We start from the raw sequence: 276,532 nt of genomic DNA on the forward strand, positions 1-276,532 counted from the left end.
ATTTAGCCAATCAAGTGTTAATATGTACCACATATTCTAATCAGAATCTCTTTTTTCCATTCAAACTGTTCTGTCTCCCCATGTAGAATGTAAATTCCAGAAAATTTACCTTGCTCATCACTATTCCTGGTACCTGGCATGTAGGTACCTGTTGGATGGATAAATAGCTTTAATGCAAAGTGAAAAATCTGTCTTTAAAAAATGGCCATTTCTAAACGACAGATAACTTAGGTTTTTACAACTATACCTTCAGTTTTCGGTACTGCGACTAAATACAGAATCATACGATAGGGAAGGTCATCTGGCCTCACCATCTTCCCAGTGTAAGAATCTCTGCCCAAAGGTGGCATGGCTGCCCATCTGTGGCTTAAATACTGCAAGTGAATCTCTTAAGGTTTGGTGAGTGCTTCCCGTGTGTCAGAGAATGGGTGTAATGCTCTACATGATCTTATTTGTATTCACAAGAATCCTATGAGGAAAATACTATTATTTCCATTTCACGAACGAGAAAAATGAAGCAGAGAATCTCAAAACAATACAGAAAGTTAAGTGGCAGGGCCTGGATCAGAACCCAGGTCGACCTAACTCCAGGTTTCAAGTTCTGAACCACTGAGCTTTACCACTCCCAGCATTAACACAATCCATTCCACTGGAAGGTTTTTTCACTGGGCTGGGCCAATTGGCCACTCTGTTATTTCTGCTCATTGCCTTAATTCTAGAGGAAAGCTCACTCTACTCCTACATGGTCACCCTGTCAGGGTCTCAGAATTATTTCCAAACACCGTGTTATTTCGGTCCCCTGCTTTGGGATTAGAGTCTATTTGTGGGATTCTCCCTTAAAATGCTGCATCCCAAAGGGAACTTCAAGATCTCTGCTCTGCTTACCAGGATCACAGACTATCCTATCTATAAACTTGCCATTATATTTACACCAATGTTACCTGCGATTGCAACAAGTTCTTCTTAACATGGCTGTAATGTTTTTGGTCAACAAACTTTCTAAATCTTTTTCAGACAAGTTGTTGCCAAATCAGGCTTTTTCCATGACTCTTTCAATGTATATAATTTACATTTAGCCATGCTAAGTTGCAGTTAATTCTTTTGATACAGTTGTTCTGAACTATTTGGGCATAATGCCCTTTACACACACACTTAAACACACACACACACACACACACACACCACAAAGAAAAAAACTGGATAAATTTTTTAAATTAGTGTTGATTAAAAACAAATGTATACATAATTAGTTCCTAAATTCCTTTAGTTAAGTAAAAATTAGTATTTAAACTCAGTAAACATCAAAACATTAAAATATTCCTGTACATATACTATGAAGAAAAATGTTATAAAAATTTGGTGATTGTGACCATTTGTAATACATAAAAGTCCTATGGGAAAAAATTTGCATAACACATTATAGTAATCAATTCTGGTAAAGAATAAATCTGAGATACGCACCATGCTACTAACATTTTCTTTCTTGAGAATGAAATGGCTGAAAACTGAGAAGCAAGTTTAGGATATGAACCTGTTGTGACACAGACAATTTGATCTACCTTTTAAAAGAGTTTATTCAAAAGACTCAACCTACCTAAAACATGCTCATTTCAAAGCATGCTTGTTTCATGAATGACACGGTGTCTTTTCCTTACAAATTGCATTGAAGCAGAATTAAATCATGACAATATCATTTCATTGTTTACAATGGAAGAAACAAAAGTTTCAAAGAGTGCTGTTTTTCATTGTTCAAATTCCACTCAGTTCTTACAAAGAGTATCTACATGTCATTAAATGTTCAGAAGATTAACTTACTTAATAAACTCAGGGATTCTATGGGTAAGTGCGTGGTAGAGAAATGACTTGGTCTCTTTGTAAATAATCCATTTTGCTCATCTGTAAAAGAGTCAGCAGCCACAGAGCGAAATTGTTAAAACAACAAAAAGCTAGTAGGGAGAAAAGGAGTAATTCCCTGCTAACACAAATACATTTTCTATTGCACTAAATATACCTTTCAGGTTACAGTTTTAAATGGTTAAAAAGGGTTATTCACTTCTGGCTGTCAGTTTGAACTACTGAAAAGATTTTACCTTTTCTTTTTCTTAAACATGGCAATGTCCAATGAAAACAGTAGAAAGTTCCAACAACCCTTGGAAAATATGTCACCTATAAACCAATTTCCTCGAGATGTAAGCAAACTGAAGAAAAAGAAGAAAAATTAAGTGTGGTTAACACTAGAGCCTCAGATTTAAGCAAAGTATAAAGAAAGTCAACAGATGTCCACATTTGATTCCAAGAAACACTTACCATAATCTGGACTCTGCTGCCCTCTTTTGTATCATGAATGTAACACAAGTACCAAAGGGCACTTCCAGAAAGAGCCTGAAAAGTAAGGGGGGTTTGTGTGGCTTGTCTTCCCACCTAGATAGTGAACTGCTAGGGCAGAAGACGTTTGCCTAATTGTCTTCATACATTTGTTGTTTCGTACATTTTTGTTGTATAAATACATGTGATTTATTCTGACTTTTTAAAAAAGACTTCATTGATTGTGATTTACTTTGGTGCGTCTGAGGAGCAAAAATCTGAGTTTCCAGTTTTATTTATTTACTTATTTTTACATCTTGATGGAGTAGAATTGCTTTACAATGGTGTGTTAGTTTCTGCTTTATAACAAAGTGAATCAGCTATACGTATACATATATCCCCATATCCCCTCCCTCTTGTGTCTCCCTCCCACCCTCCCTATCCCACCCCTCTAGGTGGTCACAAAGCACCGAGCTCATCTCCCTGTGCTATGTGGCTGCTTCCCACTAGCTATCTATTTTACATTTGGTAGTGTATATATGTCCATGCCACTCTCTCACTTCGTCCCAGCTTACCCTTCCCCCTCCCCGTGTCCTCAAGTCTAACCTCTATGTCTGCATCTTTATTTCTGTCCTTGGACGGTCCTGGAGTCTGTCATACAGAGTGAAGTAAGTCAAAGAGTTCCGTTCCAATGTTGGCTATCCAATCTTTCCTGCTTTAAAATCCAATGTTTTAAAACCAACGAAGGCAAAACAAAAGTTAGGCCTTGATTGCTTTTAGCTTAACAGCCACATTGCTTGAAGTTGTCTTTTAATCTGTTATCTGACGTGAGCACAACGCATAGAGATCTCCTTCGCTTATCGTCACACTGCATACATGGTTTCTTTGATGGACAAATGTTCCATTTTAAAGACCCAATGTTGTAGTGGAGGTTAAGAAAGATACCTATAGCCTTTGGTGTTCTAACTTAGAACACCCTACCCCTTTCCCCCCAGAATAAATCTAGAAAGTAGAGGTGTAAAGAGATTCCATTTCTAATGCAAAAATATAGTTAGCTAGTTATTACTATCATTTGTACCCACCCACCATTTTAAACGCCACATTAAGGCGGCTTCCCTGGTGGCACAGTGGTTGGGAATCCGCCTGCCAAAACAGGGGACACGGGTTCGAGCCCTGGTCCGGGAAGATCCCACATGCAGCACAGCAACTAAGCCCGTGCGCCACAACTGCTGAGCCTGCGCTCTAGAGCCCACGCGCCACAGCTGCTGAGGCCTGTGCGCCTAGAGCCCGTGCTCCGTAGCAAGAGAGGCCACCGCAGAGAGGGGTCCGAGTAGCCCCCACTAGCCACAACTAGAGAAAGCCCGTGCACAGCAACGAAGACCCAACAGAGCCCCCCCAAAAAAAGCCACATTAAGTCTTCTAAGCAACCTCTAGCAATATTTACACACTTCGGCCCTCACTTCAACTGTGAATGAAGAGGATATACTCCCAACCTGTGATTTCATGATTGCTGAAATCCTTCAATGGAATAAGAAATTACAGACTGCTTTTATAACAATAAAATCAAGCTTTAACTGGAAAATCAGACAATACAGCATTCTTTCCAAAACTTTTATTTTTTAATAGAAAATACAACACACTTCTCATTCAATTAATTTACCCAATTAATCCAAAGGAGAAAAGTGAGATACCATGATTACAAGTATGCTAATAAAATAAACACTTTTAGCAGGACACATGGAAACAATACTTTCAGCGAGTTTTATAAAAATCTGGTATAAAACAAAGTTAAATACAACATTTTTGAAATGACAAAATCTAACCTATATTCTTTCAAAGAGACATTTGCACTTCTTGTCCTGGCTTGGAAACAAGACAAATAAAACCTCAAATTATTTCCTTTCATCCAAGTCGATTTGGCTAAACTGCATAAAATTTGTGAGGATACGCTTTGAAAAAAAGCAATAAATGCAAAATTAAGGCAAAACTGATAGCTGGTATCAGGTAAATAGCACATGTAGTAGGACCCTTGCTAATAAGATGACTTTAATGTACTTGGAGCTACAGATTTCAAAGGGCACATTTGTACCTATTGCACATCTGATCCTCACAGCCTTCCTGAAGGAGGAAAGGCAATGATGTTCCCATTTCACTGAAGAGAAAACTAAGGCAGCTCACTTAGATCACACAGCTTGACCAGTGGCACAAACACACATCAATGGCCTTGGAACACAGGAGAGGGTTTCCTGCTGGTAGATATACCTTCCTAACTGCATCAAGATGTGACAAAAGTGTAAGTTCCTCGAGGTCTGGAAAGCAGACTCCAGTCGTAACAGGTAATGAGGACAGTCAGCTCAAGATTTCTCACTTGCCATACAATTTACAGTGAAACACGGAGATAAAGATGGAGGCTGATGCGAGAAAAGGCGAAGAATGATCTGAAAGACTGTAATATGGCAAGGTTCCTTCCAAACCTAGAATGAACTAGAACAAACTGAACAAATGGTCTTAACTGGGAGGCCAATATTCAAAGGGGTAAAAAAGAGACATAGAAATAGAAGGGTAGGAAATTCTTCATTTTAATAGCTCCAAGTGTTTGGCACACATTCTCCCATAAATAATTCTAAAACTTCCCTGAGGTAGACAAATGTTAGAAATGGACAGAGTTCACGTAAAAAAGAGGGATGGAAGGAAGGAAGGAAGGAAGGTGGCGGCACTGAGAGGAACTATTTTTAACGCTACCTTTAAAAACCATTCCAGTTATTTGTAAAACCCCCTTTCGGTAAAGTGCTTGACGCTAGCCATTTTATTCCTACACTTAAAGGATGCAACTACGTATCCTACAACTAAAGGACCAAAGCCAAGCTGGGCCTGTAAAATAAAGTCTAGCGAAGTTCACAGCAAGCGTGCACTTTTCTTAATATCTGTACCTGGACGTCGTTCTCTCCTCCTGCTTTTCAAACGGAGCTTGAGGAACTCAAACGGACTCCCCTGCAAAGTCTCCATGATTCAGACAAAACACCCCTCCTTCAGAAAGTCCTACTTCCCTGGTGCGCTGCTGCTGCCGTGTTTTGTGGACTATAAGCTACTCAAAGGCACAGACAACCCTGCCTGCTCATTCCCGAATCTTCAGGACCTGGCACTCTGTGGGTTCTCGTTAATCAAGACCCCATCTGACCCCATCTCTCAAGCAGTTCATTTTTTACTAAGTGAAGGTTTGTGTTGTTTATGTGAAATTCAATAAATTATCCTGCAAACCCATTTTTATTCCTGTGTTCCCCCCACCCGCAGCGAGAATGAGTCTATAGGGCAAATTACTGGGTTACCACCTTAGTCCCGCTTTCCCACCCCATTTTTCATTAGAGCTACGTTTCTTTCATAAAGTATCCTTATGCACTTGTGTGAAATGAAGTCACAAGAATGCCCCAAAGCTGAGAATCTGAACTTCCACTTGAAACGACCTTCAGGGAAAGAAACAGTTACGAACCGAATGAAGAGAAATAGCTCTTCACAGGGACGTATTTTTGTACTTGTTTTGCTCCAATTTCTGCTACATAGACGGCTCCAGTCTTCCCACTGACGTCTAAGAGATGAGGTGAGACCTGATCCGCCAGCTGGATCGTGCTGATCACCGAACAGTTGCCAATGCTTCCTACCGGGGGCGCCGCCACGAGTAAGAGCCGGCTCAGATTCAGCTGAGCTACGATCAAGTGCTTCCCGTCGGGAGTAAATCTAAGGAGGAGGACATGTCACATAATCAACCGGGGCAAAGTTAACATACATGTTTATTTTTTCGACATGTGTATCCCCTACAGTGCTACACAACAGTAAGGACCTGCTTGCTGAAGGGTTCTTTAAAGGGGGCTTGAAAATTGATCTGATTCTGCTTCACAGGGAACAAGAGATTTGTGATGACAGACTTAACCAAAGATTAGTTTATGTTTTTAAAATTAACAATATTGGAATATTACACAGAGATGAAACTAATGGAGAATCGGTGTCAGGCTGGGTCTGAAACTATAGACTCAAGATTTTTATTTTCATTCTCTGTTTAAAAATAAACTGCATCTCGAGGGCAGAGGATGTAGGAAGGTCCAGGCTTTATTATCTCTGATACTTAGATCCCACAGTGCGCTGGGAGTTTAACCACATTCACGCTGCCTGGGATTTGAAATATGATTACATGTTCTCTGAAAACTTCTTTCCTTCTCCTTTTTCCCTGATTAAAATTAACAGTAAATGTTCTAAACTTTCAGCTAGCTCTTCAGAGAAACTTAACATAAACCAAATCAAACAAGCATTTTAAAACAAAAAGAAATGATTACCTGACTGCAGAAGGTCCCTCTTCGGAGAAACAATTATTCCAAGCTCCTAGCCACTCCCCCGTGTCTTTATCAAACACCTGAATTCTTTTATTGCCTCGGTCCGCCACCCACACCTGGGAACCCAAAGAAAGAAAAAAGAAGAGGGGAAGAGAATGAATGTTTATTTTCATTAGTTTCATAAACTCCCATTGAGGACTTAGAGGACCTCACAGAAGAGAATATTAAAAACCCCATTTTCAGACAAGAAACTCAAATGCAGAGAAGTTAAATACTTTGTTCTAAGCAGAGCTTACAATAAGCAAGACAGCCATGTATGGCCACCCGTCTTAACCCGAAGCCTAGAGTGCTCTACTATACTAAACATCTGGCTAACTAAAAAGCTGGCGTACTCCACTACAATGCAGAGGATGGGCAGACACCGAGAAGTGACAGCATTCATTCATTCCCTCCTCTAACCGCTGACACTGACTCCTGTTGACTTGTTGGTTCCTGGGCCAGCTAACAAGACAAAGACATAGAAAAGCAGCCCTGTTCTTTAGGACCCCAGGCCAGTGGGAAGCCAGCTGCTCACTCGTATCACGTCATTAAACCTCTACCTGCTATTCACCAGGGTGTGTCCAAAGTTCCAAACCGAAGTGCCAAACTAAAGAGGAAGCTTGGGAGATTTTAGTGACATATAAAGCATGATAACGGGCTAACAGTAGGTTTAATTTAGGTTTGCTATAGGCGGCCATGAGTTCTTCAGGAAACTGTTGTTATAAACAGGAAGGCAGATTGGACCTAAATGACATTTCGTGTACTGTATCTGATGTATGCAACCTGCAGCAATATGTACAGGATGGGCCAAACGTGCTGACCTCTACCTCCCCCTTTTGAGAATCCCTGGAGTTCTTGGATTTGTGGATTCAGGACTATTTCTTCAGAGTAACCCTGACTAAGTCTTTGTCAATGTGTGTGAGTTTTGGTAGCCACTGAATTCATCTCTAGTCAGAAACAAATAAAGACTCAGTGTATCACTTTAGAAAGGCTATTGATCCCTAAGTAAGGTTATCTCTTAGATCTTTTCCTGATCTATGATTCTTTACTAAAGACGAGGTTCCTTAAGGATTTTGGGATTACTGTCTTAGATAAGTGGCCAAGGAGGAAATACAGTTTAGACCCTTGGATTGAATGACACTATAGGTTGTTAGCATTATCTTTCCTACTCAACAGATTTTTATTATGAGAAACCTGGTTTAAGAAACAACAAGTCTAACTCTGGAACTAATAAACTTTTCACATAGGGTTGAGGCGATGATTAAATGAGTTAATCATGTTAAATGCCACAATAGTATTGCTGCTGTCGTTATAAAAACACAAGGGTCCAGAAATGAACACGCCCGGTTTTCATCACTTGGTGATGCTAGAGGATCCCCATCAAATGACCTCCAAGGACATTCCTCACCATGGTGAACTGACCTGGGTCTAGGTCTTGCCGACTCAGAAACTTGACCTTGTTCTTATCCCATGAGGGGAGTGGCTAATCAGGTTCAGGAGGGTAATGTGCAAAACCAGAATTCCAATTTTCCAGTTCCCAATTTTCAGATGAAGTTCCTATGTTCAGTTATCTTCCTATCTACAATGCAAATACTTGCAGATTTTATGATCAAAACATTCTCTCTCTGTTAACATAGGAAGCCAAGTGATAATCAGAAGGTTGCTTGCTGAGCACAGAATCAGAAGTGGAAATGAATTAAATTTCTAATGGCGTGAAGCCAAGGTAGTCTGATGCATCCACTGCGCACCAAGGCATTCAGTCATTTAACGAAGATGTAAGATGACTCCTACGTGCTAGGCACTAACACAGAAAGCAGAAGGGATGCAGTTCCAGCCCTCATACTGCCTACACTCTTATTAGGGGAGACAATTTAACCATCATCTTACTGTGTGATGGTTACTATAATGGGGGAGTAAGGGCTACTACAGGAAAACAGGTGGAGAAACTAATATAAAACATTTTGGGTGGGTTTGGTTACAGGAAGGTGACTCCCCAAAAGAGACAACGTGTATGCTTAAAGGTGTGTAAAAGCAAGAGGTGGTAGCGGACAGACGGAGGTGGGAACAAAAGAAATTGAAATTTGTTGGTTAAAGCTTTCTGTTCCTCAGACAGAGTAGAGCTAGGTCACTTGGAGAACTAGAGTGTGCCTGGTCACTCCTTTTTTCAAGCTTCCAAGATTAACCTCTTCCATCTCCCTTTTGATCAACACGTTCTCAACACAACTCTTTTTTTTTCAGGCAACTTCACTTATGTCCTGTTCCATTATTTGTTTCTTCTATCCTTTAAATGACAGAGTGATCTATTTTGCTCATTTCTAAATATTTGGGGAACTTCATTATAGGACCCAAACATTTATAAGAGAGTATGTGGATATACCCAGAGGAATTGCCCAGACATACCCAGATACACACATCCACTAACATACACACGTATCCAAATGTCTAGACACTCCCGTGTGCCCATATATCCATGCTCTGCACCACCCCCATATATTCAGACAGTCCCCAGCGACGCTGTATATTTACCCGACCATCAGAATCAACTGTAACACTGTGAGGAATGCTGAACTTAGCAGGCCCTGTCCCATTTTCTCCATGTAGCCAAAGGATCATGAAATCTATAAATGGTACACATATATGGTCAGAACAACATACAGAATACCTTATGCATTTACATGTTATACTTTATGTCATAAGTTACAAAGTATTCAGTTATACCCCCAGCTGATGTTTTCCTGGCTTTCTGTTTATACATCCATTTGACTAATTTGTATGCTTAAAAAAATTCTTTCCCTGTTTCAAGCAATTAATCTGCTTCTTTAATGACTGTTTCCACCTGAATTTTTCATAACTCAAAACCGCTGTTTAGGGTTCATGTCAACCTTGTCCTGAAACTGGTTCCCCTTATAACCAACCTGTTATTTGGTATTACCATTCCTCTGAGCTTAAAAATTATGTTTCTACAGGCCATCTTATTTAGTTCCCCTGTACTGAGTTGAAGGTGTCCCTCGCCCCAGCCCCACCAGAAAAAGATATGTCCAAGTCTCAATCTCCAGAGCCGTGAATGTGACCTTAACTGTATCTGCAAAGGCCCTAGTTCCAATAAGTTAGGGGTATTGAGATGAGGTGATTCTGCATTTAGAGCAGACCCTGAAGCCAACGGCTAGTGCCCTTATAAGAGAAAGGAGAGGAGATTTGAGACAAAGAGACACACAGAGAAGAAGGAAATGTGAAGATAGAGGCGAAGACTGAAGTTATACTGAGTACCAGACAAATTAAGTCCAGCTTATTAAGTAACATTCTTATATTGGATTGGCCAAAAAGTTCCTTCAGTTGTAAAGTATTGCAATAATACCACACAAAACTAAGCCACGTACCTTGGGACAATTTGATCAACCTGTTATTCAATCCTCCATCTCCATCCACAATGTAAATATCCCCTGTGTCTTCTACATATAATTCTGCAGGGTCATCAAACTGCAGGGGATTTAAACCAGTGCCTTTTTTGCCTGGGGTACCCAAAACTTGAACAAGATCACCAAAGGAATTGTATTTTTTAATAGTATGACCGTAGAGTCCTATAAAGATAGACATGCACATTTCAGATATATAACCATAGTACAAACATTCACATTTTTCAAGTAAGCTGAGAGCAAAAATTTAACAGAATTAAATAGCAATAAAAAGTTAAAAGGCTCAGGTAATTAAATGTTATATTTGACAAGCAATAGAGCTTCATTAGTTATAGCCAAATCCGTTCATGAATTAAAACCTCAGGTACTCCAAAGTAAGATTCTAAATCCAAATTAAAAAAACTGAAAAAAAAAAAAAACCTGACTCCTTAAACAGAAGGCTCATGATGTAAAAGTACTGGTACACCATTTTCTTCTTTTAATCTTATGACCTTGAATAAGCATTACTTGTATAAGAAAATTAAGAAGGATCTGGAAAAGGAACAACTTATATTTGAAAACTGTTATTCCAGTCATTCACGGGCAGATCTCCAATTTCAGTGGGTGACTGAAAAAGTTCTTTATAATACAAACTTCTGTTTATAAAAGTCATTTATATCTATTCTTGTGTTAATTTTTTTAAGTCTTTTTTTTTATTGCGGTAACATTGGTTTATAACAATACTGACTTTTTTAAGCTACATTTTCTCCTAGTGGAAACAAATACAAAATTCAACCCATTAGCTTTTCTTTCCTAAGAAAGGAATAGATCTTTCCAAATCACCAGTATATTATCTTCTCACACTGAAACTTATCTTACAAGCAAAAGTATAAAGTGGAATATTTACAAATAGGGAAAAACTATAAAGCAGTTAACAGAAACCAACTTGAAGGCATACCAAGACCAACTAACTGGTAGGCATTCAAATGATAAATTGGAAACAATGGGGTCTCTGGAAATAAAGTGAATCAGCTTGCATTACAATCCTATCTTGACAATTGTATTTATTATTACACTTGTTTTGGAGACTTGAGCTAAAGTCTGTAGCAATAATAAGAGAACAAAACATTAAAGAAAGCAAACTACAAAGTCTCTAAGGAATTGGAAAAGAAATAGAATAACAGTAAATATTTTTTTTTAATGGCTATGATATGCAGCCATGTTTTTACTGAAGAGAATTTATTCTTCGAAATATAGGAAGGAATAGAAAAACTGTCTTCAGATCTGTGTGTGGAAAAACAACCTATAATGGAAAGAATGAAGAGATCATGTGTGTTCTTTTTATTTCTGGGAACCAGTGAAGTATTTTATAAAAAAAGATCACATGAATGGAACGAATTAAAAAGTAATGGCCTCTTTTAACAGTGAATCCAGAAAAGAAAAAAAATAAATAAAAAGCGAAAATAATCAAATTTCATAGAGTCTAACAATGAACTCAGAGATAACTTAGATTTTGGGGGGTTAACCAAAATCTTACCATCCAAAATACAGCTTTAAATAAATGGGTCACGGGGCTGAGGCTCAGAAATCTTTTGGGTTCTGAGAACAGATGTGGTAAGGGCACTTCTTACAAAAACTGAGACCTCTTTAATTCCAAAACGGTATCTGCATTAGCCAGAAGTGGGGAAACAGAAGGACCTTCAAGCCATGAACATAACTGGGACAAGACTAGAAATATTTTAAGATCTCTTTCCTTCCGGAGATCCTAAGACAATACCAGGTTATCTCTTATACCATCTTGTCTTAAGCTACAAGCACAAGCAAACAGTTATCTCTGAAAACTTATCTCACGGTTTTAAGTTCAACTGTGTTTACTTTGTTTTGCAGCACATTCTACTAAAAATATTCGACAGAAGGAAGGTTTCAGACATGCTGATGTCAGTGGGATTTCAGAAACATTACCAGCAGTTTGTGCAGATCTTCTACTCTGGGCAAGAAAGCAGTTCTGGTTTCTCAGCATAATCTCACTCTCTCTCTTTTGTTTAACCTGGAATAATTTTTTTTCACTTTTTAAAGCATGTGGTTCAATAGCAAGAACTGAAGTCAAAGATTTTTCATTATATTGTCACATGAGATCTGTTTAAAACTATTAGGCACTTAGCCTATTATAACTTCTGTTATCAGCATAATTTCTTTTGAAAGAGAAGTGGTAAAGGAAAACTAAAGGCAAGGACTCCATTCATTAGCTTTTAGAGATCGCCATTTTATTTTGCTTCACAGAAGAAGTTTAGAATTATCTACTCTAGGAAGAGCAACTGATATTTTAAAAGGCAAAAGCCCTGTGACAACTTAAAGGAAAGATCATAATAATTATAGCCTCCTTGTTAAATGTCCTGATTCTACGGAAGTACAATATAAAGATTTAGAAACAAGCGATTTCACGAATCATTAAAGGAATTACAATTAGATTCGGCCACTCTGATTTTAAAACGGACAAGCAAGAACATGGGCAAAGATGTGATTTCTAGCAAGATAATTTAATAGGTATTACTAAACATACCACTTCCTACGTCTGTGATCCAGACGGATTGTTCATGTGGTGTACTGGCTGCAAATATACCATGAGGTGTGTCAACTGTATAATTCCAGGCTCGTAGGAAATATCCATCCTCTGTGAACACTAATACCTTTGGGATGTTATCCCCTCTCTGAAGGTATACAAAAATAACGGCTTAGATAGGATCACTTTTAAGGAAGCAATCTTTAGTTTGGCAGAGAGAAACAAAAATTACAGGTTAACCGAGGAATTTAGGAACGTTTAAAAAACCATCTACAAAACCTTACAATATTAATCTCTATCGCGTTCAAAACCAAAGTATTAATTTTAACTCAAAAAACGAACTCTACAATTGGCGTAATATAAACGTATACAGTTACTGAATTCGGTGAGACAGGAAAACTGTTTTCCTTGTATCCATAACCTAAAAAAAAAAAATCCCAATTTTACTTACTTGGGCTACGTAAACCAATCCGTTGAGGGAGTCAACTGCAACACAAAATGTTGCTCCAGTGAAGTATTCTGAATACTTAGGCCAATCCACATCCAGCCGGTAAAGGGCTTCCTCAGGTCTCCAGGAAATTTTAAAAGCAAAGTGAAGAGGTAACGGGAGCTGGGAAAGAAGAGAAAATAAGGAAAATGGCGATGTACCATATTACACACGTTTTAACGCTAAGAAACAGGCGACGCGTCGGCGGTTCGGCCCCCGGTGCAGGTTCTGAGATGAACTAGTAAGAGAACCAGCGCCACCTCCATCCCAAGACCGTCTCCCCACAGTGCTATCCACACACCCGACAGCCATTTCCTCACTATCCAACTCACCCGAGAGGCACAAAATCGAGAATGGAAAACCAGAAACGCAAGAAAGAAGCCAGCGCCGGCTACGCAGACCCAGAATCTCGTCATGACTAGACAGGAATCCTGGCGAGGAAGAAAATAGGCAGGCGGCTGGGGGCCGCCCGGACAGCCTCAGGTCCACGCGGTTCGTCGCTGCACTGAGCTCCTAGCTCCAATGAGCCTAGGAGAGAACCAGAAGGCAGCAAAGACCAGGGCGAAAGAAAATCAGAACCGGGGTTCCGGATTTTCAGGGCGTTCCCACCGCCCGCCTCCCCCCGCCCCTCCCCTCCCTCCCCTCTCCCCTCCCTCCCCTCTCCCCTCTCCCCTCCCTCCCCTCTCCCCTCTCCCCTCCCTCCCCTCCCTCCCCTCCCTCCCCTCCCTCCCCTCCCCTTGTCACGTGCCCCGGGTTTACCCCGTGACCACCCTTCGGACGGTCCACGCTGTGGACCTCTCCGGTCCACCAAAATCGGGGCGCCCTTAGATATGCCTTAACTACTCGACGTTCATTCTTTTAAATTCAGACTTAACAACCAATAATTAGCACAGTCAAACCTTAGAATTAAGGTTTGATTAATAACTTTCAGGCTCTGGGAAAGACTTCAACTTCATCCAATTCCGAGACATCCAGGCATCCGCTATGGACACCTACATTCCCACACCAGGACCCCTCCACAGGCTCTCCGCGAAGAGTGGCTTCAGCAGACGGCGCAGAATTGACTTTACTCTGGCGCGACGGGCTCCGTTGAAGGACCCCACGAGCCGGGGGAAGCTCTGGGGGTAACCAGGAAGGGCTCTTGGCGCCGTTGGCGCTGCGGTCTTCGGGAGTCCCCCTACCTGAGACCGTACCCCCTTCGCCCGGCTCCCGGTGCTCGCCGGCCGCCGGCCCGCTCCCGGAAGCGGTGGCAGCTGGTAACAAAGAGCTGCCAGGCCGCTGCTGCCCGGGCTACGGGACCCAGGAGTCCGGCGGAGCTGCTGGGAGTGAGCGCGAGGCGGGCCATGAGGCCCGGTTCGCGGCGGTGAGGGGCGGCCGGCGGCGGCCGAGGTGCAAGTGCGGGCCGAGAAGCCGGTGCTTCCCTCCTCGCCGCCCGCGGGATTCGGGGCGCGGGTGCCTCTGCTCTCCGGGCCGCTCCACTCGGGAAGGCGGCTTCCGGACCTTCCCCCGGCGGCGCATGCCTTTGAGCTGCGGGGACCGACGCTCTGCCTCCGGCCACCGAACCTCGGGTTTCTCTTCCCCGAGGGGGTCCTGAAGCTTTGTGTAAAGAAGCTGGGGAAGCCTGACGGGTTTTGTTTTTAATAAAAAGTTTTTATAAGTCTGCACTTTTAGAAATTTTTGCAGAGTTTGAAGTACTCTACCTCTTCGCATCCTTTATTCTGCTCCTTGAGTCTTTTTTCTTCTCAGCTGTAAACGTTTTTACTATCGGAGCGGACCAGGGATGAACGTTTTGTAATTGAAACTGCAACTCCTCTCGTCGAGATAGTAGTCAAGATGGACAAAAAGTCCTTCGAAACGGTGCTGGATGAAATTAGAAAGGTAATTGCACTTAATTCCTTAAATCTGTGAGCTACGAATTCTCGTGATTGATTCTCTTTGAGGGACTGCGTGCAGATTGTGTAAAATACGGGCTTAAGGATTGCAAAACTGGTTGGAATTTTAACGTGTAGGGTAGGAGTTTAAATCTTGATATATTTCACGATACAAATAGAAATTATGTTAACGCTAAACTTCTTGAGAATCAGTGCGGTGTTGCGGATATTATATTCAGAGCCCCTGGTTCCGAAACCCGCTACAAATCTTTAATAGCTCTGTAGTTTCGGATAAGTGATTTTAATATTTCTGAACCGATTTCCTCTTTAGTAACGTAAGAGTGAGTGAAAACTAGAGATAATAGCGTAGGGAGTTTCTTTAACGGTAGTTATTATCACAGGTTTTTAAAATCTGAGTATAAGCGGACTATATTTGTTGCCTGTGCCGGACAAAATTAGTGTCCTAATAAGTGTGGCATTAAGTTTAAAGTCATTCTTAGGAATGGGCTTCAAACACTCGCATTTCAAAACTTTTTTCTCCTGCTTTCAAGTTTTTGCTTCATTTTGAGGCTATTGTGCATAGCCTACCTCCCAGAATGAACCGGACAGCAAAAAATTTGACATGTACCCTTGAGCCTAACACTATTTCAAGCGCAAAATGTACGAGTTTACAAAGTTAAACCTGGAAGAACTGACAAACCATTCTTATGCTAATACAGGGTCCTTTGCTTAGAATTTCCGGGCAATTATCTCGCCATTTTCATATCTTTAAGACCCTTGTTGACGCGAAAAGACTTGTTACCTTGTGCTCTGGTGATTATTATTTATTTCAGCTTACGAAGTTATTAATAAAATTGCTTGTGGACATGCTGTTTTTCTTCATTCTCTGTAAAGCAAAATGTTTGTTTTCTTTCATCCTTTTTAAAGCTTTTTTCTTCGTCAAATTTGAGTGTTAGGTTAAATTTACATTTGTAAGGATATTAAGGATTTTTTGAATTTCTGCTTTTGCAAACCCAATTTGTCCAATGAAAATTTGCAGTAAAACATTAGCTTGATAATTATATGCTTAGAATTTGCCACAGTTTGTTCATGAGCTGATGTTAAACTACGGTTTATGAGAAAATAATTTGTTCGGGTAGACCAGTTGATTTCTACCTTTGGAAGCTGTAGAGTGTTGGTTTGCATATTCTCTCCCTTCTAAACTCTGGGAAGATGACATAGTAATTACTAATGAAGGGAATAGGAAATTTTCCAGAGATTAAAGTCAAATACATAGCAACTTAAGTCCTTATTTCTGGTCTGAAATCAAAATACATGTTTTGCTGTCTATGCCAAATAACTAGATACATCAACATAGTATTAGGCTATTAAAATGGGATGAATATATAAGCATATCTAAGTGTGTGAATTACTGTTGGCTTTTTAAAAATTGCTCTCAGACTTTGTAAATGTAAGTCGGTTTAAACCAGGTAGTATCTTTCTGAATGTCACCATTACGTCTGTAGGTAATACTGGCTGTCACAACTGTCATTTAAAACAAAGCCATGTAAGAAGACACTAGAAAAAGAAATAGGAGGGGAGAAGAAAGGAGGGGAAAAAGCAATATTTAATTTGCTTTTTAAGAAGGGGGTAATAACAATAATAGTCATTTATTACTGAGCACTTAACTGAGTGTGTCTATTCTAAGCACTTTCTCCATGCGTTATTTGATTAGATCCTCCTAACAACCCTCATTTTACAGAGGTCAGATCTAGTATCTGTGAGGTTAACCAGCCAGCTCAAAGTTACCCACCTGGTGAGGGAGGAGAGCACTGTTCAAAGTTGGGTAGTCTGACTCCTGAGTGCCATGGTGTTGTGCCTGGGGATACAGCTGGGCCTCTCAGGTGCTGATCAAAAAATTAAGACATGACTTGGCATCAACACAGTCCAGGATTTGGGCCAGAAACTTGCTTTTGATTGTGTCCAATAATGGCAATAATACTCGAACTCCCAAGAGTACATTATCCAGAATACCATTCCCTCCCCTTTTTCAGTGAAATTTCAGCTACTGAGCTCCCTGGATGTGTTTCTCTGTTGACTGGTCGTAGTATTTTCTCTTAGCAGAATGATGCATGTGAAAAGTACAAATACGATTATTTTGTAGTGAATGCAAAGGGATTAGTTGATTTTTCTTTTTCTGGAGTGTAACTGACCTACAACACTGTCCGGGTTTATCTGTATACTAGAAAATGACCACTACAATATGTCTAGTTACCATCTGTCACCATACAAAGGGGATTAGTGGATTTTTAATGAGTAGTTGTTACCAAATTTTGATAGTCTGGTGTTTCCATCTGTAAGCTTAGCATATAGTTGCAAGGAGATAATACATGATTTCGTTGGGCGCTAGATAGTGCTGGGTCAAGGCCATCGACTCCTCTCTGAACTTCCCTATTATGTGTCACATCTACTCTCGACTGTTTTAATCCTCACAGTAACTGAGGTGGGTAGTGATTGGTGAGGAGGCTCTCAGGGCAATTAAAATGCCTTTCAGAGGCCGCACTGCCAGTTAGCGTCAGGTGCACAGATTGGCTCCTGGGTTCACATCCCTGTAGAAATACTGAGAGCCTGGACTAGACCATGTCTTATCCATGTTTCTCTATCACTTAGCACATATAGGTGTGCAATAAATAATTATCTGATGAATGAGTGATGGGTAGTACGTTTAACCTTAAAAATGACGGCTTGTTGGATTTTGGATGCTTTAAAACTGCAGTTACTTTTCCAGGAATACTTAATTTCTGTTAATGTCGAATCATATCTCTCACAATTCTGTTCCCTTCCTTTGTAGGAGTGAGTAGGGAGGCCCAGGGGCTTTTCCGGCTGTCTCAGTGTATCCCTTACAGCATGGAACTTGGGAAGGTAGAATGTCACATCACCATGGTGACTTTATCGGCCTCCTTGTGCCAGGGCTGTTTGAGTTGCTTAGGCAGTTTTGATATATGCATATGATTACATATATTCATTCTGTTTTTCTATGTTTTTTAGGCTGTTTTGACAGAGTACAAATTAAAAGCAATTGAATATGTGCACGGATATTTCTCCAGTGAACAGGTATTCCTTTATTTGTTTAAGCAACAGCATTTTTTTTGTTCTTTTTTTTTTCACACTGATGTTCTGATTAGTGTCTTTATTTACCTGCTGGTCAAGTTCAGAATTGCTTTTACTTTGTTGCTGTGTTTATTCAGGAACTTTAGCAGCTTTCAGTTTTAGCAGAAAACTTTACATGATTTATAGTTGGGATAGTTTATAAGCATACCCACTTTCACCACGATATCATATGCTAACATGATTTTAAAATGCAGTGTCTGAAGAAAGCAGTTCAAAGTGTTTATATTCTGGGCACAGTATCATATGTTATAAACTTCTAATGGTAAACATACCCAAAATTGTACAGTATTTATGAGTCAGTAATTGCAAAATTCTCTACATTTTATAAAACTTGAACAAATGGTGATATATGTTCTTACATGAAGCCACTATGTAAAAATTTTAGCAAATAAGAAAAAAATAGTGTCTAATAAGTAGTTTCTGTAATTGCCAGAAGACTAATACTTTCAGTGTGGTAGTTTAGTGGGGACTTTCACCCAACTTTAGGGGGAGTTTGCTGATTTTGACAAACAGGTTTGCACATACATACACACACACATATGCAGAGAAAGCTGGATTTCCAAGAGATACTTGGAAAATACTTGATAGAGAAATAGACCAGAAATGGAAATGTACATCTGAAGAACAGAAAAGGTTGGGAACGTGAGTAGGGTAGACCGTGGATGGATCTATAGATTGAGTTAGTAAATGCTCCAACTTTCCATCTGTTTCTCAAGACTTTCAAAACTTGAATAACTTTAAGCCTGTAGTTCTGCCTACTGAAGTCCTCAAAGCTGCTTTGTGACTGGCACGTGTTGCTGCCTATTCAATGAGGGTTTTGCAGCTATCCCATTACTTTTCAAAATTGCCTTATGCTTTTTTAAAAATTTAAATGTTTCAGAGAAAGATTTATAATTTCACATAGCTGATAGCTTTTCTTTCCTTCTCTTGTGTTTCTGTGTATATATGTGAAATTTTGTAGATAACTTCCTACTGTGGAAATTTAATGACTTTGCTAAAGTTATTAAAAATTTTATCAAGCTACTTTCTAAGTGTGACCTTCTAAGCTTATTATAATGATTATTATATTATAATATAATAATCATACATGATAAGTTATAAAGTTTTATGGTTGGTAAAGTCCCAGGTAACATTTACTCTATATAGTAAAAACATTATTCTCATAAAAGTAAGGGCATACACTCTTAGAAAATTGTGTAGAAAGTACCCACAATACTTGTTTGCTATTTATGTATCTCTCATTAAGGAGTGAAGTGTTTTTACTCTTCTTCACAGACCACACCAGTTCCTAACATTAACCTCGCTTTGTGGAATAATTGAAGCCTTAACACGTTTTTAGGAGCTCACAGTAAAATAATTCATTAACCCAGATTTTATTACCCTCTCGTCTTGAGTCTTTTTTTCCCCTTTTGGGGTGTCCTTAGAGGCAGTGAACCCAGGTGGTGGTGACCACGCAGAGACTTCAGTGTTGTGATCGTGGTGTCTGCTCACCTCTTCCTGGCTGTTGCACAGTATCTCCCTCATTCACTTGAACTTCGCTGGTGGTAGTGGGAGAGAGCCTGGCTGGCTGTGCTCTCAAAATGACTTACCATTTAGAAGCTGCTGGCGTGATTCAGGGTGATTCTTACATTTTTAGGGAATAGATCTGTGGTCTAAGTAAGAGTAGTATGCCCTCCAGATGTGAGTTAAAGAGTAGAAGTTAGTGAACCTACACTAAACCACACCACTGAACACCCTTTTGTGATTGATTAAAACTGTTATTCTCCACTAAATGTTTTGAAACTTTCCATTCATACTATATCTTTATATTCCTACGCGATGTTTTTATCTCCATCTAGTACCTTTCCAGCTTTCCTTTTTTTCAGGTACTTTCTTCTTCCTGTACCTTATACTTTCCTTTATTCTAGACCAATGCTGTCCAAGACTTTCTGTGATGGTGGAAATGCTCTCTCTCTCTGCAGTGACCATCATGGTAGCTACCAGCTTCATATGGCTGTTGAGCGCTTAAAATATGGCTTGTGCCAGTAAGGAACTGAGTTTTTGATTTGGTTTGATTGCAGTTGATTTAAATTTCAGTAGCTGCACTTGGCTACTCCATCAGCCCAGTCTGAACTCTGGTGTCACGCTTATGCCTCATCCCTGGGGCCTAGGCGGCACACTTTGAATAGTAATTCAAAGTACTGAAATACATCTTGGAGAAATGTCTGCAAACACATTGTCATTAGAGCTAAATTAGTTCTTTGCTTTCAGGTGGTTGATTTACTGAGATATTTCTCCTGGGCTGAGCCTCAGTTGAAGGCAATGAAAGCATTACAGCATGTAAGTATTTTTCCTTAGAATGTAAAATTTAACTATTTTGAATTCTCCCCTAGTTTTCTCTAATTCATCTCAAGTTGTAATTTGTTTCCATTAGATATGCTAAATTTCATTATACTTTGATTATTCAAAATAACTATGTTAAAAAATTAAAACTTGTAAATTTAAATCGTATGTACTGTACTATTAAATTGTACAGGGTCCTAATTGGCAGATTGGAGTAGAAAATATTTATAAGCAAGCAAAACAGGGCTTGAATTCTTAAGTATTTTTATTTACTTTTATTCTTGTATATCTTCACCCTCTTGTATTTAGTCTTAGAAGAATAGTCAGACTGGTTTATGCTTACATTTTTTAGACCAACACTGTCCAAATTAACTTTCAGCGATGATGGAAATGTTTTATATCAGCTCTATCCACTATGGTAACCACTGGCTACCTGTGGCTTTTGTGCACTTAAAACATGTCATCTGTCTGAGGAAGGGTATTTTTAAGGTATTATTTAATTTCAATTTAAACAGGCACACGTGTCTAGTGGCGACTTACTATATGGATAGCACAGCTCTAGAGCCTAGATTAACAGAGGCATCAAAGTCAAACAGGACCTGGCTGTATAGGAAGATTTTCCTGGGAGTATCAGGCATTGATCACTTTAAGGAAGTCTACAATCCTTAGCTTCCTAAACTAATTTGCCTAAGAAAGTGCTGGGTCTGTTAGTGCTTCTTCTCTTTAACAATAGCTTTTTTTCTGCTTTACCAAAAAAAAAAAAAAAAAAGTAAGTTGTCTCACCCGTCAGCTAGGGGTGAAAATCTTTCTCTAAGGACCAAAGAGACAATGCACTATCCTGAGAGGGAGAGCAAAACAGAGCTTCCGTAAGAAATACTGATGGGGACCTTGCCTTATTTTATCAGGACAGCAAACTCATGACAAAGCTCTTAGGCTGGCTTGCCTATCCACCTACCTTAGAATTAAAAATCAGAGGTGAGAAGGCTGCACAGGCACACCATAGTGCACTTATAGACAGAGTAAGTCTGATTTGACTGTTTTCCTACTGAAGACTGACAGGTTCTGTTATGGACATTTTCATAAAGTAAATGAACTACATCAGTAGTTCCAAGGTTTTCAGAAATATGTAATAAACTTACATATAAGGAAATCTATGTTTTGCAGGTACGTAAAACGTCTGGTAAAATTTTTAGATGTCAATTTAAAAACACGAAATGGGGTATATGGTTTTACCAGTTCTTTTGGTGGTACAGGAGTTAAAGTGTTTGAAAACCACTTTTGTTGATCAGTTAATTCTAACTGGTCTCCTTATCCTGACTTTGCTTTTGAATTTCCTGCACTGTTAACATACATTTATAAATTGACCTGCTTTTCAAAGATACAGGTATCCTAGGCAAATAAATTATGTAACAGTCCACACAATCTTGGATTGTCACAGTGCACGTTAACAAGGCTCTTAAGAAAGTTCAGTAAAGAAACCTGTTTAACCCATCTTTCCTCTAATGATGTGATTGGAGTACCTTTCTTTAATAACACTATTCAGTGCCATGGACTTCACTAGTAAGTTCTGATTGTGGTGTACCTAGCACTCTAACTGAGGAATATAATTTTTTTCTAACTTCTCGAGCAGCGTGTCTCCCATATTTGTAAATATCCCTTTTTATATAGCCTTTCTGAGGAAAGTAGAACATCTAAATTTTTTTTTCCATAGATGAACATATTGAGAAATGTGGATAAGAAGGAGCACATAGGAGAACTTAGCTCTTCAATTAAAGTAGTTACGTTGAAAAGCCTAATTTTAATTCACACAGTTGTTAGGACTTACTTTTGATTAAGCAGTTTTCATCTCAAATATTTATATTAAGAACATTTAATTACACTCCCCCCAAAAGGCAGTTTCTTGCATGAAAATTTCTCATGTTGAAAAAATTTCTCATTATTTTTTATATTAATAGAAAATGGTGGCTGTTCACCCAGCAGAAGTGGTCAATATACTCAACTGTTTCACCTTCAGTAAAGACAAACTAGTTGCACTTGAACTGCTAGCTTCGTAAGTATTTCTTTCTTTTTACTTCATTGGAGAAAAATTTGGAAGACTTTTTAAACGCTTTTTAACTCATTAGTGTATGTTAATGTATCAGAATTATGTTAGTAAATGGAACTCTAATAAAACTATGCAAGCATAGAGCTGAATTCTTATATCTAAGTATCTAGTGTGCTTATTACACATGGTTATAACTTATAAAATAGTGGGGCTTATCGAGTTTAATTATTTCAGTTTGTCTGCATTTCGGTGACTTGCTTTGCATTCCCACTCTGAATAACGTGAAAGGCTTGGTGACAAAGCCAGAGGACTTATAGTTGGATGGGTTCTTCCACGTTCTGACAACGTGTATTTTTTTGACTTAATATATACTTACTCTTTCTGGATCTTATTTTCCTCATTTGTGAGAATAAGGATCTCATCTACTTAGTAGGGATGTGAACTTTACACACTGTAAGATGTGTGAAAGCACCCAGCACAACATTTGAGAAAGGATTGTGATGAATGTAAGAGAAAAGGAACCTACTCTCCTATAATGTAAGAGTCTAGAAGTTGCTGTTTATTTACAGCATATGCATTTTTAAGTCCCTTATATATTTGTAAATGACCACAAAAAGCACAAAATTAAAATGAAGCATAAGGTTAAACTTCATTTTTAGATCAACCATGATTTTTAGGCATTTAGCACATGGGTTTGTTCTGTTGCCAGTAGCTCTCCTGACACTCATTGAGAGGGTATATTTGCAAGAATCTCAAAATAGTGATTTTTATTTGAAGTATTACTTTGTTACTTTCAGGTAGCCAGATAAATGTCAGTTCAGTTATTATATTTACCATCTTCATATAAACATGTTATTTACATTCACCAATTAAAACTAAATAATCATACTTTCCTCATTATGTCATGGGGAAAAGCTTACTCAGATATATCTATGTATTAAATATGTGTGTCCAGCTTCTTAAATGAAAAGCTAAATTGTATTTGCTTGGTAGAAACATTGTTGATGCACAGAATTCTCGTCCCATTGAAGATCTGTTCAGGATAAATATGTCTGAGAAGAAACGGTGCAAGAGAGTGCTTGAACAGGTAATTTCCTCAAGATTGCTCTGTAAATGGTATGTTGGTTTTCCTGAATGCTGATGAAGAAAACAGTACAGTCTTATTCCTATGTTAACTTTGTTGAATAACCTGAGTGCTGTTATGTGATGGGTTAAGAATGACACCCCAGCAGTCTTTGGGGCGGGGTGGGGGGGACACTGGTGAATGAAGAGACGGCTTGAGAGTGAGAAGCCAGCCCTCAGCGTGAGCCTCATGGGGTGTTTATTCTCGGTCCCTTGGTAGCTCTGCCATGGCTCCAAGCTTTTGTCTTTCATTTTATGTATTTAGGAACTTGACTGTTTAAATTTGTTTTGTCATCGGGCTTATTTTCATCAAATTCATAAAAGATGAGTAACAAAGCAAGATTGCAGTTTTTTAATTTAAAATCTGTAAAAGTGGGGGAAGTAGTACTTGTCCAAGCCTAGAAAACTTGATTCGTCATTTAAGGTAGTTATTTCTTAGGATTGTGATGGTTGGAGACTGAATTAGTGATTAGAAACCTGCTTGAGGAAGGCATGGACCGCTCCCCTAGGAGCTGCAGCTCAATCGTATTTAATCCTCACGCCCTCCACGAAGCGCAGGAGAGTGGAGAACTTGCCTTAGTCATAAGTTATTGTAGCAAAAGCAAGATCTGAGCCCACGTTTCTTTACTTTAATAACTTCATCGAGTTTTTTGACTAAATTCTTTAAGGCATTAAGCATTTACTACCGTAGTTTTCTTCCTTATGAAGCATTCTGATCATGTGACTTTCCCATCTCAGAAATAATCTGGGCCTGAGTCTTCTGTGGAATAGTTCCTTTAATCAATGTAAATTAGTACAACTTTTCTGAAAGGCAAACTTGCAGAGCCTTTAAAATGTTCGTACCTTTTGACCCCAAAATTCTATTTCTAGGAATTTATACTAAGGAAATAAATAGAAACGTACACATTCATATATAAGGGCACTCACCCTGGTACTATTTATAATAGCCAAAAATTGAGATGATTTTTAGGGTTGGCATGTTTAGTACGGGCTGGATTATATAGCTAATAATATCATATATACGTATAAAATACAGCATATATATATTTAACTTGATATTCTTATACAGTATAGATCCATTAGAATATATGTCACCTATTACAGTGCTTTTCATTCCTTTAATAAATATTTATTGAGCACTAATTCAGTATGTGTTAGGCACCATTTCAGAAGCTGGGGACACAATAATAAATAAGCTAGACCAAGATCTCATCCTTCAGTATATCTCATAATTATGTAACATTATGTTGAACACTGGTACCCAGAGAACTCTTACTTTTTCATCAGTATAGCTCTTTGGACACCCAGTGTCCCATGTTGTTGTTTATGTTTTATCCACTAAGTTATGTAAACTTCTTCAGAGTGGAGACCGTGTCTCTTTCATGGCTGTGCTCTCTTTGCCTTACCTGTAATGTGAGCTTGGTGTTTATTGAGTTGAACAGTGTTATTTCTTGGTCGTTGGAGAAGTGAGACATATCAAACAGTAAATGGACTTCTTTGCACACAATTTACAAAATCCATTGTGACGATATCTTTGTATAGGAGTCTTATCTGTGACATTAAAAACATTAATACCATTTAAATAATTCCATTAAATGAAGTGATTTTACATATTAATTTTGGTCATGTTCACCAGTGGAAGTGCTGATTGATGTATGAACAGATTGAATGTGATGCTCTTCCTTAATTCATGTTATTTAGCAGGGCTTCCCAACATCCAGAATACTTAATTTGTGAGTTTATTTGATTTTTTTTTTTTTTTTAACTACCCTCTTCTTTGTTATTTTACAGGCTTTCAAGGCGGGCTGCAAAGCTCCTCATGCTATGATATCTTCTTGTGGAACAATCCCAGGAAATCCATATCCCAAAGGAAAACCTAGTCGCATAAATGGAATTTTCCCAGTAAGTATACTTTTGTGGCTATATACAAAACCTCTTCATATGAAATTGAGCATAGTTAATGATATTTAAAGAAAATGCCAGTTGATGGTGTGTCTACAAAGGAAAGGGATTTTGCTATGTCAGCAACGTAATTCATAGATTCACTACTGAATGAAAGTTCATACATAAGCTGTATTAAACTATTTGCGTAAAATGTAGAGAAGAACAAGCCAAATGGAAAAGAGGATGATTTGGTTTTATTTTTCCAAGTATTTTAGAAGCACTGATTTACATGTAGTAAAGGAGTATTTCTCAAATTCTCGGTATTCTGCAGACAGTTTCACAGTTAAGTGTGTTTGGGAAACTCTGAATGCAGCGTCTCCTTCCTGGAGAATCATGTTGCATAATAAAGGCTCTGAGAAGTCCCGTAAGAAATACACTTGTTTTTGTATCACCCAGTGTTCCTCAGAATTCTTTGTGAAGTAATTTTTTCATAGAATGGTATATTTTTATTGCAGTGTGACAAATAACCTTAGAACTTAGTGGACTGAAACAGTAAACATTTAGTATCTCATGCAGTTTCTATGTATCAGGAATCTAGGAAAGGCTTAGCTTTGTTCTGACTCAGGGTTTCTCATGAGGCTGTAGTCATCTGATGGCTTGATTGAAACACAAGCCTAGCTTCCGAGGTGGCTCACTCACATGCCTGGCAAATTAGTGTTGTTGTTGGCAGGGGGTCTTTGTTCCTTGCCATAAGGACTTTTCCTTAGTGCTGCTTGAGTACCTCCTGACATGGCAGCCGACTTCCACCAGAGCAGATAGTCCCGGAGAAGGCCAGCGGAAGCTGTGTTTTCTCTTATCACTCAGACTTGGGAGTCAACGGCCATCATTTCTGGAATATCCTATTTTTTATACAGGTCAGTTCTGTATAAAAGGACTGGAGGGCTGCACAAGGGCAGTAGGAGCTGAGGGTTGCTGGGGGCCACCTTGGAAGCTGGCTTCCATACTAGTATGTACCATTTAAAATACATGCTATCGGGGGGACACGTTGTAATAGGGTGTCAACTTATTTTGATCTGTTAATTACAGCAGACTTGAATGAGTCAGTATAAGCTATCACACTTACTGCTTATAGAAAACACCATTTTTTATTACTTATTTTCAACTGTAATACAAGAACTCTTTTTGATTCTTTGAGCGTTACACACTGTAACACTGGAGGTCTGTCTCTGGTTCCTGTTGCACAGAGAAAAAATTAGAACGTACTTTTTTTTCTTTTTAATAAAATTATTTATTTTTATTTATTTTTATCTTTGGCTGTGTTGGGTCTTCATTGCTGCACGCGGGCTTTCTCTAGTTGTGGCGAGCGGGGGCTACCCTTCATTGCGGTGCACAGGCGTCTCATTGTGGTGGCTTCTCTTTGCTGCGGAGCACGGGCTCTAGGTGCGCGGGCTTCAGTAGTTGTGGCATGCAAGCTCAGTAGTTGTGGCTCGTGGGCTCTAGAGCGCAGGCTCAGTAGTTGTGGCTCATGGGCTTAGTTGCTCCGCAGTACGTGGAATCTTCCCAGACCAGGGCTCCAACCCGTGTCCACTGCATTGGCAGGCAGATTCTTAACCACTGCACCACCAGGGAAGCCCAAAAAAATTAGAACATACTTTATCCTCTTCTGTCATCTCCATGTGCATTGTGTGTTTCCTTCTACCTCTGTACATGTTATGAGGGTTCTGTGGCAGAGGAGGGTCGAGGACTTTGTCAGCATCAGGCAGCCGGGGCAGGATTGGGTTTGCAATCCAAGTCCTTAATCTCCTGCCAAGTTACATCCTTTTCTGTGTAATACAGTGGATGTCTTGTTTTGTTCTGTTTTTGCTTTTGGGTTTGTTTGGGTTTTTTTTTTTTTTTTTTAAGACACACTTTATTCTTTTTTTTTTTTAAAGGATGTTTGCAGATGTAATTATTATTTTATTTATTTATTTTTGCTGTGTTGGGTCTTCGTTTCTGTGCGAGGGCTTTCTCTAGTTGTGGCAAGCGGGGACCACTCTTCATCGCGGTGCGCGGGCCTCTCACTATCGCGGCCTCTCTTGTTGCGGAGCACAGGCTCCAGACGCGCAGGCTCAGTAGTTGTGGCTCACGGGCCTAGTTGCTCCACGGCATGTGGGATCCTCCCAGACCAGGGCTCGAACCCGTGTCCCCTGCATTAGCAGGCAGATTCTCAACCACTGCGCCACCAGGGAAGCCCTGTTTGGGTTTTTTTAAGTCTCAATTATCTTTCCTTTTTCTTTTTTTTAATAGGGAACCCCTTTGAAGAAAGATGGTGAAGAGTGTACCAACGAAGGCAAAGGAATAGCTGCACGGATTCTCGGACCGTCCAAACCAGTATGTTTAGAAAATAAATGATGGAACAAGTCTTAACTCTTACATTTAGTTTTCTGTCTATTCAAGGCATAAGTTTCATTTTTGTGTTGTGAAGCTTAAAGTATACTACAAACTCTAGGAAAGGGAATGGCCTAGGGAAATATGGTAAACTTGTTTAACAGTGTTAAGGGCCCTATTGAGGTTTAATAGCTTATTTTAAAGGTAGACCAGATGAACTGTTCTTACTTTTTGCTACAGCCACATTCAGCTGTTTGCTTGGAGATGTGGAGTGCGGAGAGTTCACTTTAACGAAGGTTGTGGTTTGGTGGCTGAATTAGCATTAGTGTTAGTGAAGTAAGAATGGAGCTAGGAGGCGGAGAGTATTTTCAAGGGAGTGGTTAGAATGATTGATTGGAATATGAACTGAACAGGAGAAGAGAAGCCCGTGGGTTGAAGGATTGTTGGAGTTGACGTACTGGAGGCCTCCACACAGCCACTCTGCAGTCCCGCCTCCCCACCTGCCAAGAACTCCAGTGGCAGTTGTTTATAGCAAGGTAGTCACAGATCATAGCCCTCGTGCAGGACTAGTACCTCATCCAGGGCTGGCGTTATGAGCACTAGAGAGAGTCTGGGTCCCTAACCACCAGTGGATCCCCTCTGCTGCAGGAGCGTGAGTGCCAGCCGCCTCGAGTGGGTGTGCGTGCTCTAGCATCCTCTCTCTCTGTCTCTGTCTTTCTCTCTCTCTCTCTCTGTAGTTAAAAGTACAGCATGTGGCCTATCTTTGGATACCTCCGGTTCTCTGGAGATCAACCCTTTGAATGTTCCTTGTTACTTACATAAGTTCTATCAACTCTAAAATGAAAGATTTGTGGATTTCAAAAGGCAAAAAGACTAAGTTACTGAATTCATAATTCCAGTCTACGTTCTACTAGAGTTGTCAGAACGCCAGATGCTAAAGGAAATAGTGCTTTTTTCTTCCAAAAGGAGAAAAGAGGGTAAGAATGATAAGATGAATTCTCAGGAGGATGTTGGAAGTTCTTGAGTAGCTGTTCCATAGGAGGAGATAGGAATTCTTGGATTAATATAGACTGGGTCAGAGAAGAATCTGCTGTCTAGGATAAGGTTTGGCCCTTCGCTGGAGATGATTTACAACTGAAATTAAAAAATAAACACCTCCACAGCAGTCTTTGGCAGGATCTATCTTTGGAATTTAATAGGAACCACATTTATTAAAGCCATTTTCCTCATTTGTACCATGTATTAGTGCAGTGGCATTTGATATGCTGGGGCATTTTTGGCCTCTTAGGCCTAAATGTTTTGAAAGACAAGTTGTAGTTTGTTTTGCCAGGAGACAGCTTACTTGATTTTCTCCTAACTGCTGTATTTTCCCCCTCATTTAGCCTCCTTCAACATACAATCCACATAAACCCGTTCCTTATCCGATACCTCCATGCCGGCCACATGCAACTATTGCACCAAGTAAGGCGCTCTTTCAGACTTTACTTTTTTTTTCTTTTTGCTCTTTATTAAGTTGAAAGTAAATGTTGATATATGTACTTTGGAAATCTGGAGCACTTATGAAATATGCTGTCATGAGCTTTATTTTGCCGTGTGTCTTGGTCTGCAACAATGGAGAAGACAGAGTTTATTTAGGATATTTTCCTTTTTTTTTTTTTTTTTTTTTTGCGGTATGCGGGCCTCTCACTGTTGTGGCCTCTCCCATTGCGGAGCACAGGCTCCGGACGCGCAGGCTCAGCGGCCATGGCTCATGGGCCCAGCCGCTCCGCGGCATGTGGGATCCTCCCGGACCGGGGCACGAACCCGCGTCCCCTGCATCGGCAGGCGGGCTCTCAACCACTGCGCCACCAGGGAAGCCCAAGGATATTTTCCTTTTGATAAATTAATTGTATATTACGTCTCATCATTAATTATTTTTATGGGTTTTTGATTATGGGTAAATCATCTTGAATCCCTTTTTGATAGTTGGTATTCAGAGGCATCATTAATGCATTTAACTTAAAAAGGCCGAGTGTGTCTACTTGACAGAAAAGGCAGATACTTTAAATCTGGCCAGTTCTGCCCACCATGGCCTGCAGTGAGTTATGTCTGGAGTGAGCCTGCAGTGGGAAATAGAAGTCTCTGGTTGTCTCATTTGATCTCACTTTTCACTCAACCATAGACCCAAATCTCTGTGTAAAATGCAACTGTACTATATAACGGTTTTAGAAATAAATTAGATAGCTGCGTCAATACAGTTTGAACTCAGAATGATGCTAAATTTTATATATTTTTTTCTATTATCTTTTTATTTTAGGTGCTTATAACAATGCAGGTCTGGTACCATTAGCCAATGTCATAGCTCCAGGTGTGCCCCCGCCACCTCCATATACTCCTAATCCAGTAGCAGCAGGTAAAATCATGTCGTTACGGGGTATTAACAGTCAATAACTTGTACATGGTACACTTGGAGGGGGCAGTTGTGGGATGCGGTGGTATCCTAACAGGGAGCACAGCCCCGGAACATGATGATGGATCTGAGTGCAACATACAGGTTCCACTAAAGCAGCCTCGGCCCACATGTGTGAACACGAGCAGGTTGTAGAAACAAGAACCATTCTTCATGAGCAGGAAACTGACAGGCTGTGGAAAAGCATCACCGACTTAATGCGTGTCGCCATTTGGGCACATTCTGTCTGCCGTGGGAAGGAAAGGCTTGTAAGAAGGTGCTCAGGAGGGCTGAACCTCCCCAGCATATTCCAGTTCAGCCTTTTTCTTTGGGCCCATTGGGAATACGGGATACGAAGTGTAAATATTTTTCTCTATCTTGTCAAATTGTTTTCCAAAAAGACTGCACCTGTTTATACCTACCAGTGAAGGTATGTGAGTGTAGGGTTTCTTCACCCCCTTGCAAAATGGGATATTATCAATTTGGGGCTTTTTTTTTTTCTTTTTTACTCTTGCCAATCTGATAAGGCTGATTTAGCTGCTTTCTCCTTTTGTCTGTCTTTTACAAAAGTTTAATTTTTATTTCGATCAGTTATTGTTTATTTGACTCTCCTGAATTTTATGTCTTGTTTAGGAAATCCTTTCCCATTTCAACATTGTGACATCTACATTCTCTAATTACTGTAGTGATTCTTTTTAAACGTAGAGCTTTTCATTCACTTGCATTTATTTCTGTATATGTATAGGGTAGGGATAGAACTTAAAGTAAGTTCTGTGTTAATTTAATTCTGCCCTTCCCAGAGACTCAAAGTTACTTTCTAGTGTTTAATAAATTCTTTTTTTCTAGCCAGAGTGGCTCCGTTGTTTGCAGCTGAGTACTCTGACTAAAGTTGCAAAACATTTTTTCCAAAATTTGTCATTTTATTTCTTGCCCTTGTTTATGGTACCTCTTGCCCTTAGAGTTTTACATTTTTGCATAGACAGATAGAGGCTGTGAAAGAAAAGCTGGAACCAAGTTACCTTAGTTTAGAAATTCTTAACCCTAGGTAGTCCAGATAATTTAGGCCTTGTAAGATTCCTACTCCCTCTAGAATTTATTTTCACATAGGGGTGAAATAGAGGTTCATCTTAATTTTTTTTGCAGATGGTAGTCAGTCCATTCATGCCAGCAGTCTTTATTAACTAATCTGTTTTCCCTGGTGATTTGAAATAATACATTTATCTTAAGTTTTCATTTACACACATGGCTCTGTTCTGGGTTGTTTTTTTTTTTTTGCAGTACGTGGGCTTCTCACTGCTGTGGCCTCTCCCGTTGCGGAGCACAGGCTCCGGATGCGCAGGCTCAGCGGCCATGGCTCACGGGCCCAGCCGCTCCGCGGCATGTGGGATCCTCTCGGACCGGGACACGAACCCGTGTCCCCTGCATCGGCAGGCGGACTCTCAACCGCTGCGCCACCAGGGAAGCCCTATTTGGGTTCTTTATTCTGTTCCAATCTAGTGACTTTATGTTGTGATGATACCATATTGATTAGATTAGCAGATTTATAGTATATTCTAACATCTGATAAGGCTAGCTTTCTCTCACTATATTTTCATACTTTTCTTATCCATTTTTGGAAATTGGTTCTTCCATCTGAACTTTAAGGTCATTTTATGCAGTTAAAAAGAGTTGAGGGCTTCCCTGGTGGCGCAGTGGTTGGGAGTCCGCCTGCCGATGCAGGGGACGCAGGTTCGTGCGCCGGTCTGAGAAGATCCCACATGACGCGGAGCGGCTGGGCCCGTGAGCCATGGCCGCTGAGCCTGCGTGTCCGGAGCCTGTGCTCCACAACGGGAGAGGCCACAACAGTGAAAGGCCCGCGTACCGCAAAAAAAAAAAAAAAAAAAGAGTTGAATTTATAGTTACATAGTAATCTGGGGATACTTGACATTTTTACGATATTAAGTTTTACCATTCAATCATATGTATGGCTTTAAATCCTGTCAAATGGTAGTGTTTTTCCCCCAGGCCTTGTAAGAAGTTTTTTTTGTTTTTTAATTGAGTTATAGTTGATTTACAATGTTATGTTAATTTCTGCTTCTTTCAAGAAGATTTTGTTTTCTTCATACAGGTTCTTTGCCTTAGGTTTGTGTCTCAGGATTTTAGAGGGTTTGTTTTTGTTTGTTTGTTTTTGTTACAGTTATAAATGGATATTTTATTTCTAGGTACTTACTACTGATTCCCTATTGTACTTTTTTTTTCTTGAAAGTCTCTTGAATTTTCTGGATATAAAATGTCAGCTGACTTACACTTTACTATAACTTCTTTCCCTCTGGCCTTATTGGGTATTGACCCTTATTGGGTCCTCACTCCTTTTCGTTTTCATTTTTCAAAAGTGTTTTGCCTGTATATTTTCAAATTTCTTTTTTTTAGAGTATTGTTCATTTGGCTTTGTTTTTTTAGTTGTTTTGTAAATTATATATAGCTGGAATCTGAGTTTTTAAACCAGTGGGGAAGAGACTTAATAGGAATTTCTGATAATCATAAAAATTACATATTTGTTCTTAGTCCTTCCATTTTATTTTTGTACTCATTATTATTCTTTTATCCTAGTTTTTAATTTTCTTTATTTTTGTTTACTTGGATTAAATTGCTTTTTAATTTTTTAACAACTTTTGTTTCCTTGCCCCTACCCAAGCTTAGAATTTCTGTCTTTAATATCACTAGTGACTGCCTTCATATTCTTAATGGTTGTCAGTGTACAGAAATTAAAAACAGCTGTCCTACGTTCCACGATTGGCTTCCTTACTCCCTCTCTTTTTTCATCAATTTGTGTATTTTGATGGACTACTATACATTTTTCTTTCTGTGCCTCTGAACTCATGGCTTAACTGTTTCTTCTGTGATGCCCTGTCCTCATATACTCATTCTAATTTTCATCTAGTAGAAAATTTCTCTAAGTAGCTTTTTCAAAAAGGGTGCATGTGTAGGGTGTAGATGAGAAACCCAATTCCCGTTTTCTTTTCTTTATTAGAACTGTAGTCTCTTTCTATAAGCTTACAAAGAAAATATTCCTTATCTTCAGAGTTCATAAATGTCTTTAATCTTGGTGTTCAGATATTTTGCCAGGATATCTAGGTGTGGATCTTATCGTTGATCTTTCCTGGAACTTTTTAAGCCCTGTGGATATGAAAACTCAAGTCTTTAAAGCTTAGGAAAATTTTGTTCTTATATTTCTTTAATTAATGCTTTCTCATCTGTTCTTTTTTTCTCCTAATACTCTTCTTTTGTACTGTATTTATTTTAAGTCTCTCAGCTATTCATTTATGATACTTTTTTTTTGTATTTTTGCCATTTTAAATGGAATTTTTGTTTATTTTCAACTAAGTAATTTAGCTTTCAGCAATGTTATTTCTAATCTTCATCATTCTTTGCATTTATTAATTTGGAGTTAGATTTTTATATCTAAAGTCTTCATCTTCTCTGCTTGCAGTTTTTTCTTGCAGTATTTTGTATATATATGTTCTTAATCTGCATTACAGGATTTTAAAGTTCTTTTTCTTTCTTTCATGGACTCTCCGTTGATAGACACCATCTGTTCAGTCGTTTATTTATACTAAGTCCCTTAAACAAGCTGTGATCATTTTTGCTCACCATGTCAGGGCTTGGGGGTTCCCTTTGTACCTTATGGCTGTCACACTGTTGGTTTCTCGGGCAGTTATTGTCAAGCCATGCGAGGTCATTTTTTTCCATTGGCATCTTTGACCTGTTTGGTTAGACAGGTCCTTTCCCATGGGGGTGGGGAGGAGTGTGCTTTAGGTTTTCGGTCTCACAGGATTCAAGCCAGCCTCAACTAGGGTAGTTCTCCCTGACACCTCCTAGCGTAGGGTCTTTTCCAGAACTGAGTACAGCAGGTAGGCAGAGCCACTTTCCTTCAGTTTGCTTTGTGATCCACATGGCTCGTGATTCGGGCTCCTCCGACGGCAGTAGATTCTGCCCTCAGCATCCACCTTCCACTTGCAGGCCTCCTCCCTGTTGTAGGCACTGGTGCCCAGCAGTGACTGTCGGCCTAGCCAGTGACAGTGGCTCGTCATTGCCCTCTTGCTGCACTTTCTCCTAGATGGCACACTCAGGCCATCATCTTTCCCCAAAGTTTTCGTAAATGTATCTGTAAAGTAACAGTGTTTGCTTAAAGCCTGCTAAGTTAAGGAGGAATGGTGGGAATCAGTTGCTCATCATCCTAGCAATCTTCATATAGTTACTATGATTTTTGTTTATTTTCTTTCTTTTTCTATAGGCATATGTTGTTTTCCTAACACAGTATACATACATATCCTGGATTTTTCTTTTTTTGACCCCAGTCTCTGATTATTATGATGGTGAATAATTTGTTTAAAGCTTGAAATCAACTTTTATTTATTTATTTATTTTCACATAGAGAATGAAGACCTTTCCAATCAGTCAAAACCTACACAGAATCCAGGTAAGTACCAAATTTGATCCAGAGATAACTGATGTCTGTCCTGGCTGCCTGCTCTGTTATTCACTGAGATCAGTTTGAGTTGAGTGTATTTGTAATCTTTATGCTTTAGGGAAAGTTCCTGGTTAAAAAATTTAACTAATTGATACTTGCTGAAAGTGGCTTAATGGCAGTACATTTTATACACACAACATGAAATGCACGTCCTCACTGGGTTTAAAAATAACCATATGCCTTTGCATCCTGTTTGTAAAACTTCCAAGCAATCAAAGTGCTAAGTGGCATTATATCTGCATTCACTTTATATTATGTGATATTTGAAGCCTCATTTTTTTAAATATATGAACAATTTCTTTTTGATAAAAACCCTTTTTGACAAATGTTATGTCAGATATACCTTTTAGACTTGATTATTTCAATAAGTATTTGGGGTAGTGTAATTTAATATAAGAAAAGAAGAAAGAATTTAATTTAAGAAAAGAAGACAGGGCACCAGAGCAGAAAGTGGAGTTGGAAGAGGAAGGTGAGACGTGGCCCCTGGTGCCTGCAGGTGGCAGCAGCACTGTATCAGTTTATTCTCCCCCTAGTAGAAGATACGCGTGGTCAGGAAAGAGGTGCTTTCTGCTGTGAGACAAAACCTGCACCAGTTCTTGTGTAGCAAAGTAGCACATGAATCTGATGGTTATGGTGCATGGTTAGGAGTCTCGGTAGGAGAATTCCATTCCCTAAGAATGTGCCGAAACAGTGCTTTTTAGCTGGTAGATTCTACGGAGGTAGCATAGCAGGGTGGCAAGGACACCGAGATGTCAGGACATACAGTTTTTGATCCTGGCTCTGGCACCACCCAGCTTTGTGACCTTGAGCAGCTTATGTAGTTTCTATGAAAAAGAGATTAAGGAAACTTCAGCCTTTACGATCAGCTTCATTAAAAGATTTGTTTCTGGGCTTCCCTGGTGGCACAGTGGTTGAGAGTCCGCCTGCCGATGCAGGGGACGCGGGTTCTTGCCCCGGTCCGGGAAGATCCCACATGCCACGGAGCAGCTGGGCCCGTGAGCCATGGCCGCTGAGCCTGCGCGTCCGGAGCCTGTGCTCCGCAACGGGAGAGGCCACAACAGTGAGAGGCCCGGGTACCGGGAAAAAAAAAAAGATTTGTTTCTGAGGAGAAGCAGCAGATTAAGTGTCATAAGTTATTCCTTTGTCATTCCTTTGTTAGGAATAGCACAATTTGTTTTCCTTTGCTGTTACGTTAGCATGATTAAGATTTCTTTTTTCCTTTCTGAACCATATTAAGAAACAAAAATAAATACAAACTAGTATAATGCTTAAGTGCGAGGGTCTCATAGACCTGGGTTCAAATCTTGGTTCTACCACTTCATAGCTGCATGACCTTTTTATCATCATCATCATCATCATCGTCATTACTGTGATAAGGTCTCACTTAATGAGATCTACCCTCTTAACAAATTGTTATGTACATAATACAGTATTGTTAACTGTAGGCACAATGTTGTATAGCTGATCTCTAGAACTTATTCATCTTGCATAACTGAAACTTTATATCCTTTGAACACCACTTAATAGCTGCGTGATCTTTTAACAGGTTGCTTAATCACATCAGGGCTGAGATTGCCCATCTATAAAATAGGGGTGTTAGTGCCTATCTCGGGGGGCGGGGGTTATGTGAGGACAAATGAAATGACAGGTGTAAAGTACTTAGCACAGGACCTAACACGTAGTGTTTTATGGTCAACAACCAAATTAGATGACAGGAAAGTGATATTTCTCCTGGTATGGTTTTCAGGAATTCATTTTTGTTGTGTTCCATTGTAATTGCAGGCACTGTGATTAATAGTACATCGCTTTTGTGTTATTATATGAAAAGATCTCCAACAGAGGCCACTATAAAGAACACTGTGGGACAGCTTGGTTTTACCTTGCCATCTGTCATTAACTACATGGTCCTCAGCATGAAGTTAAATAAGACAGTGAATTCTCAAATGTTTCCCAACCGAATGTTTCCCAACCAATGTTAACCTAAATAATTTTTTGATACATTATTTACACACACAAAACTGGGCATATATTCCTTGTGCTTCTAATTCTTGTAAAACAAATTGAATACAAACAAAGATACAAGTCCATTTTCATATATACTCTAAATTTAAATTGATAGCTATCTTCCTTGATACTAAATTAACTGCTTATGACATGACTGTGGTATGAACTACAGATCTTTTGAGTTTGACGTTTATATATTTATATATTACTATTTGTCAATTCTCCTATCATATTTATTTTCTAAAACAGCTGTAAAATTTGTTGAGCCCAAGGCGGCACCCTTTGGCCATCACTTAGTACAAATGAATTATGTAGAGGTGGGTTTCCTCTGTTCTTTTCCTATGGTCCCTTCTCCACCCACGATTAACACAGTGCACTACTTCATTGACCATGTGAGCTTCCTTATGTCCAGAGTCTTTATTTTGCATAGATTTAAAAATTTAAGTTTTAGTCCATGAAAATGTCTTTCGGTTGATTATCCCTGCAAAAGGAGTATTCTCTGTTTACAGCTGAACAGACTCCGATGTGAGTATAGCAGTATAGCATTCCATTTGGCACCAGCAAGATCATCAGAGGCCAACGCTTTCATTAAACTGATTCAGGGAGGAAACCCAGATCATCCCCAAAATGCTTGTATGATTTGTAGAGTTTGTCAGAATGAAAGTATTGTAGCAAACTCTAGAAGTCTTGAGAATAAGTCTTTGGGTGGGTTTGAGGACTTGCAGTTGAGGTAATCATGATATATCTAGTGCAGCAAACACTTATTAAACACACAGATGCCATGCACTGGGCTAGGCGTGAAGACTCTAAAGATGAATTAGTCAAGGCCTTTGCTGCTAAAGGAGCTCCTAGGACCAGCCAAGTAAAGTTAGAGGTTAAGTAGAGGAGTCAATATGAGAGAATGCCTGGGGGGAAAACTGGATAGATTGATCATCTGGAATATTAAATTCAACTCACAGAGTGGCAACCAGGCATACTGGAGAGATGGCCTGAATCCTAGATGGCCTTGTATGCCTCTAAAAATGATGAAATGATGTCCTGAAAGCTCTTAAGAGGGGAAATGACTTGTATTATTACTCTAGACAAGTGGTTTGAGAGAATTAAAAGTACACCAATGCTAATCACAATTAAAGTAAATTCTTTGAATTTTTTAAAGAAAAAATGGGAAACTATGAAAGGAAAGTTTATTTGCTCACTTGTCAAGGCTTCCTCACTGTGAATTGGAAGGCTATTCTGAGCAGAGTCTAGAACTCAGCTGGATCTAACTGAGGCTCCCTGGTGAAAATCAGGGTGATGGAATCTAGCAATGTAGACATTGCAATAGCCTAGTATACCTGTCATTGATTTTCTCTGACATTTGTTAAATATTACAAAAATTTTCATTCATTTCTTTTGAGTTAAAAGTTGACATTTCAGCGTGATGGTAAAATCTTGCCTCTCTTTCTCCCGCCACAGCGTTTTCTGCCCCAGCAAGTCAGCTCTTTTCTCCTCGTGGCTCTAACCCTTCGACACCTGCGGCAACTCCTGTTCCTGCTGCTTCCCCGGTCAAGGCAGTAAATCATCCATCGGCATCGGCCACTGCCGCCCTCCCTGGGATGAACCTGCTGAACACCGTCCTTCCTGTGCTCCCGGGTCAGGTCTCAGCTGTTCATGCACCTCAGCCAACGACGCCCAATCCAACAGTTATCAGAACCCTTTCCTTGCTGGCTGCACCGGTGACTTCTGTTCACAGCACCACATCTGCTCCCGTTCCTTCTGTTTTTTCTGGCCACGTTCCACTGCCAGGTCCTTCTGCCACCCCTACCCCAGCACCTCAGGCCGCATCTACACCTCGGGCCACCCCTGCTTCCAGTGAAACATTTGCTTCTACTTCTGCCCCTTTCACTAGCCTCCCCTTTGCCGCCACCTCTACTGCCGCTTCTACCAACAACCTCGATTCCTCCTCACTGGCATCGGTTTTTGCTGGTCTCCCCTTGACCTTAACACCGACCTCCCAAGGTGTGTCCAACCCGACTCCTTCTGTAATCGCCTGCAGTTCTGCTCCCACTGTTGCCTGTCCACTGGGTGTAAATAATCCCCTTCTGTCTGCTTTAAAAGGCTTTCTGACATCAAATGACACCAACCTCATCAACTCTTCCACGTTACCCTGCGCCGTTACTAGTGGGCTGGCTTCCCTCGCCTCCCTCACTAACCAGAGCTCCGACTCTGCGGCGGCCGCCCTTAACAAGGGCTACGGCCCGCAGCGGGCCTCCACGCCGGGACTGGCCCTGTTCCCGGGCCTGCCCTCGCCGGCGGCCAACCCGGCTTCCACGCCCCCGGCTCTGCCTGCGCCCGCCGCCGCTGCCTCCTCGGGGCCTGCCGGCTGCGGCTCCTCGGCCACCCTGCTGCACGGCCCGCTCGCGAGTCACGCAGACGCGCCCGGTTCGTCGACACCCGCCGCCACCAGCCTGCCCGTGGTGATCAAGACCGAGCCCGCAAGCCCCACTCCTTCTGCCTTCAGGGGCCCGGCGCCCCCGCCGCCCCCCACCCCCGCTCCGGGCGCGCTGGGCCTGCCAGGGGCGTTGGGGCGAGCGTATGCGGCGGCTTCGGTGCCTGTCAGTTTACCGTCCTGCCTCGCACCTGCGCTGCCGGGCCTCCCGGGCCTGAGCGCGACCCCGAGCGGCTCGAGCCCCCTGCCCTCCCTCCCGCTGCCTGCGCATGGCTCCTCCGCGCCCATCGCCCCTGTCTTCAGCGCCTTGCCCCCTTTCACTTCGCTGAGCAGCGGCTTCGCCCAGGCTGCCCACCCGCCCCTCGGCGCCCCCGCCTCGTCCGCCCCCACCTGCGCCCCCGGCCCCTCAGCGCCCGCCTCGGCGGCGGCCTTCCCACTCAGCCTGCCCGCAGCCGTGCCCTCGCTCTTCTCCGTGGCGCAGGGACCTCTGCCGGCCTCGGCTCCCTCCTACCCCGGCTTCTCCGTCTCCGGCGCGCCCCCCGCGCTGCCCTCGTTCCCGGGGCTGCAGCCGCCCGCCACCGGCGCCGCCACCGCCCCGTCGCCCGCTCCCGTCCTCCCCGGGTTCGCCTCCGCCTTTAGTTCCAGTTTCAACTCCGCTCTGGTTGCGCAAGCCGGGTAGGTGGATGGTCTGGAGGGGAAAGCATCCTTCACCTAACTCGTTCATGCTCTTGTTTTGAAGTCATTCAGATGAAAATCGGCATCCAGTTGTTTGGTGGCGCGAAATTCTGTTTTTCTGGGTCGGCACTTAGGTGCTCGAAAAATGTTTTATGTTAAGATAAATATATAAAATAACAATGCCTGCTCAGATAATTTTAGGATTTGTATTTGGTAATTTATCTTGATTTTAAAACAGCAAACATAAACTCACTGAATTCAAAATAATACACTTTATAACGGAAAGTTTTATATCAGTGAGTGGCTGACTTTTATGGTTCCAACAGGGAACAGATTTTTTTTTTTTAACATTTTAAGATAGTATTTGACAAATATAGAAGCACTAGCTTTTATGTCTTATCTGCATTTTTTCTTAAATTTATTTATTTATTTATTTGACTGTATTGGGTCTTTGTTGCTACACGCGGGCTTTCTTTAATTCTGGCGAGCAGGGACTGCTCTTCCTTGCGGTGCGCGGGCTTCTCATTGCGGTGGCTTCTCTCGTTGAGGAGCACGGGCTCTAGGCGCACAGGCTTCAGTAGTTGTGGCTCGCGGGCTCTAGAGTGCAGGCCCAGCAGCTGTTGCTCACGGGCTTAGTTGCTCTGAGGCGTGTGGGATCATCCTGGACCAGGGCTTGAACCCGTGTCCCCTGTATTGGCAGGTGGATTCTTAACCACTGTGCCACCAGGGAAGTCCCCTTATTTGCGTTTTGACCTGTTCTTCTATCGTTTTAGCTTATCATCTGGACTTCAAGCTGCAGGCAGTTCTGTTTTTCCAGGCCTCTTGTCCCTCCCTGGTATCCCTGGGTTTTCCCAGAATCCTTCACAATCATCCTTGCAGGAATTACAGCATAATGCAGCCGCACAGTCAGCATTGTTACAGCAGGTAAGTAGGCAATGCCTGGTGGAAATAGAACGGTAACATGTAACGTAGCTTCTGTAGTGACAACCTTGCAATACAGATAAATAGTGATATTTCGGCACTGGCCAAAAAAATGGCTCTTAGCAGAACATCTGGAGATTTGATGATTAATTCTCCCAGAATCTGCAAATTATTCTTGTTTTCCTTCAGAAGGGTAACAAAGGTGGTAGAGTATCTTCATCTGTAAGAATTGTTTTTCCTGCTTACAGACTTTTAAATCTCAGTTTGGAGATTTTACAGATGGAATCTTTAGATGGGGCAGTGAAATTTTAGCTGGTCTTCTACAGTTTAAGCTAAAATAATGGACCATTAAGGCGAATTTTCTCTAGAAAACCTGCTGATTTTTTTTTTTAAAGGATATTAAACATTTTAAAGACATTTCTATGCACCTCTACATCTGAAGAAGTTTGAACGTTTCTTACAAATTTCAGGAGACTGAACAGACTTCCCTTGCCCCAACATTTTGTCTTTCTTTCCTGGTTTAAATATCTGTAGTGTGGGACAGGCCAAAGCAAGTACAGGCCTGGTTGAATTTGGAACTCTGCTAACCTGTGTGTTCATCTCTCCATCAGGTCCACTCAGCTTCAGCTCTGGAAAGCTACCCAGCTCAGCCGGATGGGTTTCCTAGTTATCCTTCAACACCAGGAACACCATTTTCTTTGCAACCAGGCCTGTCCCAGAGTGGGTGGCAGTGAATACATTTAAATGCATATTCTCCTCCAGGGCAACATCAGAATCGCCTGAGGACTGCAGTGAACAATTGGACACACAAATGTGCAGTTGGCCAAAAGTCAGGAAATGAGGATGAGGATAATCCTGGGGAAATTGGGATAAGAGCTTAAAAAACGTCGTTACATTTTTTAAAAATGGTTTTAAGTATGGACATTCCCCTATGTAAATATGCTGACAATAAATTGTATGGAGAATAGTATTTTTAAAAGTATTTGGGGGGCTTCCCTGGTGGCGCAGTGGTTGAGAGTCCGCCTGCCGATGCAGGGGACACGGGTTCGTGCCCCGGTCCGGGAAGATCCCACATGCCGCAGAGCGGCTGGGCCTGTGAGCCATGGCTGCTGAGCCTGCGCGTCCGGAGCCTGTGCTCCGCAACGGGAGAGGCCACAACAGTGAGAGGTCCGCGTACCGCAAAAACAAACAAAAAAGTATTTGGGGACTTTTCACCACCCACCCTATGAAATTTTGAATCATGTATATGATCTATATAAGAAGAATACTAAAGAGGTTGAACTCTTTATAGCCGAATACAGCCTTAAATCTGCTTGTACAGCATCCACTGACAGAAGTAATAGTCGTGCCTCAGACTTAACGGGTTGCATGTGGCCTTGGGGGAGTTACTACCCTTGGTATGCAAGAGTGCTTCCTATTAGCATCACTGGAACTCAGTATCCGTACTCCATGTGTATCCACAAAAGGGAACTTGAGACCCACCGTTATTTTTAACTTCTGACATTAATGATCATATGTGTACTGCTGAATTTAACTCAGTGTATTTCAGGTAAGTGAAAATGGTGCTTAATATAGTCTTTAGAATGACTTTCAGGTGTTTTCAACTAAAAACATATATATCCAGAACTACTTTCTTACAGAAATACAAGTAAGGCTTGTGATAATTTGCCTTCAAAACTTATTTCTTAATCTCAGCAGTATCCAAATGAGTGAGGAACATTTGACTGACCCTTGGGCCACCTCTATTACTCATTGTACTCTGGAAGCTCTTGGTGAATGTTTACAATCATGGGATGTAGTATTTCTATTTGTACTTAGAATCACATGCTTACCTAGAATAATTATGTGACAACAGACAGAAAGACTTGCTCTGTTAGTAAATATGCAGTGTGTACTCTATTAAGGTTCTGTGCTAGTATAACACGATTGAATGTCGTTACGTGTAACAGCTGCCGCATTTGGGGGACAGGGCGTAGGGAGGATGATTTCCAATCCTGTGATTAAAAGTATAAACCATAGAATCTACTGTAGTACATTTCATCATCTAGAAGTTTTACTTTTATAAAGATGGTGTCTGGAAGATGTTGCTAATGTATTTTCCTTCAACCTGGGGAAAAAACTTTTTAAGTATATTAATATTCCTGTATGGTTAGTTTTTAACAATTTTTTAAAATAAACCTTATGGATACGACATACTTTACGTGTTTTATTCAATGCTTGGGTAAGTGTTTTAAGTTTTTGTGCTGGAGCTAATATATAGAACATTTTTGTCTGAATTTAGTTGAAAGTCAGTATCTACTACTGATGCTCATTCCTTTAAATAATATCTCACGTGAAACTTATAACCAACACTTGACACAGACTATTTATGCCTTTAATTATCTTTGAACACAGAATATAACCTCATAGTTAATTTTATGCCACTTCTTAGAAGTTGTCATTTGTTCTTTTTTAGTCTACATTCATAAAACATTTTAAAGATTATATTGTATATTGTACATACATTGCTTATATATGTTGACCGTTCATTTAGAAAAAAGTTACTGAATGAGTAATCTTTCTATGGTGCTGCTACTACAAGGTTTATTTCTACTGTTCTATAAGCCCCTTCTCATCATAGCAAAGGAATGACATCCTGCTCGTCTTGTAGATGTATTCCTGGCATCTTCTACATATTCAGCACTGAAAAATGAAGAGAGCATTTTTGGAGCACTTGCAGTCATTACTGGGGCCTGGTTTTATGTGTCTCACACCCTATGAGGTAAGGACCAGCAACCTAACCAACCAGATAAAGAAGCCAAGATGTAAGTCACAGTGAGTAAAGGGTAAGTTTGAACCAAGCATTTACCACCAATACCAGGCCACTTGTACTACCAAGTGCTGTGAACATACATAGGAGGGAGATGACCTTACTGCCTGAGGGAATCTAGAAAGATTTCTCAGTGACATTCAAGTCTTAAAGGGTGAATAAGAATGAACATACTTTATAAAGGCACAAAGTGTGACAGACTATTGAAGTAAGATAATCATACAACTGGATAGAGTTGAATGAGGTTTGTAGTTTGAATGAATCTAAAAAGCAAGGGAGGGACCTCATGGTCAATGACCTTGAAAGCCATGCTGAGGGGCAGGGCGTTTGCTCTATGGTCAACAGCTTGGAAATTTATTAGAAAGCACTTTGCAAACATCAGGCTGCAGCATGCAGGTTGGATTAGAGATAGTAAACTGTATTGTTACTGCAGAGATTCCAATATGCAGACAGGGAGGACTGCCATTATGAAAAGGCAATAGAAGTGGACCTCTCTGGCCTCTTTCCATAAAGGCCCGTAGTCTTCATAGAATTTGGAAACACAGTCAGTTCATGTAATTGATTAACCTTAATTTTAAGCTTCACCACTTGATTTGCTAGATGGGTCTAGTCTGTGCATTTATAAAATACAGTTACTGTCACCGAATTTTAGAAAAGACTTTACACCACATCAGATTTAATGAGCCTTTGTTGTTTTTAAAGGTGACACAATAGTAGTAAACAATGTCTAATTTGGTTCAGCTAAAAGATGAAGTATTGGCCAATATCAGCAGGTAAGTTGGGGAGAATGATCAAAATTAACATCTCCCCAAGGTCCTAGTACTCAGGAGGGGCATTATGATAAGTTTTCAATTTCAATTTAAAATTTAATTTATGCCCAATAAAGTTTATGGTAAGAGTTAAAAGTCATCAGTGTTGGGCTTCCCTTTTGGCGCAGTGGTTGAGAGTCCGCCTACCGACGCAGGGGATACGGGTTCGTGCCCTGGTCCGGGATGATCCCACATGCCGCGGAGCCTGTGCGTCCGGAGCCTGTGCTCCGCAATGGGAGAGGCCACAACAGTGAGAGGCCCGCATACCGCAAAAAAAAAAAAAAAAAAAAAAAAAAAGAATTGGATGAATGAGAATGAATAAGACAGAATGGATGATGTATATTGATGAAAAGTTAATGAAATCAGAGAACTTCATCATTTAAAGAACAAGGAACATTTTCCTAAGGGACCATCAAAAGTCCTGGAACAGATGTGTGCATCTTAAGAGATGGTGGTGGGTGCATCTGGCGGAAGAGTGTTCCTGAAGCCAGAAGCTTCAGAAAGGAGAGAGGCCTGTGGCTAGAGTGGATGGTTTCAATATCCCTTTGTGCTCGAATATGAACGTTCAGGGAAAATAAAATGTACATCTTTGGGGATGGCATCCTGCCTGTCAAGAGTAGGAACAGAATTAAGGCTTTTAAAAACATAGCTGTCCTACTCTGGGAATATTGCCAATATTTTGAAATAACTGTAAATGGAAAGTAACCTTTAAAAATTAAAAAAACTTAAATTAAAAAAAAATAGCTGTTCTCATTTCAGGACTTTGCCTAGTTGAGGAACTGAAAGAATGAAGGTTTAGAAACACAGAAAAATCTTCATCAGAAGTGCATTCTGGCAATTCTCAATCTGATTTATCCCTACCTCCCACTCCCCCTTGACAAAGGGGAGAAAATTCCATTAACTGGCCCATGTATGGTTTAATATCATTAGCAAAGGAAGAGGAAACATTGCAAATGGGTTTATGTTTCATTCATTTCCTGAGGCTCCTGGCTAGGGACTCAGCTTGTCCTAGATGTTCCTTAGTTGTTGAAATCATTCTTGCTTTCTAGGCTGAGATATTTGGAACATTTTGCAGGAAGAAGAAAAACAGTTGTTTAGTCATCTTCCAAGGGGATGTGTTTGTTGTAAGTGCTCTGGAGACTTTCCAGCCACCACCAGGGAACACTTATTGTTACTGTTGTTTTGAACCTTGCACCTCAGTGACTGGTGGTTCTGGTGTAAGTGGTATCTAGCCAATATTAAGGGGAAATGGATTTAGAAATTAACTAAACCGGCACTTCCAAAACGTTGTTTTCATGACTTTGGAGGGTCATCTGATTCGGAGGGAAAGCAGCTTCCAGTTCCAGGGAAAGACTGTCTATGATCTATTCTCAAGAAATGATGGAAACAGGAAGTTTTCATGTTGCTCTTTCCATTAGAGGTTAGTCCCAAAGTGAAGGTGACATGGTGATGAAGCAGAGGCCAGGAGGAAACTGGAGTCTATGGATTGACAGCACAGAACCAGGAACGGACCTCGAGTTTTCAAATTTGCAGCAAACTGGAGAAGCATTAGACAAGGGAGAGAAGGGACGTGATGAATGTTTGAACACATCCAATCACTAAGCAATCTTCTACTCAGCTGAAACAAGGGGAAAAGATGATATTGTGAAAATTAACCCAGCATTCCCATTTTTAGAAAGAAGACAGCTGAGTCCTGAGAAATACAGCTCAGCTCCCATTCATGGGAATAATAGTTATGATGTATTAATGCCAGTCATTATTCTGAGTATTTTTTTTTTTTGGCGGTGCCGGGTGGCATGTGGGATCTTAGCTCCCCAACCAGGGATTGAATCCGTGCCCCCTGCAGTAGAACTGTGGAGTCTTAACCACTGGACCGCCAGGGAAGTCCCTATTCTGAGTATTTTACATGCACTGTTTCACATATTTGTCACACAGACAACTCTGGTAAAGACCACCAGCATGCCCATTTTACAGATGAAAAGAAAAAAATGAAACATGAAGAGGTTAAGTTACCCAGTGTCACACAGCTAGTTCATGGTAGAGCCAGGATTTCTTTAAATCCAGGCAGCGTGAGCCCAGAGTCTACTTCTTAACCACTATGCCTGTAGTATCATTTCCACATCAAGCCATAACCGAGGACGTATGAGGAGAAAGCAGAGGAAAGTATTCGAAAGCTGAAAGTCTCTGACTCTGTGCATGCATGTGTGTCTGTTTTGATCTGTTTCTGGTCCCCAGCCTCCTTTCCCCAAGTCTGATATTCCATACTAATGCTTATAATTACCAACTGTGCATGACAGCCCTGCCTGGTTATTACCGTAATTTGAGTTTGTGGAGAAGGCAGTTATGAATCAAGTAGTTGGCAAAAGTAACCCACAATCTGGGAGGTTTTTTCAGATGAAGTTGCTAAGAAGAAAATAACTACATGGTTGGGAGAAAAGAAAAGACTAGAAAAGATAAGCTGGGAAATATCAGAGGTTGTTTTGTGTTGTTTTGTTTCCACAAACAAAATATTATTTGGAATATTGATATGAGAAAGATGAACATTAGAAAATTAGAAGATTGGTGCTTTCGGTATTGGAGTGAGTGCAATATTGCCCTTGTTTCTGAGTAATATGATGAAGTAAAGACTCCTGGGACAGGAGCCCAGGGATCTGGATTCGAGAAAGAACTTTGCCATTTGTGAGCTGTTATCTTTGATAAATTACTTATTCATGCATTCAGCAAGTGACTGTTGGATGACAGTTACGTGCCTGCATTGTTCTAAATGCTGCAGGTGCTGTGTTAAATAACAGACCCAGACAGCCACTCCCCTCATGGAAGTTATAATGTAGCGTAGGAGTCAGCAAACATTTTCTGTAAAGGGAAGGATAGTAAATATGTTAGGCTTTGCAGGCTGTACAGTCTCTATAGCAACTACTCAATAGGTAGGTTTAGTGCAAAAGTGACCAAAGACAATATAGAAACAAACAGACGTGGCCGTGTTCCAATAACGTTTTATTTACAAAAATTGGTGGTAGAGCAAATTTGCCCAGCAGGCTATAGTTACCCAACTCCTGGTCTAGAGGAAGAAACAAACATGAACCAAAGAATTATGCATATGGTAACGTGCAAAGGCCCTGTGGCACAGAAGACACATATAGGTTAGTGGGATTGACAGAAGGCCAATGGGGCTCTTGCTAAGTGCGTGAGGGGAGTATCATGTGAGTGAGGCTGGAAAGGGAAGGAGAGACAGACTAGCAGGTCCTTTAGGATACTTAGGATTCTCATCTTTACATGTTAATAATTGGCAGTCGTTGGATTATTTTAAGCAGGATGGAGATATGATCAGATTTGAGTTTCAAAAGATCACTCACGCACACACAAAAAAATCACTCACTGCAGTGTGTAAAATGCATTGGATGAAATTTTCTCATCTGAAACATGAGGATGGAGATACGTGCCATGTGTATCGGACAGTTCATAATGATAAACAAGTTGCACACATTGCATAGAAGTGTTTTATAAGATATAAATTATATAGAAAACTACATAGTAATGTTTTACAAGAAGCAACACAGTCAGAAGTTCATATACGTAGTTTTGAGTTCTCTCTATGAACAATGGCAGCCTGAACTCATGAAAGAGGTCATTTTGTTTATGTTAACAGGCTTCCTTCACCAGGGTACCTACTCCTCAGGGTGCTCACGGAAGAGGAGGAACTTCTCTCACTCTCATTCCGTCTCTCTGCTCTGCCTTCTCTGAAGCACACCTGGGTGCTGCCTGGAGCCCAGGTCTGGCTCCAAACCTATGAATATTTGCCAAGTATAAAAGCTTCTCAAGAATGAGATGGATCCTGGGGCATCCTCCCCAGAGAAACAGGATAAAGAGAATTTAGTGGGTAAGTTCCTTTTTTCCTGCCTTAAGTTTGTTTTATGTATATTAAGCAAAGTGAGAGTTGTATCGTCATAGAGAGCGAGCGAGCACGAGGTGGGTTAATACATTATTGAGATTGGCTTCAATTTCATTTAGAGCCCAGGATTTTGGATTCATTGCTTATCATGGTTTTATTTGCTTCTTGAAGAGCAGTCTATGACATGCCCTTTTTCTTAAGTGTTAGATAGAATTTGTGTTTATCTTTGTATTCATATTTTTTGCATTAACTAGCAAAGACATATTGAACAAGCTAAAATTTACCCAGTTTCAAATATCATCTGATGATGCTTTGATTAAATAGAAAAGTTGGTTTGAGGTCCACCATGTTTGATACATGGAGAGAAGTTGAAGAAGATAAAACTTAGCCTGGAGTGCGAGAGATGTAATATGGCGGAGAGCGCCGCCTCAGCGGCTCCGAGCCCGCGGGGGCTTGCGGATGGGGAGGATGCAGGTCCCCTGGAGGAGCGGATGGCGGAAACGGCGAGAGATGATCAGGGGCAGTTTGAGTGCCAGGAACCGCTCGAGTGCCAGATGCACTTGGGGGCCCCTGAGGAGGAGGAGGACGCGGGCCTGGTGGCTGAGGCCGAGGCGGTAGCTGCCGGCTGGATGCTCGATTTCCTCTGCCTGTCTCTTTGCCGGGCCTTCCGTGACGGCCGGTCGGACGACTTCCACCGCACCCGCGACAGCGCCGAGGCTATTATTCATGGATTGTCCAGTCTAACAGCTTATCAACTGAGAACTATATACATATGTCAATTTTTGACAAGAATTGCAGCTGGAAAAACCCTTGATGCACAGTTTGAAAGTGATGAACAAATTACACCCTTGGAATCAGCCCTGATGATTTGGGCATCAATTGAAAAGGAACATGACAAGCTTCATGAAGAAATACAGAATTTAATTAAAATTCAGGCTATAGCTGTTTGCATGGAAAATGGAAATTTTAAGGAAGCAGAAGAAGTCTTTGAAAGAATATTTGGTGACCCAAATTCTTACACGCCTTTAAAAAGGAAATTGCTTATGATAATCTCTCAGAAAGATACATTCATTCCATTTTTCAACACTTCAGCTACAACCGCATGATGGAGAAAATTAAGAGTTATGTGAATTATGTGCTAAATGAAAAATCGTCAACCTTTCTAATGAAGGCAGCAGCAAAAGTAGTGGAAAGTAAAAGAGCAAGAACAGCAGCTTCTCAAGATAAACCTAATAGTAATGATATTGAATTGGAAACGGAAGCTAATTTGGATATAGGAGAAAGTGTTAGTGACAAACAGTCTGCGGTAACTGAATCCTCAGGGGATACAGTATCCTTATTGAGGTCTCACAAAAATCTCTTCTTATCTAAGTTGAAACACGGAAACCGACAACAAGATGTTGATAAGAAAGAGGAAAGAGCGGAAACTCTTCAAAGTGGAAGAAAGAAAAAAGAGAAGAGTAGGCAAGCCACTGAAAGCGAGAGAATACGTGTTTTAAATAGTCAGCGTCTAACTCCTGAAAAACATCAACCTAGAAAAAAACAGGCATGGCTTTGGGAAGAAGACAACAATCTGAGATCTGGCGTGAAGAAATACGGAGAGGGAAATTGGTCTAAAATACTATCACATTATAAATTCAACAACCGAACAAGCGTCATGTTGAAAGACAGATGGAGGACTATGAAGAAGCTGAAGCTGATATACTCGGACGATGAAGACTGAGTGTGTTTGTGGAGCCCGATAAGACGGCAGTTAAACATTTTGATTCCTGCATTTTGCGTGAAACTTGGTGGTCATTAATGTAGCTTAAAATTTTGTTTAAAGCATTACAGTATTTTTCTGCGGCACAGTCATTTAATATGAGGATTTGTGCTGTACGAGCAAGATTATAGACCATCATTGTATTCTTTAAGAATCTTTTCACTCTGATAAAAAAATTAATTTTTTGAACCCTAGTGCTTTCAAAACTCCTACCTCCAAACCCTGTTCCAATAAAAAGGTGAAAGCCTGGTAAGAGAAAAAATATATTGCTGTTAACCTATTCTGTGTCTGTGGGCTGATTTCAACTCCATGACACACATAAAAGTGAAGTTTCTAAATCAGTGAATAGGCCTTTGACATAAGGGGTAATGATTTGATTTATGGCCTTAATATATTAATTACTAAGATATTTGCTTATAGAATGATAAATATACGAAGTAATCTGTGAGTTATACTTACATTTTTCTTTTGGTACTTTCATATAAAGGAAAAAACTTGAAAATAGTAATACCCATAGGACAGAGTTTATACTACTACTAAGAATAGCTTATGTCTCATTTAGGTACATTGGATTTTTGTTCTAGTGTTAAAACTTTGACAAAGATGGTTTTAAATAAATATCCATTTCTCTGATATTTTCATTTAGTTAGATAGATATCGGGCCTAAATGGTATTCTGTAAATGCTTAAATGGATTTTAACCATGATCATTTTTTTTTGAATTTTATTTTATTTATTTTTTTATACAGCAGGTTCTCATTAGTTATCCATTTTATACGTATTAGTGTATGCATGTCAGTCCCAGTCTCCCAGTTCATCCCACCACCACCACACCCGCCACTTTAACCATGATCATTTTGACGACTGTGATAAATACTAAATAAACAAGATCATGCATACCTTATTAGACAGTTTTGAGTTTTCACCAACATATTCTTTAGAGGATTTAGTCAAAAACTAGAATTATGTAGCATTTTGAGTTATGTATGCTTTATTTAACAAATGCATGAAAATGCTTAAGCATTTGCTTAAAAAGTTAAATGACTATTTTGTAATCTGTATTTCTTTATGAAAGTTTTATACATTACTTTCTCATTGTTCCTGAAGTTGTTGTCCTATACGTATAATAAATAGAAATGTGGAAAACTTAGCCTGTAATTACCAACTGCCTCCGTGAATGTTAACGGCTCTTCTGTATTGTAAAGCATTTTTCTCATGTTTTTTATATATATATATATATATTTTTTTTTTTTTTGCGGTACGCGGGCCTCTCACTGCTGTGGCCTCTCCCGTTGCGGAGCACAGGCTCTGGACGTGCAGGCTCAGTGGCCATGGCTCATGGGCCCAGCCGCTCTGCGGCATGTGGGATCTTCCCGGACTGGGGCACGAACCTGTGTCCCCTGCATCGCCAGGCGGACTCTCAACCACTGCGCCACCAGGGAAGCCCTCACGTTATATTTTTAAATGCTACAATAATTCTGAGGTAGATTTTTTTATAACCTTATTTTATGGTGGAGAAAATTGAGTCTTGGAGAGTTTAAAAACTTGTTGAAGGTCCAGAAAATGATGATGATGGTGGTGGTGGTGGTGTGTGTGTCCTAACCCGTGCTCTATACTTTATGTTGCTAAAGAAGTCATAGTGCAGGTTAGAAATAGAGAACGCATTTGTCATTATTAGCTTGTAAAAGAAAGTATACATTTAGAGGTATATACCTGGATTGAAAAAGAAACTTTTCTCGTGAAGTTGACCTAGCAACGTGGGTATACTGGAGGCAGTGAACATCATTTGGAAGGTGCAAGTGGGGGGGTCTCTTCGAGGGTACCCTTGATTATCTTTTTAAACAAGAAGTTTCATGAGACATTTTAGTTTCCGTTTAACAGGTTGAGACATCAACTGGATAAATGGCACGATTGAAGCTGTATCACCAGCGAAATATTTTAAAGTTCTCATGGGTTTACTTGGTGCTGGTTTTTGACTATAATGACAAACCCGCCCTATCACAGATCAAACTGAAATGGGGCTTATTATGTTACAACTTCTATTTCATATGCTTTAGGCAGTTTGTGAGATGCAATATCAGTCCTTCTCTGAGATTTGTGGGATAAGTTTGCCCTTGCCCTCCTCCTTCTTGGACACATTAACAAGACAACATCATTTGGTTCTTCAAGCTGTACAGAAATTTCCACTCATAATGTTGTGAGAATTAAATGAATAAATGAGTCTTAGTTATCACCCCCAGGTTTGTCCTAGCTTTCGAAAGCCATTAGGGTGCATCTCTTCCTGACTCCAAGTTCGGTGATGTCACAAGGGTAGATCAGAATGTACAGAACGCTATAAGTTAGGGCTTTTCCCCCAGCGTCCTCACTGTTATTAGTACACCACTACTCACTAGCCTCGGCCATAAAGTCCTACCCCTTTCTTTTTTTCTTTCTTTTTTTTCTTTAAGAGTTAAAGTGAAGTTAATTGGAATCTTGATCATCTCAGTCTTAGAAATCTTCTCAATGTCAATGTGCAAAGGAATTTTCCTGGAGAGTTTTTTAAAGCTCAGAGCAGTCCTCACCTCCAGAAGTTCTCCTCCTTAGGTCTGGGATGGACTTGAGAGTTTGCCTCCAAGTAAATTCCTAAGCTCATGAGGTTGCCAGACTGAGACCACACTTTGAGTCGCACGGTATTTCTTTTCAGCAATTCTGCATTTTTCCTTAAAAAAGTTCTTGACGCAAGCTGTGTGCATACTTCAGAGAAAAAGGCAGGAGGACAGATAATTTACAGGTGATGAAAAGATAGTGTTTACCCGTTGGGTTTCACTTCAGATTTTATGTTCGGTGCTTAAAATCCTTGATTCGCTGGAGAAAGAGCCAGGAAGTTGCTGAGACTATTTTACTGACTGTATCTCCACAGGATCGGAAGTGAACAGAAAAGAGGGAAGAATTTGTAATACTATTGATCTCCCCAGGTCCAGGGAGGGTGCCTGTTCTTATTGCACACACCTTTCATTTTTCCCCTGAGAAGCACCTGGTCTTTTCTGCTCTGAAAACACAGAGTACTTTTTTTTTTTACTTGACATGATAAGTTTTCATTTTAAAATTGCTTTTTAAAATTATAAAGGTAGCAAAAAATAAGAAAACTCTGAGAAGTATAAACCAGTCACACCTCCATCACTCAGAATTAATCCCTGTTAATATTTTGGTTAATTTTTATCCAATATTTTTTCTAAGCATATTGTTTTTGCTAAGAGAGATCATACCGTCTGTATAATTTTGCATCCTACTACTTCTTTCTTCTAACAATATACCATAGCAATTTTCTCATGTTTTTGTACCTTAAAAGATTTTATAATATGATATTGTGTAGCTGTATCATGATTTGCTTAATTATCCCTCCATTGTACTTTCAGGGTGTTTTTGATTTACCACTCTTATAAATAACACTATCGTGAGAATGGGCATAAATCTTCAGGACAAAGTATTTGCACTTGTTGCTATTGGTAGTTATTTCAGACAGGAAGGGGGGCTGGCGAGAGAGGAGAATGATGCAAGGAAAACATTTTCTCTTTATTTTCTTCTTATACCGGTGTGGGGGGCTGAGGGTGTAAGATAGTACGTATGAAGGAGAAAATGCGAAGATGTACGTGTGGTTCTCAGGTTAACTGACTCTCTTGAAAGCAAACAGAATCTCCTCTGATGGATCGTTATTTCCAAACAAGAAGCTTCAAACAGATCAATAAGTCTATCTCGTTGCTGGGCATCATTCTTGATAGTTCAAAGCATCGAGGGTGCCGCCCGCTTCATTCATTCAATGAATGAATCCAGAATCTACTGTGTATCAGGAGACAGAGATGTAAAAATAAAACGCCTGCTCCCAAAGCACTAAAAATCTACAGGAAAGTTAACTAAAAATTACAGTGTACTATGAAAAGTGATGATAGAGGGTATTTTAGAAACTCAGTAGAGGAGCTCCCAAAGGTGAAGGTAAGATTGGAAAATCTTCCTAGAAAAGAAGGTGCGAGAAAGGAGAATGTGGGATGTGAATGGGGGTCTGGGGGACACAAAGGCCCATGCGAGGCAAAAAGTATGTGAGGACTTTGGTGCTTTCTCTACCGCAGGGGATGTTTATGTGCTGTTGGCATGTGCCCTAGTCACCTAGACCCAGAAGTGAGAGAGCACAGCACTGCCACCTGAAAAGCTCAACTACGGGTAAGCTGAGAACCCCTGTGTCAAGCCTGGTCTTTGAACGGCAGGTTTGGGAGTTGCTGCTGCATTTGACTGGTGGGATGGAGCCCCACTGGATTTACCATGAGGAAGCTGCCGGGCAAGCTGCCTCTGGCGGAGGGGGAGGTCACGAAGCGGGGCGCACGAGGGGGCTTTAATTGTGTTGGCAATGCTTAAATTCTTTAGCTGAAAGGGGGTATATAAGGTATGAAAAACATTATTTTTACACCTTTTTGAACATTCCATTTCAAAATATATTTTAACTCTTTCTTAAAAAGACCAAATGGTAAAAAAGAAACTTGGTATAACCGTGTCTGAAGTTCATGTAACTACTAAGCTCAGATCATCCTTCTGTAGTTGAGATGTAAATCTGACAGTTTAGAAGACTCTTGGGATTATGGAATTTTGTAGTCCTAGGAGTACAAGGATGATAAAATCATCATCTAGCTCTGATTTGGTAGTTCTGCACCAAAAATCTTGTGTCTCTCTCTCTCCCTCTCTCCCTCTATCTTTTTTAAGGTTCTAAAAGTTATCTGAAAGAACTTATACAGTCAGTGACCAGATCGCTTTAGGAGGTAGAAACCTGCAGGGGTTAGGGTTTTATTGCGTGTTCTCCTTGCAAATGCAGTTCTTGCGCATAGAGAGGAGTCATCATCTGGATGGAACAGAACATCCACAAGTGATATTCAGAATTCCATCTGGAAAAATAAATCAATAAAGGAAAATTTAAAAAATATTCAGTTGTCAAAGCAAAATTGAACCAGACAAAATTAAACAGGCAAGAAAGCAAAACATTGGACAAGCTTACTGCCATAGGAGAGAAGCCAAACCTCAATCTGAACCAACACCACTGAAACAAAGGGGTGTGGAGTTTTGGGGGTTTTTGTTATTGTTGTTGTTGTTTCTGGCCACGTCACAAAGCTTTCGGGATCTTAGTTCCTCGACCTGGGATTGAACCCGGGCCCCAGCGGAGAAATCACTGAGTCCTAACCACTGGACCGCCAGGGATTCCCCAGGATGTGGGATTTTTAAAGACTGGAGTGCGCTAGTGAGAAAGCATGAAGGGCTTTGCGCGGTGCTTATAGGCTGTCTGGGTTTGGTTTGCTAATAAAATTCTCACATCTTTATGACAGGGTGTGTTTTTACAACTGGGAGCATGGTACCCACTGAAGTTAGGCTCCTACTGGCCCACAGAGACTGGGAGCTAGGGATGCTATCTACCTGATGATTACATTTCAAGAGAATGGCTCCCAGGTCCTTGAGAAAGATAGTCCCAGATTGTAAAACTGGCAAGAGGCTTTTAAAAAGACTTACATCTCAAAGGGGCAGAGAAAGGATTTACAAAGTTAAGCGTTCTAAAGGAAATGCTCAAGGGAAACGGAAATCTCTTTAATGGCGAGGCAAGCCGAAGGAAATGTTAAGACCTCTAGGAAAATCCTAGTCAGTGGCCTGGCCGACTAGAAGGCCTCCTGATATGGCTAATAATTCCTTTACATGTAATTTATTTAACTCTCACAACTAGTTATTGTTGGGTTAACAGAAGGAAAGTAAGACCTCAGCAGGTTGAGTGACTCATGAGATGTCATCTAGCTTTCAAATGGCGGCGTCTCAATTTGAACGCAGGGTCCCCCGACCAAGGACCTGCACTTTCCATCCCTGTGAGGCATTGTCGCCTGTCTGTCCCTAGGCTGGCTGTGCTAAAGCTCTTCCCGCCTCTCTGTCCTCTTCTTTCTGAGAATTCAGAACAAGCAGTGAGTTTCCCATCTTCAATGCTAGCCTGCCCGTAGGAATCCTCTGGTCTCTGTGTGAATCATTTATTGAGGTATGAGATACATACAATAAAGTGCGCAAGTCTTAAGTGCTTGGCCTGACAGACTGAATACACAACAGACAAAGGCTGGACCATATCTAAAAATAGAATTCTGACCACCAACCTGCAGCAACCAGCCCAGAAAACCAACCTTTTATCTAAAATAATCAGCCCAGGAAGCCAGCCTGCTTGATGTCAGATTCTCAGGAAACCACATTGTTATCGGAAGCTACATAATTACTTCTGTAACATTCAGCCCCAAATGGCCAGGACTTGATTAATAACTGACAGCTCCCCTGCTTTTTGTCCCCGATTCCAATTTAGGTCCAGCAAAAGAAAACCAAGCAGGTACCCCTACACCAATCACGTAGGATGCTCTGCTTCTATTTTGTCCACCTACAGCTTCCCTAGGCCAACAGTCTCCAATCAGGGCACACCCCCTTTTTCCACCATAAAGCTTTCCCACTCCTCTGCCTGCCTTTGAGTCTCTGCCAAAACACAAGTGATAGAGGCTGACTCTTGTGAGAGCCTGAATAAATACCCTTTGCTTTTCTAGCTGGCTGGTCTTTGTTTATTTCCACAGGCTCAATATGTGGAAGTCTATGCAATCACCACCCAGATCAAGACATGGAACATTTCCATCCCCCTAAAAAGCTTCCTTATCTCTTCCCAGATAATACCCAACTGACAAAACTCCACTCACTACCTAGAGACAGTACTACTCTGACTTTAAACATAATAGATTAATTTTGCCTCTTCCTGGACGAAATGATACAATACGAGGTCGTACAGTATGTACTCTTTCTTATACGTGGAATCACAAAGTGTGTCTATTGTGTCTGGCTTATTTTGCCCAATATTTTGTCTATGAGATTCATCCATATTTTGAATACTGTATAGCAGTAACCTTGTCTTTTTTCTTCCTGAGTAATCTTTTATGTGAACATACCACGACTTTATTTATTCATTCTACTGTTGGTGGGTTTGGGTGGTTCTTCATTTCTTGGATATTACGAATAAAATTGCAATAAACATTCCTGAGTATGTTTTTCACTGTAATCAGCACTCACTTCTCTGAGATATTACTTAGAAGTTGAATACTGAGTCATAAAGTGTGTGTTTGGCTTTAACAGATACTTCCAAATAGTTTTTTCAAGATAATTGTATTAATTCGCGAACATGAGAATTCCCATTGCTCCACACCCTTGCTAAAATGTGGCATCGTCAGTCTTTAGCATTTGCCATTCTGGAAGCTGTGTATTTTTATCTCATTGTGGTTTTCATTTTCATTTCCCTGATGTGTAATGTACATCATTCGGTTTGGGTATTTTAAACGCTGTCCTGTTACCTAAATGGCTATTTCTGCTTCGAGAGGAAATGGCTATTTACAGTAACACAGATCTGTGGGCATGGATTGCATATAGAATTGATCTAATATTTAAATACTGTTGATCAAGCCAAAGTTGGGAAATAAGCCACCAAGTCACCTAGTCTGTTTTATTTCCTGAAATTCATTTCCAGTTCTAAAGCTATCTAAGTGCAGTTAGTGATCTAGAATATTCTTCCTTATTTCCTAGCCTCACATGAGTTACAAATCTTGCCTTGAGTGTTTATCCCTAGTCCTAGAGGGTATTTAAGTCCCCTCTGGTGCTGCGGGCTGCATCTAAGCTCCAGGAACAAAGCCCCAGAGGCGTGCCTCGACAAATGAAGCTTAGTTTTGCCTCACTGCCTAAGATTGTGGAACTTGTGGGTACCACTTTACCTAAAGAGAGATTGACATGATGGTGACAACACTAACCAGGAGGTTTTCTGGCTGCAAAATGCAGGGTTGGCCTCAGTTATCTTTAAAGTCCTTCCAACTGAAGTCCCGGAGTCCTCCCCAGTGTCAGCAGCGCTGGGCCTCAGGTTCTGTGCATTATGGCTCACCTTTCATTTTGCAGATTGAGGGAAAGATGTTCCAACTCTTATTTATTTATTTATTTATTTATTTGTTTGTTTGTTGGGTCTTCGTTTCTGTGCGAGGGCTTTCTCTAGTTGCAGCGAGCGGGGGCCACTCTTCATCGCGGTGCGCGGGCCTCTCACCGTCACGGCCTCTCTTGTTGCGGAGCACAAGCTCCAGACATGCAGGCTCAGTAGTTGTGGCTCACGGGCCTAGTTGCTCCGCGGCATGTGGGATCCTCCCAGACCAGGGCTCGAGCCCGTGTCCTCTGTGTTAGCAGGCAGACTCTCAGCCACTGCACCACCAGGGAAGCCCTGTTCCAACTCCTGTTGGAAAGTTCCCCATCTTATTCTCTTTTGTATCTGCAGCTCTAGCACAGTGTGCCTGGCATATAACTGGTAAAATATTTGTTAAATTGATGAATGAGAAACCGGAGGGCAATTTTCCGGGGGTGACAAAGTCCAGTTCTCTACCAGGAAGTAATATGATGATGGCTTTATGGTATGGTGACAATTACCCATAGAAAACACCCATCCATGGATTTGGATAAAGCAAGAGATGATCAGATGAGCTCAGGTCTTCATGGCTAACAGAGAGGGTGTGTGGCCCATTTTCTTTCCATCGTCCCCTCAAGGGAATGGCTCAGGGAAGGCTCTGGAAGAATCCTTGTGTAGGTTGAGGTAAAGGGAGATTTCTGAAGAGCCTTTGTCATACAGTCCCAGTACTTCCTTTGAACTGGAATTAGAATCCTCAAATCCAGTTCTCAGCACAGCATCCACAGTTTTAACTGCGGGAGAGGTGGGGAGGGGCAAGGCTGGCTGAAAGATCTGCTCTGCAGGAAGCTGCAAAAGCAGCGCTTTGTGCTCGCCCAGCTACTGCTCACAAGGCAGAGCTGCCCAGCCCTGCGGGGGAAGCTGACAGCCCCACTTTCGCCGGCAGCTAATGACACCCCCAGGCTCCACCAATCCTCCCAGCAGCAGAGACCTGGGTAATTCTAACGCTCAGGTGTAAATCTTGGACGATTAATCGTGTCTTCATCCCTGGTCTCTCTCTGCACATTTAGTACTTAACAGAGCCTCAGGTAATGATGCTATAGAGCTGGGTGGGACTGCAGAGGAGCTCCCGGAGGCCAGGGCAGTTTTCTCTGTGACAAGCACTTGCTTTTGCAGCTTGGTGTTAAGGCTGTAGCTAGTCTGGACATGGCTAGGGCTTGCTCAGGGCATAAAGCATAGCTGATGTCCTTGTTGGAGTCCCAGCTGCCTGTGTGTGCAGCACTGCTAATGTCACAGCCCCCCACACCCCAAAGTTCCTGAACACCAAATACGGCAGTGTCAGCAGGGAGGGAACACACCAGAGGGCGCAAGGGCTGTGCTGCCTTCTCAATGCTTTCCTCAAGATGCAAATCGTCTGGGAGAGGCGTGTACAAGCACAGTTATTGCAGCCTTGTTTGTGAAGGCAAAATTGCAAGTAACCATAATATCCATCGATAGGAGAATGGCTAAATAACTGAGTCACAAATTTAGAATAGGAGGCAACAATGAAGAAGAATGAGGTGGATCCAGATGTAATGACATGGAAATATCTCCCAAACATATTCAGTTTAAAAAAGTAGAAACTTGGGCTTCCCTGGTGGCGCAGTGGTTGAGAGTCCGCCTGCTGATGCAGGGGACACGGGTTCGTGCCCCGGTCCGGGAAGATCCCACATGCCGCGGAGCAGCTGGGCCCGTGAGCCATGGCCGCTGAGCCTGCGCGTCTGGAGCCTGTGCTCCGCAACGGGAGAGGCCACAACAGTGAGAGGCCCGCGTACCGCAAAAAAAAAAAAAAAAAAAAAAAGAACTCATCACAGCATTATCTGTAAGAGCAAAACCCTAGAACCTTTGTAAATATTCGTAAATTTATGTTCGCCAATGAACCCGTTGTAGTAAAATGGATACGTGAGGCTGAATTTGAGGTGGTACCAATGAGGCTCAGTGACTTCTGTAGTTGGATAGGGAAGAGGCAATGATGACCCTGTGTCTTTAACCTGGACAATAATGCGTATGGTTAAGTACGGATGGTTAAGACATTAACTGAGATAGAGGCATAATAACATAAGGTGTTTGTGGATTATCTGAGTAGAGTTATCTAGCAAATATGATTAGTTCTAGTGTTTGTGTGGAGAATGTGAAATCAATTGGAGGAAGTGGAGGGTTGAGGGTGGGGCTCGTGTCAAGGAGAAGAGAACCAAGAAGCAGCAAGGATTTAAAACAAGGTGAAATAGTGAATATAAAGACTTCTAAAGTATTTATCAATCTGTAAGATGGGAATAAGTGTAGTAATATACATCTACTCAGGTAGGCATTAATGTCTGGGCTAGGTGCCTATATAAATAATCTCATTTAATCCTCATCACATCCTTCAAGGTAGGTAATTTCCATCCCCATCCTACAGATGAAGAAATGGAGGCTCAGAAAGGTCGAGTGGCTTTCCTGAGGCCACCACACTGGGAAGTTAAAGCCTCTCATAGAAACTCAAACATAAGCACTCTGGAAGATGTTTCTCCTTGTGCTCTGTTGACTTGTTTGGGGATAAGAGTACCTACCTATCTGCCCCAGAGGTTGCCTAGACTTCCCCTGGAGAATTCTGGGGGCCCAGAAATCTGTCTTTTAAAATGACACCCTGATGATCCTGAGGCGGGTAGTTTTATGCATTTTGAGAATAATAGACCATGGCAGCCCTAAGTAAATGTAACGGTGATTATTGTTATTGATTGCTATGAGACTTTTCTTGGAAGGGACAGGTCAGTTTTCATCTAAAAACCTGAAGGAACATTTTCCGTGTGTGTGTGTGCGCGCGCGCGTGCGCACGTGTGTGGTGTTTCCTGCAGTCGTGCGTGTGTGTGGATTCAGGTCGCTTCCTCAGCCCCATTCTGGCTTGGCCAGCCCTCTGGACGGTTTCCTCACCCACGCAGCTGAATTGCTTTCCTGAGAACCATGTCAGCTACAGAACTGCCTCCTCATCTCCTAGGCATCAAGAGTAAAGGGCTTGGTGTATGTGGCTGGATCCTGTTTTCGTTTTCTTTCCTGTCGATGGTCATTACCTTCCCTATCTCCATATGGATGTGCTTGAAGGTAATACCCTGGGAAATAAACTGGGCTCTCTCCATGAGCTGATGAATCATTAAGACTAAATCCTCTCCCTTAATCTCTTAGATTATTAAGGAGTACGAACGCTGTTGTATTCCGACGGGGACGCATCCAAGCTGACAAAGCCAAAGGGCCAGGTATGACACTGCAGCTGCTCGTGATAAGGATCACGGGCACCTATTACTGCTACTAGTGCCACCAAAAATGTTCTCTGGAAACATTTATTGAAAAAAAAATTAACCGGAAGCTGGAGCCCTTGCCTTTCTGTACAATTGAAGGATCTTGTCCTCTTACTTGAGTTAACAGAAGTGATCACTAGACCATTAGCTGGAGAGCTTTGGAATCTGGATCAGTGTTCTAACACTCCCTCTGAGAGTTTCAGTGAATGTGAACAAAGAGTGGCTCCGGTTACATTGGCTGGGTGTCCCTTATTACCAGGGCCACTAAGAGAATGAAAGAAGAATGAAGGGAGGGAGTAAATGGCCAAGGGAGACAATTAAGCTACTCAGGGAGAGTATTCTGGGAGCTGGTGTTTGATTCTCACTCTGAAAGAGCCAATGGAAAAGTCAAAGGTAATGTCCTCTCTTGACAAGTGGATTAAGAGCAACATAGAGCTGGAAGCCATTTGACAATTCCTTTTGTCAAATGTGGTCTTTATTTCCATCCTTTCTCTACAGCCTCAGAATAAAAAATGTCCCAAACTGTTCATATCATAAAAGGATGGGATTTTCTTTTGTGGGAGCCAGGAGTATCGATACTAAAAGTCCTCAGGAGTAAGACACTGATTTAATACTCATAACTTCTCTTGTGTATATTGTGTTGAACCCTATGAAATTGCTAATGTTTGGTTTCGATCCACCAAAATGGCAATTTCATATGATAGATTCTAATATTCTTGACAGGGGAGGCTCTCCAAACAGCATCTTGGAAGGCACATGGAAGAGAATGGTTATTTGCTATACTTCTCTAATAACATTTGCTTTCTTCCCCCTAATGTGATGTATTTAAGTAAAATCATTCTCCCTTCAACTGCACTGTAGGATCTCTGGGGGGGCAGGAACTTCCTTATTCACTCTGTGCGCTTTGCACTTGGCCATGTACTACGGTAGGCACTCAGGTATCTGTTACATTTTTAAACATATGAGAAACTTCCAAAGGGGAAGCTTGTTACGGAGACTTGGCCATTTCAAGTAGTATTGATACAATCCTACTTGTCTAATAAGGAACCTAAAAGAAAGAGGGCAAAAATTGCTTATTATGGATATTTTTATGAGTTTGTCCAAATAGAGGTGTTAGAATTATCCAAGTGAGAAATACCAGAGCAAAGTTAACCCCTTCCTGGTCATGTTTCACGTGGTGAAGCCAAGATTATAAATTAGAATAAAATTGGATTTGAGAGAGGTCAAATAGCTATAACTTGCAGGACTCTAGAGAAAAGTCTCTTTTAAATGAATTTTCCCGGAAGTGTTCACCACTAAATCTCCCAGGATAACTAATCTCGTCATACATGTCTCTGGGGCTAAGAGAAGTTACCTCAAAATGTCATAAGAGCCGGAGGAAAACAGGCCAAATTGCTAATGGAAAACATCTCCACTTTTGTAAATAGTAAATTATGCTTTAATAATAAAAGTGTTCATAACAGGAGCTGCTACTTTTCAGCACTGAATACATGCCTGGCACTATGTTTAGTATTTTATTTCATTATCATGCTGACACCTGCTTAATCTTCACTGCCATCTTATAGATATTAGGTGACTGAAGCTCAGAAAAATTAGATAAATGTTCCCAGGTCACAGCTGGTAAGTGGTAGGGCTGGAACTTAACTCTCTCTAGTTCTAAGGGCCATGATCTTAACTGGTTACTTAGCACCGGAAAAAAAAAGTAAATTAGGAAGTAATCCTTACCCCAGAAAGGTTTAGACACCCAAAGAAAGAAAGCACCTTAGCAGTGTTTTCTGTTGATGCTACCTGTCCTTTTCATGATACTCAGTGTAGAAAGTTGTTTCTTCTTTGAAAACAAAAACAATAGCACAGAATCTTTCTGGTAAATGAAAATGGATTGGTGTCCCCATCTTGCTGACATTCCTTGTGGTTCTAATCTTTATAGCGCTTGCTGTAGAGAACCTTCCCCAGGGCAGTGTTAAGGAGTCATAGAATCCTCAAATGAGTTTCCTTAGCCCTATCCCTACCTCAATCCAAATCTTCACAAGAGATAAGTAAAAGTATTTACAACCGAGGAATGTCATTGTATATAAACTAGAACACAGCTACAGAGAAACTACAAATCTTGTAATACATTGGTTTTGGGGACACTGAAATCCTGGGAAGATTTCAATTTTAACATTCCTTCAGTACTAATGAAGATAAATGAGAATGTTGACAGTCACTGATATTCAAGGTCTAAAGTCTATTAATTGAATCTTTTATACAGATACCTTTAACATAAAGAAACCAGTTTCCAAAATATCCTTTTAAATAAATGTCACACTCAACACTTGGATAGAAGTAAGTTGAATGTTTTACAAAAGAAAATCTAAAAATTAATTGTCAAGGATCTTCAGCTTTTTACCAAAAGATTTTAATTTCTAGGGAATCACTTTTCTTTAGTCATTGACTCATAGCAGGAAATAATTTCCCCAAAGGTATAGGTGTACGTATGGAAGATCATCTGAGAAGCATTTATAGTCCCATGCAAATAATGTACTGTATAGCTAGCAGACAATTTGTTGCAGTTATTTTCAGTTGGGTGAAATTCTAAACCATATTTTCTTTTGCATAGGTTTGATCCTGGTCCTGCCTTGCATAGATGTGTTTGTCAAAGTTGATCTCCGGACCATTACGTGCAACATCCCTCCACAGGAGGTAATGCTGATTAAAGCTATGTTTCTAGAAATAAAACCAATACCTTCCCTGTTACAGGGACCATTGAGACTGTATCATATGTTTTCAAACTATAAAGGGGAGGATGAACTGAATTCTTAGAGATCTGCTTGGGGAGGTGGCTCCTGAGACGACGGGGCTTTGTCTCGCCAAATAAGAATGAAGCCGAGAGCAAGGGCTGAATTGCTAGAAGACCTGCAATGACTGGGTGGGAGAAAGTCTGAGAGAAGAGAGAGAAGGGATACAGATGGCAGAGAAAGTGGGTGGAGAATGACAAGCCGACCCCTGGAGGAGTCTGATAAGTCATTGTACTGGGGGCTGAAACTATTGGTGGCTGCTCAGGACGTTATCCTTTCCATCACCGTCTCCGGAAATGTTTTAGTAATAGCGATATAACTCACCTCTGCATTACATTTTTTTAACTTTTTATTTTATATTGGAGCATAGTTGATTAACAATGTTGTGTTACTTTCAGGTGTATAGCAAAGTGATTCAGTTATACGTATACATATATCTATTCTTTTTTGAATTCTTTTCCCATTTAGGTTGTTACAGAATACTGAGCAGAGTTCCCTGTGCTATACAGTAGGTCCTTGTTGGTTATCCATTTTAAATATAACCGTGTGTACTGTACTAAATTTTTTGAGTGTTTGGATGCAACAAAGTGGGGTGTGCATGGGAAAGGAGCAGACACTGTACAGGGCTCACCTGTAACTGGATTTCAAATAGTTCTTTTCAATTCTTAAAGTACAGCAACTAAATGACCAGACCCAGTAAGTGGGTGATAAGGAAGAGAAACAGAATTGCTAATAATCATGCCAGTTTGATTACACACAATGATAAACACAATGATCCAGGAAGAGAAAAGAAAATGTGTGGGAGGGCAAAGGGGATGAGAAGTGAGAAAATCAACACTTACGAGGAAATGTTAATCTTCCTCCCTCTGGTCCAGAAAACTCAATCGAGACTCAACAGTGATGTCTTCATGCCATTGGTGGGAACTGCAGAGTCCTTACTTTGGAATTCAGCCCTAATCATAAGAGAGCTTAGGATGTTTAGGGGCTCTCATGGGCCTTTTCTGGCTCCATAGTAAACAGTTCTAGATGGGAGAAGGGAGTTCTAGGTCCTGCTTTCGTGGTACCCACAGAAAGCTCATTTGCTCCAAAGTACCTTGTCCTGTTAATTCAGAACAATTAATGCAGAGCCTCTATAAATGGATTTTTCTTTATTTGAATACAGAACACGGTCTCTGGTGCCATCTGTTTTCTAAAAAGCACTGCTATTCATCAAGCCTGATGAAACTGAGAACCAAAAAGATTTCAGGTATCAGGGAGACAGGTGTTCTACCACTACTTAGATGGTAGAATTCCAGCAGGTTCTACTATCACATTTTAAAGTGGAAATACCTATTTCACTTCTGACTTCTCTAAGATGAAGTTACAGGGATAGGTACAGATCACATCTGTGTAGGAATTTTGCTATCAACAAGGATGATAGTATATTCAAGCCAGGACAGATTTCTGGTGATGCTGGCATGAGCTGTCATTAAAGCTCTCCTCCTGCGGAGAGGGCTCTGGGACTGGCTGACCCTTTGTGGATCAATCATTGTGAAAGTCATAAGCATGTGATTTTCCGTGTTCCTGCTCTACAGATCCTCACCAGAGACTCTGTGACCACTCAAGTGGATGGAGTGGTCTATTACAGAATCTACAGTGCCGTCTCGGCAGTGGCTAATGTCAGCGATGTCCAGCAAGCCACATTTCTGCTGGCTCAGACCACTCTGAGAAATGTCTTAGGGACACAGACCTTGTCCCAGATCTTAGCTGGCCGAGAAGAGATGGCCCATAGCATCCAGGTAAAGACGTCAAGGACCAATAGCCTACATCTTTAATTCACTCATTTTAATTAACAGTGATGATCAAATATCAGCAGTTCAAAGCACCCCTCCCCATGTGCGTGCACACACACACACACATACACACACACACACACACACACACACACACACACACACACACACAACTGCTCTAAACAGATGGGCTTCAGTTTGGGATTTCACATTTTTTTTTTATAATCATGAGGTCCAGATTTAAAAATCTGAGTGGGAGCGGGGAGCTGTTGGAGTGTGTGTGGAATTCAAAATTATGAATTACCATTGTACACTTTAGCCTTTTTTGAAGAGCTTAGAGATCAGAGTTATTTTTAGTTTAGATTACTCCAGAGGAAGGGCTGCCCTTTCTCAGGCATTTTAGTGGAATGTGAACGTTAGAAGGAGGTTTGGTTGAGACAGCACAGGACTGCTATCCCTGGGAAATCCAACTTCATGTACTAATATCAATAATGATATGAATAGCAGCCGTAATTATAATATTGATAAGGATGTAACAGGTATCCATCTCACCTCCCGTACACCCTAGATTATAGACGATCACATTTCTGTGTTTTCTTGAATCAATTAACATTTTGATTCTGAGCCTGCCTTCTGTAAGTTAAGAGGGAAATTCAACTTTGGCCCTTCTTGGCATCTCCTCCAGCCCCTAAGGTAGTGCAAAGTCCCCGAGGTTTTATAAGGTAATATCAGTTCTACATGATAACTCTCCACGTCATTTTAAGAGCCACACGAGTTCAACGACTCAGCTGTTTCCCCATCACAGTCAGGTCACTGGCTGCTTGTGAGGTCTCCCCATCTCCCAGCTCTCTGCAGGGATCACGGAAAAGCTAGGGCTCACTTGCTCTTTGGTATCACATAGATCTCTGCCCTTTCCCCTTTGAGGGAACTACCCATCTGGTCTCATTATTTCTCAAGGCATTCTTTCTCATCCCTTCCCCTCCAGGATAACCAGCAAGATATCTTCAGTGGTCTTAAGCTTTAACAAAAGATGAGGATGTCTTTGATTTTAGGCTTCTTCTGCTCTAAAAAATATATGCCTTAAATATATATATATATATCTGCCTTGCTACCTGTTTAAAACTGAGCCACAGGTCAGGGGTTAAACAGAGCAAGACAAATAATATCTCAGAAAGTACCCAGTGATAATATGTACTGAGTTATTGCTGGGCACCGATACATAGTTTAACATGTGTTATCTCCAAAACTCATGACAATCCTGAAAGAAAACCTTTTATAGTATGAAAACTGAGAATCAGAAAGGTTAAGTCATGGGCCCAATGATTCACAGCTGCAAATGGCAGAAGCAGGACAAAATCCATTGCTTTCAGTTTGGTGTCAGTGACAAGAAAATGTGGGCTGTTTGCTCACATCTAGATGGATAGTATAGACTTCATGAGGAATGGTTTGGGGCAGACCTGCTGAGAGACCACCTGTTAAAAGACCTATCAGGTTTTGTTTCTGAATCCTTCCCAGGATTCACTTCAATGCCAGGAAGTGGGCGATAACTCCTATCCCCTTTCCAAACTGTCTCACTCCAAATGCTGTAAATACAGAAGGAGAAAAAGAAGAGGACTTTTCTTGCATATATAACATATAGCAGGAACTTCGATTACACACCTGTCTTCTGATCAACGACCTTTCTTTTGACTTGGAAACAGACTTTACTTGCTGACGCCACCAAGCTGCGGGGGACCCAGGTGGCCCAAGTGGAAATCAAAGACGGCCGGATTCCCGGGCAGTTGCAGAGGTCCATGGCTGCTGAGGCCGAGGCCACCCGGGAGGCCAGGGCCAGGGTAAGGGCGACTCCATCTGCACTGGAGGGTGAGCTTCCCAGCCTTGGAGCCAACAAGGCTGGAGCTTGAGAGGAAGCTCAGGTCCCCTCAACGATTTCAATAAGAAGAGAGTTTCTTTCTCACAGTTTTTACTGAGAATTTCCCCTTGAGTTGAAAGCTCACAGGCAGCTTAATGCACCTTGAGGAAGCTTGGTGTTAGGTCTTGGGTCAAGGGTGCTCGGCAGCGTACTCAGTGACTTAGCCAGGTGGGTCCCCACTCTGGCCACACAGCAGAGCCTCCTAGAGAGAAATGAGCAAAGCGAACACTAATTCCCAGGCCTCACCTCACACTCAGTGAAGTAGAGTCTCTGGTGGGCCCAGGAACCTGCGTGTTTATAAAGCTGATGATTCTGAGGTGGCAACTTGGTGCCTGTCTTTGGAGCATCTTCCTTCTGGTGTGTTAAGTGAACTGAACTAAGAGGAGGCGGGTGACTACAATGCGGGTTAGAATTACAAAATGTGAGTGCAGCTTGGTCTGGCGTGTCCGTGAGTCTGTTGGATCCATAGCCCTCATATCTGTGTGGACGGGTTTCCTGAAGTATCAGAAGCCAGTTAGATTAGAAGCCTCCAAGTACCCCCTTTGGAATCATACTTGGGACTCGAGGGAGGTTTCCCTCTACTTTATCTCTGGTTTCTCTGCTAAGCTCCAGCAGCTTCTAAGCAGTTGACTTGGGAGTCGCTTTTTTTTTTACATTAATTAATTAATTTATTATTATTATTTTTTAAAGAAGATGTTGGGGGTAGGAGTTTATTAATTAATTTATTTTTGCTGTGTTGGGTCTTCGTTTCTGTGCGAGGGCTTTCTCTAGTTGTGGCAAGCAGGGGCCACTCTTCATCGCGGTGCGCGGGCCTCTCACTATCGCGGCCTCTCCTGTCGCGAAGCACAGGCTCCAGACGCGCCGGCTCAGCGGCCACGGCTCACGGGCCCAGTCGCTCCGCGGCATGTGGGATCCTCCCAGACCGGGACTCGAACCCGTGGTACCTGCATTAGCAGGCAGATTCTCAACCACTGCGCCACCAGGGAAGCCCCTACATTAATTAATTAATTTATTTTTGCTGTGTTGGGTCTTCGTTTCTGTGCGAGGACTTTCTCCAGCTGTGGCAAGAGGGGGCCCCTCTTCATCGCGGTGCGCGGGCCTCTCACTGTAGCGGCCTCTCTTGTTGCAGAGCGCAGGCTCAGTAGTTGTGGCTCACGGGCCCAGCTGCTCCGCGGCATGCGGGATCCTCCCAGACCAGGGCTTGAACCCGTGTCCCCTGCATTAGCAGGCAGATTCTCAGCCACTGCGCCACCAGGGAAGCCCGGGAATCGCTTTTGCACGTGGGCAGTGAGTGCGCACAGAGGGGCAGCTGAGCTCCAGTCATTCTTGGGCAGTCTGAGGACCAGAGGAGGAACAGGGCACTTAGGAGAGTCCCAGTGAGGGTTTGCAGACCGGCACTTGCTGCCGCTTGCATCAAGAGCGGGGAGAGCTTGAAACAATCCTTACATTGTAAGGATGAGACAAAATTGGCAACCGAATGAAATCTAAAAAAAAAATCTATGATAAGTAAAAAGGACAGAAAAGAAGCCAGTTGGAGGCCTTGAATTTCAGACTTCTCTGAAAACGAAAGCAGCCAGTGGTGAGGCTCCATGGTGACTCAAGAGCATCACCAGGGTAGATGGACCTGTATTTGTTCGGGTTAAAGGCAGCGCTTTTATTTTGTTTGAGAATGAAATCTAAGGACTCATAATTTGTAAGCTATCTCCCTGCTTCCTGCAACCTTCTCCAATTTCTCTCATCACATTAGGATGTGAAACTCTAATCCTTGCCAAAGAAGTAAGCAGATGAAACATGGGTGGCCAAGTAGGGGCTGGGAGAGAAGTATCAGTACAGACCCAGGAAAAGAAAGCACTGGTGACAGCTGTAAGCTGTCTAAAGGCTTTTATTTCTGTCGATTTAGGTCCTTGCAGCAGAAGGAGAAATGAATGCTTCTAAAGCCCTGAAGTCAGCCTCCATGGTGCTGGCTGAGTCCCCCATCGCCCTCCAGCTGCGTTACCTGCAGACCTTAACCACTGTCACCACAGACAAGAATTCCACCATTGTTTCCTCTGCCCATGAATGTACTAGAGGGCATTGGTGGCATCAGCTACAGTAACCACAAGAAGGTTCCTAACAGAACCTGAGACCCTCCTGCTGCAGTCAGCCATTGCTTAGGGAGGCATATCTGTTCCTATGGAGACCAGCATTTAGAAGTGTTGAGAATTTCAACACTATTTAGGCCCAGTAACTCTACAGCTGGAACAGCATTAGCAGGGAGATGCTATAGAGGCTATAAAAAAAGAAAAAGAAAAAAGAAGGGCCATATACTACTTTTATTTTTAAGAACATAAAAGTACTTTGCATTATTCTTATGAGAATCAGTGAGTAGGTGTCCCTGACTTAGAGCAGGAACTTTCTTGTAGTAGCTGGGGGAAATTACTTTTTAAAAAATTTATTTATTTATTTAATTTATTTATTTTTGGCCGCATTGGGTCTTCGTTGCTGCGCGCGGGCTTTCTCTAGTTGCGGCGAGCCGGGCTACTCTTCATTGTGGTGTGCAGTCTTCTCATTGTGGTGGCTTCTCTTGTTGCGGAGCATGGGCTCTAGGTGCATGGGCTTCAGTAGTTGTGGCACGGGGGCTCAGTAGTTGCATCTCGCGGGCTCTAGAGCGCAGGCTCAGTGGTTGTGGTGCACGGGCTTCGTTGCTCCATGGCATGTGGGATCTTCCCAGACCAGGGCTTGAACCCGTGTCCCCTGCATTGGCAGGCGAATTCTTAACCACCGCACCACCAAGAAAGCCCCAGAATTACTTTTTAATGGGTTTAAGAAGCACTCTAGATAATCTGCAAAGTAACACATATTTCCACTAGCTATTTGCTGTATAATTCCAAAGTGATTATTGGCTAAATTTCCAATACTTAGCTATTTGCTTCCTAATTCCAAAGTTGGCTAAATTTATTATTGGCTAAATTTCCAATCGTTACAGCAAAACCCCACAATGCTTAAAATTGTGATTGATTTTGATGTTCAACACACTATCATGTGTAAAATAGATAGCTAGTGGGAACCTGCGGTATAGCATGGGGGGCTCAGCTCGGTGCTCTGTGATGACCTAGATGGGTGGGATGGGTAGGAGGGAGGTCCAGGAGGGAGGGGATATATGTATACACATAGCTGATGCACTTCGTTGTACAGCAGAAACTAACACAACATTGTAAAGCAATTATACTCCAGTAAAAAAAAAAAAGAGAAAAATAGAAGTAATATATAATTCAGAAATCACCTAGAAATACTAATTTTATAGAAGCTTTCTAATTATTTGGAAGACTAATCATTTAGTAAAAGTAAAGATTATTCCACCTGAAGAAAAAACAAAAGACTAACAGCTGCAAATTTATCACCACCTCCTCTAGGCAGATTGCGTTCAACTCTCTGGTTGTGTGTCATCCTGCTGGGACTGGTGGCCAATCTCAGCCTCCCAGTACCTTTGTCACAGGGTGAGACAAGGCATAAGGAGGCTGCAAGGTCCAGTCAGTTTATTTGCTTACAAGTGAGAACGCTTGTAAAAGGTTTGGTTGGTAGAACCCCCTGGGGAACATTAGGCTGTGGACTTCATGTTTTCACTCTATCATTAGTCCCAAGAGCCCCAAGTCATCAAGAATAGTTTGCAAACTCTATTCTTCCTCTCTAAAAACCAAAAAAACAAAAAACCTCTTAAAAATAAAGAAGCCATAGAATGTGCACATATTTTCAAAATTGCTCTCTTGGAGATTATTTTGTTGCCATGGTGCAGTTTTCTTTCGGGATCCATTTTGAGCAATGGGCTAGAATTTTTAAAAGTTACCCGTTATTGAATGTCTGCCATGTGTGACACTGTGCTCAGTCCCATATGGGTGCTAAGAAATATCCTTGTTTACAGATGAGAGAATGATGTCAAGAGGCTGAATAACTTGTCCAGGGTCCCTCAGCTAGTGAACGTTGGGTTAGGATTGAAAACCAGGTCTGACTCCAAAGTTCTTGCTCTTAAACATCATTGAGTTTTACTGGGGGAACGGGGTGGAGGAGTGACAGAACCCTTGCACCGCCTTTTTGCCTTCAATACCAACCTTCAAGGTTTTAGAAGTCTGGGTGCCCACTATAGTTTTCGCTGTGTTTAGGCCTGTGAGAGCATGCACACACGTGCGCACGCGAACCCTGACACACTCACACTCCCTTCCACACCCCCCCACACTCCTGGCATCACCCCTACCCTCACATCCCACCCCCTCCATCTACCCCTGTCTCCACTCACATCCCCTCCACGTGCTTCCCTCAACAGACAGGTACTATCTTCATATAAATGCAAAATGGGGATCCCACTCTACCTTTGGTTTTGTAACCTATTCTTCCCATGAAACCATATCATACTTGATAGGATTTTTGTTCAATTCACGGCTTATGAATTTTTCAGTAGATTCTACTGACTCTAGTACTCTTTTTTTTTTTGCGGTACGCGGGCCTCTCGCTGTTGTGGCCTCTCCCGTTGCGGAGCACAGGCTCCGGACGCACAGGCTCAGCAGCCATGGCTCACGGGCCCAGCTGCTCCGCGGCATGTGGGATCTTCCCGGACCGGGGCACAAACCCGTGTCCCCTGCATCAGCAGGCGGACTCTCAACCACTGCGCCACCAGGGAAGCCCTCTAGTACTCATTTTTAAACTCACTGACGTTCAGATTTTTTTCTTACAGGGCAAATATTTGCACTTTAACGGACAAAAATGTAGCATAGTTCCTCCACGCCAGCCAGTATCTGGGTCCAGGAAGTCGCACCAGGTAGACACTTCACCAGTGACCCTACGTCTCATGGACAGTGGTGCAGAGACTCAGCACAGGCCAGGGCAGCTGTGGCACTGAGGAACACCTGAGCAGGGGGCCCTGCTTATACAAGGACACTTTGCTGCCCAAATCTTTTCCTAGCCAGTTCCAGCTGTCTTCAGTTATCCCTTCTTTGGGTCTCTGTGATGGCACTGAAAATGCAAATCTTTCCTGCCAGCATACAGCAAACTCTAAACTAGTGGCTCTCCCTGAAGGTCATCATTCTCTCACTCACTGGAAGTTCTTTATCAAAACCAACAGCCTGCTCACGTCCCATGGGGTGGGAATGGGGGTGTGAGAGCTCTAGCAGAATCTCCAAATTGCTCTCCGCCTTCCAGCATTCAGCTTCCTTAATTCTTTAGCATTACCGTAGGTCATCTACTGTGTTAGTCACTAAGGGCTATTGAAGAGGGCTCCTTAGAAAGTGGGTATATCTGGGGGCAAAGGACTGTAGAAGAATCAGAAAAGGTCAGAGCCCTCCTGGAATGTGAGTGTCAAGGACGGTATTCAAAATGCAGTCACACTTGCCCCCGGAATAAGGCTCAAGTGTTTTTCTTCTGGCGAGGGAAGCTGGAAGGGAGGGCGGAAAGGGAGGGAGAAATAATTGACAACTTCTTTGGAGAGAAGGAAGTGTCTAATCTTCTTGAGATGCAGTCCCAGCACCACCCCATTTAAGCCAGTGCAGAGGACCCCCTTCAGGTGGTTTTCCTGTTTTAACGACAGGCAAGGCGTGACACTGACCATACTGCTGAGGCAGAGTCTGAAGTCCCCCTTTGTTGCCCCAGGCATTGCCCCTTAGTTGCTGGGCCAATACAATTTCTAGTGGCTGTGGACATCGCAGGTACTGTTCACTAGTGTATTTGGCTGTGTGCAACCTTGGAACAGGGACCCCTGGAGAGGTCTTAAATGGGAAAAGACTTTCCAGAGTCTTAAATGGGAAATGGTGGGGGGGGGCAAGCTCCCACTTGCTCTTTCTGTGATCCTCACTTACCTAATCACTCCCTCCTTCCCCTCCACCATCTCTCTGTCTCTCTCTCTCTTAACCCCCTTTTCCCATTGTCCTCTGTTACTAGAACAGGGTAAGTTCCCACCCCTTTCTCTTCCTGTCTGGATGTCTCTTACACAAAACTCTGTGATCTAGCCAGCAAAGCCTGGCCTTTAATGTCCTAAAGGGTGAAATAAAGCTACCATTACAGATGTTTATTAGATTTATCCAATGAAATGCACAGGTGTGTGGCCTGAGTTTGGAACAGAATTAAATGGGAGAGAGGCAGGGGCACGTGACACGCATTTTGCTGGTGATGATCTAGCAGCACAGCGTGGTTCTGCAGCCAGTAATTTTGGTGGTCACTTCTTCATCTCTGGAGATTTTCAGACACTATATCGTGTAAACCAGTATGTAACTGTAATCAGCAAGAACTATGTGTTATATAATATCATCTAATACTCAGTTCATGTTAAAATGTCTCCAATCTTCTTAAAAATATCTTTTTACCTGTAGGTTGCTTGAGTTAAGAATCCTAAGTTCTCACAGAGAGGGCTTTTGTTTTATTGGCCTATTTCACTTAATCTACACGTTCACAGCCCCTGTTTCTTTCTGTGTTTCACTGGCCTCTTAATTTCACTTAATCTACATGTTCACATCCCCTGTTTCTTTCTGTGCCCTTTGTTTGTTGGAGAAACTGAGTTGTTTGTCCTCTAGAATTTCCCCTTTCTGAATTTTGTTGATGTTGTTTAGCATCGTTTCCAGTAAACTGGTTAATTAGATCTGGAAGCGTGATTCCATTCAGGACCAGTTTTTGGCAAGAACATGTGTAGCCCAGCGTGTCCTCCTGGATCCCATCAGGGCACACTCAGCGTCTGGCTGTCTCACTTGGTGATGCTGACTGAGTCACCAGCTGTTCAGTTCCCCATCGATATTTCTTGTTTTTTTTCCTTTAATTTAATTTTATTTTTGGCTGCGTTGGGTCTCCGTTGCTGCGCGCCGGCTTTTCTCTAGTTGCGGCGGGCGGGGGCCACTCTTCGTTGTAGTGCGTGGGCTTCTCATTGAGGTGGCTTCTCTTATTGCGGAACGTGGGCTCTAGGCACGCGGGCTTAAGTAATTGTGGCACACGGGCTCAGTAGTTGTGGCTCGTGGCTGGCGGGCTCTAGAGTGCAGGCTCAGTAGTTGTGACTCACGGGCTCAGTAGTTGTGGCTCGTGGCTGGCGGGCTCTAGAGCGCAGGCTCAGTAAATGTGGTGCACAGGCTTAGTTGCTCCGCAGCATGTGGCATCTTCCGGGACCAGGAATCGAACCCATGTCCCCTGCATTGGCAGGCGGATTCTTAACCACTGTGCCACCAGGGAAGCCCCCAATCAATATTTCTCATAACATTTTTAGCATCTATTTTGCCCAGTTACAGTATTCTCATTGAGTTGCAAATGGTATTTTTTCTAATTCAATCTTTCTCAGATCTTCTCCTGAAAGTCTCTTATAAAGGAGAAACTTCTTTCATTAACTATATGGTTATTCAACAAAAACTTGAGAATCTACCATATGCCTGGTCACTATTAAGTGCAAAAACCATTTTTTTATATTGACCTTGCTCCTTAGTCTTAACCTGTGCCCTCAAAGTTCTTCATAGTCTAGCCACAAATTTCCTATCTGTCTCATCCCTTGTCTCTAATTAAATATCTAATTGATAAGTTGCTCAAAACTCATCAGACAGCTTATAAATTAAGCCTGCCTCTGGGTTCTTAGTCCAAACCCAAGCCATCCATTAGTCTCAATTCTCCCTTGAAGTCTTCCTCGGTACACCTGCAGACCCCTTCCCTGTCTTCCGTGGCACACACATGTCCTGGTTATTTGCTGACATCTCACACCGATGTATTTAACTGAGGCTCATCATATGCTAAGTCTGGCTTCCTCAATTGGACCCTAAGCTCCTTGAGGCCTCTTAGTGGACTCAGTCTTACTCATTTAGCAATAACATATCCCTCCCTGATATGTAAAATTTAGATCACATGAATCTTCTAATTCGGTATAGAATCCATATGGTAGGTTGCCAGCATGTGGGATCCAAATGGTGCTGATAAATAACATGAAATATCAGAAAGGAAGGCAGACAATGGAAGGAACCCCTCACAGCCTTTTCTTTTTAATGAAGAAATGTAATTGAGTGGAGATTTGAAGACAATGTAGTATTTCATCAGGAGAATTTTTGTGAAAATTTATTTCTTTGAATCCAGACTAATCCAGGGTCCACATTGATCCCAGTGTATATCCCTGGATTTTATGCAGTCAGTAAAATTATGGTAAATTTCTATAGGCCAGAACGTCTTGGTGTTCTCTAGGATTCTGTCAAAATGGAATCCATTTTCTGATCAAATAGCATATAATGCCATTTATCCCCTCTTTGAAATATGTGTGATATATCTAAGAAACAGAATAAAAATTTTCTTTCTGAAGTCAGCTTACAGAATAGTTGAACTAACCCTGTGGCTTTTTCTTTGTCTTTTTATTGAGTTGCTTAAGGAAACAGTAATATCTCTAGACAGATTGTCTCTTCAATAAAAGTCAGGACTGCTTGACTGATGTTGGGAAATCTGGAATCTGGGAAAACATCAGATAAGACTCCAGAGGCTCCATTAACTGGTGTTGCAGAGAATCATAAACTCGCCCTCCTTCCTGCAGGGGTGGAACCCTAGCCTACCTCAGCCTTTGTCTCTGAACCTACGGGCTTGTTAATCCGCCGCAGAAAGGCCGGGCGCTCAAAACAGTCCAGGAGAGAGAACACAACTATTAAATATTTCCAGAAGTTGTTTCATCTTTTTTTTTTTTAATCAGCCAAGATAGAAATTCCTCTGTCAACATAATTTTTGCTTGCTTGTAACTTTGTAGTATCTGTTAGAAAAGGGAGAAATCCCTCCTCCGTGCTCCAAATCACAAAAGAAAAATGTGAATTGGAGGACATCCCTGTCAATTATCTTACGTATGAAAGAGGGAGGCAAGACACCTTTAGAGAGAGAAGCACAGGCCACAGTACATTTGAGGAGCTTGACTCCGTGTTAATATTTGTCTGTCCCTCCATGTAGTAGCAGGGACAGGATGGGGCTTATCTCCAATTTGTTTTTTTTTTTTTTGACCTTTAAGTTAAAGAAGAAAGTCAATTCACTAGCAGATTGTGGGGAAAACAGCAATTCCAGGAAATATGATCAGTAATTAATGTTACTTTGGGTAGAAATTCAAGCTGAATTGAAAATCCCCTATGACTGTTTCTTGGCTATTTGGACATTGTATTCATTGCCTTATAAAAACAACTGATCTATTAATTAGTAAGTTTGGCAAAAGGGCCTTCCCTGTTCACTGGCCAAAAATTCACTCATTTCAGATTTCCTCTGAAACATTAAAAAAGGCCCATCCAGCCACCTGCTACCCCCGCCCTCCGCCGCCCCCCCAACCCCACGTCTTGTTTCTCTGCTCACAACTCCTAGGAACTTCCAGTGGCTGGACTGAGGGCCTGGGGGACTGGACACAACTGGGACAGAAGACTCCTCATTGCTTCTCACAAACTTTGCTTTTCCTTCTTTTACCTTTTGCTGAGGGATTTGAGTGCTGTTTGCGAGGAGGAAAGAAATAGTCTAAAATTTTTATGTTTGGTTTTGAAGGTCTTTGTGCTTATTGCTGTGATTTGGAGTATAATTAAATATCTTGGGAGTTAAGATGAAAAGATCCTAGTTCTTCTTCTAGAATCTACTTAACTCTGCCCTTACCACAGACTCAAAGAGGACTAATCAATTCCTAGCCATTTATGCCTTTCATATGCAAACCAAACAATTCAGAGCTCCTAACCCCACCGCCTCCTTTATCTGGCCCTCACACCCTGGGCCATACCATCTGCCCTCATCACCCTAGCGCCAGGTACCAGATAATTAGGGACAGCTCAGTGTCCCAGGGCCCAGCAAAATGATTCAAACTAGCAAATCCTAAACCGCTTACCTGCCTCACCCATTCCTTCCCATGAAAACCATGATAAAGGCTCTTGCCTGCACTTTGCCTTTGTTCCTTTTGCCTCCTGATTTTTTTTTAATTAATTAATTTATTTTTGGCTGTGTTGGGTCTCTGTTGCTGCGCGAGCGGGGGCCATCTCTCGCGGCGGTGTGCGGTCTTCTCACTGCACTGGCAGGCAGATTCCCAACCACTGCGCCACCAGGGAAGTCCCTTGCCTCCTGATGTACACTGTTGCTCCCCTAGTGCCCTGGTGGTGCATGCAGTGTGCCAGCTCCTCTTGGGATCTGTGAGTATAACTAAGCTATCTTTTCAATGGCAGTTGTCTCTTGACCTGTTGACCGTGTCATACCTGAATTATAATAAAACTTAGGTTTAAAAACACCAAGTCATGAGCCTGGGGTCCTCATCTCCATAGAAGGAGGGCTCATCTCCAAGGAGATGAATTAGAGAATTCATCCACACAGAGCAGACCCGTTTTAATGTACAGGAAATGCCCTGGAAGGAATATGCTGTGTAGGTCGTTCCAACAGAAAATCATCCATCTGTAAATTATAAACAAAGCTGCTTTGATTCAGGCCACTGCCTTTGAGGCCTTCTCTTCTGCCACTTGGGTATCAGCAGTGCCTCTTGATTTAGCGGTCTCTCCAGAATTCAAGCCAAATGGTGGCAGTGCTGTGGAAAGGGAGGGGGGTCCTCATCAGAAGTGGCACAACGACGTCAGGCCTCAGCTCTCGTGTTCTAATGCAGCCTCTGTGTTTCTGACTCTTTGTCTTCTGAACGGTTTCAACTCTGAGGAAGGTCTGGGGAAATGTTCTGACCTTTTTTGCCTATACCCTTCTCCAAATATTCTTCCCCTGGTGAGTACCCTGCATGCATCTCTGACCTGCCCCAATTTCCTTTGGATATAATGTTATTCTGTCCAGTAACCTTCTCTACTACCTTTTGTCACTTTGCAATTAGTCGCATTTAAATTTCTAGGATGAGATCTTAACATCCTGAAATGCCTTGGGAGCTGTTGGGAATAGGATTTTCAAAGCTTCCTATCAAACTTCCTCTGGGGCAGTTTCCTGGCTTGGGGGGCAGTTAGGGAGGAATCAGTAGAGGGTAGTCTCAGCAGAGCCTGACTGCTTCTGGTGACTTTTTTTCTAGTCAGGTCCACTTTGACTAAATCTGGTTTGGGGGCTTTTCCTTTAAATTGGGTGCCTGTGTGCTGGTTGTGACTTTCTGGCAGGGAGATCCTACCTTCCACTGTCAATACTGTGGTGGGGCTGGATCATGAATCTTCCTTTCCTTGGTTCCCTTCCCCAACATCCTGGAGGTCAGGCTTTGTCCCACGCAGCTTGGAAATTTCCCTACCACACACACCTTCTTTTTCTCCTATGGTGAGGACTGATTGAGCCACACATTTCTGTTGCTGATCGCAACATTTTTGCTAAAACATGACCATTTCTCCCCTGAGCCTTGGAAGTGCCGGAAGAGCTTTGACAGGATTTCTTCCCCCCCCCCCGCCCCCCCCGACTCCGCCTTCTTTTGTGTATTTTGCCCCTTTGGGGGGATTTGTCTTCAACAGTTATAAGGGGCTGTCTTTGCATTTCCTTCTGGTGTTAAATTAAAATACGAATTAATTTAAAAGTAATAAATGATTAATTTAAAATTAAATGATATTAAAAATAAATCAAGTAATGATAGAGTTAGGTTAACTTTGCATAAAAGTGACTAGTCTCCTTGGCAGTAAAGACACCCGGCAATAGATCAGATCAGTTGATTCATCCTCACCAGTGTAGCCGGGCAGAGTTTCAGAGCTTAGCAAGGTCTTATCACCCTGCTCCCCGGGACAAAATGTTAGTCACCTAAATATATTGTTGCCTCTAACTCTACATTGCCCCTGTCTACAATGGGTAGGCAGACACTAGGACCCAGAGGAGCGCAACATGTTGCCACCTGCACTAAGGAGGTAGTGGGAGCACAGATCCCAGGGTGAAAGCCTGGAACCGAGTCTCTAGAACCAGAATGGGAATAACTGCCACTCATTGCAGACCACGGGGATTCTGTGATTTTAGTGTGAATGAAAGTTATAAAATGTACCACTATAACTTGGCCATTTTAACACTTTTATATTTATATGGGCTTTATTTATATTCAACATGTGATGTATTTTGAAGGAAAACAGGTGCAAGTGGTAGCAAGAATTATTTTAGACATGGATTTAAGACTGAATGGCTCCAAATTCTTTGCATAATTGAATTCCCAGGGATAAGCTTCAATATCGTACAAATACGCAGCACCCTAGTAAACAGATGAAAAAAACCACTAGACTCTGAATGTTTTCGAAGAATTCCCGTGGGAAAATCACAAAGGCTATTAAGTTCTGTGAATAATTCTATTACACAGTTATGTCACTCAGTGGCTAGATAAATATAAATTTGCTGAGTGTTTTTGAGGGCGCTTGGTACAGAAGCAGGCACTTAAAATGATTATAAAACATACAATTCCTTGTCCAGGATAAAGATTTTTTGTATAGACAAATGGGCTTAAAATACCTTGCCAAAAGCTTGAATTCCTGAGGCCACTGAGAAAGATTCTGCTTTGTACTTTTAGGGATCTGCTTAATGTGAGCCCCTACACAAATTTTCTTAGTCTTCCAGTAATTGCCTTTCTGTATTTTAAGTGATTTTTATTATAATGGACTTGATTTTTAATGTTAGTTTTTAAAGTTTACATTTCTCTTTTCTTTCTTCTTTTTTAAGGTACAATCCTGACATTTCCTATGTTACAGGGCCAAACATCAGAAAAAATAAATATCTGTAGTAGAAATTCACTTAGAGTGTTTAAGGAATCATGTAATCAGCGGAGGCCACGTCTGGGTAGTAGTAGAAGTCTTGTGCATCTGATGATTATAATTTTAAATATCAATACTTCAACGCTGTTAAGATTTTAATAATTTTTTTGCCATTTATTTCATCGCAAAGTATTCAGTCATCCAAAACAACTTCATCTGCGTGATCTTTGACCTTTTATTCTTACTCAATTAAAGTCTTACAGGGATTTTTCTTTTTTACATCTTAAATGTCAATGTTGAACCTCCACTGAGAGAAAAGCAAGGCACAGATTGTCATCACATTATTCAACATGATGCTTTTGATCTTTTGCAGGAAGTTCTTTTTTTCCCTTCATCCAAAAGCCTGAACATTTTCTAAAGAAGGGCTACTGCGAAAACCCTGTGCTCACTTGCCAGCTTTCAGATGAATGAGAATGCTAATGATTTAGTGAAAATGGTAATGGTTTCAAAACTAAAAGGGAAACATTACTGGAAGAACGACAAATCTCAGAGAGAGAAGAAAACAAAGCCCATGAAAGAAAGAAGAAAAGAAAGCAAGAAAGGCAGGAAAAAGGAAAGAAAACAAAGTAAAAGTAGGTGTTGTTGCTACAGCAGTTGTTTTTGATGTTGTTGTATTTGTTCTTTAGCAAAACACAATACTGAAGAAAATGCACACAAATGTCAGGGGAAAGAAAATAAATGCACTTGAAAGATCGGGAAGAAAGCAAAACTGTTTAAAAGTTTGTAAAGTCAACATTCTCACTTTTCTCCCAATAAAATTAAAAGAGTCTCACATTAGTCTATTTTGTTTTATCAACTTTATTTCTAAAGACAGAATCGGCTTTCTTTCCCTATTTAAAATGTTTCTGTGTAATCTTTCTAGTAAAAACTGTAGGAAAATACCATGTACTTCTGTTTTAAAATCTCTTATCAAAATAAAAATAACTACCAAAATCTCAAAGTATTATGTTCTTAACATCCAAGGATATGGAAACAGAAATAAACAGTGAGGAATATTTCGAACCTATGGAAGACATTTTCTAAGAATTCCTGTGTCATTACCATGTAATACTGGGATCAATTCTAGGAGAAAAATCTTAAGGAAACATATTAACCTTTGAATTAATGTCACAGAAACTCCCACTATAGTCTGTTTTTACAAATGACAATTGCGTTGACCTTGAAAATCTTCAAAATGGGCATTTTCGGGTAGAACTATGTTTTTTGGGTCGTTGTTTTCTAGAAATGAGTTGTTTGGCTGTTTTTTTATGCACGTGTGTGTGTGTGTGTGTGTGTGTGTGTGTGTGTGTGAGAGAGAGAGAGAGAGAGAGAGAGAGAGATAACAGTAATATTTATAGTTTCTGGCCAAATGATACATTTCTAAGCCTTGACAAGTTGGAATGTGGAATCTTTGAGTCCCATTCATTTGCCATATGGTGAGTGAAGACACCTGTTTTCATCCTTTTATTATTGCTATCATGGCTAGAAAAAAAATGAAAGTTTCAAAGAACCATAATGTGCTTGTTTTCAAATTAATACAATTATGTAAATTTCTAATTTGTAAACCATTTGCATCTTAAAAAATTTTTGTTTTCCTATTAAAGGACTAAGTTGGTTTTTAAGTTTATACTAAATAGATATTTTCAAAGCAGCAGCTGAAATCAGATTTCCAACTTTTAAAATCTAAATGTCATTACATTTCACTCTGTTGTTACTCTAATTTAATTTCTCAGTTGGGGGCTGCTTTAGCCTTTAGCACTGATTTGTATGAGGAAAGGCTCTCTGTGGGTTTTACACAGTTCTGTTCTCATTTTAAAAATTGACTTTGGAGTTGGTACCTTGGAAAATAATTAGAGGTAAGATGACTTGATAAAGAGGCTCTTTTGTTGCTTCCAGAGCTGAATCCCTTCACAAGAATTGGTCCTCTTGTCACAAATGCTGTGCAGAAGTATGGCAGCAGAATTCCAGCTGACCTGTCCTCATGTTGTTCACACATTGTGATGCTTGTGAAAGAGTGGACTTCAGGAGGTGCTGGTGAGTTACAGAACTAGAAGAAGAGTTTAGGTGTTATATCCCATTCTTAGAATAAAGGGGGTCTGTCTTCCATCAAGAGGAAAAGAATATGCAGGGCCACCTACATCTCTGCAATGTACTTTCTCTGAGTGGGTTTGCAAAGGATGATTCCATTAAATGACTGATTTGAAATCTTTTGTATTAGAGTTGTGTTCAGAATGATCCATAACGTGGGGTTCTTTAGATGGAGAAGAGTAGACTCTACTGCTGGTCCTCTAGAGAGATTTTTAAATTATAGTTCACAGGTGTGCCTGGTGTGTTGTTTGTCCAGGAGAGAAACCAATACAAATCTTGATCCCTTTAGTCCAAAGAAAGAGCCACATTCGAGGCAACCTGCCCGAGGGCAGGGAGAGTAGCTTGGTTTCCAAGTAATCTCTCAAAGTGGCTAATCCTAGGGGAGCGTTTGGTAAACATTAACTGAGGGAATTAACTGAAATAAATAAAACCATTGTTAAAACACACTTAGATGTTTTCATGTGTCATGGTTCATATACCAGGTGAGCCACTAAAGTTTATTGTTTTGTGTTTACTATATAATGTCAACAAGACCTTGTTTTCATTGGAGTCAGAAGCTATGAGTATCTAAGGAGCTATGACTGCTTATATCCTGTCCTCTATGGAAGTTATTTTATGTATTTATTCTGATTGTACCAGAATAATTCTCTAAAAACAAAATATAGAAACTAAGGATCTGTTTTATTGCACAACAAAGCATTGTGTTTGATTCTCTTTTCCACTAAAAAGTTTTTGATTAAATGTCTATTAAGTCACATATTCAGTACATAAATATTAAGAAAATGATGCAGAAATCCAAGCTTACACTTAAGAAACTCTGCTTAATTCTCACAGACTCTCTTTTTTCACTGGGAGGAAAGGAAGGAAGAAGAGAAGAGGGAGAGAAAGAGAGGAGATGGGCAGAGAGGGAGAGATTTTTCTTTGTTAGGAAAGGATGTGTTCTGTACTGTATAAGCACTCCAATTCATCCAAAGTCGTCTCATTAGGACAACTCACTGTAGAGAGAAATTTGGTAAAAAACCAGCCTGGCTCAAAGGCTCAAAATAGACTTCTTGTAATGATGCTTCATTGATAACATATTTAGTCACAGAGACCCCTAAGGCTGTATGACAGTCAGGCTCAGAAGCATCTTAACTACTAACGTAACATAAAGTCAGCTGAGAGTACTTAGGGTCTAACAGTCTACACACACTGAATCCAATGGTTAAGTAGTAAAAAGTCCACACACTATTTGAAGTTGCTTAAGTCATGCTCATTCCTATACAAGTTACGAGGTAGCCAAAGAAGTAGCTAAGCATCTTACCAGAGGGCAAAGCAAAAGAAAAGGGGATCATTAAGAAAGTATTAATGTTTATTTGATAAGTGATCTCCTGGGTTATACAGTACTTTCTCCTTATATAAGTCCTTTGGGAGACCTTTGAATTGTAGGTGGCATTTGTGTATTCCCCAATGGAAGGAGAATACGGTCTACTCTATCCTTTAAAAGACTTTGAATGTCAAGTGCAGAGCTGCCCCAAAGAGAGGCAAGTATTGGATACATTTGGCCTCTCTCCCAGCACCAGTGTCGCTTCCCTTTTTCAATCAAGAGATGGTTGGTACTCACAGACCCCGAGCTGGAAATGACTGTATGACCTGAGGAGAGGTTAGCCTTCTAAACATCTCCATTCCACCAGGACGTCCAGCTTGGCCAGGTTATAACTAGAAATGAAAGAGGACCCCAGGCAGCACTTGAGGGTTAGTCTTTAGGTCGGGTTCTTTTTCTCCTGACCTTATTGTCGTTTGAAATACATTTACTAGCTTTTGGAAGATGGGTCACTAAACTACTGACATTTTCCCTTTCCGACCGAAAATTCTGCTATTTGATGCAAGCACATTTCTTAGAAAGACGATGAGAAGCTTGCCGAGCAAGCTCACTCAAGTCCTTGGTTTTGAACACTGCAAGCAGTATTACAAGTTATATTTTTAGGTACTGAGATGGGCCACACCGCATCAGTTCACTGAACTGAAGATGCCAGAGAGTGAAGTCTTCTTCTTTGATCAAAGAACATGATCGGGACTTCCCTGGTGGTCCAGTGGATAGGACTTTGCGCTTCCACTGCAGGGGGCACAGGTTCGATTCATGGTGGGAGAACTAAGATCCTGCATGCTGCGTGGCATGGCCAAAAAAAAAAAAAAAAAGAATATGATCAGGGATGCTGGCCACCTCTCAGATCATCTCTGGAATGACGGTTGAAGGGATTTCCATCGTTTGGACCAGGTGTGTATTAGAAAGCTAATAAAATGTCTTCTGGACAATTTGAGTTTTGGACCTTGCTGTGTGATGCTGTTGTGAGGGTTAAACTCATGTGTCGTTGTTAAAATGTTCTTTTATTCTATAAAGTATAGGTAAGAGGCACTTTGGTTAAACATATTATATTAATAAATACCACTTTCTCCCTTCACCATCAGAATGATATTTGTCCTGATCATTTATGGGTTCAATACTGCAAACATCTAGGCTCAGTTCTTAAAGAACATTGTCTTGTAAATGTGACTCTAACTCTATGGCATTTCTTCATCATCAAAATGTCACCAACCCTCTCCGATGAGCACCAATACCGTATTATCATGCAAGAATTCTACTTCTGACCAGGTACCCGAACAGAGCAGTCACTCTTCAGCAATCTTCTCCAGACTTAACATATTCTTTGGTTTAATTTAAAATTAAATAAGCAAATGAAACAAGAAGGGTCCGACGAAGATGAGAAGCAATCCAAATTGAAGTGAGTAGGTTACTGTCCCTCTGTCTTTCCTTCCACTCTCTCTCCAGTAGGAAAAAATGTGATTTGTGGGTTGAGCTACCCTCGGTCGTAATTCCATGCTGTCTTCGCCTATTAGAAAACTTGTCACAATAAACAGTGTATTCATCATTCTTCGAGACTACCAATTAAAACCTTTTTAGTAATAAACTGTTATACAATGAATAAACAATGTGATAATTGCACCTTCAAGACATACTAATATAGCAACAATAGACTCCTCTTAAACTTCTGAAGGGGTCTGTTAGCACCGTTGAATAGGTTCATCTCTACTGTGTAGAGAAAATGCCTAAGGTGAGAAGTACATTCCTCACCGTCCGTCTATGGCTCTGTGTACATCTGGATACATACTTGATGCCTTCTGGGCAAGAGGAAAGATGTGGTCTGTGGTCTGAATTTGTCCTTTGATGCCTGAACGAGTGGACAGCATGCAAATCAAAGTTCACTAGTACAGTCAGGTCCTCTGAGCAGCTTTGTCACAGAAGTCCCCAATTCTCTGCTGTTGACAGAAGCACTGGGTTTCCATTGTCTTTTCCTGCGCACTTGAGGAAAAGGCTGAATTCCACCTGTGGCCGTCAAACCTCTGAGCTGTCGCTGCGGTGGCCCTGCGGGGGCATCATGGGCTCGGTGCTGCCGGAGCCCTTGGGGGTGTCCTTTCTCCTGCCGTTCTTGCCCTGGCGCATCATCACCGCCATGGCAGTGAGGCAGAGTGCGAGGAGTCCCACCGCGACGCCTCCCACCACCGTGACCAGGCTGACCTCAGAGGTGGGACGGTTGAGCTCCCGGGGGAGGACGCCGTCAGGAGGAACCCTCCCCTGGGGGATCTGCTTCCTGCTGCTGCGGTCCAGGGCGATGTGCTGGATGTTTGTTCCTCGGTTGTTTTCAGCCCCGATTTCCCACACCAGCGGGGGTGTGCTCCTGATTTCCCTCTTCTTCCGGCTCTTGGAAGTTGCCTGGGGCTTCCCTTTACTCACCAGAGAGTGGTACTGGTACTCCACGCTTCGTTTGCCAAGGCCTCGATTGGCGTTGTCTTTGGATCTTACTGTGTAGATGGTGTGTATGTACCATTCTCGACCCAGAGAGACCTAGGAAACACGACTCTATTCATCAGAAAATTAAAGCCTATGCCAACCTAAAAATTCACAACTCTGCAAGAGAAACTCATGGCACAGATAATAATCATTTAACTTAGTCTGCAGAACTCACATCCGTAATATTTTTACACGTGTAGTATGCGCAAGGCTTTGTGTAAAGCGCTCTATAAAATACGCCGTGCAGCTCCTAAGGGAGCACGTGGTGGTAAATATTTGGTAAGCTATGACTTGTCAGAGCTGCAGAGAACTCTGGATCACACAGTCTAACTTACTCATTTAAAACATGAGCGAATGACACAGATATAGAGCGTAAACCAGTGGTTACCAGTGGGAAGGGAGGGGGGGCAATATAAGGGTACAGGAGTGGGAGTACAAACTATTGGGTGTAAGGCAGGTTCCAGGGATGTATTGTACAACATGGGGAATACAGCCAATATTTTGTAATAACTGTAAATGGAGTGTAACCTTTTAAAAAGTGTACAAAAATTAAATAGTAAAAAATGAGTAAATGAGAATATGTAGCAGTTAAGTGACTTGCCTAAGGTCACTGAACTAGTTAGTATCAGAGGCAGGACTAGAGTCAGACCTTCTGAACCTCAAGACTCTTTCCCAGTATGTCTTGCTGTGTATTTTACACAGAAGGCCATAGAAAAGGTAAGTTTTTCTGCTTTTCAGGGTTTGTGAAAAGAAGGCATTTTCTGATGGCTCTTTGAAGCCTTCAGGATTTAGAAGAGGTCAAGTGCCTTCAGTTAACATTAAAAACAAAAACAAAACAAAATAAATCATACTTTAACTTAACTTCCTGTTTGAAAAGATTCAGAAGAACAGACATGCTTTCTCAAGCATCCTTCTTTACGAGGAATAAAGATAACATATTTCTCCAGCCCATCCTGTCTGGACAATTTTCAGTAAACATCCTAAAAGATGCACTTGCTCCCCCAAGGATTCACAGTGTGGACACATCTCTGAATTTGTCTCATTTGTCTGCTCAGTGTTATGGTCTCCTGGGTCTCTTTCTACCTTCTATCTCTAGGTTAGAACTTTCTATCTTCGTTTATAAAGTATTTAAGAATAGAGATTCCATTACTCAGCCATAAAAAGAAATGAAGTTGAGTTATCTGTAGTGAGGTGGATGGACTTACAGTCTGTCATACAGAGTGAAGTAAGTCAGAAAGAGAAAAATAAATACCGTATGCTAACACATATATGTGGAATCTAAAAAAAAAAAGAAAAGTTCTGAAGAACCTAGGGGCAGGACAGGAATAAAGACACACACATAGAGAATGGACTTGAGGACATGGGGAGGGGGAAGGGTAAGCTGGGACGAAGTGAGAGAGTGGCATGGACATATATACACTACCAAATGTAAAATAGATAGCTAGTGGGACGCAGCCGCATAGCACAGGGAGATCAGCTCGGTGCTTTGTGACCGCCTGGAGGGGTAGGACGGAGGGTGGGAGGGAGACGCAAGAGGGAAGGGATATAGGGATATATGTATATGTATAGCTGATTCACTTTGTTATAAAGCAGAAACTAACACACCATTGTAAAGCAATCATACTCCAATAAAGATGTTAAAAAAATACAACCTGATTTAAAAAATAGGCAGAAGACCTGAGTAGACGTTTTCCCAAAGAAGACATACAGATGGCCAAAAGGCACACGAAAAGATGCTCAACGTCATTAATCATCAGAGAAATGCAAGTCAAAACCACAATAAGCTGTCACCTCTCACTGGTCAGAATAGCTATCATGAAAAAGAACACAAATAACAAGTGCTGGTGAGGATGTGAAGAAAAGGGAACCATTGTATACTTTTGATGGGAATGTAATTTGGTGAAGCCACTGTGGAAAACAGTATGGAGGTTCCTCAAAAAACTAAAAATAGAACTACCATATGATCCAGCAATTCCACTCTTGGGTATATACCTAAAGAAAACAAACGTATTTATTCTAGAAGATATATGCACCCCAATGTTCATAGCAGCACTATTTACAATAGCCAAGATACGGAAACAACCTAAGTGTCCATCAACAGATGAATGGATAAAGAAGATGTGGTATATATATGTACAATGGAATACTACTCGTCCAGAAAAAGATTGAAATTTTGCCATTTGTAACAACACAGATGGACTTGGGAGGGTATTATGCTCAGTAAAATAAGTCAGACAGAGAAAGACAACTACTGTATAATACCACTTATATGTGGAATCTAAAAAATAAAACAAACTGGTGAATATAAGAAAACAGAAACAGACTCACAGATATAGAGAACAAAGTAGTGGTTACCAGTGGGGAGAGGAAAGTAGGGGAGGGACAAGATAGGAGTAGGGGATTAAGAGGTACAAACTACCACGTATAAAATAAGTAAGCTACAAGGCTATATTGTACAGCACAGGGAATATAGCCAATATTTTATAATAACTATAAATGGAGTAGAACCTTTAAAATTGTGACACTATGTTGTACCCCTGAAACTTTATTCTATTTCAAAATAAATTTCTTTATATTAAAAAAAAAAAGAATAGAGATTCCTGGGCTGTGCACAGTTGTTTCTCTGAGTCCAGCAGTTCACACAAGATCACTCTTATAAAGGTGGTCATAAAAAGTCAACCGAGAGGAGGTTTCGAACAATAAGAGCAGAGTTCCCAACCATCACATTTAGATTTATATTCTGGACTGAATAAGGGTCTTCATTACACATAGACTTAAAATAACATGAATACATTAATAAACATAATAATAGCTAACATTTATGGAATGTTCACTATGAGCCCAGGAGGGTCTGGTGTGGTTTACACGCGTTATTTTACTCAAAGTTCACATTAACTCTACGCAGTATGACAATTACTGCCTTCCACATGGGAGACATCTGAGGTGCTCAGATGTTAAGTAACTTGCATGTGGTTACACACCTCTTGTAAGTGACCTTGTTATTGGCCCACCTGAAAGAGTGGTGTTGAGTCAACTTTAAATCCATCGGATCCAGGCTGATTCACTAACAAGATAGCTTCAGGGTCATCCACTGCCAGTTTGGCGTTAAACAGGACATTTCCGAAACTGGTGGCTTGTGTCTCTGGCTGAGCTTTGTCCTTTAGGCAATAAGGAAAATGAGGATTGCTGTAGATAATGCCAACTTTTGCAAATGCAGAAGGTTTTCCTATTAGTTTTGTGCAAGTACCAATTACAGTAAGTCCCCTACACATGAACCTTCAAGTTGCGAACTTTCAAAGATGCAAACGTGCATCCGCGTGTCCAATCACGTAAATTAGTTCACGCCTCTGGGGTACATTGTCATGTGTTGCATCCTCTACAAGTGGTTGTGCTTTTGTGTACTTTACCGTACAGTACTGTATAGAGTGCGGTAGTACAGTATCTTTATTTCAAGCCCAGGATGTCCAGAAACAAGCGTAAAAACAGCAGTGACGTAGCGGCTACAGTATAGCTGATTGTGTAAGTTGGGCATCTAGGCTAACTTTGTTGGACTTACGAACAAATTGGACTCACGAATGCGCTTTTGGAACAGAACTCATTCATATGTAGGGGACTTACTGTACCATAAAATGCCACTGTTTGGTTTCATTTAAAAAGATGCTGTTGTTTTAAAACAGAAGACAAAAGCCATTAGCTTTGAGTATCTACCCAGTTCGTTGTTTGGGCCAAAGCTCTTACCACAATTTTAAATCTATACAAGAGTGAAGGAGAGTCAGCCAAGCAGCCGTATTCTGCGTTCTGTGGATTGTACTTGGGAACGTAGCCGTCAGCCCCGGTGCACAGGAACACCTTCTCGATGCTGCAGTAGAAGGAATCGCCCAGATTCTGGACAGGATCCACCATGACCCGGCCATAAATCGTATCGCCTGAAACAGAGACGTGGAAATGTTATTTCTGTTAAGTGATAAGGTATGTCTATGTGACACTGCAAACAGTCTGTGACCATAATGACACTAGAAAGCATTTCCTTCTCTTCCCAATCTGGCATCACATGTCGAAGCCCTTTTTGAGTTAGCTTCAGGATCTGGTCCACTCCCAGGCCTCAGATGAGGCCACTTTGCAGACGATCACAGGTACCGGAGGTTTACTGACCCTCAGCGTGCTCCGCCTGTAGTGGGAATAACCTCAAGGCTTGGCCTATCTTTTATTTTTTTTCCAGACATAACTTTTTTCTGCTTTATAACAAAGTGAGTCAGCTATACATATACATATATCCCCATATCTCCTCCCTCTTGCGTCTCCCTCCCATTGGCCTATAATTCAACATTCATAACATCCCATTGTGGTTAAAGTCCAGTTTACATAAGTATATTAGTTGCCAAGATATAGGCAAATCATTATAGAATAACACTAAAGAGAAAACATCAATAAAAAGCTGAATTAGCTTTGATTTTTAAATTAAAAAAAATTTTACTGAAGTATAGTTGATTTACAATGTTGTGTTAATTTCTGCTGTACAGCAAAGTGACTCAGTTATACATATATATATTCTTTTTCATATTCTGTTCCATTATGGTTTATCACAGGATATTGAATATAGTTCCCTGTGCTATACAGTAGGACCTTGTTGTTTATCCATTCGGTATATACTAGTTTGCATCTGCTAATCCCAAACTCTTAATCCTTCCCTCCCCAAACCCAGCTTTATTTGATTTTGAAAGAGGGTTTAAGGAAACTCCCTGGTATTTCATCATCTCTTTCACAGCTACTACTGAACACCTACCATGTGTACTAGGTATTTTGCTAGGTTCTGGGAATATACCACTAAACAAGACAGGCACAACCCTTGCCCATGAACTATATATTCTCATGTAGCTGCAGTATTGGTGTGTATGCAAATTGAAAATAAAAACATTCAAGGAAAAAAATCCAGACTTGTTTCAAAAGTCATTTAGATAAGGGAAATAGAGGTTAACTTCCCCAGAATAAAAACCATCCTGTAACATATATCCAATTTCAGTGACCCCTCCCGCCAAAATGATAAAGACCCAGTTATAATCTCAAGACCGTAAAGGAGGTTATAACTGTTCCCCTCAAACACGATCCCAATAAAGGACGACAGATATAATGGCAAACAGATGAGCAGGCGTCTCACGTGTAAAGTGATACCTTCTGCAAAGGCAACATCACTCTCTTGTCCAAATCCCATGGATCCATCAGACAACCAGAGACTCTTCTTGGAGAGTAGGTACATCTGCGTGTTCAAGCTAAACTCAGCTGCCACTGGATCACTGACCTAAAACCAAGCGTAAAGGCCCTTTTATGTGTCGTTGATGGTTCTGGTGGTGCACAAACACATTATTTGCAGATACACACATGCATTGTACGCTGACGTAAAGAATGGTAAACACTGCACAGAAATTTTCATGTCCAGCCAAACCACCTTCTTAGGGAATTGTAACACTGACTTTGTTCTTCTTAAGAAGACAAAACTGTCAAGGTTACATCATTTTTCGAATGGGACTAACTAGCATTGCTTGAGCTCATTCCACTGGTTTACTGGATGTATAAGGGACTTGTAAACAGCGGAAGGCCAACATTTAGTAAGGGTTCTTGGGCAAAAGATGCCATCACATTTCTTTTAATACATACTGGCAACTAGGCGCTCTGAGGTGGCATGGACTACAGGATATTTATTCTCCTTGATGATCAAGGACAAGATGAAGAAGTACAGAACTCTGGGGAAAATTCTCAAATCTCCAAGGCAGCAAACGCCAGGAGGAGATCAGATCCCAAAAGAAAAAAAATAACCCTTGCATACTCTTAACCTGTGGATTTTATATACCGAACCCGCAACGGATAAAGGGCAATTCTTTCTTCTTTCCTCCTCCCTTGTTCCCTTCCTGCCTGACTTCCTTTTTTTTCTCAGCATGTAAGAATTGAAGTCATTGGGTGAGAAAAAAATTTCTTTTTTACTGATAAAAGTAAACTATGACTTTAACCAAGTGGGCTTCTACGTGGGAGGAGATTCTATGAGACACACCTGTTGGAATCGGATGTCAAGGTCAAAAGTGATAGGCTCTCTGGGGTTGCAGTGGACTGGCAGGCGGTACTCCTGGTGTGACGGAGTGGTGCACGGCAGCAGTTTTACAGTATACGTCCCCGAGTAGTCCCGTACCTTTAAGGAGCAGAGACGACATTCGTGTTTTTCATTTAAAAAGCTGAGATGTAGTCAAAGGCAGCAGCAAGGGAAAATTAAGAGCCTTAGTCACTTACTGCAAAGTCAGATACAAAGCTCCATTGCTGGACTGGCTGGTTATAGGTTGGTTCACTCCTTATGAGACGCAGGGAAAACATCAGACCTGGGTGATCAACTGACATGATCATGGAGCTGGTGAAGGCCGCTAGAAAAATGCCAAGAACAATAATGGTCTAGTGGTTAAAAGAGTGCATGACGGTTTGGAGTTTTCAAAGTGCCTTATGATCCCTTATTTGCATGTATTCTTATCATAAGCCTGCAAAGTAGCAGGGCTGGTATAATAATCCTCATTTTGCAGTTAAAGAAACTGGGCTGCGAGTGATTGTGTGACTCTCCCGGGATCACACAGCTGGGCTGTGTGCCTTTGATTCCTAATGCAGTGCTTTTTCCACTCTATATAATGCTGCCAAAAACGAATTGTACAGAAATGCTCACATAGTTCAGGGCTACTTTCCAGGGAGGCACAGCCGTTCGATAAAGGCTCACTATGCACTGAAGCTATGAACAGAACCTCGGACTACTTGCTCCCACAGAGCCAGGCACACCCAACTTATACATGGAGTCTAATTTTAATTAGATTGCCTCAATCATATCTAAACAAAGATTCAGTCTCATAGAAAGGTAGACACGTGGAAGGGAACTGTAAAGACCAGGAAATCCTCATTTTCCAGAACAGTCAATTACAATAAAGCAAAATGATTCTTTTTGGTTCTGTATTTCAGAGCTCAGACTCACAAAAATACAGCAAACTGTCTTTCTCTTCCTGCATTTTCAGCCTGATTCTCTCCGTCCGACCCAGAAAAAAGGACATAGAAGACAGCGCATGAAGTATTTCCCTCTTCCAATCTGACATGAGTTGGCACACCAGGAAGATGTGCAAACCAGTTTAGTAATGCGAAGTCAAATAAAGAATTATTTCTAATGAAATGAAATTTCTTATAAAAGCTTAGACACGGGACATTAGTGACTGCCACACTATTGACATTCACAGCAAAATCCATCAGATTAGTAAAATTACATGGCTAACAACATAATTAGCTAACGTGTCTGAAACAAGTGTAATAGTGAAGTGGTACTTCTGTCTCCATTATAAAGGTTTCTTACAGTACCTAGAAAAGAGCTGTGCTCGCTGAACAAATGACCTAAAATTCAAATTTTTGGACAACACATTTGAAGTAGAGAATGGGAATGTTGTGGCTATGTTCTCAATCTAAAGGAAAACTCTTAAAATTAACTCAGTAGAGTTTTCTTTTCTTTCTTTATTTTTTTGGCCACGCTGCGCGGCTTGCAGGATCTGAGTTGCCCGACCAGGGACTGATCCCAGGTCACGGCAGTGAAAGCGCGGAATCCTAACCACTAGGCCACCAGGGAACTCCAAGTAGAGTTTTCTTTTAAATTTACTTCAACCATTTGGTATTTTCTCTAAAATTCTACAGTGATGATTTTGTAGCTTATAAGACGTAGCTGAGCAATGATCAAGCCCTCATGTAGGTATTTGTCCATACATGGTTCGTTTGAAATTAAGGGCTTCAAAGCTCATAAGGAAGCATGCTGGAACGTGTGCAAATATGGAACAAGCATATCCTTGTTGTGTGGGGAGCGGCTATTTAAGGGTAATGGGGCTTACCGGGATGTGACAGCACAAACAAGCCATGGAACTGAGCCTCTGTCTTGAAGTTCACGACCAAACGCCCCTCTTCACCGATGCGCATGCTAGTTGGGTAGAGAGAACCTATGATGGGATGGGACACAAGAGTGGGAATATTGGTGACCAAGGACTCCTAATGTCTGGGGTTTCTTCCAAAGCCAAATTCAGGTTCCTCTCATCTTTAAGCATTCTAGCCAAAAGGTATTACCAGAAAAATTCTGAGTGATCAGAGAGGCAGAAATATTCTCATTTTGTTTTGTTTTGTTTTCTAACAGGAAAAGCTGTCTAGAAGGCAGGCAGAATAGAATAAGGTCACATGAATGAGGTCCATATGAAATATACAGAGTGATTACAATAGGCCAAGATATTTCTTAAAGCTTTAGTCTATAGAAATTAAGCTGTAAATTGAGAGACAGGAGGAACTGGTCAAATTTTGAAGATTTGGACATGTAGGTGGAAACAGGTTTGTGCTCTCCAGAGTAATTCCAAATGTTATAGGCTTAATGAAAACTCCAAAGCTTCCCCAAGAAATTTAGCAAGGTGACCAAAGTTGGCGACAGATAGAAGAAGGAAACATGAGATCCTTATGTAGAAGTTGAGAACCAAGAGATGGATCTGCATTAAGATTCACTTAATATACATTTCCTAAGGCAAGATATGGAATTAAAACATTTGAAACGATCTAGACTGATTACTTAGGGTGATCATATTACCTTTCACATAGCTTTAAGGTAATTTTAATCTGTTTAAGACAACACACTTTGAGATGTCCTATCAACCGAATTTTCCCTCTGGCTCGTAAGAAGTAATGATGGTTAGACATGCGTGGAGCCTGAACAGCAGTATGTGCCTGAGAAGAAACAGCACTAATTCTACTAATGGATTCATTAGCTTCATGCTTGTGGACTTTGAATTATGATTCTGACATCAAGACTGAAACAAAGTTATGCAGATGATTTGGGGGCCCAAATTGTAGTGGCACGCACCACCACTGTTCCAAGACATTCAGCTAAAGTATTATAGAATAATAGAATTTTTTAACTGAAAGAAAATTAGAAGTCTAGTCTATCTTTCATAAGAAATTGACTGCCAAAGGTCAAGCAATATGTTTGAGATCACACAGTTAGTTAGCTATAGACCCAGAACTAGAATCCAGGACACAGTTTATACTGGGCTTTAAAATGCATCTCCCATTTTCATAAACAAAAATGTGTAACTTTTTCTTTGGGGTTCATTCCTTACTTTCAGTTGGAACTTTTCCCTATCCATTTTCTAAAATCTAGAGAGAGAGAGATTGTGTTGAGTAACACATGAATGATTAATCGCCTAAAATGGACATTATATTTAACAGTCACGTATCATGCAAAATTTGATGCATTGATATAATTTAAAGAAGTTTTTCCATGACAGAAATGATTTGAAAATATTGACTATAAAAATAAAATACATTGAAAGATGCTTCTATTATTTTTAGCTGCAGTAAAAATTTCTCTTAAGTCATTCAAATAGGTAAGAAAACTAGCTTTCCAAGTCTCTGTTAGCTCACCTTGGAGTTCAGCTTCTGGGGGGCTGACAATTCCATCAGTCCACAAGATGGCAGTGTCATACACGAAAGTCAGACGAAGCTCTGACTTCAAGTCAAAATGCTGCCAGCCTCCTACCCCAACGGGGGAATGGAACACGTAGGAAACATACAGAGGGACTCGAAGAGTCACATAGGACTGCACTAGGTTTAGGACCTAAAACAATAAAATTATATCTATCAACACGAGTCAGTGTTGCTAATGAAACCAGCTTAATTTTGTGCAAGCCATTTTCTCCTTTCACTTATCTGAAGGTTTTGAGTTAATCATTGAGGAAAGGAAATGACAGCATTTATAACACTACTGTCCCGCTCACTTAATTTGGGAGTAATTAAATAGTTATTACTCTACTACTTTCCTTTGCAGCAAAGGATAGGCAGCAGAAATCTTTAAGCTAAAGTACATTATTTTGAGCATACTAAAACAGTGCTTTTTTTTTTGTAGCAGCTTTATTAAGATATAGTTCATATACCATGTAACTCACCTATTTCAAGTGGACAAATCAATGTTATTTAATATATTCAGGGAGTTGTGCAACTTTCACCGCAATCACCGCAAACATTTCACCGCAATGTTTTAGGACATTTTCATCACTTCCAAGAGAAATTCCATCTCCATTAGCAGTCATCCCCTTATTCCATCCTCCCTCCCCAGTCCCTGGCAATCACTAGCCTACTTTCTGTCTCTAGGCATTTGCCTATTCAGAACATTTTACATAAATGGAATCACACAACATATGGTCTTTTGTGACAGGCTTCCTTCACTTAGCATAATGTTTTCAAGGTTCATCCGTAGTGTAGCATGTTTCAATACTTCTATTACTGAATAGCACCCCACTGTACGCATATACCACATTTTATTTATCCATTCATCAGTTGATGAACATTTGGGTTATATCCAGCTTTTGCCTATTATGAATAACAGTGCTATAAGTTACTTTTAAATTATTATATAGAGGAAGAGGAAATAAAGCAGCAAAGACCTGAAAGCAAACATATTTAGTAGTGACATGTAACATTTAAGATTCCATGTAATATTTAAGATGGCTCAAAAATAATTAGTTGAAGTGTCTTCTTACAATTTATACTTTCTTCTTTTGTATTTTGCAGGTGGACTGGGGTCATGGAGGATAAGCTAATATTTATTGAGCATCTACCACTTTTCAGACATCGTGTTAAGTTCACAAATAAAGCTACTCAATGTTTTCATTCTTCCCCATAGTTATATTTACATGTATGTGTGGATGATTGAATGAATGGATAGAGAGATGAAGGACAGAAAGAGAGAGAGAGAGGAAAGTTAAGACTCAAAGAAATAAAGCAAATTTCTCACTTCCTTCTGGAGTAGCCCTGCCAATAATAGACCCCAGCCTTTGGCCCATGCTTTTACTACTCTTTCACACTTTATCATATTCCAAACTAAGCTGAGGGTGGTCTTAAGACCACCTAACAAAGGTTATCATCCTTAATTCTCAGAATAGCTCGGCAGAATAGCAGGGAAAATACAACTATCTTCTTTTACATAAGAGGAAACGGGCTGAGGTCACATCATACTGCTTACAAGTTTGAGTCAGGTTTTCTGATAGGTCTATTTCTCCTTCCACCCTGAGGTGGCAACAGGAATCATACATGTGAGTTACTGAATAATCTAAAACATGATAGCTCTTATTTATCATTTTGTCATGGGGTTAAAAGTAAACTCCTCAAATCACCAAAATGACAACCTGAATCACCAACAAAAATATATCGAAAGAAAACCATCCACCAAGCAAATGATCTGATTCTCAGCTGTGTAGTAGCTAACACTCGTCATCTCCTAACGTGGTCGGCAGGAGAGGCGCCTTTGCACTGAAGTCCTCTGAGATAGCAGTTTCTAAGAGTAGCTATTCCTGCAGTCATTGAGGAACGGATCTTGAAGTGCAGTTTTAACACCCTGACGGTGTAATGGAGAGTAATTGTCAATCCATATGCCACTGGTAATTAAGATGACTATTTCATCCTGTGATTTTAATAAACACTCATTAAAGAATAGGCTGTAGACATGGACTTCCAATTAAACTTTCTAGGTGCTAAAAATAATTTTGCCAACATTACATTCTATCCATCAGATGTTACTGAGTGTGCTATTTTGGAGAGAATTATTAACATTCACATCCTAGGAACAAGTTACTTGGCTCCCTGACGAATTCTTACGTGATTTCATTTGATCCTCCTGGTAACCTAGAGTTTGATCATTTCTGGACATGGAATCGGCATCTTATTGCATTTTCTTGTTCACCACAGCCAGCTCTTTTTGTCTGCTTAGAATCTCTGTCTAAAGGAATTGGAGCCTAAATGGGACTAGGTAGATCACCCAGGTCACTTACCTGTTCGTTCCTGTAAAATTGAAGAACACAGTGCAATCACTGTAACCTCTACAGCGGTCCCCAACCTTTTTGGCACCAGGGACCGGTTGCGTGGAAGACAATTTTTCCTCGGAAGGGGGGGCGCAGGGGGATGGCTCTGGCGGTAATGCGAGCGGTGGGGAGATGAAGCCTTGCTCACCTGCCCGGCCGATCACCTTCTGCTGTGTGGCCGGGTTCCTAACGGTACCGGTGGGGGACCCCTGCTTTAGATGCCATCTTAATGAACCCTTCATTTTCTTTCAGTCTATTCCACAGGACTTTTAAAAGTATTTGTTTATACTGAAAGAAATGTATGTTAAATCTGGTATACTGCTCTTAAAGAAACTGACATGATGAGTGAGTTTACACATCCTTACTGATTTGTTTCTTCAACAAAGGCAAACAATAGTTTAAATTCCATATTTAAAGGGAAAGTGCAAATGACCTGTGAAAGGTACCATACTGATATAAATTTCTATCACTACTAGTAAGTGACTAATGATGGGCAGCAGGTTTATATTTGGGGAGATATTGCCTGTTGAAGGGACAAGAGAAAGTCTGCTGATCTGTGTTAGATGGTAGAAAAGGGGAAGAATAGGAAGAAAGAAGAGTATCCCAAGAGAAAATTTACATTCACAGTGCTGCCCAAGGTGGAAACTATTGTTGAGGAAAATTGCAGTAGTTTTTTGTTTTAATTTTATTTTTGGCTGCTTTTGGGTCTTCGTTGCTGCGCCCGGGCTTTCTCTAGTTGCGGTGAGCTGGGGCTACTCTCTGTTGCGGTGTGCGGGCTTCTCATTGCGGTGGCTTCTCTTGTTGCGGAGCACGGGGTCTAGGCGCGCGGGCTTCAGTAGCTGTGGCTTGCGGGCTCTAGAGCGCAGGCGCACTAGTTGTGGCGCACGGGCTTCGTTGCTCCGCGGCATGTGGGATCCTCCCGGGCCAGGGCTCAAACCCGTGTCCCTTGCATTGGCAGGCAGGTTCTTAACCACTGCACCACCAGGGAAGCCCAAACTGCAAGTAGTTTTAATTCCTCACTTATTTTGGACTTGTAGCTGAAGCTATTCAATTTACATATTATCTTATAGATATTTAAAAATTCTTATAGAAGTAAGCAATAGAGGTATGTAACTAATAAAAACTAATCCAGATTTACTTTGCCCCTTTGCAGCTTTCACTTGAGCAAGGCACTATTTTACACGTGTTGAACTTAAGCCACAGAGAAGGTAATTGGCTTGCCCAAGATTATTCAGTACATTCAGGACTAACACTGAAGTATCTAGACCAGCACTGTTCAATGGGATCGTAACGTGAGCCACACATGTAATTTTAAACCTTCCAGTAGCCATATTTCAAAAAGTAAAGAGAAGCATGTGAAACCAATTTTAACAATAGTTTACTTAACCTAATATGTCAAACATATTGCATTTTAATATGCCATCAATATAAAATAACTAGAATGTAATATTTTACATTCTTTTTTTTTTTGTACTAAGTGTTTTGTTTTTTGCGGTACGCGGGCCTCTCACTGCTGTGGCCTCTCGTGTTGCGGAGCACAGGCTCCGGATGCGCAGGCTCAGCGGCCATGGCGGGCCCAGCCGCTCCATGGCATGTGGGATCTTCCCGGACCGGGGCACGAACCCGTGTCCCCTGCATAGGCAGGCGGCCTCCCAACCACTGCACCACCAGGGAAGCCCCTGTACTAAGTCTTTGAAATCTGGTATGTATTTAACATGCACGGCATATCCCAATTCGGACCAGCCCCATTTTAAATGCTCAGTGGCTACACATGGCTAACGGCTACCATATTGGACAGCACAGATTAGACTCTTCTACTCAAGGTCTTTCAATTAGACCACATGTATTGAAAACAACAATCATTTCAAAATCTTTGATAGTCATGCAGCTACCCTACTTTACGCAGGACAAGTGATTTGTGCTTACTTCAAAGACTGAAAACTGAGCCAGAGCCATTAGAACCTTATCTGAGGACAACCACTGGTGGGGATTTCCCATTGGCTGGAATTTCTTTCTGTTGCTGCTTTTGTTGCCAGATGCATGTCTATATCATCAAGACGGTGGTGTTTGTGAATGTGTAAAGAAGGCTCATAGATCTCAATAGCTTGAAGTCTCAGTAAAGTGTGTACTTAGCGACTCAGTGGAAGACATTGTTTTAACAAGTTAGAATTCTTAGCCAAGGTCTCTGCGTAATAGCAGTCTACACATCCAGGAACGGCTGGAAGGACACTTTGGCTTCTTTCCAGTTACAAGCCTTTCTGAAGGGCTGTGATATCAGAGATGCACAAGGGACCTTGGAATGAGGGAGGGTCAATACTGGTCCACAAATTCTTTAGGATTAAGGACAACTCTATGGGATATTTACAGTATAGGATTATAAATAATCTAAATGACCAGTAATAGAAGAATATTTAAATAATTATGATGGCGCAGCAACAAGGTGAAATATGTTGTAATCAAAAATCATCTATGTGAAGAATTTTCCTTGTCATGGGAAAAGAATCACAGTATGTTAGGTTAAAAAGCAGTATACAAAATGGTATGGATAATATTATGCTGCTACTATTAAAAATGTGTATGTATATTGAAAAGAGACTAGAAAATATGTCTGTGTACAGTGATAGCGGGATAATGAGTGAATTCCTTTTTATACTTTTTTAGTTTCCCAGCTTTCCACGGTAATATCTTTACTTTCCATTAACCAAAAAACCTACACCACTAAAAATATGAATTGACAAATTTGACACAATAGGAAGCAACATACTTCATGAAAGTTATACATTTTGGATTCTTCTTGCCATTTCTTGCAGAATGATTTAGAGTGGCTTACATCTTTAAAAAAAAAAAAAAGACTAAACCAGTGTACTAAGTAGAAAATAACGGAATGGAAAGACATGACTTCTAAAGTGTACTCTAGCCCCAAAGGTCTGTGTTTCTAAATCAAACACATAGTTTTTTTAAAAAAGGGAAATTATTCCATTAACCAAGGAACTCAGAAAAAATACGTATACTTTCCCAAAATCTGGCTATGTCTTCTCATGAGTAAATTACAATGTCATATGATTGGAGTTGAATTTTTGTAACTTAGTCATGCTCCTTGAATGATGTTATCAGTTGCTGTTCACCTAACAAGGTGAGAGTTAAGATTCTGACTTTTTAACATGAATAGTCAGGCTGATGAAAGGTGAAATGAACTGAAGTTCTTTCGTTTTAAGAGAAGTTGTTTTCAAGAGAAAAACTAATCAAAAATATCCAATAGTTTAAAAACTTAGTTGAACACTACTGACTACTTTGCATCACAAGTGTTTTTCATTGTGTACCCAAACAAGTTAAAATTTTATTTATAAAATACAGGTCACACAAAAAGGTGGAGCGGAATAATTTATTTTATTTATCTCTGTTTTTCTTTTCCTGCTATATCTGTTTTTACATTTTAGAAAGTAACTATTAGGAGGGATTTTAGTGGTGAATATCATTAGAGAAATTTCAAGTTTCTTCTTCTTGGCAAGTAAAATTGTTAACTTTTATAAGAGCAAGTATTCGACTCCTATAACTCGACTTGGAAGGAGTTTAAGGTCTGTGTCTGGTGTCCTCACTGGGTACATATTTGGTCCCTGGCACAGAGTAGGTGTTCACTGATTATTTCTTTAATGAATGAATGGGCAACGAACAAGATGGAAAAGGCAGAACTGGTCTTAATATCAGCTAAAGCTAGTTGTAGTCAAACTGCATAAAACTTAATAAAACTTCATTTATTGACTTCACTTATCTGCTGTGAACAGATAACTATCTTAGATATTTCAGGTGATCCCTTCAGTTTGGTAACTCTCTGTTACAAGTGAAATAATTTGAATATGGGAGGTTAGAGAAGGCAGAAATCTTTAAGAGTGTGTGAGAAACCTCTTTTTAATCACAAAATAAAATGCAGGGCCCTGGCAATATTTCCAGGCAGTAGCTTTAGCTACTAAGAACACTAAAGATAAAAATCGGTTTGTATCATGTTGTTCCCGGCAGAAGCAGTTACCAGTTAGTAAAATCTGTTTGCATAGTGATTACCTTGATCTAAGGCAGCAAGTCTAGAAAAGGACCAGAAGAGGGAAAGACATCTATTAGCTGCTTGGCCAGGGCAGTATGGAATTGGCAGAGGACAAATAGACCTGGGGTTATTTCTGTTCTTGTACAAAGAACAGAGGAAAAAGTTTATTTGCCTTTCTTGCAATTTCGTCTGTGACCATAACCATTCCTCACATTCGCCCAATTAAATGACATTTAATTCACTCAATTAAATGTCCAGATAAGTATCATGATGTGGTTAAGAGCACAGGCTTACAAACGAATTGAATTGGGACACGTTGTTTGAAGTCTCTTTGCTTCAGCATCTCCAAAAATGGAGACAAAATTCATTTGTCTCACAGTGTTGTTTTGAGGACAGAATTAGTGAAACTATGTAAAGTACTTACACACAATGACAGGCATATAGTAAATATTAAATAAATGTTAGCTATTACTATTAGTAGTAGTAGTAATATTATTAGATATTTTCTCTTCTCTAGAACCTAAAACTTGTGAGGAAAATTAAGAAAATATCTCAAAGAGTTATATTTCCTTTACTTTAATATGTATTTTCTTCTCCCTCACCTACCTTTAAATAATGTATGTGTCAGGGGAGGTGAGGATATAGGAGAGGATCTCAATAACTAGAGAAGTAGAAGTTCAAACCCAAGAAAGTTGGGGAAAACGAGATAGCCATCTCTGAGCTTCACTCTGAGAGTGGACACGCTTTATCAGATGCTACTGCAATTCTATTTACACTGAGGCTTTAAGAATTTTGTCACAAGAACCTGAAATTTCAATGATTTACACTGAATCTGGTCACCTCTATTATGTTGATCATCATGCTTGTGTTACTACGTTTATTTTCAACAATGCGAAAGCAGAAAAGTCCTTTCAGAAGAAACTCATATAACCAGCTGGCCATCTTACACCTCAAGGTAACACAAGCCAGTTGGGAACTGGATGGTTCAATAATTCTTATACTGCACTCTCTCTTCTCCCTAAGTAGAAAGTAACATAAAGTGTTCAGGCAGGCAAAACTTCACTGAACCCGGCAGTTGCCAGTTTTCACCTAGTGGAGTAGAACAGTCGATAGCTCAACTACGGAAGCAGGGTAATAACTTTTCTAGTTAGCAGTTGTAATGGGAAAAAAAAAAACTGAACTTAACTAAACAGAGGAACAGCGATTTTAAAACTCCAGCGAAGTAAAATTAATTTAGCTGAGCATTTTATAGTGAGGATTGGCTGGAGAGACGGATTTGCATTCAAAATGCCCTTGATACACCAGAAAAGTGGGCAGATATAGGCTTAAGTAGGATAAAGCTTAAGTAGGATAAGTGCAGGGTTTTCACTAGGGAAGCCCGTCTGGGTTGCACGTATGAAAGACAGAAAATTACCGCCATTTGCAGAGAAGATAGAAAACATTCTTGAGGCTAAAAAGTGACCACAGACTAGACGAGACCCACAGAGACGCTTCATGGGATGAAGTGCTTTTTAACAAAGAAGACCCAGAACTACAATATAATCCTATTACTATGTCCCATTTCGCTTATGCCAACAGAGCCTGTGATTTCAGCAAGATCCTGAGAGAAGAGCATCCAGAAAGAAAACAGGAATGATTTAATAATGGATTGAAAACAGGCTCTGGGAGGAACGGCCAAAGGAATGGAGATATTTGACCTATAAAGGAAGAGGCTGAAGTAGATGTGTTAATATGAGTCTTTATTCTGAGAATAGGACCTTTTTTCTTTCACGTTTCTTCCAGGTAGCAAAGACAGGGTGGGAACGAGGGACTTGAAGAGGTAACACTTATGAGGGTTTAAGTAACCTGCCCAAGAAGACGTAGCTAGAGAATGTCAGAGCCAGATATAAGTCCACATTTCCTTGATTCCAATATGCAGGCTCTTTCCACTGTTCTACACTGTCTTCCTGTTGGTGTTTTTGCTTGAGATTTTTAGTAATTCATGCAAGTTTCTGGATATTTTGTTGCTTTTAGAGGAGACAGAGATAAAAGTCTCACTACCTTGGAGCCCAACAGTTCCCAGACATAACATGTGGCCATTAGACATCAACGCCAGCAGAACCGGTCGAGATTTACAGCTTTGCTCTGGAATTAAACTGATAGTTACTGTCTACATTTCTCTTGTTACTACTTGTTTTATAGTTTAACATCACAGGAATATAGCACGGAAAAAAAATCCAGCCTCACCTCAGCTAAATCTTGAAAGATAAGACATCTTCTGGGTACCATTCAACGTCTTAATGTATAAGTTACGTAAATAAGCCCTTTGTTTCAGTCCAGTTGGACAAAGCGTGGCTTTTAATTCAAATACTCATCACAAATCTAAGCTACACCCTACATATTTTAGATTCTCTACTGTAACTGCTAATGGAGACCTTGCTTCACCATCATTTTAACAACAATGATGATGGTGGTGATAGGGGGGGATTGTGTGTGTGTGTGTGTGTGTGTGTATTTTATGTGTAAATGTCTGCCTGTGTAGTATGAAGAAGAATCAGTAATTGCAGAGTAGAAATAACAGTAAGCTTTAAATGAAAATACTTTTGACTATGTTAGTGATGGAGAAATGGACCAGATAGGGAGGAAATGGGGAGAAAACTAGAAAGAAAAAGGGGGGGGGGGGGAAATAGGAGTAGTAGGAGAGAAAGATAGAAGGCAGGGAAAGAAGAAAGAGAGTAAGAAGGGAGAAAAACTAGACTGACCCCGAGGACCCTCATTTGAGAGCACTCATGACGCATCACAGCCATCTGTACATAACACAAGAAATGAGAATGTGTACTTCGAAGAGAAATTCGTGTTTGGAGTTTTCTAATATCAGAGTAGATTTGGAGCTTGCAGCATAACTATACGGTGTCCTTTCAATACAAAGATAATGTTACTGATCCATTGCTAAAAAATACATAGATTTGGACACATTGTTCTGGAAACAGACACGGATTTCCATAGCACTCATGCCAATTACCTGCTCTTTCTTCTGCCTAATAACCTACATCACCAGGATGGAAGACTGGAGCTGAGATTTATTCCAAGTCTACGTAACTGAACAAAAGCAACCGGTCTGCCCAGTGACCAAAGCTCAGATGCTAAACATCCGTACCTGTCCATCGGTTCCAATGGTGCCTCCACAGTCCGTGAGCAGCTCTGACATGTCATAGTAGCTAACGAACTCCCATAAGCAGGCTTCCAGGTTCAGATTTCGGTAAAAGCGCAAGGTATTGGAACCCCTGATAGATGAGCTGTACTGGTAAGGATACGTCTCTCCAATTATTTCTGGATTTTTGGTAGCCTCAGTCAAGAACCCGTGGTGGGTCTTTACTTCAGTATAATCCAGGAGGTTGGAGCATTTGTGGTTTCCAACTCGTGTACCATCAGGGCTGAGGGTGAGCTCAAAGTTGGAGAGCTCCTTGGTGGAGATCACAGGGAGCATGCCTACAAGGGATTTTTGTAAATCACTGTTACCATTTTTACCAACAGCAAAGGCCTTTGAACACTTTATAATCTCTTTATCTCTTGAGAAGACAAGTGTTATAAAATACTGCAGAGCAGTGATTATAAAAGTGGTATCTTAGGACCCCGGAGGATCCCGAGAATATTTCAGGAGATCTATAACATTAAAGCTATTTTCACGACTGTAAGGTATTATTGGACTTTTCCACGCTTATTTTCTCAGTAGTGTACAGTGGAGTTTTTCAGAGGCTAAAATAAATCATATATTGCAATAGATTGAATGCAGAAGCAGACATAAGAATCCAGCTGTCTTTTATTAAGCCAGACACTAAAGATATTTTCAAAAATGTGAAACTATGCCACTTTTTTGTTTTGCTTTATAAATTGTAGTTCTTTTTCTTAAAAGTATGTTTTTCGTGTTAACACGTAATAGATTTATTCTTATTTAAAAATTAATGAATAAATACATATTTAACAATACCTCAATTTTAAATCCAGTAAATATTTATAGCTATAACCCACAAAACAAAAGGTCTTTGTGGCCATAAATAATGTTGAGGGTGTCCTCAGACCAAAAAGTTTGAAAACTACCACTATACGGTATAGGCTAAGAGTTGGCAAACCTCTTCTGTAAAGAGCCAAACTGTAAATATTGTAAGGATTTGTGGGCCACAAGGTCTCTGTTGCAACTGCTCAAAGCTGCCATTGCAGAGCCAGAGCTGCCATAGATGATTTGTAAAGGAATTCACATAACTGTGTGCAAGAAGACTTAATCACGGCCAATGGATTAGAATTTTATATAATTTTCATGTGTCATGAAATATTCTACTTTCAAAGAAGAAGAAGGTTTGGTTTCTTCCAAACATTAAAAAATGTGAAAACCATTTTTAGCTTGCAGACCATAAAAAAAAAAGGTAGAAGGCTAGATCCAGTCCATGGGACACAGTTGGTTGAGCCCTGGCATAAGCAATGCAGCAAAAAGGACTGTGAAAGGGGTCTTCTCTTGACACCTTTTCCACCTCTCCCTCTTAGATCCTCTGGCCCCGCAAAAGAACTGGTCCGCTTCTGCGGAGCTACGGCTATCGAATGTTTCAGAAAATGCTAAGTCAAGCTCTAGGAGAAGCACGAGGGACCAATCTTTCTATTAGGAAGAACTATTATAGGTCTGCCCTTCCCTGATGGTCCCTTCTGCCCTCTGCACATCTGAATCACACCTCCCATATGGGTCTAAAGGCAGGGTGGTCAAACATGGACCCAACATTACACTGTAAAGTAAGGAGGTGCAGATTTCTGTGCACCTGTGCCCACCAGCATAAATTTGGGTTTGTAATAAGCAGACAAAGCAGAATTATGTCCTTTCCATAAGGCAGGTAAATTCTACCTTGTAGTTCCTAATATTGCCTAATGCTTCCTGTCCTTTAGGTACTTAAAATATAACTAACATACTAAGTAATAATATTAATATACTTCAGGAATAAAGCGAATTAAGAGGAATAGAACTTGAAAATGTCTTCTGTACCTGAGGAAACGTTCATAAAATGTGGGTAAAGTTACTGACTCAGAAATTCTGCCCACACTTCCCTATCCAGAGAAAATGGACACAGAATTTAACATTGTTAATTGCTTTTTTTTTTTTTACCTTATTTTAATGCCTAGGAAATGTCTTAGTTGTTGCAATAAATACTGGGAAAGATCTATGAGACTCCAGATATGGAAAAGCAAACAGGTGTTGAAGGCAGGGACTGAGATTCCAAATTGCTTTCCTGTAAGTCCAAGCTCAAGAGTTTTGAAGGCACACTGTGCCGTGTCATAAAAGACAGCAAGCACGTTAACCAAAGCTTTGTTTCATTGTGTTGTGACATGTGTGAAATTTATCTAATTTTAAAGAACGTCAAAATTGTCAGACTTGAGAAAAAAACCGGGCAGAAAGAAAACAGAAACACTCAAAAGAAGCAGGACTTGAAGCTTAAGTTGCAAACTGAGCATTTATTGTATGCTTGGTCATTCAGAAAACAGGCAGACCTCAGAGATATTGCAGGTTTGGTTCCAGACCAACGCAATGAGGCAAGTGTTGAAATCAAGTGAGTCACATGAATTTTTTGTTTCCCAGTGCGTATAAAAGTTATGTTAAAATTTACTAGGATATAGAAGATGTGGTACATATACACAACGGAATATTACTCAACCATGAAAAGAATGAAATAATGCCATTTGCAGAAACTTTGGATGGACCTAGAGATTACCATACTAAGTGAAGTAAGTCAGACAAAGACAAATATCACTTATATGTGGAATCTGATAAAAAAGTGATATGAATGAATTTATTTACAAAACAGAATCAGACTCACAGAGCTCGAAATCAAATTTATGGTTACCAAAGGGGAAACGTGGGAGGAAGTGACCAATTAGGAGACTGGCTTGGGATTGACATATACACACTACTGTGTATAAAACAGATAACTAACAAGGACCTACTGTATAGCACAGGGGACTCTACTCAGTTTTCTGTAATAACCTATATGGGGAAGAATCTGAAAAAGAATGGAAAATATATACATATGTATAACTGATTCACTTTCCTGTACACCTGAAACTAACACAACATTGTGAGTCAACTATACTGCAACAAAAAAATTAAAAACAAACCATACTGTAGGCTATAAAGTGTGCAATAGCGTATGTCTAAAAAGCAATGTACACACCTTCATTAAAAAATACTCTGTTACTAAAAAATGCTAACTATCCCGAGGGAGTCTTAATCTTTTTGCTGGTGGAGGGTTTGAAATATTGAGAGAATTACCAAAATGTGAGACAGAGACATGAAGTGAGCAGATGGTGTTGGAAAAATGGCGCTGACAGACTTGCTGGAAGCGGGGTTGCCACCAACCTTCCATTTTTAAAAAAACGCAGTATCTGGGAAGTGCAATAAAATGAGGTCTGCCTGTGTTCAGTCAAATAAAGCAGGTAAAGAGAAGCCCAAACCACCTCCATGGATTTGCTTTCCCAAGTCACCTACCGTCTATGTGGGGCATGGTGACGGCGAGCCTGATGAGGTTGGTATACTCTGGGTCCTCGGGACCCGTGTAGCGCAATTTAGCTGAGAAGGGCTCTGCTCCCACTATCCCTGGCACCCGGGGCTGACAAAGACCTCGAGGCAAAATGAAGACATTTATGCTAAAAGAAGATAATAGACAACACTGGAAGTATATATTTTTAAATAGGCACTATGAATTTTCTGTGTACTTTAAAATTCTCTGTGAACTAAGGCACTGCTGAGAGTTGATATTATGACGAAGCAAAAGACCATCATGGGAAAAGTAATCCCAGCAGACAGTTCAATGGCTTCTTCTTAACATTTGGGGTGTTTTATAAAGTTTAAGAAAAAATAAATATTGTTCAATGTGATTTAATTTGTGCTGGACACCGTCTGTTATGGTCATATTCACAAAATCGTCTTAACATAAAGTATAAACAGGCATAGTAAAAATGATCGAAAAACAACAGGAAAAAGTAAGTGTAGCTTAATTAAATGAATGAGATTGTTACCTTAGAATTAAATCCTTAAGACTAGTCATAAAATTTACATTATTTATAATAAAACTAAAAATGCACTCTTTCTAAAAAACAAAAACTAGCCTTCTTAGAATCAGAGAGCAAAATATATAGTTTTCTCTATATATGTAATTTCTTACAGTATGTGTATTATAAATTATAACTCATTGTCTAATCTATCTATCTATCTAGAATTTTAACATGAAAAACTTCCTCGTATGTTTGCTTTGAAAGCACTGTAGTGTCTTCATTTTAATACCATGGAAGAGACCGCCCGATGCTGGATCACAGTTTCCAGAGAACTAGGCAATAAATAACTTCTTTTCTGTCTGTAGAAAACAGATCAGAATCAGGCCCTAGCATCTGGGATGTCTGCTCTATTAATTGGGGGTGACTCACTTTAAGGCATTGTTTAATTTAGTTTTGGTACCAACACAATAGTTTGGTTTTAAGAGAAATCTAAAAACCATACATTCTAACCCTAATAAAAGAACATGGTTACTCTACGTGTTATCAATAAATATTGATCCTGAGTATATAATGGTGGGAGGTGGTACATATAACTTTTCTTGCTGCAACATATGTACATCCGAAGTGTTGTACACAAATGGAATTTTTAGAAATAGAATCTTATTAAAAGACTGTTATTTGAAAACTCTGATTTAAACATTCTTCTGCAGAGTAAAGGATTAGTTTATAAAGTGGATTTCCTGTCTCGTCAGTGTTGTCTCCGGCCACATGTATCTTCCACCTCCACTGTGTCCGGGCCCTAGCCCTGACCTCAACCTCCCCTCTAATAACCAAGTATGGACACTAGTACACACCTCTCTACCTGGACTGTCCTTCCCCTCCTGCCCCAGCAAACTCCTGTTCAGCCAGCCACCAGCTGGGAGTGATACGGCATCACATATGAGCTGCCCTGTCCAGATCCGACCCTTGCGTACCAACTGCTTCGTCTCCTGATCTCCCTTCCTCTCCCTTTCATCCTGCCCCATTTCTCTGCTTGTAGTTCCCAGAATACTCCACGTTTTTTCATGCTTCTACGAGTCATTGCTCATGCTTGTTTTCCCCTACTGTTTTCAAGACTCAGCTTAAGCATCTCCTCTTTGATGAAACCTTTCCAGATCCACTCAGGCTAGAACCCATCACTACTACTTTTGCATTTCTGTGTCCTGTCCAGACTAAAATTTGTCTGTGTCTTCAGTTTGAGTATGGACTCCTGGAAGGCAGGAATCCTGCCTTATTTTTCATATGACAGCCAAAAGCCTGACATATGCTCAGTGATCGAAAAATGCAAAATGAATAAATATTTGTTTTCTAATGAATATTTTTGCGAAAATAGATTATCATTTAAAAATACTTATAGAGGGCTTCCCTGGTGGTGCAGGGGTTGAGAGTCTGCCTGCCGATGCAGGGGACACGGGTTTGTGCCCCGGTCCGGGAAGATCCCACATGCCGCAGAGCGGCTGGCCCGTGAACCATGGCCGCTGAGCCTGCGCGTCCGGAGCCTGTGCTCCGCAACGGGAGAGGCCACAACAGTAAGAGGCCCGCGTACCGCAAAAAACCCCAAAAAAACCCAAAAAAAACCCGTATAGAGTATTACGGAATACATGGGGCATTTGGAGGAATGAATAACTGGAAATTAGACATATATAACATTCCATGGTATTCCAGCGACCTTCATGTGAAAACGGCCATGCACTACCTTCTTCTCTGCCGATGGTTACGGTAGGGCTCATCAGCTCCAAGCCTTCATTGCCATCGGCATTCACAGCCCGAGCCGCACACTGCACCCTGGAGCCAGGCTGGAAGTATATGGAGTCTAAACTGATCCTCTTGGATGAAGTGAAAAAGGTGTCAAAGTCCACTTCTCTCATGGGGCTGGTGACTCCGTCGGGGCCCGCGGGTGCGCTGATCAGCCATCGGTACCGGGTCAAAGTGTCATTGATGTTCTCACTTGCACAAATGGATCCTGTTTTGTCATAGTCCGGATATTTAGGGTTGCAAGCCTATGGGAAACAAGTAACTATGTTAGGGCCACAGTTTAGAACAAGGTGGAAATTATTCCTCTGAAGTTCTCTCTCCCTTAGTGTTTTCACTGCTACTTTTTTTCCATTTCTACATGTTATTCATGCAACTTTCAAATTTCTAGTCCTCGCGATGCTAGCTTTTATGAACTCTAATCTTGCATTTCAAACAGCTTATTGGCCGTTTCCACCTTTAACCTGATACGAATAAAAGTGATACTCATTTCATCATCTCTGGAATCCTCAGAGTTGTCGAATCGTCCTTGTTCTTTTCTCTCTCCCTCTCTTCTCTCTCTCATTTTGCCCCCAACATCCAGTGGGTCAGTGAACTTGTTTGATTCTTTTTGTAGGATGTCTCTTAAGTTGGTCTTTTCCTTCCCATGCCAAGCATCACCTTTCTATCTAATTCAGGGCCTTTCTCGTCAGGTGACCACGGTTGCCATGGTAACACTCCAATACAACCCCTCTTCTCATGCCATTCTTCTGTGCAAGAGCTCCCTGCTAACCAACAAATAAAGTGCACGTTCCTTAATATAACATTTCAAGACCTCTGTAACTTGCACCGCATTATTATTTCTGCCTTGCTAATCCAATAAACATTTATTGTATACCTATTATACGTAGGTCATTACACCAGGGGTATTGCAAAGTAAGAATAAATGCATCCCAGTTTTTGCTCACAAGGAGCTTATAATTCAAAGGTGAGAGAAGGCAATTGAAAAAGTAACTATGCCATTTGTAAGGCAACCACTTCATACAGGAATGACGTTTCCTTATGTGATTCTTTATTTTTTTATAGGTATAGGAATGCCAGAGATTTCTGTGCATTAATTTTGTATCTTGCTACTTTATCAAATTCATTGATTAGCTCTAGTAGTTTTCTGGTAGCATCTTTAGGATTCTCTATGTATAGTATCATGTCATCTGCAAACAGTGACAGCTTTACTTCTTCTTTTCCAATTTGGATTCCTTTTATTTCCTTTTCTTCTCTGATTGCTGTGGCTAAAACTTCCAAAACTATGTTTAGTGGTGAGAGTGGGCAACCTTGTCTTGTTCCTGATTGTAGTGGAAATGGTTTCAGTTTCTCACCATTGAGGATGATGTTGGCTGTGGGTTTGTCATATATGGCCTTTATTGTGTTGAGGAAAGTTCCCTCTATGCCTACTTTCTGCAGAGTTTTTATCATAAATGGTGTTGAATTTTGCTGAAAGCTTTCTCTGCATCTATTGAGATGATCATATGATTTTTCTCCTTCAATTTGTTAATATAGTGTATCACATTGATTGATTTGCATATATTGAAGAATCCCTGCATTCCTGGAATAAATCCCACTTGATCATGGTGTGTGATCCCTTTAATGTGCTGTTGGATTCTGTTTGCTAGTATTTTGTTGAGGATTTTTGCATCTATGTTCATCAGTGATATTGGCCTATAGTTTTCTTTCTTTGTGACATCTTTGTCTGGTTTTGATATCAGGGTGATGGTGGCCTCGTAGAATGAGTTTGGGAGTGTTCATCCCTCTGTTATATTTTGGAAGAGTTTGAGAAGGATAGGTGTTAGCTATTCTCTAAATGTTTGACAGAATTTACCTGTGAAGCCATCTGGTCCTGGGCTTTGGTTTGTTGCAAGATTTTTAATCACAGTCTCAGTCTTAATTTCAGTGCTTGATATTGGTCTGTTTATATTTTCTATTTCTTCCTGGTTCAGTCTCAGAAGGTTGTGCTTTTCTGAGAATTTTCCATTTCTTCCAGGTTGTCCATTTTATTGGCATATAGCTGCTTGTAGTAATTTCTCATGATCCTATGTATTTCTGCAGTGTCAGTTGTTACTTCTACTTTTCAATTTCTAATTCTATTGATTTGAGTCTTCTCTCTTTTTTTCTTGATGAGTCTGGCTAATGGTTTATCAATTTTGTTTATCTTCTCAAAGAACCAGCTTTTAGCTTTATTGATCTTTGCTATCGTATCCTTCATTTCTCTTTCATTTATTTCGGATCTGATCTTTATGATTTCTTTCCTTCTGCTAACTTTGGGGCTTTTTGTTCTTCTTTCTCTAATTGCTTGAGGTGCAAGGTTAGGTTGTTTATTTGAGATGTTTCCTGTTTCTTAAGGTAGGATTGTATTGCTATAAACTTCCCTCTTAGAACTACTTTTGCTGCATCCCATAGGTTTTGGGTCGTTGTGTCTCCACTGTCATTTGTTTCTAGGTATTTTTTGATTTCCTCTTTGATTTCTTCAGTGATCACTTCATTATTAAGTAGTGTATGGTTTAGCCTCCATGTGTTTGCATTTTTTACAGATCTTTTCCTGTAATTGATATCTAGTCTCATAGCGTTGTGGTCGGAAAAGATACTTGATACGATTTCAATTTTCTTAAATTTACCAAGCTTGATTTGTGACCCAAGATATGATCTATCCTGGAAAATGTTCCATGAGCACTTGAGAAAAATGTGTATTCTGTTATTTTTGGATGGAATGTCCTATAAATATCAATTAAGTCCATCTTGTTTAATGTATCATTTAAAGCTTGTGTTTCCTTATTTATTTTCATTTTGGATGATCTGTCCATTGGTGAAAGTGGGGTGTTAAAGTCCCCTACTATGATTGTGTTACTGTCCATTTCCCCTTTTATGGCTGCTAGCATTTGCCTTATGTACTGAGGTGCTCCTATGTTGGGTGCATAAATATTTACAATTGTTATATCTTCTTCTTGGATCGATCCCTTGATCATTATGTAGTGTCCTTCTTTGTCTCTTGTAATAGTCTTTATTTTAAAGTCTATTTTGTCTGATGTGAGAATTGCTACTCCAGCTTTCTTTTGATTTCCATTTGCATGGAATATCTTTTTCCATCCCCTCACTTTCAGTCTGTATGTGTCTCTAGGTCTGAAGTGGGTCTCTTGTAGACAGCAAATATATGGGTCTTGTTTTTGTATCCATTCAGCCAATCTGTGTCTTTTGGTTGGAACATTGAGTCCATTTACATTTAAGGTAATTATCGATATGTATGTTCCTATTCCCATTTTCTTAACTTTTGGGTTCGTTATTGTAGGTCTTTTCCTCCTCTTGTGTTTCTTGCCTAGAGAAGTCCCTTTAGCAATTGTTGTAAAGCTGGTTTGGTGGTGCTGAACTCTCTCAGCTTTTGCTTGTCTGTAAAGGTTTTAATTTCTCCATCAAATCTGAATGAGATCCTTGCTGGTTAGAGTAATCTTGGTTGCAGGTTTTTCTCCTTCATCACTTTAAATATGTCCTGCCAGTCCCTTCTGGCTTGCAGAGTTTCTGCTGAAAGATCAGCTGTTAACCTTATGGGGATTCCCCCTTATGTGACTCTTAAACTATTGACATTTTCATTGGACGATCCCAAACCTTCCCTCACAGGTGGAGCTGCTGTTCTATCTCCTAGTTTGTATAATGATCACATCATGCCTTATAGTAGAGTGACTGATTCTTATATATTTTTCTCTCCCTTATGTTTAAATTCCTTGAGTGTAGAGTTCATATCTTATTTATTTTTCTCTCAGTGGCAAACCCTGAGATAATATGAGATAACACACTATGTGTACATCAGTTAGTAAACCTTTGTTGGATGAAGGAAGAAAAATAGGACCTTTACTTGATCAACAGTTTCCTTTCAAAAGTTCATAGATTAAATCCTGCAGTTTTCCCCCACTTTTATTTCATCATGACAAAGCCCATACTATATTGGTTAATGTTCATGATTATTTTAACTATTTTACAATTTTCCTCAACTTCCTACTCACCGTGATACAGACAACAGGATAACCAGACACAGGTCCAGCACTCTCTCTGGCTCTGTAAGTGTCATCATACATCAGTAAGGACACAATTTGAGGGACAGAAGGAAAAGTGACATCTGCCATGCTGTTCAATTCTTCTATGTACACAATGGCTTTGGTGGCCTAGAAGGAAAAGATAATTCTCCATGATTACTGACATATTAGACTCATGCTGCTTCTATTGTGCAGAACAATACTCACAATGCTTGGCAAGTCCATGGCTTCATTATAGTAAAAAGTGTCACACCCAGAGCCTCTGCAGTGTGACAGGCTCTATGTGCTTTGTTCCTCATGACCCTGGCACCTGGGCCATATCTTATGGTGCAGGGGAGGGTACCTGAGTCCTGGGTTGGCCAGTGGCCCACAAAGTATTTGGGCTTGTATTTTTTTCTCCAAATTGTGATGATAGTAGTTAAGTCTGTCTCGGGGTGGTAAAGTGGAAGATCCATGAAAAAGTCAATTAGTTAATAGTGGGAGGAAAGCTGAAAGAGACCAGGGTGAAGGCAGATGCTAGAGGTCATGTGACAGCGTGGACCCTGCTGAAGTGGAAATCAGGTGAAAAGTGAAGCTTCAGAGGAGCAGAGGACAGAAGCACAGGCAGAGGGAGAAGCTGAGTCACAGACCGAAGAGGAACCTGTGAACATCTACTGGCGGTAGAATGACAAGGAAACCCCACTGACACATTTGCCTTTTGCTCCCGAATCATCTTTCAATATCCAACGATACATTGCAGTTTCCAAGCCTATATTTACGTGTGTCTTCTTAAAAGGGGCTTTGATCACTTGAAGTGATTTGAGTGAATCTCTGTTCCTCTTACTCAAAAGAGTTTAATATGATGCTCCATAAAAACTAAAGACTCACTTCTTATGTGATCAAGACTTACAAAAATATATTTGAAAAAGATTTTCTGCCCCTACTTCTTGCATTTTAAATATGACTTAAAAAAAAAACCCAAGGCACTGTAAATACCATCAAGTAGTAAAAATTATAAAATATTAAAAATACCTGTACTTAAGGGAAAAAACAGTCTCCCCAATTTGATCTCATGCTAATAGTGAAACAAATAATAAAAGAAATCGAGTAAATGTAAGCACAGATACTGTAAACATTGGTCTGTTCGTTAAATCACTTAGCTTTAAAAATTAGGCTTAAAGCTCAAAATTCTACGGAAATTACATTTATCTTGAAGAATATCTGGTTGATGAAATAATATAAATTAAATAAACACAGGAAAGAAGTGCTAGGACAGTAACATTTGGGTCACTGAGGCTCTGGACATCAATTTAATAAAGTTACGATGAGCAGGTGGGAATTTTGAGGGTTAGCAAACTGTTTTGTGGGTTGAAATGTGTGTTTTTATGAGTTGTGGCACTAAATTAATAGCCTCATCTTTGTGCTGAGACTATGTTTTCTCTCTGGAGGTTAACCCCAGATTCAGTCGTTACTGACTAAAATAGGAAGGGTAACTGGGCTGATGTGGGACTCGGAGGCTCTAGTCCTTGAGTTTCTACAAACATGATTTTTCAAGAAAGAGACAGGAATTTTTTATTTTGGCTGCACCATGGGTCTTGCAGGATCTTAGTTCCTTGACCAGGGATCGAACGCATGCCCTCGGCAGTGAAAGCATGGAGTCCTGACCATTGGACCGCCAGGGAATTTAGGACTTTTTTTTTTTTTTTTTTTGCGGTACGCGGGCCTCTCACTGCCGTGGCCTCTCCCGTTGCAGAGCACAGACTCCAGACGCGCAGGCTCAGCGGCCATGGCTCACGGGCCCAGCCGCTCCACGGCATGTGGGATCTTCCCGGACCGGGGCACGAACCCGCGTCCCCTGCATCGGCAGGCGGACTCTCAACCATTGTGCCACCAGGGAAGCCCCAGGACTTACTTGATTCTTGTTTTCGAATGGAAACAAAATTTATTTAGTAGGGGAAAAAAGATTATGGGCATTGTCTTTATACAAGGGTTGTATAAAGTTGATTACTTAACTGTACACTATGTGATGCTTACATGCATTTTCCATGATAAAATACTGGCCACAAATTTATATCCATAAATTACTTACCTGCGTCTCTGCTATCATATTTTCATCGGGTTTTAGGTGGACAGTGAAGGCCTCTCTCATCTCTCTTACCCCATCGAATATTACTTCAATTTCAACAATGTGCTGGATTTCTCCCTCCTTAAACTCAATTTCTACAAATGCAAAATCACAGGTTTAAATCTTTTACATAGGAATATGTGAAGTTTTTCTTAAGCTTCTTTGACAGTGATCCACAATGAGAAATATATTTCATATTGTGGCCCAGTATACTTACGTGTATATGTTTGTGTGCACATGTGAGTGTGGATAAAATGGAATAAAAAGTTTTAAAAACATCACCTATTCTTACAATATGCATTGCACTCTAATATTTTCTATTCTATTCCATTTTATCCAGAAGAAAATTATAATCATAAGCTACTAAATTGATTTTTTGACCCACAGTTTGAAAAAATGCAGAGTTATGGAATAGACAATCAACAACTTTGATATCGGCACAATCAGACAAACTCACCTCTCATTTCCCAGAATTTCTAAACCAACAGGACATAAGTCAAATATATGATCACAGGCATTATTGAGTGTGAATAGTATTTTCATTATGTATATATCTAGAAAAGCTGGACATAAAATTGTTGAAATTTTTAATATCATGTCAAATTATATTTTTAAAAGACTTCTTTCGGTTGTTGACGTTAATCTTGGAAATTCAGCAATTTTTTTAAAGAAAAATGTTAATGGTGTTTTTTTCTCTCACCCTGTCGCTCCTCACTAAAAATAATTCCTTCATTGTCATGAAAAATAAACCCAATAATGGTAATCCTTTTTTAACCATTCATTCTGAGATTCTTAAAATGTTAAAAAATTAATTGATTTTATTGAACTCAAGAATAAGCAGCTGACCAAACTTGAATAAACAATTTTGTTGGTTTTACAATGCCTTGTGAAAAACTGTTCAGAGGAGAAAATAAAGAATATAATGCATAATCATTCCAATCAGAGACGATAACAGACGCTGCTTTCTCATGTAACGGCGGTATTCAATCATTATAATTCTAAATTAAGAAATCCTTTAAAATGTGGCAGAAGAAAATGTGTCTCCAATGTATTTTTCTTTTCCTACTTCCATCAATTATGAAAAGGATCTTCTTCTTTAAAATTGTGTTTGTAAGCCAGACTCATCTTTAAAATTAGTTCTGTTTCTGGGTACAGCCATTTTCCACACTGGCCTTAGCCAGTTCTTTGATACCATTAGCCTTAGATTTCTCATGCCCCAAGAGGGTGTACAGTCCTCGTTCCAGAGGATGAAAATAGCTGATCACTTCTGGGTCACCAATTTGTTTGATTTGACCTGTGTGAAGGTGCAATGAAAATTTATTTTCTAACCCTTCAACATCTGGGGATTTCATAGAAAAATACAGGTGTTTTAGATCTTTTGTACTTTTCTGCCTGGCAACAGTCATCTGGCTATGACAGTACAGGTCTTTCTCAGCACGGAATGGACTTTCTGGTTGAAGAACATTTCCATCACTCCATCTTTCCCTCACACTTTCCTTGCTTCCCTCATTTTCATTGCTTGTCTTGGCCTTGTAAACATTTGAGTTTTGTAACCCTCTGAATTATATAAACCTAGTTTCTGAGAAGTTGAAAACTTAAGTGTTTATTTTAAATGCTTAAATTAATTGTTTTCTTACAGTATACATGCTAGGTGATAGTTGTTTCCTCAGCCACTTTAGACTTTTTTTTTTAAAATAAATTTATTTATTTATTTTTTGGCTGTGTTGGGTCTTCTTTGCTGCGGGCGGGCTTTCTCTAGTTGTGGTGAACGGTGGCTTCTCTTGTTGCAGAGCATGGGCTCTAGGTGCACGGGCTCAGTAGTTGTGGCTCGCAGGCTCTAGAGTGCAGACTCAGTAGTTGTGGCGCACGGGCTTAGTTGCTCGGCAGCACATGGGATCTTCCTGGACCAGGGTTCGAACCCATGTCCCTTGCATTGGCAGGCGGATTCTTAACTCCTGCACCACCAGGGAAGCCCCTAGACATTTTTAACCCAAAAATATTTGGGTTAAATATTAACCAAAAATATTTCAATGTTTATTCTATATTTAATTTTTTGTTTACCTCAATTTGGACCATAAAAGGAGAAATTAAAATATATTTCAGGAAAGATTATTAAATTTTTTTAATAAACACATGTTGACATTTATAGGATAAAAGAGACACAGGTTGATTTACTGTTATTTAAGTTTTCTCTGATTTCATTTGTCAATTTACTATATACATGTAATTTTGTTTCTGTCTTAGCAAAAAGAATTTTCTTTATAAGAAAAGCATCTTCTGTTAAAGATCATGTCATCCACATTTAGAAGGTGTTTCCTTCATGTAAAACATGCTCATTTTAGAAATAGTTATTTTAGATTTTATAATTTAGCAGCTGATCAGTTTTTTCCTCTCTTTTTGGGTTTTATGCATATATTTCCAATGTATTATCATTCTTTACGTAGAAAATAATATGAGGATAACTTTGAAGCTCTATAGTTCATCAAACTTTTACCATATGTGCAAAGAAAATAAGTGTTCCTTTGTAGAAGATGCTAGTTTTTCCAACTGTTTCATTAATTCTATTACTGATTCTGTCACTTCCTAAACTTTGTTCTCAACTGAGCAGATCAAGATGAACGCCTGTAGTCTATGATCATCAAAAACTGCTGGCAGTCTCTATTTTGCCACTAAACAACCCACAGGGAGAGAGAAGAACTGACTTGTTTTATACTCATAAAAGTAATGGGTGAAATGATCCGAAAGTTTGAAGAAGGAGAGGGATGGATGAAATGTATTCATTATGAGTTCCTAAGGCCCAGAGAATTCATGGGCCCTGTGGTTGGTAATCTGTCCCCCTTTTACTGTCCTCCATTAACATTAAACTTTCTAGCTTGAAGTTTTGCATTGTTGTTGTTCTATGACTATCTTCTTGGCTATCATGCACATTTTCAATGCAATAGGATATTCAGGAAAATTGTTATTTAATATCGGATTGCCATAACGCAGGTAAAACCCACTGAAAATGAAAGGACTGTAGACTCAAAACAGAAGATCATCTAGCACACTAACTCAAAATTTCCCTAACACAGGTACCCAGCAGTCAAAAAGGGAAACTCTGGAAATAAATTCCATTGACTTTGTTTTCCTGAAGGAGATTAATTTAAAGGAGTACATGTATTTGTATTTCAGTTGGATGGATATCTCTCTTCCATTTTCTCAAGGGTACCAGCACTAACACAGTGTGAGCACAACCCATCTGGACACGGGCCCTAGGAGCCCCCATACCTTCCGACACAGGGTGATAGTCCTTTCCAGACGTGGCTGAACCGTCCTTGGTGTGAACCCTCACAACGGAAACCTTTGAAGTGTCTCCTTGGCGAATCACTGGAATTTTTATAACCACCGACTGTCCTGGTTCTTTGGGTTCACTGACGCTAAATTTGGTTTCTCCAAATTTAATAATTGTCTCTAAAACAGTGGGAGACACAGACAAATTAAATTGTAAAGGGAATGCTTTTTTTCTCCACTTCTAATGGTTTTTCTGTTTCCCATGTGGGAGGAGCTTAATTATATTATTCTCTTGCCTTCCCTCTGTCCCCTCACTCAGTATCACTGGTGTGTCATGAGAAACTGAGCATGCATGGCCCAGCTCCTTCCTTAGCAATTAACCAGCCCCCAGAAATCACGTGCTGTGGGCTGTGTCTATGCGCCAAAAATTTTACACGAGTGGGCCACTGACTAAGGGAAGGGAAGGAGGAAATTGTTGACCCAGGACGACCTGCACCCAAGGGTGTGTGAGGAGTAGGGAGGTCTGAATGCCTGGGGTTTAGCATTTAGGTATCAACCATATTCTTCAACATAATTTTCAGTTTAAATGGTTTATTTCGTTCTCCACTTATCTTAGTCTTTTTCCTATTTCTCAATTACTTTAAAAGCCAAGTCAGAAAGAGGGGGTTATTTTCTGAGCCACCTAAAACTTTAATACAGATGGATTTCAGTTCCTAATTTACAGTTGAACACAAGAAACAGCTTCTTACTATCAGCATCATCTCTGATCCTTATCAGAGTTTCATTTTGTTCACCAACCACAGCTCCAAAAGGGGAGTTGCTTTGTGGAGTGCCAAGAACCAGACGGAGCTCCTCTACCTCTTCGTATAGTACGTCATCCATCAGCTCAAGGATACAAGGCTTTTCAGTCTCACCTGGAACAATAATAACGACAGCAGGGCAGTCACATCCCGTAGGCCATAAGGGAAGCATCTGCAACCAGGAGGTAAGCCCCACGAGGGCAGGGATGTTGCTTTTTTCCCTGCTGTATCGACAGCGCAAGGAACAGTGTCTGGCATGTAATAAGCCTTTGATTAATATTTGCTGAATGAATGATGAGGTTTGAACATATGCAATGACAGGCCCTACTTGTACAGGGAGTTCTTTAATGCCTGTCTTAAGTTCTGTCACTTATGTCTGAAAACAAGGGGAAAAGAGGAAATGCCAATTTTATTTACAAATTTCTAACATTATGATCAGGAGGCAAATTTAGCAACTTTGTACTGGTTGGTCATTGTTAATTTGACCACAGCACATGTATCTTGTACAATTATTGGATCAAAGTGGTCAAATATTTTATGACATTGGATACATACTAAAAATGTGACATCTATTTCCTTTCATTTCTGTCATTTGAACATTAAGTCTTTCCCAGTACTGTGAAATCTACACATTTGATATGACATTATCTGCTGCATAAAGTTTGAATAAACAATATAGCACAGCACTAGAAACTAATCAATAAGTTGATACGGAAACCAAAGGAACATTCATTCACCCTGTTAATCTACCTCCCTTTGTTATCATTTAGTGCACATTAAACCATGTCATAAGCTTGCTGAAATCCAGAACCTGTATTTCCTTGATAGATATTTCACACCCAAAACGTGGCTTCTGCGAATTCCAAATAAAAATTTCAAGCCAAAAAGTACCAGGGAGGAAGGTGATGGTGGAGATATCAGTGTTTGGGCGTTCTTCAAAGTCCATCATCACCTGTGCAGACCCCTGTCGCGTATAGCATCTCACGGAAGACCTGTACTGGATATCTCCACTCCTGTGGATCACAGCAACTACCTGCCCATCATTTTCATTGCCAGTATATACTCGCTCTTTGAATTGCATCTTAGGCACTGCAAAAAAATACAGGAAAATAAACATATGAATCAAAGTGAATAGAAATGTAAGGAAAACGCCATTTCAGGAAACATGGTTTCGTGGGAAGAATAATGGAACAGAAATGAGAAGAACTGGAACCAACTCTCCACTCAGTCACTTGCCAGTGTTTTGGCCTTGAGCAAATCACTTAACTCAGTATTTTGATTTCCTTATCCTTGTAATTTTGCTCTGCCTATTTTGTGGAGTAGGAAGATGCAATGAAATGTGAGAAAGTAGATAAAACCAGAGATTTTAAGATGTCTGTATCTATATATGTTGCTTTCCCATGAGCTTTTCAGAATTTCTTGATATGAATAATATTAAATATTGTGCACATAATCACATGCACAGTTTACCTGGACCGTGTTGGAAAAGTTGACAATGGCTATAATATTATATATATTACATAATAGAAAGTGACACCTATACTAGGTCAATTAACTATAGGCCTCATTGACAATAGGTTAGACTCCTCCAAGCAATGTCAGGATCATCGTGGTAGAAGATTATTCAGAATTTTCTTGTGATGACGTGTCAGAGAGACCTGCCATGTGTCCAGAAGCTTACTGCTTCAGAACAGTGTCTTTGGCACATCATTAGGGGAATTTCAGGAGTCTGGGAGTAAGGAGATAACAGAAAGTGTCTTGTGTTGAGAAATCGAAAAAGACCATTAATACTCAAGGGTTTGTGCAACCCCATGCGTTTCCACCCATCTGTGGGGGGGAGTTCTTGACACACAATCAAGATATTGATAGCAATCTCATTTTTTTAAATTTGCGAGGAAGACTGAAAGTTTTCTTCTGAAGCTGTTTAATTCTATCAAAATAATCAGGATGAGAAAGTAAGACTTGGTCAGCTAAGGTATTATTATGGGTTGAACTGTGTCCCCTAATTCCCAGGTTGAAGTCCTAACACCCAGTACCTCGGAATATGACCTTATGTGGAGATAGGGTCTTTACAGAACTAATCAAGTAAAAATGAGGTCATTAGGGTGGGCCCTAATTCAATATGACTGGTGTCCTTATATAAAAGGGAAATTTGGACACAGAGACACACATAGAAGCTGATATAATGACACACAGGGGAAAAGATTGCCATCTACAAGACAAGAGGGAGGGCTGGAACAGATTCTTCTGTTGCATCCCTTAGAAGGAAGTAACCCTGCTGATACCTTGATCTTGGACTCCTAGCCTCCAGAACTGTCAGACAAGAAATTTCTGAGTCTGTAGTACTTTGTTATGGCAGCCCTAGCAAACTAATACGGGTATATAAACCCTAGTTTATCATTTTACTTAACATTTATATAAAGTCTACCTTATCGTTTTACTTATCATCATAAATTAATAAACACTCACAATCTGAGACAGAATCATTTATGGCCACCGTTGCTTTGCTGGGATCACCAAGGGCAGCATTCATAGGCATTCGAAGCACAAGTTCAAATTTCTCAATTCCCTCCAGCACCGGCTGTCCAAGATCATCCAGAATGATAACACGAACAGTCTGCATGTTGACTCCAGGTGCAAAATCTAAATTACGACTGATTCCCACATAGTCTGTTCCAGCTATGACAGTAACAGAAGAATTTTTCAGTTGGGGACTAACTCAATTTAAACAAAATTATGAGAAGCAAACTGTGAAGATATATTTATAATCCTTTTTAAAATATATAGACTAGCATACCGTTACAGAAAATACATTTAACGAAATGCAAAAGATTAGTATCTAACCTTTTGGTTATTGAGATGGTAGATCAAGGATCAGGTTCTGAACTTTGTCTTATCTATGTCTAACAAGTTATTTTACCTTTAGGTATTTTAGCTTTCTTATAGCTTTCTTCCATCTATTTTGGAATTCTCAAATAGAACTAGTAAAAATCAGGTCTAAAAATAACCAGCATATCAATCATTTGATTATCATAAATTATATATGAAATATAAATATTGAAATTTTGTTATTATTAGTTAAATATCCAAATCTATTTTCAGAAGCTACTACAGAACTTTAGGTGTGTGACTGCCTGCTGGTTAAAACAACACATTTCAGATACAAGCTTTTGTCTGACATGCTTCACCCACACCTGCCCCAGAGACATATTTGGTTTTTGGCTTATTATTTTTCAGACTGTGGGGCGCATACTAGTGTTGACATCTCCATTTATGTTCTAAAGTAGTTAAAAAAACAAAACTTTCTCTTAATCTTTAGGCACTACATCCATAAAGACTGAGAATAGGGGAGAGTGTTCAGTATTATTTCTTCCTTGTTTTCATAACTTCTGCTCTTCTAACTCTCCTTTTGTATCTGTTTACCTCTGAATATGGAACTATATTTGAGTATGTGTCTTTAATTCATTTTTAAAAGTCTCTGTATCTGAATCTCACTGTGGTTCTTTCCGTGTTTTTCTTTTCCTCTTCTTCTTTACCTTTATTCTCATCTCTTTCTTTGATTTGAATTTTCTGTAAAGAAATGACTGATTTGGCTAAACAAATGTTTATTGGACACCGGCTACATGCAAAACACTATGCTGGTTCTACAACATTTAAAAAGTGAAAACTTAAGGGTGACATAAAATGGGATGAATGGTATGCGTGATGAATGTGTGATGTGTGCACGATGTATGCGTGTGGGCATGTGTAAGAGATAGTTTGTACTGCTGGTCATTTAGATGGAACAAAAAAGGAAATTTCTTATCTTATGCTTGTCCCAGCTTTAAGATAAACTTTTAGCAGATGTAGATTCCAGAATAAAAGGCAAGCATGTGTCGGCTAGGACAGATTGTATAATGAAGTGTAGGAAAAGTCTTTGGGTCCCAAGTATTTATGGGGACGTTTGTTTAAAATGAGGAAGGAGCCAAGCTAGAGATACATACCTGCATGATACTTAAATGCCACTAGATTTCTCTGAGGGTGGCCTTCACAATTATTCTAGTTGTGCATATGATGTCATAATATTCAACGATGGTAGATTTCCCAAGTATAGAGAACCAATTCATGCAAATAAAGGCATTCAAATGTAGAGTCTTTGACTTATATGTTTATAACTCAGCTTTTGATTTGTGGTCCTCTAGATGTATTTTCTCACAATAGTAAATAGAGCCTAGATTTGCCAACTATACAGTAATAATTTCAGAAAAAATTACATTCAACCAGACTGCTTAAACAGAAGTGAAGTATTTGGGCTTTAAGGTACTTCATCGTGGCAAGTGGAAAATTGTAGAATACTCAAAAGAGTTGCTGTAGGAAACTGCTCACCATCAGCAGAGGGAGGGTCTGTCTTCTGAGACCTCACGGTGACGCTAGAAGCCTGGGACAGGTCAGTGCCGGCTCTCCACACCCGCACGTCCACAGAGCCTATGCTCTCGTCCACAGGGTACTCGACGTCACCAAAGTAGAGGATGGGTTCTGTTAAGAAGGAAACAGAAACCATTTCTGTTACGTTTACTTTTCCACATCAAACTGTACGATGAAATTCCAAAGAACAGTTCGCTTCATCTTATCGACTTCCTTATACCATCATTTTTTTTTCCTTTTAGCAAGATAACATCTCTTTAATCTCTAGACTTACACAGTTTTCAGATCAAAATGCCTCTGTTGAAAAACAAAAATACATATGGTAAAGTGTCTAATGGAACTTTTTTTTATTGCTTATTTTTGTTGTTGTTGTTTTGCTGTGTTTTGTTTTGGCGGCGCTGCACGGCTTGTGGTATCTTAGTTCCCTGAACAGGGACTGAACCCCCGCCACGGCAGTGGAAGCACCGAGGGGACCACCAGGGAATTCCCTCTGATGGAGCATCCTTATCTTGAGGCACATGAGTTACTTTGTCCCCTGTATGTGGGGTTATAAATGGCTTCTAAATGTACTTCCTAAAAGTTTAGCTGGTAAAGTAGCTGCAAAATGAAACAAAACACATAAAGCTGAAATTTTATGAATTTGGCCGGACGGCTCACTTTCCTGTCTCCTACCGCGTCATCACTCTGGAGACTATTTGCATAACGACATCTTCTAGTCCATCAGTCCACTGTCTTTGGGCCTCTTATAACCCCTAGAGAGTTAGCCCCTATTGGCATAACTAGACTACATACGATTGGCATAACTAGAATATATATGATTATGAGTCCTGAAGACTTTAGGACATGATAGTAGGTTACCTATAGGGTTTTGGGGGTACTCTATACTGAGGTTCCACTAGAGAAATAATCTCATACCAAGGGGCTTACATTTTTTTTTTTTTTTCCGGTACGCAGGCCTCTCACTGTTGTGGCCTCTCTCGCTGCGGAGCACAGGCTCCGGACGCGCAGGCTCAGCGGCCATGGCTCACGGGCCCAGCCGCTCCGCGGCATGTGGGATCTTCCCGGACCGGGGCACGAACCCGTGTCCCCTGCATCGGCAGGCGGACTCTCAACCGCTGTACCACCAGGGAAGCCCTTACATTTGTTTTAAACGTGTATGAAAATCATGTCACTTAGGCCATTAAAACAGGACACACACTTTGGAGACTTTGTATTTTTCTCCAGTATTGGCGATGAATTGATCTAACCATCATTCCCTGTCTGATTCTACCCGTGACCAGCAGTTTACCTCGTGAGACAGCTGCCAGAGTCTGAGGGATAGCAGTTAGCTGACTAATGAAGAAACCTGGGAGACAATCTGTGAGCTTTTAAAAAAAATCCCCAAAACTTATTTTGAAATATTTATAGGCTTGTGGGAAATTGCAGAAATAGTAAATGGAGTGTATACTTTCCCTATTGTGAGCTTATCAACAAAGATAAATTAATTGAGTATATTCATGTGATAAGGCAGATAGTCCTTTGACTTGAGACATTTTAGTCATCTGTGTGTGGTTTTTACAGGACTCCAGAGATCTAAGTCTAAAAGTTCATGCAACTCACATCAATGTTCCCTAAAACACAAGGTCATTCAAGAGACGACTGTCACATTTCAGAGCATTTAATTGAATTACCAAACACAAAAATGAAACAAAACCCTACAATGATGGCTCACAACCACAGGAAACCCATTCTGTGCACTGCTCAAGTAAGGATTCTTTATTTTCCTTCCCCCCAATAAATGATCTTTATTGAAACTGGAAAGTTGTGTTTTCTTTGTTTCTTCATATGCGAGCATGATAAAAAGCACAGAGCTCCCTGAACTCTTGAATAATACAAAAGCAACCTTGGAGATTTTGCTGCATATTTTGGTTCACGGGGTGATAAATCTGCCCACAGCTTACTTTCACCTTCTCATCCCTTCAGCCTGGACAGTGCTAGGGCCTGTGAGTGGATGTACACAGATGAAGGGATTATCTTATTCACCCCAGCCAAGGTGGACCTCAAATACAAGCCAATAAATTCCTTACATTTCTCACGCTGAGCAGGGGGCAAAGGTGAAGACGAACCCTGAAAATGCTTATTGTGACCAGACGACCACACCAAGCACATCTGTGTGTCTTTTAAAAGGCTTTTGCGATTATTGCAGAGGCCTGATCATCTGCATCTAGTGAGTGATCTAAGCCTCTTCACATTCCTGGCAAACCGCATCATTGTACAGATTAGATTTGAGTTATGGAAGATATCTGTGAAATGCAGTGAGGGAGACCCCTCCCGTATTCCCGTCTCTCTGCTCCTCCCAGATACATACTAGAGGTGGAACAGACTAAAATCACGTGAGTGAATACGACCATGGATCACCAAATGGGCTACGCAGAGACCAAATTTTGTTCTGCAAGTGTGTGTTCAGACTCACTCCGTCAACTGCAGATCAAGTGTTTTGATGTTATAGCATAATGTGCAGTTCATATAAGGAAAAAAAGAGTTCTATGTATTCAATAGTACTCTGAAATTTTTTTATCCAAGTTGTCATTAAGAGTGAAGAGTAATGATAATAGTTACCACGTGTAGAACATTTATTATGTGTCTGACATATGTGCTTTATGCGTGTGTGTGTGAGAGAGAGAGAGAGGAAGGGAGAGAGACAGAGGTGGGAGGTCACAGCACATGTGACAATGCAATAAATAATAAGATTTATGTGAATGATGCAAACAATGTATCGTATCGCCATTGTATAGTGTGTGGTTACCTCCAGCAGAAAGAAAGAGGAGGAATGGAAAAAGGGTTTTAATCCTAAACCTCTCAATTTCACCACTGCAGCTAATAGAACGCATTAGGAAAGATATTTTTCTCCTTAAGATTGATTTTTTTTGCCTATCTGTAGATTTAAGTTAGTTATGTACTTTCTCTCCCTCTCTGTGCTCTATTCATGATCACTGGAAAATTAGTCTACTAATCAATTGCAGTCACTGCAATTAAAGTATAAAGTGACTCTGATGAAATTAAAACACGTTTTAATAGTTTTTATTCATTCTCATTAACTGCCTAGTTTCTTACATCATGAATAAAAAGAAATGGTGGCATTAGCACCTCTGTATCTTTTCAGTGTGGTTGAATGAGAACTGCAAAGAATCATCATTATTGTTATTTCAACTTCTCAATACCTTGTCATAAGTCTCTAAAACTTAAATATTATTTATAATTATTACCATTTGTACAGAATCTTATGGAATGTGAACGACTTAAAAATCCTTCAAGCAGTGACTTGAGTTATAGATAATTGCTCAAGATAACTGGCAAGAATTTCCTTGACCATTTTAATGTGGAAGTAATAAACTAGTGAAAGGAAGAGAGAGATAAATGGATGAAACTGTCAACAGTTAAAGGATACCTATGCGAAATTCAGAAGAATTGCTTGTTCTTGCAAATTATCATTATTTATGAATAAGATTTTAACTCACCTCTCTGGTTTTTATCTAGAAGCTTGGTTTCTCTTAAAAGTTAAGTAAACTGTAGACCTTTGTCTATTAGTTTTGTAAATATCCATATCACAACTTCAAGTAGATCAGAAAGAAAAAAAACTATTTAATTGTGTAATCAGATCTTAAATACACACCGTGCCTTGTAAGTTCACAATCTTAATAGAGAAAACAGTCAGTGGCTGGTATTACTACCTGGAATGAGAAAATATCAAATAAAGTCATGTAGCCCACACCCACAAAACACCATTTTAAAACAGTCATTCGTCACCACTCCACCAACCACAGGTGACACGGCAGAATGCACGTTTATTCCCCCAGCGGAGAAAAGATAAGTTATATACAAACAGTGTGAGGGAAGCACAAGGGAGGTTTTTAAATTGGCCACGTGATATAGTGTGAAATTCTCAAGGGAAGTCAAACTCTACTCTCTGTATCCTTTGTGGTGTTAACACTTTTAAAGAAAGGGCACAGATCAAGGCATTGCCTACAGAAGAGTCTGTTTTAGTTCATTAAACATTAATATGCTTTTCAAGGTTGGGAATACTTTCAATACAAACAACACAGATAGGATCATGTCTATTTCTTGCAAACATAGTTGACGAGGAGGCTTGGCGTACAACACACACACCTGCAATGAAGACAAAGGGAAAATCATTTAAGTTTTTCCCCACAGGGAAAAAGTGAACTTTTTTCCTTTGCTCAGTCTGTGGTGTCTAGATTGATGTTTACAATTACTTTGTGTCTCATGAGATGAAAGGAAGAGGTGCCAGTAGTAACTGCTATCTGGAGCCAAATCTTATTTACTCACGTGTACCTGGAACATTGGTCAAGTAGGCTTTGCAGCTCTAAGATGTTTGCTTAGAATTGAAAAAAAAAAAAAAACCAAAAAACTTCTACGCCATCTTTTGGTTCAGGGCTGAAAATAATACAAAGGAACCTCCCTAAATGATTTCCAATTCAGATCTCTCTTCTGAGTTTTGGACCTTGATAACTGGCTGCCTACACAACGCCATGCCGTCGGCACCTCAAGGTAAACTCAAACAGAGGCAGCAGAGTCACCACCACTGCCCACCCCCTGGCTTCTCTCTCTGTCACTGCCACTACCTTAGATGCAGCCAGCGTCACCTGACATTGAACTCTCCCAACAGCAACTTAGCTAGGCTCTTAACCAGAGGCCATCCCCCAAAGCAAATCTCATCATGGCAATCCCTTTGCTGAAAGCCTTTCAAAGTTTCAACGCTCTTAGGGCCGCTAACAGACTTTTTAACATTGGTTAAAAACACTGGTTTGTAAAACACTAAACATTTGGTCTCAGTTTGCCTTTTAAATCTCATTTTAGCCTCTTTTCTACCCCAAAATCCAGTGTGTTGAACGTCTTAAATGTGGCACTCCCAGTCTTTGCTATACCACTGCCATTGCTTTGAACACCCTTCCCTCCTCACAGGATAACTCCGGTTTCAGATTTTTTTTATTTTTATTTTTTAGACGCACCACGCGGCTTGTGGGATCTTAGTTCCCTGACCAGGGATGGAACCCAGACTCCCTGCAATGGAAGCACGGAGTCCTAAACCACTGGACACCAGGGAATTCGGGTTTCAGTAGAAGTCACTTGTGCTGGGGAGCAGCCTGTCTTCCCTCGTCAACCCCGCCCCCTCCCCAGTCACCTCAGGCTTGTATCCCTCACTGTCTCTGAGCTCTCTAAGGGGAGGAATTAAGCCTCCTTTACTCACTGACGCTTTCCTAACACTTAGTGTAATCAATATCTGGCCGTAGGTGCTCAATTAACGTTTGCGGAGGTCATGAACACCGTGTAAAATAGGATCAGTGATTTGCCAGAGCAAATGAATAAATACGTCTTTGTGGTGGCTGAGTTAGAAGACAACCGTCCTTAGCATCAGGCAGTGGGAGTTACAAAGCCTCAGAAGGAGGATGAAGTGCTCGTCTTTGCAGTAAAACGACTGCTGAGGCTGACCTTTGAATCTGGAGCAGGTCCACAGGGGCAAGGGGAGCCCACCACAATGAACTCCAAGAGAAGGGTTTTTTTTTACTTTCACTTTTTAAATACTTTGCCTCCAGGCATTTCCAAGTTGGATGTGCATTAGAATCCGCCAAGGAGATTTAAAGATACAGATGCTTGTTCTCACCTCCAATTTATCGAATCATAATTTCCAATGGGTTCCCCCAGGCACCAGTGTTTTCTCTTTTTCTTTTTCTTTCTTTCCTTCCTTTCTTTCTTTCTTTTTCTCTCTCTTTCTTCCTTTCTTTTTCTTTCTTTCTTCCTTTCTTCCTTCCTTTCTTCCTTCCCTCCTTCTCTCCTTTCTTCCTTTCTTTCTTTTTCTAAGCTGACTATATTTTTTAGAGTAGTTTTCAGTTCAGAATTGTTTTCAGAGCAAAACTGAGCAGAAGGTACAGAGATCTACCATATACTCCCAGCCCCACCTGTGTATCTCACCAGTGCTTTTGAAAACCTCTACAGGTCTCAGCAACCTTCAGGTTGTTTTAGCTCATGTCAGTGTCTTTAGCAAATAATAAGTATTGGTTAGATACCACACTAATTGTTTTGATTTCAGTATCTTACTTCATCCTTACAGCCACCCTATAAGGTACGTACTATATTAGTCTTCTTTTCACAGATAAGGAAACTAAGGATTAGGGAGATTGAGAGATTTGCCCAAAGTCACACATCAGGGAAATGGTGGGTTAGGATCCATGCCTAGATAAAGTGTGTACCCTTAACGAAGCTAACTAACCTTAACTAAGGCAACCATAATACAAAAGGTTGTCACAAGATTTTAATGAACATAATTTCTACCCTGAATTCAATGTATGTAGGTGTATCATATAGAAATGCTAACGTAAGTGTACAAAGATACATACACAAGTATGTTGTACTTCATTTGTACTCAGGCACAACTGAAAACAAGCCCAAAATCCCTCAGAAGGGGACTGGTTGAATTACAGTTCATTCAGAAAATGAAAGACCAGGCTATGAAGTTGATTTTTTTTCTTTCCTTTTTTTAAGGTAGAAAATCTAGTGAAGACATTGACATCTGGTTAAAGACAGTTTTGTGATTTCACACCCTCTACTTGGCTTCCTCAGCAGCAATGATAGATTAAAAATGAAAGATAGCATGCCATTTCTTCTTGGTAGCTTTGAAGACTTTCCCTTTATCATTATTACGCTTGATAAGGAAAGGGAGAGCTATGCTCAAAACAAGATAAGCATCTCTGTGAACTAAGAACGTAACAGAACAACAGGACATCATAGTGGTGAGCGGAGCGCAAAGCGAATGGTTCTGCTGGCCTCTTGTCTGCACAAAGGCTGCGAATCAACACTGGAGCCATAGAAACCAAAGGAAAACGGAACTCAAGAGCGAGGGCAAAATAAACATATTTTCAGCCATTAAAGACGAAGAGGTTTTCTTACCTATAGATGCACACTGAGAAAGTGCTAAAAGCACAGAAGAAAAGTAAAATCAAATGGAGCAACTGGATGCAAGACACTTTGCTGAGCAATCGATAAAATATGCTGGTAAATCCAACTATTGATGGCAAGCATAAACAATCATCGTAACTGATATTCTCAACTTAACGCTGAAACTGAAACTTGCGACAACAGAGAGGAAGTTATAAACAGATGAATTCAGTGGGTGTCTAGACTATTCCATGTCCTTGTCTTTTTCAAGAGAGTAAACTTTGTTAGGCAGATAGTAAAGTATCTTCATGAAAATTATGAGTTGCCACCAAAAGGACAGAAACCAGTAGAAAATAAAGATCACAAAGGATACGGAAAACTTTCTTGGCATAACAAGAAGCTGTGAAGGAGGGAAAAAAATAGAGGAAAAATCCATATGCAGAAACCCCAAATTAAAAGCCCAAGTATATTGCCATCACTAGAATAAGGCAAACGGCTTAACTTTCCTTATTTAAAACAGATGGGCTGGATTAAAAAACAAACAGACGTAAAAAAGTAGCTGTAAACAAAATTTGAGGAAAATATGAAAACTATAAGGATGTAAGAAGGCTATGTTAAACCAACAGGAAAAAAGCAAGGCAGCGTGGTAACATTAACAAAAGTCCAAATACAATTTAAAGCAAATTCATTAATACAGAGGAATTCCACATAATACAAAACAACGGCCAACCAGGATTATCTGACATTCTTGAATTTGTATTGAAATATATAAAGCAAAAATTGACGATTATAGGAAAATATTGATTAATCCACGATTATAGTGGGTTTTTTAAGTCTTACAATGCTCAGAAAATGATAGATGAGGCAAAATAATGTAGTAGGAATATTAAAAAATATCGCAACATAACCTTTGTCTACAGCATGTATGTATCCCTGACCCCCAAAACAAAAGATTGGTATCCAAAATAAATGAAAACTTTTATAAATCTACAACAAAAATTTTAACAGCAAATGGAAAAATTGAAAAATTATATAAACATTCAAATCTCAGGAGAGAAAACTTTCACTGTTATATGGAAATAATCTTAAAATGAGATATTATTTAATATTCATAAGATTAGCAAAACCCAAACAGTTCAACAATGTGTGGAAACAGACATTCTCAGATGCTGCTGGTAGAAAGGCAATTGATTCAATCACTTTGGAGAGAGTTGGCAATATCTGTTAGAATTGAACTTGTACGTCCAGCATGACCCATCCATTCTATCTCTAGGTATACACCCTAGAAAAGTTCCCTACACGTATATTCAGGAATATTTACAAATATGTTTAGTGCAACTCTATGTATACATACAAAACCCAATGTCAGTAGGGCAGCAGGGGAATGGATAATAACACTCATCTAAATTCATCAAAATAACCAGATCTTGAAAACACGATGCTGATTTAAAAAAAAAAAAAAAAGCAAGTTGAAATAGATACTTATCCAGTTTGCGATCATTGCTACTTTGGAGGCCCATGGTAGTTGAATGGTACTAGAAGGAAATTTATGTTTTATGTCTAGTGTTTGATTCCTTTAAAGGACCTGAGGCAACTAAGAAAAATGGAACACTGGTTAATTTTAGATAGAGCACACATGACGCTGTATAATTTTTGAACATTTCTGTAAAGAAAAAAAATTCTTACATGATAGTTATAGAATGGTATGTATAAAATAATCCGTGTTGTTCATACACATATTATTGATGCACAGAAAAATAAGAAAGAATATATATCAAGTTGCTAACTGGTTATTTCTTAGAGATGGGCTCATGAGGGAAGTCTGCCTCCCTTGTTGCACATTTCTTCCACACACTAATTTGCTATATACTTTACATTTTTTCCCCAAGTAGCATCTATTACGTTTGTAAATAGGAAGAAAAAAAATTAGATTAACTTCCTTCTATAAATAACATCTTGTAAAAAATTAGTTTTAAATAATTTTGACTGGGCCTTTCCCTACTTTTCTTTCAAAACATATGTAAACACACATTCTTAAGAAAGACCTAATATTTAGTCTCTAAAAAGCACTTTCAAAATTCTTGTTGGAAAAAAAAAGGTCAAATATATGTTTGAGTATATGTCAGTTTAAAGGCATGTTTTGACATTGCTTTTCCTTGCCAACTATAATTTTCTCAGAAAGAATAAAGAAAAGTCAGGACATGTCTAAAATGCTTATAACTTAAGGACTGAATCTTCCCAAGATTTCAGCTGAGAATACGTGGTGAGCCTTTCTCCAAAAAAAGATACTGTAATTAGAGATTCTACTGTCGATCTAGTTTCACTCCAAAACTCTGATTTTGTCTTTTTCAGGGTCGATACAAGTTTAAAATAAAATTTAAATGTTAAGGTCATCAGAGTTTTCCACCATCCAGTAGCATTTGAAGAAGGCTTCCTGAATATTCTTTATTCAACAAATATTTCTGAGAACCCATCTCTAGGAGAGTGTTTTTAAAACTCTTTTTTATTTCTATCCTATATGATATCACATCATATAAACAAGGGAGAGGAAGGATAACTGGTTATAACTCTCTGATTTCTCAACTCAATGGATTCAATTTACAATTTCCTAAACAGTATTCTTTGTAGCATCTAAAACTGAATGTAATGATAAGTACTAAGCAAATAAGAGATATCTTGCATATGTGAAAAAGATATTTACTATCTCATGAGTGGGATAGAAAAAGATCTGAAAACAACTTAAAAGCTCATCAATATGGACTTTTTAAAATACGTTACAGCCACCCTGTGGAATACTATGTAGCCATTAAAAAGAATCAGTAGGTTTATGACACAAAAAGCTTTTTGTGTCATACACTGTTATGTGAAATAACTATAACATAAAATACTATGCAGAAAAAGATCAAGTAGAATAACAAACATTAATTGAGTATTTTCAGTATGCCTGAATTGTTCTAAGTGCTCATAACCTTTTGAGGTAGGTATTATTATCATCTCCACTATACAGATAAGGAAACTGAAGTCCAGGAGTTCCAGATCAATAGCCAGTAAGTGGAAAGGAAGTCAGACTGCCTCCCTCTAGAATATGTGCTCGTTGCCTCTTCACTATAACAATAATTACTTCTAATCAAAGTAAAAGAAAATGTGTGCATGTAATTGTGTGTACAGAAAAGCCACACGTTGTACTTAAGTGACCTCAAGGGAGAGGTGTGGGTCTGAAGAGGGAGATAAGACAAGACTACTGCCATTTAGTTTATGTACTTCTCTATGGTTCTCATGTAATACTTTTGTAATGAAAGTATTAATACTAAGCAAGAATTAATCTGCGTAACACACCTCCATTAAACATAACCTCAAAACAGTAGATTTAAGAAAAACATTTATTACAGAGTGGAAAGTCTCTTCTCTCTTGTTAAAATCTTTAAAACATTTTTTTTACCCTTAACAGATTCTGGCATCTTTACCAGCTTGCTGCAGTATTTCTCAGTGGTGTGGATGAGAATCCTCTCTAGGGAACCGAGAAGTTATTGCACTTTCCAAAAAATCATTATCTAAGACTCTGCAAGGTCCTGCAAGGTTTGTGCCTTTCGATTTTCACATCTAACCTCCTCCCAGTTGACAGCCGTCAAGCAAGTCCTGCAGCTCATACTTCACATGGCGCTTTTCACGCTGTATTCACATGACTCATTCACTCACTCATCTCCCTCATTAGACAGAGACCTCCCCAAAGGTGGAAATCAAGTACTACTGTTCATCCATAAACTCCAATGAGAAGTGTGGAGCCTGACATACGAGGTCATAAAATAGTGTGTGGAGACATAAGCTAAGACTGATACCGCTTCCAGTCTCTAATCCAAAGTAATCATCACTATGGCTCTAAAGCTCATCTTGTGAAAACACACCAGTTACTATTAAAGCTAGTGCAAGAGTAATATTATGACGTAATAGCTACTTTTACTGAGTGTCTGCCTCTGCAGGTCACATCAGAATCCCTAGAATCTTTGTTATATTACCTATCGTGCTCCCAACACAGACTTATAACGTCATTATTTTTATCTGCTGTTTACAAAAATGAAATTGAAACTTAGAGAGATTAAATAATTATCTCAAGGTCACACAGCTCATATATAGTGGAAGCAGGATTCAAATGTAAGTTTCTAAGACTGCAAAATCTGTGCTTTTTTTATTATGTAGTACTTTCTCTGAAAATGATTAAAAAATGGAAAAGTGAGCATTTTTAGAATATTTTTCTTTAAAGAAGTGTAATGAGAGTCTGTAAAGACAGAGACACAATATTCCATGTAAGAGAAAAATTAGAATATGTTACAGATCAGTATTCCTCAGTTGTGAAGGTAAATTTCTTCATTAAAAAAACAAGAGCAGGGCTTCCCTGGTGGCGCAGTGGTTGAGAGTCCGCCTGCCAATGCAGGGGACACGGGTTCGTGCCCCGGTCCGGGAGGATCCCACGTGCCGCGGAGCGGCTGGGCCCGTGAGCCATGGCTGCTGAGCCTGCGCGAGAGGCCGCAGGGGTGAGAGGCCCGCGTACCATAAAAAAAAAACACAAAAAAACCCAAAAAACAAGAGCACACCATCATTACAGGAACAGGGAAAGAAAATTAAGATACCACCTTATTCTTAAATTCTCCATTCATTTAAAATTGTTACTGCTCCCCAAATCACCCATCAGAAGGCATGCATGTATATTTTTATTCCTGCAGACTAAAGTGAATTTCATAAAATTTCAGAGTCTGCAGAGACTTTGACATCAGGGTGATTTATGTGGGAATCCCAGCAGCTGAACGAAGAAAGATTACGGCCAACATGGTGTCAAACACAACCTGTGTGAGGTCTCAGGAATAAAAGCATGTGGTTGACACTCAAAAAATAAATAACCTTGACCACAGACTGTTCAATAAGCGACACTTGAAACATGCCTGCAGGCGGCAAAGGAAGGGACTCCAGAATGAATAGCCAAAGCTGCTCCACTTCAAGCTGAGGGGATGTGCTCCTTTTTTGTAAGAATCCTCCTTCCCTGTTCTTCCTTGTGAGTATTACTCAGTAGCAGTGGCCGACTCTGCTCCATTGCTTCTTAGCTAGAACCTGAAAAGTGGTCCCAGGAGTCTTCCATCCTCTTGCAGTGTGATGGGGAAAAAACACAGGAAACTGTCCTACAAGCCATGAGTGCAAGTCCCCTTTCAGTCACTTCTGAAATGCCTGACATTGGGGAAGTCAACCTCTTTGGTTCTTGGATTTCTTTTTTTTTAAATTTTTATTGGAGTATGGTTGCTTTACCATGTTGTGTCAGCCTCCGCTGCACCACAAAATGAATATCCCCACCCTTTGGGACTTCCCTCCTATTCAGGCACCCCGATGTTCATAGCAGCACTATTTACAATAGTCAGGACACGGAAGCAACCTAAATGTCCATCGACAGAGGAATGGTTCTTGGATTCCTGGTCTGCAAATGGACGAAACCCAGTTCAGCTGTGCGAAGTCAGATCACGAAGCTTTCGGGTCTGTGCACCTTCTTCCTGGTCTTCTCGGATTCGTTTTCTCGTGGATAATGATACTAGCTTGCAGCTATTTCTCTCATTCAACATTTTATCTATGCTGTCTTTATTTTTTATTGAAAAGAAAACAGTTGCTTCCTCTCAAGGAAAAATAAGAGTTAAAAAACCATTCTTTCTCATAAATGGTTTGCGCACTAAAGAGAAACCATAAACCCAGATGATAGAAGTGTAGGCATTATGATTTTCATGTGACTTCTCATATTCAGATAAAATGTACTCAGTAATATACATGGGTCCTAAGAAAACATCGTGTTTAATCCTTTAGATTTGTGTTTTGTTTTCATTTATAGAGGATGAAATCTGTCTAATATTTTTAAAAAGTGAAATTAAAAACAATAGAGCCATATAACCTGGGATAAAAGGAGCAGCCCTGAGTTAGGGCTGAGTTGTGTGAACTAAGTGGTTAAAAGGTAGCTCAGGGACTTCCCCAGTGGCCCAGTGGTTAAGAATCTGCCTGCCAATGCAGGGGACACGGGTTCAAGCCCTGGTCTGGGAAGATCCTACATGCTGCGGAGCAACTAAGCCCATGCACCACAGCTACTGAGTCTGTGCTCTAGAGTCCGCGAGTCAAAACTGCTGAGCCCACGTGCCACAACTACTGAAGCCCGCGTACCTAGAGCCTGTGCTCTGCAACAAGAGAAGCCACCACGATGAGAATCCCGCGCACCACAACAAAGAGTAGCCCCCGCTCATCGCAACTGGAGAAAGCCCGCGCACAGCAACCAAGACCCAACACAGCCAAAAATAAGAAGAAGAAGAAGAAAAAAAAGAATGCAGGAGGAAAACCAGGTTAGAGCAAGGACTACTGCTGCTCTTTATTTTTTCTTTGATTTGCTTTGATTTCTTTCAGAAGCTAAGGCACTAGGGCCATGGTTACTTGTATGCCTATATTACTTTCACTGTTTCAAAAGAAAAAGAAGAAATGAATTCCATACATAACTTAATTATTGGGTCTCCCATAATTACAACACAAGGGTTTAATGGAGTTTCCCTATTCACAGAAATGTCACGGGATATCATGTTTTGAACGAGGTAATGAAGTTGTCCTCAGAGAATTAATCAAACATCTCCTGCTAACAGTTTATTTGTCCTCTCAGTATCCTGAAGTAGGTTAGGACATAGTGCTATTAAGATGTACTGACCAGTGGTTGAGAGTCCACCTGCCGATGCAGGGGACGCGGGTCCGTGCCCCAGTCCGGGAAGATCCCACATGCCGCAGAGCGGCTGGGCCCGTGAGCCATGGCCGCTGAGCCTGCGCATCCGGAGCCTGTGCTCCGCAACGGGAGAGGCCACAACAGTGAGAGGCCCGCGTACCGCAAAAAAAAAAAAAAAAGATGTACTGACATTTTAAAAAACTTCAAAATATGTATTCTGGACCAATGTCAGTTAAGACATGCAAGCTTGATCCATTGGGAGGATAACAATCCCCTGGCAAGTGGGTATAAATCTCTGTACTTCTTTCAACCCTGTTGTGCAGTGTAGACAGTACTTTACCAGTTTACTGAGCTGGAGACCACGCACCGCAGAGTCACAAATGTAAAGGCAGCATCTGTACTATCTATAATTTTATTTTGTACTTGGAGGATCACCTTGCAGCGCTGCGATCGTGAAGGACTCCACGGGTTTGGCGTTTTAAAGCTGTCCCTGGCAGTGAGTGTGGTCCTGAAAATTATCCCTTTGAAGAAATGCGATTCTTGAACAACAACAGAAAGAAGAATGAGCTTCTTGCTGGCATTTGGACCAGAATTTCAGCTTTGTGGCATCCTTCCGGAGACAGTGAAACAGATTGTTTGTGAAACACCCTCAGGGAAATTGAAGCTGAGATACATTTCAGCCCCATGAAGTGTAAAGAGAAAGCTATTTCTCTCTTACAATGTCAATATTCTGACTCTCCTGACTCTTTTATTATTAAGTACTGGCTAATAAAGTTCTACCAACCATTTAATTTCTTTTCCCAGGACTGTGTTTAACTCGGTGACTGCTGTCACAGCCCGAGGGGACATGTGACAATGCACATCAATTTCTGGGCTGCCAAATGCCATGACTCAGTCTTTTTGATTCTCTGTGTGGCTTTCCCAGAACCTCTGGTCCCACTGGATGCCCCTTTGAAAGCACCCATTGCACATGGAGCCTGGTTTGATCAGCTGCCACTTTTGTATCTGTTTGCCTGTTTCCTTGTTGGAATCCTCTATGGATTGGGCCTGTCTTGTTCATCACAGTGTCCTTGGTGCCTTGGGGGATGCCCACTACTCAGAAGGGGGGCTACTAGGTGCTATACAGTGCTGACGTATATACATAAGGAGTGAGGGCAGGACAAATCCTTCATCTCTTTTCCCCTGGCACAGCATCTGGTGCATTAGAGATGCTCAGCAAACATTTTAAATAAATAAATGTCTGAATATACATTATTTCAGTTGTGTGTTTCACTACAGCAGAATGAAGACCTGTGTTTTTTGTTTTTTTTTTGCGGTACGCGGGCCTCTCACTGTTGTGGCCTCTCCCGCTGCGGAGCACAGGCTCCGGACGCGCAGGCTCAGCGGCCATGGCTCACGGGCCCAGCCGCTCCGCGGCATGTGGGATCTTCCCGGACCGGGGCACGAACCCGTGTCCCCTGCATCGGCAGGTGGACTCTCAACCACTGTGCCACCAGGGCAGCCCAACCTGTGTCTTAGAGAAAGGATGCAGCGATGCTTTATGTCTCTAGAAGTGTGAAGGGAAAGTTTTATCCCTAATTTTAAGTGTTTCAAATTGTTACAAATGGCCTAAAGAAAAGAGGTGGTTTTAGTTTTAGCTACATCTTATAATCCTAACATAGATTATTATTGTGATTATCTGTAGCATGATGTAGTCCACTGGTTTTATCAAATGACATTCCCCGTATACTTTACAGGGTAATCTTGTATCTTTTGAGGTCTGTAGCAAGTTTCTTGACGTCTATTAAAAGAAGATTTAAGGCCAATGACAAAAAAAAAAAGGTATGTATATGACTTCTAAACTAGGAATAAAGGGAGAGAAAAAGGAATTCAAATGTCTGCTTCAGTAAGGCAGAACGAAGACCTGCTTCTTAGGGAGCTCATAAAGGCTATCAGCCTCCCGTGAAAGGTAACATCTACCCGTGCAGAGCACGTAAGATATACAGAGAACAGGGACGCCCATTCAAGATCTCTAATTCGAGCAGAACTATTTCCGGTTGGTGAAAGTTTCTCAGGGAAGCAAACTAACAAGTTCCACATTTCTACAGTGACCAACGGACATACCAACAGTGTCAGAAAATAGTACCTACATTCCAAAATGTTTTTCTTAATTTTTCATTCTAATACAATCAAAGGAGATGCTGTTGTCTATTCAGTAATGGATTTTTATGAAGTGTATGTTCTCAACAACAGACCATAAGTACATAGTGCATTGTCTGGACTTACTAAATAAATACACAGACCTCTGTGACTTCACTGTAGTACTTCACAGACTTTGGCCTCTCTTTACGTCATGGAGCACGCAGGTCAAGCCTGTAAGTGTTCTGCTTTCAGCCAAGTTGTAGTGTTGGTTTATCGGCCTTTACTCTGTGCTTTATACTTTCAACAAAAGAATACACTAGACCTCTGTTGCTGGTGAATAATTTGGAATTTCCGATGCTACTGCTAACATGTACTAAGAGATCTTTTCTAATTATTCAGTCTCATGAATTTTATTGTTTTTGATTATAATATCTCTTTTAATAATTTTAAGCTTACAAACTCTGAAGTCTAGTATCTGAGAAGTTGCTTCCCAGATTTATGTGAATTTTAGCACTAACATGGAATTCAGCTGTGACTGAGACCTTGCGGTTCCTATAACATGTGTAGTGATCTGCTTCCAGGGTTTGAGTGATAATACATCAGCAATATGTATCCTTTGATGGCCAGCGTTCCCTCTCCTGTGTGGAAAAGATGGGAATCAGGCAGATAGTGTTACCATGAAAAAGACAAAACAAACACAAGACAGCATCTATCCATGAGGACTTGACAAGACAGCCCAAACCCAGTCCTTCAGAAGGGAAACCCTTCCACTGGACAACTTGCTAAATGATGTGGAAAAGCAATGCTTTTCCTTGTGCAAGTGAACTACCAGACTCCATCACATGTTCTCTTAATGATCCTGGAGGAGTTATACTTGGTAAAAGGTGAACCAAAATAATTCATGTATAAGTTAGCCTTACGTCTACAACTGCTAACATTTTAAGTATTCTAGGGTCCGCAAGTCTGCATGCACAGAAAAGGATACAGTTTGTTTCATTTCTATTAGCATGCCTCATGCTATTTTTGAGTATTACAGTGTAGAATATACGGTGTAGAATATCTATTAAATACACATGCTGCCAGTACAGTATGAAGTGGGCCGCATAGCGGCTGGCGCCATGGACTCTGTGGTCAGCCTGGCTAAATGCTTCTCAACTGTTGACCTTGAGCAGGTTACCTAACCGCTCAAAGACAATAAAACGGAGGCATAACACAACCAGGCTCATAGTCTGTGTGTCTGTGTGTTAAATGAAATCATTCAAGTAAGAGGCTTAGCACACCTGTTATTGTTATCATATATAATAGTTATAATAGTTATAATTACAATAACTATATATTATACTTATCATTACATGACATACATGATATCTATGGAGCCCTGAAACATAGAGACATGAGTTAGTTTAATACTGCAAACAGTATGATCCTATTCAATAGTGTAACCTTAATATCTTAGAACTACCCTAGCAGACAACGTATCTGCAAGTTTACATTCCATGAATCTGAGAGCTTATTTCTGGGTGAATTGTCCCTATGTCGTGGCACAGTTCCCTGTGCTCACTTTCTGGTGAGCCATAAGGTCATTCTTCAATGTAAGTTATACAAAACGGTGAGCTGTTCTCACAAAGAACTCTGGAGCCTTTGCCTTTTCTGGTAATAGCGGTGAATGTTTTCATGCGACGGGCAGCAGAGATTCAAGTGGCTGCTTGCCAAGCTCGTGTGTGTGCAGAGGAACAAAGCTCTGAATGCCTTTCCTGCTGTGAGCAGTATAATGCATCAACAGTTTCAAAAAGATCAGTTCCCAACAGCAGAGGAGCAAGTTCCTTCAGAGCCGGTGACCATAACAGGTACCCCGTTGCTAATGAACCCACTCCAGCAGCCTCGGACCCCTGCTTACTTGCCTTTATTTTAATTTGTGTCCCTGTACCCAAGCCCCACGTGGAGCTGTTTCCTATTAACAGCTGGCCTGCTGGGCTCTGAGTTCAGCCAGGTCCAGAATTAAGAAGAGAGGACTGGGGGTTGGGACCCTGTGGGTCCTCCCAAGGCCAAGCCTGGGAAGTCTCCCTTCTCTCTCCCCTCCAATTCATATTCACCAATGCTCTTTTTCTTCCTGCCCTCTCCCCTTTACGAGTTTGTTAAAAATGAATTAATCCTGTAATTTCGAAAGCCCTCTCCTGAAACCATTACAATTAAAAAAAAATGATGTGAAGTGACTCTATATCATAAAATGGTTTATGTTTAACCCAATGGGGGTACAGAACGAGGGAACTAAACCACACTATTTTAAAATTATTTTAAAAACCCATTTGTTTTAAAGGCCTAAAGGTGCACTTGTTACGTGACAACTCCAATAATATACTTCATTTTGTACATTTCCACAATTTTCTTGTAACATAACAAGTGACAATTACTATTTGCAGCTAACAGCCAAAACAACCCGCACATTAACATTTAGTAGAAATACATTCTAATAACCTTCCATTATTGAACTCGGCATATTTGAACAGAATTGCTCATCTTCTCTCAGCTTCCTTTCCCTAGACTGATTCTCTCTCTTAACTTCCTGTTAACGAATGGTTCCTCCATTCCTTGAACCTGTCAAGCACACACGTTTTTAGATACATATTTTTAAATTTCCCTCCTTACATGAGGTCCAAGTCTTAGCAGGTTTTATTCTCAGCGGTAGGTTGTTTCCTTTCCAGTCCCAACGTCCTCCCCCTACAGGTCCACTTCCCTTTTTGGCTCCTATTCTGTTCACTTACACTGCTATCGAATTAATAACCTCCAAACATCGCTCTGATTATTGCACTCTTTTTTTTTTTTTTGGTACGCGGGCCTCTCACTGTTGTGGCCTCTCCCGCTGCGGAGCACAGGCTCCGGACGCGCAGGCTCAGCGGCCATGGCTCACGGGCCCAGCCGCTCCGCGGCATGTGGGATCTTCCCGGACCGGGGCACGAACCCGCGTCCCCTGCATTGGCAGGCGGACTCTCAACCACTGCGCCACCAGGGAAGCCCTATTGCACTCTTTTGTCCAGAAACTTTTGGGTGCTCCCTACGAAGTAAAGTCAGAACTTCTTATCTCATTCAATGGCATCCACAGTGTGCTTCCAACCAATTTTTCCAGAGTCAACTGCCAATGCCTCCCACCCTTTCTTTAGTTGAGCTAGTTTTTAAAGTGCTCTCATACAGATGCTACTTGGTCCTCATGAAGATTCTGTAAAATAAGAAATTCAGGTGATAATGTACTCAAATGAGGAAAACAGGTACAAGTAGACAAGTGGATTGGTGAAGATTCCTTGACTAGAAAGCAGCAAAAATGCATCCACAGCCCAGATCTCCTAACACCTAATCCTGGAAGCTGGGCAATGAGCCTTTCTCAGAAAAGGCAATGTGGCCAAGTTGGATTGCCCTCTGCTCCCACGTCTTTCTCTCCCTCCTGCTTTCACGCATGCTATCTTGGAATACTTTGCCTTATTCTCCATTCACCTGAATCCTTTCCATCTGATAAAGCCTTTATCTGTTCCTCCTCTTGACTCACAGAGTGATCATAACATTGCTTTTAATCACACTGCCTTCTTCTGTCTGCTTTGTGGTGTTTCAAATTATTACCGAACTAAATTATTCTCCTTTAACCTTTAACGTACTTAAGTGTTTTTTTTCCCAAATAGATTTTAAGTTCTCTGAGATCCCGGCCTATGTCTTAAGTGTCTTTATAATCCCCACCTGTTACACTTAGTAAGTGCACAATAAATATTTGCTCTGTGTGTGGTATGTGAGATTAAATATTTTTTTAAATGCAAGACATTTCATATGTTTTCCTTTATCTTATGTTCGTTTTCAAACGGTGTAATATCTACATCATTCAACTAGTATTCTTCCAATGTGGAAAAATATAATCTTTATTATTCAGTGAACTCTTGCAACGCCTCCCCACAGACCAGACACTCATTAAACATCCATTAGCTCTCCCTGAATCCTTAGCATTATCAACTACATTAAATAGTCTGTTAAGGGCTTCAATGCATTCATATTCTGAGCAGTCAGAAACTCATTTTTCCATGTCTTGATTTTTTAATATTTTTCTAACCCAAGCATACCAAATGCAGAATGTAACTTTGTTTTGTCAAGTTGTTAGTTTAACTGAGTTTGGCCATTCCTTACAAAGACGGGCCTGGCGTTATTTAATTGGAGTTTACACAAATGCAAATAATAGTATTCAAGAAGAATACTATTCTTCTTGGTCACCAAGACGGTGACCAAGCCTTTCAGCTCAGTACAAATGCATGAAACCTATTTCACCCACACACCATACCATGATGTATTTTTCTAGCACTAGAAATGCTTTCTTCTCTATGGTACTCCTGCTGTTGAGAAAGCTATTCTGATGTCTGGAAGCTTCTGAATGGCACTGAATTGAGTTACATCTACTACAGGGCTCACCATGCTGTGCTGCCTTTTACGTGTCTCTGGTTTATACCTACTAGCATGGTAATTTTTCTAGGGGGGTCGAGGAAGGCAGCCACTTTAGTGAAAACCCCTGCGGGTGGGCACACAAAAGCTGAAAATGGGTTCAGCTTAAGTGTTCCTTAATTAACTACCAAAGACCGACAGCAAAGATTAGTGAAATACTGTTAGCACTGACTTGATACTCTTCCTAAGGAACAAATGCTGTAGTATTAAACTGTAACCTTTACTGAAGTACTGAGGACTGAAGGCATTGATGTTCAGGATATCTGCACAAAATGAGAGCACTGTTCTTGTGTCAGCACGTTGTTCACGTGTAAGTCTCTTCCAAACACAGTGAAGAGTTTAGCGGTTTCTTAAAGATGTAATACAGATTTAATCAGGACATATTTCTGTCCTTTGAGCCCCTGCTCTACTCTCATATAATTAAGAGTACAGAGAAAACCTTTGGTCCCAGCTGAGATTTTCAAACATTTGCGCCTAAGAAAAGTGACTTTCCATCCAGGTGTTGGTCCTTCACTCGGCAGCCACAGAAATGGTATCCTATAATTTCACTGAGGAATAATCTAGCTTTGGAGAATCAATTCCTTTTTTAAAAATTCAGATTGCTTTGAGTTACAAAGTTATAAAGGATGTGTTTCTTTTTAGTCCGGGAACATTTGGTCGGTGGACTCGTCATCTGGTATGCCCATTACCACAGAAACGGAGACAGCAATCAGAGCAAAAAGTGTTGGAAAGTCATGCAGGATATTTCACTCAGATTGTGTAGCAGGCTTAAATATTTTCCCTACTCCAATTACATAAAATTTTAGTGATTGAGCAATTGGCCACCTTCAGAAACAACACCCCTCCCTTGACCAATGTTGACCTATATTTGGATTATCCTTTTCTAGATTCTATGACAATCGTATCCCTTCAGTTATGTCATTAGGTATGACGTATTTTAATCCCTTTGATGAATTTCAGGATTCATTATAGCCTAGTGGAGAAGCAAATCAAATCTTAAATAGACCTAAATTTAGGACATATATCCAACACTTTGCATCTGTGTGACATTAAGCAATTTTCTTAGCCTCTGTAAGTCTAATTTTTCCATCAATCAAACGGAGAAGATACCTTATTTTGAGATTTAACTGGATAATTCACGTAAAGTCCTTTGTACGTAGTAAGTGTTCAAATGTGACAACTGTTAGTAACTGTATTATTGCACCTGAGTGAAATTTGACTTTCTCCCCATTAACCTGGGCATTCTTTCTTTCCATGATGAACTGGTGAAAGTCTGCACAGACAGTACTTTATGTGTAGCAGTATTGTTTTCGCTTATAAACTATGTACATCGTAAGATTTCAACTTCTAAAATGAAAAAATATAGGAAAAATTAGTAAAATATAGGAAATACAGGTAAACTCTTCATTTTACTCCTGGAAAATGAGGTTCAGAGACATTAATAAAAGTTGACCCCAAAGCTCATAAGATATGAAGTATTCCAACAAAGATGATCACAAAGCAAATTTCTCTAAAATAAGTTTTAGGTTTATCTTTCCTATTATTTAAAAAACAAGTGAAATAGTTGCATGTTGGAAAAAAATCCCCCAAAGCTTGGACTAGCAAGAGGAATTAAGATAATGTCCTAGCTTGCTGCATGTTAGACATTACAGATTAAAAATGTTTGACAGCACTTAGACACTGAAACATGTCTGATCCTTAGATTCTTTTTAGCACTTTCTTTGCTGGATTGTCATACCCTTACATTAACTACCTTTCTCTTCACTCTTTCCCATCTCTGCTTAACATTCGTGAAATGTGCTCCTTTTAAAAAAATATGAAAATCAAGTAAAATCTGTCCACATCATAAGTCATATGAGGGCCATTTTTGCATGTTCTCTGAAGCCATCTTATCCTCTTGTATAAGCCATCTTGTATGACTTTTATTATTATCAATAGCGATAACATGTAATTTAATGTCCTAGTGCATAACTCTGTCCTAATCTCCAGACCTATATCTCCATTTGCCTACTCCATATCCAGCACCTTGAAGTCATGCAGCCTTTTCAAACTAACACGTCCTAAATGAACTCATTGTTTTGTCCCTACACCAGTTCTACTCCTGTTTTGTCTGTCTCAGTGAACTGCACCACGCTTAACCCAACTGCCCTGTTGGAAACGAAGATATCATTCTTTGGACTTTCCTGTCCTCCAGCCTTTCACGTCCAGTCAATTCCCATGTCATGTCCATGCTCCCTGGTCTCTTCATCCTCATACAACCACCCTGTTCAAGCCGCCATCACCTAGCACCCATATTTCTCCAACAGCCTTCAGAGCAGTTCAATCTAGTCTCTGCATTTTAGCCACGGCAGAGTAATATCTCAAAAATGCAAATCTGATTTTGTCACTCTCCTTATAACCTGTCAGAGTTTCTGATTTCTATTTCAATAATAAAACACAACTTCTTTACATGGCTACCCAATCCTACCAGATTAACTCCCTGCCCAGCCAAATTCTTCTTTGTTATTCACTCCTTTGAGCTGTAGATTTGTGCTATATCTGAGCTTTCAGTTCCCTGAAAGCATCACATGCGTTCAGCCTTTGCACTTGTGAACACACTTCCCTTCTCTCTCTGCCGGGTTACTCTGATATTGTCCTCAAATTTCAGCTAAGAAATCATGTTTTCAAAGAAGCTCTTCCTGAAAGAGAAAGATGTTCCTTCCTCAGCAGAGCACTTATTACATTTATTTTATGCTTGCCTGTTCACTTATCTGTGTACCCCCCAGAGTCTGAAAAGTCCATGAGTTCAGAGCTCGTGTCCCCTTGTTGCTATTGCACTGAGAAATATGTGAGTACAGAGGTGCTTAACTCATATCTTTAATGAATAGATGTATGAATGAGTGAATGTTTGATTCTTAAAACCTATGTGCTGAAGAAAGGAACAAATATTTACTAAACTGCAACGTGACACTATCCAGAGATTCCATCTCTTGATTTACTCCACGAGGGGATCTTTAAAGTGGCAAGTTCCTTCTTCCAACGCTAAATTTGTGCTGTACTTTATTAAGTTAAAATTTTACGTTGTGAATTTATTTAAAGCACTGTATGTGCTTATAGTTAATCGTGTACTTTCTGGTGAGGTTTTATGTTTGTGAGTCTGTTCAGTGTACCTTTGCCTTGTTCCCTTCATTACAGTGAAAGCTCTCTGAGGGTAGGGATTATTTATTTGCTTTGTTTTATTTTATCCTTAGAAAACTTGTGGTGCTTCCCACAAGGTAAGACGTTAGTGAGACCTGAGTGATTAAAAAATAAAATAAAAAGTTAGAAGTGGAAGGGAAAGGACAAATGGGAGAAAACAGAGAGGTAGACACAGGACTTCTGCTCTATTAAACGGGGGCTGGGTGATTGCTGGTAACATTCCTGACAAACTCCTGGTCCAGTGTTTGCATGGTACTCTAATGCCTTAAAATCAAAGCCTGTGGCATCCAAATTCCCCAGTCCTCTTCTGGGGTGAAAAGCTTCTGAGGGCTTTGGCTACCCCACTCCTAATACCCCTTTAGCTGTCTACACCAGGGAACTGTAATGCTCAAGTGAAACACTGATGCTAATAAAGCGTTTAACAAATATTATGTCGTAGTAGATACTGTACCTATGGTTCCACAAACTTGTCACCACTAGGCACTTGTTCTAGAGGCAGAGTGGCAGTATGGAAAGGTCATATATGGGGCTCCGATAATACTAACTTTGCCACATACTGGCTTTGTAAATTCAAGTCGATCACTTGGCCTCTCTCAGCCTTGTCATATGTAAAAAATTGACATCACCCTTTACTCTTGAAAAGATCTAGCAATGTACAAGTGAAAATGGCTCGCGCTTAATAAATAATAGTTTCTTTCTGAACATTTATTTTTTTCCCATGTGCATCTTGTAACAATCCATATGGAAACAATTTTTTGCCAACAAAGCAAACTGAACCAAAGTAATCACTAAATGTATTTTCTATTTTAAAATTAAAGCTCTATATCTTTCTATCTATATTAATAAAAACAGAGCTATCTAGATAGCAGATAGGTGTTTAGGGTGGGCTATTAATTATGTTCTGGCTGACATTCAAAATACTGGCTTCTTCTCTGAGATCAACTGAATTTAAAATAAAATTTCTGTATATTTAAATACAAAATAGAATTTCCTATTAAACTAGTCAACTAAAGCTACCGGACATTATCTAAGTTTAAGGTAGAAGTAAGACTTTCTTCAAATCCTTCTTGATAAAATCATTTCTAATTCTCATTACTTCTCAGTAAAAAACAGACGTTATTATATATTTCACAGGATTGTTCGGAGCATAATGTACAAAGGACCCAGCGCTGGGCTTGGAACAGAGTATAAGCTCACAAGACACGTTAAAGCCTTTTTAACTGAACTATCACAATCATCAAAGCACTTCCCGGGTAGGTAATTTTTAACTTCCTGAGTTTTCAGATTCTTTCGAATGACAGTCTTCTGACTCTCCTCCAGTTTGGGAACCAAAAGATTCATCCACCGAGTTTGTTCCTCTTTTTATCTACCATGAGGAAAATTCAAGACGGACAGAAAAATATTCAAGTCCTGGGGTCCTATCTCTCAGTTTACCGCTCTCACTTTCATGACAACATGACTCACGGTCTTTCCTCTTGTTCTCTTTTCTCACAAGAAAGCACAAACTGTTTTTTTGAGCTGTGATGATGAAGACCCTTTTGCTCCTTTTTCTGCTCAGAAAGAGGGATTCTTTTATGGGAATTAGGTTTCCCTCAGGAAGAGTAGTCTAGGATAAACCCTCCCCCTTTGGGGAAGCCTGTTAGACTCAATTTTCCATATATTACCTTCCTCGTTGGTTTAATAGCCTCGTCTGATGGGTTTCTTTGTTAAACGAGTTCAAACATGGAGATTAAAGTTACAAAATAGAAGCTTTTGCAATCAAAGCAAAACAAACAAACAAAAAGATAAACTGTCTATTAAAATTGCTTCAATTCTTCACCAGGAAATTTTTAAAGTTCAATCACCTAATGATAAATGGTGTTGTAAAAGAAACTGTACACAGGTGAAAACACATAGGTGTGACTTTGCTCTTTGAAAACACTAAATCATGAAAGACAAATTGATAGATGCAGCCAACTTAGAATCTTAATCGCACTATAAAATCAAGCATAAGATAAACGTGCATGTGAAAATTCTTTTGCACTCTCATCCTTCTGTTTAGAAGGTTGTGCCTGACGTTGGTGCGCCTGGTAGGAGGAATAATTTTCGGGTAAATTAGTACTTACCATCGTCTTTGTCAGGGATGATCGTAACCTGAGCCCCTGGGAACTCTGATCCAATTCTCCCACCCATCGGCATGCTCAGGAGAACGTGGAATGTTTCCTTCTCCTCATACAAGGAGTCGTCAATTATAACGACGCGGCACATTTTTTCCCGCTCGTCTTTGTCAAAGCGGATAACACTGGTGTGGTCCTCGGGCCGGGATATGTAATCAGAATAGGACAGCACTGATGTTGGCACAGTTCCTCGTGCCGTTCCTGGAAACAGAGAGAATCCAAAAGGGGTTTATGTAGAACATACTACAAGGGTACCTCCAGAAACGATTATTTTCATATGCAGCATTTTCATGGCCCATCGTATCTATGAACACCCCTGGAAACTGCAATAACTCCTCCATACTGTGCTAGCATCATAAGTCACCTTTATAATGGTCTCCAACATCTGACAAATAGTACATTTCAAGGGTTTTCTCCTCTGCTTCCTGCCAGTGGTCTTTTAAAACAACACAATAATACAGAATAATAGCTTAGTATTCAAATGCTTACTGTGTGCAGGCAAAGTGCCAAGCGCTCTACATGCATCGCTTCCGTAATCCTCTTAACCACCCTACTGGGCTTTACACGTTTGGTAACTGAGGTTTACAGAAGTCCAACCACTTGTTCTGGGACCCAGAGCTCAAGGCTGATCCTAAAATTTGCATTTTGACCACGATTCTTTACTGCCTTTCAACTCACATATGTTAATGAAAATTTTAATGAAAGTCTGCAGTGTCAACTGCATTTATGACCTTTTCTTTTACATTCTTAGAAAAGTCTACCTGTTTCCTAGAAAGGTATTTAGTATATTAATGAGTATTATGTATTAATTTTAATTTTGTATTGCATAAAATCACCTTTTGGAGGGAGCTTACTCAATGAGCAAAACAAATGTTTTGAAATTTGGTTGCTACGAGTTTCAGACCAGTTTGAAATTAGTTTATTTTCCTTGGGTATGCATTTCTTTGCCTCTTTTTTTGTTGTTGTTTTTAACAATAACCCCCTTCTACTTGAGCAGGCTTGAGCGGGAGAGGGGAGCTTCAACTTCTTACAACCCCAAAGGCCTTGAGTATTAAAGTAACCAAATGAATCAGAAATGTTTCCAATAAGCAGCAGAGTCCTTCCAGATCCTCAAAGGTGCCACAGTGAAGGAAGACATCCGCCTGCATGCTTTTTTCCTATTTGAAAACTGGACTAGTAAAGTATAACCTTCGTGGCATAATGTTATGCCTCCAACATGTTAAAGAGGCTTATTTATATCTTCACGGGGACATTTTAGTTCACTCGCAAATCGAGCTACCTTGCTGCGTATAACAGATCACCATCAACTCCCGGCTCACATCTCCACTTCTCCTGATGGGAATGAGAAGTTCACCAATGTCCTCCTCGATGGAGTATTCAGACTGGGGGATGAATACAGTTGATTCTAAGGAGAAAACACAATTGTTTTTGTCTGAGCGTCTTACATATGACATAATCCTGTGCAAATTAATTGCTCTCATGATTGATCATTTCCCCGGCATATTCTTTTAGAATAGCGCAGTGTGAGGGGAAGGAGGGAAGACAGGGGAGAAGAAGCAGGTATAGAGTGTGTAGGCTCTGGGCTAGTGAATTCTTAACCTAGAAATAAGACCCAACATTGCTTTTATCTCCAGTAATTGCTTTTTTTTTCTCAATTAATAAGTGCTGCTGACACACTTCCTTTAAGTCCAACTTTGTTCTCTCGGGAAAGATCTCCACCTTCTGTTGGAGTAGTTGACTTTTAGACTTAGAAGAGGCCTCAGAAGTCATCCTGTCTCACCTCTTACTTTGATGAGGAAACATGGACCCACAGAGTTGAAATTATTTGTCAAGGACTCTTACTGGTCGAGTCAGGATTACAACTCAGATCTTGTAATGTCCACTCTATTATTATTTTTTCTTACCCCAAACGTGTTCCTTTTGAATGATTAATGATTAAAAGTACATACAATGGATTATTACTCAGCCATAAAAAGAAACGAAATTGAGTTATTTGTAGTGAGGTGGATGGACCTAGAGACTGTCATACAGAGTGAAGTAAGTCAGAAAGAGAAAAACAAATACTGTATGCTAACGCATACATATGGAATCTAAAAAAAAAATGGTTCTGATGAACCTAAGGGCAGGACAGGAATAAAGACACAGACGTAGAGAATGGACTTGAGGACACAGGGAAGGGGAAGGGTAAGCTGGGACAAAGTGAGAGTGGCATGGACATACATACACCACCAAATGTAAGGTAGATAGCTAGTGGGAAGCAGCCGCATAGCACAGGGAGATCAGCTCGGTGCTTTGTGACCACCTAGAGGGGTGGGATAGGGAGGGTGGGAGGGAGGGAGATGCAAGAGGGAGGAGATATGGGAACATATGTATAACTGATTCACTTTGTTATACAGCAGGAACTACCACACCTTTGTAAAGCAATTATACTCCAATAAAGATGTTAAAAAATAAATTAAAAAAAAAATAAAAGTATAATAATGCATTGTTTGACACTTGGTGTTTTTGTTTGTTTATTGTGTTTAAACAGCAGTCCCTTTAAAATTTAGAAATCTATGCATCACTGTAAGGGACACATCTGTGGTTTCCCTCCTCCTCTACAGGTATAACAATAGCACAGAGTATACATTATACTTATATAATACTACGAGTCTCACGGATTCATTTTTAAGGTAGCGCAAAGGTACACTAAATAATAAAAATGGCATAATTAAATTGTTGGAAATCGTGGTTCAATGTAAAACTACATTTAGTTCAATAGAACGTTTAGTTCAACAGTTTGACATGATAACCCTCAAATAGATACTTTGGAAGTTGCCTGGGAGTCTGTTTCACTGAAAGTCCCACACACACACGGAAAATGCTTCATGATTATTTTTAAAACAGTAAGCCACACTGCTTTGGATGATTATAAAAGACGCTGGAATAGTGGACGCTGGCCGTCAAGGTCCACGTTCCACCCCTCTCCACCCTGCCCTGTGCTCCAGGGGCTGACTAATGAGAACCACATCAAAGGTTTCCCTTGTGCTCTGTCTCTGGCTGACAGCACAGGCAGGACTTGGAGGGTGAGAGCAACGTGGGGTCAGCATTCGTCCCCCTGGCTCCCCTCAAGGTTCCAGAGCTGGCTGTACCCCACCAAGTAACGGTCATCGTGCCCACTGGCCGCCCTAGCTCGCTCACTGGTCCAGCTAACTTCTCCTTCCCTTTCCCCTGAGGCCTAGAGGTGGTGATGGTATCCGCTCTTACCAGCCTTGGGGCACTTAACTAAACCTGGTGGTTTCCCAATTCTCGGTCTCATCTTTGCAAAAGTCATGTTATTAAATTATTTTAAATTTGCTAATTTTGAATGCGCCATTTCTTTTCTCCTGGGACTCTGACTGATACAGCAATTGAAAAAATGGCATCATTAAAAAAAATCTGTGGATGTAAGATTTAATAACTAATTATTCATTTATCAAACATGGATTGGTTGACTCCTTCTTGCCAGACACTGAACCAGGCACAGGAGCCATGGAGGTAAGCAAAATCCCTGGTCTTATGGAGTTTTCTTTCTAGTTGGGGGTGGAGAGGAGGAAGAAAATAAACACATATTCAAGAAAATATATAGTATGCCAGGAGGTGACAAATGATATGAAGAAGATGGAGTGTGCCGGCGGGGATGCAGGGGGGCGCGGGGGGTGGAGGGTGGAGGGAGGGCTGGGGCATGGTATGCGCCACGGCAGGTCTGTATTATACAGGAAAGTGTCTGTGATAGAGTTACATTTGAGCTGAGATGGCAAGGTGGTAATGAGATATCCTATGTGCGTAATTTAGGGAAGAGAATTCCTGGCAAAGGGAATGAACAAGTGTTCAGGCCAGGTATATGCAAGGAATGGCCAGGACACCAGTGTGGTTTGATGGTCTGAGTAAACTGGGCAAGGAGGAGAGGACAGAACATGGGCCGGTGAAGTGATGATGAGTGGGGGTGAGTGGATCGCACGGAGCTTTCAGGACCACTGGCAGGACTTTGGTTTTTACTCAGGGCAGGATCCTGTGGAAATATACAAGGACCACGCAGTGGGATGAAACAAGCAAAGGCTATTTATCCAGCCACCATCACTTGTATTTGGCTGAGACCCAAAGGCAGGCAGAGAAGTGGGAAAGTTTTACAGTGGAATAAAACTTATGGTTACCAAAGAGGAAAGGTGGGGAGTTTGGAGTTTGGGATTAACAGATACACGCTCCTATATACACCGAGAGACAAAACAAGGGTGATATTACGGAAATAGTAAACTCTCTAATAAGTCAATAGAGACACAGAAAAAAATGACTGCAGGGACATCCTCTCGGTGTAAACAGTGGTTATCTTCACGTGGCAGGGCAAGTGACTTTTATTTCTTTAAATCTGTCCATTTTTGACAATGAACATGTGTTACTTTTATATTTTCAGATTGGTTTCATTATTCTTTGTTTTGAAAGATAAAGCGGAATAAAATGAACGCGTGCTTTATTAGTCAATGTGACTGTACTGAAAGGAGTACTTTGATTTATCTAATGGCAATTTTTATTTTTAGGTTTTGACTGTGCTGTAACTTAGGCAAAAAAATGACTTCTGTTCTCAGAAATAAAATAGTTGTAGCTACATTTGAAAGATGTCCTTTTCTCAATTATACTGAGTGGATTACAAAAACACCAGCCTCTGCTAAAAACATGAGAGAAAAATATCTCCTAAAAATCTTTCCTATAATAGAACAAAGAAGGGAAAGAAAATGCAGGGCCTAGATGAAGGCACTGAGTGTTCATCATCTTTAAACAGTTTGGCACATTCAAAAACAACTCAGAAGATATTCTGGTACATCTTCAGGCTGCTCCAGTGCCCTCAGACTAGCCAACAAATGGTACTTAGTGTGGAGTCTGCCACTGATGTTTGAACATCAGTGGGAAGCTTTCTAACATTTCAATCGTTTGTTTTGTTTTGTTTTGTTTTAACTCTGAAACGGATATGGTAATATAGGCTAATTTAACAGGGACTTAAAAGAACAGAATAATGAAAACATATCTAAGTCACAATGACAATAAGTGTTACAAGTTCACATCAGGATACCATGAGGTCCAAAAATTATTCTGAAGCACTATGCTAATACTTTGGTTAGAGTGAAACTCTGAGTAATCTTTGTTCATATCATTGAATGTTTTTATTTTGTGAATGTAGAAAATTTTGGGAAAGTTTTCCATCACTGAAATAGTTTTACTTTGCACCACCTTTTTCCTTATCTACCTTTTTGGGGCCAAAAATGTACAAATGTGTGCTTGTCCTTTGAACAAGTGTTTAATATCTTTTTCTTTCTCTTAAGACAATGACCCATGCTGCACAGCAATAGAGTTCAAAAAGAAGAAAGCTTTGACACTGACTGAAGTTGAAGCTCTTGCGTGCTTTATCATTTTGGTGTCATCAGCTGCAACTGACTATCATTTCATTAATTCTGGACCTTCTGTTTTAGCACACTCATGTCAAAATATCACCTAGCCAGTGATCTCTTTATGTCAACATTTCCGATGGTACAAAATTTTAAAAGTAATAATATTTGAATTTCATATATTAGTCAGCCTATGTCATCTGAATTCTACCTCATGAAATGGGTTTGGTTCACTCAGCACACGAAAGTTTGCCTTTTCTTTGTCTCCGATAAGATTAGGGTTCTTGAGATATAAGCTCTATTTTCCTCTAGAATAGTATGTTTATTCTCTACTATACATTATATAGTATTAACCTAAACTGGTCCCGCCAAAAACGATTAGAGATCCTATATTTTAATCCACTAGTTCGTGGCTATGTTTTGACATCATTAAAATATCAGAATGAGCCCACTTCAATCAGAAGTTTGCAGATACTTCAAGTGTACAAACTAAACAATTGCATAAAATACTTATAGGCTTCAGATATCTATGTTAGGTATCTGTACTCAAATACCTATATTTAAGGTTGTGTTCTCCTAATAAAGTACATAAAAGTCATTTTACTGGTTAGAAATGACACACAGTAAAAAAGGAAAGGGATCTTTATATGAAATCAAAAGTTTTAGTTCTTCATATTTTCCTCTTCCCAGAAATTAAAGTGTTTTATATTAATTAATACCTATATGCTTCTAAGAGTGAGGAAAGATGGTGTAATTTCTCACGGTTAGGGAACCTAGTATAAAGAAAGTCAAGAATCTTCATCCCAGGTTAGATACTTCTGTGGACACCGTGATTGCTCCCCTTATCATAACACATAGCATCTGTATTGTTAAATGTAACTATTTAGTGGAATGTAATCACTGAGTGATATGATGCTTCAGGGTCAGTGTGCATTCTTCACTCGGGCATATATCCCTAGCTCTTAGCAGAATTCCTGGCATATAGCAGATGCTCAATAAACATTTGTTGAACACACAGATACATCATGCAAGGGCTAAAGTGGTCTTGATTATTTTCCTAGAACACTTGCTTTTATTCACCTATACTCATATATTTGAGGCTTGATGTATAAAGACAAAAGATAATAGAATAAGAATAAAAGGAGTTACTTTTTTATATAGAAGAATAGGTGAAACAATGCTGTTATGGCAAAATATACTGTTTAATTATGATTTTTGATGTGATTTCATTATTTCTTCATGTGAAATGACAGGCAACCGTATAATTCAGGAAAGAGAAGAGCTTTGGAGGAAATGTGTGTATATATATAAACATATATGTGTGTATATATACATATGTGTGTATATATGCATACATGTGTACATATGCATATACGTGCGTGTATACGCTCGCATGTGTGCATGTATATGCACACGCGCATATATACATATGTGCGCGCATATACACATATATGTGCGCATATATACACGCATGTGTATATACATATATGTGCGCATATATGCAAAAGCGCGTATATACACACACGTGCGTGCATGTGTGTGTATGTACATATGTGTACATACATGTGTGTATATATGCGTGTGTATATATACATATATGTGTGTATATATATACATATATGTGTGTGTATTTGTCTGTTCAAACACTGGCTCTGGCACTTACTAGCTGGGGGACTTTAGGAAAATAAATTCTTTGAGCCTCAGAGATTTCATTTGTAAATTGATATATAAACTGCAGAGTTGTAAACATAAGGTTGGAATGAGATAAGGTTGTAAAGGTCCTAATGCAGTGTCTGGCTCACAGTGGGCACTCCAGTGTGGTAGAGATTGGTATGATGATTATTATGAAAGCCTTTGCCTAAGGAATAATCCTGTCGGACTTCTCTGAGTTGGGTTAGAAAACAGGGCAGGAGGAATAACAGTGATCTGAAATTTCCTCAAAGCCCTTCTTGTCTTATGGAAATCTGCTGTCTGCTTTTGATCACAATCCAGCCTAGCGGCAGCGGATCTTTTAACAGAAGACAACTGTTAACCACTCAATGGAATTTCGCAGAGGAGTGCCCATCCCCTGAAATGAAATGTAATGTCACCCATCTCTGCCGATTCTAAAAGAAAACCAAATAAAACAGCTTTCAAGTGGTTGACTTAGGCAGAGGCTAAAAGGTGGCCCAATTTCTTGGGTTCCTCATCCAGAAAAGGAGTTAAACATTTCATGCACTTAAAAACCCCTCCCAGCTGGAACTTTCTATGGGCATATGCAAAAGATGGAGATTGTGGAATCAAAGTGAACCGAGGAGGACAGCAAAGTGACAGAGGAGGATGAAGGAGAGAGGTAAAACTCATAACAGTAGCAGATTTTCCACGGGTGTGCACCCTGAGGCTGCAGAAACACCTGGAGGCGTAGGGGGTGCGACACAGAGAGGCTTACCTCTCTGCTCCGCAGTCTGTTCTCTGCTTATTTTAGTTTTTCTCTTTGTACCCCAGGCTTCAATTGATGAGGAAATTGAATTTACTGATTTACTTAATCAATGACTAAACCCATCTGCCTAGGAAGTTACTAATTTCCATAATCGTGGCAGAACGCTGTATTCCCTCTCTGTGCTCCAACAGCATTCTGTTGAATAGTACCAAAAGCTCCTTTTCAGTCTCCACTTTTATGCAACAAAATAAGTCTGTTCTGGACAAAAATGTGGGCTTCCGAAGCCCCATCTGATAGCTGAACTGCGCTCGGGTGGCCCCTCCTGGATGGGCAGGGGCAGGTCCCAGCATAGCTGTGAGATCTGTGTGTGGCCATTTGGGAGCTTTGGTTCCATTCTACCCATGGCCAGTCCAGGGCTGTGAGGGAGGGGGATGGGGTGCACTTGCACCAGGCTCTCACTGGTGTCTGCTCCTCGAGTCAGGCTGCACTCTTGCACAGATGATGCAGGAAAACACAACGACTGCACCAATCTTTAGAGAGGAGTCAACTTTATTGATTATAGACAGAGCCATGGTGCCCAATCAGAGAGTCACAGACACCTGGAGGCAGGAGAAGCATTACAGACCACCCATATGGGCACTGAGTGTTGAGTCGAGTTAAGTAAATAAGCACCAAGGGTGTTTGTTATTTTTGCGGTAGACGTAGATACTCATTTATTGAATAAAGTCATAGTCATTAAAAAGCTTTACCTGAGCCATGACTGTGTAATTTAAAAACATAAATCGAGGGAGAGTATTATAAGAGTATAATTATGAACATGTGAGGATCCATGATGGATATATGTATGTATATGTGTGTGTGTGTGTGTGTGTGGAGAAAGCTTATGTTCGTAAGTTTTTTTGTCATAAAATTTGGGAACAAATGTTCTAAAATTTGTCTCATGTGAAATTGAGAGCATCCTATAAACATCAAGTTAAACGGTACGTATGACTGAAAGGCAGTGAGGTAAAGGAGTGAATGAAAGAATGTATATAATGTGTTAAGTACACTGTCTGGCACACGGCAGGTGCTCGATGAATTTCAGTTATTATCCTTATCAGTACCAGTTACTGGTAAGTACTGGCACAAGTGTGTACTTGCATGTGTTTATATAAACTGGCTAATAAGTAAAAGCAGTTCCCAGCCTAAGATAAAGCAGAGTTGATTATTCCCCCTCTTGTTCCCGTAACACTCTGTTCATTCTCTGTTGTGTTGATACTACATCACATTCTGCCGCCATAACTTATCTACAGGGCTCTGTTTCCTGTTAGACCATATGCTCTTTGATAGAAGGGACTGTATCCTATTATCTTTGCATCCCCAATACACAGTGCTGTCCCCAGCAGAAGTGTGAGCTGGATACATTTTTAATACATGCAAAAAAAAAAATCTCATAACATGTCCTAGAGTTAATATGCAGCAGAGGGAGAGCTTACAGGCACAATGGTTCCTAGAGCTAGTGAATTCACACGTGAAGAGTTACAAGCAAGTGTAGAAAGAAATAATCAAAATTTTGAAATGGTTGGGAAAGTGATCCTTTGTGGAAAGAAAAAAGGTTATTTAATCTCTTAATATGAAATCTAACATTGAAAATAATAGACAATATATATAAATGGCAAAAAATAAACAACAACAAAAAATCTAACATTGTATTTATGCTATTAGAAATAACAACAAAATTTGTATTTTGCTTTATGTTGTATGGAACTCTTTCCTAAGAATGCTGCAACATGAGAATAATTAATTTTCCTTGTTGTGTGCATTAGGAAACTAAATCTTCATAAAAGCCATTTGATTCGATGTTAGATCTCATACAACTATACATTGCAGAGCTGTGAAACAGACCCATGTCTTGTCATTTCAAGACCGCTGATGTTCAACAAGACATGGACTATATTAGGCATCTGCTGTACCAGCACACTTGTCAGCCATCATAGGGACGATCGTGGCCTGGGATGAATAGGGCTGAACTTCATCTAGAAAATGCCAAGACAACTCAGGTGACCATTACATAAAATAAAATTGTGGCAAATTTTAATTAGGTAGCCTTCAAGAGTATAGATTATATAAGGAGTGTGTGTGTGTGTGTGTGTGTGTGTGTGTGTATTGTGTGTATTTGTTTTTAAAATCCCACTTCTCAGACTTATTATGGGTAGGGAGTATTGTGTGTCACTCTGGGCTTATAAACAGGAAGGCACAAATGAGTTTAAGTGTCCTATTCCTGAGGTCAATTATACCAATGGGCAAATAAAACATCAAGAAATGGCTTCAAACAAACTGTAACTAATGGGCCAGTTTATATGTATTAAAGCTGTCATGGGCTTGTTCAAAAGAGAGAAAAGCTTTATTATGCTAGCACTTACCCCAAACTCAGGACTAGAAGAAAATTTAATTGTTTATTCCTAGATAATGCAGATAAAATTAAATGTAATTAAATGCTAATTAACATTTCCGTCCTGTTCTTTAACGGAAATGATAAACATAACTGAAGTTCATAGGCAACTAAAGGCAGAGATGTTAGTTAAACAAACAGAGCCGGAGCTCCGGTTCTCTTATCCTCTCTCCTTAATTATGCTCAGTTGTTAAACCCAGAGATTTCCACATATGTCTCCGTTTCACGTACTCGGTAGATTGTATCTTCACAGAACATTTAAGAGTTTTCTGACTAACGAAATAAATAGGCTGGCGGTTTAAAAGAAAGTCACGTCTGTCTTCTGACAGGATTTCAGCTTTAGAGAGGCTCACCAAGCTTTGTATAAATGCCAGCCCTCAAAAGGCCAATTCAACCTTTTTTTTTTTCCTGGCTGCACGGAGACAAGTCAGGACTGGAGGAGTACGGCAGGGGAGGGAAAGGTCAATTTACACTCAAATCAGTGAGGTTCACTTTAACCAACAGCAGCTAAGGGTGTGCATTGACAAGAAAACATGATCTAATAGAAATTAAGAGCAATGATGCAAGGTATTTTTCACCAAGGAGAGGGGGTGGGTTGGTGGGTATTATGTAACAAATGTGGAAACATATGGCAGAATGAAAAGTTTTGGCTGGTGAATATATGAAGAAATTTGAATAAAGTGTTATATGGAGAACAAATTAATCCCCAAATGGTCTAATTCTTAAAGCATTTGTTTAAAGGACATTTTAAAACACATTTAAAAGACTTTAATAATTCTAGAAAAATGAGATGAGTGACGTCGGTTCTGAAGGATAAAATTATAATAAGAGAAAGGGCTTCCCTGGTGGCACAGTGGTTGAGAGTCCGCCTGCCGATGCAGGGGACACGGGTTCGTGCCCCGGTCTGGGAAGATCCCACATGCCACGGAGCGGCTGGGCCTGTAAGCCATGGCAAAACAAAAAACAAAAAACAAACAAACAAAAAATAATAAGAGAACGAACATATTGATAATCTGAGGTGTATTTGTAGTTCATTGACTTGAAAAAATATCCCTTCCTTTCATTAATTTTTGGGTCCTCTCTCCCATCAGCATATCTGAGAATACTGAACCATTCATCTAGAAAGTTCTCTCTATGGAAAATCCAAACATTGAATTTAAAACCTCCTTTATAAGGTGTTTTGTCATAAAAACCCAACAGTGACAACACCACTGAGTTGATGGTAGCTCTTACCGTCTCCTGGGTCCACGATCTCCACTGTGGTCACTGCAGGGAATTCCAGGGCAGCCAGCACGGGCTCTGAGAGAACCACCTGGAAGGTCTCGGCCCGTTCATGTTCCCCATCACTCAGGATCCGCACTCTCCACGTGGCCCGGGTCTGGCCTGGGTTGAACTGCACTTGTTTCTGTGCTTTGCCCTTGAAGTCTTTGTCTTTTTTTGCAGTCCCATCTCTTGAGCCAATACCTTCACAGAAACACAATATCATTTCCTTTGTTTCATTTTCAACTAGGTTATTAAGGCTTTCCTTGCTGTTAACTTTTTGTGCGTCACTGTATCCTGCAGTGCAAAGTAAATCCTGCCTTGATTCCATGAGATGGATAATTGGGTATGGGTCTTACAGTAAAAGTGTTCTACTGTAGGTGTTAAGCAGTCCATGATTGTGTTCTACTCTTGCCCCATTATGGTTTCGCTATATATTCTTCGAGCTAAGTTTGTGTTAGAACCACTTGTAAAGCAGGACCGAGGAAATCGATGCTCACATTCTGAAATAGTCTCACACCCACAAATTCGTACGATCTAAAAACTCTTCACGTTTACTTTTTTGCATGGGTTGTATTGCATGTGTTATATTTTAAAAACTTAAGAAAAATTCTCTAACTAGAAAATATAAGCCAGCAAGAGACTCTGTGAGTCAAAGAATTCTTTGATAATCTGAGCTGTAAATGGCCAAGCATGATAATAAAAAATTATAATATTCTGTAAACATTTAATGGAACTAGGACCCTTAAAAAATCGAATTCAGTGTTTGTCAACATGACTATTGCCAGGTTTTTCTTTGTGGAGCATTCCAGAATTCCACGAAGCCATGCGAAGAGAATTGGAGAGCTAAATATATATGGTTATTATGAGCAGTACTCTGTCGGTTCACTCAAGTTCCATTTCAGTTAGCTGGGAAGGTTAAAGGATCCCTGAGTCTCTAAGTACATTACAAGAGCATCTTTATTTGCCATTACTATGCCACATACTCAAATCATAAGATGTATGATCTATAAAGCAATGAGTAAGAGTCAACAAATTCAACATCATAGAAAAATTACAAAATGGCAGTTAGTATTTGTTCTAGTATATTTTCAAGTACTGATCAGAACCTCTTAATGATACAAGTTAATGGAATAATTTTCAAATATATTCCTTTAAACATTGGCATTTTCAAAAAAAAAATGTCATGAAGAACCTAGGGGTAAGACAGGAATAAAGACACAGACCTACTAGAGAATGGACTTGAGGATATGGGGAGGGGGAAGGGTAAGCTGTGACAAAGTGAGAAAGTGGCATGGACATATATACACTACCAAATGTAAAATAGATAGCTAGTGGGAAGCAGCCGCATAGCACAGGGAGATCAGCTTGGTGCTTTGTGACCACCTAGAGGGGTGGGATAGGAGGGTGGGGGGGAGGGAGACGCAAGAGGGAAGAGATATGGGAACATATGTATATGTATAACTGATTTACTTTGTTATAAAGCAGAAACTAACACACCATTGTAAAGCAATTATACTCCAATAAAGATGTAAAAAAACAAAAAACAAAAATATTGGCATTTTCAGAGAATTTGGTAGAAAGATTTAAAAAGAGAAAAATAAAATCTTGTGCCTATTAGAATTAAAAAGTCTGAAAATAAATTCTTTGTACCATTTCTCACTTAACTGAAAAAAATTATCTTATTTTCAGAAAATGCCCTTTTGTTCTTCAAACTAGAAATGAAACTGGACCAAGTAAGATCCATTCAATCACAAATGTTCATTGGGTGCCTACTGTGAGCCAGACAGAACAGATAAAACCTCTGTCCTGTGGTGCTTGTGCAAGATTTATTTGGGTTTTTTTTCAGGTTCTCATTAGTTATCTATTTTATACCTAGAATCAACAGTGTATATATGTCAATCCCAATCTCCCAATTCACCCCACCCTGCAAGATTAATCTGAATATTTATTTCTTCATCTGAATATATCACTGACTATTTCATCTTAAAAGGAAGATGAAGATAAATATTTCACTAAACTATTTCTGTCTTATAGATCTCAGAAATATTCCTTTTTTTCAATAGGAGGTGAAGCATATTTTACTGAATGGCAAGAGAAAAAAGGGCACAGAACCAGGAATTTCAGCACTACGTATCTTGTTGAGCATTGCAGACTTCCTGTCAGCTCTCTGGTTCCTAATGCTCACAGAGTGGCTGTCAACACCTCTTGGATCCACCACAATTCACTGCCAAGGTGATGATGAAAGGAATCATTCTCTCTGAGGTTCCAGCACACACGCGGCTCATTGACCCATTTATCCCCAGTGGTACGACCAGCAAAAGAATCTATTATTTGGACTCTGATAGCTACTGCCCACTTTTCCGATTTGTTTTGTTTCATCAACAATGCATTATTTTCCTGGAGATTCAAAAGGCAGTGAAAAACCAAAAGGACTCCGTATAATACAAGGAGTGTCCACTAGTTCCAACTAGTCATACTTCTGATAATCAAATCATCCAACCTAAATAAAAAATAAGTTGCAAAGCCAAATCTCAGTTGTTTCTGTAATTTTGTGGTGGATTTTGAAAGAGATTCCCAACTGGATGTGAAGTATAAATAGACAATATCATTGATTCGTCAGGTGAAGAGGAATGCAGTTATATTTTATGAAAAAGATTGTCTTAAACTGTTTGGTATGTTTCTCAAACATGAGAAAACAATGAAGGGCATGTCATCTTTTTTAAAAGGTACGATAAGACCATGATGGAATATTAAATTTACTTGGGGTTAAAAATAAATATTCCCTTTTCATAATTAACACATAGTACCTATTCTAAGTGCAGGGCTAGTCTACCTTGTTACTAAAAGCGTGGTCCATGGGCCAGCAGCATGGACCAGATCTGGACGCTTGTTAGAAATGCAGAATTTCAAACCCTATCCCAGACCTATTCAATCAGAACCAACATTTTAGCAAGATCCCCATGTAAGTCTTATGTGCATTAAGATCTGAGGGTGGGTAGACACATACTAAATACATCATACCTCCGCAAGGCACTCTTACATAGGTGCCCAATTTTAATAAAGGATGAAGAAATGGTGTATAGATTGTGAAGGAGACAGATTAGTTCATACTTGTCTACTTGGTAGACAAGACAGTCACACACTCAATGTTCGAAAATTTTGCTCTTCTTGGAGATACAAATATTCAGCTAGTAAACCATACATATTACAAAAATATTATTATATTGGGGAAAAAGAATTCTGGAAATTAAAAGGCTTATAAACTGGGCTTAAATTTATGCTTCTTTTTTCAAAGATAATTATTAAACATAACATATTACTTTGATTTACTAAATGAAACTACAATTGCATCTCTTCCTGTGGCATGGAAGAATGGTATGGGGGTTAAGCAAGGTACTTTGGAATGAGAGGTTAGACTTCAGTCCTACCTCTGCCACATAGCGGCTATGAAATCACAGGCAAGTTAACTTCCTCAGTTGCAGAGGATTTAAGAAGTGCTGTGGGGTGGTAGTTAAGAGAATCTGCCCTGGAGCCAAATCTCACTTCTGGCCTTAGTAGCTATGTAACTTTGGGGATATGACAACCTTTCTGTTTCCTTACCTGTATAACGGGGGATATAATGACCCACTTTTCTTGGGGTTGACTATGTAAGGTGTTGAGAACCAGGGCTGGCCTGTAATAATAACTCAATAAATTAGCTATCATTATTATCACCTCACAGTCCGTTACCTAACACAGTGTCTGGCACGTAACAAGCACTCAAGAAAATACTAGTTGAGTCAGTGAATAAAAGATTGTAAAGAGGGCTTCCCTGTTGGTGCAGTGGTTAAGAATCCACCTGACAGTGCAGGGGACACAGGTTCGAGCCCTGGTCCGGGAAGATCTCACATGCCGCGGAGCAACTAAGCCCGTGCACCACAACTACTGAGCCTGTGCTCTAGAGCCCGTGAGCCACAAATACTGAGCCCGCGAGCCACAACTACTGAAACCCGCACGCCTAGAGCCTGTGCTCCGCAACAAGAGAAGCCACCGCAATGAGAAACCTGCGCACCGCAATGAAGAGTAGCCCCTGCTCGCCGCAACTAGAGAAAGCCCGTGTGCAGCAAAAAAGATCCAACTCAGCCAAAAATAAATAAATAAATTTATTTTAAAAATTAAAAAAAAAATAAAAAAGATTGTAAAGAGTAAAAGAGATGGGTAAAGTACTTAATGTGCTTAGTGGAATATCTTGCGTTTAATGCGTGTTCAGTAACTGGGAGCAATAAGATCTTTGAAATTGAAATTTTTTTGCGAGATGCAAATACATATTTAATTTATTAATGGGTTAAAATGGTTATAAAATCAACAATTATCTCTGAGAAAATACATATACAAAATACATGATTTATTAACTGTGTGCCTGAAGGTAAATGATATTCTGTCTTTAGCTATAATACGAACTATCTAATTTTAAACCTCCATACATGAAATTGGAGGTTGTAGGGGAACAGTAATACGAAACACAGCCCTTGCAGAACTTCTACAGGGCTACCCTTTGCTTTAACCTGACTTTTCCATTCCCAGTCCTAGCATGAATTCTACTACCATCTTCAATGATTGATGCATATGGGCCACACACAGAAGTCTTTCCAACTTTCTATCACCCTGGGTTACTAAGTAACCTTGTGAGGTTAACCAAGTAGCAGTATAGAGCCTTTTTAGAATTATGAATGATCTCCACGCCTGAAGGAAATAATAGTTCATTGAAAAAATAACTTAGGGAGAAAAAAAACAGCTCGTTCAATATTTTAGCATTCAGCTTAAAAAATGGCAACAGAGAGAAAAATCTGAAAAGATAGTTTTAAAAATATTTTTCAACCATTAACTTTCCCATTGCTATCAAGGGGCCGTATGTGAGTGAATAACTAAATATACTCACTAGGAGTGGGAATTTAGGTAAAACGCAAATAGATGAAAACATCCTTAAGAATTGCTAAGGTGCTCTGTCTTTTAGTCATTATTTTCCCTGTGAATTATCTGCTACAATTTCAAGCACAAAGCACAGTTAAGGTGCATCTCTGACTGACAATACGTAAGGCAGAATCAAATTCCTGATCTGAAGGGCACACGTGTGTGCGCAGAAAGAACACGCCTCTTTGAGGGCAATAAGAGCATTCACTGTGCTTTAGAAGGTTAAACACAGATTGTAAATGACCGCCTACAAAGATGCACAGGCAAATAAAGATGATAAAAGCAGAGCTGCCAGATGGGTGTGCAGGTGGACCCGCACCCCTGAAGCCAGAGGAGCCTTGAGGGGTCAGTAAAGCAAAATGTGAAAACCCCTCATCTAAAGTTAAAAAACAAAAAAGCATTTTGGAAATAAGGGATAATTAATATCCAGCATCCCAGCATCAGTGGAAATCATGGCAGGTGGGTGGGAATAGAGTTCATGGCAAAAGTATGGTGTGTAGAATATGCGTGTGTGTGTGTGTGTGTGTGTGTGTGTGTGTGTGTGTGTGTGTTGATAGGGATCTACTGTTTAAGGCTTTTGAATTTCATGGACCAGTAAAATTTCAAATAATCATTTTGGAAACAAACACAGGGTTATCAGCTTTTTATTTTGCCAACATTTTCCTAGATTCTTACCTTAGTTGATACTCACAATGAAATCTCTTTCACTGCATGAAAATTCTATCAGCCTAGATGTCTACATAACACACGGTACCAAAAATAATATAATCACCTGGGGTGCTATTATTTTTCATCACCATGCCAAATATTTTGTGCTGATTATATTACTGTTTAAAATGACTAATATACCTACTTTTCTCTATTTTATGTTTACATGAAATTGAATGTGAGCTTGGAGATGAAAAAAGGTTTACTCATTTGCTTTTGACTCTTTTAAAAAAAAATTTTATTTTATATTGGAGTATGGTTGATTTATAATGTTGTGTTAGTTTCAGGTGTACAGCAAAGTGATTCAGTTATACATATACATATATCCAAACTTTTTCAGATTCTTTTCCCATATAGAGTTCCCTATGCTATTCAGTAGGTCCTTGTTGATTTTATTTAAAAGGGTAAGGCAGCAGAAAAGGATTAGTATTTAACACCTTACTGTTGGGAAGAAAAGTTACAACATTTATCTTTTACGTAGCGCTCTTATGTAGTGTTAGGGTTTTTGAAACTTTTAGTGACCTACCAGAGCATTCAAATGCAACAAACAGATAGTAAATTACACTTCAATGTCTAATAGATCACTGAACAGTTTTTTGTTTACTTAGTATTAAAGTAGCCTTCATAAATTTATATTTCAGCAGGATTTTATCTTATAAATTACAGATTTGCCTAAGCCTATTCTAAGATCTAGTGACACTTAAGTTATTTTAATTTATGAGCTATTACTGTCATTTTGTAAAGTTATTTTATATCAGAGAAATATCATATGTAGGTAGAAGATTTGAAGAGGTATATATTTTGATTACATACTTCCTATTTTTTCAGCCTTTGTCTCTTTGATTTAGCCTCAGCACAAAACTTTTGGCATGTTTCTTTAGTAAAGAACCTTTGTCAGTATCTCCCTAAGCTTTAAAACTAGAGCAGAAAACTAAATTTTTTTTTTTTTTTTTTTTTTTTTTTTTTTTTTTTGCGGTACGCGGGCCTCTCACTGCTGTGGCCTCTCCTGTTGCGGAGCACAGGCTCCGGGCGCGCGGCTCCGGGCGCGCAGGCTCAGCGGCCATGGCTCACGGGCCCAGCCGCTCCGCAGCATGTGGGATCTCCCCGGACCGGGACACAAACCCGTGTCCCCTGCATCAGCAGGCGGACTCTCAACCACTGCGCCACCAGGGAAGCCCAACATTTTTAATCATAGTAAAATTATGAACTTTTGCTAGAAAAATGGGATTTTGAGACAGAAGTGCAAATTAAACTTACTTATAAAGGAAGTCTCTCCCAAATAACCTCTACGTTTAAGCACGACATCTAGAAATTTGGAGTCCTCATTGATCATGTAATATTCCTTTTCAAAGGAGATCCATGCCCAATTCAGACTAAAGTGCTGCTTGATTAACTTGTTTCCACCTGGAAAACAAAAATTTAAAGCCTCGAATTAGTGGTTTCTTGAATGAATAACCTTAGACATTCCAAAGACGACTTTAATGATGCAACATGACGAATCACTCTAGCTACTTGGTTTGATTCACAATCTAGGATACATACATGAAGATACATCTTACTGTTCACTGACTGTTATGCAGAAATACAACTGACATAATTCTTTGCAAAATCCCTTGATCTTTAGCAGGGAAAGTGGGTCAGAGGGAAGGAACACAGAACTACCAAAAGCAATTTTGTTAAATCATAAAGTCAAGTATCCAAGTTGCAGGATGACTCATTTCCCACAAGGTGCCGCTGGAGAGCAAGTTTTTCTATAAAGAAAGCTGCAGGGCTCTTCTGTGATGTTAAACACACACACACAACTTCACAAATACCTTTTTCTGGTTCACTGAGCAATTGGGTGGAAGGCTTTAATTATAACCACTTAAGGAAAAACAAATATCCCTTCTCCACCTCCCTTCCCCACTAGATTCCACTCCATTCCTTAAAGCAAACAGACAGGTCTTTTCATTGATTCCATTCTACTCTGAAGATAAGGCTTTCTCCTCCCACCTTCCCACCAAAATGGAGCTGGCGGTCTATCAGGAGAAAATGTGTGTGATCTCTCTAATGTGAAAGCTGCTCTGCTAGGTGAAAGAAAAGAGAAATGGTTATCAGCTGATCACTATGCATGTATCCCTCTACTTCCTTTGATCTACACCAATTATTTCAGAGTAAGGTGAGGTTTATACACAAAGGCATCAATAATTTCCTTTAAGTCTTTCTGTAAAAGGGAGAAAAAAGCCCAAATAATAAACACAGCTAAAGACACAATTTTAACTCCAGTTTATTCTCTTCTGAGTTCACAAAGGGCTACACTAGAGAAAAAGAAATGAGACAGGAAAACATCAAGGCTTTAACAGACTGAGAGCAAAAAAATCCACACGTGGGAAAGAAAACATAATTAACAAACACATGAAAAAAATGTTCATCTTTGCTAGAAATTTAAAAAAAAATTGCAGCGTCTTTGAGTTATGAATTGACACGTACTAAAGATTAAAATGAACACCCAGCACAGCCGAGATTATTTAGGGAAATTGGTTTTCTTATTTATTGCTGTTTAAATTGTAAATTAGCACCGAGCCATTGAGACAGCTACATGGCAATGTGTGCAAGAGACAAAAAGACGTTCATACCATTTGATCTTGTAAGTCCTTCTGTGCGAGAAGCAAAAATCTATTTGTAAGGGACTATTCATTGCAATATTTTCTATAATAGCCCTCAAACCAAAAATCTCAGAGTTTACTGTTTATGGTCCATCAAATCAATGAAATGCGATTCAGTCATTAAACAAAAAAAAAAAAGAATTTTTTGTTGAAATACTTAAAACACAAAATATAGAAACGAATGGTACTGATACTGTGCATGCAGTGACGTAGTAACAGGAAACATTTCAAATATGGAGCTGTTTGGTGTTTTAAACTGATGGGATTACGGACCTGTCATTTTTGTTCATTTTAAAAATCTAAGATATAAATAGATTGGAGAACAGGAAATTCATTCCACATTTTGTCCTTAAGAACTTACTATGCCTGCCATGTCTTAGACACCGGGTACTGTTCTGGAGAGGAGGGGCCACGGGCTGGGGGTTACCCAGAACTGGAGTTCATAGCCCACTTCATTCTTATCTGCTGTCTGACTTTGAGCAAGTTTCTTCCCTAGACCTCTGTTTCCTCATCTGGAGAATCAAATGAGGGTCATATTAATTAATGCCTGTGTCTGCTGTGAGGATCAAGTGAGATAACCCATATACCCATGCAGTACAGTGCAGTACATACGTAGCATCCTTCAACAAATGTTACCTTACTCCTTCCCGCTCACCCCACGCATGCTCAAGTCCACCCTGCACACCCACTGCCAGACTATTAACCTGCCTCAAATCCATCTACACTCAGTCCTCCTTTGCCCCGTCTCCGTACAGCTGCTGCACACATCAAGCCATCAGGCTATCCGTGCAGATTTCTGGTTTCACCTGTCCTGCCCTGTCTTCTTCCCACTGTCTCTAATCTGCTCACTCTGAGGTTCATCCAAGAGTCCTGCTGCTCCATGGATTTCCCACCCTCACCCTTTCTGTTACGTCTGTGCTTCTGCCTACAGCGATAACCCCCATCATTCTTCTGCTTGCACTTTCTACTCCTCAAAGGCTCCCTTTACCATCCCCTTCGTGAAGTCTCCTGCAGCGACCCCAGCCCTCTCATCTCTGTGATTCTGCAGTTTTTCACCTATTGATTATTTTGTGCAGTTTTGTGCTTTAGCAGATATCCTCTCATATTGTTTAATTGTACACATTTACTAATTGTACTCATTTTTGTCAGAGATTGACCGGCATGCATTCTTTTTACCATGCCAACACTTGGCCTTATTGTCTTTAAAAATACTTTTTTACATTATTGTGTTTATGTTCTATTACTGGGAACATTTCCTCTAGAAAGTCATAGACAAACAACAAGAACAGAATAACATTTAATCAATTAAGTTAATACATGAAACCTTTCTGATTTCTCAACTAATCATTACTTGAAGACAACCTTATGCCACACTTCTCTCTCAATTAGATTGCGGCTCCACCAAGTCCTAGATTTTATTCCAAACTTCCTGTCATGCTCTACCAAGCCACTCCTGTCCGTCCAAATACCTACAGCCTCACATCCTATCACTTCTCCATGGAGAGAAACAGCTGGTCATATCTAGCTTCTCACTGTTTTCTTCCCACATGCAAAAGCATGTGGGAAGTCTTCTGCCCAGAATATCTTTAGCTTCCTACTCCTCCTTGCAATTTGTTTAGGTCCAGCTCACCTAAAGCTCAGGGAGCCTGGCTTACCATGCAGTGTATACTTCTTCTGTATCTCCAATCAGAGTCATTGTAATTCTTTCATCTTCATGTGTATTCTGCCACTAACTGCCTGAGTGCACGTCCCCAGGACAAGTACTGGTCAAATTCATCCTTCTAGCAGCCAAATCGAACACAGTGCCTGGAACACAATGAGGTCTAAAGACGTCTTCCTTGACTAAAAAGCCTATGGATAAGTATGATTTTTGGTAATAAAATGGCTACTTTGTGACTCCTATTTCATTCCTTATTTCATAACAGCTCTCAGCTTACAAAAACAAAGCACATGCTACAGTTTTACTTGACTTGTGATGAATAACCTCTGACTTACTTGGTAACTCTTGTGCTTAACAAATGAATTTTATTACAATTCTGTATACTTTCTTCCTGTTTCTTTCCCCTATGTCTAAGAATGAGATCACTAAGCATACCATTTCTCTATTTCTTTAACAATTTTTAGCTAATTTTAAGATTTGATATTACCCTTTTTCTAAATATTGCATGTGTTAAGAATCTTGAGTCAATGAGGCCTTTCCTTGACACTTAATATGACACAACAAACACCAGTGGAAACCCCAGAATTCTCTAGCTCCTTTATTCTGGGCAATTTTTCCCTCCAGTGCTTTCCATAACCTCATATCCTATTTATGCTTTCTTTTTTGTTTGTTCACTCTGTCTCCTCCCATTGTCACCCATGATCCAGGAGGGCAGGGAGTTCATTTTGCTTACTGTTAGAAAAATGCCAATTTAATGAATTAGACACTCTAATGTCTTGGTTGAAAGAAGTTCAGTGGTGCTTCATTTAATGGGCAATATAAATATCCTACATAAATGTAACATATCCCTTTTAGCACTGAGTCATTTTCTCTTAATAAAATTTTTTAATTTTTACTTTTAATTTCTTTAATTTTTAAATTAAAAAAAAATTTTGGCCATGCTGCATGGCTTGTGGGATCTTAGCTCCCCAACCAGGGATCGAATCTGGGACCTGGCAGTGAGAGCACTAAGTCTTAACCACTGGACCGCCAGGGAATTCCCTAAATAAAATTATTTTTTTTAATTAATTTATTTTTGGCTGCACTGGGTCTTCGTTGCTGCGTGAGCTTTCTCTAGTTGCTGTGAGCCAGGGCTACCCTTCATTGCGGTGCACAGGCTTCTCATTGCGGTGGCTTCTCTTGTTGCGGAGCAGGGGATCTAGGCGCACGGGGTTCAGTAGTTGTGGCGCACGGGCTCTAGAGCGCAGGCTCAGTAGTTGTGGCACATGGGCTTAGTTGCTCTGTGGCATGTGGAATCTTCCTGGACCAGGGTTCGAACCCGTGTCCCCTGCGTTGGCAGGTGGATTCTTAACCACTGCGCCACCAGGGAAGCCCGAAAATTATTTTTAATGACACTCTTTCTAAAATGTCTTGCATACTTCTATTCTATGAACACTATGTAAAGATTTTAAATGATTACCTGTGAATGTGAATTATTGGAATTTGTGTTTGTCTAGATCATACCTCCAGGGGTTATTGATGACAAAAGGTCTGTTTAACCCTTCCATTCCATCATAAGGATGGCCTTAGGGATAGCTAATTTCATCTCTACTTACAGATTATAAATTATAAAACTTATTTTCTGGTTGGTGCTTATGTACTGGAAGGAAGAGGGTGCCCGGTTACTGGTTAATCAGGGGTTTCAAGTGACACACTGCTGAACAAGTTTGCCAAGGATTTTATATGTCGACCACTTTCAGATTTTATTTGAAATAAAATTCAAAAACAATACTGAGAAACTTTGCTTTGCAAGACAGTGACATGCTCCAGGCAATTGTTTTAAAGGTTCAGCATTCACTCTACATCGGGGATTTTTAAGTAGATATTTTGCTAGAGACTACAAAGCTAAATGTATAAAGCTTAACTCTGAATGGGATTAACTACTACCTAACTCTTTTGAGTTCTACATACGCAAATCATATTGCATTTCAGAATCTGGAAAATCTTAGGCACTACTTATTATGCAGGAGTGATATAAGGATCTGAGGAACTAAGCTGAAGTTTATTGTAACTCTCATTATTAAAATTGCCTTGCATAATGGAACTCCATATTTTATCTAAAGAATGGAAAGACATGTTATTTATTCGTTAATTACCTACCAAGTAAATTCCTCTAAAACCTCAAAGTGGAAATAATCACTGTTGACACTTTTAATAATAGCCACCGCTTACTGAATGTGAAATTTCTGATGAAGTTAAACAACATAAAAAACCAGCAAAGTTTCACTTCAATGTGATTCTTCGCTTTTCTAAAATAGATCCTGTCATCTATGATGCTCAAGGAGCTAGTCTCACCGTCTCATTGGAAACACATTAAAGTCTGTAACTTGTGTCATAAATCCATACAACAGGTGCTTGACAGCTGACAACTACACTCCCAAATGCTTTGTCCCCAAACCCTGACACCACAGCCATTAAGGTTTTGATGAAAAGACCTCTTTTGAACTTTTCCAGCTGGTCTTTAGTCATCTTCATCTTCTTTTTCAACGGGAACACAAGTTTTTTTAGAATAACAAAGAGTCACAAGCTTCAATTAGCCCTCCCTAGGAACTTAGGGCTGACTGATTTCTGTAAAGACAGAGCATAGTTTTTTCAATACGAAACTAGTGTCAGGACTTTGACTTGTGCTTAAATAAGGATCATTTCTGGGTGTCCGTTTAGCTTTGACAATTTTTTTTTTTCTTGAAGAAAAGTCAGCTACCAATAGAAAATGATCCATGGGTAATATTTTTCCAACCTGCTAAGATTTTCTAGCTTGCTACAATTCCATTTGCCTGAAGTTCAGCCTGGAAGCTGACTTGGAAATCAAATATACAGCTATTTTAAAAAGCTGGATGGGGGCGGGGGGAGAGGAAGTGTTCCTGGAAGATTAAGTATAAGAACAGAGATAAGAAATCCAGTAGAAAGGGAAGTTCAAAGAATTTGATAGGAGCTCAGGACATTTACTCAATATTTATTTCCTTCTCCTTTTCCTATTTAAGTAATTGGATATTAAAGACAAAGAGAGAGTGGTCAAGATGCATTCAAAATCTGCCCTGGGAAGGGGTGGTAGTGGTGCTAATCCTGACCCAGACCCCCAGAGATGAAGAGCCTCGATCTGAGGGCAGCTGTGCCTTAGTATGACCGACGGAACTCCAGAAGAACTGGCAGACAGACCCAGAAAAATTGTCAAGAGATTTTATAATTTTGCTGACTATTTAATAACTCCAAGGATTTAGTCCAATAATCTTTTCCAAAATTGCTGCAATACAACTTTCGATAATTGGGATATTATTTTCTTCCTCCATTTTGTACGCACCTACCCATGCCATTCCCACTGCTATACACATTCTGAAAAAGCGGCAGCATAGTACAGGGGGTCAGATCCACAAAGACACATAAAGAATATACAGAGAAATGTACAGAAAGACAGGTAGCATGACAAAGACCCAGAGGTGGAGAGAAACAGGCACGGCACACGTTGATCTCTATGGATATACACACTCATGTAGAGGTCTTCTAGGCTATTCTCAGGCAAGGCACTTATAAGCACACCCTTCCTAATAAAGAAGCAGACATGGAGCTGTGATGACTTGGTCGTTGTCATACAAGTTACATAAAATTGAGCTCAAGCCTGGATAAGTTTACACTCTACCCTCTATCCTTTGGTAGGCTCTAAAGATAAGAAGTTACCCAGTGATACGGAGGTGGATATGGGGCTGACAAATATACCAATGTTCACCTAGAAGTAAGAGCATCACAGTCTGCTTTAATACGAGTGGGTTCATTCCTCAGGGACATGATTTGATCACACATATACCCGTAATGTGTAAATAATGGGTATTCATACACGAGGTTCCACAGACTTGAATTCCCATTCGTCTACTCTACAAGAGGTTAATACACACACAATTCTAATTATTCTGGGATTCCATATTTAAGAATTCATCCACTCGATAATATTTATTTTGTGGGCTTGCCGGACACTTGCAGAGCAGTTTTGAAAAATCTGCATCATCTGACTCAGTGTTCTTGTTTCAGCTCTCGTACTGTAAACAAGCGTCCTTTTCACCGTCCATTTAGTGCCACATTTTCCACATTTTTGTGCTTTTCGTTGGTGATTTCTCTATTTAAATAGCCCCCAATCATAGTGCTGAAGTGCTGTGCAGCGTTCCTGAGCACAAGAAGGCTGCGATGTGCCCTTATGGAGAAAATACACATGTTCCAGAAGTTTCATTCAGGCACGAGTTACAGTCTGATGACCACGAGTTCACTGTTAATGGATCAACAACATATAGATCAAATAAGGTGTCTTTAAACAGAAACACACGGAAAACAAGGTTGTGTATTGATCGGTTGATGAAATGTATGACCAGAGGCTTGCAGGGAATCTAACTCTGTACTTCCCCTGGGAGCTATCGTTTAGTATTCACAGCGATTTTATAGAACATTACCGCGAAGAACAAGAATCAACTGTGTTTACTCAGTACAAATCACAAGAGGTTAGTCTTTTGGGACAGGGCACAATGGGGCGCGGGGAGTGGAAGTGTTCTTCCTCCACACGCATTTGGCCCTCCTTTAATCAATCCTTCCCCTGGCTCATGCCCAGGAGTGTGAGCTGAAAGGAATGCTTACCGCATTCGGATCGCAGCCCTGGCCTCCCTCCAAGATCTGTCCCTAGTCAGAATAGCACTAGGCTTCAGACACAGTCATGACTCAAGGGTAAAGGGTGGACGGGTTCCCCTGCACGGCTACCTGTTATAATTTGGACATATTATGAGAATTTAGGTAACTCACACGGTTATCTTTAACCTCTTAGAAAATAATATACATGGAAAGAATTCTGATGCAGAATAACTCCTAATCCTAGAGAATCTTAGGATACTCTGTTCTAGAAGCTCAATTTAAGCAACAGCTAAGAATGGGGATTCATGCCTTTTTCTGCTTGTTTGGAAAACTGGAGGAACGGACCCTACGGAAACTGATTTTCTTGGACTCCAAGGAACCTCTAAACAGAGAACTCACGGTTATAAAAATGGATGTGCCAGGCACAATATTGTAGCCTCTGTACAAAGTCTTAAACGTCAGCTCAAAGTAGGGACTCAGAGTACAGTAAGAAGGTATTACTCATCTCTAGCTAGAGCCCAGGTTCCTGGGTGAATGGGTCCCAGAAGAGAGAAAACCATAACTGGAAATTTAAAGAGATGCTTAATTAATCTACTTTTTTATACCAGGTTCCAAGCAGCACTCTTTGAAACATCCTTTCCCTTCAATAGAACAGAAAAGATCACCCCACAGCTCTGGCACCCACTCTTTGGGGGCCTTGGGGCCACAGGCAGGTCCCTGTTATTGGGGGGCTGAACATGGCAACTGGTATTCCCGGCAGAGTGGTGGTGGCCCTGGGTTGAGTGCAGAGAACACCTAGTCGTGGGCAGAAGCATGGCCTTTGACCAGCAAGATTGGCACAACACAGGCACCGGCCAGTCGTAAAAGGCAATGGCTCAAAAGAACTAAAACTCAGCTGAGGGCAGGTGTAAACTGGCTGAATGTCAGTTCAGCCTTGGGGACCCTGAATATGCTTGGAGAGGAGGGCTGGGCACAGTGGGGGCCATGGTCAGGGTGATTTTGATGTTTTGTATGTTATCTCAATGCATCTCACAATAGCCCTGCAGGTTAGGCATCTCCACATTCTACGGATGACATTAAGTGTCAGGTTAAATTATTCACTTTAAATTCTATAGATATAGTATGTGATTGACTTAAGGTTCAAATTCAACCTGCTAATATTGTTTTTACACTTCTTCTGAGTAATCAGATTACTTCCTTTAGGTCAATATTCTATTTACAGGTGACGCTAACTTAATTTTTATTTGCTTTAACTTAATTTCTAAATGAGCGCCATTGGATAGAAGCAAAACGGATGATCTGAGTGTGTTTCCCTCTACCATCAGCAAGCCCTCTTGTGTTAATTCATAGCAAGGCTGACAAATGGTAAGAATCAAGTGGGAAAAAAACGGATATGCAGGTCAGTTTTGAAATAGTTGAGACTGAATCAGAAAAATTAACCTAAGTTAAGGGTACGACCCTCTTATTTTTTGAATGAATTTGAGGCCATAGACAAAAGCAAGGGGCACCGGGAGGAAAACGCTTCTTCCAGTCTGAATGATGTGCTCCATCAGGGCCACAGCTGGGGCAGAGGCGGCAAGCCCCAGCCTGCAGGGATCCTCCACAATTCTCTAAGCATGGTCCCTCCCCCCAACTCCATCCCTAGCAAAAAAAAGGAATGTGCTTACTTGCAGCCCCTGTAAAAAATGAAAAAAAAAAAAAATAAGGGGAGAACCATGAGTTTATATCTCCTAATTTAGGGCTTAAAAATATTTCCTTAAACAAACCTGATTTAATTGTGCAATACTTTGCTTTCTTAATTAGGAGTTTAAACCCGGTGAAATGAATGTGCTCACTGTTGGGATGCACGCCTAGGATAAGGAATTCAGATGTACCTCTACAGAAGACAAAGGACAACGCAAACGTATAATTTCAAGGGGAACTCTCATTTACAACATGCGTGCTCCGAGAGGATCACGTGAGGTCTAAATTAAAAGCTAGCGCTGTCAGTTTAATGCAGTAATATGAGTAACTAAGGAAACTATTTTCTGAAAATGAAAGTGGGATTCTGTATGCTAAACAAGAACACCAACTAATTCAAGAAATAATTATCTGCTGAACAAGACAAGTATAAACTCCAAGCATTTTAGGGCAAGAATGAACTCCAGATTGCATCTTTTCTCCCAGCTCCATTTCCCCAAGATCCAGAAAGGCTGTGATTTGAATAAGATTACAAAGCAGCTATTTGCAGAAGAGAAATAAATCCCCAGGGGTTTTCACTCCTAAGCTACTGGTCTTTCCATTTAACAGACTGTGATCTCAAATACTGTGTTTAAGCATAAGATCATAAACATTGTGTTTAAGATGATACGAAATTATAATACATATATATATAATATACATAAATAAATGTGGGAGGACTTACATTTCTTTGTAAAGCAGCCCCCAGATAATTTTCTATCGTTTGCCCCCATTTACACATAGCAGTAAAATTTAAAAACTGCCATAGTTTCATAGAAACAATAACTACTTTATCAAAAGTGAGTTAAGTCTGTCAAGAAGAACCACACCCTCTCCTGCCTCTGGGGAAAGGAAAAAATGCGAACCAAAACACCTGGTGCAGCAAGATTTCATGTATGCACTGCCTGAGGCAACGTATAAATTTATTAGATCCCTGGCAACACATTCTTAAAATAAACTTAATAGCCTTCAGGTTTCTGTTCAAACCAGAGCCTAATTCCTTTTGTGGCGCCAGACATCTCCCCTCACCCCAAGGAGACTCTGCAGGGAAATGAAAGCAATGGTTCTTTCTCCTGTACCTCTCCGAGTAACCAGTTTAGCACCATTTAGTTAATTCCCTGTGAAGGGAGGTTGCTTCCTATTTGTATAAGAGTACCGTGCACATTACTAGAAGACACAACCATTACAATTAACAAGGATTATAGTTTGAGCTCTATTCTGGATTGTCTTTTGAAAATGTGTTATATCCACCCTGAGACAAATGTATAAAAGTGGGGGGGGGACATCCAGAAGTGCCTTAATCTGGCTGTTAAACAAAGAAACCTTCTTTAACCTAACTTGTTTACGTTTTTACCACAATTTAAATTTGATGGCTAGGATGGAGGGATCAGTGTGGAATGGCAGCACAGAAACCATTCTATAATTAAAATACTGTGAGTGAATTTTGACTTAGAGTCCTAGGATGCTAGTGCTAAATTCAAGTTTTAGGTTGATCTGTTGTCACTGTTTTCAAATCTGAGCCACTTACATGTTCTTAGGTGTATTTGTTCTCAGAAGTAAAATCAAGATTTGGAAATTTTAGATTTAAAATTAAAAAGAAATTTATGGAATCATATCACATCCGGTTACCTGGCTATCGCTCCTGTGACAAACTAAAAAAGCCACGTCATTGATGTCTGTCAAGAAAGGTAGGAGAGAGGGAAGCAAGGAAGGACGGAAGGAGGAGGGAAGGAAAGAGAAAGGGAGAGAGGGGGAGGGGAGAGAGAGAGAGAAGGAGTAGAAAACCATCAGTGTCATGTTTGTTCTCACATTTTCTTTTCATTTATTTCAGATTAGTTTCTCAAAGCTAGCTTTTGTGCTCAACTTGTGCGTTATTTAATTAGTCAGACTCCTTGGTGACTGCTCTGATCCCCTTAAAATTATGCCAGAGCTACAAATACATCCGCTCTTGGTGATTTTAGTCATATATAGCCGCCGAAAGAGAAAGAAAAAGACACAATAAGTATAAAGACAAGTTGGTATGGTCTTAGAGCACCAGACCCTGCAGGGAAATAATTTAGACAACATACAGCAACGTGTTTGCTTAAACAGAGCTCTGTGCAAACACACGTGTTGTAAAGAATAAGGAGGGTTCACATATAGTCCCTTCTGTAAGACAGACTCTAGTAAGGAGGGTAAACCAAAAATCATATGTCAATTATAATGCAACATGTAAGGTGAAAGGGTGAACCTACAGTACCTGGGAGGCACGGGAGGGCATTCAACTGGGACCACAGAAGTCTTGACACATGAGGTGCCACGGGGCAGGGAAGAAAGGACGGTGCCACTCGGAGGGGAAGAAATCACAGGAAAACAGGTGCAGGAGGACGGCTTGGTGCGCTCATCAATAGAACAGTCAAGCTTTGCAGGGTTTGCGGAAGCACATCGGAGAAGGAGGAGATAGGCTGGGGCGTAGTCAGGGGGAGGATGGAGGAAATTTGGGGTAGAGAAAGAATCTGAATTCTACTTTAAGAAATATTAGTTTGGTAGAATTATTCAAGGACTCGTTAGAATAAAGTTGGATTAGGAATCAAAGGTATCATTCACAAGTACCCCCCAGATTAGTTTTCTTTCTTTAAAAATAATGTTATTTATTTATCATTTATTTTTGGCCGCTGCCAGCTTGTGGAACATTAGTTCCCCGACAAGGGATGGAACCGGGGGGCCCTCGCAATGAGACCAGGAGTCCTAACCACTGGTCTGCCAGGGAATTCCCCAAATTAGGTTTTTGCCAGTGGAAGATAAATGAGTCTTCCACTGCCTGTGGAATACTGCTGTGAATATAGCAATATTCATAGACAAATGAGTCTATGAATATTGCTATAAGAAAATTAAAGTTTTGTCCACAATAAAATAGGAATAGTTAGGATATTCAAATTTACCCAAGAATAAATAAAATGGCTAACCAAAATGCCCACCATAAACAGTCAATATCATCAATACTTGAACTGGCAGACTGAAAACAAACTTTTGCCGAAACTGCCACAGGTAAGTTTCTCTGACTCCTATCTCTCTCAGCTTAAAATAAAATGTGACTCAGTATGACAAAATTCGCTTTCAGGCCAAGATCAACCACATTTTTCTTCACTTGGTTAATATGCAATGCTGGTGGCATGATTTGAATATTCTGAAGATTTGAGACAATGATTACTGCAAAGAATTCACGGGTCGCAGAAAACTCTTCAGAGGCACACTTGGAAAGCCATACATTGACTTTGCAGCTCATAACCTAGTCTAAATGGGTCGTTTCTAGTGGTGGGCAGAGGGTTAATGATTTTGCCTTTGTGGAGACATTTGTCAACGTTGGGAGACATTGTTGGTTGTCACAATGGGGGAGAGAGAGGGGAATGTTACTGGTGTCTAGTGGGTAGAGGCCAGGGAGGCTAGGGACCCTATAATGTACAGGACAGTCAAGATTTGACTGTGCATAAAGAATTAGAATTATCTGACCCCAAATGTCAATCATCTAAAACTTACTATATTCTGACATATCAACATATAGAACCTAACATAAACATATCATTTGCCTTTTCTCCATAAATTCCATGTTTTCTTATGAACTGATAATACATGTGGTCAAATGATAAACCCGCCTTCTCTTTTTACATAAATATGCAGAGATTTTCAAAACCATCATTGATGTGGAAAGTTTCCAGTACAAAGAGTTTATTCTCTTGTTGCAGGAAGTAGTTGAGCCAGTAGTTTTCCTACACAATCAAAATTTATGGCTAATCCTCAGGGAAGTTAGGAGTGAGGATATTGAGAAATGCACAAACTATGCCAAAGGGACAGTGTATGCATGACTTGGATTCTAGTATGAAATCAAATATGTGGGCAATGATTTCCCTTCTAGAGGTTTTCAGGAGATTAGGCTTCACCAGAACACCTGAGAGTTGAGAGTACGAAGTAGAAGGGCTTCACTTCCTAAGGTCATTTTAGGAGTGTGAGCTGGTCATTTTAGGACAAAACTGGACACGGGTCATCCAGCTTTCCATGCTTTTTTGTAGTTGAAAGGAGAAATACTACCTATTCAAATGCACGTGTGCTGGCACGTACACGTGTGCACATACACACACCCCTTTCTTTTGCTTTTACAAAGAATGAGAACACTGTCCAAAACATTTTCCAAAAGTATAGAATACACAGTCCTTTAATGGTCTTCCACTGAACAAATTAGAGAAGCATTTCCCTGAATACGTTTATTCAAACCTTATTTTTCCTGTCTGTTAATAGGTATTGTGTTTAAAAAAATCACTCTGAGTCAACTAGGAGAGAAATATCCCGGGATTAAGCTATATAAACAGAATTCTTCACTGCTGCAATTCTTAGGGCCTTTGATATACGAATGTCACTGAGCATGTACAAGGAAGGGACAGAGTGTGTTGCATTTCTCAATCTCATTTCACCAGGGAACCCATTCCTGAAGCTAGCCTGTGAGACTCTGTTCTATAGAATGTACTTTGGGATAAGTTGGCTTCAAGTATAAAGCATTTAAAATCCAGATATGAGCAGAGAGCCTTGTGTAGTGTCAATCACATCCAAGTAACATAATTTTCAATTGTTCACATTTGACACCAAAAGTTGGAATTGTACTTCATAATCTTCAAAAGTTGGAATTGTACTTCATAATCTTGAGGAGCAAAAACCAACAAAATTAAGGGATTTCCTTCTATCAGCTATATAAATTCTGGTTCAAGGCACTTCCATTTCCTAATCCGAATGGAAAAGTAAATGCGTTACCTTGTAGAATGCCAAGAAAAATAAACTAAGTTCAAATAAATACGACTGATTACTGGTATACTTGTTCCCAAGAGGCCACCTTTATTGTTTGAGACACATGCTTTGCCATTTTTGTGGCTTAACACTATAGTGCCTCAGCTCTGTTTTTTAATTAGTCAAATGCGGGCTCAGATGTCAGAAGAGACAAAGATTAGGATTTTGGCCAGTTCCAAAAACATACAGCTAAAATCACCAACAGCGTACAAAGAGCCATGTCAGCCTCCCATTTGCAGTTGGATCTTACCCCCTGTGGATATTTGAACCCTATGCTCTGCCCAACTCTGATAAGGGGTTTAAAGGCTTACTGAGAAGAATGCTTCTGAAGCTATTAAAACAACAGGCACGGGAAGGACAGACTTAGCTGGGTTTTGGAAAGAGGATAATGCTGCAACAAAGACTTTAAGGCTGATAAACAGATGTTTAAAAATCTGAAAGCACATTGTTCTCTAGTCTGTACTTCTTCCTCACCCTGATCAGTAACTACTTCCCATGAGAATATGAATAAGTACAGCAGCTCTGTACTCATCAATTTTAGAAGGAAGCAGAAGAACATCTTTGAGTCACTGATTCACATCTCAACTGACTGCTGTCAATGATATTAGCCAGCTCTACTGGAAAATATCTTTTATCCACTGAAGAAACAAATGCAAATTGTTAATTAACTCCACTATTGGGGTATATATGTATAGAAGAGTATATACACCAACGTATACATACATATATTCAAGAAATTGAAACTGAAAATCTTTACAAGAGAAAATGCACACAAACAGAAAACCTGATCATGAGTACCTTTTAAAGAATAATAATCATAGGGCTTCCCTGGTGGCGCAGTGGTTGGGAGTCCGCCTGCCGATGCAGAGGACATGGGTTCGTGCCCCGGTCCGGAAAGATCCCACATGCTGCGGAGCGGCTGGGCCCGTGAGTCATGGCCACTGAGCCTGCGCGTGCGGAGCCTGTGGTCCGCAACGGGAGAGGCCACAACAGTGAGAAGCCCGCGCACCGCAAAAAAAAAAAAACCAAAAAAAAATGAAAGAATAATAATGGGAAAACTAGCCTTTAGGAATATAGAAGACTCTCAGGATGCTTTCTTTTTTTTTTTTGCGGTACGCGGGCCTCTCACTGTTGTGGCCTCTCCCCTTGTGGACCACAGGCTCCGGACGCGCAAGCTCAGCGGCCATGGCTCACGGGTCCAGCCGCTCCGCAGCACGTGGGATCCTCCCGGACCGGGGCACGAACCCGTGTCCCCTGCATCGGCAGGCGGACTCCCAACCACTGCGCCACCAGGGAAGCCCAGGATGCTTTCTTAAGAGTTGAAAATCTTGTAAGTATCTTTTAGTACCTTACTGATAACAAAGTGAGTAAAGTGGTGAGGAACACTTACATTTCTTTTCTTTTTGGTTATCTTGTTTCTCTTTTCTCAAAATGAGAGGCTCAGGAGAGGTGAGGGATAGGGCTCAAACCAGGAAATACGTGATAGAAATTACAGATGCTGGACTAAGTGAATTTGAACAAAGGGAACTGGACCAAACTGCCCTACTTTGTGATCAAGGTCTGAAGTAAGATGTCTAGACTAGTTTGGTAGGCTACACCTAGCCAGTGTTTGGAACTCCGCTCTGGCTCCATCAAGGACCCAGACAATGTTGCCAGGTAGGCAAAGTTTGTCTCTGTGTATCTCTTCTGCACCTTTGTTCTCTGGAGGAATCAATCACCTTTGGTCATTTAAAGCTCTTACTCCTTTCATGCCAGCCCTCCAGCTCTGCAATTTCCCTTCTTTCTTCCTAACCTCAGTTTTAATCCTCTTTACCTAAAAACTGTCAGGGGTTAATAAAACTTCTCTTAATTAATTCAGCCTAAATTATGCATAACTTTATCTTTTCAAGATTTTTTTTTTTTATAAATGAGGGCTTTCTTGACAGCAAATATTTTTCTCATAGTGGAGATATTTGAAAGCATATATTCTAATAAGTGTTGCCTACTCTAGACCATTATTTTTAGCTAATCTGCCAGGGAGTAAATTCATAAGATTACGTGGTTGGTTCACTTCATTTTCCTTACACCACCCACTGGCCAGCCCGCATCCCTCACCCCTACCATTGCTAGGGAGAGAGTTTTGATTAGAAAAGTAATCTGGGTATTGGGAATATGAATGTGGACATTTTTATGTGCTATGGCAAAGTCAGGATCAGAACTTTATCACCCTTCATGCTCAACACACTTAGACAGCATTATACATCTTCCAATAGGAACAGTCTGAAGACATACGGTAGCTTCTAAGTGCATTCGTTTCTCTACTTATGAACTTGTTTATAAACCTTACCAAAAATTAAATAGGCTTGAGAGGCTGATGTGAAGAAAAAAAGAGTACATAGTTATTGAGCCTATGTTAGAGCTTCTAGTTAACATAAGTGGTTTAAAGACCAAGTTAGGACAGATGAGTAGAGATGGATGCAATTATAAGGGTTCTACAAAAAATACACTTGTCCATCTAATAATGAGTATTTGAACTGTATTGTGAGGCAAGCTTCCCTAGTTTGTGTGGTACAGGAATCATGAGCGTGAGAAATGGGATCAGGTTCTTCATATAGAGGAATTATGAGGACTAGAAAGGGTACATTACCCCAGAATGTGAATTTGACACAGAGGCCAGCTTGTGAGGAGTCGGCAAAGAAAGATGGAGAAATGAGGTAGGCAAACACACGCAGGCAGAAAATCCCCATTTTTGCCCCCAAATCTCTTCTAAGAATATGGATAATCCCCTAGCAGTGACCTTGTCAGCTTCCTGGTTTTGATCTACGCCCATAATATGTTGGAGAAAAAAAAAGTGACTGGGTTAGCATGACAACCTAGACTTCTTAGGTCAACAGAGGAGAAGAAGGGAGCAAAATATGAGAAATATTTTTAAAATTTACATTTTGTTTCTTCATAAATATTTTTAAGATGGGACAAAATATGTGAAAACCACACAGGAAAGACAGCCAGCCTGGTGTTTCCAAGGAGGTGATTAAGCACTCACTACCTGTTGACTTTTATAAGCAATCATACCCAGAATGAAATATAAAGAATGCTATTATGAAATGTCAGGGACTATACTCATAGTTTTTACCAAGTGTGGGATGGAAGTTCAAATAACTTTAGTTAAATGAGGTGTGTTTCAGGATTGGTTTTGTCACCCAGATTGGAACTTTTTCTTATTAACATGTATCACAAAAGATGAATAGCACACTCAGCAGAGTTTTTCTTTTTCTTATTATACTATTAAAAACATACTTCAACAGAATTTAAAATAACTGAATCAGATTAAAGCCTGCTTCATTTATGAATATTTAGCCCCGATCATTTGGATTCTATACACTACTTATGTGCTCCTCAATTTCTATTTTGTGTATTTTCTAAGATAGTTCTATTTTCCATGCAGGCATTACCTTCATATTTGAGGATTACTGGGCCATTCATCCTAACTAATATTTTAATGGCCATGATGTTGTTTGCCTTAGAAAAAAACAAGTTATAATCCGAATGTAGACAGTTTGACTTCTAGTGAGAAACACATGACTCAGTGAACTCCCATGTCATGTTAGTTTATATAAAATTAAGTAAATAATGACTGTGATTATTTATTATCACATGGTCTCTATGAGTAAAAGTACTGTTAAAAATCTGGGGGGCTTCCTTGGTGGCGCAGTGGTTGAGTGTCCGCCTGCCAACTCAGGGGACATGGGTTTGATCCCTGGTCCAGGAAGATCCCACATGTCACGGAGCAGTTAAGCCCGTGCGCCACAGCTACTGAGCCTGCGCTCTAGAGTCCACGAGCCACAACTACTGAGCCCGCGAGCCTAGAGCCCGTGCTCTGTAACAAGAGAAGCCACCACAATGAGAAGCCTGCGCACCGAAACGAAGAGTAACTCCCACTTGCGGCAACTAGAGAAAAGCCAGCTTGCAGCAATGAAGACCCAAAGCAGCCAAAGATAAATCAATAAAATAAATTTTAAAAAAAAAGAAAGAAAATCTGCTTAATTATCTGGATAAGGAAGGTGGCATCCCTTTTAATTGAAGAGTTGGCTTCTTTTCTATAGAATTTTTTGGTATTATTTTAAGTTCGGAAACAAGTTAGAGTCATTCAAAGAAAAACTAAGGTTTGCTACTAACCTGTAAACTAGAGCTATAACAACAAAATGTTTTAGATGCTTTTCTTCTGACTTCACAGATGTTAGTAGTTTATAGTATTAGCTGACACTCTTTAAATCCAAAAAATCTTTATGTTTACTCTCTTCACTTTATCTTTTTTCCACCTCTCCCCTTCCATTTCTGTAAGAATTAAAATTTGTCTTTATATGTTTTGTTACAAAAGTATTTCACTGGTCTTCAGCAATAGTTATCTTTGTTTCTATCTATCTATCTATCTATCTATCCACATTGCTAGCCATTTTGTTAAGCCCTTTACTGTACAAGTAATTACAAGTGGCTACCATGAACTAGGCACTGTGCTAGGTGCCAGGGCCATGGATGTAAAAAGCCAGCTCGTGATGTAAGAAGGGAAAAGACATAGAAAGATATCTTTATTGTTCTGTTTGTTAAGTATTGAGATATCAGAAAGCAAAAGGTGCTATGGTGGTTGGCTTAGAGACTCCAGAACACAGTTGGGAACAGCTGTTATTACACTATTCTGTAATAAAGTGATGCCTCATGGCTTATTGAGAACCACAAGACTTTCTGTACTTACACTAAATAGCCCCCATTGTGCCCCTTGAGTTTCCGGGCTTGTTTTAAAATATTTTCCCTTTCTTCCATTATTGTCAATTGTTCACCTTCACTTACGTTATTAACGCTCCCCTCTTTTAAGTAGATTCTCTGCAGCCATCCTAATATTATCCTTGAAATCTGCCGGGGGCCTGGAATAATGAGACAAACTGAGCTCCACGGACTCTGAGTGAACCACAGAGGAGAAACCTTGGCACACAAAGTTTTAGTGGGGGAGGAACAGCATAATGGTAAAGAACATACTATCCAGAGTGACAAAAACTTAGGTGGAAAACTGACTCCAGTAGGCCAGGTATAAAGTTAGCTGCAGCCTCCCTGGATCGTATATCTTAAGTGTAGATTTGGACAAGAGGAAACCCCCCCACGCCCCAGCACCGGGGCATATCTGGGAGGAAGGTGAATGAGATGGGGCGTGTACTTAGTGGCATCAATTTTGTTCATCAGAAGCTTGTTTTGCTTTACTTGCTCCTCTTTTTTTTTTTTTTTTTGGATAACAGGAAGAAGAGCCCCAGTGGTTCGGGCAGCACTTCTTTTTTTTTTAATTAATTAATTTATTTTTGGCTGTGTTGGGTCTTCGCTTCCGTGCGTGGGCTTTCTCTAGCTGCAGCGAGTGGGGGCCACTCTGCATCGCGGTGCGCGGGCCTCTCACTATCGCGGCCTCTCTCGTTGCGGAGCACAGGCTCCAGACGCGCAGGCTCAGTAGTTGTGGCTCATGGGCCCAGCTGCTCCGCGGCATGTGGGATCTTCCCAGATCAGGGCTCGAACCCGTGTCCCCTGCATTGGCAGGCAGACTCTCAACCACTGCGCCACCAGGGAAGCCCCTACTTGCTCCTTTTGATCAGTGCTCCATATAGATAAGTTGGCCAAGTACGTTGAGGGTTACACATGTGAAATATTCCAGTATTTGTGGTCCTAGTTCGATGTCTAAGTCATCCTACAAAACCCAGTTCAGACCTTACAACTGGGCCATTTCCACCAACGATATGGTTGCCATTGCCCTGACGATCATTTAACAGTTGCAGTAATTTACAAGTGTTGGTTCTTGCCAATATAGTAGATGGAGACCAAGCTAAATGCTCATTTAAGTCCTAAACTCAAAACTCATTGGAAGAACTACTGTCATGCAGTAAAGAACAAGGGTGGAGGCTCACGGTTAGAAGATTCCACACAGATGTATTTCTACCGTCGTTGGAAGCTTCACAAAAATTATAATCCAGTAAACAATAAAATGGCATAATTTCCCAAGAACAAAGAGAACAGGAAAGAATGTAGAAGCAATAACATTTGAAATCTGGAAAGCAGATGGACAAGTGTAACAGACTTACAAGATCAGAGAAAGTGAAAAATGAAGTCAGCATTGGGAAAAGCCCAGAGACTTAATTTGTATCTAAGGACCCTAAAAAGTAGGTTCAGAAATTGATGGTCCCAGGCAGCGCCTCACGGCTAGCCTCTGTTTTGTTCCCTGTGCCAGATTCACGTTCTGATACCCTTCCTAGTCCATATCATTTCTCTATATGAGAAATCTGATCCCATTTCTCACTTTCATGATCTCTGTGCTATACAAATTAGGGAATCCTGCCTCATGGAACATAGTGGAAATACTCATTATTAGATATGCACGTGCATTTTTTTTTTTTTTTTTTGGTACGCAGGCCTCTCACTGTTATGGCCTCTCCTGTTGCGGAGCACAGGCTCTGGACGCGCAGGCTCAGCAGCCATGGCTCACGGGCCCGTGAGAGTCCGCCTGCCGATGCAGGGGACACGGGTTCGTGCCCTGGTCCGGGAAGATCCCACATGCTGCAGAGCGGCTGGGCCCGTGAGCCATGGCCGCTGAGCCTGCGTGTCTGGAGCCTGTGCTCAGCAACGGGAGAGCTCACAACAGTGAGAGGCCCGCGTACCGCAAAATGAAAAATAAATAAATAAATAAATAAACCAAAAAAAACATATTGAAGACATATTAAAATAGATTATAACTCACAACCAAAAGTTTTCTTAGCGTTTATAAAAACACAATTACAAGTTTTGGTAAAAGTATGTATATTATTTGGCTTTGAACTGCCATAAAGAATCAAATAAATTATGAGTGGAAGGAACAGTTGAAACACTGTGATCCATCTTGTTATTTCAAGCAGGCTTAAATGTAGCCACTCTGAACTGAGGGATAAAATTATGCTGGTATCAGCAGGTGATAATATCTTTCTCTGAATGCCCTCAGACTTTAACTGTGTATGTGATTCTGAGGTTCTGATACCAATATCACAGCTAATTTTTAAAAAGCCACTTTAAATTACATCTCAATATATTCGTTACGTTATCATTATCAATAAAACAAGTTCCAGCTAGGCACTGCATAACCAAATAAGACTCCAAATCCCTGTTCTTAGAGGCACTCAGTAGAATCTCTTTGGGAAATAGACAAGAGCATTAAGGCGATCTGAATGGTGCTGTGGGGTTGGGGCAGGGGATACGTTCTAAAGGAGGGAACACAGGAGAGCCAGTGAAAGGGGAGATGAGAGGAGACTTCACAGAGAAGAGAAGTTGGGGGCTTGGCTGAGTCCTAGAGAGGATGATCAGAGCAGGCTCTTGTTTCGAGGAAGGAAACAGTATGAGAAAAGGAAGGCAACTGTAGGTGGAACCATTTGATTTTATGAAGGGCCAGGTTGAACAGGTCAGGAGTGCCATGCTGAGAGGGCTACACCTGAAAGCTGCCCTATTTTTCTCCTTCCCATAAAAGCCTAAAGAGGACTCAACATAATGAATACCGGTTTCTCCACCTTCCATTAACACTTGATCTACATTGCAGTAGGTCTTCTGGTCCCAGGAAAACCGTGTTTAGTAAGATCACCAACCAAATCTTAGGGGTCAAATCCATTGGGCAGCTTCTAAGCTTGCATTTTGCCATAGATACTGAAAAGAAATGTGAGCACTGCTGTATTTTTTTTCCCTTCAGATTCGTCTTGGATACTGTTTTTAATTTTAAACATCTAAATAGCAAAAACATGTACATTCCACACACCTAGCATTAAAATAATAATTTTTATGGGACCTCCTGGGATTCCTAATTGTTCAAAAGTTAAATCTAATTCATTATTTTATTTATTTATTCAACAAGCCTTGAACATGTGTGATGTGCAAGGGGCTGTTTTAGGGGTAGATGATCCCAAGATGAAGGAGAGATAGCCCCCAAGGGGAGATGGACAAGAGTACCAACTACTGACGCGCCCACACACGATGCACACATGCACAGGACCCTTGTGGGTGAGGTGCACAGAGCCACTTCCCCTTAGTCACTAATGGTTTCCAAGAGGAGACCGTGCTGAAGCTTAATCTTCACAGACGAAGAGCACTTTGCTTAAATAAAGAAGGGAATAAGGGCATTGGGGCCAGAGAGACTACCAAACGCAGAGGCCACTAAAAGTAAGCTGTAAGAGAGAAAATGAATAAAAAGAATTACGGAAGCAGGAACAAAAGTAAATTTTATGTGTGAGTCACCTGATTGTGTATCTTCTGCTAAAAGTTAACACTATCTATTGGTTAATGGAATTTTCATCAAAGGTTAATGTGTTGGTTTTTAGCATCAGTATAAATTTCTTTCCATGATGGTTTTCCATTGTTTATTTAAATTAGGAATAACCAGTTATTATTTGCTTTGTCTTCCTCATGGCTGAGGTTTAACCGTGAATCTATGGACCTGCTTCTCCTACAAGCCACATGCTCAAAACTGTCTTGCTATATATTATGTTGCACACCAAATAATGGACAGAGAGAACATGTTGTAATACATAAATAAACATTTGGGAGGACAGTGTAAAAATGCAGCCATTTCAATGTAAACCATCAAAAAGGTTTCACATGTTGAAATGACATAAAATATTACCATCAATTATGAGTACCTTTTCTTTTGCTTTTCAAAAACAATGCCCGCTCCCTGGTTACAGAGAGCAGTTTTGATGATGTATCCGTTAATAAAATCATAATACGTCTAAACCAGTTCCCTTCACAAATCAGTCTCTCCATCCCTATTTCCAGCGTCTGCTTTTAGCCCTATTTGTTTCCTTTTGAAACAATTTTGTAGCACCCTAAGGCCAGAAAACACAAGCCAGTTAGAACCACTTGCTCAAAATCATTCTTACAAATAGGTTACTTTCTAGTTAAAAATTATCTTTCAAGGTTTGAGATATCTTGTATCATTAAGTGAACCTCTGAGGCAAAGAAAAGCTTGATTGAGTAAACAGTGCAAGCTAGTCTAGTTCTCAGCGCTTGTTGGGAGGGGGCAGTTAGAATACATTGAAGAGGCTTCATGCAGCCAAAGGGAACGTGTTCTGCACCCTCCATTCTGCCACTGACTGCTCCCCTCTGCTCCCTGGCGAAATGGGGACTCCAACTTTCACACCAACAGCGTCTCTGAGACTTGGAGGGGGTCAGGAGAACTAAATCTCTTTCTCCTAGCTTCATCACCTGGAAAGATGGGTGAGGTAGAGAGATGCGGCGGGGCGGGGGGAATGGGGAGGTAGAGAGAAGCGGTCAGTGTTACCTGACCGTGCCGGTGCTCACAGCTCCCACAAACGCTCACCTGCCTGGAGCAAGGCTTCTGACAACAGAAAACTCAGTTTCTGGGGCTACCCTAAAAGCCACTCCATTCATCCTCTGACCAACCAGAGCATTTTTGGACTCTGCACTACTGTGTGTTAAGCTGTCCAGCGACAACTAGTTAAATGGTCCTAAGTAGTTTCTGAGTAAGCATTGTCAAAAGTTCGTGCTATGATTTCCTGCTGTGGTGACAAGTAATTACTATTTTGATCAATGGACATTTTTTTTTTTTTACCAAGAATAAAAACTGAAAATAGAATGACAAAGGAGCAGTTATCTTCTTCACAGATATAATCAAGAGAGAACCATCAAAGAGAGCAGATAATTCCTGCCCTTAGCGAATTTCACTTTCAAACATAGCCATTATTGGATATATATGTTACAGTCAGAGGTCTCTGCTTATCAAAATTTGACCACATAATTTCTAAACTAAGGGGCATATTTATATTTTGGATTATAATACTTATAAATTGAGATGATTTTAACATCTTATACATAAGTGTGAGTCTCAATTTCTAATAATTATATATAGTATGAAGATATTAGAATTCTCCATAAAAGGGAAAGTAGTGAGGCTGAGTTTTCTTAATATACTTTGGCCAGAATGACATATCACTGCAGATTGAATGCAGAATCAGATATGAAAAGCAGACTGTCTTTTTTTTTAAGCCAAACATTAAAGAGATTTCTAAAACTGTACAGCAATGCCACTCTGCTCACTAAGATTTTTATTTAGGAACATATAGTTATTATTAATAAAAATATTTTAAAAATATATTATGGGTTTATTATTATGATATTTAGATGAATTAATAATGAATACTTAAAAATTTTCTCAGTTTAAATTACGGCATATATCAATAGATATATCTCCCCCTAAAGTCTCTTTGAGGTCCTCAAGAATTATTTAAGAGTAAAAGGAAGTTCTCAGTCCAAAAAATTATTAGCACTGATGTTATACAATATGCATAAACAATTATTTAATCACAAAGGCTCTAGGGTCAAGGAAAATCTTTTAACTGTTTATATAGATAGAATACTTCATAGGTGCAAAAGAAAGAAATACATTTTTGCCCCACAAATCCACCTGAGCTTCTCTTTTCTCATATTGTCCTATGCCTCTTGCCAGGCTCCGAAATGTATGTTGAACATGTAAAGTTCAGAAAACATGATTAAGGAAAAAAAATAGGGCAATACATGCTATTTTTTTTACAAATTGACACTTCTTAAGAATGGGTTCATTTTACCTGGTTTGTTCACTGGACAATGGCTTTTTATAAGAACATAAACAGGTAGGCATCAAGTCTAGTTTTTAGTGTAAACGTTGCTTTCCTTGCATTGCTTTATACACCTGTTCACTAGGCTTCCTAAACATTTGTTTGGGTGAGCTAGTTTTTTCTGGCTTGAGACTAGAAGATTTATTTTCATCATTAATAGGTAGTAAATACAGTTCTATGTAAGCTATTTGTCAAATGCAGGCAGCTCATGTTTCCATAAGATAAATATCAGAGGTATTTTGTCCAATAATTTTTAAAAACAATAAAACAAAGGAAAGGGATTTGAACTGAAGAATGACATTATACCTCTGTTTTAATCATTATACCACTTGCTGTAGATACATATGGATTAAAGATTCTTAAAAACTTTTTTTTTTTTTTTTTTTTGGCCGCGCCTCATGGCTTGTGGGATCTTAGTTCCCCAGCCAGGGATCGAACCCGGGCCCTTGGCAGTGGAAGCGCAGAGTCTTAACCACTGGACCACCAGGGAATTCCCTAAAAACTTTTTTTTAATTACATGAAAAATCTCCTACTGTAATACATTTCATCAGGGGTTACTGGAATCATTTTAGTGGGTGGGTTGCAACCAATGTTTTAATAAAAGGAGTAGACTAGAAAATGTCCATTTCCTGTAGATAGCAAGGGTAAGTATGGTTTCTGGACAACTGCTGTGCCCTTTGTATCCCTGTTCTATTAGAGGCAAACATTTGTACACATTTGAGGTTATCTATCGTGTGCCACTGTTTTGCCTTCATTGAACCTGCCCATCCTCAGGAAAAACCACTGCCTCCAAAGTTCTCTCCAACAGAAGCTGCTTGTTTCCTACTATCCACTCCTCATTACTGAGGAAGGAGGTACTGGTCTACTCCTTACTCCTCAGTGTTTCTTAGAAACTGGTGGTTCTACTGCCATTTCTTGAAAACCAGTTCCCTCTTTGGATCCCATATTTCAGCCTAGACCTTTGAGACACCCTTCCTCTTTACTTGATGACTCTAGCAGGTGCCTGACAGTTTTCCTCTCTCCATCATCCGTTGCCATCCTCTGTGTAGGTAACTCAAACACTCCATAATGAAGTCTCTTTCATACTTGTCCTTGTCAAAGATCCTCTTCTGGCATCACTTTCACCCTTCATAGTTCTTTAACCATTGTCAATTACTGAAACAATATCCCAATAATACAATAACATTTCTCACCGTTTCCCAATCCGGTGGGACCCCTCCCAATCAGCATTCTAAGCTCTTCTGACAGTTCCCCAAACCGTGTCTGACTGCATTCTCTACAGATTCACCATTATGCCCATACTGAATCTTCACTATTTGGCAATTATTGTATTAATTTCTTCTTAACTTCCATTATTACACCTGCTAGGATGATTTCTTCCTTTCAGAACGTCCATCAGTTCTTTCAGTTCCAGCGAGCTTTCGTGCTATTTTAGAAGGACTGTACCGTAGAGACACTGCACTTAAATTATGGACTTTGAACCCAGGCTGTCTGACACGAATGTCAGTTCTTTCCTCCTTGCTACACCTCCTCCTGCCAGGGGCTGTGTCTTGGTGATCTCTGAATCACCATATAAAGCCTAGCACAAAGCTTTACACACAACACAAATTCAATAGACACTTACTGAATTTACAGACAGCTCACTTTGAAAATAATGGTTTTCACTAGTTTATTATGGAAAATAATGGCTTTCACTAGTTTATTAAGTGAAAATAAAGCATACATTTTAATGAAGATATGTTTTATTAGTAGTAGTCATTTCTGTTCAATTGGCAATGTCCATGGATTAGCAAAGCCCAGTAAGGAACTTGGCAAGATCTGACAGAGAGCATGAATCTATAACTTCTGACACATATGTGGTCTTAATTTTTAAAATCTTAGAGCAAATGATATTTAACTTTTCCACTCTAAAGGACTACGAAGACATGACATTTTTTCCAACTTAAATTCCTTTAAGAGGATTTTAGTCAAGCTTAGAGTTTAAGCACCTTTAATATTACATGCTTTAAAACGAAAAGGGGGCTTCCCTGGTGCGCAGTGGTTGAGAGTCCGCCTGCCGATGCAGGGGACACGGGTTCATGCCCCGGTCTGGGAAGATCCCACATGCCGCGGAGCGGCTGGGCCCGTGAGCCATGGGCACTGAGCCTGCGCATCCGGAGCCTGTGCTCCACAACGGGAGAGAGGCCACAACAGTGAGAGGTCCACGTATCGCCAAAAAAAAAAAGAAAAAAGAAAAAAAAGAAAAGGGATACGTACATATTTCACGTGTCTTTTGCAGTCACCAGTTTAACTTGAATATGAAGTCACTGGTGTTATGAACTAGTGTAACATTTTAAGGCTCTACATGACACATCTAAAAATGAAATTCAGAATCACCTGCTTTATACCAGGTATCAAATACTGTTAATTCATGGGATCTCTTTTTAAGTCCACTGTCATTATTTGCTTCATTTCTACAGTACACTTGAAGTTATATATAGACTAAGGCCATCTATTTGTAAATCACTCTATCCTGGGCAAATATTTTATTTTTTCAGCTGATCACATAAGTAGTAAGCTCCAGGAAGATGGGCCTCTTTGTTCATTTCAGAGTTGTTTCCAGAGCCTTGAACATAGTAAATAATGGTGAAGCATGATTATTGAGGGGTTTTCTATTCCCCTCGTGAGAATCCATAATCTGTAGGCTGAGCATTCTTTTCTATCTGTCCAGGACGATTCCTGTTTATATCAGTTGTCTTGGTGTCCAGTAAGGTTAGTGCCCCCTTTCCCTCTCAAAAGTATTCTGGCTAGATAATAAGTTATATCATCCACCTGATTCCCTCAGAGGATGACATAAAAGACCCATTCGAGGGCTTCCCTGGTGGCGCAGTGGTTGAGAGTCCGTCTGCCGATGCAGGGGACGCGGGTTCGTGCCCCGGTCCGGGAAGATCCCACATGCCGCGGAGCGGCTGGGCCCGTGAGCCATAGCCGCTGCGCCTGCGCATCCGGAGCCTGTGCTCCGCAACGGGAGAGGCCACAACCGTGAGAGGCCCGCATATCGCAAAAAACAAAAACAAACAAACAAACAAAGACCCATTTGATAAGCTAATCTGTCTAACAGAGGACTTGCTGCTTGGCTATTTCTCACTGACATCTTATAATTTCTGTCCACCCCCGTCCCCCATCCCCCAGTAACATCCATATGCTGTTTTTCAGGACATTTATGTGAGACTAATTTTAATCATTTAATATTTATGTTTCAGTCATTACAATTTTCTTGATTTAATATCTAAATTAGTTACTAAGTAAAATAAAGTCAGTGAAGCAGAAATTATTTCCTCAGTGGCTACATTTTCTGGAAGTTAACGTAGATTTCTCCGTCTTTTTTAGTTATTTTTTCTTGCCACGTTTATGGAGAGTTCTCCAATATAAAATTTTGAATGGAGCACTGTTATTTAAAAAATGGTAGGCAGAAATGGAACAGTAAACATTAAGGTTTGCATTTGAATTTAAGTCTAAAAAGAAAATTATGGATCCTTTAGTTTAAACAATGTTCATAGCGGCACTAGTATTTCTCAGCAAAGGCATAGATAAGGACTTTGAAGCAGAAAAGCTTATTTAAAATTAAGTTGCATAAAAATAGTTTTATAGTCATTTCGGTGTATTTGGCTAGGTTTTACACTTTCGAAACTTGAAGAAAAATAGTGTCTTTGATCTTTCCCTCCTTAAATATACAAACAATAATATTTCTGGCTATTTTTCTCATCTTATCTGCACCTATAAAGTGAAGGCAAGGAGCCTTATCTAGATGACAAATCATGGTTGAATAAAAGTGTTTTAAACTTGGAAGAATAAGCCATGAACACATCTCAAATCACATAGGTGCAAATAATAGGTCTGGGGCGGATGGGGAGTGAGGGTGAGCTGCCTGAGGAATAGGTCAAATATAATTCTTTTACTTTCTTCTTGCAACTCTTTCCAAGAAAGTGCCAAGTCTTAATGAGAATCTCCAGCAATGCAGCATTCCTTTCTCCCAGAATGGGATACTGATTCACACTGATAGAAATGCAAAAGCTCACAGAAATCCCTCTAGCAAGCACCTAAGTGCCTTTACTAATTGCCGAGGTGCCAAGTTCACCTCCCCTGTGCATATTCCATATATGAAGTTCTTAGATTCCATTTGCGTTTTTACCACTGAATAATGGTTGAGAGAATCACTTTGTAAACAAAAAGAAAAATCATTTATAAAGAGGTTAAATGTATAAAAATCCACTCCCTCCATACTTTTGCTTTTAAACAGATGCACCGTAAGCATACTGGGACAGTCCAACAGAAAATAAGAAAATTCCAGTTACAACAAAGACCTCTTCACACTGCAACTAGACCCAGGACTGCCATGAGAGGTGCAGGACAATGGACTCTTGGTTTATTTAACATTAGCCAAAGGCAGTGTTCTAACACTGTTTCTAAATTCTCGGCCATCAGGGTTCACTCCCCTCATGACTCCTAAACAACTGTGCTGTAATTGTACCAAAAAAAAGAAAAAAAGAGAAATTGCCCCTCATGTTTTTGATCTCTTCATTTACCTACTTCATACACTTTCAGCTTTATTCTGACAGCTGTCTCTGTCTTATCATTTAACAAATCTGGATAAAACATAGTTAGCCAACATAAGATACTTTATGTTTACTGCCAGACCACAGATAAGACTATCATTTCTCCCGGTGTTACTAATTCAGCATAGGAAACTACAGTTTAAATACTCTATAATTGGGGCTTCCCTGGTGACGCAGTGGTTGAGAGTCCGCCTGCCGATGCAGGGCACGTGGGTTCGTGCCCCGGTCCGGGAAGATCCCACATGCCGCGGAGCGGCTGGGCCCGTGAGCCATGGCCGCTGAGCCTGCGCGTCCGGAGCCTGTGCTCCGCAACGGGAGAAGCCACAACAGTGACAGGCCCGCATACCGCAAAAAAAAAAAAAAAAAAAAAAAACCTCTATAATTATGTACCTTTGAAAGAAACATATTGACCACAGTTTGACCACAAACATTAAACTGCTAGGTATGACAGAGCCCACATTTAACACTTGTGCAAAGGTCTAAAGAAAGCCTCAGTCCGTATATCACAATACTGTATTTGTCCTAATGCATCACTCACAAATGGGTATAGGGTCTTGAAAGAAGTATTCATGGGTAAAGGAAGTTGAGTGAGAATCAAATCCAAGTCCTTTAGAAACATTGAACATGCCAGAAATAAAATTAGCTCAAATTCCTCTTTGGTCTAGAATTTAGTGATAATTATTAAAATAACATTTAAAAAACTCACAATCTTGGTGATGTCGCAATAATGGAAATTATCTGCTAAGATGTTCCTGAGGCTATGACAAAATTACGTTATCTTTTTGGACAGCTATGTAGCAATACATTTCAAGAATGACACACAAGTTCCTATCTTGCTGTTATCTCATAAATAAAATAATTCAGAAAGAAAGTATCATATGCACAAAAATTCATCATTCTCTTTCACAGTGTGCATAATAAACTGTGTTTTTTGGAAGGCAAATCCTATAGTATACTCATTGGTGTTACTTGAAAAAGAAAATGTCTGTGCTCAAGTGAGTATGGGAAATGCTGAGTTAAATGTTTCTTTTCTTCAGAGCTCTTAAACTATTATGACTCTCTAGGAGGAGGATGAAGTAGGCAGTAGTTCCCAAACAGAGTTTACTACGAAACTCTTTTCATGGGATATCTCATGAGCTTAGTGTCTTATAAAACATATTCATGGAAATGACAGGGTGGGGAGTCTTAGAGAACGTTCCATCTCAAACACAAAGCCTTTGATATTTGACCTTCTCAATAACCCAAATGGAGAAAACCAAAGCTCACGCTTATTGTATATTTACTCCCATAGTATTAATCCTGCTTGGTGAAGAATGCTAACACTGGCAGCCCTGCCAATGATAACAGGTAACCTGGTCCTTATCAGAGACTCAGAAAACCACCAAGTAGAAAAAAAATGAAAGGAAAAGAATATACCATGTTCTGCATTATTTATGATATCATGTGCTCACCAGAGCAAAGTTTATCTGAGGATTCTAGTCTTGAATGTACCATTAACTCTCCGTGTGAATCTAAGTATATCCTAAACCTCTACTTGCCTAATTTTCTTCATCTGAGAAATGGGCCAACCCCAGGTCCAATAAGCATTTATAAGGTTAATCTTGAGTCGGCTGACCCTTTTGGCAATGTTGCTGTTGTATAACCATCTGCACATAAGCCATGCTCACGTAACAAGCTTGGATTAACTTGTTATTATAATTAAAGAGAAAGATAGTTAATTTTATAGTTCTGAATTGTTCCACTTTTCCCATCACTAAAATTATATAATAAAATTATGAAATATTATGGCAGAAGCAAAACAGGGCTGAAGAAAGAAAGATATTGAGAGGCTATGCAGTGGAAGAAGCATGAGGGACATGGCAACATTTATTACACAGATGGTAATTGCTGCCGTTGTAATTTACTTGGTGTCCGTGCATTCATTTATTCACTAGATTTTATTGATGAATTACCCTGTGCCAAGGGCTGTCAGGTGATAGATAAGATGGTGAACAAACGTGGTCCCTGCCTTCAGGCAGCCTGCAATATTTTATCCATAAAAGAGAAGTTTTCAAATGCATTTGAAGAGCAGAAGTTTGATCTGCACTTTTTACAGCATTTTACATAAAGGAATAAAATAGTACACTACCCAGAGGGCTTCTTTTAACATTACTTATATCAATGATATGGTAAAGATTTCTATCCTTTAGACTTGAATCTAAAACTTAAATACCCACGATTTAGAGGGGTTTTGGTGCAACAGAGGAAAACTGCTGGTTCAGTATGGCTGAAATTGGACCCAAAGCATAAAAACAACCTCTAGTAAGCTTTGGGGAATTAAAACAATACTTCCTTTGCACCTTAATTAAAGTCAGGAAAGAATCTTACTTTGTCAGGCCTGACAATCACCACCTTTCATTTCAACTGTTTTAATTAAAATACCTAGAAACTTGGCAGAAGTTTTACCGATTAACTGAACCACCACTTAACTCTTTTAGAAGCAGCTATCAGATTCCAAATTAAGGTACAGCAACAGCTGTAAGTTCATTATATGCGTGCTGGGTAAATATTTTTATTTCCTCCACCCACAATCACACGTCTATGCTAAAACACCACATAAGAATAGCTTGGGCAACAGGTTGGGGTAGGGGAAGCAGCTGCAATTTCTTTGTCTAGGCTCCCTATGGCCATAATCTTTACTAGTGGAGGGAAAAAAACTTTTTTTAAAGAATATTTTTGCACCTCTCTTTTGGATACACTTTTCAGCATTTACCAAAGGTATCTGGAATGGTGGGTAGTTCTCAGATTTTATTTACCACCCTGTCCTCCATATACACGCAACAGATGCCATTTACAAATTCATACCTCCAACCCCGTATTAACTATATTTTCTTATTGTCTGCATTTTTTTTTTGATGCTGCTCTGTAGCCCTTTTAGAAAAAAAATTATTATTGGAGTATAGCTGATTTACAGTGTTGTGTTAAGTTTCTGCTGTACAGCAAAGTGAACCAGTTATACATATATAGCCACTCTTTTCTAGATTCTTTTCCCATATAGGTCATTACAGAGTATTGAGAAGAGTTCCCTGTGCTGTACAGTAGGTCCTTATTAGTTATCTATTTGATATATAGTAGTAGGTATATGTCAATCCCGATCTCTCAATTTATTATTTTCTGTATTCTTTTTTTTTTTTTTTTTTGCGGTACGCGGGCCTCTCACTGTTGTGGCCTCTCTCGTTGCGGAGCACAGGCTCCGGACGCGCAGGCTCAGCGGCCATGGCTCACGGGCCCAGTCGCTCCGCGGCATGTGGGATCTTCCCGGACCGGGGCACGACCCCGTGTCCCCTGCATCGGCAGGCGGACTCTCAACCACTGCGCCACCAGGGAAGCCCTATTTTCTGTATTCTTGATGTTCTGGAGTCTGGGGTCTTGTTCCCGGTAACATGCTTCTCATATGCAAACCAACCAATCCAGAGCACGTACTCTGAACCAACTCCTGTGTCAGGTTCTTACCCTTCAGGAGGCAATACTCTTCTGTCCTAACCACCCCGGGTCAGGTACCAGACAGCTGGAGACAGCACCTATACCCCAGAGACTGCCGAAATTTTTCAAACCAGCCAGTCCTAAAGCCTGCTTACCTTCCTTGCCTCGTGACGCCTGACCAACCCTGGTGCTTCCCTGTGTGGCCCCGTGTGACATGATGTACCCCCCTCCTCTTGGGAACTGTGAGTAACAAACTGTCTTTTCAATAGCATTGAATCCTAATCTGTTGGCCTCACCATATCCGAATAATAACGAAACCTACATTTCAAAACAGGCCCAGACTTCAGTGAGTTGTAGGTCCCACGTGAAATTGCACACTTGCTGCCTCATTCAAAGACTTCTCAATCTTGACGTGTTTAAAGCAGAACTTTTCATTTTCCCCACATCACAGCCCCCCACACCAGCCAAAAGCCTCGCTATTTATCCAATTACTTGAGCTTGAAAACCCCCCAAATCAGTTCTCTATAGATCCGCAAAAATTAGATCTATATTAATTCTAATGAATAGATTGATTCTATCAGTTACTTAGAAATCTTCCATGACACCCACCGTATTTTAGATGGAATCCATGGAGCTTAAACAGCTCTGAATGATTTGTCTTCTGCTCACTTTCCCTCTACTTCACTGTGCTTTCAGCTACCCTGGTCTTCTTTCAGTTCTGAAGAAGCGAGGCTCTTTTCTACCTCAGACCTTTGCAGAAATGGCCTGCGTCGTTCCTACTGAGTGCCTCGCTTTCTCCCAAGTCTTCCCTGGGCTAAATCCTTCTCGCCTATTAGGCTCAGCTTGAATACAGCTTACTGAGGGCCTTCTCTGGCTTTACCTAGGAAAGTTTAAATACCTCCTACATTTCTCCGTCTTTCCATTATTCTCCATCTCACCCACTGTTTGTTTCCTTTTATTTGTAGACCGCTCATCATGATCTATAACCATTTTAAAATTTTATCTGTTTACCTGTCCACTGTTTCTTTGTCCCCTCCTTGTAGGAACTATAAAGGCAAGGATTCCTTATGTTTTCTTCATTGTTCTAAATCCTGCACCTAGTATTGTACTTGACACAAAATTGTTAGATAAGGAAGAGTTAATGAATGGATAAATGAATAATAAATGAATGTGTGTGTCTGCACTTGCGTTTACACACCCAGATTACTGGTTGGCTTATATAAAATACGCTGGGGGTTATGTATGATTCCCCGTAAGTCCTAGTTATAACTTCATCTCTTTCTTTTCTTCCCTACAAAGTGTATTTCAAAAAATGTATAATTTACTTTTAAAATGTGTCTATTTCAGGACATATTTCTTTTTCTCCCAGCAACATTGATAAGCACGGGAAAAACAAACAGTGGATAGGTAAATACAAAGGAAATTTTCTCTAAATAAGTAGTATATTGTCAAAAATTTCTTCTTATATTTGACAAAATGAAAAATGCATGCATGTGTTAACAAGCTCTACTTGCTTACTATGTGCCAGACACAGATATTAACAGATTTAAGATGAATAAACACATTGACCGCAGCACACCCTCATGATCACCTCCAGCTGGGTTTTAAATACCTCCAAGCTTAAATTTTCAACATTCAGCAAAACCTTTTGCGAACCTCTTCAACTGGCAGAAATGAGTAATATAAAGTATCTGAAATCTCATGTTTGATATTAACTCTGGGTCATAGATTGAATCTGAGGTCAAGTGGATAGGCAGTAGGATGGAAAAAATATTACCAGATATAAACTCTGCCTGATTATCTTTACATCATCTTGCTAGAACAGAGGTTCTCAAAATGTGCTTCCAGTGTGCCGGAGCCCCACCCCAGACCTACTGAATCAGAGACTCAAGGGGCGGGGCCTTTTCATCTGTGTTTTAACAAGTCCTACATGCTAAAATTTGAGAACCATTTCTCAAGCAATGTAGACTTAGCTTAGTCAGTTAAATCAGTGTTAAATGAAAAAAAGAGGTCAGAATTCCAGGCAGGATTTAGAACTTCTTCTAAGTCAGTGTTTCTCAATCTTGGCTGCATATTAAGATTACTTGAGGAGTTAAAAAAAAAAAAAACAAATGCTTGTGTCCCAGCTCCAGAGATTCAAATTTCTGGGGCTGGCTTGAGCTTCCGGATTTTAAAAAACTCCCCAGGTGATTTTGATGCCTGACCGTGGTTGAGAAATCATTCTCTCTAAGCTGTAGGTAGTATTCAGGAAGGATGGAAACTATCATCATCTTTAAACTTTGTATTTTCAGGGTTTTATTTTCTGGCACTAGTAGCTTTGGGTACCATAAGGAGATAACAAGCCTGTATTTATTCCACTAAAATGCAAGGGTAACTATTACTTAATTTACTGTTCCTTGGAATAAGGTTTGGCAAATTTCATCAACATGGATTCATCGGTGCTAAAATGTTATCAAGAGCTAGTCTCAGAAATAAGAGTTATGAAATTTTAATACTTTTTCCCCCTGCAGCTTCACAGTGTGTTGAAATCTTGTTGCTTGAATATGCATAGCCTGGCCGACTACTTATTCTCATAAAACGTGGTATTAAGTTGCCTTTCGGATCAGCATCAGTAGATGTCATCTTTGACACCTCCATCCTTGCTCTGGTGCAGGTGACAGGACTGTTTTTAAGGATCAGTTTGCCACTGTGCCACAGGAAATGTACCCACTGACTATAAAGCTATGCGGCTGGCTTTACTTCCCTTCCCCAGATGGCTACCTCTGCCATCCCTGCTCTCCTTCCGGTCTGCTGTCTTCATCCAAGGCTGCTCCTTTCTTTGGGGTTGCTCTGGCTCACCCTCCCTGGTCCCTACCTATGCTCTCCATTAGGCTCTTCCCTCTGATGTCTTGTCAGTTAATCTCATTTTCCTCAAGTTTTAGAGACATCTGGAGTTCATTTCAATGCACTGTCAGCCAACAAGATTTTTTTTTTCCTTCTGCACCTACCAAATACACAATCGCTGTAATAGTCACTGTGCTGCTTTTCATTAAAGTCATGATCAGAAATATCTTGGTTTACCTCCACATTTGAGGATACAGGATTTGAGGATACACATTTGAGGATACAGGATCCACATTGAGGAGACTAATAATACATACATCTTAGAAACAGGACTCCTTCTTTTGGATCCCAACCCTCTGAGCATCCTAACATCTCCCTCCTCACCCCAGGGAGGTCAAGGGGCCCCATGCTGTCTAGATTCAGTCTTTCTCCCTCCCTTTTGAACTGGGTTGCTTGATCCTGGTTTCTTTAGCGTCTGTCATTTGCCTCATAAAGTATTTGCAAAGCACAATTCAATGCATTTGGACTGAGAACTTCAGCTTTCTGCCCCTTAGGCTATGCGCTGGGAACCTACCCTTACCTTCATCCAGCTCAGGCTCAGAACCCCTGCCTGGGTACATGGGACACTGCAGATACCTAATTTTATAGGGTATGATTCAGGTAGCTTTCTTTAATCCGCATAGATCATTCTGGTCTGAATTTATAAACCCAGGCTTTTGTATGTCAGTATCTACCCAGAATTGAGACACAATTAGTATCTGCTAGAGTGCATGTAATCCCTACATCTTTAAGCAATGTGGCTTGCACATACCAAGAAGGCAGTGGAATTTTGTCCATTTAGTGTCAATCTCTCTAGACAAACGTGCATCTCCGTTCTAGTTGAGAGTGGGCCAATTGATTTTCTTTAGAGTTAAATTGTCAAGTATCAACAAGAGAGTAGTAAATAAGGATTAAGAATACAGAAAATACATCAAAGAAAAGTTACAACCCTGTTTGTACATGCCTCGTATCCCTAAGTAAGGGGGAAATCCTACCACTAAGACTAGCTCTGGGCCAAATGATGTAATAGGCTGGGAAGAGAACTGGCATCATTACACTTCCCCTTCTGGTGACTTTCTTTGCTACCCTTTTCCCTTACTTCCTGCTCCGGAAATGTCCCTTGTATTCAATAAGCTGTTGACAAATCTCCTGAGGACCTGTAACATCTGAATTTTACTTGGGGGATTCCTGGTGACTTTTACATACAAATCTCAAAGGAAGTAACTCTAACGATGGATTTTCAGGTATTACGGCAGGCAGTGGGTGAGATATTTTTGCACAGGAGGACCTGCCTCATGCCCCTTGAATTCCACCAACATGTGGACAAACCTGGACTTGACTTATCACTTGGTTTATTTCCTACAAACAGGATTACTTTGGATGGCAGAATAATGGCTCCCCAAAGACGTCCTCCCCCTAACCCCCAGGGAAATCTGTGAGTATGTTAGTCTAGTGGCGAAGGGGAATTAAGATTGTCTGTTGAATTCAGGTTGCTAATGAGCTGACTGTGAGATGGAGAGTTTGTCCTAGATTATCTGGATAAGCAAAATACAATCACAAGGAATCTTTTAAGTGGAAGAGTGAAGCAGAAGGTCAGCATCAGAGAGATATTTGAAGATGCTACACTGCCAGCTTTGAAGATGGAAGGAGGGACCACAAGCCAAAGAATGCAGGCAACCTCTGAGAGCTGGAAAAGGCAGGGAACCGGATTCCCCTCCAAAGCTTCCAGAGGAACACAGCCTTGTCGACGCCTTGATCTTAACCCAGTCAGACTCATTTTAAAATTCTGATCCCCACACTGTAAGATAAGAAAATTTGTGTTGTTTTAGGTCACTGAGCTTGTGATAATTTGTTACAGCAGCAATAGGAAATTAATACAGTAACTCTGAGAAATTTATTTTAATTCTTTAAGCCTCACTTTCTTCCTAGGTAAAATGGCAACAATAGAAATCACTGACTGCTCTTTTGATAATCCAGTAAATTGACTTGGGTAAATGGCTGGTTACATACGAAGTATTCAGTACACACTGTTTCCTATCTCTTCTATCTGCAGGCCCACTACCAACCATAAATATTGCAATGATGGCTACATTCAAAACTGAGGGCATGTAATTAACAGATAATTGTCTAATAGATTTAATAGAATTATCTCTTAAATGTATCAATATTAGTGTAACTTTCTATAGTGAAGGACCAGAGAGAGAGAGAAACTGGTAGAACAAGAGCTATTAGCAAATACTAAAAAAACCTCTGTTTATGTATAGCTTATCGCTGGGGATGTAAAATGACTTCTGAGATAGTAGATGCTCTGAATAAGCATGCCAGGAATTCAAAGTTCAAAAGATCATTGTAAACCCTACTTTCTTTCCATTAATACTAAAAAGGGAAAAGGAATGCTGAGGTGGGGGGGGGGGTCTTGGTCTCATCAACTCTTAAAAGCAACAAGAATACAGCTTTGATTCCACCTTTAGCATGGAAGAGAGAATATAGATGGGTCCAAAAATATTTTATAAAGATGTTTAGATGGTTGAGAGAATAGACATACCATTAAAAGAAATGGGGATGATAGAAGACTCGTGTCTGATAACAGCCACCTAACTGTGAGAATTAAATGCCAAATCAAATTACCATCCAGGAGTAACTCAGAACGTCAAAAAAAAAATTTTTCAGTCTTTGTTCATATTATTGCTTAAAAGGCCAGTTTTGGAACTGGTAGCAGGAAACTGTTATTAACTCATTAAAGTGTAAAACTGCTTGCCAAATGGTGATAATACTAGGATCCCACAGGAGAAATCTGTGTGTGTGTGTGTACTGTCCTGACTCAAAGTAACTGATGAGATAAAAACAGAAAATGTATATAAAATGCTTTCTGAATTCTACTTAATAAAGATACCGAATGATCATTAAAATACGAGAAGGGGTCCATATGGATATATTATCCCTAAGGAAGAAATAAGAATATGGCAGAACCTGTATTAAGCTATCTTGGTAGATTCAAAAGACCCTTAATCATGAAATCAGTTGTATCTATTATTAACAATAAAAAAAACCCTGGGTCAAGTAACTCAATCACCATGGATTAAGCGACTACCTAATAAAGCAGAATCATGTTTTTCTAGAGAATTGCATAAGAGCCCTTAATCACAACCAGTCTACACACCTATGTTTCCGGTCTGCCCTGTTTGCATCTAATTCCTTAACTCTTGGAATCTACAAGATAAGCCACTGTATTTAAAACTGTTTGTGCACTGTGGGTATTTGAGGATCGTAATAACGAAGTGTCAAATGCTCTTTTTAATTGATGTTTTTATAATTACATGGACTCAGTTCTCTTCAGTAGTTTTCATGGAAAAATTGCTTTAAAATCTTAAAATTATTTTTAACTTTTAAATAAGTAACAAGACTTTAAAAAACCATCTCTAGGGAATTCCCTGGTGGTCCAGTGGTTAGGACTTGGTGCTTTCATTGCAGTGGCCTGGGTTCAGTCCCTCGTCAGGGAACTGAGATCCCGCAAGCCGCAAGGCGTGCCCAAACAAACCAACAAACCAACACCCGAAAACCATCTCTACATGAATAAAGTAAGCTAGTGACTTGATCAACACGGTAAAACTTTAGGAATCTTCTTTTTAAAAGACAAGGCTTTCTTTGAAATCTCAAAATCAGATGCTATGTTGTATCTGTAATTCTAAAGACTCTGCAAACGTGGTCTTCACCACCTTCGCTATATAAATCCATAGTGTTTTTCCCAATAAAGATCTATTTAAAAAATTCATATAGTGAATATTTAATCAGGCAGGTAAAAGCAGAGACTGATTTATTTCTAAACAGATTTACTTTACCACATCACTTAGCAACACCATTTATTTGGAAGAATCTCCAGTGCTTTGCTAATTCACTTTATCCCTTACAGTGTTACTGTTCTCTCAAATGAACTGAAACGATTATCAGGTCACATTTAATCGACTCTGTACCTTTTCTTATGGATGTTGACTTTTACCACATACACACAGGAGGTGGAGGTGGGAACCCAGAGGGGAAGGGGTTAGCAGTTTTCTCAGCTTTGTCAAAATGATGCAGGAAAAGGGGAGTGAAGTGAGTCTATTAAGAGTATAAACTCATTCCATTCTCAGTGGTGTCTAGAACATAAATCAATAAGATTCAGCACGCTTATTATAATAACTAAGTCAAAGAAACTGCAGCACTTACAAAAGCTTAAATGTCTAAAAGCTAAGTCTCTAAACTGGAAACATATCCAGGCATACACATAAGAAGAGGAACTCCATTATAAAATAAGCAAGACAGAGAGTTGGATGTCACCATAAATTCTATGCAAAGAATATTGGGAAAATATATGTTCATATACACCTCTGTGTGTTTGGAAGACAGCTAAAGGACAAGACAAGACAAGCTTTTGTTTATTTCACATTCTTTTACATGGGTAAGACTTTTCTATTTTCCTTTAGATTCCTCTCTTGACTTCTGAAGATACTCCACATACAACTTTAAGAGAAAATAGAAACCATTAGTTATTTACCTTCAGCATTTATTCATGATTTCATTCCATAAATATTTATTGACCTCCAGCTCAGTGCCAGGTGGAGACAAAGCCCTGGACAAGGAGACAGGAATATGAAGAGAGCAGCTCCTGCAGAGGAGAAGCTTTACAAACCCAGATGTACGTAAAGTGTTCCAGGACACAGTGGTATGTTCTGAGCTTGTATACTGACTGTTAAAATGGCGAATGCATCTGTACTGATTAACAAGTAGACGGAAAGATTATTTAAAACCTTGCAGAGTCAGAATTCAAGCCCAAAATGCCTGGAAGAGCTCACACTGTTCACCAAGATAATACCCAGCCTCTCATTGGTCCTGAAGTTCTACCTAATTAAACCCTGCATTCCAGTGAATAATTTTTGTGACTTTATCTGTACATAGACATTGAATATGTGAGCCTCATATATTTTGTAGGGCTTAGAAAGAATTTGGATGTAATTGATTTAGGTCAACAAAAACACCATGAACAAGATCGTTGATGCTGAGAGAAATCTTCTACCAATTAGTGTTACAAGTCACTTAATCATGACCAGTTTGAGGGAAGAGTTTGATCCTACGTCAAATGATGGCTCAGGGAAGGTACGCTCTAGCTTGAGAAAGCTGCTTTCATAAAAGATGACACCAAAACAACATTTTAAAATTATTAGTGATTTGATGAGTGATTTGTACTGTAAACTTATACTTGTAAGCACTTTTATAAAACATATATATGTGTATTATACTGCATAGTATATTAACAGCCTTCTTATGCTATTATTAATTATTTGTGCTGCCACTTATATCACTTGCTAAGTAATTATAGCTATACGAATGTGTATATATACACATTCATATGTATGTATATATATATAATTTTATAATTGACAATCGTTTAAATTATTATTTACATCTATATATGGATATACAAATCAATACTTTGAATATTGTCCCTGGATACAAATATTAGTAGTTATGGGGACACAGAGGAAGTGATGTCTGACCTTAATAACAGGGGTAGAAGAAATCAGGGAGAAAATACACTGTTGGAGTGAATCTCATGCAGAGACAATGGAAGGATACCAAAGAAGAAAGGAAAGGCATGTGGCATGTGCAGGAATCCTGAAAAGGCTGTGTGGCTGGATAGATTAGACTTGGCTAGTTTGTACATCAAGAAGAGTCTGAATTTTTTTTTTTGGCTGCACTGTGCACCTTGTGGGATTTTAGTTCCCCGACAAGGGATCAAACCCCGGGTGGGAGGGAGGGAGACGCAAGAGGGAAGAGATACGGGAACATATGTATATGTATAACTGATTCACTTTGTTATAAAGCAGAAATTAACACACCATTGTAAAGCAATTATACTCCAATAAAGATATAAAAAACAAAACAAAACAAAACAAAAAAAACCTGGGCCCTCAGCAGTGAAAGTGTGGAGCCCTAACCACTGGACCACCAGGGAATTCCCAAGAAGAGTCTGAATTTTATCCTGTGCATAACAAAAGACCATTGTGAGTTAGAAAGTAATAATGGCATCAGATTTGCACTGTAGAAAATGAACTGTGGCAGCAGAGGGAAGGACAGAAGGTTTTTTTTTTAAGATAATTTTAAAAATCACAACTGTTTTTTTAGGTAACTATAGAAACAGTGTGTATCTGGGTCAGAGGGGAAAGTTACAAGAGATGAAGAGATCCATTAGGAGAATTACATGAGAAAAAAGTCCTTCATTCACTCAATAAACATTTATTGAGCAGCTATATGCTCCAGGCACTGAGGATACATCAATGAAAAACAAGGGTAAAAAACAGAGATAGTTCTCATGGATAGCTTACTATATTACAGCTGGGGAAAATGGCTAACATTTATATAGCACTTATTCTGTGCCAATCATTATTTTAAGCAGTTTACTTTTAATAACTCATTTAAGATAAACCACACTGATGTGGTTCTAACGGGATCAATAGCCATAGAGTTAGTGAAGGAATCTGATTCAAAAGAAATTCAGGAAGCAGGTAAAAGTGACTGGTTTAGTAACTGGATGGCTATGCATGGTGAAACAAAATGGTTCTTCAGGTTTAAGTAGTAAGAATAACTTTTTCTTAAGTGGTTAATAACAATTTCTTAAATGGTTAAGTGTAGCCTACTTTTCTTAATTCTATAGCAATGATGCCATGCATTTAATTTGGGGCTACTTCTGCATAAAAATAAAGCAAAGCAAGAGAAGGATTATGGGAACACAAAATGGTTCTTCTCTGTCTCTTGGATTTCTGAAGTCTACTAACCAGTTTTACCACTTTATTTTCGATTTCTGAAGTGGCTCTCTTGAGCTATGCTTAAAAACACTGTTTTCAGTGTTCTCAAATCATGCCTCTAATAACTATGTAAGTGGAGTTAAAGGTAACAGGTGGGGCATTACCAAGATGAAATGATTAGCTCTTTCTGCACAGAGGAAACCAGCAAAGAAATAGAGAGCAGGCACTTCCGCCCTCTCAGTTTGGAGGAAAGTAGTCAGAGCTCTCTTGAAACAAAAAGAGGAGAATTGTGTCCTGGCTTCCTTCATCAAAATACTATGAAGGTCCTATTTTCCAAGCTTAAATCACAATCAACAAGAAGAATAAAACGTAGTTCTAAATTGAAAACCAAACATAGCAAGATAATTTTGTTCCCTTAATCTGTTCTTTTAATTTCTTGGCACCAAGAATACTAATAGCCTCTGCAAAAAGTGAGTCTTATGTGAAATGGTACTTAGCCATAACTGAATAATTTATTCTGGAATCTTCTACCATAACAACAATACGAGAATTCTAAATGTGAACCACCTAAAGGTACACTGTTTTCTTAACCTTATATTTATTCCCTAATGAAAAATCGCTAATGATACCACTACTTGGCAATTGATTTTTTATCCTTAGGGGCAGAAACAGATCAATAAATTAACGATTTTAGTAAATTTACACTAACTGTTCTAAAAGAAAAGGTTCAGGAAAACTTTTTCCCCCTCATTTACACAAACAGTATTGCTCCTAGGAAATGTACATTATGAAGTCAATCTACATTTGTGAAGCAAGAACCAAAACATCTATATTTTGTGTGTGTGTGTGGATCACACATTCCTCATTTTATCACAATGTGAAAAAACCATATTTCTCCTTATTTGCAATTGGGATTAGGTATGACATTTTTCCCTTTGACTTCACTGGAATATTGCAGAAAGACCCATGGCTGCAAAACTTATCAGGTAGAAACAGATAAATGAAGGTGTTAAATAAAATCTACATATTATCCAATCATTATTTTTAAGAACAAGAGAAGGATGAGATTTTAAAAAAGCAGACAGTTTTCCTGTAAAATCACAGGAAAATAAGATTTTACATTTTTATTACACGGAATCAAGAAGTATCTGTTTACTGGGGACTTGCCTGGTGGCACAGTGGTTAACACTGCGCTCCCAATGCAGGGGGCCCGGGTTCGATCTCCGGTCAGGGAACTAGATCCCACATGCATGCCGCAACTAAGACCCGGAGCAACCAAATAAATTAATTAATTAAAAAAAGAGAAGTATCCGTCTACTGCAAATAATTCACATAAGCAATATTCAGCTTTTAAGGAACATGTTAAGACTAATATACAAATCCACGGCACTTATTTTCCAATAACATAAATGGAGAATTTCAAAATATATGCTCTTCTTATTACTTAAATTTACTAATTTTCTCAAAGATGCTTTTATTTGTTTTTTTCTTTATGATAATGATTAAATGGAACATCTGTCAGCTGCATAACTATACTACAGTATAGTTCAGTACAGCATTCTATACTAAATATATTTAGGAGATTCTAAGACCTGAACAAACATGGTATTTTATCACTGTCTCCGGCTGGTTGTGTCCCAGCGTGTTAGACTTGCGATCAAAACTGTCCCTCAAAAAAAAAAAAAAAACTGTCCCTCAAACCTCACAATTGCTAAATCAAGATGTTTTGGAGTACTACATTTTGGTAAAAGCATGTTACTGTATTTAACATTCAAGTCTACAAAATTTATATTTCCAGTCAGTAAAAAAGAGAAATAAAACATGTACAGTGAAAAGAAGTACAGTGTTTTGTATTTCTATGATTTGGCCAAAGTGAAAACTCATTATTATTAGATTAACGGAAATCTTAGTTTAGCTACTTACTAGTGGTCCAATAACTTTGGAAGCATTCTTGGCCTTTAGATTCAGCATTGAAGAAGTGTTCATTATTCTTCCACTTTTGTCCCTGTATATCCCATCTTTCCACCAAAAACAAAGAGACAGTCAAACTTTATACACAGTTGAGAAAAGCAAGCACAAGGAAGAAAGGAAGAAAGAAAACGACAGAAGGAGGAGTGAGAGAGGGAAAATAAGCAAGGAAAAAAAAAAAAGGGCGACAAACAGAAAGAGAAGCTCTGGAAACCCTCATAGTAGTAGCTACCTGCACAGTTCTTACTATGCTGCAGGAACTGTGCTGCATGAATGATCCTATTTCCACGAATAATCTTACTTAAATCTTCAAAAGAACCCTATTAGCTAGGTACTATTACTGTCCCACTTTACAAGTGAAACTGAGGCTTGGAAAGGTTCAGTCTCTTGGCTCAGGGTCACATCACCAACTGGTATTTGTCCCAGTTCTAACTCCAGAGGCTGCGCCCCTCACTTGGATGGAAAGGAAGACAAGCAGGGTCAAGAGGCTGACCTTCCTGTGTACACATTTCAAAGAAGTAAGACATCTCATAATTAATATGTTGGAAAGGACCTCTTAATTTCCCTTCAACCTTTTCCATGCCCCGCTAGTCTTTTCCATCTCAACAAATGGCAGCACCATATTCCGCTGGCCAAGAAACCCAAAATCATGCTTAATTCTCTTTTTTCCTTACCCCATAATCCAGTCCATCAGTAAGTACTATAGATTGAGATCTGAAATTACGCAAGCCTGTCTTCTTCTCTCTGTATCAGATGTCTTCCTGCAACAGCCCCTGCTTTCTCCTTGATACGTCCCCCTTGACTCTCCACAGCTACAAGAGTCATCATCTGAAAACATAAACTGGAATGTGTTACTCCCTTGTTTTAAAATGATTTGGGTTCCCTGTGCTATACAGTAGGTCCTTGTCGGTTATCCATTTAAAATATAGCAGTGTGTATATGTCAATCCCAAACTCTGTTCAATATACTGTAACAACCTAAATGGGAAAAGAATTTGAAAAAGAACAGATACATGTATATGTATAACTGAATCATTTTGCTGGGCACCTGAAACTAACACAACATTGTTAATCAACTGTACTCCAAAATAAAATAAAAAGTTAAAAAAATGATTTGGGGGATTCTCTTTCCCTCAGAACAAAGTCTAAATTGCTGCCCTGGGTCTATAAGGCTCTCGCCCCAGTCTGTCTCTCGAGCATCATCTTTGTCCCACTCTCTGGTTTGTTAGTTGAGCTCCAGGTGTGTTGATGTTCTTCCGGTCACTTGAACACACCAAGCTCAGTGCCATGGCGCGTGCTTTTCCCTCCACCTGGAACATTTCTTCCTCCCTTCTTCCTGACGTAGCTTCATCTCATTCTAGGTCTAAGCTTAAATAGTACACCTTTCAGAGGCCTTTCCTGACATCTGCATCTCTATCTTGGATTTAATTATAACCCCCATAGTACTTTAAACAATGTATACGTGTTGTATTTGTCTACTGTTTTACCATCCATAGCTATCAGAACCTCAGGTCAGAGGTCAAAACTGCCATGATCGTCGTTATTTTCCAAGATCCCAACAGACACCTGAAACATAGTTGGGGCACCAAAAATACTTGTTGAATAATTCAATAAATAAGTGAATAGGGAAACTCTTTAAGTTTCACCATAGAAACTCTGAACCTTCTCTTCCATTGCATTCTGGTTCTCTGTTGTATTCTTATAGGTTCTAGCAAATATAGAATCATACTAATGACAACTGTCATTGAACACCACGGTCTATTTCACCTGGCCACGCAGAGCAAATTTAAAAAGACAGACTGGGATATTACTGAGTAATGTAATATATACCACAAATAAATATTTGATTTGAGATTATGGTATTTTAGTCACTTATGAAAGATTTGCTTAGTTTTTAAAAGGTGATTATCATTTGTTTTGAGAGTAAATATAGAACCATGGTAAACCTCTAAAAATGTGTCTAATAAGGATTCATATTCACGGGAAGATTTAATGATTTAAGAAAAGTTTCCTCTGAACAAAAGCTAATGAAAACAGTACAGCCATATGACATACAATTTTGGAATGAACCTGAAGAATAATAACTAATAAAATTTAGTTTATATTTTTCTATTTAAAAGGTACACATTCTTTCATGGACAGTACAGTACAGGTATTTTATAGATTCATGCTTTTAAAGGCAGGGTTCTGGCACAGAAAGATCCTGATGACTTGAACTGTTCAGAACTGTTCAATAAAAAAGGAGAGGCTTACAAACATTATGCCATAGTCGCCAACACCTCCTCCCAGGATCTGTATTCTAGTGGATCTGTGCTCTCTTACAGATTAAAAATACTTGTATCAGTGCCTGACATTACTTCACCGTCTTATTATAAGCCCCTGAGGCACTAGTGTCTTTCCTCCGGTTCTCATGTCACTAGTAATTAACTTTATTGCCAAGAATGCTTGCTTTTTTTCCTCTCAGCTGAATGTCTGTAAAATCTTTTCATGCTTGTACTCAGACCTCATTTTCCGACTTACTGCACTTATTTATATTTTTCCAGCCCTTGCTTTAAATTCAAGCTAATTATCAATAATGACTTTGCTCTAAACCCTGAAGTTACTGGTCACCTTCCAGCAAAAACTTGTGCTTCTTCTAAACCAGCATGAAGAGCTTCCAGTCTCCTGGTGTCTTGAGTATTCAACCATCAGGTACGGAATAAAATTCTGAAAGCCTCGTCCTTAACTGACATTTCATATACAGAAATGACTTTGCAGCTTTTTCTACTATGTCAAGAAGCTATTTATATCTTTCAATAGCATATGAATTAGGGATCTTGGCAGATGAAAAACTGGGCACCGCAAGGCACAATCAAAGACAGTGGCAACACATGTCTGGCTATGGACCAGATACATTATAATGGCCAACACGCATATCATGTCTGACGCCCAGTTTCAGTGCCAAAACCAGAGAGAGGCTCTCACAGACGGTGTGCCCATGTCACATGAGAGCTCAAATGAGGAAGCGGCAAACCAGTTTTCATAATGGAGAAAAACGTAGGGCTCCTCCTACTAAGTATACCGGGCCAGATGATCACGTATCCTAATTCTTTCTTCTGCCCATCAAGAAGTACCTTGATTTATGTCAGAGTTTGGGATTGACATGTACACACTGCTATATGTAAAACAGATAACCAACAAGGACCTACTGTATAGCACAGGGAACTCTGCTCAATATTCTGTAATAACCTCAATGGGGAAAGAATTTGACAAAGAATAGATACATGTACATGTATAGATGAGAATAGATACATGTACATGTATCTATACATGTACATGTATAACTGAATCATTTTGCTGTGCACCTGAAACTAACACAACATTGTTAATCAACTATACTCCAACATAAAATAAAAATTTAAAAAAGAGAAATATTGCAGGAAAAAAAGAAGTATCTTGAATCTGATGATCAGGTTTTGAGACTTGAAACAAGCAAACAAACAAGAAACATAAAAATATACATAATGGTTTTTTAATAAGAACTGAGGATACTTTATGCTAATATAGCTTTCTACTTCTCTCCCTGTCATAAAGTTGTCTCACATGAGGCAAAAAAATTGGGGTGACTAAAAATACTTAAGACAGTGGTGCTGACTTAAAAATTTCAGTGATTTATAGAAAATGTTGATTTCTTTTTAAATTTTAAAATTGTATAATTGTTTATATAACATACTGACAACTTTTTTTTTCTTAAAAGAATCCTTTAAGAATAACATGAGCTCTAAACTGGTGGTTACTGTGAATCTCTTCAATCTTAAGTACATTTCACTGAAGGTTTGAAAGCCATTTTTACAGCAGTTAGTTTCATCTATTTAAAAATGTGAAAGCTTTACTAAAAATCTTTTCTGCTGCCACAAGGATTTAAATCAATGCTAGGATAAGAGAATGTTCTAAAGGAATGCAAAGGGTCCCCTGGGAACTGTTTATAGGAGCTTTTTGTAGAATACTATTTAATTGATCCTTATATAAAATAGAGCTTCTTTTGGCCATTTGTCTATTCATTTATTTTAATATTTGTTTAATATTTACTGTGTGTTCACCCCTGGATAGGCCTTGTGGTATAAAGATTAATGACACCTTTTTTTGACTTGAAAAAGTTTCTTCTCTACTAACGGAGGTCTTCACATTAGCAAATAATCAGAATACAACATTCTTGTTCTAAAGAAAGGTAGGGATAGAAGCACAAAAAAAGGGCATGCCTAATTTTGTTATCAAGATATTGGGAGCAACTTTGGAGAGGGAATGACATCTGAGTTGAAAGTTGAGGAGTGATTAGCGGTCATCAGGGCTGAGGGTGGGACATAACTGGAATAGTTACATGAGACTGGATTTCACATCATAATAAAGAGCTAGACGATTTCCTTGGAGACAAAACTAAAAAGGGACAGGAGCTCTTTCATGTTAGAATACTTATAATGTTAGAAGAGGAAAATTACAGAGTTAAACGCTGAGAAGAAATCAGGTAAAATGCTCTATTATGAAGGGGATAAAAGAATACATGTGTTTTCAAGGATGTGCTTCTTGTAAGCAACATGTAATTGGGTTTTGTTTTCTTATCCAGTTTGACAACTTTTATATTCTAATTAGAATATTTAGTTCACTTACATTTAATATAATTATTGATACATTTTGCTTTATATCTATCATCATAATATTTGCTTTCTTTTTGTTTCTTCTGTTCTATGTTCTGTGTTCTCTCATTTCTTGTTATCTTTTGGATTTATTTTATTATTATTAGTTTTCTAATTTCTTCCCTCTATTAGCTTAGGAAAACAAAACAAAACAAAACAAGAATACATGCTGTTTTTCTTCCCACAAAATCCCAAGTACTAGATCTGGAATTTTAATTCACAGAGGCAATTATCAAAGGAGGATGTGTTTCCCAAGTCTGTATTATTATTATTACATTGAATTACCCTTGAGAAGACATAAAGGGTAAAAGCAAAAGAGATGGAAGACGGTTTAGCTAAATCCATAGGTGATTGCTACCCACACTTATATCCAAAAGCTCTTTGGATGAAGCCACAGATAACAGGAATACACTTCCTAATTTCAGAGTTTGACCTTTTAGATTGTAACTATGAAGATGCATGTGTTGATTGGCCCCAGAAAACTGGATGGATGACCTATTTTGATGTAATATTTTCATGGGGTTTTTTGTTGGGCTGCGCCGTGCGGCTTGTGGGATTTTAGTTTCCTGACCAGGGACTGAACCTGGGCCCTCAGCAGTGAGAGCGCAGAGGCCTAACCAATGGACTACCGGGGAATTTCCTCAGGTTCTTCACTAATATTCCAATAAATGTATTTCATTACTAAATGATCATTTGAAGAATTATAATATGACAATTTATAATTATGAATTTTAAGGGCTGCATAACACTTCCTGATGCAGATACCATTACTAAAAAGCTCTATTTTTATTGGCATTAGTAATTTCCAGATTGCTACTCTTCTCATGGTGACATACATGTGCCTACAAATGTTTGCTTCTGTTGAGCCATGTCTCAAGTGGAAGATTATAGCCTTCTTTTTTTTTTTTTTTTTTTTGCAGTACGCGGGCCTCTCACTGTTGTGGCCTCTCCCGTTGCAGAGCACAGGCTCCGGACGCGCAGGCTCAGCGGCCATGGCTCACGGGCCCAGCCGCTCCGCGGCATGTGGGATCTTCCCGGACCAGGGCACGAACCCGTGTCCCCTGCATTGGCAGGCGGACTGTCAACCACTGCGCCACCAGGGAAGCCCTATGTTTTATTTTTAATGTTATTTGAGGATTACATTTGCTCCAGTAATTTTCTTAGATAGTCACTGTCCTAAAATCAATCTGGTTGACTTGAAGAAAGTGATTTTTAGTGAGCTGGAGAGAGAATTGGCAGTAGAGAGTTGACTGATTTTATGCCATGGCGCCTTGACTTCTCAGATCTGAAATACTGAAGCATTTCATGGGAATGGGGTACGGATATGCTTACTATAATTGTATAAAGTAAATGATAATAAATGACTACAGCTGAATTCAGTAACTAAACCCTCTGGTCCAAAAAGTCTGTCATCAAATGGATGGGAAGAGTAAGTACCCTTGAGGGAGCTCTGTTACTTCCTGGATAGATGGATGGATGTGTTTGGGGAAGTTACCTGGCTACTCTGAGACCTAGATCCTTCCAACTGAGAAACAAGGAGAATCCTTGTTCATAAGATTCAATCCCTGTATTACCTGACATAATTCCTGAGGCATACATATCTTGGAGAAGTGTCAAACGACATCACAAATGTGTCTTCATAAACATGTCATCTAGTTCATGAAATTTACATTGCTACATTTGAAGATTTTGAAAATAAATGTTAATATTACAGTCTATAAAATAGGTCTTTTCTAGAGTATATTTTGATGAAATTACTGACTGTACTATTAGAAGATATAATAGCTAGGTCAGAAAAAATTAATAATTCTTAGTATAATATTTCTGTAGAGAGGAAGAATATCTTTATTTCTTCTTTTATCACAAATATTGCAAACATTTTTTTTTACTTCTGTTTAGCAAAATACCTCACACTTCCCAGAGAGGAGAATTTCATTCAAGATACTCTGTAAGTTTAAATAGTATTGCACTTCTCATTGATATATTAGAATATGTTACGAGAGACAGTGCAAAAATCCTAAAAAAATAAGTATCAGATTGAAACTATTTTGAAATACATATATGACTTTTTATTTTTTAATCTTGCAGGTCTCTGTATTTATTCTGTCAAAGGGAAGTTTTCTTGCATCAGGGAAATTAAGATAAATTCTGTTCCACAGATAGTTGCCAGAATGTGCCTGAGCTCCGTAAGTAATGCTAAGTCAGTGGGAGGAGAAGAGTAAAGGACAATATCTCCGGAATTTTTCTCTCTCACATGAAACTCTAGCTCTGAAAAAGCTCCCCAAATGATTTAGTTCCTATTTCCATAAACACAATCTTTAGAGGCTCAGCCACTTTTTCAGCAAATCCAAAAATAAACCCAGTCTCTTCAACTAGTCACTCCTCACTTAATATTTTGAAATATGATACAGTATAATGTTTTCCAAAGTTTGAATACAGATCAAAATTTTAAAGTAATTGCTACCATTCCATTCAGCTAAGGAAAGAAAAGTGCATAATAATAGAGCATATATATCTAAAAAAAGAAAAAGCAAAATGTATAAAAAAGTATAGGCTGTAATGTCTTGGAATTGTAGTCATTGGATTTCAAACAATTTTGGGGGAATTTTAAAGAAAATCATACTTTTGCTATTGAGGTTTATTCAGTCACTCGGAAAGAGATACATGGTGTTTGGAAACAAAGATTTAGTCCTCATATATATATATATATATATATATATATATATATATATATATACATATATATAAAATACATATGTATATATATAAGACAAATTTGAATTATTTCAGAGTCTCACTCTAAAGTTTACTCGCAGTAGTATTTCCCATTTGGGCAGCAAGATTCAACAAGCAGATTATTTTCTGATAAGTTGATTTCCTTCTCAGAACTTGGTCTCATACTAAGATTCATTTATCAATATGTAGAATACTAACGTATGATTCGGTTGCTAAAAAAGTAAAGGCATTAAACTTATTAAATTTAGTTGAACCCAAGTTAACACACTTTTTTCTTTTTCCTCTCTGTCACACACCCAGCAGATGTCATTTTTCAGAGCTGTGATCCTGTTACATCCAACGACATTTTAAATAAGTGCTATTTAATGCTTCAAAAAAATAGGAAGGGTAAGCATGGAATCTTTTTGAGATAGAGGACAGAAGAGTGTGAGTTTTCATAAAGCATCGTAAGGAAACAGGTGACTGAATCCTTTCTCCCTCTCTCTTCTCTCGCACACAGGACCCCTCATTTCCTGTGTCCCGTTCACACATTCTTCCTGAGGTTCTTTTCCTTCTCCTGACAGCAAGTGAGAACACAAACATCCTTATGATCAATCTAGAAGTGGCCAGCTCTCCTCCTAGGCTGCAGGTGGGGGAAGGGAGCTGAAGAGTGTGAGAGGCAGTCAGGGCTGTGGGGGAGCGATGACAATAAATTACCGAGGTGACTTAGATCCCAGATCATAGTCTATTCTCTGCAGTATTCAGACTTCATCAAGGAAAAGCTGAGCTAGATCAAGTCACAAAATGCCCCAAACTAAGAAAACTAAGAAAATCATTAGACATACTGAGCTTAATACACATTTATTTAGCACTGATTTCTTGGTGAAGGCGACGTATGATCCACCAGCATTAGTCCACACAGCACCCAAGAAAATTAGAAAAAGGCACCCCCTTTGGGCAGACACACCTAGGTAGAACACATGGTTTGCAAGTGGGGCTGGGCTGGTCCCAACATCCTCTGGTGGCCTCAAGCAGACAGCTTTATGCAGAGTATAATCTGAACAACTGGACATGGGGAGCCTATTTACATAGATCTTTCTCTTTAGTGCTTTACAAATCATAAGACAAGAATAATATAACTAGAACATGTATTTACAATCATTGCAGAGTAGTATTGTGTCAGACTGAGAATGTAAGATTTTCATGAGCAAATACCAACTTCACTCAGTACAAACTCAGGTGAGCATAAACTGATACTTGATACCGATTCCCTGTAATAAAGTAGTCAAAGAGCAACGAATAAAAGTCACTCTCCTTGTTTATAGTAACAGGAGAGTGAATACTTACCACCATCTTCAACTGTAAAATGGAATATGTCACTTGTGGCATTAGCCCCTTCTCTCAAGACGTAGCATATTTTCATATCATCAATGTCAGCTAGAAAAGAACCAAATAAGAAGATGATTAATTACTAGGGCAAAACTGGTGACTCATCATTTATGGTAAATCCTATTGGCTATTACTTTTCTGAACCATGTTTAGATCTCCTTCTTCTACTAAGGGAAAGACTGCTATCCTATTTCTCATATCTCTAAGCCCCTTGATTTCAGCTGTCCCTTGGAAATCTGATCCCTTACAGATAGAATGCAAGAGCTAGGTTATAATAATAGCAAGGTGTTGCCCTTCCCAATAGTATTCGCATGTTCATGCACCAAAGGAGTGACTATCTAAATACGGAATGTCAGACTCCATGACAGGTGGAAAGGGAGATATTTTGAGGCATGGCAGATTTCCTGGCACTACTGAAATCACACCCTTTGCCTCCCTGTAGGACTGGCCCTAAGAGGAAAGAGGTTCCTCGGCTCTACCTCAGGCTAACTTTTCTTACCTCTCATGGTATAGCAGGCTGCTTTTAAGCTCTCCAAATTTTTAAAAGGAAAAATGAAGAAAATATTTTTTTTAAAAAATCCCACGGATTGAAATTACTATCATGACCCAATGCCAAAGAGAACTTAGAAAACATCGAGTGAAAGCTGAAACCTTTATTCAGAGTGAAAAGTTATTCTGCCTCGGAAACGCTTTTTCTAATGTTTTCTATGCTAGCTATCAAATTCAGTTTGTTTTCAGTGTTGACTGAAATACAATTTAAAAATGTATTCATCCATTTTATCAGTTTTTCTCCTTAATGATGCCACACAGACAACATAATAAAACAAACATCATTTTGTTCAGTGATACTCACAGTAGACCTCTATTGGATCTGGGCCAATCAGCAAGTAGTTATTTCGAAGGTTACATAAAACCAAGATCATAGCTAAAAATTGCTTCAGCAATAGTATGTGATATTTATTTGTCTCGTGTGTGTTCTATGGTTTATTCATCTCCTAAGATCTCTCATAAGTTCATGCTATGGAGTTTAAAGGCATTACATATAAGAAAATGATTTTATGGAGGGCTTCCGGGAAGATGGCGTTAGAGTAAGACGCGGAGATCACCTTCCTCCCCACAGATACACCAGAAATACATCTACACGTGGAACAACTCCTACAGAACACCTACTGAACGCTGGCAGAAGACCTCAGGCCTCCCAAAAGGCAAGAAACTCCCCATGTACCTGGGTAGGGCAAAAGAAAAACCAGAGACAAAAGAATAGGGACGGCACCTGCACCAGTGGAAGGGAGCCGTGAAGGAGGAAAAGTGTCCACACACTAGGAAGCCCCTTCGCGGGCGGAGACTGCGGGTGGCGGAGGGGGGAAGCTTCGGAGCCGCGGAGGAGAGCGCAGCCACAGGGGTGCGGAGGGCAAAGCGGAGAGATTCCCGCACAGAGGATCGGTGCCGACCGGCACTCACCAGCCCGAGAGGCTTGTATGCTCACCCGCCGGGGCGGGCGGGCCTGGGAGCTGAGGCTCCGGCTTCGGTCGGAGCGCAGGGAGAGGACTGGGGTTGGCGGCGTGAACACAGCCTGCAGGGCGTTAGTGCACCGCGGCTAGCCGGGAGGGAGTCCGGGAAAAGGTCTGGACCTGCCGAAGAGGCAAGAGACTTTTTCTTCCCTCTTTGTTTCCTGGTGCGCGAGGAGAGGGGATTAAGAGCGCTGCTTAAAGGAGCTCCGGAGACGGGCGCGAGCCGCGGCTAAAAGCGCGGACCCCAGAGACGGGCGGGAGACGCTAAGGCTGCTGCTGCCGCCACCAAGAAGCCTGTGTGCGAGCGCAGGTCACTGTCCACACCTCCCCTCCCGGGAGCCTGTGCTGTCCGCCACTGCCAGAGTCCCGAGATCCAGGGACGACTTACCCGGGAGAACGCACGGCGCGCCTCAGGCTGGTGCAACGTCACGCCGTCACGCCGGCCTCTGCCGCCGCAGGCCCGCCCCGCACTCCGTGCCCCTCCCTCCCCTCCGGCCTGAGTGAGGCAAAGACCCGAATCAGCTGCTCCTTTAACCCCGTCCTGTCTGAGCGAAAAACAGACGCCCTCCGGCAACCTACACGCAGAGGCGGGGCCAAATCCAAAGCTGAGCCCCTGGGAGCTGTGAGAACAAAGGAGAGAAAGGGAAATCTCTCCCAGCAGCTTCCGAAGCAGCTGATTAAAGCTCCACAATCAACTTGATGTACCTGCATCTGTGGAATACATGAATAGCCAACGAATCATCCCAAATTAAGGAGGTGGATTTTGGGAGCAAGATTTATGATTTTTTCCCCTTTTCCTCTTTTTGTGAGTGTGTATGTGTATGCTTCTGTGTGAGATTTTGTCTTTATAGCTTTGCTTCCACCATTTGTCCTAGGGTTCTATCCGTCCGTTTTTTGTTTTTTTAATTCTCTCTTAATAATTATTTTTTTATTTTAATAACTTTATTATATTTTATCTTTATTTTATTTTACTTTATCTCCTTTCTTTTTTTCCTTCCTTCCCTCCTTCCTTCCCTCCTCCCTCCCTCCCTTCTTTCTTTCTTTCTTTCTACTTCTACTAATTCTTTCTTTCTACTTTTTCTCCCTTTTATTCTGAGCCGTGTGGATGAAAGGCTCTTGGTGCTGCAGCCAGGAGTCAGTGCTGTGCCTCTGAGGTGGGAGAGCCAACTTCAGGACACTGGTCCACAAGAGACCTCCCAGCTCCACATAATATCAAACAGCGAAAATCTCCCAGAGATCTCCATCTCAACACCAGCACCCAGCTTCACTCAAAGACCAGCAAGCTACAGTGCTGGACATCCTATGCCAAAAAACTAGCAAGACAGGAACACAACCCCACCCATTAGCAGAGAGGCTGCCTAAAATCATAATAAGTCCACAGACACCCCAAAACACACCACCAGACGTGGACCTGCCCATCAGAAAGACAAGATCCAGCCTCATCCACCAGAACACAGGCACTAGTCCCCTTCACCAGGAAGCCTACACAACCCACTGAACTAACCTTAGCCACTGGGGACAGACACCAAAAACAACGGGAACTACAAACCTGCAGCCTGCAAAAAGGAGACCCCAAACACAGTAAGATAAGCAAAATGAGAAGACAGAAAAACACACAGCAGATGAAGGAGCAAGATAAAAACCCACCAGACCTAACAAATGAAGAGGAAATAGGCAGTCTACCTGAAAAAGAATTCAGAATAATGATAGTAAAGACAATCCAAAATCTTGGAAATAGAATAGACAAAATGCAAGAAACATTTAACAAGGATCTAGACGAACTAAAGATGAAACAAACAATGATGAACAACACAATAAATGAAATGAAAAATACTGTAGATGGGATCAATAGCAGAATAACTGAGGCAGAAGAACGGATAAGTGACCTGGAAGATAAAATAGTGGAAATAACTACTGCAGAGCAGAATAAAGAAAAAATAAGGAAAATAACTGAGGACAGTCTCAGAGACCTCTGGGACAACATTCGAATTATAGGGGTCCAGAACAAGAAGAGAAAAAGAAAGGGACTGAGAAAATATTTGAAGAGATTATCATTGAAAACTTCCCTAATATGGGAAAGGAAATAGTTAATCAAGTCCAGGAAGCACAGAGAGTCCCATACAGGATAAATCCAAGGAGAAATACGCCAAGACACATATTAATCAGACTATCAAAAATTAAATACAAAGAAAACATATTAAAAGCAGCAAGGGAAAAACAACAAATAACACACAAGGGAATCCCCATAAGGTTAACAGCTGATCTTTCAGCAGAAACTCTGCAAGCCAGAAGGGACTGACAGGACATATTTAAAGTGATGAAGGAGAAAAACCTGCAACCAAGATTACTCTACCCAGCAAGGATCTCATTCAGATTTGATGGAGATCAAATTAAAACCTTTACAGACAAGCAAAAGCTGAGAGAGTTTAGCACCACCAAACCAGCTTTACAACAACAGCTAAAGGAACTTCTCTAGGCAAGAAACACAAGAGAAGGAAAAGACCTACAATAACAAACCCAAAACAATTAAGAAAATGGGAATAGGAACATACATATCAATAATTACCTTAAATGTAAATGGATTAAATGCTCCCACCAAAAGACACAGATTGGCTGAATGGATACAAAAACAAGACCCATATATTTGCTGTCTACAAGAGACCCACTTCAGACCTAGAGACACATACAGACTGAAAGTGAGGGGATGGAAAAAGATATTTCATGCAAATGGAAACCAAAAGAAAGCTGGAGTAGCAATTCTCATATCAGACAAAATAGACTTTAAAATAAAGACTGTTAGAAGAGACAGAGAAGGACACTACATAATGATCAAGGGATCGATCCAAGAAGAAGATATAACAATTGTAAATATTTATGCACCCAACATAGGAGCACCTCAATACATAAGGCAAATGCTAACAGCCATAAAAGGGGAAATCGACAGTAACACATTCATAGTAGGGGACTTTAACACCCCACTTTCACCAATGGACAGATCATCCAAAATGAAAATAAATAAGGAGACACAAGCTTAAAATGATACATTAAACAAGATGGACTTAATTGATATTTATAGGACATTCCATCCAAAAACAACAGAATAAGCATTTTTCTCAAGTGCTCATGGAACATTCTCCAGGATAGATCATATCTTGGGTCACAAATCAAGCTTGGTAAATTTAAGAAAATTGAAATTGTATCAAGTATCTTTTCTGACCACAACACTATGAGACTAGATATCAATTACAGGAAAAGATCTGTAAAAAATACAAACACATGGAGGCTAAACAATACACTACTTAATAACGAACTGATCACTGAAGAAATCAAAGAGGAAATCAAAAAATACCTGGAAACAAATGACAATGGAGACACGACGACCCAAAACCTATGGGATGTAGCAAAAGCAGTTCTAAGAGGGAAGTTAATAGCAATACAATCCTACCTTAAGAAACAGGAAACATCTCGAATAAACAACCTAACCTTGCACCTAAAGCAATTAGAGAAAGAAGAACAAAAAAACCCCAAAGTTAGCAGAAGGAAAGAAATCATAAAAATCAGATCAGAAATAAATGAAAAAGAAATGAAGGAAACAATAGCAAAGATCAATAAAACTAAAAGCTGGTTCTTTGAGAAGATAAACAAAATAGATAAACCATTAGCCAGACTCATCAAGAAAAAAAGGGAGAAGACTCAAATCAATAGAATTAGAAATGAAAAAGGAGAAGTAACAACTGACACTGCAGAAATACAAAAGATCATGAGAGATTACTACAAGCAACTCTATGCCAATAAAATGGACAACCTGGAAGAAATGGACAAATTCTTAGAAATGCACAACCTGCCAAGACTGAATCAGGAAGAAATAGAAAATATGAACAGACCAATCACAAGCACTGAAATTGAAACTGTGATTAAAAATCTTCCAACAAACAAAAGCCCAGGACCAGATGGCTTCACAGGCGAATTCTATCAAACATTTAGAGAAGAGCTAACACCTATCCTTCTCAAACTCTTCCAAAATATAGCAGAGGGAGGAACACTCCCAAACTCATTCTACGAGGCCACCATCACCCTGATACCAAAACCAGACAAGGATGTCACAAAGAAAGAAAACTACAGGCCAATATCACTGATGAACATAGATGCAAAAATCCTCAACAAAATACTAGCAAACAGAATCCAACAGCACATTAACCGGATCATACACCATGATCAAGTGGGGTTTATTCCAGGAATGCAAGGATTCTTCAATATACGCAAATCAATCAACATGATACACCATATTAAGAAATTGAAGGAGAAAAACCATATGATCATCTCAATAGCTCCAGAGAAAGCTTTTGACAAAATTCAACACCGATTTATGATAAAAAAAAAACCCTGCAGAAAGCAGGCATAGAAGGAACTTTCCTCAACATAATAAAGGCCATATATGACAAACCCACAGCCAACATTGTCCTCAATGGTGAAAAACTGAAAGCATTTCCACTAAGATCAGGAAAAAGACAAGGTTGCCCACTATCACCACTCTTATTCAACATAGTTTTGGAAGTTTTAGCCACAGCAATCAGAGAAGAAAAGGAAATAAAAGGAATCCAAATCGGAAAAGAAAAAGTAAAGCTGTCACTGTTTGCAGATGACATGATACTATACACAGAGAATCCTAAAGATGCTACCAGAAAACTACTAGAGCTAATCAATGAATTTGGTAAAGTAGCAGGATACAAAATTAATGCACAGAAATCTCTGGCATTCCTATACACTAATGATGAAAAATCTGAAAGTGAAATCAAGAAAACACTCCCATTTACCATTGCAACAAAAAGAATAAAATATCTAGGAATAAACCTACCTAAGGAGACAAAAGACCTGTATGCAGAAAACTATAAGACACTGATGAAAGAAATTAAAGATGATACAAATAGGTGAAGAGATATACCATGTTCCTGGATTGGAAGAATCAACATTGTGAAAATGACTCTACTACCCAAAGCAATCTACACATTCAATGCAATCCCTATCAAACTACCGCTGGCATTTTTCACAGAACTAGAACAAAAACTTTCACAATTTGTATGGAAACACAAAGGAACCCGAATAGCCAAAGCAATCTTGAGAATGAAAAACGGAGCGGAGGAATCAGGCTCCCTGACTTCAGACTATACCAGAAAGCTACAGTAATCAAGACAGTATGGTACTGGCACAAAAACAGAAAGATAGATCAATGGAACAGGATAGAAAGCCCAGAGATAAACCCATGCACATATGGTCACCTTATCTTTGATAAAGGAGGCAGGAATGTACAGTGGAGAAAGGACAGCCTCTTCAATAAGTGGTGCTGGGAAAACTGGACAGGTACATGTAAAAGTATGAGATTAGATCACTCCCTAACACCATACACAAAAATAAGCTCAAAATGGATTAAAGACCTAAATGTAAGGCCAGACACTATCAAACTCTTAGAGGAAAACATAGGCAGAACACTCTATGACATAAATCACAGCAGGATCCTTTTTGACCCACCTCCTAGAGAGATGGAAATAAAAACAAAAATAAACAAATGGGACCTAATGAAACTTCAAAGCTTTTGCACAGCAAAGGAAACCATAAACGAGACCAAAAGACAACCCTCAGAATGGGAGAAAATATTTGCAAATGAAGCAACTGACAAAGGATTAATCTCCAAAATTTATAAGCAGCTCATGCAGCTCAATAACAAAAAATCAAACAACCCAATCCAAAAATGTGCAGAAGATCTAAATAGACATTTCTCCAAAGAAGATATACAGACTGCCAACAAACACATGAAAGAATGCTCAACATCATTAATCATTAGAGAAATGCAAATCAAAACTACAATGAGATATCATCTCACACCAGTCAGAATGGCCATCATCAAAAAATCTAGAAACAATAAATGCTGGAGAGGGTGTGGAAAAAAGGGAACCCTCTTGCAGTGCTGGTGGGAATGTAAATTGATACAGCCACTGCAAACAGAATTACCATACGACCCAGCAATCCCACTACTGGGCATATACCTTGAGAAAACCATAATTCAAAAAGAGTCATGTACCAAAATGTTCATTGCAGCTCTATTTACAATAACCCGGAGATGGAAACAACTTAAGTGTCCATCATCGGATGAATGGATAAAGATGTGGCACATATATACAATGGAATATTACTCAGCCATAAAAAGAAACGAAATTGAGCTATTTGTAATGAGGTGGCTAGACTTAGAGTCTGTCATACAGAGTGAAGTAAGTCAGAAAGAGAAAGACAAATACCGTATGCTAACACATATATATATGGAATTTAAGAAAAAAAAATGTCATGAAGAACCTAGGGGTAAGACAGGAATAAAGACACAGACCTACTAGAGAATGGACTTGAGGATATGCGGAGGGGGAAGGGTAAGCTGTGACAAAGCAAGAGAGAGGCATGGACATATATACACTACCAAACGTAAGGTAGATAGCTAGTGGGAAGCAGCCGCATAGCACAGGGAGATCAGCTAGGTGCTTTGTGACCGCCTGGAGGGGTGGGATAGGGAGGGTGGGAGGGAGGGAGACGCAAGAGGGAAGAGATATGGGAACATATGTATATGTATAACTGATTCACTTTGTTATAAAGCAGAAACTAACACACCATTGTAAAGCAATTATACTCCAATAAAGATGTAAAAAAAAAAAAAAGAAAATGATTTTATGAAAGAATAGTATCAAGTGATGCAAAGTATTAGAATCAACAAATTACTCCATGAATTTCTATAGCTCCGCTTTACAGATGTGAAACATATGATCTACCTTGGCTCACACAGTTTTGGAAGGTGACTTGCTTACAATCAGACATTTGAGGAGGGGAAAATCTGATTTAATAGTTAATAGTACCTTCTTGTTAATAGAGATACCTAAAGGTGAAGCAAGTTCAAGATGTGTTGTTCTCCCTTAGCATTTCTTTTCTAACCCTACTGTAATCTCCCCAAATTCTGCCTCTTTCTGCATGGCTGCCTTTTGTAGAAGATTAAAAATTTCTTTTTCCAATCTGTTTTTTGTTTCCACAGTCCTTTGCTCAGGATCTTACATTCAGTAAAGGCTCAAATATTTGTTAATCTAAAATGAAAGAGCCCGGAGTTCTCGTGGTCCACACCTGCATCTCTCCCTTCGAATGGATGATGTCTCTCTGGGGGTAGTGAAGCCCTCTGCACTGCTCTTTACCTGTTTTCTCTTACAACTCTTAACTTTTACAACCTTTAAATTATCGGTTTAGGAATGAAGTGAACTCTGCTCTGACTATAGGTCCTTAGCATAAAGACAACATCCTCCGGTCATGTGGGGAAGACCTTTGTCCAATGTTCCCATTTCTTCTTTAATTCTATAAGAAAATCTAAAGGCTCCACTATAGGAAAAACAACAACAACAATACTCAATCCCTGTATCAATGTTTTCTAAGCAGAAACTATAGTACTTGGGAGATAGTTTCATTGAAATAAAACACCTCTTCAAGACTGATGTTTAAGAACTTTTCTTTTTTAAAGTAATGAGAACATGAATTCAATTATAAGACATTCAGGTGTCAAATTGATTAGATGAAACAAACTACAACCCTTTTCATAATTCTGTTAATAATGCATTGTTCGAAAGGGGGGCTTTTAAAAAAATCTCAAGTGAGTAAAGACTTTGATCATAACACTGTTATTCTACAGGTACCTCTAAAAATAACAAAACACACTATAAATATACATATAAACACTTGCTTCTTAAGGCACAGAAGTATTAGGAAGATAAAAACGTCAGCCAAAATGTTATTTTCTTTCAGTAAACATCTAACAATTAACTAGATTTTCTTCTCATCGTTAAACATGCATCACATTTATTTCAGTTTATCTACATAATCATTCCATGTTTTATTTTTTTTTTTTAATTCTAAATTCATTAACGTTCCTGGTAGTCACACCCTGGCTGCCTTTGGGAAATTTCTGAAATTGATTTCTAAATTATCTCCCACAAGACATTATTATGTATTTATTGTAGAGAAAAAAATCCGGGTACTTGAGACAAGTGATTTAGATGTGGGGTGGAGAGAGCAGGGAAGGGCACCTTGAGAAAGAGCAAAATTTGAAATAACTAAATAATTTCCTTAATTTGTCTAATTCTACCTCGTTTACTTTTCCTAATAGTGAAATTTAATAAGTTTTAGAAATAGTTTTTTTTCTCCTAGGGACCATTTAGTCAATTTAGTTGGCAATAGCCTTCCCAAGCCATATGTGCTAAGTGGACTTAATTCAGTGCATTGAAAATCCATCAAAATAGAGTTCATCTCATCCCTTCAAGATAAAACGAAAACAAAGAAAAAGACAGTACAGTCCTCACTTTAGTCACTGCTTTTAGTTTCTCTACTGTAAGAGCAGCCTTGGTAGCTCTATAATGGAGGTTTCTCCATTTTTACTCACTTATCTAATCTCCATAAATAACTCCTATGAACCAAACTCCAGCCTCAACTTGTTGTAATGAGTCCTGTGTGATTAAATACCAACAATTTTCCTAGTCAACATTTGGGTTCTTATTGGAACGTGATGATTTCTTTTAAAATGTAACCTTAAAAATTTATCTTCACTTTTTATAATAAACTCATAGCTACTCTATATTTACAAATGACTATAAAAAGTAATCATGGTGACGTCAAGTCAATGACAGATAGAGCAACAGCCTGTAATGAAATAGCAGAATTTTATGGCTCAATATTTAGGAAATAATATTCCAATATTTTGAGCTGTTGGACTTGGTCCATAGAATTTAAATTAAATCATTTGCTTATTTTCCTTCTTTTTTTAAAAAAAATCTCTAAAATCAGGTTATATTTTCTCATCAGAGGAGTCGTTTGAAGTAACATTTTCAATCCTGTAAAGAATATCCTTTCCATATTCCTTTCATCCGCTTTACTTTCCATGAAAATAAACCAGTCTAAGATTGCATGCATTTCTACCCTCAGAAAGCCTTCACACAAAAGTTTCCTGCTGGTCTGGCATGACACTGGCACTCTGAAGTTTTCCTGTCCCTGCAAGCCCTAGGATATAGTCAGGCTTTCAGCCAAGAATCAGGAGGTTGGAGTGTAGGGCTATTTGCCAGCATCTAAAACAGAGAAGCAGTTTACTTTAACACTACACTTTGCAACATCCATGTTTATTAAAGCATTTGTTATCTAAGAGCACAACACTGCTGCAGGAAAAGAACACTCCCCCTGGGAAGCCCTGGGGTTTAACTCCATCTGGTTTCCATTCTGACAAGGGTGAGATTTTCATGAAAGCAACCCAAAGCTCTTTGTAATGAAAGTCGCACGTTCTAGAAAACAGAGCTCTAACTCCCAAGCCAGCAGATTGAATGGGCTTCTCCCTTTAGTCACTGAGTAACTCTGTGCAGGTCACCTGCCCTTCCTGTCTCAGATTCTGTCCACACACAAAGAAAACGGAGGTTACAGAAATGCTTTAGTCTCAAGGATGCAGATGCTTCAGGCAACGGTGTTGGTCATTGTGTTTGAAACAGGGCAGAGAGGAGGTTTGAAATGAGAAAATAATTTCTTCCTTCTACTACTAATCTTGTTAACATACCTGCAGGTTCTTAACAATGAAGTGGTTGTATATTTTGGTGGTGGACTTATTGTCTTCTTATACATCATTAAGTATACTTTCTTTTCTTGTGTGGATTGTTGCAGCATGCCTTGTACATATGATCATTCTAAATCTAGATAGGTTTTTACCTCTTACGTCTTTGGACTGGTGTTAGCCTAAGTCATAAAGTCTTATAAAAATTATAAAATCTACGAAGTAAATATAAATACATCTTTTTTATTTTCGTTACAAAGTTTCTAACAACTATACCAGACTTAGAACAAATCCTCTAAAAAAGCAATCAAAATAATATAAATTTGAAGGTTCTATTTGAATGGTGGGTGATGATAATAATAATAATAATGTGGATATATAGAATTTAGAAAGCACATCTTTCTCTAAGATGCTAACATGCTTCATGAACTGTGTGCAGCATATAAAACAGGCTGCTCAGAGGACGGGTGTGGCTAACAGAGCAGAACTGGAAAGCCTGCTTTAAATTTAATTCACCAAAGTTGAGCTCCTCCTTTGACAATTTAGCTTGTATTTTCAAAATAAGATACTCCTTCTAATAAAGGTCACTGCAGTAGGACATATGGCAAGAAGGGAGCTGTTCTCCCAGGAAAGAGAGTCCCTGTATTTTCACCTCCCCTTCATTTCCCTTCTCTTCCCTTCCCTTCCCTTGGACTCTAATTTGATGCTCTATTTACAAAGTTCTCAGTGACAGCCATATCTCAAGAAATAAGACTTGGAGTGCCTTTTTGTGTGTGTGTGTGTGTGTGTGTGTGTGTGTTATGCGGGCCTCTCACTGTTGTGGCCTCTCCCATTGCGGAGCACAGGCTCCGGACGCACAGGCTCAGCGGCCATGGCTCACGGGCCTAGCCGCTCTGCGGCACGTGGGATCTTCCCAGACCGGGGCACGAACCCATGTCCCCTGCATCGGCAGGCAGACTCTCAACCACTGTGCCACCAGGGAAGCCCTGGAGTGCCCTTTGATTCTAAAGAAAGAAAAGTGAACCATACCTTGTGTAAACTGAGTCACACTGTGGTTGCCTTGGCCCAGGTTGAGGAGATATCCATGTCGAGGGGCCTCCGTCACAATAAACCTAAGAGAAAAACGTAAGCTGTCTCTGTCCTCCACTTTCAATACTTTTCTTGTGATCATGAACCCCAAGTGGCCTGTGGCCAGAGGGCGAAGTGTAGAAGCCCCTTTGTTCACTGCAATTTGGGGGACACTATTGTCAACAGCTAAGATCTGGATCTTCATCACTTGGGGTCTTCTTGTTTCAAATACTGTATCAGGGAAAACATAGAACTCTGTGTGGGAACCATCAGTCACCATGAAGGAGAAGCTGTCTTCCCTTGACTCGCTGCCATCATGTCTGTAGCTGATTAAGTTTTCATTCAAGTCTTGCTTGGTAAAAATCATGGCGGGTCTGGTATTGTTGAATAGGAGTTGACCATGAACAGGCACCTGGGTGATAGTGAATTTCAAGAGTTTGTCTGGAGTATCTCTATCTTCCACAGTGAGTTCAAAGGGAGTAATCAGCTTGTTTTCTCCTTCGCTGACAACCAGGTTATGGATGGTGACCACTGGCTTTTTGTTGTCCACATCACTGATGGAGATACGGAATGTCCGGAAGACGGGGTTACGTCCGTCAGTGACTTGAAACTCAAAGCTGTCCATCTTCACCTCATCGTCAGCTGTGTGGATGTAGTAGATTTTGTTGCCAGCCAGTTGGAGCTGAGTGAAAGATGTGATGGCTACTCCAGGTTGGTCTGTGCATTCTAAGTGACCTCTCATGGGAGCCCTGGTGATGGTAAAAACTAAGTTTTCATCAGGACTGTTCAAGTCACTAGTGCTTAGTAGGTCTGTTGTGAGGGTGACCTTACCACCTTCTTTCAAAGACACTCCCTTACTTATCACATCAGGGAAGACAATGTCAAGGCTCCCAACAGACACATAAAAGTAACGATCTATAAGGGCATTTATTCCATCAGTCACATCAAATTTAATTAGATCCCGAATGCCCTCTTGCCCAAAATGGACGTACTGAATTAAGTTCCTGTCCACTTCATCCTGGGTAAAATTCATGCCCAGTGTGATATTTTCAAAGACACCTATAGGTTTTTGTCTCTGTAATAAGCCATGTCCTGGCCCATAACGAATAATATAAACCAAGGATTCGTCTTCAGAATCTAAATCAGTTGCCATTAATATTTTGTTGTTGATAATTTTGGTTTCCCCAATTTCTATTTCCAGTCCATTATTGATGGCCATTCTGGGGGTCTCATCATCAACGGGGATAATCATAATGATGACCATCTTTTCCACAGAGTGCTTACCATCCGTTAGTTTAATCATGAAACTGTCTTCCTGAGTCTCTGAGTCATCGTGCTCATAAATAATGCTGGAACTCTCTATGATCTGGTCCAAGGTGAAGCTTTCAACCAAAACCGTGCCATTTATCAGCTGGTTCATGATGTGACCGTGGGTAGGAAACTTGGTAACAGTGAAAGTTAAATCATCTGGGGGAACATCCGCATCAGCAGCATTGAGGATGGGCGTATCGACCACCAGACTCATGCCTTCCATCACCATAAATTCTCTCACAAAGATTTCTGGCTGTTCATCATTGGTGGGAATGATTATGATGGGGAAAAAATGTCTCTCTGAAAAGTTAATGCCATCAGAACAACGAAATATAAATCTGTCTTCCACCGGTTCTACTCCTTTATGGACACTCTGGACGTAGTTTATATGACCCTGCCTGAGATCTTTCAGAGTGAAAGCACTTATGGCAGTTCCTGCTCTTGATTTTTCAGAGCCTGGGGCTGGAGAGATGTTCTCCACGTAACCTGAGGTAGGCTGAATAACTATGGTGCACAAGATGTCATCAGTGAGGGAATCAGTATCTTCAGCACTTATGTGCATTGAGGTTATAACACTTTTATCACCTTCCATCACTATAAACCGTTCACCTACAGAAATTTCTGGGGCCTGGCTGTCAACAGGGAGGATGGTCACCCACACGGTAACTCCTTGGATAGTATTACCACCTATTCTCCATTCTTGAGACATATCTGACAGACTCAGGTTGAAAGAGTCCTCCTTGGGCAATAGACCTATCTCCCCGCTAGTGTGGGCGTAAACGACTGAGCCCTCCAAGATGTCCCTTTGGGTAAACTGCTCTACTGGAACTCCGTTGACCAGGATTTCTCCACATAAGGGTGGATCTTCCAAGAGGAAAGTCAACATCAAATCATCAGTGTCTTCATCGGTCCCCTTGATAACACTGGCAGTGATTTCAGTAGCCCCATTTTCTAGAACATCTAGATAGGACCCCAGCGTGCCTGCAGGAAGGCTCAGCATGGGCACCTCATCATCCACTGGCCGGACATTCACTCTGAGAGTGATGGGCACCACATGGTGTCTGTCGCTGACCTCCAAGGAGCAACTATCAGTCAGAGATTCATCCCCATTGTGGGCATAGGAAATCCGACCCTGTTTTATGTCCTCTAAGTGGAAAATCCCATCCACACTCAGTATCTGTCCAGACATCCTCATGTGGCCATGTTTGGGTGCCTGGGTGAGAGTGAAAGTGATGTGGGCCACATCAGTGTCTATATCATTCACACTCAACTCAGTCTCACTCAGGATGTGGTGGCCCTTTTCCTGAATAGTGAAGCCAGTGTTGAGGATCTCAGGTGGCTGGTTGTCCACTGGCTGCAAGTAAAAGGTGAAAGTGCCTGGAGCCACATTCCCAGCTCGGTCCTCCACCTGGAATTGGAACTGGGCCACTCGGGCAGCCACTCCCAGTTCTTGATCTGGAGGTCTGTAAGCAATTTTATGGTGGTTGACCTGGGCTTGTGTAAAATGGGCCACCACCGCTGAAGGGTTGTCCATCAGGACCAAGGTTCCCAGTGGGGCTGGTGAGTGGTTTGTATCTGTGTCCATTGGGGGCTGTGTCACCGTGTAGCGTAGTTCTCGGTCGTCTGTGTCCAGGTCAGTGTAGTGCAGCCACTTCTTCCTCAGCGGCGTGAGCTGGGATTCCTGTACCACCATCCGAAGGGGGCAGCCGCTGCCCAGCTCTGGAGGGAGGCGATCCACGGGATGAACGCGTATCACAAACCTCTGTGGCCCAGACCTGTTAGGGGGGTCATGGTTATCCTGGACTCGAAATGTGAACTGGTCCATGACTGGCCCAGGACTGTGAGGCCCAGTGTGTCTGTAGAAAAGCCTCCCCTCCGTTATGTCTTGCTGCTGCCACTCTGTCACCGTCTTCTCATAGAACACCCCCTGTTTTCTCCAAGGGCCCCCGATCAGCATCTCTTCCTCCTGGGGAGGATGGGTTTGACGGAGAAGCAGATGCCCCGTAGTTGAGGAGGGCGACTCTAGCACAAAAAGCAGCAGACAGTCATCTGAGTCCATGTCAGCTGCGCTTAGAGCTTGGGGCAGGATGGGCACGGTTTCACCCTCTGCCAGTGTCAGCCCCGTGTTGGCATTGAGGACTGGCGGCTGGTCATCCACAGGCACTAAGGTGACAGGGAACAGGAACTGCACCTGGTGTCTGCGCCCTCCGTCCACCATTCGAAGCACGAGGTTGTCACTTAGGGAGCCATCTTTGTCATCGTGGTGGTAGACCACTTGGCCGGCTGCCAGCTCAGCTACCGTAAATGTCTTAGGGGCAGGGTTGCCACTTGAGGCACCCAGAAGGGCAAGGCGACCATGCCGGAGGCCAGCCACCACCTCCAGCTGTACTGCCTCTAGGTCATCCTCATCACTGATGACCAGGTTCTGTGGTCCACTGCCTGCAGGGCCGGTGAGGGGCCGAGACTGGCCCTCATAGAGAATGAGCCCCGTGTTCCGTGTGACCACTGGAGCCAGTGTGTTCATGGGCTTCACCACCACCATGAAGGCAAAAGGCTCTGAAGCTGCTCCTTCTGGGTCCACTACCTCCAGCTCCAGTTCAAAGAGACGCTCCTGGTCGGAGTCCTCAGCCGGGGGCTGATAGGCAATCTTCAGGAGGTGCAAATCCCTCTGAGTGAAGGAGGAGAGGGGCAGGCTGCGATCATCAGTGCTCACCAGGTAGCCCTGGCCAGGCTGGAAAGGAGAGGTGAGGTTGAAGATCAACAAGTCCGGGGTAGACTCAGCATCCTCGGCGGCCAACATGTCTGGCGTCAGGGCGGTCAGTACAAACTGGTCCACCTCCATCATCATCATGGCCACAAAGCTGGGCTTGGGTGCAGTGTTCTCAGCCCCTCCTCGGATTCTCACCAATACTTGGAAGTGCTCGCGTTTCAAAGCAGGGCTGCCCACAGGAGACCCTCGTGAGCGCAGCTCCACCACCATGGGCACCCAGTCCCTGTTTGGAGAACGACTGGGGGCCGTGTGGCGGTAGCGCACGCCTAGCTCCTGGAAAGCTTTGCAGTCCATCAGGAGCGGCTCCTGGGTGCCCGCCTCGCTGGCACGTCCCGGGACTGACGGGTAGTGAAGGAGTTCCCCGTAGCGAGGCAGCGCGCCCAAGCCCGAAAGGATGCCCACGCGACACTCTTCAGCCTCGGGCTGGTAGGCGAATTCCAAGGTCCGAGCGTCCAGGGCATTGCTGGTGCCCAGCAGCTCCTCCACGACCAAGGGCAAGTTCCGAGTTACAACCTCCAGTTGGGTGAAGACTACCTCCACCTCCAGCACCAAGGGTAGCACTGCCGCCCCTCCCGGCGCGTCGTAGCGGAGCTGCAGCCGGACCCGATCCCGCGACGGGCTGCGCGCGCCCAGGTGCGAGTAGCGCACCTCGCCAGCGCCGAAGTTGCACGGGAAGCGCTTGGGACTCAGACGGCCGGGCCGCTGGGCCAGCGCATCGTTGTCTAGCACGGTCACTACGCAGCGATCCCCCGGCTGCACCTGCAGCACCAGGTCCTGCAACGGATCCAGCCAGACCTCACGGCCGAAGGGCACCCGGAGCCCGCGGTTCGCCGGCACTATGGCCTCTTCGGAGGGGACTCCTGCAACGCCCGCGAGATCCGGGGACAGCAACGCCCGGCCGGGGTCAGGGGGCTGTGCCCGGACGCGGCTTACCAGTGACAGGAGAAGCAAAAACAGCAGCACCAGCCGGGGCGGCGGCGGAGGCAACAGCTGAGAGGTGGTGGGGTTAGCTGCGTGGCGCGCGCGGGCAGTGATCCCGGGGGTCCGGGCTGCGTGCATGGTCCGGATGTTAGGGCTCGGACGGGTCGCCCTGAGAGCGCAGTCAGTCCCAGTCCGGGGCAGGTGGTAAGAGAGCCCTCCGGAAAGTGCCAGGAACTCCGCACGGCGCCCGGGGGTTCCTGCTGTAGCCGAGGCTGGACCAGAGGGATGGGAAAGAGGCTCGGCACGGTCCCCGGAGCTGCCGGGGAGGCTAAACCGTCCCGGCCGGTCCAGCTCCGCGGCTCGCGGCTCAGTCGAGCGGAGAACTGAGTCCCTGCACTCCTCCCTCCCAGGGCCCGGGACCCTGAGCTTTGAGGGAAATCCCTCCCCTCGCACCCCCTTACTCCAGTCCTCCCAGGAGGCCAATCGTCTGTCCCGGGAGGAGGCCCCGAGACGAGGGTTGGGTTGCGACTTCTGCCAATCAGCTCCTAGGGGCGGAGGCCGGGAAACCGCGCGGAGGGGAGGAGATAGAACGCGCGACGCGTTGTCCTGGAAGTGAGGGCGCTAGCTCCGCACTGCACTGCTGGGGTTGCGGCTCTCCAGCCCCAGAGCCGGAACACGCCGCCGAGCTAGATTCAACTTTTCCAGCTGCCTGCGATCCAGCAATACCCCCGTTTTAGCTCCCATCCCCCCAATTCAATGGGATCCCGCGCAGGGAATGCTTATGTCTCACTGTAACTTGCAAACAAACCCGAGAGGAAAGTTAGACGCAACGTGGCTTGAGTGTGAATCAAAACCCAGAGCAGTTTAGGGAGAAACTCTGGGGCCTTTGCGCATAAGAAGGAAAGCTGGAATTAAAAGCCCGTCTAGAGCAGTTTGCGCCTCCCCTCGCCCCCGCCCCTCGCTGTCTCCTCGTAAATTACAATGACTACAGTTCTCGGATTGGAGAGATTTTAACAAGCCCCTCCTTTGCGACCAAATTTCAGAGGAAAAGGAAAAAGGGGCGCTTGGAATGCGTGAGAAATGCCCTCAGAGCGGAATCGAGAGAGTCGCAGCAGAGGATACGTTCCAGGGTATGTAGCCCCCTGGCTCTTCCAAAGCCGCCGCTGTGGAGGTAGTGGTCACTAGAGACGTTCCTGTTCTCTTCGCAGTAATAGACCAAGTACTAACTAGACCCGCGTGTCAGAATCACATTTCTTGACCTGCCAGGAGAATTGATAAATATCCTGAGGGCGAACTAAAACAGGCTAGCTACCCTCAGGCAGCAGGTTTCCAAGTCAGACTCGAGCTCTGCCTGCCCCCTTGTGTTTGTCGGGTTTCAGAAGTGTGTAGATTCCCTTTCCGAAAGGTTTTCTAACTGCTTCCCCCCACCCCCAAACCCTCACCATGAATACTCTACCATTTTAGATTAGTTCTTTAAGCAGTCTTGGTTATCCTGAGCAAAATGTTTTATTTTGGGTCATGTTCTTTTCTCTCCGATAATACAAATCAGATAATTAATTGGAATATAAAATCGAAATAATGGTCATCCTGCCCTTTTCCTGCTTAAAGGTATTTTAGATTTGGGGGGGGGAAGGAGTGTAAGACAGTGTTATTCCCTTTTACATTTCAGTCTAAATTGAAGATATAAGATGCATACGCGGGTACATTGCAGTGAGAAGCATTTATCCCTTTAAACCTTTTGTGTCTTTCTCCTGAGCTCCCCCAGTTTAGGGTTTTGATCCCTGCCTGAAGCATTGAGAGCTATTTTCAAGGCCACAGCATCACCTCTGTGCATAAGTAGTGCTGAGTGATAATCATAGACGGCTCCAGGAAGCCCGCTGGGCAGTGTCTGACCCTGGGAGTCAAGAGGGAGAGAGAGACTAATTTTAAGTGAGCCACTTACCCAAACAAATAACATTTAGTTAATTGAATATATTTCAGCTTATTCTATACATATTGTACTTTTAGGGAACTTTGAACTCCCGCTTACAATTGATACATACATTTCACAATTTAGTACAAAACGAATATCCAGGAACACAGAAGGGATGTGACCAATCTTTTAAATGTATGAGAAAATCCCCAACCAACTCTTCATCAATTTCCAATCTGCTTTGGGCATTATTATTGTCTAATTTAGTATGCTTATTTACTATTACATACAGAATTCAAATTGTAGTGACAAGGAAAATATCTATTATGTCCTATTCACAAATAAATGGGAAGATGCCAAGCGAAATAGGACATCAATTTCAGAATATGGTTCTTTATATATTGTATTTCAAATTCTGGTTATGTGTCTTGATTGAAAAACGTCAGCTGGAAGCCAAGTCATCCTTATTCAGGCATTGTGACTCTGGGTATGTTCTGACCAGAATGAGACCATCATCCTGACCCCTGATGCTTCCCAATGGCTCCAGGCATTTCCTTTCTTCCTTTTAAAGTCCAACTCTGTTTGACTTGCAAGCAATGATAAGATCAGCATCTGAGGAATGGCAGTATGCCCGAAGGGCAGAGTTCAATATTTTGTTTCATGGGAAGAAGAATAGAGGTCCACATGTATTTTCAAGTAGCCTAAGGAAATCAGTAAATTATAATCTTTTCTGACTTTTTAATTTAGCCTGCCTTGACTGAAGTGATGGAATGATTCTTAGGAATTATTATTATTTTTTGGTAAATGTCTTAGTTATTTGGGTTTTTAAAATTACATCGAAGGTAACACATACTGTCATTTGCTTAAATATATTTTGCATTGATGATCGTTGATATAACAGTGAAATATTAAATTCTCATCTGAAAGCAAATATAATTGGTGGTAATGATCTCACATTAAGATAAATGGCTCAGTGTTAAAATATTTCTATACTTAAATTAGCAAGGATACTTTATGGCCAACATTCACAATATTACAAGAGATAAAATAAGTTGACAAGCTTGTAATTTTTTAAAATCTGAGCTTAATTCTTCAGTTCTTACCTTTTTAAGCTTTTAGACAATTGCTGTATATATTCTGGGGAAAATATCCTCTATAATAAATTCTTAAATTTGTTTACTCTATGAAAAACACACCAGAATGTCTCCTCAAATCAACTTAAAGCTAAATTTATTGATCGTTAAAACTCAAATGACTTCTGACCTAAGGTTAAGCACCAGAGGATTTGTGCCCTGAAATAAAAGAGGTAATGTGATGAATTTAAGATGCAGGCAAGACATTCATGTAGAAACTGGACAATGGGTTTGGTACTCTAAAGTAAGACTGGAGCTAAAGATACACCTGGTTACATTTTGATTGTTACAGTGCCACTTCAGGGTTTATTTCACATGTTATGTTCCTCTACTGGCTCAAAAGACTCCAATAGAGATTGCCTCATAGGCGCCTTAAAAATACTTACAGATGAGTGATTGAAGCTTTATGTCAAAAATCTGTCATCGTTCTCAATAGAATTTTATTCTTGGATAGCTTCAAAACCATGGCTTCCTATAAATCCAAACTTAACTGATTTCAGAGCAGGGCTGAAGGGGTAAACAGCCCTGCGCTGATTGACCAAGAGCTGGGTTCCAGCCTTGGCTCTGACACCCACTGTGTGACTTGCAGCAGTTCCCTTTGTTTTGCAACTACAGTCTCCTCAACTATAAAACAAGGGACTCAGTCTTTGTGGACAAATTCCCCTTTGGTTACCCTTTGGGTTTTGGTATTTGGTGCCATAAGACCAAATTTATGGATGACCCGCCATTTTCCTTCCTTACGTTCTATGCTCAGAAGCGATAGTTTTCATTCTTGCCAGAAAGACTGACTCTGTTAATAAAAAATAAGTCACTACTACTAGGTTAGAAAACTTAGAACTCCTAGCTTGTGCGCTTTGCCAATGAATCGATTGCTCCTTTTTCGATTGTATGACAATGTTTGTATTCATTGACATGGGCAGTTTACATACAACATCATTAAGTGGCTATAGTTTTTAATCAACACGAAAATCAAAATTAAAATCTGGCAATACAAAACTAAATTAAAATTCATTATGAGGATAGGTAAATTTTCAAGATGGATCTATCATAAGGTGATACAAATAGTGTCATAAATACCCAGATTTTCCAGACGAAGCTATGTTCAGATGGGGGTCTACTATGTGGAAAAAGAAAGAACACTGGACTAGAAGTCAGAAAACCCTGCTTTGAAGTTGGCTTTTCCACTTACTTGCTTGGAGCTGTGGACAAGTCACTGTCTCCGTTTCTAAAAATGTGATTGGAGAGGAGAGAAGGAAGGTGAAAATACCACCTTGACTTTCCTCATGAAGCTATAGGAAAGATGAAATAACAAAATGTATATGTATTATGTATATGCATATATGCAAAGTTGAAATAAAGAAAAATGATCACTGTTTTCAAATACCTTTCTATATCTAAAAATATATAGGTATAGATAGATAGAGATATATTCCAAATTTTTATGAAGTAAAGATAGCAAACGCTTAGTTTCTCTTTGGTTCTCATCTCATTTTCTGAAGTTATTTCTTAGTATCTTATTAGTGAAAGTGAAACATTTGATTGTGATTATAACAAATAATATATCCTAATTATATCTATTAATTGTTCTATCAGTTTTCCTCTCTTGCTTGGACTTCCAATCTTCCTAGTTGTTTCATCTTTGCTTAAAATCTTGCTTAATTTTTCCTATTTTGTAGAAAACAGTCTCCCTCAGTAGCAATACCCCCTCAAACTATGCACACATCTCGCTCTTTCTGAATCTTTTGAATCTTCTGAATCTACTATTTCAACTTCCTTACCAAACAGATTTATAAACCTTCTATCGGGTGACGTTCGCCCTGCAAGTTTTCTTGACCACGACTTCCCTCATTCTCTGGAGTCATTAAGCTGGAGAGAATCTATCTCCACAATGTCATTCACAACTGTCCTCTCTTCCCAGTCCTGTCTGGCATCATCCTAGTTCAGTTCAACATTATTTTTGTTTTAACTTCCTTCAAATTCCAGTCTCCTTACTGTTGTATCTGTCATTCTATGCATCTCTCCAGAAAAAAAGCTCATCTTTGATCACAGCATTTTGCTATAATCTCTTCTGGCTTCCCATTGTCTGTCTGTCTTCATCTTTATATTTTATGCTAAACTATACATTGTCTGGGGATTGAACGTGCTGTCTTCCTTCTAGATCTTTGCTCATCTCACCTTTTTAACCTTCACTTTTTAGCCCACCATGCTCCTTCTACCTGCAATGTTCTCCTTCTCTACCCACGGGAGTCTATCAGAAATTTAAGAACTACAAGAACCTTATAGACCATTTATAATACCATAACTTCCTCCTATCGTAGGTGAGGAAACTGAACCAAGGAGGTTGAGATCTGGGTGTAGAGCTGGAGAGGAAAAGAGAGTCCTAGCTCCAACTGCAAAGCCAGTGTCTGTATCCTCTTTTAAGCTCCAATTCAACCTTTAAAGCTGATGTCAAATATTCACTCTCCCATGGAATCTTTGCTCATCTACTCAACTTAGTACACGCTACATGTGTTTGACTCTTTCTCCATCCTCTTCCCCCTGCACCATAGGCCTTTGCTTGCGTTTCTCACCTGAAACCAATGTTACTGTATGTTGTGGTATTGTCATTGTGTTCTTGTGCCCATCACTATTTTGAAAGCATCTTGAGCACACAGCCTGATGAATATTTGCTCATCCTTTACCTCCATAAAGACATTAATAAACACCTATTACATGAAATTAGATCACATTTTATTCTTTTCCAAGCCAGATTGAAACAACTTGAAACAACTCAGCCAGATTTCACAACACCTTTGGGAGGTAGCCAGGTATATTATTCAGTTTTCTTAGTAGCAAGCAGAAGAGAATTAAGCAAAAAAGAAATGAAAAGATGTTGGATTGCTCTCATATCTGGGAAGGCAATAGCAGAAGGCTCAGAAAAGTGAACATGAACCGAAAAGCCTAGGCAACCAGAAGCGAAGTCCTGCTCGGCAACGGTCTTGTGGGGATGCCACTGCAGCCACCGCTGGACAGTGGACCCTGCAGGCGACTCCTCCACTACGGCCAACACTGGGTGTGAGGCAGCAGCTCGGTAAACATCACCTCTGCCACTCTTGAACTCGAGGTCACGGCAGCCACGGACCAAATGAATTCTCTCTCTCTCTGTCACTGTAAATTCAAACATCCAGGCAGGCATAGATTTTTCCAGCTTAAGTCTCGGGCCCACATTCTGCCTGCCAAGGGCACGGGGAGAGTGTGTGTCTGCGCTTTTTGGCCTCCTGGTGTTGAGTAACTCTCCTTACCACTAAGATTCGCACTGTGGGAATTTCTCACTTAGAAGAAAGGAGCTCCAATTCCAGGGAGCGAAACAACCACTGCACATTGTAGCAGGTTAAGTATCAATAGTACCATTTTGTAACTGAGAAAATTGAGACATAGCTGGGTTCAGTGAGGTTTTTTTTTTTCAAGTTCACGCAATTAATGACATTAGAATTAAATAAATTTGATGAAATGAAAAATAAATTACATGAATTACAATTCAAGTCATCGGACTACTGCTAGTTTGTTCTTTTACATTCTGAAATATGCCATGAAAAAACATTTTTAAGCACATTTGGCAAAACCTGCGTATGTTTCTCTTATTCAGTGAAAGGCTTACTGAGCACCGCAGAGAGGGGAAAGTGGTCCATGATAGCATTATCTTTTGACGGGCTTTCCTAATGGGGATAACTGGATTACATATTGGAAACGTACCCAATCCACACAGTTGTGAAAATCCTTGTTGAGAAAAGTAACTGATGGAGGAGGGAGAAGAGAGGAGAGGCCGGGTCACTGTGCTTTGCAGGGACCTGAGCTGAGCCAGCAATGAGAACTCAGTGTGGCCTGAGGTTCAGCATAAAAGCCTTGACGCCCTTAAAAACAGTTTTCCCCAATATTTGGCTGTGTCCTGTTAAGATCTTTTTTTAAAGCCAATGATCCTAGGGCATGAATAGCTGTGGATTTTCCACCCCTAGGTTTTCAAACAAAACTCAGAACGAAGTGGAATTTAAGCACAGTTGAAACAAGAGGCCACCACTCAGGGGAACCCAGAAGAACTAAACAAAGAACAAATAAGGGAAAAACTCTTCTCTTCCTGGGATTTAAATTAAAAACAAAATCTTATGGGATGACTTCTGTAGGTTTCTTACAGCAATTCTATTTTCGACTCCTATTAGTAGGTTTCCAACGAAGTACTCACTGTGTCCTAGAAATATACCATGTGGAGTTTTACAAAAGCTTCTTTGAAATAGAGTGCTTTCTCCCGTCTACTCACACGAATTAAGTTCTGTGAGACAGAGGAATCTAAGGGATACATGTAAATAAACTTAAAAAAATCTAACTTTAATATGAAATGAATAGTGCACACATTCCTAGAGGGGGAAAAACGTTTATTTTGATAGCTTCAAAACAGAATTATAAGGTTATAACAGAGAAACAATTACAGATTTATTTTCAGAAATTATTTTTTAAGATGAATTAGTCCTCGAGAATGATTTCATTGGTAGGTCACTGACATATTTCAAAAAATATTCTCTTTCCTTTTTTATTTATGAATCAATCTCTAGACCCCATTTTCCAACAATTTTCCAGCCCCGACCTAGAAAGATGCCAGCCTTGGTTCTGCCAGTGACCTCCTAGCATCTCAAGCAGTGTTCCCAATTTGCTCCCTCCCGCTCAGCCCTGTTATCTTTTGCCAGGTCCCCCAAGCTCCGTTCCCCATCTCCTTCCTTCCTGTCCAGACTTCATTATTTAACTTTCACCATCTAGGATAGATGGTCATTTGGTTACAGCTACAAATCCTCCAATGACAGAAAGCTTGCTGCTCCAGGTGGCAGCTGGGTTTATCACTGAAAAGCTGTAATTATTAGAAAGTCCATCTTTCCATAAAGCTGAACACTGCCTCCTTGTCATTTCCATTTATTCTCTTTTCTGGCATGAAATGGATTCTATCTACTCCTTCTTCCACATGACAGCTCTCCAGGTATTTGAGGTCAGCAATCGTGTCCCCACCATGTTATCTTTTCCCCATACTAAATATTGCTGATTTGCTCAACTGTTTTCTGCGACACATTTTCCAGACCCCTTGCCATTTTGTTTGCTCTGTTTATCAGTGTCTGTTTTAAAAGGTAGCACCAAGACCTAAGCACAATAGCTTTCTTGGGATTGCAGGACTGATAAGTGGCTGAGCTGGGCTCTGAACCCAGGTAATATAGATCCGGTGACTGGGTTCTTCTATTCCAGACAATCTCGTCTGCCAACACAGTGCCTCTATTATTTGTGGTTCAAGGATATTTCAAAGTAAAATAAGCTACATTATCCTGCTAAACATAATTTGAAACAGCAGAAATAAATTAGCTGAAAAGTTCCCTAGCTTCATTTTTTTTTTTTTTTTTTTTTTTTGCGGTACGCGGGCCTCTCACGGTTGTGGCCTCTCCCGTTGCGGAGCACAGGCTCCAGACGCGCAGGCTCAGCGGCCATGGCTCACGGGCCCAGCCGGTCCGCGGCATGTGGGATCTTCCCGGACTGGGGCACGAACCCGTGTCCCCTGCATCGGCAGGCGGACTCTCAACCACTGCGCCACCAGGGAAGCCCCCTAGCTCCATTTTAACCTCTTAAATTCTCAGAGAAACAAAGCCCTAACCCTAACCCAACAGCAACAGAAATTAAAAAGGAAAAGGAAAAAATAGGAATGCTAAGTTATAGAAAATGTATACACGGTTACCACACTTTCAGAAAGGAATCAGCTTATTGTTAGTATATTAGTTAGCCCCCAGTGAGGAGATGATATTTTTATTCCTTTGAAACAGTTATTGCCATTTTAAGAATTTATCCTAGGAACTAATCCAAGGTTGAAATGAGTTCTATACAAACAAAGATGTTTACGGCAATATAATGGACTTTAAAAAAGTTACAAAGAAAAACTGTCTAAAAGAAAATAGATAGATAAATTAAAATTTAGCAAATTAACAGAGAAGTCACTTGAGGAGTCGCATTACACAATAGGGTTGGCAAATGCTGCCTTTTTACATATGAGCTGTTGCCATTGAGTCACAGACTATGGCTCTGTCTGTACCTATTACCTTGTCCTAAGCAAACAAAACAACACCGGAAAATCACTGTAGATCAATATGTAACAAGTGCTTGTTATTATTTATAATATTTTAAATAAGGGTCCTAGGGCCGGATGACTAGGGTGGCTGTAGGAATAAGGAGAAAAAACACTTGGAAGTAAGAATGTGTTCATTGCAAGTCATCTGAAGAAATAATTTTTGAGTGCTTACTATGGCTAAGGTTAAGCAGTTGGGATTTGGATGGATAAAGGAAGGAGATTATTTCTCAATGAAAATGTCAGTTACAGAAAACAAAATGTGTCCATCTCACTTTAAATGAATGGAGATATTTTAACCTAATACTAAATCGAATACATTTAAAAAGCTAACTTAATTGAAACAAATTTTCCTAATTGTTAGCTTGTCTTCTTGTAAATGTAATCATATTATTTTCCACTAATAAGAATATACAGGTTTCTCACCTTTAAGAAAGCTTACTAGAATAATTGGTGACGGGAAGAACAAGAATGGTAAAGTCTACTGAAGCAATTTCTAAATTTTCTTAAAGAGTTTTCAAATGCATATTGATGAATTTGAACTTAATGCACCTGCTGTTTTCCATAACTTACATATGATGCTTATCATTGACACTGATTTCTTGGAAGGAAAAAGTAGTTTTTACTTTTCTTTCAATTATTTTGTCTGATGTATTCTGACTTAGTGCATCAAAATCAGTATATAGCATTGACAAAATAAGTAGCTATATCTTCTATGCCTATTATTCATGATTTCTGAGCTCAGAGATGGTGGTTAAAACCTGTCCTACCTTTAAAAATTGAACCACCAAATTGGATAAACCAGACCAGAATAATCAGAAGGAAATTAAGGGAAAATTAGAAGGGAATTAAGAATAATATATAATTAAATAATGAACGTTGCAAGGTAGACTAAGGACAGTAATTGTTCAGAAAAAAAATGAAGTACTTGAAGAAGAAACTAGGAAGGTTTAATGAAGGATGTAGGTTTGGGTTGGAAATTGAAGGATGCATTTGAATAACTGAATAAAGAGAGGACAGTCTATACATCAGGGAGGACATCAAAGGGTGTGGTTAAAACTGCACCTTAGGAAATTCCCTGGCCATCCAGTGGTTAGGACTCTGTACTCTCACAGCCTGGGTTCAGTACCTGGTCGGAGAACTAAGATCCCACAAGCCATGCTGTGCAGCCAAACCCCCGCCCCCCACCCCCCCAAAAAACCCCAAAACTCCCCAAAACCCTGCACCTTAGTAGTGGATAATGATGGTGAAAATAGGTTTTTTAGTGGTATAAAATGAAAGTATTGATGAGTACTCTGTGGTGATTCAGGTTAGAAAGTCACTTAAGAAAAGGAAATAGCATTAGGATTTGAAAACTAAAGTAGCAGTGGTTATTGGGGATTTTCAAGGTGATCAATAGAGTAATACTTTAGGAAGATTAATGTGGCAGCTAGTTTCCTGTATGGTAAATAAGAATAGAGTGCCTAGGACTACAGTGAATTGACTAGGGTGGAATGAGTAGGGTCGCTGCAGAAATAAGGAACAAAAGGAAAGGCTAGAACACTTGGAAGTAAAAATATGTCCATAGCAAGTAATTTGAAGACATAATTGTCGAATGCTTACTGCATGCAAAGGACTATGCTAAGAATGGATAGACGTACAGAGAATGAAGAAGAGGGAGGAATTAAAGACAGCTTCATGGTTTCTAACTGGAAGAGTGGCGAACTGACTTCACAAGGAGCAGGAATGGAAGTGTTTGACCACTAACGTGTGGGGAGAAAATGGACCCAAAGAACTGGAACTCAACACAACCTAAGCAAGAGAATTTTGGCCCAATTCTTTTTCTAAAAGAGCATGCCTTTACATACATGTACATGTACACACCCACATCTACTATACTGTCTTCAAAGGATGGAAGGTTTTAATTATATACACAAGGCTGTTACATTACTTTGATCTATTCCTGGTGTGAAACTGTTATGCTCAAAGATAGTCATAATGGGCTCTGCTTATGGAGAGTTGTAATGTCTCAAACTCCAGTGAGGATTTTTCTTCCAGCTCATTGCACTATTATTTTAGACTTTGAAATAATATAATTACAATATTTTAAAATGTGTAACTTGCCACTTAAATTCTAGAAGTTATCTTCTTCTTTTAATTATGTAGCCAAAATAATATTTTTGGGCATTTTCATACTTTTTCTTCCTAATGCCTCAAGATCCCTGCATGTTGATATCTGTCTGACTGTGTATCTAAGTACAGCTTTCCAGGTTGCGAGGATGGTTTTTGTAAAAATATGCAGCTAAGCTAGATGAGTCTTAACTCAGAAAAATATATATGTTTATCTTTGGGTTCTGTGTTTTATCTAGAAACGTGTTTCTTTTATAGGCATGTTGCTATGGGTGTATGATACAGCAGAAGATTATCCTTTTTACATTAGGCCATGATGAAATTCTGACTCTGTTTATTGCCTTTGTTCCCCAGAGAATGTAAATCACAATACTCATAATACTATTATGTTTCCAGATAGGCTACTGTGTGTGCTTAAAAATAACACCTTAGGTGCTGATTTTGCTACGCTAGCCCCGACTGTAGAACAGCTGTTAAAGGAATAATAGAAATACATACATGTATATGATAAAAACATGTATAATAGAAAAAGTTTGTAAAACATTCCTAATTTTGAGATAGTACTACTGTGATGTCATCTGGGAGTTTAAGTGATTGAAATTACTGGCGTATTACAACTATAAATATCAAAATATTTCACAAGTGTTCTGGATAATCTTAGATAGGGGGAAATCAGGCTATTAAAAGAACCCATTAATGTCTCCAAATGCAAGTAGCTTCTAAAAATGGTTTCTTGGGCTTCCCTGGTGGCGCAGTGGTTGAGAGTCCGCCTGCCGATGCAGGGGACACGGGTTCGTGCCCCGGTCTGGGAAGATCCCACATGCCGCAGAACGGCTGGGCCCGTGAGCCATGGCCGCTGGGCCTGCGCGTCCGGAGCCTGTGCTCCGCAACGGGAGAGGCCACAACAGTGAGAGGCCTGCATACCACACAAAAAAAAAAGGTTTCTTTTTTTTTGGAAAATGTTTCATGTCCCCAGTGCTGGTGACGTGAATAAGGAAAACAACTATTGGAACATCAAAATGCACTTGACTTCTCCAATATAATTTCTTTCTTTCCCAATATCACTGAATGACATATTAGATTTTAATAATATTAGAAAAATCTCAACAATTTTATGAGAAGAGGTGGCTCTGATTTATATGAGTTCTTAAAAAGTAGCAGTAAAAATCAGGCAATCCCAGAGAGGTATATCAAACATTCCCCTCTGCTGGGGGCATTCATCATCAACAGTCGTATATTGCATGTATTATAACGCTAATCAGCTGCAGCAAATGTCCTGAGTTCTCTGGTTGTCTCTTCATAGGACAGCTTAAATTACAGGGGGTGCCCAGGGCACACAGACTTCGTGAGACACCGAATCCATCACAGTGCAGCTCTCCCTGGGATGGAGAATGGCAATCAAAGCCCATCACAGAAGCACAGAGACTCTTAGGGTAGCAGGGTGATGTCATTCTCAAGACAATGAGAGGTAATACTTCCTTTTTTTGGTGTTGAGGTGTTCTTCCCTTATTATAGGGAATCTGTAGGACAGAAGAGCATTGAGGCAGACTGTGGCTGGTTCATAGCAAGTACTCAGTGAAGGCTTGTTGAATGAATATTGCATAAATGTTCTAGATGTTTAAGTCATGAAGATAAAAAACAAAACCCTGTTCTAGGAAGCTCACCATTTAATTGGAGAGAAGGTATAGGTCAATCCCAAACTCAGATAACCAACAAGGACCTACTGTATAGCACAGGGAACTCTGCTCAATATTCTATAATAATCTAAATGGGAAAATAATTTGAAAAAGAATAGATGTATGTATATGTATAACTGAATCACTCTGCTGTACACCTGAAACTAACACAACATTGTAAATCCACTATAGTCCAATATAAAATAAAAATTTTTTAAAAGTTGGAGAGAATGACAAATAGTCCAACAGTGATGAAACAATGGGTATGTATTTTAATAGATCTATGCCCTGGGTAGAGAAAAAGAGTAGAGGGAAACCTCACCTCTGCTTGTGGGGAGAGCAGGCTGGGAAGTTTTCACAGCGAAGATGAAAACTCAACTGAGTCTTCAGGAAGGGATTTGTATATGTCCATCAAATAGACGAGCTGGGAGGCATCTCATCACTGAGTTTGATGCCTCCATGACTGATTCAGGTACTTGCCGCTGGAACTATTGACACCTGTCCTGCTGAGCCACCAATTGCAGAAATACATTAGATCACATTCTCAGTTTCCACTTGAGTCTATACGACTGGTGCCTTCTTTCCATTTCTCATGTACTGAAGTTTCTGCTTAACCCTCCTCATATCCTATCTGGCTTGATCACCTGCTCTGAGCCCTATTTTTGACAATGGATTTTGTTTTACTTGCCCGGTTCTAAGAATGAGAGAGTATGATAATTGTCACTGTCAGAAAACCCCATGGTGACAGGTGCCTCATGACTTGAGGAAACACATTACTTAGGGAGCAATGTGTTACATTGTGTTAGAAGCATTTATCTATGCAATCAAAACAATTAATAGGTGCATACTTCTGTACATGGAAAGAGCAAAATTGTTGAGATAATTTTTGCTGGAGAGTCAATTGTGAATTCTTTCAGAGTCCCTTTTCCTTACCTCACAATTTGGAATATTGTTCAAAAATATCTGCTTCGTGACTCTTCTGTGTCACAGCCTCTTCTGCATTGTGCCGCAAAAGATAAAGTTACTACTGACAAAGGATTAATTTCCCAAATTTACAAGCAGCTCATGCAGCTCAATATCAAAGAAACAAACAACCCAATCCAAAAATGGGCAGAAGACCTAAATAGACATTTCTCCAAAGAAGACATACAGATGGCCAACAAACACATGAAAGAATGCTCAACATCACTAATCATTAGAGAACTGAAAATTAAAACTACAATGAGATATCACCTCACACCAGTCAGAATGGCCATCATCAAAAATCTACAAACAATAAACGCTGGAGAGGGTGTGAAGGAAAGGGAACCCTCTTGCACTGTTTGTGGGAATGTAAGTTGATACAGCCACTATGGAGAACAGTATGGAGGTTCCTTAAAAAACTAAAAATAGAACTACCATACGACCCAGCAATCCCATTACTGAGCATATAGCCTGAGAAAACCATAATTCAAAAAAGTCATGTACCACAATATTCATTGCAGCTCTATTTACAATAGCCAGGACATGGAAGCAACCTAAGTGTCCATCGACAGATGAATGGATAAAGAAGATGTGGCACATATATACAATGGAATATTACTCAGCCATAAAAAGAAATGAAATTGAGTTATTTGTAGTGAGGTGGATGGACCTAGAGTCTATCACACAGAGTGAAGTAAGTCAGAAAGAGAAAAACAAATAATGTGTGCTAACCCATATGTATGGAATCTAAAAAAAAAAAAAAAAGGTCATGAAGAACATAGGGGCAAGACGGGAATAAAGATGCAGACCTACTAGAGAACGGACTTGAGGTTACGGGGAGGGGGAAGGGTAAGCTGGGACAAAGTGGGAGAGTGGCATGGACATATATACACTACCAAATGTAAAATAGATAGCTAGTGGGAAGCAGCCGCATAGCACAGGTAGATCAGCTCAGTGCTTTGTGACCAGCTAGAGGGTTGGGATAGGGAGGGTGGGAGGGAGGGAGACGCAAGAGGGAAGAGACATGGGGATATATGTATATGTATAAGTGATTCACTTTGTTATAAAGCAGAAACTAACACACTATTATAAAGCAATTGTACTCCAATAAAAATGTTAAAAAAATAAAAATAAAAAATAAAGTCCCAGGCCCTGGTTAAAAAAAAAAAAAGATAAAGTTACTTAATTAACCTTCACGTTCACTTCTTGTGCTAACTCAGGCATTCTCAACCAAGGTGATTTTTGCCCCCAGGGGACGTATGGCAACGTTGGGAGACATTTTTGGTTTTCCCAATTGGGGAAAAAAGTGGTGTGGTGCTATTGGTATCTAGTGGGTACAGGCTGGAGATATTGCTAAGCATCCTACAGTGCACAAGATATCCCTTGTACAACAAAGAATTTTCTGGCCCCAATTGGCAATACTACCACCATTGAGAAGCCCTGTTTTAGCCTTGTGTACAGGACGCTGTTGGTACCTTGCCCAGATCCCCAAGGTGCATCTGTCTGCCAGCTGCTTTGGGGTCGGCTGATAACTCCTCATGCCCTCTCCCTGCTCTGAGAACTGCCCTTGGCCAAACAGGAACCACTTCACTGGACAAACTAAGACTCTATTCTACCCAGACAGCATCAGACCAAGGCCAGTGGCTCACTAGGCTAGCCCCCTTGCCTCAAGTGCGACCAGTTCTGCGGACTAATTCATACTTCAGAGCTTTCCTGAGGAATCACACCAAAGCCAGGTTGTAGTTGAGATTACATTCTTGCTTGGATTTTTCCCCTGCATGGTCCTGCTTCTGTCTCTCCCAATCTCACAAGAGTTCTTCCTCAAAAAATCACTTGAACAAGAATCTCCATCTTAGGCTCTTTCCCCACGGAACCCAACCTGAGGCAATGTGATTTGGATAAAATCAAATGCTAAGCTATGAGTTCTAAACTTTCAACTCTCTAAGTGGCTTGGTAAGTAATTTAATAATCTGAGTTTCTTCTGATTCCACCTGATGACGGATAAATGTTAGATTATATATTCATTGAGACACTATTGTCTCTGAATCATTTTCTCTTTCATGGGCCCCCTTCTCCTGCTCTAGAAAACTGGAAAAGGACCCCATTAAAATTTACCCCTACCTATTTTGAGAATTTCTGCCAGTATCTCACATATAATCACAATCTCTTTATGATGGATCTTCTCATTACCTTTGCTTTTGGAATTCCCTCTGAGACCTCTGATGTTTTTTGCCCAGAGGGCCATCTCCCAGAACCTTCCAGGTGACAATATGATTTTGCCTTTCTATCACCATCCATCTACCGATGCATCCATCCATCCATCCATCCATTGACCCACCTACCCGTCCATCCTCACATCCTCACATATTTAATCAACAAATGCCATGTGTATATTTCCTTGCCAGGCAAGGGAAGTACAACTGCAACAAACACAGATTCAGCCTTTGCCCTAATGAGAGTGTCCAGTGCTGGATACTGATAAGAAAACAGACTATATAGATCGTCAAAGAATTATGAGAGGACTACGCTATATAAAAAGCAAGAAGCACAAAGATGAGTGGATTGTTTACTGCAGTGAGGGGGAGCTACATTGGCCGGGCACAGTCTCCCTGAGCAGAGGAGGCTGTGGATCTCACACAAGGTTTAGAAAAAGAATGCAGTTCAGAGTTTGGCAAAATTTCAAGCATGTAAATGAATTGAACATCATCTGTAGAAATATGTTTCGATGAGACTGCTGTGGGTTGTTTGACACTTAAAGGAGCGTTTAGAGGACTGAGTCTGAGTCTATTTCTGATTGGCTGATTCCTGATTGATGAGGCGTTGCTACTGATTGGCTGGCTTACAAAAATATGTTTCCTGAGGCAAACTGTCACGGAAGAAACCGATTTTAAAGTTCTGGTGGCTACTTATTACCATGGCTATAAAACGATTAGTCTTTTCCTAGGAATATAGAATTTAAAAAAAAATTCTCAAATGAAACTCACCCCAAGATGGGATCTATAAGGCATCCTATGGTACCACCTATGGGATTTGTAGGGGTTCAGGAAAACTTTCCAGAGGAGGTGACTTAGAACTCAGAACTGAAGGAGAAATAGGAATATTTGTGTATTATGTAAGGCAATAAATCCCCCTCTCCCATTTTTTTCTTGGGCTATTTTGAGTTCACTTTCCATTAATTACAGCAAAAAGGTCTTACTAATCAAGGATAAAAGTTAACTGTCATTAAATAGTCCCATTGAATGAAGAGACATTTCTTAATTCAGTTGTTGGGAAACACTTGTTTTGTGCTAGGTAGAGACAGAAAAACTTTTAGAATTATTAAGGACACTCTTTCATCCGAATATTTTCTAACTTAGCCTGGACACATCCTGTGCTTTTATTTTTGTATTTACATTTTTTTTTAAATCTTTGCTAAATTGCTTCAGTCTTCGGTACATTTGTGAGTTAAGTATTTAGAAAAACAATGAGGACTGAATCCTTTGCTTTTCTGTTTCCTGTGTCTTGATTACAGTATAAAGTTGAATTACCATAAAAAGTTGAGAACAGGACTTCCTTTTGATTGCTCTACTGTAAAATCTCTTTCCATGATCAGCCTGAGAAGTCAGTTGTTAGACTAGAGTCATCCGTTTTTAACACAAGGATGTAACAATCTGAAAATGTTACATTTTAGGTAGATTGTAGATGAAAATCTTTTCTAAAATTGGGCATTTCTTAAGATATTAAACCCATCATTGAATACTAACTATTGCTAGTCAGGATGGAAAGTGAGATGTATACTAGAAACTTGACTACATCTGTGATGTCACAGCACACAGAAAGTCACATCATGTACTGTTTGATGCACTACAGGAGAAAGAGAAACAAATAAATATTTTTCCAGAGAAAAGGACTCTAGAAATTATTGGAAGGGAAGCTTTAACTTCAGTAAAACCAAAGATCTGGAGATAAAAGGGAAGGAACAGACATCAGCGGTCAGTGGGCATCAGAACATCCATCACTGTTGGGAGGGGACTCACTCTGAGTCATGAGCCAGGGCTGAGTGAAGGGTTCCTGCAGGTTTGGGACGGTGACCCTTTGTAGGGGGGAGAAGTTACTGTTACTGTACTTCAGCTTTACCCTCATCAGCTAGCACAGCAGTAGCACAATTTAGAGTTCTATGTTTCTTATCAACCCTTTTTTCAGCTAATACTTTCCTTGTATTTCTAAAGAAAACAATTTTTTGATTTCTGAATAGGACTTGCTGTGTGGATCTCGTTATTTATTTTTTATGGCAGTAATCGACTCATTTTTGCACAGTATTAGCACTCATGGCAATTTTATCAAGGCTGTTGACCCCTCGCCTGTGGGATGCACGTCTGCACGTTTACACGAAGGGTTTGCCTGCAGTTTCAAGGAGTTCATGAAGAGGGACTTCCCGGGCTTCCACTTCATCCGTGGAGTCCAGGGGTTCATGGATATTAGATTTAAAACATCTGCTCTATAGAAACCAACAGAAGAAGCAGACAGCAGGCTAAAGACTAAAATTTCAACATAGGCATTAAAATGCAATAGAGCCTGGAAATAGAGAGGTATGATGGGGGGGCAGTAATAGAATCTTTTCGGATTTAACCCCTCTGTTGAATCATAAAATTCATCCCACAGTGTCTTGGTTTCCTCTGATTCTCTCTCCTTCCTTTCTTTCCCAGAAGCTTCTGAATTTTAAACTAAGGTTGACTGATGTCAGAACATTCCTACTAAATAAGCTTTTTTTTTTTTTTTTTTCCTGCGGTACGCGGGCCTCTTACTGTTGTGGCCTCTCCCGTTGCGGAGCACAGGCTCCAGACACACAGGCTCAGCGGCCATGGCTCACGGGCCCAGCTGCTCCCGCGGCATGTGGGATCTATCCGGGCCGGGGCACGAACCCGTGTCCCCTGCATCGGACTCCCAACCACTGTGCCACCAGGGAAGCCCCACCATGAGCTTTTTTAAACAGGGAGTGTGTTACCTTTTGTTGCCCACCTTGTGTTAACCTTGGTGTTTTCATTGATTTACTTCACGACTGTGGGCAAATTACTTAACTTGAGATCCGTCGCCTTTCCCACAAAATGGGAAAACCTTTTCTTTACATCACCTGGTAGCTGGCACTGTGTGTCTGTCTTTGATTTGCAGAGGTTTGAAGGCTCTAAGATTTCTGGTACTACTGCAGGCAAAATACCATTCGTACCTATTTGACATAATTCAGTCTTAGGCATATTTTTATCATGCAAACACCAAAACGACACACCATCAAGTTTGAACACGTAGAGCACAGTTATTTTCTCTCCACCTCTGCATGTCTCTTTCTACCTTAGTTAGGCTGACGAAAAGCAATGATGACAGCTTGAAAAGCAGATACATGTTTTTAGAGGCAGACAAAACGCAGACCGCCAGACGCACAGTGTGTACAATGCAGTAAATGCTTGTTGATTAACTGTGAGTTTGCAGCCAGTTAGCTGGGTTGCAAAGCCACTCCTTGGTTCCAGGCACCAGTCTTGACTTTGTGTTATTCATTCACTCGGTGTGTGAGGCTCTGAGCTTATACTGTTGAATTCAAACCAAACCAAACCAAAGGAAGCTAAACAAATGTAAGGTGCCCTTACAACTTAGCACAAGACAAATGGTAAACAAGCAAATTGCAAGTTTTATCAGTATTATGAAAGAAATGCAAGATACCCCCAGTGGTGTGAATGATGTTTATGACTTTACTAAAAATTTTCCCAGTTATACTGTGGAAATGCAATGACGCAGAGATTTAACGACAGATTCCATAATTCAAGCACGAAGAAGAAACATTTTTTTGCACGATGTATTTTTAATCTGATTAATAAAGATAGGGCTGTATTTGCTGCTGATTTGGGATCTAATGTTGTAGAAGGAGTGGAGTCTCTACATAGAGCAGCCACTCTGACACTGGTGGCTAGAGGGTGGTGTGCAGGACCTAGAAGGATGCGGTGAGGAGATTTCAATATTTTAGGGGAGAAATTGCAGGTGAGTCAAGTAAGGGTAAAAAGGAGAGAAAGATTTCAGGAAAAGGCATTTGTGTGAAAAGATTTGAGAGTAATAGGGCAGCTGAATTATAGTGCGATTTAAAGAACTGAGAAAAGTGAGCAATTATTCTGTTTCTTGCTTGGTTTGGGGGGACATGGCAGTACTATTTTCACTGACAGGAAAAGAGGAACAGACAGCAGAGAGTGGCAGGAAAGGGAAGGCCCTTCCGTTTACTGAGCAACATTCATTTAGTTTTCCTATGGTGTTCCTGGTTTTTTTCCAGAGTTAACATGTCAAAGGCTAATTTGCTCGTTTCAAACCATGTTCTTTTATAGAAGGCATTAGGGAGTTGTGGATATAAAAGAATTTTGCTATTCTACCACTGAACAGTGTAATCTCTTAAATTCCCAATTTCCTCATAATATTGATCTCTTAGGTGATTAGGAGAATTAAATAAGTAATGAGTATAGCATCTGACATGGAAGGTAAACTAGGTAATCATCACTTGTCTTTCCCGCTTTCTTGCTAAAGACTTCTCTAAGATACTATTTAGTTTACATAAGACACACACTACCTGTTATAAGTCAGTGTGTGTGTGTGTGTGTGTGTGTGTGCACTGAATACATTTCATACATTTCATAGATTTACACTCCCTGAGAGAAGATTTTTTTGTCTGTCTTTGTGCCAGGAAAGTGGCTGGCACATAATAGATGCTCAATAAATATGTATTGATTAAAATAACTAGGTTTAGTTTTATCTACAAATTCTTTTATTGACTTTATAATGTCTCGAATTAATAAAACTAACAAACAAAATAAAACCTTACTGGTATTGTTAGTTAGAAAGACCAATATAATTCCATCACACTCTAATATTTGGGGGAAGCTAAACAGCATCCTTAACAGAATAGTACCAAAATAGAACCGATTCCTATTTATGTCTTCTGGGTGTTACAGGGTTGTAAGGAATGTCAGCATTTCTTTCAGAGAGAGAAGGAATATAAGATGAGAACAAACAAATATATGCATGTGTGGTACATAAGGGGAAATAATACGTGTTAGAAAGGCAGTCACACCCAAGGGTGTGGGGTAAGTGTGGGAAGAAGAGATGAATTAGGGCCTACTCCTCTATCCCGTCTTTAGACCATGCACTCACCTGGGCAGAAGGGCAATAGTGTCTCAGAAATATATTTTATTTTGGTGATTGGAAAGGTTTTGCATTTTTTCCAAAGCTAAACAGATGCCCACCCACCTCCTCCTGACTCCTAGCCCGACCTTCCACACACATTTAGGGCTGGAACACCCCTGTTGTCGACAATGTTGATTTTGTCTCAGTGCCCTGTGAGAAAATGTATATTCTGGATTTCTTTGGAAGGATAAAGACATCTTCAGAGCAGGGAAAGTACCTCTTAAGGCTCACAGCATGGGAATTAAGCTTTTAAATAGAGAGAGATGACCTGTAAGTCCTACAGATAATAAGGGAAGAACCGTTTCTCTTGACCCTCTTGTTCATCTTTCTGTCCCTAGAACCTAGAATATGTGGGACACATAGTTAGTTCTCCGAATTTTTGTGAATGAAAACATCGCTACAGGACTACATCCTGTAGTCCCCACCCCCTTGAGCGAGGATGGGGGTGGAGTTAGTGCATCCCCTTTCATGTTTCTTATATAAAATCACCAGCAAATGATGAAGGCTCTTTCTGAGAGCCTTCCAGAAAGACAAGTTGCCTATGAATGTGAGAATTTAAACCTAGAGTTAATATTTGCAATGAAAAAAAAATTTTCCATTTGTTCTCTTTGGGAGAAAAACTTCCCACCCAGCTTTAACGTGAAGACAAAATTGGCTCAGTTATCACTTCCAGAGAAGAAAAGTTTAAATTTGCTTTTGTCTAAGTTTTTCTGTGTCAGTTTTCTTTTTATCTCGACTGTAGGAGTTACTGCCTGTAAGCAGCTGGGGTCTTGCCCAGGTCTCCAGTTCAATGATTCATTATAGCCTCTCATCCTAAGAAGAGCGTTTGGAACTGATTTTGTAATCAGCCCCCTTTCTTTGCTAAGCGTGGTTGGCAGCTAAAACAGAGAATGCTTAGAAGAAAGGACAGTGGAAACATCTGCCCCTCGCTCTCTTCTTCCAGAGAGAAGAGAAAGAAAAATGCTACATGCCTGTTTATTTAAAGCATTTTTTCAGAGCCCTTACAGAAGAGGTCAGAACACATGAGGCTATTTTAATTTTTAATTTTCTTTCTCTAATCTATCCACTGATAAATAGCAGAGCTCGGGATAAGATATCAAGGGTTTCCAGTTTGGAAAGTCTGATGAATCAAGATTTAAAAGAGAGTAATTAATGTGCTCGTTAGTGCATTTTTTCCCCTTCTCTACCCCCATCCTCACCTGTTTTTCAAGAAGATAATAAAACATGATAAAACTTCAATCTTGTTACCATCATTAAAGTTCAAGGTAGCTTTGCTGACAGATTTTTGGGAAAGGGAGTGTCTGAATCTTTGGATAATCCCTTTCTTCTTTAGGGTATATGCCAATTAGCCACAAAACCGACTTTTAATCTCAAGTTTCAATTTAAATTCTAGGTTCTGAGTGAGTCCCAAATAGCTTGGATAATATATACTTTTTTCTTCTGGGTTCTCAGGAACTAAAGAATGAGTATATAAAGAGAATGATCTAAGGTGTTTTATATTAATATATATTGTCTCTTTGGTTTCCAACATGATCAATTTTTACATATTTATCTCTATTTCTGTATTCTTCGTTTTATTGTGGCAAATCCATATATGTGAAAATACATCATGGTGATTTCTTTAATATGTTACAGATACCAAAAATTACTTAGAATACTCAATTTTCAAAAATAAATATTCAGTCCTTTTAAGCTTCTCTTTATCTCTAGCTCACTTCATCTTTGTAAGGTCTTTGAATAAAACCAATAAACAACGTAATGTCATCACCATAGAGGCTTAGCCTTCAGACATGCTGAAACTTCAGCAGTGGCTGCCAGTACAGGGAGGAATTTAGTAATGAGCAGGTCCAGAGACACTAGAAAAATGTATAACGTAGGTCTCCCTCTAGTATTTTAGTCCAAATTAAATATCTTAAAAGGGTATGGAGATTTCAGATTCAAATTTAACAAGAACCAAAGTGGATAGTGGGGCCTAAATGTAGTAGGTTACATTTCAGTCCAATGCTTTAATTTCAGAGTGGGAAGTGGACATACAATTAAGCATAAGCCCAAGCATATTGACTAGGCACACATGGAAGGTGTGTGTGCATGTGACGGGGGCAGGACGAAGCGGGGCAGGGGTGTGGATTGAAGAAGAAGGAGGCAGGCAAGGGATATAATGTACATGTATTGAGGGCAGCAAGATGAACTATAATGATTAGCTATACTCTATTGCTGCATGTTGGTGAACAGCCTATTGGAATGACTTTCATCACGGGTACTGGCTCAGGGGCCTAGTTGAGCAAAACCTAAAAGTTCAGTAAAGTTAACGTCCGCAGATGAGAGGAGCTGGAGAAGTTAGGCACTAACTAGTCCATCTCGGAAGCAACACAGGTCAGAACAAAGGACCTGAGTGTGTGTGTCTCTAGGTGCCTATGAGAATGCCCTTCCCCTACTCATCCTAGTGAGTCCACACAATCAGGTCATATATAAATGTACAGATCTTGTAACTGTCTCAAGCGTGACAGAACAAAAACATACTAGTACACGAAATAGAGAAACCGACATTTCGTACTGTTTTGTGACCGTGTAAATAAACAGCATAACATTTTCACCAAAATAGAAACTAACAATCATGATACGCCACACGTGCCGTCTCAGGGAGATGTTTAGTGTTATTGCATTAATCTATGTTCTGTTAAATCATGAAGATTCCTCTGCTTGGGGTGGAAGATGTCATTTATACCTTTTGATGCTACTGGCCGGAGCCAGTGGACCTCGAAGAAAGCAGATCTCTACGGCAGAGACTCTTGATTGTCACAAATTCTATTTTTTCTTCTTGGCCAGGTATAAAAGGCAGATTTTGCAGCTTTCTTTGAAGTTAGGTTGGTGCTGTGTGACTGAGTTTGGCCACAGCATGTGGGCAGAAGTAAGGTACATAATTTCCAGCCCTGGTAATAAGACCCCTGGTGATAAGACTCTCCCCACTTTTTCCCATGTGGGGATGTGAAAAGATGAAAGACGTTCACATGGCTGATCTTTCGCTTGGACCACATCTAACTACAATGTGATCAAGAAATACACTTTTACTATGATAATAAGCGAGTGAGATTTGGGGTTGTTTAGCCTATCTTAGAGTCAAGAGGGATAGTCTTACTTGTTTTGGGGCACTAATGCAAATTTACTGAGATCCATTCCAACGAAAAATCAATCAATGACACGAATGGGTAGTTACATGTTATTCTTTTGGATGGACTGGAAAACAAGAGATCTGAATCTTAAAACCAAACGCAAATAACCTTATACTCCCTAGTGAGTTAATTATTGCTGCATTACAAATTATCCCAAACTTAGTGGCTAAAAACAACAAAATAATTACTATCTCCAGTTACTGTGGTTCAGGAATCTGGGAATGGTTTAGCTGGGTAGTTCTAGCTCAGGGTCTCAAATGAGATTATAACAAAAGTGTCAGTCAGGACTCTAGTCATCTAAAGTCTTCACTGAGCCTGGAGAATCCAATTCCAAAACAGGCTCCCTCACATGGCTGTAGGCTGGAGGTCTCAGTTTCTCACCATGGAACTCTTACTAGGACTGTTCACAACATAGTAACTAATTTCGCCAGAGCAAGGGATCTCAGAGAGAGAGGCAGAAGCCACGATATCTTGTATCTTGTACTCTTGGAAGTGACATACCATATGCAATGCAATTCTGACTCCAGCTTCCCTGAGTTTGGTTAAATTTCACAAGTTCAGGGCACAGTCTCCTACAAGGCTGCCCTCAACCCCAGACACCAGGTCACCTGCACTTCTGATCAACTGGCTACAAATCTGTAGGTTCCTATTTTCATCTCAAGTTCAATAATTCACTAGACTGAATCACAGAACTTAGCAAAGCACTATATTTATAATTTTGTAATAAAATATTACAATTATATTTATATTTCATATAAATATAATGTATAATTATATTTATAAATTTATAATAGTATAATTATAATGTTTTATTATAAAGGATACAAATCAGAACCAGTCAAATGAAGAGATGCAAAGGGCAAGATCAGGGAAGCCAGGAACATTTTTTATTATACAGTACCTTACTTCTACTGTATTCAACGTTCATACAGACCAACTCTGATACAATTTGGGACGAGGCTACACAAGGACACAAACACAGAAAGGCAGAGATTGTTGGGAGCCATTGTAAAGGCTGCCCATTGCACCTAATACAAACACAATAAAAGTATCCATACATTTTACTTGCATTGCTTACAAAGTATTATTGGAATTATTAAAGCACTCTCACGTAGTAGACATTTAATATTTATTTTGGGGTGTGAATTGGAAGATAACAAATAAAAATGCAAATTTTTTCCTTTGGAGAAATAAATGATGATGTTTAATTACAATGTTCAATTACAATTAGGTTGCAGATACCAGTATTAAAGAAAGAACTAACGGACATATGAATTTCTATAGAGAGGGAAAATGTTTTTCTAATAATATTACATTGGCTATAAGCCAAGAAATGAAATGTTTAGTAAGAAAGCTTCATAACCTATTCCAAGACAAACAAACGAAGAACAGAGGTCAATTAAAAAAAAAAGAAAAAAAACCCAGGATCTTTTGTTTCATTTGGCCTTCATTTTTAGATCAGTGTGTTTGAGTTAAGGGAAATTTTTCTGCCGGGTGTAATCAATTTTCCTTCCTTCCTAATATGACATAGAAATTAACTTTAAGCATACTCTTTCCACTCAATTACAAAGTAAAAAGATTTAAGGAAAGCTTAAGAACAACCACAATTAATCTTTAACCAAGGTAAAATAGCAAGTCAGTCATGTGGTTCAATAATTAATGAATACAGCACATTTAAATAAATGTGATATCTTTATTTCTTTAATCATGAATTTAAACCAAATGACTTTGAATGCTATCATATCAGATACTTAGAAAATCTACCTAAGTATGTCCCATCTGAAGATTAAATTTAATTTATTTTATTCCCTATTCATATATTTTTGTGGTCCTCTGAAATGAATCTTTTCCTCACTGGAGCTTAATGGTATAAACCTTTGTTTAAGTCTATTGACTCTTCTTTTGATAAGTAGTCTTTGAAAATGGCCCAAAGGACCAGAAGAGAGTATGCTGTTTTATAGAAGTTATTTCAATTGTTTTAAAGTCAAAACCACCCATTTTTAGTCTTTTTTGCCTTTGTGCAATAAAGTGGACAATGCAATAGAAGTTTCTCAAGAAATACAACTTTAGGATTGAGAGTTGCCTTTTTAGGGAGTTATCTAAAAACATAAACTAGCTTATTTTTAAATCATCTTGGATTGATCTCAGCAATTGTCTGGCAGCACGGATGAAACATGGGTAGAAGACATTAGGGGACCAGTAGGGCCTGTAAGAATTACTTTATTTAGATCTAGGAGAAGACAAAGATCAGGGTATTTAAAAATAAATCAAGCAGGCAGTGGACGAACCAGACAATTATGACTTGATGACAAAAGAGGCATTTTCTTGTCTGGATATTCAGATAACAGATTATGAGGTCCCATGAAAACAGCATTCATGTATCAAAGTTCTCAATTTAACTTTAGTCATTGAGCTGTTTGGATTTAGTAGATTCTGAGATATATCACTATACATCTCTACAAGATGTCATTGCTAGCGATTTAAAGAAATTCAAGTCTAGTCCAAGATTTTAAAAACCTGTGAAAAGTCTCTATCTTTCATCAGTTTTTATTCTGATGAAATCTAGGAGTCTGCCCAGGAGATAAATCAGTCCACAAGTGCGTGATGCCATGAATTGCAGTAGCATTGATAGGAAGGAGTTTCGTCTAAAAACCACTTTAAAAGACATCCCATCTCTGGGCCTGGAGAACTATTTTCAGATGAGAAGATTAAGTGATGGTATCTGGGAGATGACTCAGACCACTTAAAAAATCACTGAGAGCAACTATCTTTTGATCCCTTACTATATATAAGACTCTCTACTCTGCTTAAAGAAGAAATAAAGAGACATAAAAGACACCATTTGTACTTTGAAGGCATTTAAACAGTGTGTAGAAAGACACATCATGAGTAAAAATAATTGCAAGCGAAGTGAATGATACTGGGAATGTCCCACGTATACGTAAGGTTAATGTTTGAGTGTGTCTATAGGCAGAGGAATCTCTGAAATAAGAAAGGAGAGTTCTCTGACTAAAGATGGGAGAGAGATGATATTTACACCAGTTCAACTGGAAGGGAGGAATATTAAGGTCAGTAGGGCGACAAGCCTGTAAAGGTAGGTTTGGAGCAAATTGTAAGATGATTAATGAAAAGTGAAGAAATTTAGTCTATTTACTTAAGACAAGTTCTCAAAGATGAGTATTTCAGAAGGATTAATAAATTACAGCCTTCAGAAATTGTTGTAGGTATAGAAATGGAAGTACAGAGAGAGGAGGCCACTGGAGTAGTTTGAGATTAAAAGCACTTGAACTTGTTTGCTGGTAATTATAAAGTGAATCATGGGAAATTACTGATATTTGGCCATTTTTGACTACATTAATAGCTACTTCATACGGTTCAATCTAATAAGGTGAAGAATCAGTAAAATTTAATATTTGCACAAAATATGTGTAGGTGCTTGGAAAGAGATGCTACCCCACAAACAGAAATAAGAAAATTAGGGAAGGAAAGCCAAGTGATATACATTCTAGATGTAGGCTGGGAGAATGAATAGGGTTTCTGAGGAAGGGCAGACAGGGTGAGAAAAGAATAAGATCAAAGACCCAGTTTTAAAAGTGAGGGGCAGTGACTTCCCTGGGGGTGCAGTGGTTAAGAATCCTCCTGCCAATGCAAGGGGCACAGGTTCGAGCCCTGGTCCGGGAAGATCCCACATGCCGTGGAGCAACTAAGTCCGTGCACCACAACTGCTGAGCCTGCGTGCTACAGCTACTGAAGCCCACAAGCCTAGAGCCCGTGCTCCACAACAAAGAAGCCACCGCAATGAGAAGACTGTGCACCACAACAAAGAGTAGCCCCCGCTCGCCGCAACTAGAGAAAGCCTGCGCACAGCAACGAAGACCCAATGCAACCAAAAATAAATAAATTAATTAAAATTTTTTTTTTTAAGTGAGGGGCAGATGGTGAAAGAGTGAAGAAGGGGAAAGAAGTAGAAGGGGAAATGGACTGGTTCAGTGGGATGGCACAGAATGTGAAACAAACACCAGTCATTGGATTTGATGATTAGAAGATGATTCATAATCTTTGGGGAAGCTAACTTAGCTGTGGAATGGAGATGAAGCCAGACTCTTTAGGAAAAAGGAGGCCCTGGGTGAAGGTGGTCATAGCCTTCTATGAACAAGGGGGCGGTGCCAGCCTATCAGTATGGCTGGTCAATAGAAGCAAAGTCCACTGTACTCCATGACTTCCCCCTCTAAAGAAGGATGAGCAGTGATCTTTTGTAGTTTTGTGCGTGTTTGGGCTTCCCTATGGCAGAGTCATTTCCCTTAGAGAGCTCCAGAACATAAATAGGGGCTACTATGTAAAGACCATTTTCATAAATTATTTTTTCCTAATGTTGATACGATTACATTTGTAACTTTAGTATTAAAACTAAACTTTTCATTTAGACTCAAATTATACTTTAGTATTGCATAAACATAGTAGATAGGACATTAACAGAAATTTTCTCCTAGTAGCCATTGCATAGAAATAGGACTCTATAGACTTTTGCTCTTTTATGCATAATACCCATTGTGAGGCACAAGAACTAGAAGACTCCACTGTTTGCCTCGTGAGCCACACCCTGATCCTGTCTGTCAGGGAGATGTCTTAGGACAAGCCTGGACCAGAGCTAGCAGGAGCGGATGGGCGACAGAGGGCATTCTAAGTGCTTATACTAATTGCATTTTTCTAAAATACGCTTATTTGATTTTCTTAACTTTTTGATGGACGTAGAAAGTGAGATATGAAGGAGATAGGTTTAACATTTTCTTAACATAAAATGAAAACGTTGAGAATAGGCTATGACATTTTGCCATGGATAACATCATTAGAGTTTGCTGTTGTGAAGAGAAATGTACAGAGTTCAGATATGGGTAAGACAAGTGTCTTTGGTTTTTGAAGAGTTTATAATCTAAGGGTCTAGCCAGGGCAAATCAGTAAAAACAAAAGCCATAGAAATCTATGTCATGGTTAGGAAAAATGCTATTTAAAATAAACTAACACAAATAAAATAAAATAAAATAAAATAAAATAACAGAAAAGGAACATAGTTTCTTCTGTCTTTCAGTGGCAGATATACGTGGACCACTAATCATAATTGTGCCATTCAGTCAACAAATCTACTGAGTACCTACTGGAAGCCAGTGGTCTAGGCACTGAGAATGCAATAGTGGAAAATCCCTGCACTCTTGGAATATAACAGATATAAACAAATATAAAGTCGTCCCTTTTGTGTGCCAGGCACTGGGGGCACAGAGGGGGACGTTTCTCAGCCTTAATATCACAGTCCCAGAGGCAGACAGACTTAGAAACACTCAAGTGCAATAATACAATATACTAAATAGAGAAACCATTACTCAGATAATAAGTCATTGGAGGGAGACATTAAGAGTATATTTTCTGGATGCTCAGAAAATATATATGGTACAGGACTTTAATGTAACTCGTTGTTTCAGTTTTGAGATTGACAAGTATCTCTATGGCCTAAGGAAGGTGTTAGAACATCTCTGCTGGACTTCTGTTTATGTGTCCCATTTGATGGTGTTGGTTCTGCCATTCTGAATAGTTCATTCTTTTATTTGTTCTGTGTTTAAAGATGTCCCCTCTAAGAATAACAAATAGAGAGCTTAGTTTTATGGACCCCACTTGATGATTGCAAGATTTTCCTGTCCTTTGGTGTGAGCATACTACGTAAAAAGCATCTTTTAACAATAATGCCATATCACAGTTAGTTTGGTTGGTTGTTTTGTACACAACCAAGGTGCTAATTACTGCCAGGAGAAAGGCGGGTCAATTCCACCACAGTCTTGTCTTCATTACCAGGTCACACTCTTTTGGTCACATAACCATCACCAATCTTTTTAGCTAGACATATATGTCTGCCAGAGTTTTATCCAGCATGTATCAAAGGAAGACTGAAGTATCATAACATGGCTCATTGCAACCTTTTTTTTCAATGGACTTCAAACAGTTCCTTTAAACAGTGTTTGATCTCTTCTTTTTTCTGGTAAAGTTCCACAAACCAAATAAAAATACAACAATTCTAATTTTACATAAGGCATTTGTAGCTATTCCTTAGTCCTCGCAATTATTTTTGAAAATAAAACATGTGTCTTGGGCTTACCTGGTGGCGCAGTGGTTGAGAGTCCGCCTGCCGATGCAGGGGACACGGGTTCGTGCCCTGGTCCGGGAAGATCCCACATGCCGCGGAGCGGCTGGGCCCGTGAGCCATGGCCGCTGAGCCTGCGCGTCCGGAGCCTGTGCTCCGCAACGGGAGAGGCCACAACAGTGAGAGGCCCGCGTGCCGCAAAAAAACCCAAAAAAACATGTGTCTTGGTTATGAGAAACAGCTGCCACCTGAAAAGGAGGCGCCTGGCGCTGCTTTTTGCTTTCTGCATCAGATCAAGGTTTCCATTCTTTTCCCAATAACTTTCCTCATTGGATTAAAATCACATGATGAAAACCATTCCATAATAAATGATGATTTCTTCCACTACTGTTTTATTAGTGTGCTGGTAGAAACAAAAGCTTTATTTGGTCAGGGTTGTGTTTAGTTGTTTCTTTTTTAAATAATTGGGATTTAAATATCAGGTCTCTTGGCCTTTGCACTGAAGGAGCAAACGTAATGATGGGCAAAACTCCTGGTGCCTTAGCGCATGTCAACACAGTGCACCAAACTATGCTAGTGGTACTAGTGGTCATTGTATTTTTCACCACCGGTGCATGCGCAGTTAAGGACGTTATTGACGCAGAAGTAGACATACAATCCAGCTGTCTCCTGTTATGCTAGACGTTGATTTGCCAGAATGTGAAATCATGCCAATTTTCTTGCTTTTTTTGTGTTAGAAAATGTAGTTATTTTTAATAAAGATAGGTTTACTTATGTTAACATTTAATGGGTTTATTATTGTATTTTAAAATGAAGTCCTAAATTTAGCTTCTAAACATTTCTCAGATTTAATATATAAAATAGAACCTACATAAACAAAATGCCTTTGAGATTCTCAATAAATTTTCAGAGCAGTTTTCAGAGCATGAAGGGGCCATGGGGCCAAAAAGGTTAGAATTTCTTTTCTACAGTGTTATGCAGGAAAAACCAGGAAAAAGTTTTTTTTAAAAAGTGAAGAAAATTCGGAGTGATCATCATCTACTATTATGACAAATCTGTGTAAGCAAATGAAACATGGGGTAGGATGTCATTCTGGCCTTTTTTTTTTTTTTTTTTTTTTGGTACGCGGACCTCTCACTGCTGTGGCCTCTCCCGCTGCGGAGCACAGGCTCCGGACGCGCAGGCTTAGAGGCCATGGCTCACGGGCCCAGCCACTCCGCGGCATGTGGGATCTTCCCGGACCGGGGCACGAACCCGCGTGCCCTGCATCGGTAGGCGGACTCTCAATCACTGCGTCACCAGGGAAGCCCCATTCTGGCCTTTGTATTGGGAGTTCCCAACATCTTGCTAAGGTATAATTCGGATTATAGAGATATTAATGTATAATTCAGGAAAATAATTTAAGTGAGCCAATGTAGCATAGTGTGAAGTTGTGGAAATCGGGGTCAGAATGCTCGCATTGGAATCCTACCTTCACCATATACTACTTGTATATGGTGTATATATGATTACTTGTGTAATCACTGGGCAAATTATTTTATTTCATCATTTCTCAGTTTCTTCATTTATAAAATAGAAATAAAAATATTGTTTGAGTTATTGCTTAGCTGAATGGCTATAGGGATTGGATGAAACAACAGATGTAAAGTAATTAGAAGTGTGATGGCATCGTAGTAATCATTTATTAAATATTATCCGTTATTTTGCTTCTTCCTATCCAATACCTTCTCCCACTTATGTTCCTCTCATTGCGTTCAGTTTCTAATATTTTAGTTGATCCCTTAATCGATAAAAATATTGCCCTCTTTTACTTCTTATTGCTGAGATAGTTCTTCTGTAATGCAGTCAAAATGGGCATGTAAGTACACTACAGGATGTTTTAAAGATGTCAGTAACTGGGCTTCCCTGGTGGTGCAGTGGTTGGGAATCCACCTGCCAATGCAGGGAACATGGGTTCGATCCCTGGACCAGGAAGATCCCACATGCCGCAGAGCAACTAAGCCCGAGTGCCACAACTATTGAGGCCTGCGTGCCTAGAGCCCATGCTCCGCAACAAGAGGCCCGCGCACCGCAAGGAAGAGTGGCCCCCACTGGCAGTGGCTAGAGAAAGCCCGTGTGCAGCAACAAAGACCCAGTGCAGCCAAAAATAAATAAATAAAATTAAAGAAAACAAAAAAACTCTCAGCTACCATGCTACCAGAAAAACTAGCAGTCACGTGAATAGATTCACAAACACACAAAGAAAGAAAGAAAGAAAGAGATGTCAGTAACGAATGCTTCAGATAAACAAACCTAGAAACTTCCAACATGCTGATTCCAATAAAACAACATCATGTAAAATAGGCCTAGGGAAGTAGCACACACACACCAACTTTATAAGCAGAGAGACCATGCTTCATACTTAAATCCTTCATTTCTTTTAATGTTCATAAATCTTTAGAAATAGGTTAGGGCCTTGAGACATTTTTCTTGGGTTAGGGAGTTTTTGGAAACAATCCAGGATTTATAATACCAGAAGAGGAACATTCTTCAACAATGGCAGGGATAAAAAGATTAACATCGCAAACAGGGATTTTGTAAAGAAGGCTTTGCATGTTAGGATTTACATTAAACAAACTAGCTATGTGTTTACCATTTTCCGTCTTTACTCCCCCTGTTCTTTTTAGCCCTTTTACTCCTACTGTCCTAGTGTCCTCACCTGGGCTGAATCAAATGTTTTGACTGTAAGAAATAAACACTTGGCCTTACTTTACACCAGGGGAGGTGTATCAGGAGAGAAAACAATCCAAGGGAAGAATCTTTATAAAACTGACCTTTTGACATGAGTCTTTCAATTTGTTTTGCTTCTTGGAATTTGCCCACAACCAACCTTTCATGCAGAAAAACTTCTGCTACTTTACAGGAATGAGAGAAAAACAAGATTTTGTGCATTATGAGGAGAACAGATCTGACTTCAGAGATTCATGGGAAGATTTGCCGCAGTTCATTCTGCAGATGGGTTGCACTCATACCTATGCAATCCCATAAAAACAAAAGGAGCTCTTAATAAAGTAGGCCAGCCGTACAGACACTGTGGGCTAAATGTAGGGGTAGACAGACATGTATTATTTTAAGCTACTAATATATTAGGAAGCAAGGTGGGTTCAGATACATTTTTAAAAGAGTTCTGTGCCCCAATCCATTCCCTCTCTCAAGGGAATTTAGGCCTTAGACCACTCCCAGATTTCTAAGGAGAAAAATAAGAGTGTATTCCATAGTCATCTCCACTGGTATTATAAATCCGAATTCTAGAGGATCAGTTTCCTTGCGTTAGACTTAATAGTTTAGTTAGTCTTCCTACTGTCTAGTTGGTGGAAGAATAAGACCAAATCATCTGAGATTTATTATGTAAGCTTTCTTCTAAGGATGCTAAAACATTCTTTTATTGTTAATTGATTATTCCACAGAAGAATGACTTTTAAAATTCCTTTTGCTTGAACCTTATTCCTTGCTTTTATTTCCTGATGTTTAGATGTTTAATGTCTGTCATCTGTTTCTTACTCCTTTTTTGTATATTTCTTTTTCTTTGACCGTTTCTCTACCCTCCCTTCATATTCATTTATTTATACCCCTTCTGATTTTGCCATCTATTTTTATACGCTAAGTGCTGGCCAAGCTTCTTTCTTTTCTTCTAATCTAATCCATTAAGAAAGTATAAGATTTAGTGGTAGTTAGTTTAGCTACAGAATTGCATTACAAATGCATTACAACATTATAAAATGTTTTCCTCCAAATTAGGAAAGAGAGGGGTATGGTTTAAGTTTGGGAAAATATTAGAAATTGTTTCATTTGAGTGTCAATGGAAGAAAATTTCTTTCAGAATATGAATAATGGTGGCTTTCTAATTTTCTAACATTTCTCAGTAGTGTAAGTATTTGAATCCTGACACCCATTTTGTATTTGAGAGTTTAATAGGCAAATAATCAAAACTTAGCCGTAAAGAATTTATATTCCTGGTAACTAATGAGTATTCAATAAATGTTTGAACTGAACTGAATTGTTTGTTGAATAAGAAAAGAAATTCCACAGGGTCAGTCTTCAAGTATGCTACTCTATCAGAGCTCTGGTACAAGGTTCAATTGCAAATACTTGAGCTCAAATGGAATGATTAATGGCTCTCATTGCATAAACAAATAAGCTAGGAATGCTGAACTATTACTTTAGGTACTCGCCTTAAAACCTATGAAAATAATGACCTGAAAGACTCTGTTGAAATTTTCTTACTTGGTTATTGTTTACATGTTAACATCAAATGAATTAAAGAACATTTTATTTTCTTGGTTATGACTTTCTGATTACAAAATATTGAAATATTTGTTTTTGTTTAAAATATTTGAAGATATAGTTTTCAATCCTTATTAATACAAAGCTCTCTGAAATGGTGTTAAGCAAATTTATTTTTTTAAAAAAGTCCGTGATCTCAGGACATTTCTCCTCTAGGATGCAATTATAGCAATCCTTTGTCACTAAAAATGAGGGGCTGAGATAGAAGCTTTATATAAAAGCACTAACATTGTCATTTAATGCATGCCTGGTATCAGAAAGAGTTCAGTCAGAGAAGCAGAAGCAGTAGGAGATATATATTAAGACAATTATTGCAAGGAATTGGCTTATGTAGTTGTGGGGATGGTAGGCAAGGCCCACATAGATAGGGCAGGCTGTCAGGACAGGCAGGCTGGAACTCTGGAGCGGAAGCTGCTGTCAACAGGTAGAGTTTCCTCTTTATGTAAAATCTTCAGCTCTGCTCTTGAGGCCTTTCAACTGATTGAATCAGGCCCACCCAGATTATTTACTTAATGTAAATGTAAACTGATTATGAACTTTAATCACATCTACAAAATACTTCCACAGCAACAACTAGATTAATGTTTGGTTGAATAATTGGGCATTGTAGCTCAGCCAAGTAGACCCATCAAAAGATGATTACACCCAGAAATACTTCAGTTTACTTTTAATGGCCTGCCCCTTATTTATTGCCTTTTAGTGTGTTTTATTGTCCTTTTGCCTTTTTATAGTTTTATATTGGGTATTGATTTAAAAATGTAAGTTTTGTTTTTCAGAAGGGCTTATTTTTCCCAATTAAGAACAGTTGTTGAAAGCCTGCTTTCTCTGCTCATAATACTATAACCCAGCTAGATAGCATGATCATTAACTCAGAATACATTCTTAAGTCTCTACTGAAGCCTTGTGTCCCATTAGTCACTTTACAAGTAGAAATAAATACAGAGTCAGTTACTACTTTCTTGAGATTTATAACAAGAAAAAAAGTGAATGTAAATACATACCTAAACTTAATAAATAAACTTTATCTCATATTTTTATAAAAGACTTTATGTGTATATTTAAAGAGTAATGAAGAAAGACTTGCATCCATTGTATGTTTCTAGGAAGCATCTGGAGCTTACATTATAAGTGGTCATCTAAAGTCATTCTGTCCTCAACCTTTATTGACTATTTACAATGTAGAGAAGTGGGCTCAAGATATTTGGGAATTTATAGACTAACTGGAAAGACAGATGGTATTCATTGGAAAGATAAATAAGAATGAACTCAAAGCCACAGGCAAACAAGTCCAAGAAGAGATTTCTTACGTCATCATGAGGTTGTATTTGCAGTTGTGGTAAGAATTGAATAGCATAACAGTAAGTAATGCAAACACACAGAGGTGTTTTGTTTGTTTTCAACTATAAAACATGCCATCTTCTTAGCAATATTAGAGGACATTTATAATAAGCATTATCGTATCTACTAGTGGTGAAAATTATCCAAGGACAGAAGGTCAAAATTGTTACCCCCCATCAACTGTCAGCTAAGCACATTACAAAGGTTGGGACAAAAATCTTCTACACCAGTAGCATTTGTACCAC

General features: G+C 40.1%; 5 protein-coding genes across 6 annotated transcripts; 3 read left to right on the top strand and 2 right to left on the bottom strand.

Annotated features, from left to right (window-relative positions):
* Nucleotides 1-3,910: 3,910 nt before the first annotated feature.
* Nucleotides 3,911-13,725, bottom strand: NHLRC3 (NHL repeat containing 3). Its single transcript, XM_082676022.1, has 7 exons — nt 13,437-13,725; nt 13,069-13,227; nt 12,618-12,765; nt 10,043-10,243; nt 9,192-9,283; nt 6,630-6,742; nt 3,911-6,036 (listed from the first exon to the last, which is right to left on the bottom strand). The coding sequence occupies exons 1-7, from the start codon at nt 13,518-13,520 to the stop codon at nt 5,784-5,786; spliced, it is 1,050 nt and encodes a 349-aa protein (XP_082532148.1). The 5' UTR covers nt 13,521-13,725; the 3' UTR covers nt 3,911-5,783.
* A 1,094-nt stretch (nt 13,726-14,819) lies between these two features.
* Nucleotides 14,820-43,558, top strand: PROSER1 (proline and serine rich 1). Of its 2 annotated transcripts, XR_014298083.1 has the most exons (14): nt 14,820-14,982; nt 18,003-18,068; nt 20,376-20,444; nt 22,403-22,497; nt 23,485-23,578; nt 25,405-25,515; nt 27,784-27,867; nt 29,247-29,325; nt 30,161-30,256; nt 34,707-34,751; nt 38,262-39,909; nt 40,683-40,833; nt 41,442-42,379; nt 43,481-43,558. XR_014298083.1 is itself a non-coding variant. In XM_082675777.1 (13 exons), the coding sequence occupies exons 1-13, from the start codon at nt 14,938-14,940 to the stop codon at nt 41,562-41,564; spliced, it is 2,706 nt and encodes a 901-aa protein (XP_082531903.1). In that variant the 5' UTR covers nt 14,820-14,937; the 3' UTR covers nt 41,565-43,015. The 2 variants fall into 2 exon arrangements, 1 of the variants encoding a protein (XP_082531903.1); XM_082675777.1 differs by lacking the exon at nt 43,481-43,558 and having other exon boundaries at nt 41,442-43,015.
* A 4,621-nt stretch (nt 43,559-48,179) lies between these two features.
* On the top strand, nt 48,180-69,944 carry STOML3 (stomatin like 3; the record flags this gene model as incomplete). The annotated part of the gene is given in 9 exon segments (XM_082675639.1): nt 48,180-48,325; nt 61,063-61,166; nt 61,248-61,267; nt 61,269-61,318; nt 63,960-64,042; nt 65,712-65,915; nt 67,610-67,744; nt 69,722-69,861; nt 69,863-69,944. Coding segments are annotated over 9 exon segments (870 nt in total). The 5' UTR covers nt 48,180-48,273.
* Nucleotides 48,748-51,020, top strand: LOC309836114 (telomeric repeat-binding factor 1-like; the record flags this gene model as incomplete). The annotated part of the gene is given in 2 exon segments (XM_082675922.1): nt 48,748-49,402; nt 49,405-51,020. Coding segments are annotated over 2 exon segments (1,311 nt in total). The 3' UTR covers nt 50,061-51,020.
* A 15,976-nt stretch (nt 69,945-85,920) lies between the features above and the next one.
* Nucleotides 85,921-240,356, bottom strand: FREM2 (FRAS1 related extracellular matrix 2; the record flags this gene model as incomplete). The annotated part of the gene is made up of 24 exons (XM_082675778.1): nt 85,921-86,430; nt 89,388-89,534; nt 90,115-90,302; nt 91,546-91,672; nt 92,420-92,554; nt 92,653-92,780; nt 94,263-94,367; nt 95,830-96,022; nt 105,434-105,765; nt 108,800-108,931; nt 111,041-111,344; nt 115,122-115,280; nt 117,220-117,350; nt 120,523-120,705; nt 121,275-121,439; nt 122,217-122,414; nt 123,795-124,004; nt 125,691-125,840; nt 151,260-151,511; nt 152,590-152,715; nt 162,790-163,020; nt 169,735-169,881; nt 222,992-223,081; nt 235,178-240,356. The coding sequence occupies 24 exons, from the start codon at nt 240,354-240,356 to the stop codon at nt 85,921-85,923; spliced, it is 9,522 nt and encodes a 3,173-aa protein (XP_082531904.1).
* Between the last annotated feature and the right edge of the window lie 36,176 nt (nt 240,357-276,532).

Source organism: Grampus griseus (assembly GCF_964374135.1).
Source record: "Grampus griseus genome assembly, chromosome: 18".
NCBI lineage: Eukaryota > Metazoa > Chordata > Mammalia > Artiodactyla > Delphinidae > Grampus > Grampus griseus.

What these genes read in the sequence shown, in the direction of transcription:
- NHLRC3 (XM_082676022.1), bottom strand. Translation starts at nt 13,520, where the DNA reads ATGACGAGATTCTGGGTCTGCGTAGCCGGCGCTGGCTTCTTTCTTGCG. An exon ending in CTCGATTTTGTGCCTCTCGG is followed by an intron (nt 13,228 to 13,436) that starts GTGAGTTGGATA and finishes CTTCTTTCCCAG; the next exon opens with CTCCCGTTACCTCTTCACTT. An exon ending in GAGGGACCTTCTGCAGTCAG is followed by an intron (nt 6,037 to 6,629) that starts GTAATCATTTCT and finishes CCTCCTCCTTAG; the next exon opens with ATTTACTCCCGACGGGAAGC.
- PROSER1 (XM_082675777.1), top strand. Translation starts at nt 14,938, where the DNA reads ATGGACAAAAAGTCCTTCGAAACGGTGCTGGATGAAATTAGAAAG. An exon ending in GATATTTCTCCAGTGAACAG is followed by an intron (nt 18,069 to 20,375) that starts GTATTCCTTTAT and finishes CTTTGCTTTCAG; the next exon opens with GTGGTTGATTTACTGAGATA. An exon ending in AGTCAGCATTGTTACAGCAG is followed by an intron (nt 40,834 to 41,441) that starts GTAAGTAGGCAA and finishes TCTCTCCATCAG; the next exon opens with GTCCACTCAGCTTCAGCTCT.